General features: G+C 42.7%; 17 protein-coding genes and 2 non-coding genes across 26 annotated transcripts; 8 read left to right on the top strand and 11 right to left on the bottom strand.

The window, feature by feature from the left end:
- Nucleotides 1-45929: 45929 nt before the first annotated feature.
- On the top strand, nucleotides 45930-67325 carry nr4a3 (nuclear receptor subfamily 4, group A, member 3). Of its 3 annotated transcripts, none has more exons than XM_070911924.1 (8): nucleotides 45930-46042; nucleotides 49113-49283; nucleotides 53421-54256; nucleotides 59110-59239; nucleotides 60018-60181; nucleotides 60274-60473; nucleotides 63393-63571; nucleotides 65440-67325. In XM_070911924.1, the coding sequence occupies exons 3-8, from the start codon at nucleotides 53423-53425 to the stop codon at nucleotides 65700-65702; spliced, it is 1770 nt and encodes a 589-aa protein (XP_070768025.1). In that variant the 5' UTR covers nucleotides 45930-46042; nucleotides 49113-49283; nucleotides 53421-53422; the 3' UTR covers nucleotides 65703-67325. The 3 variants fall into 3 exon arrangements, with proteins under 3 accessions (XP_070768025.1, XP_070768024.1, XP_070768026.1); XM_070911923.1 differs by lacking the exon at nucleotides 45930-46042 and adding an exon at nucleotides 48323-48398; XM_070911925.1 differs by lacking the exon at nucleotides 45930-46042 and adding an exon at nucleotides 50185-50266 and having other exon boundaries at nucleotides 49119-49283.
- A 3317-nt stretch (nucleotides 67326-70642) lies between these two features.
- Nucleotides 70643-80786, top strand: stx17 (syntaxin 17). The gene is made up of 7 exons (XM_070912257.1): nucleotides 70643-70717; nucleotides 72087-72295; nucleotides 72396-72461; nucleotides 74490-74816; nucleotides 75834-75884; nucleotides 77740-77826; nucleotides 79784-80786. The coding sequence occupies exons 2-7, from the start codon at nucleotides 72173-72175 to the stop codon at nucleotides 80024-80026; spliced, it is 897 nt and encodes a 298-aa protein (XP_070768358.1). The 5' UTR covers nucleotides 70643-70717; nucleotides 72087-72172; the 3' UTR covers nucleotides 80027-80786.
- An 88-nt stretch (nucleotides 80787-80874) lies between these two features.
- On the bottom strand, nucleotides 80875-93227 carry erp44 (endoplasmic reticulum protein 44). The gene is made up of 11 exons (XM_070912256.1): nucleotides 93111-93227; nucleotides 89128-89200; nucleotides 88179-88218; nucleotides 87696-87811; nucleotides 86604-86788; nucleotides 86405-86520; nucleotides 86138-86312; nucleotides 85850-85961; nucleotides 85557-85698; nucleotides 83157-83259; nucleotides 80875-83057 (listed from the first exon to the last, which is right to left on the bottom strand). The coding sequence occupies exons 1-11, from the start codon at nucleotides 93168-93170 to the stop codon at nucleotides 82953-82955; spliced, it is 1227 nt and encodes a 408-aa protein (XP_070768357.1). The 5' UTR covers nucleotides 93171-93227; the 3' UTR covers nucleotides 80875-82952.
- Nucleotides 93228-94155: 928 nt separating this feature from the next.
- On the top strand, nucleotides 94156-113826 carry invs (inversin). The gene is made up of 18 exons (XM_070912240.1): nucleotides 94156-94196; nucleotides 100505-100604; nucleotides 101472-101638; nucleotides 103026-103199; nucleotides 103816-103983; nucleotides 104112-104292; nucleotides 104882-104991; nucleotides 105452-105623; nucleotides 106538-106693; nucleotides 106904-107025; nucleotides 107523-107630; nucleotides 107741-107847; nucleotides 107931-108140; nucleotides 109152-109363; nucleotides 109602-110187; nucleotides 110793-110944; nucleotides 112996-113082; nucleotides 113165-113826. Exons 1-18 carry the CDS (start codon nucleotides 94194-94196, stop codon nucleotides 113278-113280), a joined length of 2931 nt encoding a protein of 976 aa, XP_070768341.1. The 5' UTR covers nucleotides 94156-94193; the 3' UTR covers nucleotides 113281-113826.
- Nucleotides 111460-111532, bottom strand: trnat-ugu (transfer RNA threonine (anticodon UGU)). Its single transcript has one exon. It is a non-coding gene; the product is annotated as a tRNA-Thr (tRNA).
- On the bottom strand, nucleotides 112707-112779 carry trnat-ugu (transfer RNA threonine (anticodon UGU)). The gene has a single exon. It is a non-coding gene; the product is annotated as a tRNA-Thr (tRNA).
- A 98-nt stretch (nucleotides 113827-113924) lies between the features above and the next one.
- On the bottom strand, nucleotides 113925-122382 carry tex10 (testis expressed 10). Its single transcript, XM_070912302.1, has 15 exons — nucleotides 122200-122382; nucleotides 121894-122081; nucleotides 121463-121789; nucleotides 121158-121370; nucleotides 120801-121053; nucleotides 120604-120716; nucleotides 120104-120351; nucleotides 119733-119868; nucleotides 118919-119088; nucleotides 117914-118091; nucleotides 116852-117074; nucleotides 115230-115310; nucleotides 114880-115064; nucleotides 114574-114784; nucleotides 113925-114438 (listed from the first exon to the last, which is right to left on the bottom strand). Exons 1-15 carry the CDS (start codon nucleotides 122380-122382, stop codon nucleotides 114316-114318), a joined length of 2832 nt encoding a protein of 943 aa, XP_070768403.1. The 3' UTR covers nucleotides 113925-114315.
- A 999-nt stretch (nucleotides 122383-123381) lies between these two features.
- LOC139290605 (uncharacterized) lies at nucleotides 123382-128978 on the top strand. 2 transcript variants are annotated; one of them, XM_070912429.1, is made up of 12 exons: nucleotides 123382-123455; nucleotides 123731-123816; nucleotides 125172-125202; nucleotides 126270-126347; nucleotides 126443-126582; nucleotides 126680-126805; nucleotides 127261-127306; nucleotides 127398-127466; nucleotides 127564-127961; nucleotides 128069-128173; nucleotides 128375-128474; nucleotides 128662-128978. In XM_070912429.1, exons 2-12 carry the CDS (start codon nucleotides 123742-123744, stop codon nucleotides 128703-128705), a joined length of 1212 nt encoding a protein of 403 aa, XP_070768530.1. In that variant the 5' UTR covers nucleotides 123382-123455; nucleotides 123731-123741; the 3' UTR covers nucleotides 128706-128978. The 2 variants fall into 2 exon arrangements, with proteins under 2 accessions (XP_070768530.1, XP_070768531.1); XM_070912430.1 differs by having other exon boundaries at nucleotides 123435-123450.
- A 492-nt stretch (nucleotides 128979-129470) lies between these two features.
- Nucleotides 129471-131255, bottom strand: rbm12ba (RNA binding motif protein 12Ba). The gene has a single exon (XM_070911844.1). It carries the CDS (start codon nucleotides 131253-131255, stop codon nucleotides 129522-129524), a length of 1734 nt encoding a protein of 577 aa, XP_070767945.1. The 3' UTR covers nucleotides 129471-129521.
- A 2218-nt stretch (nucleotides 131256-133473) lies between these two features.
- tmem67 (transmembrane protein 67) lies at nucleotides 133474-142669 on the top strand. Its single transcript, XM_070911842.1, has 28 exons — nucleotides 133474-133678; nucleotides 135962-136050; nucleotides 136153-136243; nucleotides 136384-136483; nucleotides 136965-137028; nucleotides 137105-137176; nucleotides 137260-137322; nucleotides 137612-137766; nucleotides 137899-138007; nucleotides 138126-138212; nucleotides 138487-138552; nucleotides 138760-138913; nucleotides 138997-139117; nucleotides 139232-139337; nucleotides 139436-139492; nucleotides 139649-139747; nucleotides 139846-139944; nucleotides 140233-140319; nucleotides 140432-140531; nucleotides 140616-140755; nucleotides 140851-140991; nucleotides 141102-141182; nucleotides 141273-141389; nucleotides 141508-141624; nucleotides 141733-141840; nucleotides 142023-142125; nucleotides 142236-142378; nucleotides 142461-142669. Exons 1-28 carry the CDS (start codon nucleotides 133474-133476, stop codon nucleotides 142539-142541), a joined length of 2955 nt encoding a protein of 984 aa, XP_070767943.1. The 3' UTR covers nucleotides 142542-142669.
- Nucleotides 142670-143511: 842 nt separating this feature from the next.
- pdp1 (pyruvate dehydrogenase phosphatase catalytic subunit 1) lies at nucleotides 143512-151142 on the top strand. Its single transcript, XM_070911543.1, has 9 exons — nucleotides 143512-143600; nucleotides 145485-145749; nucleotides 145842-146009; nucleotides 146516-146727; nucleotides 147042-147123; nucleotides 147641-147735; nucleotides 147883-148051; nucleotides 148139-148357; nucleotides 149314-151142. The coding sequence occupies exons 2-9, from the start codon at nucleotides 145498-145500 to the stop codon at nucleotides 149692-149694; spliced, it is 1578 nt and encodes a 525-aa protein (XP_070767644.1). The 5' UTR covers nucleotides 143512-143600; nucleotides 145485-145497; the 3' UTR covers nucleotides 149695-151142.
- Nucleotides 151143-156406: 5264 nt separating this feature from the next.
- Nucleotides 156407-166313, bottom strand: cdh17 (cadherin 17, LI cadherin (liver-intestine)). The gene is given in 19 exon segments (XM_070912287.1): nucleotides 156407-156498; nucleotides 156649-156765; nucleotides 157313-157423; nucleotides 157521-157745; nucleotides 157848-157978; nucleotides 158696-158940; nucleotides 159508-159696; nucleotides 159780-159856; nucleotides 159955-160164; nucleotides 160668-160818; nucleotides 160908-161039; nucleotides 161158-161363; nucleotides 161963-162115; nucleotides 162507-162665; nucleotides 162909-163044; nucleotides 163162-163299; nucleotides 163976-164071; nucleotides 164486-164542; nucleotides 166254-166313. Coding segments are annotated over 19 exon segments (2685 nt in total).
- Nucleotides 166314-168417: 2104 nt separating this feature from the next.
- gem (GTP binding protein overexpressed in skeletal muscle) lies at nucleotides 168418-169861 on the bottom strand. The gene is made up of 4 exons (XM_070912460.1): nucleotides 169507-169861; nucleotides 169100-169176; nucleotides 168812-169016; nucleotides 168418-168701 (listed from the first exon to the last, which is right to left on the bottom strand). The coding sequence occupies exons 1-4, from the start codon at nucleotides 169859-169861 to the stop codon at nucleotides 168418-168420; spliced, it is 921 nt and encodes a 306-aa protein (XP_070768561.1).
- Nucleotides 169862-177539: 7678 nt separating this feature from the next.
- On the bottom strand, nucleotides 177540-189275 carry rad54b (RAD54 homolog B). Its single transcript, XM_070912063.1, has 15 exons — nucleotides 189129-189275; nucleotides 188799-188994; nucleotides 182990-183238; nucleotides 181609-181908; nucleotides 181097-181259; nucleotides 180738-180963; nucleotides 180394-180480; nucleotides 180173-180293; nucleotides 179912-180051; nucleotides 179521-179811; nucleotides 179196-179359; nucleotides 178838-179099; nucleotides 178413-178479; nucleotides 178114-178311; nucleotides 177540-178035 (listed from the first exon to the last, which is right to left on the bottom strand). The coding sequence occupies exons 1-15, from the start codon at nucleotides 189273-189275 to the stop codon at nucleotides 177815-177817; spliced, it is 2832 nt and encodes a 943-aa protein (XP_070768164.1). The 3' UTR covers nucleotides 177540-177814.
- LOC139290323 (fibrinogen silencer-binding protein) lies at nucleotides 184520-186149 on the bottom strand. Its single transcript, XM_070912064.1, has 2 exons — nucleotides 185743-186149; nucleotides 184520-185075 (listed from the first exon to the last, which is right to left on the bottom strand). Exons 1-2 carry the CDS (start codon nucleotides 186147-186149, stop codon nucleotides 184520-184522), a joined length of 963 nt encoding a protein of 320 aa, XP_070768165.1.
- Nucleotides 189276-191744: 2469 nt separating the features above from the next.
- Nucleotides 191745-194596, top strand: rnf41l (ring finger protein 41, like). The gene is made up of 5 exons (XM_070912726.1): nucleotides 191745-191950; nucleotides 192113-192252; nucleotides 193334-193496; nucleotides 193618-193738; nucleotides 194192-194596. Exons 1-5 carry the CDS (start codon nucleotides 191745-191747, stop codon nucleotides 194594-194596), a joined length of 1035 nt encoding a protein of 344 aa, XP_070768827.1.
- A 409-nt stretch (nucleotides 194597-195005) lies between these two features.
- Nucleotides 195006-210088, bottom strand: virma (vir like m6A methyltransferase associated). The gene is made up of 28 exons (XM_070911615.1): nucleotides 210019-210088; nucleotides 209415-209527; nucleotides 207814-207900; nucleotides 206696-206744; nucleotides 206448-206610; nucleotides 206180-206299; nucleotides 205063-205305; nucleotides 203803-204533; nucleotides 203270-203437; nucleotides 202985-203211; nucleotides 202361-202888; nucleotides 202118-202272; nucleotides 201926-202008; nucleotides 201153-201246; nucleotides 200203-200591; nucleotides 199944-200099; nucleotides 199618-199853; nucleotides 199276-199525; nucleotides 198970-199187; nucleotides 198712-198844; nucleotides 198297-198437; nucleotides 198054-198208; nucleotides 197761-197857; nucleotides 196950-197116; nucleotides 196509-196858; nucleotides 195690-195836; nucleotides 195500-195571; nucleotides 195006-195469 (listed from the first exon to the last, which is right to left on the bottom strand). Exons 1-28 carry the CDS (start codon nucleotides 210079-210081, stop codon nucleotides 195366-195368), a joined length of 5439 nt encoding a protein of 1812 aa, XP_070767716.1. The 5' UTR covers nucleotides 210082-210088; the 3' UTR covers nucleotides 195006-195365.
- Nucleotides 210089-210999: 911 nt separating this feature from the next.
- esrp1 (epithelial splicing regulatory protein 1) lies at nucleotides 211000-223188 on the top strand. Of its 5 annotated transcripts, none has more exons than XM_070911324.1 (16): nucleotides 211000-211332; nucleotides 211727-211885; nucleotides 212025-212141; nucleotides 212536-212647; nucleotides 213194-213337; nucleotides 213729-213783; nucleotides 213927-214037; nucleotides 214158-214290; nucleotides 214402-214444; nucleotides 214887-215206; nucleotides 216018-216242; nucleotides 216330-216582; nucleotides 218014-218197; nucleotides 219527-219668; nucleotides 220179-220268; nucleotides 221787-223188. In XM_070911324.1, the coding sequence occupies exons 1-16, from the start codon at nucleotides 211201-211203 to the stop codon at nucleotides 221895-221897; spliced, it is 2331 nt and encodes a 776-aa protein (XP_070767425.1). In that variant the 5' UTR covers nucleotides 211000-211200; the 3' UTR covers nucleotides 221898-223188. The 5 variants fall into 5 exon arrangements, with proteins under 5 accessions (XP_070767425.1, XP_070767429.1, XP_070767427.1 ...); XM_070911328.1 differs by having other exon boundaries at nucleotides 216330-216570; nucleotides 220179-220301; nucleotides 221787-221819; XM_070911326.1 differs by having other exon boundaries at nucleotides 220179-220301; nucleotides 221787-221819.
- A 2401-nt stretch (nucleotides 223189-225589) lies between these two features.
- epb41l4b (erythrocyte membrane protein band 4.1 like 4B) lies at nucleotides 225590-241119 on the bottom strand. The gene is made up of 23 exons (XM_070911591.1): nucleotides 240804-241119; nucleotides 238382-238486; nucleotides 238250-238292; nucleotides 237708-237786; nucleotides 237423-237467; nucleotides 235946-235998; nucleotides 234948-235068; nucleotides 234154-234241; nucleotides 233975-234063; nucleotides 233417-233486; nucleotides 233171-233340; nucleotides 232196-232305; nucleotides 231508-231538; nucleotides 231150-231183; nucleotides 230905-231008; nucleotides 228501-228640; nucleotides 227486-227607; nucleotides 227280-227393; nucleotides 226803-226858; nucleotides 226566-226709; nucleotides 226353-226473; nucleotides 226030-226163; nucleotides 225590-225653 (listed from the first exon to the last, which is right to left on the bottom strand). Exons 1-23 carry the CDS (start codon nucleotides 241071-241073, stop codon nucleotides 225590-225592), a joined length of 2307 nt encoding a protein of 768 aa, XP_070767692.1. The 5' UTR covers nucleotides 241074-241119.
- Nucleotides 241120-242130: the final 1011 nt, after the last annotated feature.

Here is a 242130-nt window from a genome sequence, read left to right as displayed (position 1 = left end):
GAGTGTTTCTTGCATTTTGCTGTGGGCCCTGCGTCAGATTAACACACATGGATGCAAAGAATGCTTGTGTGACGCCTATTCAAACTATACTTTCATTCATAACCCTCCCACAGCAGATGTCAGCACTTCTCTAACCTCTCACCCACTGTCTTGCTGTGACCCGGCAGCAAGCAGCCGCAGTCTTGACACACTGCCCTGACATACACTTCCTCTAGAACGGTTACATAAGCTTTTCTCTCAGCTTAAAAGATGCAAGAGAATTTGCATATTGCTTTTTACGTTCTTGGCACCTTTGCGCTGAATGAGCACATACCGTACTACACTCCTGGGATGTCTGCTCATCTCTCTCTCTCTCTATCAGCTGCCAACCTGCTGCAGGTCTGAGCAGGGAATTCCCTGTAAATCAGGATAAGTGTTTGGGGGGACTTATGTGCATTTATTCATATATATGTGTGTGTGTGTGTGTGTGTATGATATACACATGTCAAAGCCCCTGGCGATGGAGAGGATAATAACATAATGACAGGCCAACTCCTCTAGTCATAATTCTCCGGTAGCCTCAGGGTGAGGTGTGTGTTTGTGGGGGAGGACCGTGGTGGTGTGCCAGTGGAGCTTATTCTTCTATTCTTCTTCTGTTTACCTGCCGTCCCATGAACACTTTCCCTCCCTCCTTTACCTTACAGTGGTAGAAGAAGTATTCAGATCTTTTACCAAACTAAAAGTACCAGTACAGCCCTGCATTCAAAATCATACTCATATAGAGTAGAAGTAGAAGTATTATCAGCAAAATGTACTGGATGTATCAAAAGTAAAAGTCGTCTTTATGCAGAAAAATTGTCTCTGTAACTGATTTATTATCTTTTGTTACATATTGAATCATTTTACATCTTTGGGGCTCAAATGATTATTTAAATGAAACTATATGAGAAGTTTAGAGGGGAAACTTGGTGGAACTTCTGACAACTAATCAAAAATATGGCAAGGGGACCCCAAGTAGACTCTGTTTTTTTGGTGGTCAAACACCAAAAAGGCTGGGAACAACTTTAATCTTTAATAATGCATTGTATTTTATAAACTTATCATGCGTTCTTTTAAATAAAATAGCAAACTGAAAAGCAACTAGTAACTACAGCTGTCAGATAAATGTTGTTGAGTAAAAAGTACAATATCTCCCCCTGAAACGTAGAGTAGAAATATAAAGTAACATAAACTAGAAGTACTCAAGTTAAGTACAGTACTTGCAGTGAGTGTATTTAGTTACTTTCCACCACTGGTTTCTTCCTCCTCGTCTTTTCACCTCACCCGTTCTGAGCTCCTGCTTCCCCCCTGATGTTCAACAGTTGCTCGCATGAATAAATAGAAGAGAAGAAGAACAGGTAAAACAAAGCCAAAGACACAATCTGCTGGGGGAGAAAAATGCAGACTTGCAGATTTTTCTCACAGAGATTTGTCACGGTGAATGACTGATGAATGGGTACAGACAGTAAACACGTGTGTGTGTTAGCTCTGAGCATTGGACTTTAGCTGTTTCTCTATGTATTATTAAGAAGCTAAGAAATACAAGGAAACACAAGAGCATGTCCTGTTTAGCAGGGAAATCATTATTCTTTTATGAGGATGTTTCATATTGATGACTCTGTTGTGAGTCACTGATTTGTAGCCAAACAGAAATAACTTTGATTCTGCTTCATGTTTAGGGAACTTACCAATGACCTTTTGGATACTTTCATTTAAAATGTTTTCACAGTTCGTCAGATTAGACCGGATTAGTCACAGATTTACAAGGTTACACGCGAATATGCGCACATGCAAGTGTGTGTTGGTGCGTGGCTCTGAGGAGTGGCGGATCCAGGTTGCCGTTGGATGTCATGTCTAATATCGTCACATGGCCACTGGAGCTCTATTATTCATGAGATCAATGCTGAGATTCAACCAGGCCTGATACAGGAGAACCTGTCTCCCCCTGAGGCTCTTCCCCTCCGTCCCTCCATCCCTTCCTCCTCGATATTTCTCAGAAGATTATTTTCCCTTCACACTTCTCTTTTCTGCTGAGATTGAGTTGTGAGAGTTGTGAACATGAAAACTGAGAGTGTTCACCTCAAGGGATGACAGCCAGTGATAGACAGTGAGAGGGGGGAGACCGCTGTCAGACAACGACCAGGGAAGTGTGAACTTTGTGTTCCACAATTCATATCTCTTGGTTCCCTATTCCCTACACGATAAACACTCAGTAGACAACTCTATCGTGAGATTTCATTAATTAATTCATTACACCTACTCAAAGTATACAGAGTACAACCAAAAATGACCAAAAGTAAATATAGTGCAAAAAGCACATTGTAACTGGAAGTTTCTGGAATCAAAGAATATTTTATCATTAACTTGATGTACATATATAATTTCAATTGATTTCAAGGTAATTCAACATAAAGTTTGAAGTTTTAAAATGTTTTACAGTCTAAAAAGTAACAAATACCACAATAACACAGTCACACAAAATAACTGTCCAGTAAGAGTTTTGAGAAAAAAAATAGTAAAAGTCTTACTCAAATGTAAGAAAGAACAATGTTACATATTACAGTCAATCCTGATTATCCTCCAACACTCAACATGCAACAATTCCACCCACATGAAACACACAAACATGCACATTTGTATTCTTCCATGTGGAAAACATGACTGGTGTGCCGGGAGTCGGAGCGACAGGGGAGGGAGGGACTACCCATGCATGCTGCTTGATGCATCCCAGGTCCATCAAATATGCACTTTTTTTTACAGCACAACAACCAGAATCACTAAACCGCTCGCCAACAATCACCACAAACGTGAGGATCCGTGAGCTTGACCCACACTGTGTTGTTGCACACATGGGGCTGGTTATAGGCCTTTTTCACAGCAGACATTTTGACTTGTCTCAGGAGGAAAAGCACAGGTGTCACTAATAACATTCACGATGACTCTGTTCTATTCAAGTGTCCCAGTAAGCCATGACAGTGTGACAGTGAGCCAGCATGAACAATATCAGGACCCTGAAACTGAAGCAGCTAAATGGAATTCAGCCATCATTAAATGTTTTATTTATACCTTTTCCTACTGAGACATGTCAACATGTCTCTAGCATAAAAGGCCAATAAGAATGATAAAGGTGTCAGTTGTCTCACCTTAATAGTTGCAGCAAGTTAACAAGAGAGTGAGAGAGACATCAATAAAGCACAGTGTGTACATGCCAACACAGTTGAAAGATGTGGTCTAATCAGGCAGAATAAGTGGAATCACCTATGGCACATGCCCAAGCCATGTGTGCCATACATGCTTTTAGAACTGCATTCAATTCAAATTACCTAACTTTGTAATTGTTCACTATAAAATGCAAATGTTAGCATGTTAATTCAGTGTAAATACGCCTTTCATAAGATCTCTGTTCTGCCTGTGTGTCCCATCAAACATGTCAGTGTTTCATAGCAACACATAAATATTTCTAAGTCTGGTACCCATAACACCTCAACTCTTGAGAACTACAACTCAGAGGCCCTGGGAACTACAACTTCTACAGAGAGACATCAACGTGTTTGTGTATCAGCCGTCGTGGTCGTGACATCTCTGCAGGAGTACGTATGTGCTGGTCTGAGCTGCCTGTGCGTGGACGCCTGGACAGTGATGTCAGCGCACAGACAGCGGCTGTGGTCGGTGAAGTCGGGTTGAGGTTTGGGACCGTGTGGAGCTGCAGCAGCTGGAACAAACTCCCAAGGGAGAGCTGGGAAAGTGGCCACAGACCTCCCCCCAAAGGACTCGAGAGACAGGGATAGGGGACGACCCTGACTACAGCATGCTATTAGCGGATATATTGTGATGCTGTTCTCTCTTTCTGTGTGCCACATTGTCGTACGTAGTTACTGAAATCATCTTGTGTCTGTGTGACTGTGTGTGTGCGTGTGTGTGTAGCGCTGAGCACAGGAAGCAGTGGTGACACTCTCACACCGCCCACCATAGATATTACAATGGAAAGCCCAAGCTACTGAGCAACTGTGCCCCCAACACACACATGGAAAACTACCATAGAATTATCCTATGGTTATACTGGCCAGCTGGTGGGTACACTGACTAACACTGGCTCAATAAAGGCTGAGTCAGGACACATTAGTCCCTGTATGTGTGTGTATCTGTGTGTGTTTGGGGACAGTGGAGAGATGATGGCAAAGCAAAGTGGTGTACACACACTCACATGCTTCTCTCTTGACACGTGTGAGGATAAACATCGATTTCCTTGACTGACGTTAACACCCTGTTGAGTAAACACACACCTTAACTCACACCACCGCGGCCACAGACGACAGCCCCTGCGACACTCCGATGCCTGTACGCACCTCGGCTGCGTCTACAGCCGCCTGGTTAACGGCGACAGGCCCAACAAACAGCGCCAGTTCAGGGTTCAGAGCAGCCTCGCTACAGCTCTCCCACACATACGGCCGCTGAATACAACAGCACATACCTGTATTATGGTTTAACAGCCTCCGCTTGTCAACACAATTCACTGTCATGGCCCACAGGGAAAGAAACAGAGAGACACAGGTCACACAAAAAAATCTCACTCCCTCTTGTTCTGGCTCTAACACTCAAGGCCAACTCTCAAATATTTAATTAACAATAAAGAAACACCTTTTTACCCTCGCAGACCATTATTGTGCATTATATGTCCATGCAGTAGCCTATATATGGCTGCTTTACTATATACCGAAGGTCCCAGAAACTGATTCCTAAGCTGAAATAATACCACCTAGCCTCAAGTTTTCTGGGGCTAGGTAATAGTGTAGCACTCACACTAACAATGTGAGATTTTTAGTGAATGAAACCATTGCTGTAGTAAGTTACCCTCACACAACTTCAATTTAAATAAATTAAAATGTTTTAATGTCTGTGCACCTAAATGACCCTGAGGTCAAACTAAACATGTAGTTAAAGTTGTAAGAAGTGACTTTCTGTTCACTTTTAACAGTGTCTTAGTGTTGTTACAGTTCTGGTTATCTATATACTAAATCACTCTAGACAAAGAAGGGCCTTTAGGCTAAAGAAATCAATTTCATTTCATCTGCCCAGTTTATATTGGCCTTGTTTGTTCCCTCTGACAACGACACAAACACAGCAAACCCGAAAACAGAACCAGTGTGAGTTTTTGTGAGCCGCAGGCAGGGAGATTACAAAGGGCTGCATATGAAAACAGCTTATTGAGGCAAAAAAGCCATTTAAAAATGTTAAATATTCTCACATGAAGAGCACGATGGGGTTTTGTAATGGTTTGGAGGAAACTTATGTTTAGTATTTCCCCTCAGGCTGATCAAAACACTGAGCTCAGGACGTCATAATTAGACGTGAAAATATGTCTCTGGGCGCATTGTGAAGTTATTGCGTGTGATCTGAAAAATGTTGGTTTTTGGCCTCCTTTTGTGAACAAATGTGATCAAATGCGTAATTGGGTTTATTACTTAACTGTGTGAGTGTGTGTGATGTTGTGACCCTGATTACACTTAATAATACAAGCATCACCGAAATGCATTTTAAAACCAGGTGTAAACTGGGTCAGACACACAGTGAAACAGTCCAGAGGGGGCAGTCATGATACTATGAATGAATTCCTCTCCTGTATCAGGAATCTGAGAGTCAGATGTGCGTGTTTGTTTGTGTACAAGGACAAAAAAAGCAGCATATGAACGTGTATAATCCCTAACCACATTTAAAAGCCCTCCACTTATCTCGCCTGTTCTTCCTGTCATCCTGTCCTGTCTAATAGCTCAAATCATGACAGAAACAGGTTTAAGTCCCTCTTCTCTCCTTTCATGTTAAGAACAGACAGATCTGTAGGAGACGGGGAAAGAAAACACTGAAAGCACACAGTGTGGCGAGGAGGGAATGTCCTGAATGTGCGAGTGTGAAAGGGGCTGAGGGCAGCTGGAGCGCGGCGAGGGTGGGTCTGCACAGGAACATGCTAGAGGATAAGGCGTGTTCCCTTTGGCAGCGCGGCTTGGTGTAAATCCACCGGTGCCATCTGATGCCTGTGTTTGTGACGGTGCAACAGTGTGCGGCAGACGCTGAGAAAAGATCTGGCAGCTATAAATAGGCCGTGTGTTAAAGAGGCGCGTTGTAAATACAGTGCCCTGGTGTGGTGTCACTTTACACCCCCGCCCCCTCTTGGTCTCAGCCCCAGCCTCTACTGGACTCCTCTTAACAGTTTCATTATGCCAGAGTGCGTCACGAGCGCTGGAAAAAAAAGACCTGAAAACACAGGAAGAAAGAGAGGAAGAAAGAAATGAAAGACGGGGGCTGGCAGCAGTGTAGCTATGGGACAGATTACGCGTGTGTGTGTGTGTGTGTGTGTGTGTGTGTGTGTGTGTGTGTGTGTGTGTGTGTGATGTAATGTAACTGAGGCCAGGCTTCCCCGAGTCCTCTGGTGTCTGCAGGTTTGGGAAGCTTCCAGAGTACAAGACAACAGAGGAGAAGTACTGAGAGGGAGGTGATCCTCTCCTCTCCTCTTTCTCCTCTCCCTCTCATCTTCTCTCCTCCCCTCCATCTCCTTGTCTCATGGATTCTCCTCTCCTCATCCTTTCTACTCCCTCTTCACTTCTTTTCTCCTTACTTCTCTCCTCTCTTTTCTTTCCCTCCCTTCTCTTGTTTCCTCTCCTCTCCCTTTGCCTCCTCACCCCTTATTTCCTCTCCTCTCATCTCCTCGTTTCCTCTCCTCTCCTCCCATTTCCTCTCCACTTGTTTCCTCTCCTCCCCCTTGCCTCCTCATCTCTCACCTCTTCTCTTATTTCCACTCCTCTTGTTTCGTCTCCTCTCCTCTCCTCCCCCCTTGCCGCCTCTCCTCTCGTTTCCACTCATCTTCCCTTGTTTCCTCTCCTCTCCTCCTATTTCCTCTACTCTCCTCGCTTCTCTTGATCTTTTCTATTCTTTTCTCCACACACTCTCCTTTCGTCTCCTTCCTCACCTCCTCTCTCCAACCTCACATCTTCTCACCTCCCCTCTATTTTCTTTTTCTCTCCACAAACCTGTTGAGAAAGCGCTTTGCTGGGTGTGGTGAAGTCTGTGTGTAGGCAAACTCTTACCACTGTGTCGACTGTGTTTTAACACTTTGTGTGTGTGTGTGTGTGTGTGTGTGTGTGTGTGTGTGTGTGTGTGTGTGTGTGTGTGTGTGTGTGGTGGATGGGTGAATTTCTCCTATCGCATATAAAATCCTTCCTATGACATCACACAGTGACGTCCCTTGACATTAAAAACTCGGCTAAGCCAACTTTCAAGGGCACAGTGTCAAAATGTGTGTGTGTGTGTGTGTGTGTGTGTGTGTGTGTGTGTGTGTGTGTGTGTGTGTGTGTGTGTGTGTGTGTGTGTGTGGTTGTGCTCTTGCACATCTGGCAAAGATTTTCAAGAGCTTTTTCCTTTTTGTTCCTTTTCAGCTTGAACAAGCGACTTCTTTACAAGAGACAAGTCGGATACACTCTCTCACACACACACACACACTATGTGACGCAACAGCCACTGGTCATGTTCCCAAGGTCCTGTTCTCAGAGCAGTCTGACTGGAGGCCTTTGTCTGAGCTCACTTTAAAAATAAAACTGGAGCAGGGTTACCACACACACACACACACACACACACACACACACACACACACACACACACACACACACACACACACACACACACACACACACACACACACACACACACTCTTTGTGCATGAACTAAGCCTGACCTGAGGTGGAAAAGGAGCCCACTGCCAACTCATGATGCTGTTTAAGTAAAGTGTGTGTGTACCCACATACTGTATTCATGTGTGTATTATTCCACTCAGCCTCCTCCTGACAGTGTAATTATGGGCTTGTGTAACACTCATGTGTATATGAGCACACGCACACACACGTATGTGTATGTGCCTCGAACATGATCACACCACCTGTCATTTTACGGCTGTTAACAGAAACATGATCCCACACAAATAACAGGACCAAGATTAAACTCTTCACAAGTCCTCATAAGAGGAGTACTGCAGCAACATCCAGGATCAGCGTCTGCGAGGAGTTCAGGGTCAGAAATAATAAATAAATAATAAATAAAAATAAATAAATTTATAGATTTGGTTTTATAAAATGTTATGTTATTAACTTTGGGTGTTAATCAGGCAGCACTAATGATGATAAGCTGATGAAGGCCAAACAAGGCAAAACACATGTTGTCTTCCCCCTCCAGCTGTACAAAATGGTGCTAAAGAAATTATAAAATATATTCTCACCCGACTGGTATACCTTCTGGCAAAATTTCATCCAAACTATGCAAATTATCATAAAAGCACCACAAGTACTTACATTTCCATCATGGACACCCACACTGGGATTCAAACCCTTCACTGTGCCATGTTTTACCAATTGAGAAACACTCAACCCAAGATGCACTTGTTTAGCTTTGTCTACTAACCCCAAGGTCCCTTCCCTTCTCCATTAGCTTCTACTCCAAAAACACCTCGGCCACAAATGAATCACTGCCATCCTGAAGGTTTCGAGGGTGCATGTTGCCAGCAAGCGCAGATGATACCCAATGAGAGCTCTCACGGCGGATTAGCAAAGCTTTTGCCACAACAAGGCCCCAGAGTTCGCTAATAGAGGCGGCAAATGGAGAGCCAATTGGTACAATCTAAATTGAAAAAGAAATCCCCTTTAATTATCCTTTCCTTGTAACTTCATGTCTTCTTATTTCTTATTATGTTTTTCATAAAAGAAATAAAGAATAAGATGGCAAATCTGATTTAAAACAATAGTTATTGTGACTTTAAGTATTTAATTCCATTTTAAAAACATATGATCACCTAAATTGACATATTACACTCGTTTATTTATCTGTTTCTTATTTGTTTATATCCCTTTTCATTTTTATCGCTCTATTGAAGGAATAAAAATATTAAATATTAATGAATAAATTGCTTCATAAGCATTTGCAAGTCTCTCTAGCTCCTCCAGAGCCCACAGACGCATCCCTTTGACTGAAAATCATTGCCCTGGTTTCAAGTTTTGTGTGATTGTGACCCCTGACAGGTCAGCGGTCAGCCCACATCACAAGGCAAACCCTCCTCAGGACACTCAGACACTTTCCAAGGAGCCAGAGAACAGCGAGGACATTCAGGGGGGACACCTGCTGAATCAGGCGCTTCTATGCCACAGAGTGTGATGGAAGCTGATCCACTAATATCAGCCATGCGGCTATTAGTGGCATGTACAAACACACTGCCATCTATTAATACTGTAACCTGGCACACACAGGCGCTGCTCTATAAAAGCACACTCACGCGGTGGGTGTCACACATACCTGCTCTGGTTTCAGCTGCGCAAACCTTCCCGGCAACACATTATACAAGTGAGCACACTGGCCCACACATGCAGACACACACACAGACACTAGTTGGCCGTGGCTCTCAGTAGTGTCCCGTTCAGCAGACACTTGAAAGGACACCCTCGAGAGGGGTCCTTTTCACAGTAATAGTGCCCAGCAGCACTTAGCGCGGACCCGGTGGTTCACTCCCACTGTAGTGAAGGGGATGAGGGTTCTCAATTCCATGGCAGCCCACTCTTCTCTTCCCACAGAGTAGGGGAAGGAGAGTCTGTCATGGACACAGCACTCCACCGGCTGCACACTCACGCACACTCCAAAGCACTCACTCACCCGTCGTCCACTATGGAGTGCGAGATCTCAAATTTGAGTGAAAGAACAAGTGGGAATTGGCGATGAGTGTGAAATATTTCTGATTATGTTCAGATGGTTCACACTCAAAACGCTGAAACTCAGCTGCCACAACAGAATGAGCACATGAAAAAAGGCCCAGCACACACAGATACAGATGGGTGATAAATAGAAGGGAAAACCAAAATACAGTGTCTTTCGTAAGCTGTTGAACGTCCACAAACGGCCAGAACAGCTTTAGCACTCCTTGGAATAATAATTCTACTGGTCTCCACAACTCTACTGGTCTGGGTGAACAACTCTCTTCCAAAATATATATTCCCTCTTTTGGTATTTTGATGATGGTGGAGGAGAGCGCTGTCTAAGGCCGTGCTTAGACAGATAGTATGAAAAAACACAGGGGGAAGTCATAGTCGAACAGTTGAACCTGGCTCAACCTTTGCTATAATACAATATGACAAATCACTTTGTAACATGAACACCCCGTTCACAACCTCTGCTGTTTACCTTAACATTGTTAAGATGGAGGATAAAAAAAAAAAAGAGCTATAAAACCTCCTTATATTATTATAAACCACTGTACAGTGTTTTGGAAGCTGATAAGCATATGGATCTCAAACCTGCCACTCAAAATGGATCATATTTCTCTGTCACAATATCAGCCTGATTCTTGTCATTTTCCTCTCCCAGCCTGTTCCTTTACCTGCATACTAACTCTGCCTCTCCCTCCTGACCTGCAATTACCCCTGTTCACGCCATTCACCTGACTGCCCCACTCACCTGCTCATCACCTTTTCCCACTTCCTTCATTATCCCCGCAGTATACATGGCGGCCCGTTTCCACCTGTTCCCTGTCAGATCGTCTTATGTGTTCCTCACTAAGTGTTCCAGCCACTTCATCTGCCCGCCAGTTAACCGCCTGCATGATCTTCTGCCTGTACCTCGGCCTCCCGTCTGGTCAAGTTTGCCTTTCTTTTTTTGCTTGCCTTGTTTCCTGACTTTTGACTTTGAGTAAAGGTAATCTTTCATCCCTATCTACTTGTTTTTTGGGTCCAAACCTCTCACTGGTACCTGAAAACAACAGACACTCACCAACACATCCACTTGTGTTTTTTAATGCAGTGCTTTTTGGTCTGAACACTGTAACACATTAATACCGACAGGTGTTCAGTTGGGTTGAGCTCTGGTGACTGAAGGCCATACTATATGATTCACATCATTTTCATACTCATCAAACCATTCAGGGATCCCTCGTCTCCTGCATGGAGGCATCTGCATTTTTTAATGTTTCTTTACTCAGTTATCTAGTTTCTCCTTTAATTTGTTGTGAGTTTGTACATGGGCACACAAATCTAACCTACATGGTCAAAAGTATACATATTTATATAAATACATAAAGTATGAGCGGTGTTAAAGTATCACACCCCTTTTGTATGGGACTGTTTGATGTTTGTTGACCCATTGTTTGGGCTAATCCCCTTAGTTCCACTTAAGGGAAGTATTAATGCTACAGCAAACATATTTCAGACAAAAGTGTGCTTCCAACTTTGTGGCAACAGTTAGGGGAAGGCCCTTTCCTGTTTAAACATGTAAAAGCCCCTCTGCTCAAAGCCAGGTCCATAAACAAATGGTTTTCTGAGTGTGGTCCAAAACACCTTTAGGATGTCCTGTAACATCGACTGTGAAACAAGCCTTATCGATGAACAGGGCTGACTTTACAGATGCTCTTGTGGCTGAATGGGAGCAAATCCCTGCAGCCAGGTTCCAAAATGTGGTGGAAAGCCCTCCCAGAGCAGTGGAGGCTGTTATAGCAGCAAAACCATGGTTTTGAAATCACATATGGCCATGTATTGTAGCTGCCACCCCTGTCGAAGGAAAACCACTGCAGCTCCTTGTCTCTTTACCAGCAGACTGTGTGTTGTCTAAACACAGTGGAGTGCAGACCCTCACTTTACCCTCACAGTGGAAAAATTAACCGGAGAGCCTGTGGGTCTGACACAGACAGGCATGAGAGCAGCGTGAGGGTAAGAGGAGCTGTGGTGAAAGCCCACCTCTCGTGTCTACAGCACGTATTTGAGTTAAGTGAGACACAATCTTTCAACAGGTTATCGATCTTTCTCTCTCCTTCTGTCTCTCTCTGTCTCTCTCATCTCTCCTCAACATATTGTGCATATTCTGTTGCCTCTGTGGTATTCCCGCAAGTGTTTGCCAGCTCAGCATCACCGGTGGAATTCATCACTCGTGGTTCGGCATGGCCAGGATTACAGCAGCATTCCCTGCTGCTCAGTCACGACGTAAATTCAGCTCGTCCAAGTGGATATGTGGGCTTGCTGGACTGCGTGTGTGTAAGTGTGTTTCTTGGCTGAGGATCTAGACAGGATGAGCATAATACTAAGCCTTTAGGAATCAGGAAGATAGTTCCCGGGATGCCTGGAATTCCTTCCGGAAACCTTGCTGTCTGACAAAGAGGGTGAATTAGAGTCCAGCCAGTGTGTGTGTGTTTGAAACAGAGAGTGAAAGTGAGAATTACAGCAGCTATCTCCCCCTCTCTCTCTCTTCCTTTTGAGGCCAGAGCCGGCTGTATCTCCTCACGAGACTAGAATTATGGGACAGTTATTTGCAGAAGCCTATTATGGTATGAGGACACAACACATCTCACTCCCACACACCCAAACACACTCATAGACAGTTACACCATCGCAGGTGATAGGAATCAGGCTGTTCCAGTGTTATCGGACCAGAATGTGATGATGCTGTGGATTCCTCAGATACCTAAGTGGTCAGGTTTATTCCTCACTATAGACCAGTGTTGCAGACAATTGCCTAATAGCAGTCTGAAGTGCAATAAAACAAAATCTATGATTTGCCATTACACTCATGAAGTCATGCAGGGGAAAAAAAGGAACCGGCTCACAGATAAAAGGAATGCAGACGAAAAGTGATGAGGGGGACAGAGGCTGAATCTGTAAGAGTAGTGAAACACTACAAATACCTTCTTTGTCCCTGTTACCATAACATCTATTAGTTAAAAACCCATTTACAGTGTGTTGACATCAGAGACAGACAAGTGCTTACACAGGCAAGTAAGGCCTAACTACAAAACCATGCCTTGAAGGATGATTCCAGTTCATTAAAACGTCTTGTTTTCGTCTCATTTTCATAGCTGTGGTCAACGCTTCTATCAAGTATGGAAACATTTTACACCCCAAAGTAATTGCTGAGATCTGAGAGCTCAACAGTTTCACTATAGCAAAGTCAGATGATCTGACAGTTTATGAGCAAGCCAACAGCCAGATTATCTAAACCACTTTATTTGGAGGTCATATTGAAAGTGAGTGCACCCAAAATGTCAGTTGCAATCCCTTAGTGCATAGGAAAACTGTGTGTGTGCACAACTACTGTAAGTACGGTAAGTCAAAGTTGAGTCTATATACACAGCCTTTGTTTCTCTTCTGAATAAATAAGGTTCTTCTCATGTTTCTTGTCCATCTTTTGGGATGGCACCATTTTCTCAGCTCTCAGCAATTAACAAGGTTCTTCAGCAATTTAGTATCACACTTTCATAAAGTTGGAGGATTTGCAGAATGCAGACCAACAACAGGAAGTTCAAAAGTGATGCAGCAGAGGCAGAAATATCCTGACTTTTGGTCTGTAGTGTGGGTCTTGCTCTAAAAACATGTGATCCTACGCTTCCCATAATGCAGTTCTATAGTGTCTTTCATTACACCCTTCAAGGCTGGTAAACGCCCAAAACTCCATGGTGCCAGTTTGTAGCTCAGGCTAACAATGACTAGTAAACTGATATTTATGCATACGACCTGTGGAGTAACCCTTTAACTGAGTACATTCTTATTATTACTGGTAGAAGTGATGGGCAAAACAATGAAAGCTTTAATAAGCCAAAATTATCCTTTCACACGTGGTTTGGATCAGCTTTGCCACCGTTTCATCATCCGTTTATCGGTGTGTATCTGTCCTTCTGTCTATCATGAGTTGTTTGTCACAGCAGGTGAGACAATGGGTGTGGATCAGGTTCACCAGGCAGGTAGGAACTGATATTAACATGATGTCAGAAACGGCACAGAGGCACACCTTAGAGCATTTAGGAGAGAAAGAACATGACACACATATTTTACACCTCACACACACACGCACGCACGCGCACGCACGCACGCACACACGCGCACACACACGCACACACACACACACACACACACACACACACACACACACAAAGGGCTCATGGGAGATTAACCAAGATATTCTGTTGTGGGCATCCCTCTCCACTGCACACACATACATGAGGCATGAACACACACATTTAACCACATAGCTGTACGATGCCAGAGTCAGAACAAAGACATAATACATTTTTACTTCATGTTGGCAAATGAGCAGTCCATTTGTGCAATTCTGATTTCTTTTAAATCATAATATAGCACACACTCATGTTTCCCACTGCTGGAAACTTGCAGCAGAAGAGAATAGCGTCCTTGAGGTCCCGTTTTTTTCCATTTTCTCCTGCTGCTGGCTTTGTGGTGCCAACATACTCTACTATTCTACTTTAGGCTGCAAATTTCTTTTCTTTTTAATTCAGAAAAAAAACACCACCAGATCCATTTTTCACACCCAGAATGCACTGGAAAGAATCCCTCCGTCACCAGTTCCCACGACTCACCTACAGTAGCCCATGGGGGACAATAGATGCATTCAAGCATGAATGGCTGGCAGCTTACTGAAAACTTGTGAGCAGGGTGAAAGGATACTCCTAAATTGCTGTGCCATAAATTCACAGTCACATCAAGAACCTTCAAGGTCATTTCTGCCCCCGGCCCTTGTTAATGTCCGTTTCTGCATCTGACACAACGCACACACTAACACATCTGTCCAAGTGCAACCTCCAACTATCTATTGTACTGAGCAAGTTCACATTGCGCGGCTGCATCTTTCCTCTTACCATCTTCTCAAGCACAGACATCATTACTTCAGAGAATCAAAGGACTCGATGGATTCAAGTCCACAGAGAAGCAACTGCAGCGTCTAACAGCTGACTGACAGATTTTCACTGATATCGAGGTCATTTTCTGTTTCTCCCAATAAATGGGCAGTCATTTGTGATGAATGCTTTCATCTCAAAATGACCTACTGATCATCCATTGTGTATATGTGTGTGTGTGTGTGTGTGTGATATCTGTCACTTGGAGGCTCCCAGCACTATTATAACGAGCATACGGTTGGCGTCACACACAGCTCATATTAACCCGTTGGCTGTTTCTGTGTCTGCAAGATTGTGTGTTTGTATCTCTGTCTCTATCTTTGCAAATGTACACACACATTTCGATGTACTCGTGCGAGCGTCCTCATCCACAGCGAAGCGATGGCTAATGTAAGTGTTTTACTCATGTTTTAATGTCTGATTATGTGCAGTGAGTCAGGGAGAGGATGAGGCAAAGTCTTTGGCTCAAAGCTACGACATGAGTGCCGCCTCGATCTCCTCGTCTAGCCTCATCATCCATCTTTATCAAGCCCGCACCCTCCGGTCGCTGTCCTTAACTTTTGTGGTCAGTGCCCTGAGAGAAGTCAGCCATGCACCCAGAAAACTCCCACTGCCGCTCAATAAGGACTATTCATGGCTAACACTATAGGCAGTAACAGAACAGAACATTGTGCTTACACGCATTTATGCCAATGGAAGGGTGAGCCAGAGTTGAGCAAGAAACCCCAAGAAGTCCCAATCCGATTTTCAACAGAGAAATTCACGACAGAAAAAATTCACAGGGACACAATGAGATGTTTCAAGTGCAGCTTCAGTCTCAGAAGAATTTCAGTCAAACATCCCGACGATCCCACACTGCCCTCCCCGCCCGAATCCTAGAACAAGATCCATGAGTGGCTCCTGCAGATATCTAACCTGGCAAGCATATGAATGTGTGTGTGTGTGTGTGTGTGTGTGTGTGTGTGTGTGTGTGTGTGTGTGTGTGTGTGTGTGTGTTCCTCGGGCTGTCCCACAGGGGATACGTGCGTCTCGTCTGTGAGTCACAGGCAGGGTCTGTGTCTGTGTAAGAGTCCATCAGAACACATTAGCGTCAACATCCCCTAGTTCACCTCAGGCAGGCAGGCAGACACACACACACACACACACACACACACACACACACACACACACACACACACACACACACACACACACACACACACACACACACACACACACACACACACACACACACACACACACACACACACACACACACACACACACACACACACACACACACACACACACACGCACTCACTTGCATTGTACATCGTTAAACCTCCCCAGGGCTATGTGCTATCCCCCCACGTCCCCTCAAGCTGAAACCTCAGTCTCTCTCCTCCCTTCACTTTCCATGTCATACAGGCCGTCCACTCACACTGGACAACTGCTAGCATATGCCGCTCGCCTGGGAAACACAGAGAGCTGTCCGGGACTGGATGAGACACTTCATAACACTCACACATACACACATTTTTCACCACAGACATACTGCAGTATGCATAAGGCTCCAAACGGACCAAAAGAGTGCTTTAAAAAGCAGCACTGGTCGAAACTGATTTTCAGATTTTATGTCAACACACCCAAAAGCTGTTGTGTTGCCTGCTGCAAGAAGCCACCACACATCACAGTTTACAGTAAACAATGTCCCCTTGTGACAAGCCCGGCTCTGAAACTCAGTTATTGAAATTGAGGAAAAATGTAGGGAAAGCACAAATGAGTGGCTGATTATACACCAGAGTCCATCTAAGAAATTGACAAAAAGAAACAAACAATTAAACAATGAGTGTTTGTCCTGCAAATGGTATTTCTATGACCAGATTGACACAGAGGGTTTTTTTTTATTTCCACAGTTGTTTTATAATAAAAAATAAAAGACGAGTGTACCGAATAGGCAAAAACGATTTGCATATTATAGTTTGGAGTTTTTACTTACTTGCCCACCATTGAGAAAAACTTAAGAAGTACTGTTTTCCAGGAAGTGAAAATAATAAGGTTTCACATTGTATTTTGCGTGTGAATGAAACATTTGTGAAGTCGTTTTCATTTCTTTGTAAGTCCATACAATCTGACTGCTGGGGATAACAAACATAAATTTGGTTTGTAGAAGAGAGACAGCAGGCAGACAGAAACTGAGCAATGGAGACAAAGGCAGACAAGAGAGACAAAGGGAAACAGACAGAGAAACAAAAAACAGGGAAACAGACAAAAAGAGGAGAGCGTGGAGACAGAGAGGCAGACAGACAAATAGACAGAGACAGGGAAGTGTGGAAACACAGACAGACAAATAGAAACAGGGAAAGAGACAGATAGAGACAGAGAGAGGCACAGACGAGCTGACTGAGTGGACAGCAGCGCTTTACTCTCTGAGTGCTTCAGCGAGGCTCTCTGCGCTGAGAGTCATTATCGCTCTATGACACAGATGAATGGTACATTAGCATAAGAGAGGGCCTGACGTGACACATGACAGACACAACTAACTCTGTTGCTCAGTCACCTTTTTTTGCGCTTTCTTCCATCAAGTGACATCTTTTTTCCTGCCTGCAGCATGCGTTTGCCTGTTTGTCTGTTGACATGCCGTATGCATGCAAGCGGGTGACTTCAACATCCACAACACAGTTCATCACATGAAAAGAGGATAGGCCATTGTACTCGATCACCCGGCCCGAGACAGCCTTTAATATGGTACGCAGGGTGTGTGTGTGTGTGTGTGTGTGTAGAAGAGAATAAAAGAGAATATAACAGCTCTGCAGAGCCTCACTACACAGTGAGTGTTAGGTAAGAGCCTCTGTACGGACTTGTGGCCTTGTTTGGAGTGTGCCTCATTCTGGTGTGTTGTTTAATGAAGAGGCTCTTAGAAAATACACATATCCACATTCACACACACACTCACTCACTCACTACAAATGGTATCTATGGTTTTCTAGCACATGGAAAATGAGTGGATGTTTGGTGGGTGAAAGCAGCGTCCCAAGGTCTTCCATCCGTTGATTGTTCTGCATTCCTGTTAATAATTTCCAGAGTGTATATGTCTGTGACTATTCCTGGCATGTGATTAGGAGTTTTGTGAAGACAGAGCCGAATGCGTAGGGGAAAGTCTCTTACCCTGGCTAAGCTCTGGGTTTCCGGTTCACTTTCTGCAACTCTGCTGACTGTGTGGAAGTCACTTCTTGGCTTCCTCCTTGTCTTTGTTGACTCACCGGGCAGGCAGCGTGTATGTCCACAGAAATAGCAAGGGGATCCTTTGTGCGTATGAGGTGTCCTCCTGATGCGGAGGACCACTTGAGCACCTGAGAGCTGGGAAACACTGGGATTGCCCGACCTATCCATCCAGTAATAATTGGATCAGCGTGTGTCCGGGGAGGCCCAGGCCAGGCTGCTACCAACTAATGTCCTAATTGGATTAGTGAGTGTGGCTATGTGTGTGTGTGTGTGTGTGTGTGTGTGTGTGTGTGTGTGTGTGTGTGTGTGTGTGTGTGTGTGAGGGCTTCCCCAGCTTATCGTGTCCCCTGTGTGTATAGTAAAGCTGCTGAAGTAAGACGTGCGTGTGACGTCACTCTCTAAGGCAGTTGTCCGGTCGCTGTTGTGACCCGATGACTGGCTTTTTCCTGCTGCAGCGGCAACACCAAACAGGAGATTCCATCAGCAACACGAGCGTGACGTCACTGAGCAAGAAGAGGAAAGACACAGAGAGAAGACTAATTAACGTGACAGGATCCAACTGAGCAATCTATTAATGGGTTGCTAACTCTGCTGCCGTATCAAGTCCGAGTCTTGACAGATTGGGTGCCTACTGTGTGGGACAACCCCGAGAACCCCCAAAACCCTTTACAACAATTACATAAGTCAGTCAGTTCTACTGGGGATCACACAGAACAAATATACAGACTTAATGTCCCTACTTATGAACTGAATTGTATTTTCTTTGGCATCGGGGTAGATCAGAGGTAGGCACCCTTATAGTTGAGTCAGTCATCTCATCGGGGAAGATCTTGACTTGTCCTCTTGACTGTTGTAACGTCTTTCTAAAGTTTGCTAACATTAGCTAGCATTAGCCACTCTGTAGCAATAAACCCTTGAGTGTTTGTGAACTGGATACAGGCTCTAGGCCTAGACTGCTGGGGGACTTCCCATGATGCACGGAGCTTTCCTCCTCTCCCTCTCCATCTTTACACATTCATGTCCCACTAATGCATGTTACTAACTTCAAATCTTCCCCGGAGATTCTCTGTGCTTTCTCGTCTTGCAGGTTCCTGTGGATCGTGGTCCTGGTATGCCTGGCTGCTGCTGCCATGGGCCCGCTTGACTCTCATCACTATAGTTATCATTTTTTGTTGTAGTTCTGTTACTATTAAAGTTGTTATTGCTATTATTAATCATATTTCAGTTATTATTACAGCTGTAACTACTATTATCAGTCATATTTTCATTATTATTATAATTATAGTTGCTATGACTACTGCTGATGCTGCTATACATCTCTGCCTGCCTGCCTGCCTGCCTGCCTAACCCAACCGATAAAAGCAGATGACCGCCCACCTAGAGTCTGGTTCTGCTGGAGGTTTCTGCCTCTTTTTTCAAAGCAAGTTTTTCCTTGCCACTGTCGCCAAAGTGCTTGCTCATGGTGGGAACGGTTCAGTCTCTAAAGAGTATGCTCTAAACCTGCTCTATTTGTAAAGTGTCATGAGATGAGTTTTGTTGTGATTTGGCGCTATATAAATTAAACTGAATTGAACTGAATTGAATTGATTTGCTCTGGCTGTGCAACTCCAGACAAAACCTCATTATAAAGACATAAAAAAAACAAAGACTTATTTATCACTAATAGCGTGTGGTATCAGTTCTGACAATGTTCTTGGAGAGACAGCATGTTCTTCTAGTCCACAACTAAAGAATTGTAAGTTAAGCCTTCAGGTTATAGCATCTGCTAGGCCTAAAGTTATTTCTCTTGATTACTAGCTCAACACCGATGCACAAGTACATAGACCACGTGCAACCTTGACGTGCATGATGTATCGCGGTTTATGTGAAAGAGCTCTCTGTGTGTCTGTCCTTAAGTCCTCTACAATGCACGGACTCACAACAAAACAATTAAGTGGTTAACATGACAGGACTATTGTCCTTTTTTTAGTGTTACTTATGTACACAATAATGCTCTATCTCAAAAAGTACCCCTTCTGTCACCTGACCAATGCAACAAAGTTGGAATCTAGTTTGCTCCTGTGTTTGCATGTGTGGGCGAGTGAGTAGGGGCAGGGATGCTGAATGTGCCAATCCATAAGCCCCATCGACAGAAAAACTACTGTTCCTCAACCGGAAAGAGCACTGGAGGAGAAACACTCAAACTGGATGTCCTCAGAGCAGTTCAAACACACACACACAAACATACAGCAGGTAGGTAAAGATGTCAATACTGAATTTTGGCAAAAGAAACATTGGACGGTGTATTGTAGTGAGTGGGAGACTGAGCAAGAGAGCCTGTTCAAAAAAAAAAATCAGAAAACTTCACTGCAAATTGTTTTCATTATTTTGTTAGTTCATTATAAAACACAGAGACACACCTTCATAACCAACAGACAGTAATGATATCAGGTTCAGGTCAAAACATAAACAGACAATTATGAAGGATAACAGACATGTAACTGGTAGCTGAGTCTCACTACAAACATTTCGCTCAATATTGAGTGGCTGCCTGGTTGTTACTGTTCATCACAACTTGGCACTGCAGCATTTGTGTGTTTGCTAAGCAAAATATTTACATAGCTATAAGCTCAGTCAGATGGCTTTTTTAGAGTGAGAGTTTTTAGAAAAGACTTCCAGCAGGCAAGGCATGAGGTGGTCAATTCACCCAATTTACAAGACACATATTTTCTCACTTTTCTCTTGCCATGCAGATTTGCTCAGAATTTGAGGTGCCCATTCATTTGAATGAAAATTGCTCACATAAGCCAAAAACGTTTTTTCCCTTATGTGTCTCACTGCACATGCATGTTATAGTCTCTCCCGCTCTGCCCATAGACTTTACATTGGGATGACATCATGCAAACAAAAATCCATTTTCTAGGCTCTGGTTTTACATATTCACAGCCTTTGTGAATAAAATGAATTTAACTCAACATCATCAACTGAATCTATCAGTTTTATAAACGTCTCTTTTGTAATGGTGGTCTATCTTTTGGCCATTGGGGATTTTTTCATTGCAGTACCACGATTGGCCCCTGGGGCAAATTGGCAGCAAGGCTGACTGGCAGCACCGTATTCAGCTACATCCATGAGATATCCACATCTGAGATTTCTATCCTAGTACAAAGGAGGTGAAAAATTTTGCCTGTGAAGCTGAATTGAAGTTGAAAAGTGACACTAACAAAATAAACTGCAACATTTATTTTAAGAGAGTGTCCCTGTCACTCTGGATAGTCCACAGATGACACTGACAACAGTTTCCACAGGGACTGTTTTTTCAGTACAAAGAGCTTCCAAATAATTAATTCCATTCACCTCCACCACTGTATTGGGGTGGTGGCAGGAATCTCAGAGGCAGATACAGTATGCAAAAACATGGAAAGCAAAACTAAAACTATCTAAACATGCTTCATGTAATTTGTATGAACTAACCTTTTAAAATTTCATTTTACAGCACACTTAGGCCGGCAGTCTAACTATGATTTGAACATAACAATGCATTCATCTCTTCAGGACACCCACAAAAGAGTATATGTCCACAACAGAACACGTGATTAAATGAGTCAGTGTAGAGAACACTATTGAGAGCTTTATTGTGCAAGTGTGTACATGTGTGCTTGTGTGTGTGTTTGTGTTTTTAAGCACTGTATGTGGCTTGTTACCACAGATCTTCCATGGCATGCTAATGAAACATTCAGCTCTTCACCTACACCGTCCATGAAGCGACATAACACTACAGGGAATTCATACATGAGGCCGTGACTTTCCGCACATTTCATTTCATCAAAGTCACATTACAAAAGGATCAAGTGAAGGTCACCATGACCCTCTTGCCCTCTGACACAAGCTCTGTCATATTAAACCCAAACCCTACAAGCCCCACTCATTCACACATCAATCAAGCACCTCCTCCCACACAGACCACTACCACACACACCAGCACACAATTCATGTGCATCTATACAGCACATGGGTAATTAGGTACAGGACTGCACCTGTCCTCTGATATTCTCATCCAAAAATACAACCTCAGGCATGACATGTATGCATTATCCAAACCGCAGTGGATTCATGTGGAGAATGTGAGCGTAAATGCCTTCCAGCCACTGTCTATGTGTGTCAGAGCTAACATACAAGCATGTGCAATTTTTTTCAGACCTTGAGGAGATTACACAAAAACCTGTCCTGACAGCATTTACAAAACTACTTCAGTAGGCAGGTGAAGCAACCTGCTAACTAACATGCAAATCACAGGGCTGATATTTTATTATTCCAACAGTTGCATCAGGTTGACTGATAAACTAAAGCACAAAAGTGTACTTAAAACAGGAAAGCTAGGAAGTAATTTATTTAGACTGGTATGGATATGTATGTGAATGTGAATGTGAATGTGAATATGAATATGAACAAGGCTTTTTATTTTCATTTTTATGTAAAACAAATCTAGGAATTCATCTCTGTTTATTTTGGTTATAAAAATCCGTGAAAGTCAGATAAATAAAATCCATGCAAAAGTCAGATTATAAAAATACAATTTAGGGGATGAACCTCACCTGTTTGTTCAAATACTTTGGCAATCTTGGCCCAAGACAACCTTGTTTACTGTTGTGATCAGCGTCTTATTGCTGCAGGTCTAGAAAATTCGGGAACATAAAATCTGGATGAAAATCAGTTTAAACCAATCTCCATTTAAAAAGTTAAAAAAAATCCATTTAAAAAGCATAATATCAACAGTGGTCAATGCTTCTGTTCTTGTTTCATGGTTGAGTGATTTGTCATTTCGGTGAACATATCAGTTCCTTTCCATCAAGAAAGTTGCAAATGACTTGATAGCTGTGAGGCTGCTGCAGTCATACTTTGAAATATAAATTTGTTCTTTTTGGCGTGGGCTGAGTGACATCATTTGGAAAAAAAATTTAACAGTTTCTTTCTCGCTTGGAAACAGGATGTTTTTATCAATTATCTCTGAAAAGAAGCCCGCTGAGACCCCTCAACACTCTGGCCCACATGCATATACATGCACACACAAACACACACAAGTACTCCCACAAAAAACATTCTCAACTACCTCAAAGACGCACAGCCTTTGCCATTGAGAGGAGAGCCTTAGCCAATCAGAGAAAGGAGGGCGATAGAAGAGGAAGTTAGTGTGGTCACACTGTATGTGTTCATCATCAGCGCTGACAGAAATAGCTCTGTCAGAGAGTAAACAACACATCCCATTCATAAAAAAATAAAAAAAATACAGCCAGCGAACGCCTACTCCCCTACAGTGCAACGAGAGGGGAAGCAAGTGATAAAGACAGGGAGAGGAACAGACAGACAAATGCACAGAGAGACAGACAATGTACAGAGAAAGACACAAAGAGAGTCGGAAATATAGACACAGACAAAAAGAAAGCGACAAAAGAGTAGCATGAGACGTGGGGCCGCAGCGAGAGCAAGAAGCCTGATGATGACATCACATCCTCGTCACTGCTGGTTCCACTTCTTTGGTTTGGAAAACACCAGAAACCTACGTCACGTGGTGAGACACCACTTTCCAATGCTCTTTCTCAATAAGGCACACAGACAATGACACACACACACTCTCACACACACACATACATCATGTATATACATATATGTACTATCACAGATGTACATATACAGTATAGTAGCCTTATGTAACACAGGACTCTTTGCATCCATGTGTGTTCACCGGAGTCACCAGCTGTTTCCCAGCCCACACGTTGTGCCATTACACCAAACCACTTTCCATTTACACACACAATCAAACGCACACACAGCATTGGTTACCACGCAATGCCAGATAAGGAAATTGTTCAGCGTCGTTAAGTTACGTGCATCTATATGTGTGTGAGTGTGAGTGCATGCATGGTTTGTCAGAAAGAGGAAGTGATGCAAGATACAATGGAAGGTATATTCTTAGAAAAGAGCAGAAGTGTCCATCTCACTTCTCTTTCCAGGTTTAGGACATACCCAAAATAGAAACACACACACACACACACACACACACAAAGGAGAACAACCAGTGAAAGTGCACACTTCCTTGCCACAAACACCAACTCAGTCTTCCAGTGGTGCACAGTTGTGGATCTGATGCAATGTGTAGTAGTTTTAAATAAATGTGCAGACCTGCTGCCAACAAACTTCCACTCATTTCCATTCATGTGGTAGAACAACAACATACAGCCCATGTATGTAACAGGTATGAAAACACCCCCACAAGTCATATTTTAGGTCATAAGATACAGTAACTTTCTTTCACATGTACTTACACACAGACACACACCCACACACTGTTTCAAATCACCAAACCAACCAATCAGCAACTTTCTAATCCTACTTTCTGAAATCACCCACAGGACAACCCAGGTGATAATAAAGCTGTGTCATTGCAATACTGATGTCATATGACTGTCATGGCACTGAGGTGCGAGTGGGTGTTTTCACTTCCATTTACATCACATGGTAACAGGATGAAACCAGCATGCGAGACAGAGTGGGCGACGTTATCACTACCTTGATCACTGGACCACAAACCTGCTCTGTATGTGACCAAAGGATTCAGAGAGAAAGATGGGAGATTGTCTAGCTGATTCCAGTCTTACTGTTTAAACCTCACTCCCCACAGGACTGTGTGAGTATCGAGAGAGTTGGTCTCATTCTCACGCAACATGATTAGTGAAACGTAGGTGTTACTCTGTCTGTCTGTTCTGTGTTTTCATTTTTCACTGAAACTTAAAAATGTAGGCCCATTTAATGCTGATGTTAGAGGATTAAAGGACCGTACCATGTCTCAGGCCTTTATCTCACATATTCTTTATACTGTTGAATACTAATCCATTGCAAAAAATGTAACTGTTAAAGCTCTGACATACAAGATTTGACATTTGACTGCTGAAAAGTATTGTATTCATATGAAGGTTGCCATGAAATAAAAACCAGAGGAACCAAGAAACAATAGGGAAACATGGACGTCATGTAAAACAAGGTGTAACTGTGATACTGAGTTTTCTTGCATTAAAACGGTTATTGTTGGCATTTCATGTCGGAAGGTGGAGTTCCCCACAAGCATCAGCAAAAAAGGAGTTTTCCAAACAGTTGTATTTCGGAGCTGCATAACGACATGAGGATGACAAGAAAATAAAGACAACTCAGTGTTCGCTGTGATGGATCACATGTCTCAAACGTCTTTCAAGGTGATCTTCATAGCATAATGAAATGAGTGGAAACCAATGACTGCTTGAAAGGTGGGAGATCAGTACAAACACACTGCGTTAAAGGGGCACTCCATTGATTTTATATGTCAAAGGCAATTTACAAAACATGGGGAGGGCAATTCGGCCGGGGAAAGCAGTTGTGCTTCTGTGGCTGTGGGGGAGCTGAAATAGAAACTGGGGGTGTGGAGTTTGAAGCGGGCATTTAACAGGGACTGAGGGTCTAACAAAGATATGCTATAGAGTTGCAATATGCAAAGTGTAGGATCCAGTGTTTCTGGAGCTTGACCCATACAAGTACTAGGAGTAACTTGGAGTAACAGTCAGGATATCTTTGACCAATATTTGTCTCTTTCAAGTCCCCCAATTTCACGAGGGAGCAACATTAAATCACTGGAGTGCCTCTGACAGACCAAAACATTAAAAACTATACCAGCAGAGGTAAGGAGGAGACAAAACTGAAAGGTTTTCTGATGCTCTGGGTGCAGGACATCATATCATGGGAGAAAGACAGAGAGATAGAGGATGTTTTTAACGCATTTTTTCAGAAGTAACTCCAACCTTCCACCAACACATAAACACACGCACACACATACAAGGGCCAATTCCCTCGCCTCCCTGCGGTGTACCTCTGGGGGGGTTAATGGACGCACTCACTCACCCTGATACTTTCCTCAACCCTTAAGCTCATCTTCCACTGCCCCTGTCCACCCACTCCCCTCTTTTTCCCACTCCACTAGTGTTTTCCACCCCAGTGGAAACAAGGAGGGGTGGGTGGCAGGCAGGGCTGCTCACCAACATCTACAGTGTACACAGGAAAATGGGTCAGATACAGGAACGGAGGATGGGGGGGGGCTTCTATCGACCATCGAGCAGTGTATGTGCTCGGGGCAGGGTGGGTGTGTGTGTGTGTGTGTGTGTGTGTGTGTGTGTGTGTGTGTGTGTGTGTGTTTGTGTGTTTGGAGGTGACTGGGGTGAGCTGGTGGTGAGAGCCCCCAGGGTGGCATCACCTTCAGGCACATGCTGCTAGTACTTCTCTCTCAAAGACACATGTTTTGAGTCTATCATCAATTCTACCTTCTACATTCTTTTTAAATTCTGAATCACTATCTTTTCTGTTTTAGATTTATATTTTGCTAATGTCTGCATGTTAAAACAATACAGAATTGAAGACATGTGTAGATGTAGTTATACAAAACCAAAACAGTGTGAGTGATATGAACAGTTGTAGCTGTATTCATTTCTTACATCAGTCTGCGCAGGGTAAACAACACACTAATTTTATCTGATAAACAAGTAACTCTATTTTGACACTAAATCTGTCGTATACGTCGTTGTGCGTGTGGGCGTCTTTGTTGTGTGTGTGTGTGCAAGCGTGTGCATGAGCGCATGTGTGAATGGTGTTGATGCGTAGGAGACAGTTACGTGTTTTGGCTTACAACATGGCTGTCGATGGCTTGAGTTGTCATGACGATTTTTAGTAGGACTTCACCATGGTGACCATGACTGGACACACACACACACACACACACACACACACACACACACACAAAAACAAGCACAATTTTAATCCAGTGCAATGGAATATTTCTTAAATAAGTGAATGACACAAACAAGTCTGTTCTGCCTGACCCAGTTTTTTTAAAAGAAAACAGGCTTTTTGTCAAAATAGTTCCTGCTGCCACACTATCCACTACTGATCATTTTCAAACCCAGATCACTTTAGATATGAACTGGAGGTCTTAACTGGTCCCCTAGCAATAGAGACCTGACACAGAATTATTCAAAGTCCAATCCAGTTGTCCAGCTGTATTGCCATGGGTCTCAGGTCTGTATGTCAATATATCAAGTATCTGAGTGGGTCCAAATGGACTCACTATCAGTGATTATGATCACATGGTGCATCATAATTATTGCAGGAGAGAAATGTGTTTGTGTTTTTCAGGTGAGACAGAGAGTGTGAGCTGTGAACAGTTGGTGGCTGGTCAAGCTGCTGCCAGCGTTGGTGCTCCGTTTCTATGTGGGTTTGTTCCATTCAGACCATGCCTGAATTTCCTCGGGTCTCTCTTTTTTTTTTTAAATAAATGTATGTGTTCAAGTAGTTTTTCCATTGGTCCATTTTGCATCATGTTCAAAGACCTCTTCTCTGATGTACTATTAACCTGATCACAGTGCTTAAAGTGTAATTCCCATTTATTACAACTTGGGTCTCATTTTCGTAATTTTGGCCATCATTCCTTTTCGTAATAATACAATTCTCAACAAGTTGGTGATCTGGGAACATCCCTAAAAAGAAATCAGACAGGACAAGAAACACAAGCTGTCAGCCGGTCTGATTGTCTGACTGCTCCTATATTTTTGCTCCATCAGGCTTTGTTGTAGCAACGTCACCAAATCGCAGCAATTAATTTTGTGAGCACAATGTTACTGACTGATATAAATGATGGTCAACACGACAAAAATAAGACCCACATTATAAAAAAATTGACTCATCCTTAAAAACACAACCTCATAAAATACTACTGTAGGCTTAACCTTCTGTCCTGCGTCCTGATCTTTCATCTCTGAGGCTACAGAAAGCACTGGGTTAAACTTTAAAGTGCAACGTTTTCATTTTGTCACACACATGCCCATGAGTTATGGGTCACTAGTGTATCTGTAGCAGTGAAACTCGCCTCTGTGACACAAATGTAACGTTTTTTACACTGCGGTGGCGAGACAGACGTAAGTGTCCTCCTGTAGAGGTTGCAGATCAGTTGACCATTTCGACCACGACTCTCTGTGGCACAGAGAGCGACAGTGTCCCACATACACAGGACGCACTCCGACGTCAGCCAATCACACACAACAAAGCTCTGACATCATGGCTGACATGACAGCTAAGCAGGAACAGCTGTCTAGTAGTTACAGGCCACACCACAAGAGAGTGACGCAACAGTGGAAGTGTGTGTGTGTGTGTGTGAGCGTAGGAGTGTGTGTTTGTTTTTTGTGTGTTGGCGTGCTCGTGCTGTATGAACGTCTAGGTCAGCACTGCGTCTGTATGGATAGACAGCACTGGTGTGGTCAGTGTGGGAGAGATGAGTCATGAGGTCAAACTGAAGTTAAATTCCAGTGAAGGGGGAAGAAAAGGAGAGACGAGTCAGAGAAAGTGAGAGCAAAGAAATCAGAAGTCAGATAGAGTAGGGGGGAAAAAAACAGACTTGACAGACAGACAGAAGCAGTTTGTGTTCTAGTAATTTGGTAACACATCCTCAAATATTGGACTGAGTAGCCCAAAGCAAAGATCTCATGAACTGTGCAATGAGGTTAAGTGCACACAAATGGACGTGTGTTTCCATGCTTTGCTGTGCTACGTGTTCATGTTGCTTACAGATAGTCGTGTGTGAATGGTCCGCTCCGCTGGGGAAAAGAGGGAATCCTGCCCAGACATTCCATGGCACAGATTCCCAAAGAGTTTCCACTACAAGTAAGACACACACTCATACACACACATCCTGCCTCTCAGGATGAATTCCTGTCTAATGCACAATAGGAGATGGCTAATAACCTACTGGTATATTTGTGCCATGAAGAGTGGCATATAAGCACTCATTCAGGCAGGTTGTTACAGAGAGCTAGCACATATTACCACAGCCTGCACCCAGCATGCAAATCCCTCGCAGGACACAGCTCCAAACGGGGCTTCCCAGCATGCAAAGTAAGGGCAGTCCCTCCGATACAGAAGAAAAAGTTACTTCTGCACACAGAATATATGAATATATTAACACCTATGTTGTGGGTTTCAAGGTCATCATGCTTCATCAAACGAAAGACGAGAGAGAGAGAATTGAAAATAGTCTACTAAATATTTTATTTACATGTGAGTAAGGCAATGTCATATGACTTGCCACAAGACAAGCAAGTATGGTATGTAAGTAGATGACGTAAACACACTGAAAGTTAAGGAAAAATAATGAAAAATACATATATTAACTATAGGCTATTTTTCAAACAACGCTATGTACAGAAGGAAAACAGAATTTAAATAAAAAAATACAAATATGTTTTTTTGAGGTTCATAAAATTAAGATACATTAATGGGATCTTGTATTGGATTAGTTAAATGCTTATTGAGACCCTTTATAAGTAAAAAAACAAAACAAATACAGACCATCTGTTTACTCAAACAGAACAGGCTGTCTTCTACTGTACACAAACTATCCACCAAAATCAAGCTATAGCAAAAACTCAACTGCCACTTCGAATTGTATATTAACAAGTCGAACAGTCTACAGCAATGCTTTGAGCTTAATGCTCCCATCGACACGCTAACGTGCTCACAATGACAATACTAATATGTTTAACAGGTATAATGTTTACCATCTTCACCAACTTATTAAGTTAGCATGCTAAACACAAGAGAAAGCTGTCGAGAGGTGGACGGACCAATCGGCTAAAACTCAAAATAGACAGTATATAGCTACTTAACGAAGCCATTTGAACTTTGATCTGCTGGTTTTGGTTTTGGTTTGACAGCGCCATGTTGCACTGAATGCATGCAGTCACAAAACAAAAAACAAGAAACAAGACATAAGCCTGTCACACCAAGTCAAGCCCTGCTGCGACCAAGTGAAAACTGAGGAGGTCTGGTTTACATAAGATTGAAGTAAGCACAACTTTTCCCCTCTCCTTTTGCCACTCTCTTTCTGGCAGTGCAACAGTTCCCCTTCTCCATCCAACCATCAGAGCCCCCACTCCCCGATCATCCATTCATCCATCTATCCATCTATCCATCTGTCCATCCGTCCGCCTCTCCACCACTGTCCCCATTGAGCAGAGTAAGGCATTGGAGTATTTCCACAGCAGTGGCCAGGAGAGCTTCCAAAGCGTCACAGACACACACACTCACACACACTCACGTACAATCACAGTTTCAGTTCCACAAGCTTTCCAGATACACACACAGAACTTTAAAGCGCCAAGAATTATGTAAGTCCCAGGCATACCTTATATAAAGACCAGATATGTTCATGGAGGAAAGGAATATCTTGACTATGGAAAATGTATCTTTGACAGCCACATATGCCTGTACACACACACACACAAACACACACACACACACACACGCACACACACACACACACACAGACACAATGAAGGCTACTGGTCATGGTCATTGTTGAGGTAATGGCTACTGCTTACGCCACTGTGGTTACCTCATGTATTCTGTTTCTATTCCTGTCTGCTTTGAATATGATGACTCTTCGTCTCGTGTTTCCTGGGTGTGTGTGAGTGCGCGCGTGTGTGTGGTGTTCTCCCCAAAGCTCCTACCTACGTGTCCTGTCTATCCATTAATGCTGATAAGTAGCCAATTATAGCAGCTGTCTTTCAAGAGAAGATCAAAAATAACACGCACACAGTGACAGATATAGACCTCTGCTTTGCATGTTGCAGACCTTTCGGATGTTCGCTGGATGTTCATTTGAATGGGAGAGCCACTACTGATGGACGATGAGATAAAAAGGGATCTTTCTCTAATGTCTGTAAAATGGTGTGCTGCCAGGCTATTGGAAATTATTTGAATGGTAACAACCAAAAGAATAAAGTCATTACAGCATGGTGTAAAAAAAAGAGGTGTAGGTGTACTTGTGTACATATGTGTGTGTGTGTGTGTGTGTGTGTGTGTGTGTGTGTATGTGTGTGTGTGTGTGTGTGCGGATGCAGTGACACGAAGCCCAGCTCCCCCTCCCCTGCTTGGTGTGGAAAGCGAACCAGAGCAGCGCTCTGTAGCTGTGTTTCCACAGTGGAAGCCTGTTCCTGGATAGAAGCTGCAGTGGAAGTTCTCCCTCATGGAGCGAAGGAACACAAAGAGGGAAAGAGGAAAGACAGAGCAGAGGAAGGACTGAGTGGTGAGTTTAAAGAGAGGGCAAGAGTGTACCCAGAGATGGCAAGAGAGGAACCAAGAGTAAGGGACGATGAGGGTGGAACAGAGTGACAGTGGAGGCCTTGTGGAGGAGGAGGAGGACGAGGACGTGGAGGAGAAGGAGGGGGCTATTGGCATTGGCTAAGTGGGTCAGTCTGAGGTCACGACCTGCCATTGACCTGAGTCTGGTCTGGCAACTGTGAGATTTCAAGGGCAGCCTCTCTGCCTTATGCTGCCATGTTCACACAAAATACACATATAAAACACTAATTTAAAAGTACCCTGTGACGTTTTTGACCACTGGAGGCGCTGTGGAGCGATGTTTTGATAACGATGTTCCCGTTTTGTTTGCATCTTGTGCTTTACTAGCACGCGCATGAGGACGAGGCTGCCTGGATTTCCGACGACTGCAGAAGGTGATAACGCAAATGTGTAGAGCACGCAAGTCATGAAACAACTGAACTGAAAAAGGCCAATTTCAGAAAGTGACAGATGTTGTCAGATGAAGCCCCTCCAATTCTTATGCCAGAAAGATGTGGTGAGAGGGGATTTTAGACGCTGTTCTGCGATTTGAGAATGAATTAGTTTGAAGCAGGACATCTTTAGTCCGGCTTTAATATTGAAGTGCCTAGAAAGAAAGAGATGCACCAGAAAAAAGCAGGAAGGTGGAATAATACTGCAATAAAAGAATAAAAGAGAAAAAAAGGGCTGACACCCACCCCCAAAGAAAGCATGTAAATCTCTCCATAAGCTACAAGTTTAACAGTCATGAAGGCCACGCACGCACACTCTCCGGCCAATCAGAATTGTCTATTCTCTGCGGTTACGTTACAATTCAAAACAATAACTTCACTCTGTGTGCAAAAAAGATCCGTCCTTTTCTAATGACCCCCTCAGCCACTTATTGGATGAGGATTTCAAAGCAGCACAGCTGCCAAGCAGACCAAGGCTCAGATGAAGTTATTTATCTCACAAGCATACGACTTTCCAAACATTACACAACATTAGTGACCAAAGATTTAGAAAACAGAACCCTCTTTCTAACAGAGTTAGTTAGGTGAATCACATCCGGTGAGTAAGCAGATTATTCAACAGAAAGGGAGGGGAGAGTGCTGTTTCCTTCGTCCCAGTGACAGAGCTAAGGCTGCTCTGATGGTCACTCCTACTATCACCACAGGATCAATAGCACACCATCACAGATAGTTCACATAAACACATCAACGCACTGGTGACTTCCAAGGTACAGCTCACTGTAGCATCATTGTTACAATAATAGCCTTCAAAAGGACAGTTCATTTTTTGGGTAATTTGGGTACATAGAGCACAATTTCTACACCTTTAAACTTTTCTAAAGATGAACGGCTGCAATATACAAGTTACGTTTTCTCATCATGAGGAGCATTACTCCAGGTGTGAAAACAGCTGTGTAATATCTTCTGTGGCACTGAAAGAATCTCAAAAAATAACCCTAATGATGCCATCCAGTCATGGAGTTGCATTATGGGAATTGTAGGATTCTGCGTCTCTTTCGAGTTTGAACCTTCTCGAAACTAAAAGTCTGGATACTTCAGCCCCTTCAGCTTTGAGTCTTTATTCAATCAGTCTCTGGTGAGTCCCCCAACTTCATGGAAGTGAAACTGGAGTATCCCTTTGACAAAAATATGAGATTGTATCAAATGTCTAGTTCACATCTTGTTTGCATGTGCTCACAGCCATTTTTTTTTTCAAAGGATAACAGAATTAATATTATCTGTAATGGTGACAATATTTGTTCAAATATCTTAACACTTGAGAAGGGCCTTTTTCTAATTTATGAAAACAATTACTAAGAAATGTTTATGAGTCTGGTTCAAAGTATCCTGGTTGCTTGATTTCACAATATCTGTCACATTTCCAAGCAGTGGATCCTAGGATTGTTATCATGACCTATTTAGAGATCATTGCTGGCAAGTCACAGCAGATCATTATCTATGCATCGCAAGTTTGAACAGAGAAAGCAGGACCTTGGTGGTCTTGGACTTGGCAGAATCCTGACCCTCAAAAACCTCCAGTCTGCTTGGAGCTCTATTATGTGGTCATGTGACTGTGTGTGGGGGAGGACACTGGGAGCGCAAGTCTTCAAATGATTGGATTTTTTTTAAACATAATTTCACTATGTTGTCATTCCACAAGCAGGTGGGCGTTTGGATGTAGGCGTACTTACAATAAAACAGATTTTTGATTTCCAATATTCCTGAAAATGATCCATGACGCTGGAACTCCCTCTGGACATCTTGCATCAGCAGCAAATTATGTCAGCATTTTGGGCACCGCACTCCCACACAACCAGTCAGCACTTCCAGTCATGGGGAGCGGCACGCGTAAATACTTGCTTTTCAGGTATGCAGCTGGCCGAGCATCAGGAAGGTAGTCCTGATGCTCTACTCTCACCAGAGGAAATCTTTCTTATGGAAATTTCTGGGAGTGTCTCTCACTGCGCACCAAGGGCTTCTGGGAAGATCACAATGGCACCCAGGGGTGGTTTTGGTTTATTACTAGTTGGTGCCCACGCAGTAGCCATGATATGCCATGTTGCATATGTTAGATTCCCGTACCAAGGTAATTGTTGAGCACTGGGTTTCAATCGTGAGAAGGCGATGAAATTTAAATGTCAGAGCTGAGTTACAGTGAATCACAAGAGGTGAACTTTTTAAAAGAAAAGGTCAAGGCTGAGGGGAAGCCAACATAAATAACAAAATGAATCCTCTTGTGCAACGAGATCATAATAGCGAGATCAACATAGCGAGATCGTTATTCACGAACGAGAGACACTGCTGTTATCACGTCGTAGCACAGTGACTTTTAGTTTCTGCAAAACAAACAACTGAGAGCACGAAGAAGATAATGAACAAGAAAGAGAACGAGGAATAAAATACTGTTAAAGTTATAAAAGGTTTCTTGTTTGCCGTTGATGACAAGGCCGGAAGTAATGAAGACGACTGCAAGAGGTTATTCAAGGTCACTTGAACTGAACTGAACTGAACGACGTGTCTGACCTGCTACAGGTAGAGGTACGGTATACTTAATGAAGAGAGATTACATTGAAACTACAACAAGTTCATTCATATAAGAGATGTATAGATTGAATATCAGCAATTAGAAGAACAACTATGTTTTACCTTTTATTTTATTTATTCAGTATCTTTTTTTGATTTTATGTTCCCTTTTGAGCATTTCCTTTTTACTCATGTTATGTTCTTGCCTCAGTTTGTGTTCGCAATCTTTAGTCATAAAGTGAGACGAGCAAACACGCTTTTCTTCCCTTTATGACAGTTATATTTCAAGCCAGTAAAATCAACATAACTGACGCAGTTTTGGCATGTGCTTAGTTATTGATCACACATGCTTTACATCCCTCAGCCTGCCGTATATGGACAAAGAGTTGTATTTTATATTTGTACAAAACTGAAATGTTTTTATAACATATCTCATTTTTAAGCACAGCTCAACTTCCAGACCTGACTCCTTTGGTACCTACAGTGAATATTACTTTCGTGCTTTCATCTTGAAAGCTCTCAAAATGTGACCAAAATAAGAAGTGAAACTGTTTGTTTTGTTTCTAGTTTTGACTGACTGAAATATGTTTCACTTTGTCAAATGATGAAACATACTAAATAAAGTCATGTGATTGTTGTGTCACTAGAGACAGTTCTCTCTCGTAACTCCAGGCCATCCTAGACTGTGCCAATGTCCGTAACTGATTTGTCCAGTATTATGTTATCATGGAGATGTTTTCAACAATGATCATCTTGAGGACATTTTGTGGCAAATGGGGGGAATATCAATAAATGCCAACTCTTCATAAAATGATTGATTTTCTTTCTAATTTCTTCTTTTTCCGCCCACTGCAGTTTCATTTGGTAAAAATGAGGTTTCACTGGAACTTCTCTGGATTTGATCATGTGAACCAAAACAGGCAAGACAAAAATGATTTAATTTTATCACTTTGAAGTTTCTTTTAATTTGCAACACTGAAAGCTGAAAAAGAGATTCCCAAAAGCCAGTTTTGTAAGTCGACCATCCTTGAACTTTTGTAAAGGTTTATGTGTTACAACAGTGATACTACATTGAAGAATTATTTTAATCCCGGGTGTCAACAAATGATCCCACTTAATAAGTAAAAAAAAAGATAAACTTTTATATTACATGTGCATGCAAGCACCCGTGCTCAAGTACACACATGTGCGCACTCACAAACAGCCACAGGCGAAGACAAGATTAGACAAGTTCTCCTCTAAAAGCTGACATTTGCTGTTCCCTCTCTCTGAGCTAAGATGCACATACCTGAAGTTTACCGAGTATAAACTTATTATGTCTCATTAACAATAGACTCTCCACCGAGCCTTTCAAGCATTTCATTCATACAATATGAGGAAGAGAGTGAAAGGAAGTTTGGCTGGTAGTGTTCTTGGTATCTGTTAACCCTATTATTAAATAATTTCTAACATTAGAAATACAAATAAGTGATAAAACCAAATACTTGCAAAGCAAAGTCAGATTTTAGTTTTTTAATTTTAGTTCATCTGATAATAAATATGCAAACTGAAGATTTACTGTGTGGACACACCAGAAAAGATGATTTTGTTAATGTGTTACACACTTTCCCTCATGGAGGAGCCACAGCTTCATCAGTTGGCCATTGAGCAGCTAAACAGGGGGTTCAGGGACTTGCTCAAGGGCGCCTGTGTGTCAAATTAAAACTAGGGATGCTAGGGAATCTGCCAAATATTCTCTTGATTAATCATTTGGTCAATGAAACGTCCAAAAATAGTGAAAAACGCCTATCGCAACTTCCTAGAGCCCAAAGTGATCTTGTTAAATTGCTTGTTTTATTCGACCAACAGACCAAAACCCCCCAAAAATATTTCATTTATTATCATATATGATCAAAACAAGCAGCAAATCCTCATATTTGAGAAGCTTTACCAGCAAATATTTGGCATTTTCACTGTAAAATGACTGAAACGATTAATCGATTACCTAAATAGTTGCCAAATAATTTTTCGACTAAGACTAACTTAAGTACAAGCTATGTATCTAATTTGAAATAACACATTTCTGTTGTGGAATCTAATTCAATTAAATAAAATTGTTAAATGTTGGCCATTTGATGTATTGTGTATTGTACCAGAGTTAGTTTAAAGAAAACACCTTTAAAAAAAATAAAAAAAATAAATAAACTTTTTCACTAAAGACATGTTGACATGTCACAGCAGGAAAAGCACAGGTGTAAATAATAAAATGAATAATGGCTGAATTCCATTTAGCTGCTTCAGACAAACACACGATACAACATGATACACAACAGGACGTGAAATAAGCCATGTCAGCAAGAATATTATTACAAAAAAGCAGTAACTGTAGCAGCAGCAGAAGTAGTATTAAACTTTTATGCAGTATCCTTGCACTGCTATCTTTAAATTTAAGAAAGAAAATAATAGCCTGTCTCTGCCTGTGTGTGATAATATGTACTATATAACAGAGAGAGCAAATAGAAAGAGAGGGAAAGTGGTTTGGATGTCTGTGAGCAGGTAGGAGCTGAATCCACTGTCCACTACAACTTGACATGAGATCAGAAACACATCAGATACTTCAAAAAGTATCAAAAGTGTCAGCAGGGGGGAATAGCCCAAACAAGGAAACTTTCCACCTCTGCCCACGACTGTGACTCATGCAGAAATGCAACCACTTGTTTATCTGTAAGTGTGTGTGTGTGTGTGTGTGTGTGTGTGTGTGTGCTGTCTGCCTGTGCACATGCCCATGTGGTCCATGTGTGACCCAGAGTGACATTACTCTGACCCAGAGCAAAGCGTCAAACACCGAGCACATATTTAGACCCCATACGCTGAGTAAAAATCACACACACACACACACACACACACACACACACACACACACACACACACACACTCTGCTCAAGTGTTGAATATCTGAAGGGCGACGAAGACACTGACTCAGCTCCCAAAATGTCATCACTCCTTTATATAAAGTAAGCCTGAACTACAATTACAAGCTGTCAAGCAGATACCTGGGCTGAAGCTGTGGGAGTGGAATGAGCGGAGGTGAAACTAAGAAACTAATCGCGGTGTGCAGGGCATTAAGCCAGATGGCACAAGTGTCATGTCTCCCCAAAGCAAGGCCCAGATGTGAACAACGAAAAGGGCAACTGTTTCTCATAGAGCACAAAAACACACATCGCAAATACATACATACATACAATACACACTTTTGCATGCAGCCGAAATTCCCAAAGATCAAAAATAACGTTCAATGTATAACTCCAGGCCCTCACCAGCATGTTTTATATCACATTTATTTATAGACTGCATGCAAATATTTGGTCAATCCTCCATCGCTTGCTACACCAGCTCAGCGCGTGTCTTCAAGCGGACAGCTCCTGTATCTCAGTCAGAAGGAGATTCGGCTTGTTTGTTGTCTGATATCTCGAACTAAACACTCTTAGAGGGGGAATCCTGCGATGTTTCAACTCGATTGACGAAACCACATCACACATACTAATACGCAGACACACACACACACATATATTAATACATGTTCCTGTTTCTGACATCTCCTAGAAAATGGCCTTTAAACAACTGCCTACACTAAGGTGACTCATACACCCACTGTTCACATATTTCCAAACACTATCTTACAAATTACACCCACGCACACTTAAATTCACTACCGGCAGTTAAGTAGTAAACTTAATACCTGCAGTAGTGACACAATTTGTTGTTTCCAGTAACCTTACATAACAGGTGAGGGGCCAGGCTTCTGATTGGCAGGTGCACAGGTATTGACTGACAGGATTTTTTGTTTTCGGGTTGTCCGTCCGTCATATAAAATACAGTTGGTTGGACATTGAATTAGTGAAACTTTTGACTCAAAAAATCAAAGGTTTTAGCCATAATTTACGTTTATAATTTGGGCATTTCCAGATTTCACACACGTTGACTGGGACGACACAATGAGTAAACAATAACTAGCACAGACAGGCTTCCCTCCGTCTCGTCCATTCTGCCTTTCACTTCCTGCCTCAATCTGAATTTCAAGCGTCATCAGAGTCACGTGACTGCAAACAACGAATTGGAGTGCACCTAGCTAATCGTCAAAAGATGCCAGGAAAAAACAAAAGCACCACATTTTGTGTAACTATATTCTATAAGAATCTATCTTAACACAGTAATAAAGTACATGTGTACCTGTTTAGCCAACACATCCATGATAATCCTTCATTAACCAGTTCAACAATGTATATTCACTGAAATCATACATATGCATCATCAAAATGGTGATAACTTCCATTTAGCCACAAAATACACTTTATACCTTCCAAGTATTCACTACATATATTATATGAGTCTGGACAGACGTAGATGTAAACTGCAACTTGACTGGTCGGCAGAGGCATACAATAATTCTAGTTTTTAAATGTTTGCGTTCAATGTCTTCAGGCTGTCATCTGTGTCCTCCTTTTTTGCAACCCGGCAACTACTGTAAACACGAAGTTAGGTTCAGAACATGGAAACCATAAGCATCGTGGGTTTAAAGATCCCATCTGAAAAAAAGTTTGAAGGTTTTTCCCCAAAAAAGTTAAATTACCTTAAAAGTTAAATGATCTTGAAATTATATCTGCTCCTTCTCCATCATTGGCATGATGACACTTACGTTGCATATTGGACCACGACTGGCTTCCAAACTAGTTAAGATGTCACAGATGACAATTTAAAAAGCATTCTAGTGTCAAACTCTGCACATACATCATTCTGCAACATCTAAGTGAAGTAATGATAAGCAAAACACATTTGTGGAGTGGAGGGGGCCTCATGGCAAAGACCTCCTCTGTGGATCTGTTCTGTCAGTAAGACCAGGATGCTAATAAGCAACCTTTACACTTGCATTATGTGCTGTTGTTCAAGCTGTTTGTGTTTCTCTAAAGTCAACAGTGGCACATCATGAGTGCATTGTTCAGAGCCTGTTTGATCTGTGTGTCACTGACATGGCTGCAGTAGTCGTCGGTCCAAACCCCACAATGCAAATCTTACTTTTAATTACTGTCTCATTAAACGTGGAACGACATAGGTACCTATTGGGTTGAATACTGTCTGCGACTGACAATTGCTCTGCCTCAGCACATAACTGCAGCCCAGCATGAAGGGTGTAGACAAACCTGCAATACTCACAATAATTATTATAATTATCATTATAAAAGGAGTCAAGCCAGTTTCACAGATTAGCAGCTTTATATCACAAAAGCTGACAATGATAACACATCTCCAAATCCCCCTCTGACCTTAAATGTTAAATAACATGAAGATAATCTGTACGTGTGGCTAAAGACCGAACAGAGATTCCTCCTGGGGGGCGGCAATAGTCAGCCACTTAAGAAGGTATGAAGTAGCATACACACTGTCATGTGTTGATAAATAAAATAAAATAAAAAAAATATATATATATATAGTGTTCTTTTCATACAGTTCTTTAAGAAGTCTGTATAAGTGCTTCAGGAAAGATTTCTGAGCTGATGTAAAGAGAGGCACACCATATAAGGACGCTGCACTCTTTGACCTGTCACTACTTGTCAGAACAAGCCTCCATTCTTATTACCCCAGACTCTACACATGTGCACATAAGATGCTGTGGACTTGACAGCAAATGGATACATTTCTTTGTAACCCTACAAATGATCCCACTCACATGTCCTGCAACAATTGCTTGCTCAGCTATTACACTATATAATGCCCCGTCCTTCAAGAGAAATGTATGCACACATACAGGGATACATTCACATACACACGCACAAAATGAACACAGATAACAAATAAAGAAAACAAACATGGAGCTGGGTTTTACTCACACGGCCAAACACCCTCCAAAATTTACACAAAGTGGTGAATCATGCTGTCAAATTTCATTGCAGGGTAATAATAAGAGGTGATAAATCTGCCATCAAACAAGCCAGGGAAACTACAGAGCATTACGCACAAGCTACAGCGCATTACACTTCTCTTCCTCTGCTCAGACACACACAAATGTAAAAACACATCATGATAAGATCATATAATGGCCCACAATCCCAGAGTGATATACAGTACACCTCCTGTGCTGCGGTTCATAGAAACACTTCCCTACACTCCTCTCTCCTGTCTTTGAGCACTGGTGTGATAAGGCAGTGATGGGTTGTATTACTTCACTTGGGTACTCCCGGGGGGAATCCCCCTGGTGTGACTGTGTGTGTGTGTGTTGTCTGTGTGTGTGTGGGTGTGTGTGTGTGTGTCCACAGAAAGGGAAGAATGCTGCCATTGAGCACCCTGCCATTGCGCCAGCAATCCTCTCCCCCGCAGCCCCGCCCCCTCCCGTCCTCGCTTGCACTCTGACGTACAGTTGGAGCAGATTTGGTGACACGAAGATAAAAGCCTTCCTCTGTTTCTCTGCTTTCCTCTTTCTCCAGTGTCACCAGAGCGCTGAGTGCTGGTGCCTTGGCCGTAGACATAGAGAGCTCATTCAAACTGACACAATCACTTTTCACTTCTGCTGTGTGATAAGCCAGAGTTCAGAGTGTCTCGGTGCAATATGTCCACCATACAGTCAGCAGCTCCATACAGGAGGCCTCAAGATGCTACACCGCTGTATATACTACAACTGTGACAAGCACTTTTTTATACAAAGGAATAAATCTGACAACACTGACAAGCCTGCAGAGGTTTAACAGTTTAATACAGAGGCAGCAGACAACCTGTCAGTGCAATCATTTACTGCCGGATAATTAGTTTTAGACGCAGGAAGAAAAAGAAGAACAAAAATAATTGATTTGATTTGTAAAATTCAATTTGTCTGGCAGAAAACTCAAAATTCACTCACCATTCATTCAAGATATTTTTGTCTTGCCTTGTCCACTCAGAATGAACCCTGCAAGACCAACGGCAAGCAAATTTCAGAGAGAATGGGATGGGATTCACCTTGGCTTCAGCGAGTTCTCTTGTTTGTAAAAACGGCATGGTGGAAGAATAAAAGCAGCAAATTAAAAGGAATATTGCATGAATGGCAATGAGTGCAAGGACAAGTATAGAGGGTACAGAGAACAAAGCGTTTGATAAATAGATTCATAATTTTTAATTTGTGGAATGTTAATGTTAGTTAACAAAACCGCATACCCTGTTTCCTGCTCCACCTGCCTTTAACCAAACTATATGAAGAAATATGGCCTTTCTAATTCTGCTACAGTAGAACTACAGTACACGCTCTTCCAGTATCCAGTTATCTTTTACATTTCCATTATTTGTTGTTTCTTGTTTGGTAGCTGGCCGGTGATATAGCACAGGTTCCTGATGAAGCCAGGAAGTGTATGTTTAGCCACAAAACTAAAGAGCAGAGCCAACATGAAAAGAGGATCAAGGGTCAATATTTGCATACTGTCATAAAGAGGTTCAAATCAACACAGTCACCTTATGGGGAGGGGACTCACCTACCATTTGGGAACAAAAACTCTTAGATCCTACAAGGGAATGTTAGGTTTATAACTTGTTTTTTTAGTTAAAAATTAGTTTATGAAGTTAAGCATGTACTGGTAATGGTTAAAGGTTCAGGTGAGTCTCAAAGGAAATTAATGTAAATCAATGCAATGTCCTCCTTGGTGACAAAAACAAGTGCTTGTGTGTGTGCGTGTGTGAGTGAGTCACCTGACACGCGGCGCTGGTGGACGCAGTTGATTACCCACACGTCCAATTCTATTAAAAGGACACGGTCATAATCTCTAATCACTTCCATGTCTGGCGGAATAAGAGAGCAGGTTAATCTGGATTACACGTCACCATGGTGAGGTCACAGCCGAGGCAGCTGATACCCTGACCAGCCAGGAAGAAGAAGAGCGGGAGACACGGACCAGGCAAAACACAACGACAGGGGGAAGAGATGAGACAAACAATGAAGCCCGTGAGTTATAAAGACAATTATAAAAACACCTCATTTTTAAAGATAAATCATCCATTTACAAAAGCTACATGACCTAAGCATGCTCACAGATACTGACAGGGGACTCATGCTCAGGGGACAAGAACAACAAAAGCATTGACATGAATTAATACATGTTCTGATGAGAAATAATTCACATTAATGTAATTATGAAGGCCCCTTTTATCAAACAAATGATCCATTTATAGGAGTTTACCCTGCATGACCCGGACAATTCTGACAAGAGGGAGAACAGCACAGAACATGCAGAAGAACTTGTGATCAATGCCTATAGGATATGTTTTGCCCTGAGAAACAAATAAGGATGTAATTACAGCAACTTGTAATTCCTTGAACGATGTCACGATAAGATGGCACGAGAAACAGATGAGAACCACATCCAAGAGCTGAAAAGAGACATAAAGTGATGATGCCAGGACTATTCATGAAGCAATATCCACTCTGCAGTTTATGCACCTACACTGTCAGCCACTTCAGCACATCACCCCCCATCAGATGGAAGAAACAATACAAACTATGGTCCAACAAGTGTGAATTGTGCTCTAGTGAGCCCCTGGTTGTCTGAGGCTTGGTGGCATGTGATTTGCATGCCCTGCAGCTGATCCTGGCACTGTGGAACTGACTACAATGTTCTCCAGCATTAATCACCAGTCACTCTTCAAGCATGTTACAAACAAACTCGGCAAATGGCTGGAATGCTGGATGCTCTGCACATTTAAATGTGATTCAATTGGGGGAATGTGGGTTTCATTGTAGACTATGTTTTGGTGGACACACACGGGGCTTTTCTCCATATGCACACATGCATGAGCTAATGTTTTTTTGCAGGTCAGAGATGATCTGTTTCAGGGTGTAAGACAGGAGAGGATTTCCCAGGGCAGACGGGTACACACTAGCCTATCATGGGTGAGAAAAGTGTGCACTTCTACGGCTGTTTTTCGTTATGAAAATACCTTTCAGACTAAAACTTTTCGCCCTGACTGCTCCACCTTTTCTTCCAGCAGCAGCAGCAGCGGTGTAGCCTGACAACAGCGTTCTTTTCCCCCCGACCGGTCCTCTCAGCTACAAACGCCTCAAGTCTGTGCTCATCTGGTGAGGAAGAAGAAGCAGCGCTGCTGTGCGAAGCCTTCACATTCACAAACCTGTTTGTACGTGTCTGCTTGACGGACCGAAGGCTATATGTCTTCGGGTCTACGGTCTTTTCATTCCCCGGCTTTTCCAACCTTGTCCCCGGATCGAGAGAGAACCTGAGGCACCGAGATTTACTCTCGACAGCTCCTACAGTTGTTTCTCTCTGTCAGCTGACTAAAACTATCCCCTACAGAATAACAGGTTAGCACTGAGTGTGCTGATTTTGGCGCCGTGGCTCATTTCTGTGACTGTATGGCCCGGGTCGCCTTTGCCGAAAGAAAACGGGGACGCGCTTTACGGCTAAAAATACCTGTCTACGACTATATTTGGCTTGGCTGGATCACAATCACAACGCTAAAATAGTCGGGCCCGCCCCGACAATGAATGGGCTCTCTCCTATCTCACTCTACCTCCGTCGGCCAGGTGCTAAATTTAGCAGCAAGGCTTGCGTCAATCACGAGCCTCAGTGCGTCAAGGCTTCCCCCGCCCCCCGGAGATCATCATTGGTCAGAATTAGGACGTCGATTCAAATATACGCGCCACGTGATTGGCTGTTGTGAATTATTGTTCTCAGCAGCTAGGGAGGCACTTTTTTTAATTTTGAGGTTGCCGGTACGCTAAGAGGATGGCGTCGTCTCACATCCTGTGGACCGGCAAAGTATTTCCTCATTCTTGACCAAATTTATAAAATAAAGAAGATTAACCATTAAAACCAAGATTAATTTTCAAGGGAGTTGCAATACACCCCCAACTAAGTCTAATTAACTTTAGTCACGTTTCCTTTATGTTGTATTACTTTTGCTTTAGCCTAGGTTATATACAGCATTTTCTAGTATACTATTAATATGTGAAGCAAATAAAATGTTATGTTTAAATTACAAAAACACCCATTTTAACAAGTAAGTTAGTTTCATTATCAGCCTTCAAGATGAATTTTACTAATAGGATGAGATGAACCCATTTACTCCCACCAGAATTTCCCTTATGTCAGACTTTTCTTTAACTAAGTGTCAGTGTCTTGACAGAATAAGAATGGACACTGCCATTTGGTTTAGAAAGAACTGAAATAAGTTGATTTGAAAATCTAATTGGATTATTTCACCAAACAAAGGGATATTTCAAGACCTTATAATGGACTAAGTGACTTGTTAGGATAGGGATTTTAAACAACTTAAGTTAAAGAAAGGTCGTAAAAATGGCCAAAAAGAAGCAATTCAGATTCAGATTCTATTAGTCGATTTAAATTGCGGATGCTGCTCGATAGTCTGTGTCATGACAAAATAACACGACAGAGACTCATTATGGCCTTCAGGCACAGAGTCTGCATTGACCATCTTCACACACAGGCTTGTGTGTCTCAAGCAGCATGAGGCAAAGTACAGGCAACAATCTGTTCAAGACACATTGGCATAATATAGAATTAACTTTTTCAAATATTATTAACATTAGCCTAATCATTTTCCTGTTGTCACATCAGAAAACACAAACACCAGAACAAAAAATCTGCTTCTTGCTCGAGGGCACAAATATGACATTACACATAAAAAGTCCTGCATTGAAATCTTACTCAAGTAAAAATACATAAGTATCTGTAAATATTCTAGTACTAAAATGGTCCCTTTCAAAACATATTATTGATTCAGTAACATGGAAGCAGCATTTTAATGTTGTAGCTGTGGCCATTGTGGAGCTAATTCTACTAACCACTGTATACACTGTTTACACTAGTTTATTTAAAATGCATCATATTTCATAAGATATATATATGTTTTGAATGCAAAAACCTGCAAAGTAACAAAATAGCCTATATAGCTGCCTGATAAAAGTAGTGGAGTAAAACGTGCAATATTTGTCTCTCAAATGGAGTAAAGAAGAAGTATAGAGTAGCATAAAATGGAAATACTCAAAGTTACTCAAAATTGTACAATACAGTACCTGGGTAATTGTACTTAGTTACTTTTCACCACTGATATTTTTCTGATGAAGCTGATGGTGACTAATGTGATTTGGCCTGACAAGTGGAGTCTTAAATGTGTCACTGATATGTTTTTTTTAATTAGTAGTTTTTCAAGCAAATTAATATTTTCAACTTTCTAATCTTTTGAATTAACTCTCCATTATGATGATAAGAATAGAATTTAGACCAAAGAGCCTGACAAGGTGAGGGCAATCTGCCATAACCATAACCAGTGGTGCAAGCTCGCCCGCCGGATCCCCCTCGGCTTCCTCCCCTGCAACCATCAAACCAACCGCCTCTCTTTCTCGCTCTCTCTGATCCTCTCTCTCTCTCTCTCGGTCTCTGGCACTGCGCGCGGGGCTTATGTGTCTGGTACTGTACGGAGAGAGAGAGAGGGAGCTCTACTTTGAGTGACGTCACCTCTCCCATGGCGTCACATTGACGTAGCGCATACCAGCCGCTCTATGTGGAGGCAGAGCCCACATAAATGCACTATTTGACTTTCTCTCCTCAGACGGCGCACATAAACAAACCCGCGTTACAACTCCACACTTTGCAAAGCACACAGCAGCACTGACAACACTCGGCTCACGGGAACGGACGCAGACACACTCCTTATACCCGGGAGTTTTCATTTTTTTTATTTTCTTGCTTCATTTTTTTCTACTTTTGTGTACTTTAGAAAAAGTAAGAAGAAGAGAAACTTTTTTTGTCGCCGATGCATCCCGCTCTTCTGCAATATTACTAAGAGTTTGGTTTTTTTTGTTACATTTTTTTCTCTTCGTTACTTCGACTCTTGGTGATTATTCTGGATGGAAAAAGGATACTTCATGCGAGGTTATTACCACATGTAAAGACGGAACCGCTACAGCAAACCAGTAAGTAAATTGTGAATGAATGAGTCCCTGATATTCTTCCGTGTAGCGTACTCGTTAGACCGCCAGACTCATACAGAACCAAAACATATTAACACTCCGCTGTGTGTAGACCTATGTAGCATGTTTAAATTACCTAAATCCTACGTCGTGTTGGATTTAGACTCTAATATCATCAGCTGAGTCTGGTCTGTCCAACTTCGTGCGTCTAACCTGTTGATATGTCAAGCTCCAATACGCGCACAGCTGCTCATATGGTCTGTCCGTATGTGTGTGCTTGTGTGGTGTCTCCGAGAGCAAATGAAGCTGAATTAGATTTTAATTTGCGCTGGGAAGGTATCATATCCTTTCTGGTTGTCATGGAAATGAGATGCCTCTCACTCACACAATGAATAGTGGAATCAGACGCACTAATGGTCTGAGAGGAGAATAGTCTAACCTACATTCAGGCAGGAGCTGAGAGAGAGGAGAGTTAAAGCTCTTTGATTTCATGCCATGTGGGGTTTTTTTTTTTGCCTCATCATGTAGGATTTTCTGGGGATGTTGTGCTGTTAATGAGTGCTTTATAAGATTTACATGGTGTTTAAATGTGTTGGTGTGTTTATATACCATGTCACCGATAGGCAAGTCCACTAGCCTACAGTATATTGTTTGACAAATGAATCCTATGCAGCAATATGGTTCTTAACCCTGGTTTGTTTTTGAGGATTAAAGCTCCACAAAAAGGTGATAGTTGTTTTCCAAACATTCATATAGTCTGAGCTGTCGCCTGAGTGGTGGCCAATCGCAAATGTCAGCAGACTAACTGTCTACTGTCTCTGTGAGGGCATGGCCTCTCCTCCCATTGATCTCAGGAAAAACACCCTCAGCCATTCACCATAAAGCCACATCAAATTTCTGAAGCCCTCTATGAAATATTTCCTGGAGACCTCTGACGACACCACAGACGCTGTATTCTATAGTTATAAGAAACCACCGCTGCTGAGTTAAAGAAGCCCACTTCAGCAACTTGCTGATTTTACTTTTCTTTTTTTCACACACTCAGGTTTACGCACGCACGGTAGCCGCGCACGCAGGCACTTCTGACAGTCTCCCTCTCAGGGCTGATTTACAGTACTCACATATTTCTCTGGTCTCCCCTTTATGTCCTCTCTTTTCTCTGTCTCTATTTGCTGGAAGCCTCGCGCTGTCCGGGGTTATTGGTGCGAGGGGCTACCGGGGGCTACCGGCGCTCCGGGGCGCGTGCTTTGCAGCTCTTATGTCGTTCTCTTGGTTACCGGTGCGCGCAGGGCCAGAGCCCTACCGACCGGCTCGTCCTGAGAAGAAAGCTAGAGGGGACCTGTTTGCTCATTTAGAAAAAAAAACAGCCTGAATGTCTCACTTTGCAGGAAAAATATGTTTTTTTTCTTTTTTTATAAGTGAATGTGCCACTTCATTTCCACTCTTTTAACCCCCACAAAGGTGGTGACAAGAGCCCATTTACGCACAATTATGCTCTTAACTTCAAGTTTATGTAAGATTGAGGCTATTTAGCTGTGTATCAAAGAATGTCTTATTTCTGCTGCTGCTTGAACCAACTAGTTTTTGTTAAGCGTAAAGGGTTTTTTTTTCTCCACTCAAATGGCTCCACACAGAATTTAATAATGGCTTAACTGTTCCAAATCAACCCTAATTCAATAAATGCTACACAGCCTGACTTGTTTGTTTACTCTGGTTTGTCTTTTTTTTCTTTATTTCAACATGTTTGAAGGCTCTGTGAGGCATTCAATTTGTATAACAGCCATATCCTGACCAATGAGCCGTCAAAGGCGAGCATAGAGGTCCACCTCTCAGAATTGGTCTGTAAGTTCTGTAAGTGGACGAGTTGGATCTGTTGACACAAAGATAAGAGACGACAGCAGGCTGCAGGTGCCTGTAGCCCTGAGCGTATGGGGGCTGTGGCTTGTCAACACACACAGTATTGAGATGCATACCGGGAGATCGAGTGGTCTCTCGCCTTGACCGTATCCCAGAGGGTCTGTGAGTCTGACAGAGAGAGAGAGCGAGAGAGAGAGAGAGAGAGAGAGAGAGAGAGAGAGAGAGAGAGTATATAAAAGAGTGTGTGACAGAAAGGGGGCGCTCTGGGCCTTGAAATCCGGCGGCCACAGTGCGCCCTGCTGCAGTGAGAGGAGTTGGAGGCGCACGGCGCACAGGAGTCCGCTGGTTTGGTTTCAGGTCCGACTCTCCAAACATTTCTCGGTTTCTGTCTCCCTCTGGATGAACCCTGAGCGGGCGAATACGGTGGTGATCAGAGGCAAGAAAGGCGATGGCCTGGAGGCACGGGCACAGACTGCTTTTTTAAAAATTGTCACTATTGTAGGTATGTATTTGTAGAAAGTTGTGTATAGTTTTTATTCTGGGTGAAATTGTCTTTTGTTGCGCAAAAGTAAAATTGTAATAATAATGGAGCACAGCTTAGTGTTAGAATGAAACTTGTCGCCCACGTAAGTGTAAGTCTTGATATGAGCTAAAAGTCCTCAGTTGTGGTTCATAATATTCTTTGCAGCATGGATTCAGTGTCATACTCCATGCCAAAATTGGTCTATGTTTAATTTACATGCGTAAATCTTCCTCTGACTTTGTGTTCCTATGGATTTACATGGATAAATACAAGTGATTTCTACCGTCTCGTACTGATGTGCGCACAGCAGTCTGCGTGCACTTTCATCTTTCTGCTTCTTTTCATTCGATTTGCCGACTTTATCTTTCACATTAGATTGTTTCGCTAATAATTGTATGCTTTTAGTGTAAAATGAAATAGTTGCTTGTTGTCTTTAAATTGTGGCAACATTTCTCTGGGCTCAATGTTTTGGCTTGTGAGCAATGTTGCAGTCCAACCTCACCTACTATAGTTTGCTAAATGAAGTTTGGGAAGGCAGTGCTTATCAGAAAAAAAAAGATGAATGCTCCAAGTGTGATTGAGTTTGTTATATTGTGTCCTTATGATGATCGCTGAGAGGAGAGGACGGTGCCCACCTTTTTTGTTCAGCCTGCCGCCACATGACTGGCTGTAACCCAGACATCTCTCCTCCAGACATAGGTTCGGAAGAGCGCGCCCAGCCGAGCTCGGAGCCCCGGCGATCGGACACTTCCTCTGCGACGCCCGCCGTGTCCTCCCCGCTCCAGGAGCCCTGTCCCGGCCGCAGCCACGCCACCCCTCAATCCCGGACACCCAGCACCATTCAGCGCGAAGCTCTTTCACCAGGTACAGACCCGAGCCCTTCCTTTTCAATTTCATCAACTCTTTCCCTTTCTTTCTTTCTTTCTTTCTATCGTTCTTTTTTCTCTCGTTCTTTTTTCTTTCTTTCTCCACTTTATCTCTTTTCTCAGCTGATGTTTTTGTTGTAAGTGCGACTTGTTGTGCCTCAGGTCTGTTTTTGTGGTCTGAGAGGTGTTTGGTTATGCTTTATTGTAGGGGGGAAAAATGCATAACAGCCCCGAAGTGTCTATTGTCAACTTCAGGGTTAAATCAGAAGGATACTTAGATAAACGATCATTTCTTCTGTCTGCGCATATTGAAATTCAATAGCAAATCATGAAGTTTTATGAACATGCTGGTGATCTTTTCTTTGGCCGCGTGTATGTGTGTGTTTGTGTGTCGGCTGGGTGACATTTCAATCTTTAGACAGACGGGCAGAAATAAGAGACTTTTGACACCAGGCACACCTAAATCCAGGAGCTGTGGGCGAATCACAAAGCTCATAGACATCTAATGACTCAACGAGCTCTTCAAAAGCCTTTATGACTAAAACAAACCAAATTATGGCTACATTTTTTGTAGTCAGTTTGTATCAGTTATAACTTTGTATTTATTTATTATTTTAACGCTGAACCTCAAATGAATATTCAATCTCCACATAATTTAATGTCTGTCCTTAAATAAATTAAACAGATGAGAAACCCTTTAAATAATAGGCTCAAATAGATATTTAACATATATTCAGTGGTGGTGTAATTGTGGTCCATGCTTTGTGTGTGTTTGTGTTTGCATATGTATGAAAATCACTTTACTCATTGTGTGAGGCCACTGAATTCAAACAATTTACCAAAAAAAAAATCCTGTGTTTTTGTATTTATGTCTGCAACTTCATGTTTTTATTTGTTAGATCTATGGCATTCTGACAATGAACAAGCGCGCTCAGTTATTGGAACAGCTGCAGTTTGTCCAGTTGAAATGCACACCTCGAGGTTAGAGACTGTTTCCCTTCGCCTCACTATGCTGCACCACCTGTGTCTGACTCTGCTTGGGTTGTCTGTCCTCTTGCTTGTACACACACACACACACACACACACACACACACCTGCTTGCAAGTATAATAAAGGCTATCTGATGGTGGTGTTGGAGTGTAGAAGGTTTTCCTACAGATTTGCCTCAGTGACATAAAAATAAAGAAGCTCCACTGATACAATTCTATTTGTATCGGTGAGAGTGTCAGAGAGGGTGCACGAGTGTGTGTGTGTGTGTGTGTGTGTGTGTTACTGAGTGAAGGCTAGGCACACCACCAAATGTAAAGCACTGAAGAGGATGAGACGTTTGGTTTGCAGACACAAGTGCAGGTTTTACAGGTTCTCCTCAGGATGAGGGCACATGTTATTGGCAGAATGAGCGTATGCAGGTTCATGTTGACATCTTGAACATTATTAGTGATGAAAATATGTGTGTGTGTGCATACGCCTTTATGTGTGTATGAAAAAACAACTCATCAAAAGCAAATCTTTCCTCACCTGACACACACACAGTCAAACATCACAGTTCATACAGTTTGAAGTCCCTGTCGGCTGTCACGTATATTTGTTTTACAATACTTCTCTGCCTCTTTCCCCTTTTAACTTTCATCTCTTCTCATATCAACTGAAAACCTATTGTATTTAGAGATATGTGTGCAGATAGCTGCTGCTAAAGTGCTGTATATGACAGGTGCAATAAGTCTTAAACACACTCACACTAAAGCCCAACAGTGATCTGAGGCTTGACCTACTGACACAACACAGAAAGCCACAGAGTTCACCACTGTACTCTCCTCCTCTCACAGTTGAATTTCTGTTCTCGTGTCTCTCTTCTTCCTCTGATGTCTAATCAGTCTTTTAGGTATAGCCCAGAGAGGCCCCATGACACCCATAATGCTGCGTGTGTGTTTTTCCACGTGGGTTGAAGAGCTGGTCACTTGTAGAAGAAAAAAAAACTTGATGACGTCAAGCACACGTAGGCCTACTGACTCATATCCTCAATTTAAAAAAAAAAATCTTACAGCTTGATATTCCCATTGAGACCCACTGTAAGTCTGTCTGTAGCTATATGCTGTGTCTGATACACTTAATAGTGAATTTTGAGAAAATAATTTGTTCTTGAACTTCAACATTACCCAAGAAAATTGTGGTTTTAGGCTGGGATACTTTTAAAATTAATTGTAGGATTTATTATAATTTTTCCCACCAGGTCCAGTCTGAGAGGTCAGCTTTCTTATGACCTTTTGTGTCCTGGTTATAATAAATATACCTAATCAATTAAATAAATAGGATGAATAAATAAAGTTATGTAGACGAGTGTCCCTCATATTGGTTTTTTTTTTGTCTTTTACTTAATTAACACTTTGAGTCATCCTTTTGTTTTTCGAGCCCCCACAGCCAAAACGCTTGCTGCCCCTCAGGTATAATTTAATTGGAGTTAGAGCGGCTGAAATTAATGTGTCACTCTGTGTGCTTCCGCCACGAGTGACATTCATGTAGTTTATTAGGCATATGACTGCAAACTAAATGTTGCAGGCTATTTTCAAAATCTATTATTATTAGCTTATTAGTAGAAGTATAAATAGTAATATGAAAAGGGGGCTTTGTAAAGTTACAGGACTTTTGTTTTGTTAAAAAAAGGATTTGGAGCCGTTATTTCTGACCTTTTTTAAATGCAGCACAACAGGAAATAGCCTGTAATTCCCTGACCGAGCCTGAGTGAGTCCGTTTGGATGGAGGTATTTGTGAGTGCTTTAACAACAGCAGGGCCGATATGTCCCGTATTTGACTAGACAAACATGACGCGCGGGGAACGTGGGCGATTACGGCAGAGCTCGCGCATGCTGGGCGTCAATAGGAGCAGCGCTGTGTTGACAGTTCCCTGCTCGGGAGCGACGAGCAAACACCACAAAACCCTGGCTCCGCTGACACTCATGACTGATTAGCCCGCACACACCACACACCATGCACACACCCGTGCACGCTCAGGAGCACGCACGCAGACGCAGGTGGAGTGTATTACGTAAGGGGTTTGATAAGACAAGACCATATAGTCCACACGCACACAGAGGATGAGGTGGTGGCCTGCTGCTGTGACTGTGACAGAATTAAATCAAGGGGAAAATTCAAGACATACCGACTGGCGTCTGCAGCAGTTAGAGGAAATGTCTGTGTCCTTGTGTGTGAGTGTGTGTGTGTGTGTGTGTGTGTGTCTGCATTTGTCGGTGTGTGTTTATCTGGGTGTGTGCACGTGTGTGTGTGGGTTGTAGGCCTACAGCAAGCATCCAGCACCACCATGGGGTTCCATTATTATTTAATGTTATCTCATCTGCTTTGCCATCTGACTAACCAGAGTGCACCCACACACACACACACACACACACACACACACTCCTGACAGATACTTCAGCATTTCAGCATTTTAGAGTGAACTGGATCTTTGCTTTGACTGCTTTGCCTCAGTGTTGCGCACTGATGAACGACAGCTTCTCTAACTGAACTAACTGTGGGAGAATCAGCAGGGTCTGAGGTTATGTGTGTGTGTGTGTGTGTGTGTGTGTGTGTGTGTGTGTGTGTGTGCTCTAAATATTTCTACTTATTCAGTCAAGTGCAAGAAGTGTTAAAGCAGGAAATTGAGTAAATGGCAGTAAATGGAAAGATTTGTTCAAAGTTTTTAATATTCCTTGAAAGGTGCATTCAGAAAATGTTTAGAACATTGCGAAATCTCTGACACCTCAAGAGCTTAAAAACTGCCTGTTCCAATAGAGCTGTGCAGAATTTTTTAGTCATTCACTGTTTAATTGTTGACCCTGTTTAGCACTACTCTTGTGTGCATGTGCCTCCAGCAGAGTCTGCCTGCATCCTGTGGACTGGCTGTAGGGTTGTTCCTGTGTTTCTGTGGGCAATCTTCTTCTTCTTCTTCTTGAAGTCCTGCTGTTCTGTTTAAATCAGAGGAACTAATACGTCATAAAACTTTCCTCACTGGCTAATGATTGTTGCCGTACAGCTATACTCTACTAACTCCATAAAAATGCTTTGTGATAGAAATGTTTCTTCATGTGGTCTGATGTGCCACGCAGCTCTAACCTACGTGTGTGCTCTGTCTCCCTGGCAGACATGCCCTGTGTGCAGGCTCAGTACGGGCCCGCCCCCCCAGGCTCAGCCTACTCTGGCCAGTCCTTCAGTTACCAGGGCGACAGCTACAGCTCTGACCTCATGACCCCTGACTACACCAAGCTGGACCTGGGCGGTGGAGATATCTCCGCCGCCGCCACCACCTCCCTCCCCAGCTTCAATGTCTTTGTGGAGGGGAGCTACGAGCCCAAGTCCTCTTGCCTCTACCAGATGCCTCCTCACAGGCCCACCATCAAAAAGGAGGAGGAGAGCTACCCGACTGCCCCGCCACTGGAGGCCATGTCCTCCTCCACCATGTACTTTAAACAGTCTCCTCCCTCCACCCCCACCACCCCGTCCCTGCCGCCCCAGCCTGGCACCTCCTTCCTGTGGGAGGAGCACCCGCTGGTCCCTCCGTCACACCCTCACTCTCTTGGCTCCAGCATGGACACAGGCCCCCTCAAGTCGCCCCGTTTTCCACACTTCTACCAGCACTCGCCGCCCCACAGTGGCGGCAGCGTCGGCGGTTACGAGAGTTTGGGCGGAGGACTGGTTCGCACCTCCTCCTCTTCCTCCTCCTCTTCATCTTCGGTCTCCCATCATCACGGTCCACCCCTGGAGCAGCCCATGTACCAGCTGCACCGCGGGGCCGGGGGCAGCAGCCTTGCCTTCCGCTCCCTGGCTCTCGGGCCCTGTGGCCCCTTACTAGGAGACAGCCTGCCCTCACCTCCCCCGCGTGGCCCCCAAGGAGAGGGCACATGTGCAGTGTGTGGGGACAATGCAGCCTGCCAGCACTACGGCGTACGCACATGTGAGGGCTGCAAGGGCTTCTTCAAGGTAAATACCATTCAAAGCTAATAAGGTATTGTTGCACTTTCAAGCTTTCAGTTTTACTTCAAAACCATCATCAAACTTTCAAACTGCAACAATGCCTCTGTCCTTTTCTGGAGTAACTCTACTTCTACATGTTTTAAATATCAGGTGATCTCTTAGTTTCTAAAAAGACATGATCCACTTCTTCTTTACATTCCTAAAAGTCTTTTAAAGTACCCCTCCTCTTATTCCTGACTGGCCTTCAGTCCCACCACCAGACACACAACCAGATGCACACATTCACATCCATAACTGACATTCCACCTTAAAATATCGCCCACCATCTGTGAACTGGCTGCAAACTGACTGACGTATTTCATTTGAAACAATTTTATTGCATTCGCCTCGCTCCCACTCTGCCTTCTCTGCGCTCTCTAAATCGTCTTTAGAGTCATTATGAAAACACAACACACCCACAGGGGTCGTCTCTCCCGGCAACCAAGTGGGCAAGGTTTGTGTATGCATGGTCTGTGTGTGTGTGTGTGTGTGATTGCTTGTGTTACGTGAGAACACAGGATGATAAAAACACATTCTCACTTAGACAAACAGGGAAAATTGCTCTTCATGCTCGATGCTCAGCCACTCAGAAATAAAGAGTCCAGTGGAAAAGGAAATCTCCTTGAAATCAAAGTTTCCTTTCAGTGTGTTTATAGTGAATCAGTGGCCACAAAAATTGGCCACAATTCACTGACATAAATCTTGGGACGATATGAGTCAGTTTGAGATTTGGTCCATCATATGATTCAACCTAACACTTCTCAACTCGCTGTCTCACATCCCATGTTACCGCACACACGCACACAGCTCATAGCTTGACATCACCAAGAGACGGTTTTTAGTCAGACATTTTCATTTTCCTTGTGCAAGTCATAAAACACAATATAAACATAACAACAAACTTGTCTGACACGTGCACACGGTGCAATACTTCATTCAAATTATGGTAAATTCACACTCAGTGACACTGAAGTAATTTCTGTGCGCAGTTTTTGAATTACAACGTTTTCTGGCACACTTGTTAAGCATTCTATTGGTTGCATGAGACGAGAGAGCGAAATTAAGAGACAGCGAGAAGGAGGGTGCAAACACAGTGGTAATTGAATAATGCCTCTGGTAGGTGGAAATGAATTATCCTTCTTTTCAATTAGTTTCACAATTTGTTTTTATTTAGTAATTAATGAAAGCAGCGTCTGGTGGCAGCAGGCTGCAGGCTGTCTGCTTGCTGCAGCGCTCGGCAGCCACACAGCCTGTCAAACCTCAGTATGTTTCCTTTACACACACATGCAGATGCAGCCTACCATGAACACACAACATATGCACACAACCACATATTCGTACAGTAGCATGTACATATTTCTTAGTCTGCTACACGCTGAATCCAGGATGCAGCAGCAAAAACTGAAACATGCCTTTCACACACCTGCTCTTTTCCATATTCATATTATCAGGCACATTAACTCCATTATCCTGATGGTTTTATTGTCCCCTAAACATATTTTCCTGATTATATTTAATTATCCCTGAATAGTTATTACACATTAAACCATAGCAGAGGCTTGCTGTAAATTATTGTCATTTCATTAGTGCAATTTGAAGCACATTTTCACTGTGAATTAATTTTAGCTCTTAAACAAGTAGTTAATTTTTCCTGTGTTTATTGTTTTTGGCAGAATAATGTAGTCCATTCACTGGTCTTTTAAAATTAAAAATTAGATCTCATTATGCAAGAAACAAAAAATGTTTTTATGCACCCACTGTCCTGCCCAGTGAGTTACTTTAGCTGGGCTTTTTTCAGTGAAAATACACGGTCAGTTCAGTTCACTGCGCACAATTTTTTATTTTCCATTGCTTGCACAACATGCAAGTCGTAGAAAGGTTGGGAGGTGATGAAAGAAGACAAGCTGGATGGTAACATACACATAACTTTATCAGTTAAGGGGAAAAAAATGAAACACCCATACAGATACATGAACCAGGTTATAAAAGTTAAGTCAAGTTATTTCCATATAGGAAACAATAAAATCAGCTCAGCGATACCTACGCATATTTTCTTTTTACTACAAACCACCGTGCACTTTCTCTACAGACCGAGAGTGAAAGGTCTGATTGCCTCTGATTAAGAAGCAGAGGAGAGGAGGGGGATAGAGGAGACGGGGAGGAGAAGGGGGAGCAAAGTCCCTAAAGGCTTTTAATTTAAGCCAAGGCTATTAGCACATGTTACATGTCAAGAATCTGCCTCAGCATGCCTCCATCCAGCCCCCACAACACCCACAGCATGTGAGCTTCTGAAGCTGTGTGTTCATTTGTGAAGTTGCTTTTAGTGCATGTAACTCATTCCTCAATTCTGACTCTTTCAACTCTGACTCTTAACCAAACGTTTTTTCACTTGACCCTGAAATTTCAGTTTCTGATACCAAGCAAATATTAAATTAGTCATTTTTGTCCTCGTAGTGAAATTCAGCCACTAACATCGCGACACATTACCAAACAGATGAGATTAATTCAACTAAAACTTGAACACTCTCACACGCCCACTCTTACAAAAGCACTGATAGGCTGGCCTAAATAGGTAACAATGTACAGACATTGAAGGATGTACAGATTTGATAATCATATTGAGGTAATTTGAACTGTGTGTGTGTGTGTGTGTGTGTGTGTGTGTGTGTGTGCGTGTGTGTGTGTGTGTGTTCACCTGCACATAAATGTATCAGAGATTAGTTAGTTACACACTATTAGCTCTGATACGTAGTGTCTCCGCTGAGACGCCAGTCATGCTCCACGCTGCTTATTAGAAAGCAAAGTCACGAGAGCCCCAACCACACACACACACACACACACACACACACACACACAGAGAGAGAGAGAGAGAGAGAGAGAGAGAGAGAGAGAGAGAGAGAGAGAGAGAGAGCAGTGGAGAGAGACAGGAGACAGGCCAGCACCAACTCATGAGAGCTTAATTTATCAGAGCCTTAATTGATCATTTCAAACTAAGGCTTTTATTGGAACCAGCTATCTTATAAATTAGGCCCTGGGGTCACTGAGGGGAAGAACTCAAGAACACTAACCCTCAACCCACCACCAGGGTGAACTCAGCTTCACACACACCACTTTAACCCGAACCCCCAATATGCTGCAGCAAAAACACAAGCTCTTAAAAGATGAGTTTGAAGAAAAAAAGAATCGCAGTTATCCTTAAAACCCAGAAGCATCACTCCACACAAAAGGTTCACAGAACTCAAGCATGCTAATTTGATTTTGTTGTTGAACAAAAAAGAAGGACTGTGAAAATGTCTTTAAACTTTGTGTTGGCCTTCGTGCAGAGTTATAAAGGTGTAAATAAATATTCCATGTTGAGGCTGTGTGCGTCACCCTGCATCTCATGCAGCTTCGGACTCCCACTAAACGGATGCTATTTTCCCTCAACCACATTAATGACCATAACTAACTTATCCCCGCGCGCACGGGTCACTGACCATTGAAGGGATGAGAGGGAGACATTCACAGCGATCTGCGGTGCCATGGCAACGACTCTCATCCGGCGCTGGCGCCCATTACACGCCAGTTCCGTACTCGCGCCGCAGCATATGGAATAATTGGTGTGTTATTGGTCTCCCGGGGGCACGGGCATGTGTGGCGCGAGGGGTTCCTAATTGGATTTATTTGTTTTGATGTGTTTTAGAGGCGTTAAAGAAGAGGAGAAGCCGCGACACTCTCCGTGTGTTCCGTTTGTTTAATTTACAGTTTGTTCTGGTGTTGTCTTGTCTGAGTGGACTACTGGAGTCACAGCTTGACAGCGTATAAAATGTGAACACTTTGCAAATGACAGTAATTATAGTGTAATTGCAATTTTCTTTCTTTTTTTCTTTTTGCAAATGTAATTGTTTCGTTGTAACAGATTTGCACCCCAGGCAAAGGCTTGCCAAAGAGTTTAAATCCTTCTGTCAAAGACTCCTGTAAAGATTGGCAACGTGCCTCAGGGGGCCTCACTGGGTTGGTCCCACACAAGCACTGATAGTAAAGCTATGTCAGTGGTTTGTTTATATTAAGAATTATTACCTAACTGCTTAGTTTAAATAGGAGTATCCTGCATTCTCACACTGCACTATGAAGAGACTGTAGCCAGTGTCTAACTGTTAAAATACCTCTAATTCTACTCAGCGAAGTTTTCATTGAGTCATTAGAGAACTTATTCCACTTGACTTTGTCTTTATACACAACTTTATCCCGTCCCAAACGCACGGGATTGGCCCATTGGTGCGCGCGCGCACGGGAGCGGACAGGCATCCTCTACCATCTCTGTTATCGTCTTTCGTCCACGCGGGGAGCGCGGCCGGTCCCCACGTGGCCCGTTTCTGATTTCATTTTAATAAGGTCAGTAATAATCGCGCGAGCCAGCCGAGGAGAAAACAGCTCCCGCGGGGCCCATTGAGAGAGGCGCGTTGCGCGAGGCACCGGAGGTGCCACGAGCTGACCCGCGAGCATCACAAACAATCTGATCAGGCAGCTCTTGCCGCCGCTGTCCCCCTGTCTCGCGGGACCCGCCTCGGCACGCCACGCGCTCGGTCCCCATTGTCAGCTCCGGCGCTAATAAAATTGTCCCTCCTGCAGGCGAGGCTTGTTGGAAAATTAATTTTATCTAATTATACTGATGTCACCGCCGCCTTTCAGCGCGTAATTAAAATCTGACCTGCGAGCTTCTGCTTTCATTCTTTGATGGGGAAGGGAAAAAACAGAAATTGAATTAAACAAATCAAATATTAGGTTGTTGATGGTGTTTGGAGGCTGATTATCGGCATGCATGTTTCTTCTCTGTCCAGCGCACCGTGCAGAAAAACGCCAAGTATGTGTGTCTGGCCAGTAAGAACTGTCCTGTGGACAAGAGGAGACGCAACCGCTGCCAGTACTGCCGCTTTCAGAAGTGTCTGAGTGTCGGCATGGTGAAGGAAGGTAAGAGAAACAAAGTGACCACACAAACCCACTGAAATCTTTCTAAACAGGCAGCAGGCACACACACCAGGGTGGTGCAACACAAAGCAGTCCATGGTGATAAAGTTTGTCTCTGCAATCAGGGTTTAATGGACCGGTAATGACCTGGTCTGTGGTAGCATCACACACATCCATGGAGCAGTAGCTTGTTCTCTCTGGTGGAGGAAGAAAGTAGAAAATACACCCTGCCCATCAGTGCCGATCACTTTTGAAACCCCTGAATCCGGATGATTTTGAAAGCTTTGAGAGAGACATAAAAATGGTCACACTGTCCATCTCTCTGTTTGTGTCATCACGTCTGATACAGCTGACTGACTGTTGCATAGCAGAGATGTTTTGCTGATTTGTAGCGTGGCACTCTTGCTGCCCTCATTTCCCTGAGGTTTCTCACCTGTCTCACACACACACATACACACGCTCACATATAAAGGCGCGAACAAACCCACACACACTCCTCTATCCCGTTAATACATGTCTGCAGCCCATAGAACAGCTCCACTGCCATCTGCTGGCTGGTAGCGTCCTGTGTAGGGATTGTGGGAATGTTGGAGAGCTCCTGTGGGAAAAAAAAGTCTCCTTTCACTCATAATAATAATTCTACCACTAGAAAATATTGATAACAAGCCTATCAGTTAGAGAATAGAAGTTCTTTGTGCATGCTGCATAAATAATATTGTCAGATTCAACTGAACAACCTCTTCAGTATCTTGGGTGTCTACTCTCTTTCTCTGGTTCACAGTGGTACGTACTGATAGCTTGAAGGGGCGCAGAGGCCGTCTGCCTTCCAAACCAAAGAGCCCCCTGCAGACAGAAGCGTCTCCTCCTTCTCCACCCCTCAGCCTGCTCTCCGCACTGCTCAGGGCTTATTCCCACTGCACGCCCCGTGACCTCGACTACAGCCAGGTACACCCCATATTTTAATCTAGTCAGAGAAACGCATGTGTTCAGTGAGAAGTATGGTTTATTCAGCAGTCTATCTCTGTCTTTCTCCACAGTTCAGCGCTGCCGACCCTCCCTCCTCCTCCTCAGATGCCGAGCACATCCAGCTCTTCTACAGGCTGCTCACCATCTCGATGGAGACCACGCGATGCTGGGCCGACCGGCTTCCCGGGTTCTCCGAGCTTCAGCGCGACGATCAGAACCTGCTCATAGACTCTGCCTTCCTGGAGCTCTTTGTCCTGCGATTGGCTCACAGGTAAGAAAGAGGAGATGCTGTCTGTTTCACACCTGAACAAAAAAAAATGGATGAGAACTTTTAACACATTTAAACTTGTGCACAGGTCTCCGTCCACATGCACCTACGACTTTATCAGCATTTACTTCATCTGGCGTCTGACGTTGTGTTAGGAACAACAGGCAGTTCATATTCTTTACTGGTACAGTACAGTGTGTAACTGTGCTGGCAAAGCTGTGTGCTGCTGTGTTGGTGTATCTCCAGAGTAGGAGGAGAGGAGCTGAGTAATCGCCATATGAACCAAATTATGAATGGAGTCTGTAGCTATGACAGCAGCTACACCCACAGAGTTCCGCTCCGCTCGTCTGATATCTGACGCACACAGGGCTCTGTGTGTGTTCGGCGGGCTAAAACTGTGCTAACATTGTGAACTGTGAATTGACAGGATCAATTCCATCTAAAAGCAAGTCAGCTGATGAAGCTGAAAAGGGGCTGTTATGGAAGGAAATACATATTCAATTCAGCTGACTGAAATAAAAAGGGAATCGACTTCATTTACCTCGTGTCCAGTGATGTGTGTGTGTGTCTCACTCGTGGATACCTGTGGTGCCATTATGACTGCCCCTGCCCATCTTTGCCTCAGAATTGCCCTGGGTTACCGGTGTGCTCTTGTAAGGCATGTGGCTGGTTAAATTTATGGGGAGGAGGGGGGTTGGGCTACAAGCTCATCCTTTTGTCTGCGCTGTCGTCTAGGGCAGAAAACCAACACAGTCACACACACAAGCACACTTACTCACACACACACACTTACACACTCACGCACACTGATGATGTAGAATCCCAACTTTCTTTCTCCTCCCAGTGTAGGTCCAGGTGCAGGGTGGGTAGAGGATGGGTGGTGGCATCACAGTCCCAGCAGGAGGGGAATCAGGCTGGGACTCTGACTCACGCTAAACGGTCGACTCTATCAAACACACACATGCTCACACACGCTGCTCATCTTCCCATCGGCCAAACTCCCACGGCACAGAGGAAAACACACACAAACACAGCACTGTCTTACTTTGTCCGTCCTCCGTGAGAGCAAAGGATGCGGTACACACTCCCGATCCCGTTGTTGACGCAGCTCCGCATTGACCCTGTGGTGAACTCAGATGCCTTGCAGACCCCTGCGCAAGCGTATGCCTGTATGCTTGTCAGTGTGTGTGGGTGTCTGTATGTGCTCACTGCGTGTAGAGTAAATTTGCACCGCTCTTCTGGGCCGGCATTGCTGTAAGCACCCCGTTACCAAACAGTTTCTGTGGTTATTGGTTGATTACCGTGGTGACAGTGTAGTCATGGGTGAGAGGAATGTGTGGCAGACATCCAGCTGTGTGTGTGTGTGTGTGTGTGTGTGTGTGTGTGCATCTGCCCAGCTGCTTGTCTGCCTGCCTGTCTGTGTAGTTTTGCTCATGTGCTACTATCAGACATGGGTCAAATAGTATTTATTCTCTCTTATCTCTTAGTACTGTTTTTAATCTGCTCGGTGTACCAGAGGGGTATTTACTCACACAGGACAATGCAGACCTTGTCAGCTAAGACTCACAAACATTTATAGTGAATTGGCTTCCTATTTTATTGAAATCCAAAGTTTGAAACTTAATATGTAGTTTTTCAGTTTTACATGGCAAATTCCAGCCATCAGTTTGTAGTATAAGATTTAATCTATTCCACCTTGCGGCATCTATCTGTCATTTCAGCATTGTTTAGAAACACAAAGTCGTTTTTTTAGAAATTCCAAATATGAACATTATTTTATTTGAGGGAAATCTGTTCAAATATAAGCTGCCATAAAATCAATGCCATACTGGGTTTGAATTTTTCTAAATATAACTTTGTTCCCGGGGTCAAACTACTATAACCATTAACATAAAAAACTACATCAGAGTTCAAGAAAGCCACTTCCACCCTCTCCTACACCAACACCCATCCCTACTTCTTAATTAATCCCCCCCCCCCGACTCTTACTTCTCTCTCCCTTCTCTCCAGCTCATGGATGACCATTTTGGCCCTGACAGCTAGTACTGATTGTTTTTGTGTTTGTATGTTTAAAAGTGGAAAAGTATTTTTAATGTATGATTTGCAGAGCTGGTGATGTGCCAGCATCTGTTCTGCTCAGAGTGGGTGGAATCCCTCTTTTAAATTGTAGTAAGGATAATTAGACATAAATGTTTTTTCATCCTCTACTCATAACTGCTTAACCAGTGTTTGTACAGGGTGTAATTTGAGGCTTCCCCAGTTTTCCCCCTCTCTATCTTTGTTCTCCAAACACACACTTTGTGTCCTTGTCCTTCATCTTCCATCTCTCTTAGCTTCCTAAAACCCTTTGTTGTCTTCTTGAGATTTACCAACTAAAACACTTAATCAGCTCTCTGAAGAAAGCCACGCTTGTATTTTAGGCACTAAGGAGAGTCATAGCCCTCCCTCATTCCCTCTCTGCTCGATGGTAAAGGAGTGGGATGTTGCGTGTCGTGAGTAACTGATGGCTAAATACATCTGAGACGTCTTTTCATTTCCTCATTAAGGCTTTGTGTTTCCACTGCACACCACAGCCTGGGCACATTAAAGCCATAACAGTTTACCTATCTGCAAATACACACACACACATAGAGCAGCCCTCTGCCCTAACCCTTCACCCCGCCCTGCTGAAAGGAAACACAGGAATGTTTTAAAATGCTATAATTTGGAAAACACAACCTTAATCAGCTGCATGCCTGTGTTTGATGTGTGTCCCGTTTGTGTGTGAGTGTGCATACTGCCAGGTTTTCTCATTGTTTTTATTGTAATTGTTTCCTTGCCCCAGTGTCTCAAGCCATATTTTACAATAACATGAGGGAAAATGCAGCGTTTCATTGGGAGCAAGATCTAACCAGAGTCTTCATCTCCATCTCTTCATCTCAGGTCGATGCTGTCAGAGGATAAACTAATCTTCTGCAACGGCTTGGTGCTGCACAGGTTCCAGTGCCTTCGTGGGTTCGGAGAATGGCTGGACTCCATCCGGGACTTTTCCACCCACCTCCAGAGCCTAAACCTGGACGCCTCTGCCTTCGCCTGCCTGGCCGCCCTCGTACTGCTCACAGGTAAAAACACAAGCCAATAACATCAGACTTCTCAGAAAAAAAGGAGAAAATAAAATGAGAGGATACAGCATTATCAACATTAACAAATATAGCAGACTGCTTTTAAAGTCAGCTGCCCCTCTCCACTACACACAGAAAAACGGCGCCAGTCATACGACCTGCTTTTGCGTAACTATACGGATACAACCCCCCCCCACACACACACATACACACCGTCTTTCCAGCTCCTGTCCAGAGCTTTGCCAGTGGGTGATTCAATGTGACAGCGATCAGGTGGATACATCCACTAACATCACACATACGCTCAAAGACACACATGTGCATGCATGTTCTCACACATCTCTGCCTGGAACAAGAACCCGATACCCAGAAGCACCTGCTGCACCTGCCCCACACCTGGCCCTCTAATCAGCGTGCATCTGTGAAAAATGGAGGGGGAGTCGCGGCTTACTCCGCAAGCACACGCCAGAGACGCAACAGAAGAGACGAGAATTTAGTAGTCAGTAAAGTACATTAGAAATGCATTAGAAATAGTCAATTACAAATGTAGCCCAAGGTGAAAGAGGACGCCTGTGCAATTAAGTGTTCACATTTCATTTTTTTTCACGTCAGAGTCAGAAACTCTATATAAATGTGTAATGGGTGAAACACCCCTCCTCCTGCGCTCAGCTTCCTCACCTCACCCCTGCCCCCGCCACCTCCTCCTCTTCCTCCACCTTCTCTTCCTCTGTCTAAGCCCTCCAACCCCATCCTCACTCTCTGGGGGAGCACTTAACTCTGTGCCTGATCGACCAGCCCACCGTGGAGCACAGCTCTGGAATGGCGTCTGCGCTGTTCTCAGTGGCGCTCTGCCACCTCGGCAAAGCACACAGCGCACTGCCACGACAGGGCCGCCAGAGCCACCAGGCGATCGACCGCTTCAGAGTGGCCTGTGCAGAAAGGCAGCCATCGATCCCTCCCCAGGAGCCCGCGCACACAGAGAAAGAAGCGATAGGGAGAGCGGGGAGAGAGGGAAGCGAGAGTGTGTGAGAGGTCTGAAAGCCGCCATGAAAGGAGGGCTGGAGTGACTCTGCAGCAGCAAACACAGAACAAACAAAAGCATCACATAAACAAACAATAAATAAGCTTCAGATAATGGATACCTCAAAGTGAGACTGGTCTTAGTGACAGCCTCCCTGCAGCACAGACTGGCTTGTGTATGTGCCTGTATGTATGTGTGTGTGTGTGTGTGTGTGTGTGTGTGTGTGTGTGTGTGTTGGGGGGGTGGGGGGGGGGGTGCTGGACACCCTGTTCTCTGCAGAATGAGTTAGTGTCACATTAAGCCTGTTACGGGTGCCACTGGAGTTGCTATGGGCAGCAGCGTGTGTGTGTGTGTGCGTGCATGTGTCTGTGTGTTTCTAATTTCATTTGGCTGCTCACAGGCCAGAATAATCAGCTAATTGTTGAGCACTTTTGTTTCTGTCAATGTCTTAAATTGCAGGGACTATTTGTGTGCGTGCAAACGTTTTTATATATACATATATATATATATATATATATATATTGTGTGTGTGTGTGTACACAGTGTGCAGGGGGCTTATTAGGTTAGACTGTGTATTGATCTGTAGTGAGTGAGACGGGTTAAGGCCTGTTAAGAACATTAGCCATACAGGGTAATGAGGTGGAATTCAATATAAAAGAAGATGTACCTAACGCTTTTTCAGCTGAATGAGCTCTGATGTGTGTGTGTGTGTGTGTGTGTGTGTGTGTGTGTGTGTGTGTGTGTGTGTGTGTGTGTGTGTGTGAGTGTGTGTGTATTTCCGCAAACGTAATTTTTGCCGTTTAATGAATTATCCTCCTGACGCCTCTGTCTGTCTGTCTATCCACAGAGCAAGTCCCAGGCCTTAAGGACTCAAAGCGGGTTGAGGAGCTGCAGAATAAAGCGATTTGTTGTCTCAGAGACCACCTGGGTTGCGGTCCTTCTTCCTCCTCGTCCAAGGCTGCGCCCCCTCTGAATCGTATTCTGGGTTTAAGGGCAGAGCTCCGTTCCCAGAGGACCCAGGGCCTTCAGCGGATCTTCTACCTGAAGCTGGAGGACCTGGTACAGCCCCCTCCTTTGATTGACAGGTTCCTGGACACTCTGCCCTACTGATGGCCCGGGCTGACCGCGCAGAGAAAAACCCACATCACGTCCTGTTCAGGCCTTTCCCCCCACCCAGGAGCACGCACACACATCCAGAAGAGAGACTCACTCCCCTCTGACTGATGCAGAGCAGAGAGAGCCAATCAAATGCTTTTCACTCAACAGGACAACCAACTTAATGCTTTTCACCAGTATAAAAGACAATTACTCGAACTCTTTACCACTTTTTATTTGATCCTCCTGTTTTTCTCATGTGGGGGAGAATGACGAGGCTGAGATGGACGACGGAAAAATGACTTTTTACTGTCCTCTCTCCGTCTGGGTGGCAGCTCATCCAGCAAAAAGAAAGAACACCAACGTTTATGAGTACTGTTTATCTGTGTTTTGGCCGGGCTCATCCAGTCTGAGGACTTCTTTGTAGTAAAGAGGAAGGAGAGGTGTGATTGAATGTTTTCAAAGCTGAGGGTGTCCCAGTGAAACACAAGTCACTGTGTATCCTAGTTCCTCCTGCTGAGAGAAGGAAGGGGCGTTTTCATACTGAGATGTACTGAAATGTCAGAGGTTAGACAGCATAGACGCACAGAAACATCACAAAGGACACAGATATTTCATAAACACATGGAAGTAGCTGTTGAGTTGGCTCTTGATTCCAAGTGCAATTTCTTAAGTGCTATCTCACCACAAAAGGAAGAGACGGAGAAGGAATGGTTTAATTTCAAACTCTAAATTATTTTAATACAAAGGCTCGTCCTGTACTGTCAGTAGCTAAAAGAAAGAGACGGTCTCCATCTGGCTTTAGACAGCAGAGGAGATACTGGGCACTAACAATTGATGACTGAGTCACCCAGACTTGAACTTGCTGTAGTATGTTTTTTTTATTTTTTTTATTAACTCATTTTGAAATCATAGGTCGAGTAGGAGTATGGAGGAATGAACATGGACAGAAATTGGCTTTTGAAGCACTTACACCCTGAGATGGGCTAGAAGCACAGACACACACCCTACCTGCTCCCCTGGAGGACGGCAGGGGGGGATCGGGGAGAGGAGGGTGCTCGACAGATAGCTGTACGTCCAGGGGTGAAACATTCCGCAGTCATGCTCTTTTTCTATTTGTTTCTATTGTGGAGGCCGTGTGAGAGTGTGGAGGACATGGTTGCATACTGTCTTTGTGTGTACGCTTAGAGAAGCCAGGATCATATGCATGGTGTGTTATAAGCTGTCAAGAGCTGCCATAGCCTGTCAAAACAGCTCGACCTGTGTTTGTGTCTCAGACTGCGGCTCTATGGGAATCTCCCTGGGCCTCCACCACCCACTTACACACTCACGGCAGCAGTTTGAACTATGAAAAAAAGCAAATTATATAGATATAAATATAAATATATATATATATATATATATACATATATATATATACAAAACTAATATTTTGAAGTGTTTTTAGCTTTTTCAAATATTGTGGTACAAGTTGTGCATTGTTTTTTGAAGAAGAGAAACAAAAAAGAAAAAAAGTTGCTGTTTTTTTCAATGTCCCTCTTTGGTTTGAGTTTCCTGTTCGATTTTTTTTCTTTCTTTTTGGTTCACTGGATTTTCTGTTCAGCACTTTGAAATCATAAACTAGTTCTGATTATTCTGCCGGACTGCGTCCTGTGTTTTGATTTGATTGAAAATTAAATGACTCTTTCACACAAAATGCAAAAAAAAAAAGAAAAAAAAACCCAAACAAACATTGCAATGTTTCAAGACTTTTTAAAAACCAAAAAACTAATTTGAGCTGATTTGGGGGAGAATACGTGTGTGTGTGTGTGTGTGTGTGTCTGGTCAGACACAAAAGCCTCTTGACAGGTTAAAGGCCTCATCTCTCCCCCCAGGGGACCCTTGGGCTCTCACAGAGAGTAGAGGGGGATTAGAAGAGTGGGAAAGGGGGGAGAAAGAGGGAGGAGGGGAGAGCTTCATGTTAGCATGAGGTCCAGATCAGCCTCCAGCCTCGTTAAACACCATCGATCGCCACGGTGACATTTCACAGCACATGCCGTCTATACTGTCACTGCCATCACTCACTCGCCCTCCTGCGCAACAGCATGAGCACTAACACACACACACATACACACACACACACACTCTCGGACAGCCAGGTGATTGATAGTAACTGTGGTCATGAAATTGTGAAGAGCTCTATCTGTGTGTGTGTGTGTGTGTGTGTGTGCGTGTGTGTATGAGAAAGAGAGGGAAAGAAAGAAGAGCACCAGAGTAAAGTTCAGAGTGAGCATACAAGTGTGGAGTGCATCATATTGAATATGCTCCATATAAAATCTATGATGTAACACCACCCAGCACTAAATCTTCTACCCCAAGAAATTTACTTTTAACCCTTCTGATAAAAACAAAGCTTTTAGGAACCAGAAACACAATCGTTTTTTAGCAGTAAATAATAACCAGGAAGTGCACTTAAACATTGTCCATGTGTGACTGTGTGTGTTTGTGTGCTATTTGATGCTCCTGTCGGGGATTGTGGTGACTCTGTGTTTGATCTGCATTCAGGAAATCTTCACACCAGTTTTGCGTGTGTGCGTATGTGTGCAAATGAATATGTGTTAATCCTATGGCAGTGACATTTCTGAGTGACATGTAAAATAACATGACCAGGAAGCAGAGAGCTCTGCTTGAAGCTTGAAGCACACACTGAAAACTTGCACGTGCGCACACACACATGCACACAGTGAGCTGTCAGTCTCCCGGCTAATCGATCAGCGCTGACAGATAGCAGATACCCCCAGAGTTTTAATTAGAGGTCCCATTAGAACATAAACACACACACACAAATACATATGCACACACACACACACATTCAAAGCAGATATTTTTGATCTAGCTGTGAGTTCATAACTTATCCTAATCCATTCAGAAATGTAAAGTGACTCCTTTAAGACGATGATATCAAAATGTGCAGGTGTGAAGAGACCTGTAGTAGGTTGTGATCTGAACAGGCCTTTTTCACAGAAGACGTGTTGACATGTCACAGTAGGAAAAGCACAGGTGTAAATAATAAAGTTAATGATGGCTGAATTCCATTTAGCTGCTTCAGTTTCAGGGTCCTGGTGTTGTTCATGCTGTCTTGGCTTGGACACTTGAAGAGAACAGAGCCATCGTTAATGTAGTAACACCTGTGCTTCTCCTGCTATGACAAGTCAAGATGTCTGCTGTGAAATAGGCGTGCATCCACTGAGCCGTCAGGATGTGCTGATCACACCTGCTTTAAAAACAGTAAGATGCAGGGGGTAAGAAGTAAACGGAGCTCCCTGCTGGCTTCCTCTCCTGCTGACAAACTTCCTGGATTTGACTTAAACGAATGGCACCTGAGTCCTCCTGAGCCTAACACACACACATACACACACTCTTGCACAAACACAGAGGCAAACACATGAAGCCAAACATATTTGATGACTTGCTATTTAGACATTCACTGTCAGCTTTGTTCTTCCCCCTCAGTCTGCAACTCTGGGAGTCCCCTGGAAGTGGACAGACAGACGCACATACACACTCAAATACACGCACACACGCTACACAATATGTGTACAGCACCAGGGGAAATCCCCTGAAGCTGGGGACTGTGTCTTTTACTGTGGCCCCTCGCATGGAGCATCCGCTGAGGGAAGAGTGTGTGGGGGGTTGGCCTAAATGTCAAAGGTAAAAGGTGCAGAAGAAGATAAGTGGAAACATGCAATAGACCCACTCACACAGGCTGATCTCAGAGTAGAGGAGGGGGAACCCCAATTTTCTCTCTTTGTCTCTCTCCCAAACACAACACAGACAAAAATATCACACTTAATGTTTCTTTCCACAGGATTGATGCTGTTTAAACATGCAGCCAACTGTGAAAAGCTAAATGGAAAATGACAAAAAACAAAAACTTTGCTTTAACCTTATAGCTATAACCAGGTAGTTATAACTTTAAATCAGATCTGTGTTATTTAGTGATGCTGGGACTGGGGTTGTGACCTGTGGGAGATTTTTTTAATATATTAACACTGCTTGAAATGTTTACAGTGTTCACATTGTTTTGATAGTCTAGCTGTTATGAGTAATTGTGAGCATTTTGAAAAGTTTTTATCGACCCCACAGTCACTTTCTTAACTACCATTTACCTAAAACTATGACCCCATTGCAGGGCTGTGGCCAGGATTTTGGATAGTTTGTGGTGGTAAAATCCAAAGACCCCCAGTAAAACCCCACCCACCTAAGAAATGTTTGACTAGCCACTAAAAAAAAACATTAAAGTATTTAAAATAAATCTTACAAATCCCCTTTGTTTTGTTTTATTTTATTCAATCATTTAACTAAATTGTCTGTAACCTTTATCTCCCTTCAAACTGTTGTTGTCATTCTGATGGAGAACACTAAAACCCTTCTATTCAAAAATATCAATTATTCCGTTTTATATTATATTTAATGTAAAAGGAAAATAATAATATGCCTTAAAAACTGACTTGTGTAATACTGTATGTGTGCAATAGTTTAATGTAAACGTTGCATGTCATTAAGCCCCAAATTACCAAAACATACCTTAACCCATAGTATTTAGATCGAATATGTAATCGATTGGAGTAAAATTTAATTTTGATAGCTGTGGTAGCAGAAACCGGTGGCCACTAGTGTATGATGCATATGATTATTGACTCGTTATTTATCATTTTGTATGCTGCACCTTTCTGGTACAAAACAACACGATCAAATTGAATAAACACGAGAAATAAACACTGCAAGATTATTTCACTTTTCCTCAGGGACTCAATCACGGGGCACAGCGATGAGGAACACAATGTGCTGTGGGTCGCTGGTTCAGGTCGGAAACTATTCGTGGACGCACTGGGAAGATAATTGTTTACAAACAACAAAGTCTCGGAAACAAACCGAATGCGTTGACGAAAATGAGGAAATGTAGCTAATCGTTAATTTTCTCAACAGTATGGAGGCTCACAACCGTCTTCAGCGAATATAAATTACATCCTCGAATGGTATTTTCAGCGGTAAGTGTCGCCATATGTCCTTTAAGTTTCGTTTACCTGACTAATGGTCGGCATGAGTCAGTGAGTTACCTAATATCGTCGTTGAGAGTTAACTATAAAACCGGACACGAAGCTTCAGTACTTAGCTAACTGCTTATAGCATGCTAGTCCGTTCATTTAGCTACTTAACTAGCCAGCTGCTGCCAAACTGTATGTGTACAAGCATTATCAGTTTCCATTCAGCAGTGGTGGAAAGTAACAAAGTACAATTACTCGAGTACTGTACTCAAGTATAATTTCGAGGTAGTTGTACTTGTAGTGTTTCAATTTTATGCTACTTTATACTTCTACTCCACTACATATCGCAGGCCAATATTTTACTCCACTACATTCATTTACCAACATTAGTAACTAGTTACTTTGCAGATCTAGATTATTAATACAAAATATGAATCAACCAATAAATTATGATATACTATTATAACCTACCCACCAGTATATAAAGTAATTAGAATTAGTCCTATCTTTACCACTTGCAACATGAAAGTGATGTACACATTAATGCATCACTAATTATACTCCAGTAACATTAATATAATATCTATGACGTTGAAATGGGCCATTCTGCATAAAGAGTAATACTAATAGTAGTAATACTTGTGTACTTTGACTCGTAACAGAGTATTTTTCCACTCTACTATTGCTACTTCTACCTTCTTAGTACTTCTTCCATCACCGCCATTCAGGCATTAGAGGACAGTTAAGGAGATGTGATCAGTTCTCTCTTAAAACTAGGATGAAAGGAATAATAAGATGTAACATCAGGATTATCAAAACTGTTGTGTTTTTAGTTACACATTACTTGTGTACGTTACACAGTGTCTTAAACATAAAACTGTGGAGTTTACAAAAACCCTAAAATGGCTTGTCTGAAAAGCTTGGTAGATATTAGTATCAGCTTCTAATAACCATTAAAATATCCCTCTCTCACTAAACAGTAGGTGGATCACAAAACACTATTATAAACATTTACATGGTGCTGTCGTATATAGGGCTACAACAAAAGATTATTTATTATTATCATTATTGATTCATCTAACGGTTATAAAGTGTAATTGTCACAATTCCCCAGAGCCCGAGACGTATTCACATTGCTTGTTTGGTCCAACAACTAACCCTAATAGTCCAAAACCCAAAGGTACTTAATTTAAAATGATCTAACAAGGAAAAGCAGCAAGTTACTATTTTCACTAAAGGGATGGTAGTGAGAAAAAAATATTTATTAATCTTATGGAGGTGCCAATTTTAGATGTGTGGGCAGACTCTCATGTGTCACAGGCTTTATTAATTTGATGTATTTATTAAAATCATACTCTGCTGGTATTTAAAGTGTCTGTGGGGGCAGTGAGATAAAGCTGAGCAGGTGCAGTGTCGAAGTTACACAGAGGTGTTGGCTGTGGGCAGTCAGCAGGACACATGGCAGAGGAAGGCAACAAGCTGACACTGAGGCGCCTGGAGGCGCCAATCCACAAGTTCATTAAAGTGGCTCTACCCACGGACCTGGAAAGGCTGCAGAAACACCACAATAACATACTGAAGGTGACGGCTGAAATCTGGCTCGACACATGATCGGACCCTCACATCTACACTCTTACTTCCGGTCCACAGATGAATAACAGTTTTTCCTTAATTTTCGCAGTACCAGCAGAGCCAGCAATGGGACCGCCTTCATCAGGAGCATATCAATGCCAGCAGAACTGTTCAGGTATAAGATAATACGCTGTAAACTCCAAATAATTGGCCTGCCAGTAATTGATATTCTCTTGTACCTTTGTGAAACAGAAGATGTGAGTCACAATATCATGTTGTTAAGCGGTAAGCAAAATCCAGTTTCTTCATAACACTAAACTTCACATCCATAACTCTATGGCATCACAGAGGCATTTGCTATATTATTCAAGTCTGAGCCTCGCAGATATGTGAATGAGAGGATTGTTTAGATGATGATGTGACTCATTGCCTCTTGACATTCCTGAAAAGTATGACCCTGCAAATACAGAGTATATTTTCTGTCTCAAATTGTGTGGACACTTAGGAGCTCGATTTTGGAGAAACGTGTTGTTTACTGATTTGTGGTGATTACATTTTTCCAGTTTGAAAGTCAAAAGTGAAGACCAGTGGCAGTCAAATGCATGAGTGAAGGAGAGAACTGTCCACCTCTTGAACTGATGTATGACCCAAGCAACTGAGCCCTGCCACACCACAATGAGCAAAGGGAATATTGTATTGTCTGGAATGACACTCATTGGTCAACAGAAAAACGAAAAACAGCAGCTTGACAAAAACATTCTCAACACAATGTCCAACTCAGGCCTTCCTCTCTTATTGTGTATAGTTTATTTTTTCATTTTTCATCATGAGACCTAAGTATCCAATACCAGAGACCAATCTTGAGATAGATGTACCCCCATATACAATTTCTTATTATTACGTGACCAGATTTTCCTTTCTAAGGTCATGTGATAACAACTAAACCATCTCCATGACAACTGAGCCACTCCATCTGCTGAGGAAGGCAAAGAGAGGTGGTTGAAAGCAATAGAATAAATCTGTCAACTCTATTGATATTATATTCTGTTTGTGTATAAATATACAAACATATAAAATACATACAGAGACTGGATCAGTTATTTATAACTAAATTAACTCTGTATATAAATTCACTCTTAAAAATCAGGGCAAGAAAAGAGCTGTTACTAAACCTCAAATGGACCATCTCGAGTATGTGTGTGTGTGTGTATGTGTGTGTGTGTGTAAGTACTTGCGTACTTGTTCACATGGTGGGTGTGAAATGCCTCAGGGGAAGTTGTTGCCTGGAAGCCACCATGTCTCTGAAGGTGAAATAACTCCAAACAGGCACACACCTATCCTCTCACCATTACCCTGCAAACCCCAGGGACACACACAGAGTGCTTTCCCATGTCTTCATGGTGTTAATCCAGAGTAGGGGTTAGTCTACTCTGCTTCAGATGTTTGTGCATGTGTGCCTATGTTCCACAGCATAGAGAGATAGACAGATAGTAGGTGGGCTAATTTGTTTCAGTGTGTTTAGTCTGCCTGTTTATCTCCATTGCTTTTTATCCATCTGCCTTCCCAGAAAGACTGACTGCAGTCTCTCCCCCTACTTGATGATTGACATTTACTCCCACTAGCCTAGCGCATAGCTAACCCCCAAGAGAAAGGCACAGGCACAGTTAGTACCCCCACCTTAACCACAGCATTTACAGCAAACACTGAGAGACAGGGGAGCGGAGTCAATACTGTTATTATGAATATCTGCTGTTTAGTATGTGTTTGGTTGGTCCCTCTGTGCGTCTGAGCGTTATAGGGTCACGGTTAATTTGCAGGCTGACAGGTGCCTAACCTGACTTGTCTCTGTGTTAATCAGTGTGTTTTTCAGTTTTATGCACACGAGGTGTATGTATGTATGTTTATTCATGTTGTGTAATTAGCCGAATTTGTTATCGGCAGTGTGTTGACCCCCTGAGCCCGGGTCGTACTGCTGGCTGGAGGGCTGATGGCTGGGATGTAATCCTCCTGTCACCCTCAGGGCACGGTGGGATGAGGGGGGCTTGTGTTCCCCAGCCTCACATATGAACCTTATTAAGCCCACACCCCCAACGCACGCACATTTCCCATTACTAGAACAGTTTACTGGATGGATTGGATGCTGAAACCTGAAAATTTTCAGACATCTTACTGAGAAACCAGCTTCTTTTCTGTCTCCCTGCAGCAGTTGAGAGCTAACATCAGAGAGATGGAGAAGCTGTGCACTCGGGTCCGTGCAGAAGATGCTGCCTCTCTGGAAGCGCTTGTCAAACCAGTCAGGGACAGGGCGTCAGTCGCCACACGAGACTTCCTGCTTTTGCACTCTAACCCCACGCCTCAGCCTGCGCCAACACCACCACCTGCCGCTCAGCCATCCAGCTGTGTGTCCAGCAGTTGCCACGCTGATGACGATGTGGGTGAAGAGCCGGTGTCTGGCAGGCAAATTCAGCTCCACCTTCCAGAAATCCCAGCTGATCAGAGTGCAGCTGAGTCCTGGGACAACCTGGAGGAGGTATGCATGTCTGGACCCAATCATTTCCTCAATATTTTGCCTTCTTTTTGGTATGTGAGCTCAAGGTGTACAGCGTATTCTTGATATGCAGGACAAGGTTTTGTTAAAGTCAGGTCTTCCCCCTCCTGTAAAATAAGAAGAGGGCCAGAGGTCGGATTTAACTTGAACAGGTACTGCTCAAATCTTAGCTCTGGTGGTGTAGCATCATCCTCCATGTTAACACTATATTTCCCTTATTTCCCAGTATATACTTCCCTTGTCCGTATCATCATAAACAAAGGAGGTGAATGTATTATTTCAGCCCAGCACGTTGTTAAACTAGTTTCAACCATAGTAAACAACAAAACCATGCTGACTAAAAGTATCAACTCTGATATACGGCAATAATAATAATCACTTTTTTGTTTGTTTTTTGCTATCAGTAGTTGTCACAGTATAATAATAGGTGCCAATGCAATTTTTCACTTTTTGTGAAGGGTAGAAAAGAAAATCCAAAAGATAATGCATACATTGAAAGGTTATGAAAGTTATGTGCAGTGGGATTTCAGCAAAACGCCAAACAATGAGCCTTTTTCACAGCAGACATTTTGACTTGTCATAATATGAAAAGCGCAGGTGTTACTAATAACATTAACGATGGCTCTGTTCTCATCAAGTGTCCCAGTAAGCCGTGACAGTGAGCCAACATGAACAATACCAGGACCCTGAAGCAGCTGAATGGAATTCAGCCATCATTAATTTTATTATTTACACCTGTCCTTGGTCTGTAGTAAACGTTGCCATGGTAACATGTATTATTCATCGCAATTGCAAGATCATCTAATGCAATTGACCCCTCTTACCTTTTCCTACAGACACACTTATTTCGTGCTGCTCCACACAACACACATTAATATTCACTCTCATTTGTTAATGTGATAGTCAATCGCAGACACTGACAGTTTAGACGTACTGTAGCTGTAGATTTGTGTGATAAGCATCACAATGAAATAAATACTGTGTTTTTTTCTCTCTCAGGATCTGAAGGAGCTGAGCGGTTTGGTGACAGAGTTCTCTTTGCTCGTCCATGTGAGTACGAACACTCAACTCTGCTGTGTGCTTCCTGGCTGCTACATCCACATTTCAACGCTGTATGCATTTCTCTATCTACATGTGTGCACAGCTACCCCTGTGAACGAAAACAATGTGACAGAGGCGGTGCGCCTATAGTGTTTCCAGGAAGTAGTGTGTATTTGACCATGTGTGCTGGTGTTGCCTGGTAAGGCTCCTCAGAGAGGAGGTTACACAGATCTGCTGGGGGCCCCAGAGGCCCTTCACCAAGGCAAGAGAGATGGAGGAGTAGACGAGGGCGAGAGGGGGGGTTTGGGAGGGAGGACGGCGGGTTGTCCACAGGGGGAGAGGTGGGGAACAAGGGATACATCGGAGCAGGTGGAGAACAGACGGTTCAGATTATCACTCTATCCTCAGGGATGGAGAGAGAGAAGCAGGGAGGCTGGGTGAAGGAGAGATTAACAGTGAAAAAGAGAGAGAATGAAGATGTAGTTAGGATTAAAAAAAAACAGACAGAGGCATTGGGGGGGGCAGAAAGAGCATAGACATGTTGTTGTGATGTCTCGAGGGTGAAAGGCGCCGTTAGGGGAGTAATATTCCAGCGCTCAGCCACAGTGGAAATACTGAGTGAGAGTGAGTGGTTGTGTCTGTTTCTGTACATGCGTCATGTTAGTGGCTGTTCCGGTGTTTGTGTTTTGTGTATGTTTTTTCTTTGTGTGTCTTCTAGGGCCGTACAATCATAAACCTATATTGTAATTATATTATTTATTTACTTTGGAAAATGTCAGCAGGAGGAGCAAATGCCCATCACAAGTTACCAGAATCTAATGTTTTACAATAGCTGTGATTCAGTTTGATTGGAAACTTGAAAAAGGTTTAGGTTTTCAATTCATTTAATTTCATTTCATTTGCAATCACCATGACTTCAAAACAGAGGTTGTTAATAATATATAATATAAAACAATAAAGCAAAATATATTGTTTTATTTTTATTACTTCAACAGTTAGGGTTAGGGGGTTGTTCTAGATACATTTTTTGTAGATGCATAAATCAGTTAATCAAAGGACTAGCTTTCAGCTTGGTTTATACAATTGTGAACTGAATATCTGTTGGTCGAATAACACAAAACATTTGAAGACGTCACCTTGGGTGGTGGGAAATTGTAATGGGTATTTTTCACAATTTTCTGACATTTTATTGGCCAAAAGATTTATCGAGAAAATAATTAAGATTAATTGATAATGAAAATAATTATTATGTGCAGCCCTGAGTAGTGTGGCTGTAACATAATGGTCTTGGTGAAACAGTGCAGAAAGAAGTAGAAGATGTGATGTGTGATTCGGAGTGGTGAGTTGCAAAACTGCTGTCTTCAGCCAGAACAGGATTAAAATCCTTGAAGCCATCACAAAATAACAGGAAGCCTCGTATATTAGTATGTGTAAGAGAAGTTTTCAGAGAAGCGGTATTGAAGAAAGGTGAGGAAGAAGAGGAGGAGAAGAAAAGTGCTCTGGTTGTTGTTTGGTCAGTGTGTCCATCCAGCCTTCACATGGAGAGAGGCAGCTGCCAGTCTGAATATTTCATGAGATCTACACAATGCCACAGACACACACACACACACACACATACACACACCCCGTATGACCCCACCCCCAGTGAAATCTCCTTTGAATATACCTACAGCCTCCACACACACTGATACACACCCTTCCCATGTTAACGTGTGCCGTGGAGAATTTGGACAGACAAAAAAAAACAAACGTAATACACGACAGGTGGTTGCTCTGTCACACGCTTGTGTGTGTATGTAGGTGAATGTGCTTGCTTGAGTGTGTGTTAATATGTGTTTGTGTGTGTCTAACCCCTGTGCATCAGTCCCAGCAGGAGAAGATTGACAGCATAGAGGACAACGTCAACACAGCCGCTGCCAACGTGGAGGAGGGGACCAAGAGCCTGGGGAAGGTGTGTGTGTGTGTGTGTGTGTGTGTGTGTGTGTGTGTGTGTGTGTGTGTGTGTGTGTGTGTGTGTGTGTGTGTGTGTGTGTGTGTGTGTGTGTGTGTGTGTGTGTGTGTGTGTGTGTTTGGGAGATGGGGAGATCGATGGCACTTTGCCTCCCAGCCATTCCACAGCGTTTGTCCCTATTGATCCACTCGAATACGGAGGAAAGCTGCAATTAAGGAAATAGAGAGAGGAGTGGAGGGGAGGAAGAGTGATAGAGAGGTAGGATGAGAGGGGTGACAAGAGAGGGTCTAGGTGTGTGCGTGCGTGTGTGTGTAGCAGTAAGAAGAGGTTTGAATGACTGTTTAATAGTTTTTAAAGAACAGCATTGTGGCTTCTATCATCAATTCAATACACTCTTACACACTGAGTGTTACTCAGAAGGACAACTCAGTGCCCTTCACACATATTACACACTTGAAATGTTGAACTTTTTGTCTGTAATGCCCGGAATGAATCACCTGTTTTTGTCAATCACACACACACACCAGTGCGAGCAGTTTTCTACCAAGCAAAAACTTTTTCTAAGTTTACTCTCTGTAAGGAAATAAATGTTCATCTGTCAGATGAAGCTGTGTATTTTGATCTTTGTTTTGCTCACACTTTTAGGAACATAAATGAGGTGTGAAGTAATCACAGACTCTCAGAGACGGTGATGACACAGAGTTGTGATTTCTGTGTGCCGAGGAAAACCTGCCAACGCTTACACTGGACAGTAAATAACCTGACAGGAAAAACAGCATTTTCGTGGCTGTTTATACAGTCAGTTCTGTCTATTCATCTAAATTACAAAAGAAAAGCATTTTTCACACTTACTTCTAGTGGTATGTAGCCATGCAGATACTGATTTGTCCTGGTTACTGAGATTTCTGCCAGGTACAATTAAGTTTGTGGCACTCAAAGCGTTGAAAAATGACATTTAAACAATTCAACCGCAACATCCCATTCTAGAAACAGTGTTTGCATTACTCTACTTAAAATTAATGTAATTTAGTTTCACTTATTTTGATTGTGTGAGAACCATTTTCCACTCACCTCCATTGTCGGCAGGAATTTCAGACTGATATATCAAAATCGAGGCAGATAAAACCAAAACTATCTGTGTGGCTAGACACCAGTAACGGTAAGTGGGAAAATCTGTTGGTTGTTAGTTACGTTATGTGAACTTTAGTCCTAACATTTATAAAAAATAAATGCCTCAAATATTATTTTTAAACGGTTAATTTTAAATTAAATTCACCCAAATGGTGACACAAACAAAGGTTGACCTCTCTGTGGGGCTGCTGGTAGATGTAGTGGGCTGCGCATTAGACGAGGGGGTGTGGAGAGATAAAGCAGATGAGAGGGATGTCAGATGTTTTAACGTGTTTGAAAGCTTGTAATCTGTCATCAGGTCAAACAGCATTACGCACACACACACATACAATCACACAACACCCACATTTCCTCTATCCTCTACAACCTGTGCCCAGAGTCCTTTTAACTCAGCTCAGATGAAATTAAAATTCCCTCAACTGCCACAGGGGTGGAGACACACGCAATGCTAGCTTTTGAACTAGATTAATTTAATGGTGAAGTGTTAATCAAATGTGTGTCTGTGTGTGTGTGTGTGTGTGTGTCATTAATTGTCATCAGCAAAGAGCACCTTCCACTCTGATGATAACAGCCGTAATAACACACAGGCCACATCTCTCTGATTTCTCCTAAATGAAGATAATGAAAACGCTTTGATGCGGTTATGGAAGTGTTGATTTACATTTACTCATGCAGGCTTGTTTGTGTGGGTCGATGTATGATCATGAAAGGATAGACACATCCAAACTCTATCGCGGACGTGTCTTGAAGCCACAAAGTACTAATGCCTCCAAAGGTGTGTGTGGGTGTTAAATTAAACTGGAATCTCTTCTTCCCGTCTCTCTAGGCGGTGGGCTACAAGTTGGCGGTGTTGCCGGTTGCTGGGGCGCTGCTGGGCGGTGCATTAGGAGGTCCACTTGGCCTGCTGGCTGGGTTCAAAGCTGCAGGGGTGGCTGCTGCTCTGGGAGGGGGTGCCCTGGGATTCGCGGGGGGCAACCTGGTCCGAAAACACCGCAAAGCCCAAGTGGACATACAGATGAAACAGCTGACAGCACCACCAGCTGAACCAGAGTCAAGCAAGGACAAATAACCCAACTGTTCTGGTTAGTGCTCTGACCTCAGGTGCCGGCTAATCACTGAGGCTTCCCTGGGACCAATCAGAGGAACAAACTGGACCTCTGGCGGTCCTCACATTGCCTTAAAGACACTCAATATTGGACGTCGTCGTCAAGCTTTGCGGTTACCAAGTACTGTTGTAAACAGTTATGTTACAACTGCTTTACTTACTTTGATGTTCGATGTGAATGGTGTTCTGTGGGGACAATTTTACACACACAGCTGATATTTCTTCTATTCTGAACACAGCTAAGGAGTTATTTACACTGCTGCTTTTAGTGCGTGGATGTGTCAGCCTGACATCTCGTTACTAAAATAAATCTGGCAAATTAAGTCAATTTAACAGACCCAGCCATTCTGTTGAATGTCATCACTAACAAAAGCACTGTTTGTGTGTCTTTTCACCTGGGTTTTTAAGTAATATTCCTTCATGCAGAAAATAATATCCTAATGTGAACGGCTATACTACCCAGACTACAATAAGAATGATGTATGAAGAAAAATGTCCTTTGCCTAACATCACTGTGGTGTTACATTTACTCAATAATGTAAATTAAAGTGGTCCTGCTTTAATGTTTATATAAATTATACTGTATATAGATTTGTGAGAGAAAAATTGCACAAAAAGCGCCAAAGTGCCACTGTCCACATCACTTCAGAGTGGAGTGTAAGAACCTGCCATGTATTGATTACACTGCGGCTGGTTTTCTGCCAAATAAAATGTCTTTTCAACATCAACGACGTTCATTGGACAAACAGACCAGTAAATGACACCAGTAAAGTTCAGAGAGACTGACATACAACGCATCAGACAACACAATATCCTGTAAAATGGTTTTTAATTTACTTTTTCATTTTTTTACTCTTCTTCCCCTCTGAGATGACTGGTTAAGAAATGGCATCACACTCCCTCCCCCCTGTTGCTCTCCTGTATGTGGGCTGATATGTCACTATGCAGGCATCTGTTGGCTTCTATGGAAGGGCAGGACGCGCAGTACAAACTTAGCAATGGGTCCCCATACTCTTAATCTGGCTTCCGCTTTTGGATTCATTCACGCTCAGTGGATCTCAGGGATTTAGACTTGTACCAAAACCTCAAGGACATATAAAGAGACAAAACCAGTTTTAAGAGAATTTGTATAAAGTGGCAGATGTAAATTTCCACCGTTCATCACATGGGTTTTCCCCTCTTGTTTGTCAGCTTTTTAAAACACCGGGAAGGATGCAGTCTTTTCTCCCCCAGCATGATGACACATTTGACAACAGGTAACAGCAAAAACAACAGCCATTTCATAAATTCGTGATCAGGTTAAAGTACACCATTTCAAAAAAATGTTTTCCCTCTATTTGATTCCCGGGATCACAACTCAGGTTTTAATGCAAATACCGTGCCTTTAAAAAGGTATCCAGCCCGCTTTGACTTTTAATGTTTTACTGTTTTACAGTAGTGGAGGTAATCAGCATTTACGAGACTGAATGTCATGTCCTTCAACACAATCCTTAATAGAGGCACCTTTGACAACAGTTACAGCAACTACTTCAATAGGCCTGTAACAGCTTTACACATCTGAACACTAATTCTTTCACGTTTTTCAAAGAAGAACCCTTCAAGTTACATGCTCATACTTTGAGTGGATCACAATTATCAAGTCCTGACACTGACAGCCAATCCAGGACATTCACATGGTTGTTTTCAAGCCATTCCTGTGTAGATTTGGCTTTATGTTTGGGGTTGTCTTGCTGTAAAAATATACATCTATAGTTGTGTGTTTTCACCAGAAAGTCGCTGAATATTGCTGCATCAATTTAACTTTCTACCATCACAAGCCTTCCAGGGCCTGCTGCAGAGAAGCCTCCACACAGCATGATGCTGCCACCACCAGGCTTCATGATGGGGGTGAGGCGCAGTGTTAGGCTTATACTAAACACAGAATTTAGTATGATGGCCAAACGCTCATTCCCTTTTACAAAATAAATCCTAATGACAATCACTGTGATCCAGTTTTGTAAAACAGTAACACATAAAAAAGGTCCAAGGGGGCAATACTTTTTATAAGCACTATAAGAGACGTCATATTCTATAGCCATTTAGTACCAGGGAGAGAAGGGGTGCATCTCAATAGGCTTGAGTAGCTCTGTCTCTTTATCTTCTGTCTCAAGTCATGGTTTGAAATTTCGTTACCCCTACCAAGTATTTCAAAATATTTTTTTATTCCTTCAGAACTCCGAGTGTGTGGAGAAGATATGGAGATAAAGCTTCTTCAAACAGGCATATTGTGCTATACAAATTAATTAGACTAGAGTTGGTCATATTGAGATACAGCCATGAGGTCAGTGAGACTAAACAAGCGTCTCCTATCAGACAGGCTGAACTGGACTACCCACAGATAAGAACCGCACAACTGGAGTTAGGGAACTGTTTTGGGGGGTTTTTTGTCTACAAAAAGCCGGGTGATGAAAAAGAAAGGAATAAAATAAAGAAAACTCTGCATTTAATTTAGACCAACAATGAGACTCCCATGTAGCACAAACATATTTACAAGCTCCAAAAAATAAAAGCAAAAACACTTCTCTTGATGTCCTAATGCCCCTAACCCCTGCCCACACACATTTTCTTCTTTACCCCACCTTTTCCTTTTGATCCAAAATAAAAATAGTACGTGAAAGAGTTATGAAAATATAGGTTATTCCAACATGGTTGTGTCGTGGACTGCACTCCTCTCTTCACCTCGCCCTGTTCTTCCTTTCCTCCTCCTCCTCCTTCTTCCTCTTCATCTCTCTCTCTTCAGTAAGGGTGTTGGGTGTTGCTGATCTGTCCCGCTGGCCTGTCCCAACCCTAACCCCCTCCCTGACCCCGGGGCGTGGCATTGAGTCACAGGATCACTGGAAGGCCGTTGAGGTCACAGCTCGTCGCGGTCCCGTCTGAGGATGGTGTAGCGAGTCTCGCTGGGTGCCAGCTTCTGGAACGAGCTCTCTGGAGGGTTGCTGGCCGCTTCTCCTCCCGTCTCCTCCTGAGGGCAAAAGTCAGAACAGTCAAGTTTCATATGACATAGCAAAACCAACTTTTAGTGATTTCATACTGCGTGCTGATGCTGCGGTCTGACCAGTCCAGGCGTGCTGTCCGTGGGGTCAGGACCATGGTGAAACTCTCTATGTAGCTTTCCGGAGTGAAGGTCCAACACGAACTGTCTCAGCTTGCCAGGGACACTAGAAAAAACACACAGAAACACATTGGACATCATGCAAGAACATTTTTGTATTCTTAACCTAAATCTCTCTACATTTTGTCTGAGGCTTGTTCATACACGTGTTTGTACGAACAAGTCGGAATCAACCAACTCTCTTGGATGCACGTTCATGGGATTTAATCATGAGCATAATTGATCCATCAAATTGCTTTACAGGGCTACCTGTTCTGCTGCATTTGAAGGCAACACAAAAATGTTAAACGAGTAAAAAGAAACAATTCACACCGCGGAGCTTCATGTCCTGCTGTTGGAAATCAGCAGTTAAAAAAATGACAAGAGTCAGTATTAGGGGACTGTTAGAACATATAAATGATACAGCTGTCAACAACTTCATCAGAGTAGTGCTGTACTGTGACAGAAATAAGAGGGAATAAGAGGGAATGGTCTGACATGGTAAATTGACTGCATTTATATGTAGTTTTCTACCTTAGTGGACAAAGCTCTTTACAATTTAGCCTCTCATTCACCCATCCACACACACACACACACTCATACACCAATGGCTGTGGAGCTGCCATGAAAAGGCACCGGCCTGCCCGCTAAAGAGCAATTTGGACTTAAGTATCTGGACGTATTATTATTAAGTAATGGACGACCTGCTCTACCTCCTGAGCCATAGCTGCTCCGCCCCGACCTAAAGAAAGTGGTCCATAATGGGGGGAAGTCCAGGGGATGTGACAGTCAGGGAGATGGACAAGAGCATATCATACAGTAGGTGGTGTTACACTGTTAGGTGTTTTAACAGAGGACATTAAATCACTGCACAGCGACCTGCATAAAGACCTTTGGGCAGCTGAATTTCCTTTAATAACTACTTAAATGTGTAAGTCATAATGCCAAAATATGCCAATAATCTAAAAGAAAAAAACCTTCCAGTAAATTGGCAAGTCATGATGGTGATATGATGTAAACAGAATATTCATTTTGCATGAAGTTTATTTAAATAATTATTTTCATGTTAGTAGATTTCGGTGACACATTTAAAGGCGTTTTCAAGTGTTTTTCCCCTTCTGAAGAGAGGCAGACAGTTGTTACATGACTGTACGGCAGGTCTGACCCACTCATGAATTTTGTTTGTACTTAAAGAAACTAAATTCTGAGTACAAGAAAACTGGTGAATGCAACAAATTCTCTTATATCACTCATACGTGCCACTGAAGAGCCGGTCTGTTTGTGCGAGCGGCTCTTGCATGAGACCCATTAATGGTGTGCTTGACAAAGGCATTCCTACACACTAAGTTCAGCAATAAAGACAGACCTGCTTGAACTACAGAGCAGGTCACAGTTGATATGAGACAAAGCAGCTTGTGGCAGCAGCAGAGGACATTAGTCCCTGCAGACATGTCATGAAGCAGCATTAATCCATATCAACGCTGTCCTGTGAAGTCTGCTCATTAACGACAGGTCATGAGCTGTCATATCACACAGGCGGAGCTGGTCCCCAGTCACAGCTAACCCCGTGTGTCAGAGCAGCATGCAGACACACACAAACACACACACACACATATATATATATATATATATATATATATATATATATATAACATACACTGCACTAATGTAATTACAAGCTGTGTGCCACATGCAGTGGTGATGTGATGTAATTAGGTTGTAGAGGGCTGGTCAGTCCTCGGGGCTTCTGTCTATCTGATCAGACTCTGATTGGGGACTGGGGGAGGCAGAGTGGTGGTGGGTGGGGCAGAATAAATAAGATTAAATTAGATTAGACTGGATTAGTTTAGCACTTATTGCACGTGCCAAATCATGTCACATTAGCTCCGGTGTCCTGGCCCATTCATAAAGGACAGATTTTAGGAGGTGTGACATTTCTCTGGTGTTGGGTGCACAGTGGATTATGGTGTGTGTGTGTGTGTGTGTGTGTGTGTGTGTGTGTGTGTGTAATAAAATTTAATTTATTTAAGGAGATCCTGTTATGAACAATTTCAAAGCTCAAAAATGTCCAAAAGAATACAGAATATATCAGACTGATTTGATCTTTTTGCATTAAACAATTACCAGCCAATACTTTATTTCTTTTTTTCTAATGTTTAAAAGGGAGACTCACAGATGGTGGTATCGCAAAAGAAATAAAATATATTGGTATTGTTTGAAATGATCACGCAGCTAATAATTTATCAGACATTGACAAGATTGTGCATCTAATCTTCAGCACTACATAGCTACACACACATACACACAGTGCATCCTCATGCAAAACTAAATCATTTTATAGAGAAAGTGGAAGGTGGTACTTACGCAAGGTCTTTGAAGTCGGGAAAGACATACATGTGTCTGAATGAGTCTATAGCGATGACGGGACAGTCAGCAGGTGTTTTCTGGATATGGAGCAGAGGATGGCGGAACTTCTCGCAGTCCGCGTGCAGGAAGTTTATAGACCCTGGGGAGGAGACACCAATGTCATGAACACCACATCTGTACACAGTCTGAACTTAAATACACAGCCTTGACAGGTACTAAATGCCACAAACTCTCTCACACACACACACACACACCACACACACACACACACACACACACCACACACACACCTTTCTCGCTGATGAGCTGGCGAGCCACTTCATGTTGGAACTGCTCTAAGCTCTCTGCGTCTTCTTTGACATGGAACAAGATGAGGAAAGGGATTCCTTCTTCCGTCAGCTCCTGGAAAACACACATTAAGTGTCAAAGACAGATGCAGACTTTCTGTGGCTCAGCAGAATATCTATATATACATCTACATATCCAAATGTATGCATCTAATATCAGACCAAAACCAAAAAAAGAAATAGATTATCATTAAGATGACAATGCTCTATATGAAAAAGCAGGTAACAAACCTCTCCATTTTCAAAGGTGATCTCCCTGACCAGAGGCACACACTTGTCCTGGGCCCAAGCATAGGTCAGGTCGAAGTTGGTGAGTGAGCCGAGGTAGACCATGTCAGGGACGCTCTCCCCCACAGGCTTGTAGATTACGTTGTCTCCACTGAAGCGCTCGGACTCAGATACAGTGCTGTGAGAGTAAAGCAGAAGAAATTGAAGAATGACATTAAAACTAGGCCAAAAATATCAGGAAACTGATCAAAAAATTGTGTCGTGTCTCACCCAAAGGCAGCCAAGAACGTGCAGTCATCTCGAAGGATGTTGGCAACTTTTTCAAATGAGTGGTAGTTATCTGAGTCCTTGTTTTCAAAGTAACCTATGATGTTTCTCTTGCTCCTCTGTTGAATAGCAAAAGAAAGTGTTGGGAAAAGAAATGATACCATCTTATTTTAAAATGACAGCATGTGTGTTTGCCACTCACATCCACAGCATTAACCTCCTCCATTGAGTGTATCTCTTTCACGGGGTCGACCTGCTGTTGGCGGATGAAGTCAGCGATGGCTGCCACCGACCTCTGACCCCTATACTCCCTCTTCATCATCATCCCGTTGCGGAACAACTTCAATGTCGGATACTTGGTGATGCGGTACCGCTGGGCTATGTCCGCTACAAAGAGGCAGAGGAGAAGTTAAGTAAAGAAGGACAAATCAATTGATGAAGAGGAAGAAGCAGAGTAAAAACACATGGGGATGGGTGGATGAGGAGCGGAGCGGTGACAGAGACGGCAGTTAAACCTCAGTCTGAAAACACTGCCTTCAGTCAGCCCTGAGCTCTGATCTCCCACATGAAAGCCGCCCCCCCGCCAAGAGTAAATATTCTCTCTGCACACCGTGAATGAGTGTGTGTGTGCGCATGTGGCAGGTGTCAATCTCCCCGCGGGGTGTCTCTAAGCCTCCCGTCTTCACAGGAAGCAGCAGTTTTGTCATTAGTCTTCAAACAGTTTGCAGGTCATCAATAATTCTCTTTAATTTGCTTTATCTCAAAAGGCTGAGGCTGGCGGTTTATGTGTCTGTGCTTTGGTGTGCTGGGCATCCATGTGTACATATGTGCATCAAATATAGTAAGAGAGAGTGAGTGTGAGTGTGTGTGTGTGTGTGTGTGTGTGTGTGTGTGTGTCTGCCTTTTTTTGTTGCCTTTATATAGAATGAGGGTATTATAGCAGTTTAGGGCATTAGATTACCATAAACAAGAACCACCCCATACACTAATACCAATACAAATAATAATTTGGAAAACAGGCTCATCATTTAAGTAAGATATAATGTAAAAATATAAACAATTTCCATTTTAAACTTACATTAAAATTGCTAAAAAGTGTTTGTTTGTCTTTATTTCACATTTTTATGAAATACATACTTTGGCCACTGATTAAATGAATAAATGATATGGTCCTGGTACCTTGTGACGGGCATTTCTCATTATCTTTTCATACTTCAAGTTTAATGGTTAGTTGCATCTGTATGTTGTTGTTTGGTACTTTTCTTGACAATGTCAAAAGACAAGTAATACTTACAATGTTGGTCACAGTCGACGCGGGCAAACACCACCTGCTTGGTATTCGGGAACTCCTCCCTCACTATGTTAGATGCCTCCTCAAAAATTGGATGGAGCATCTGACTGAACCTGCACCTGTAAGGGGGGTAGGGGAGTGGGGTGAGGTCAAAACGATTTCCATAATTTGTAAGTAATAATTTGGACTACATTTTACAATATTTAACATGTTGTCAAATGATTTTTGCCTATAACAGATCCATCATCCATCCATTAATTAGACCAGCTGAGGAATATATGAGATATGAGATATGAGACACACTATGTAAAAAACCTTTAAAAATAAAATCAATAAAGTCTCTTCTTTGGATGACAGCAATTTAATAGTACTCATTACACCATGTGGCATTCATAGGAAACTGAATCATAAGCAAACCTCAATTTAAACATCCTTGACATAATATACAGAGGTCCAATGACTGCAGGAGAGAAACAACACACTTACCAGTCTGCGTAAAAATTCACTAATGCCACCCCAGCATTATCTGCAAGGAAACACACATGCACAAACAGGAAATAAACATAAGCCTCTTTAAATTACTAAATACACCCATACATGTATGTTTTGCTAGTAAAATTAATTAATTAGGCAAAACGATCTTAAACTTCTGTCACTGAAGGAAAATACAAAACAAGAAAGCTCTTACAGAGCACTTCAGTAACAGAAATGTATGACCAGTGACTCATAGAAATGATACCATAAACATATATCATACCACCTATTGGTGAAAAGTCAATAAATGTTTATTTGGTGAAACGGTAAGCCAAGGGTCAAGGGCTATCCAGTAGGGCAGACCTGCAAAAATGTGGCAAACAATTCTAATCCAAATACTTTAGTAACCACACCTGGTGAATATTGGACAAATGTGTGGAAGCAATGGGTGTGGCCAATATGAAGATATGTGTTGGAAGGAATCCACCTCACAGTTCAGGGGTCATTTGTAAATGTAAAAAGGCTTAACAGCTAATTGGGTAATGGGCTATGTTCTTCCTTGGCCACCAAATTTCACTGAAATCTATTAGGTGATTTTTGTGATATCCTGCTAACTAAATGGACTGAAAACATAACATCCTTGGCGGAAATGTATATATATCTCTTAAAGACAAGTGAGAAATAATAGGGGACAACGAAGATCTGAATGAGTATTAAAGGAATTAGTTTGACATTTTGGGAAATACACTTATTTGCTTTCTTGCCTAGAATTAGATGAGAAAGAAATACAAGGAATACAATAAACTGTTCCCCCTTGCTTCCAGTCTTTACACCAAGCTAAACCAATCAGCAGTTTTGATCTTCTCATGTAACTCTCAGCAAGAAGGCGAATTAGTGTACTTCCCAAAATGTCAAACTATTCCTTTAAGTCCCTTTTGAAGAGTAAAGTGCGTTGCCTTACTTAGGACGTCATCAATGTTGCCTGAGTCCAGACTGGTGATTTCTGCTTGTCCAGGAGTAGAGAGGCCCATCACCTACAGGCACATGGGGAGGAGACCGATCAGCAATTAAAACGTAAAAACACAGACAGGCTGGTTTAGACAACTATGTGGGGGAGTGGAGAGGAGATTCTACAGATAGTTGACTAAAGAGTGAATCAACAAGCCTGTTAGCATACTTCTAACCAGCAAATCTACAGACTGACTTTATATTTGTAGCTGCGCGCAATAATTATGTTTGCAATGGAGAGTGAGCAGAGCAGCAAAGACGTCCTTTAACCAGCAACTTTCTCCAACTCCTCCTGTGAGACCCCCAATGTGTCCCAGAGGAGCTGAGAGGCGTAATCTCTTCTTCCTGGGTCTGCCCCAGGCTCTTCTCACAGTCCGTTGTTCCTGGGACTGGCCTTAATATACAGTAAACAATGCCGCCTATGGCCTGTCCATTCCTGCAGGGCAATATACAAATCATGCTCTGATGATTTCCTGCATAACCCAGTATTTCCTTGTCACCTGGTTTCTTTTGTGTATGTAAATGAAAACTGGAGTTTCATATAGGCTCACATCACATGGACACGATGGCATGCGTTAAAAAATTACGGAGCCCAGGAGTGGCCAGGGAGAAAAAAAAATGCAGTTCCCACGTTTTGATTAATTTGTGCACACGAGAGACAATTTGTTCCCGTTTTGATTAGTGAAGAGCGAGGAGAAGAGGAGAAGCGACCTGCAGCAGCAGGCCGAGTAGGTGGGACTGTGACAGCCAAAGAGGTCGGTGTGTTTACCGGGGAAACTACAGCTTCCAAATAGTTGTATCAGCACCGCCGCTAGCTGTTTGTTTTACAAACGAGCTGCAAAAAAAAAACCCAAAAAACACAAGTCACAACAACAAGAATTAACGTTTACCATTATGGCTCTCAAGGAGGAGTGACCCAGAGAGGAGCAGCAGCAGGCCGAGTAGACAGACACAACCAGAGCTACACATAACAGCATCTATGCTTGACACAAACTGTTAACTCATAGTTCTTCAGAACTAAGTTTCCTATTAATCAACACTGATAAATAAGGCCGGTCTGTTGTGCTGGCTCTCTGCATATACACTTATCTCGTGCGCACAAATTAATAACAAAGTGGGAACAAATTTTATCTTGTGCCAACAAATTAATCAAAACGTGGGAACAAATTGTATTTTTTCTCTATGGCCACTCTGGGGCTCCGTAAAAAATAGCATATTAGCAAATCTTTAAACTTTTGAGTAATGGTCCCTTCATATTGACCAATTAGCGAAGGTTATATTGATAAACAAATGTGAGATATTTATGGTTATGGAGGGTTTTTAACTTTTATACATTTCTCAAAAGGTGTGATAATACATACTAATGGTGACTAATGGAGCAGCATTCATTTCTTGAGCCCACAGATCTCCAAAGGTGTCCAAACTACATCTGTCATCTTTAAATGGATCAACTGGGCTGATTATGAGCTCCATTTAGATCATTCATCTCTTCACCAAATCATAGAGTGAGCCACCCTAAGGCTTAATCTTGGCTGCATGTACTGTATTTGCATATATTCTTTCAGTCCCTCTTTACTCATGTGGCCATTTCACACAACGATACTGCACACATTTTTACAAACATCCTCCTTTAGTCAGAAATTTTCTCTGCCATCTCATCTGTTAGAGAACAAGGGCTACAACTATGGTCGGTCTAATGCTACATACCAAAGATAATGGCATTCCAAAGAAAGTCGAAGTTGCACGTTGGGCAGGGTGCTCAAGAGTTTCAGAGATCCAGTTATTCCACATAATGTAATCAAAAATTATTGAATGCATTGAGGTTTGATTTTAATCATTGCATGACCTTAAGTCCACAAAACCACCTCTATGGTAAATGTAAAAGAGCATATTACTGTTGCTCACATTATGTTAGGAAACTAAAATCTTGCAGCTATCCATTTTTCTTTCGTGTATCTTCCTCACTGGACCATTCAAAAAAGAATAAGGTTGTAATTATGACGTAGCAACTGGGGATTTCTGAAATCCATCTCTGATTGCAAAGCTGTATAGAAGAATCCTATATGAAAGAGATCAGCACAGAGGAAATTTAAGGGCTAAAATGACATTCACTGGAGGATGAAATGGGGGAAAGAACACCAATGTTGGAGAGGTGCTCACTGCCAACTGAAAACACAGAGGCAAATAAAAAAAGGCAATTGTAGCCTGAATGAACCCCTTTATTAAAAGGGCCTATTGTTAACAATGCAGACGTCACGACAGAAGAAGCCCAAAGAAGACTGCATTATCAAAACTCTTTCACTAAATTATTTTATAAAGGCTGCAAGTACAATCTCATATTTTTCTGCATCATAATAACAGCCAGTGCCCCTAATTAATGTCAGCCACTGTAGTCAACACTTCGATAACATTACAATGCTACAAAATCATGCCTCCACTATTTGTCTATCTGCTGTGATCTGTGCTGACTCAAGATCCTCTTCAAACAGGATATATGACAGTCATCCTCCTTGAGGCTATAATATCAATATGGGTTCAAAGGAATACCGCAAATTTTCAAACTGAAATAGCCAGAGCTCGCACTGCTTCATGCTTTACTGTGTAACTAAAATATGCAACTTTTTGCTCACACACAAACCAGTTTGACTGTAACTGTCCGTTCTTTAGTTTAGTGTTGCTGAAATTGAAGTTGAAATTTCCTGATATAAAATTACAACTGCCCACTATTTCTATTATTGTTTAATTTGTCAATTATTATACAGTAAAAAAGAAAGAAAAGCCCATCACAATTTCTCAGAGCCCAGGGTGACATCTTGAAATTGTTTCTTTTACAATAATCCAAAACCAAAAGATATTCAATGCACAACGATATTTGACAAAGAAAGGAAGTGAATCATCGCATTTGTTTTAGTATTTAGGCATGAAAATAACTTTTAATAATCAACTATCAAAATAGTTGCAGTTAATTTTTCTGTCGATCGACTTATCTTTTAACAGACTAATCATTTCCTTATTTCCCTTGAAAGATCAAACATCTCAACATTGACAAAAGTCAATGTTCTTTTTAACATATAGGACGACACAGCTGCAGACTGAAATTCCACAGTTGCTGTGGTTAGACCGATGAAGACACTTATCTGCACCTCGGAGAGAAGTTGTAAGTTTTCATTTCAGGCCCAAACTCTCACAACAGCAAAACTGCTGCGCTATGTCTAGTTCCGGGTTGTCAGCCAATAAGAATGAGCCACAACAGAGGAATTCACCAACCGGCGAGCATCATTCACAAGACACACAGAGATACACGAAAAGTCCAACAAAAAAATTCGTGCATCCGTACAATAACAAATATTAGGTTTGATCAAACACAGCAGACCAACCCTTTCAATAAACACAACGCTTACACTAAACGTGCTGGAAAACAGTAATAATCCCAGAGCTGTCAATATGTAGTAGCACCTAATGCTAGGTGGATGCTTCACTCCTCAACAAAGTTATAAGGAGTCCAACTTTAGCTCATTCTCTAAAATTAGGAATATTAAGTATGTTATGCGAGTAACAGATCGATTATATTAAGTGGATTATGGCTTGATATAAAGCTACAGCTAACGTTACTCAACACGTTACCGGCTAAATTGACATTGCAGCTGGATAACTTGATTAGTTATGGCAGTCGTTTGGTAAACCCCAGTCAGAAGGCCTCCTCAATGAACCTGCTAAATCAATGCACTCAAAGCAGCGAGTGAGCTGGCTCGCTAGACACCTTAGCCACTTTAAAAGCCACGTATCATGCCAGCAGAGGCTCATCGGTTAGCTAGCAGCTAACTACCCAGCCGCTGGCTAACTAACGTTACTTAACGTTAGCTAACGTTAGCTTGCTCTTGTAGCTAAGAAGCAGCTAACTGCTGCATATTCCAAGGCTGAAATACGTATGCTTACCAGCGATATAACCGTGACGAAGCGGATATCGAGAGAGGGAGATATTGCTAACAGTTTCATTGTACAGTATAGTTATTGGAGGTGGTGGTGTTGAGTCTTCCCAGTCTGTCTCGACGCCGCTCTTCTTGCTGCAGCAGGAAACCGACGGCGAACCAATCTCACGGTGACCACGGAAACGCGAGTGACACTTTCTGGTATTGGCTTTATGGGTAATGTAGTTTTTGAATTCGCTAAACGACTGACCCGGATGAAGGGGGGAAACTCTAATCATGGCGATGTATTACTTTCCAACAGTAACGGGAGTTGTAGTGTTTTGTCACCCAGACGGTGGCGATTCAACGGGACTACTTGGAAGAAAACTTTCATAAGACTTTCATCTGAGAGAAAAGGAGATCAAACGGTAAATATAACACCGACGAAGGAGGCGTGGAAAGAACACTTTGTTAAAATACAATAGCATTAACGTTATACTCAGTTTATCCACTGTCACGGATTTGTTCTCTATACTTCTTTAGGACGCTTATTGAAGTGATTTCTCCTGAACAGGGGGGAGTTGCATCATTATGGTTCACTTTTTGCAATACTCTGTTCGACCCATTTCCACCATCTAGCAGTGCGTTTTATGTTATTGGGCAAAAACATACTTTGCAGCACAAAACTTGTTGGGTTAGAAAAACTTTAGGTAATGTGATGGACTCTGCAAAATCTTTGCAAATATTTTCCCTGAATCCGCAAAATGGTGTGTTTAGCTGCTGCTTAATCAAACATAGGGTCCACAACTTAAAACAAAACACTTTAACAAAGATTGCTGCACCTCACCACATTAAATGAGAAGACTGTTTAACAAATAATACGTCACTCTGAGGCATCCTCCCCTCTGCCTGTAATCAGTGCATTAGCAGTGTAATGCTGGCACCTATTTGTGTGAACAGGTGGGCTGGTCTCAGTGTGTGAGTGATCCTCTTTCTTTGCCCCTGCAGGAGCCAGGATCAGGGCAGGTAGGGGACCTGGACGTGCATCCACACCCCACCAAGGATGCACTGAACTGAGAAACATCTGCTGAAGTGTCCCCTCAACACAGCTATGGTAAGAATCCAACACACAGAGAGCAGCTACCCAGATTTAATTTAAGTTCATAAATCCCAGAAGAGTTTTATTTTCTGTAATTATTGAGTGTATCTGTTGGTGTATCCCCTCTACTGCCGGTTTGTAATGCTCTCTCTAGAGTCAAGACCATTGAGACTATTGAGTAACAAACCTAATTGTGTGTGCTAGAACAGCCTAATTGTTAAGGAGATTAAGGTGGAATGTTGAATTGAATCCCAGCATTAATATTTTATGGGCTAAAGCTGTCCATAGGGGGTTCACAGTGTGTGAGCAACTCACAGATGGAGTCAGAGGAAGATTTCTCTCTCTCCCTGTCTGAATGTCAGTGGTGGAGAGAAAGAGGAGCAGAATGCCCTTCTTAAGTTGTTAGTGCTAGGAAATAAGTACAAAATAAATATCACAATATCAGTTCCAGTCTTGATATATATCGCTATATCTGCTGAGGTGTGAAGAATCACTTGTTGAGTTGTCTATACTGTGTTTTTGCATTATACTATGTAGTAATTCAAACTTTTCACTAGACAACAACGTCGTACATCACGTAAAAATAAAATTTAAAAAAAGCTTCCAATTATAATAATGATAGACGATGACACCGTGACCCGGCTTTGGATAAACGTAAGAAAATGGATGGATGGAGATGATGACAAATGTAAATATATCACTGAGCCCTACAGTATAGAGTTTACCACTATTTTACTTATAGTGTAAAGATCCACTTCATTACAAAAGTAAAAAGCAGCCAATTTAAAATTATAACTAAAAGTTGCAGAGTTTTATGATGGATGGGATTTATAGATGTGACCTTTCCTATGTGTCTCTAAAAGCATAACAGTCCAGACTTAAAGTTCAAACTGGTTACACGAGATAGAAACAGAGGTGATTGAACATTATTGAAGTTTCTTGAGAGGCAACACCTTTTTCCTGTGCAACGTGTAACATCAAATGAATGAAGTCCTCATATTATAGTTAATAAAAAAGAACCTGTAAAGCCCACTATCATACTAAGATATTCAGTATAAGTAAATTAGTAGATATGGGTCTAGGAGTTTTGACAATATTTTTTGTGACATATTCATGTCTGTAGTCTGATTGGGATGTGTACAATCTGTTCAGAAACCCTCTATTTTTGATCCAAAGTGAGAAGTATGTGAAGCCACAAGCTATCACAAGTTTAATCCTGATGTATAAATAAAGTTGGGCTGCAACAAATCAATATTTTTATTAATGAATAATGTAGCTTATCTATTTTTTGATCAAGTGATTGCTTAATCAAAATAATGACAGATGCCTTTTACAACTTATCAGAGCTACATGGAAGGTCTTCAAATTGACTGCATTGTCTAATAGTCAACAAGCTCAAAAGGTGTTTAATTTACAGTGATAGGAAACAAAGAAAAACAGGCTAATCTTTACATTTGAGAAGCCTAAAATGGCAAATATTGGCAATATTAAAAATGATCACATTTTTCTTTGTAGATTGACAATTTGATGCACAGCGTAATAATGTTGTCTTTCAGTGCTCCTGTCAAATAATCCGGCCTGTTGTTACATTTCACAAGAACCATGAAACTTTGACTTTGTTATCAGCTGTCTGTGTTTTGTCTTGTGCTCAGCCGCCAGGAAAATAAAGCTCTGTATGAGTAGCTATTTTGGTCCCTAACCATACATGAATATTTACATGAAAAGATGTGTCATGCAGCACACACCCATACCGCTCTCCCTGCACTCTGATTTCATCTGTCCATCCTCTCCCTATTTTATCCTCTCCTCCCTTTTCTGTTTTCTCCATCTTCTTCCATTTCCCATTGCTCCCATTGATTTTTTTGTTTGTTTTTCCAGCTGATTATGTCCCTGTACTCTGATTCGCCGGTGGGCACATTGCTCTCTGCACTTTAATTGGACATTTAATTAGATCACAGTTTTAGTCCAATTAGACTCAGAGGTGTTGGGAAAAGGATACGGAGGGGAGAAGAAGAAAAAGTCCCCAAGCTGGTCTCTGTCTCCCTCCCCCCTTCTTGTTCTCTCTCCTCCTCTTCTCACTCTTTTTCTTCATCTGTCTTTTTCCTGTCTGCCTTGCTGCCCCCCCCCCCCCCACCTCCGGAGGGTGGCTCATTAGTGATATAATGGGATGACACAAAACACGCAGCTCTCCTAACTCTCAGAGCGGCGCCACATCAGCGGTGCCTGAGCCACACACACAAGGTGACAGGGACTGTATCAGCTCACTGTTGCAGAAGTTGTGCGCTTGTTTTTCGGGGGTGTTACTCGCACTAGCCTGGGTGTTATAACTGCCTCTGATTAATCTCAAGCACCGCCTGATAGTCTGCCAGTCACAGCAGCATCGACCAGCCTACACACACACACACATCACAAACATTAACGACATGCTGGGCTGAACCCTATCGACTCAGTGGAGTGCTCCGGAATGATATCACTACACCTAATGAGACTAAGATAAGCCACATTACCAGTAGCGCTTGCTTACATGCCAGTCAAATGCAGGGCTATTCTGCACCACTTTTAGCTCCCCTGTGGTCCCACCCTCTTCTGCCTTTTGTTGTCATAGTCCTCACACACAGCTCAGACTATAAACAACACTGTGCCCCCAGTGGGCAAAAACACATGGGCCAATGTAAACACACACAAACACACACCCAGATGTATGTGCATATGCACACAGTTACGCTCAGGTGTAAATCCTTGGAGGACACAAGTCAATCTCTGTGTCTCTGGAGCAGTCGCACACACCACCTCCTACCCTCCACCCTCAGGAGAGAGATAGAGAACCAGCCTCCACTGTGTCCCCTGCTCTATACACACACACACACACACACACACACACACACGCACGCACACACACACACACACACTTAGACATGCTACACTTCATATCTGCACCAGTGATTTGCGTGTGTCCCCTCTCTATATGTCTATATACATGTGCATGTATAGATGGTGTGTGTGTGTGTGTGTGTGTGTGTGTGTGTGTGTGTGTGTGTGTGTGTGTGTGTGTGTGTGTGTGTGTGTGTGTGTGTGTGTGTGTGTGTGTGTGTGTGAACGACAGGCAGCAGGCAGGGGTGTTTTAGCCACAGGCGTCACTACCTGACCCCTGTGGCTGTGAGATTGACAGCTGTGGTCCCGCCTAATTGCATTACTCTCCCAGGTGATTGGCTCACACCCCGGGGGCTCATTTGTCAGGATGTATTGTGGTAATGATGTAAATTAGCAGATCTATGTGTCACTCAGCCTTCTGCACCCCTGCTGATTGGCCCCGCTGTGCCCCAGGGCTCAGCCCCCAGCTGAGGGAGCCCGCTCATTGGTCCTTGGGGAACCAGGAAGTCCCCCAGAAATAGGACTTTACAGATTGGGCATCCCTGTGGGCTGATATTATCCTTCCTCCCACCTCTTTACCTGTCAGTCAAAACCCAGGGACCCATCCCTGCAGCTTCTATCTCCTATCTGAGACATAGATACACACACACACACACACAGAAACATGTTGGTGGTATAGGCACCCATAATAGTCCCATGTGGGCTAAGAGCCTAAGCGCACTCTGTTAATAACTATGAATTGTGTAAAGATACACCTATATAAAAAGTGTGTGTGTGTGCGCACACTTGTCTAGAATTGAAATAAAGGCCACAGGCTCAGACTCTGTTTCCCACTGCTTACCCAGCATGCCCTAGCTATGTTCTCTATCAAAAGCAGACACCGTCACAGTGACAGACAGCTAGAGAAACATATAGACAAACACACTGCCCACAAACATGCACACACACGCACACTTTTACGCTCTGGTTTCTTTGCCTGTCTTTCTCAATAGCACCAAATTAAGTGTTAGTTACAGTACGCGTCTGGTGTGTGCGTGTGTGTGTGTGTGTATAAGGAGCCAGCTGCGTGTACGTGCGCAGCACTCCTGTAGTGTTGCTGAAAGGTTTCGTGGGTGTGTGTGCATTCTTTGTTAAACTCAATGCGGTTATATGAGGCCGAATATGAATAAAGACTAAATAATGTCAGCATCAGCATGAATCAATACTTATACAGATGCACAATCACTTGGTCTGGACCTCACCACCCTGATCAATAGTTTACTCTGAGTTATTGTCTTCATATTAACAAGTGGAGCACTCCCTGAGGAACACATATGAATGGCTAAATGAGACCACTCCAAACCTCTCTACAGGACCTGGTGTTGTTTTTACACCCTCCTTTGTTTGATTTCAGACACTGCATTGCAAAAGCCTTTTTAGCCAAATTTGGATGCACTGTAGGTGTTTCCAAAACACTCAGGCCCTCATGAAACTCTAATTGCCTGCTCTTGGCGATATGAATGTCCCTCACATAGATTCAAATATTGACTTGTGTCCCTCATGTCAGTGTTTGGCCAAATTATTTTTTTTTTTCTGTATCCAAGATTATTAATAAATCAATTCATATTTTTATTGTGGCAGCTGGGGGCTTTCATATTGATTCCAAAAATGCACAAAAAGATCAAAATAAGTCAACAAAAGTAAAGAAAAGGTTTGGAATGAGCTCTTGTCAAAGTTTAGAAGAAGGATAGTGAATATCAGATCATTTATCCCATTTAGTCGTCTTTGTCAGAATCATGACATTACTCTTTCTGAAAGTGTGGTGATGACATCTCTGTTATTTCTGCATGTGTTAGATATTAGAATTTGCAAACTGTGTGTGTGTGTGTGTGTGTGTGTGCGTGTGTGTGTGCGCGTGTGTGCGTGCATGCATGCATGCATGTGCATTACTGACTCAGTAATCACTGTAAATTAGAGATGTTTAGAGATGTTTGTGGTTGATTTTGGTAAAGCCCCTGTAAAAACCCTCTCTCACGGAAAATCACTTCCCATGACATGACACATGTGCCAAACACACACACACACACACACACACAAACACATCGACGCTCACACACACATCTTTAGGTTCCACACCTATCATCTCTACCTCCCATCCTCCTTTGCAGTAAATGTATTAACTAACCTGCATTAAGTCTCCGCCACTACCTGGCAGAGCGTGAGAAAGCAGCGAGCATGATGGGTAATTGCCATGCTGCACGCAGTGTCTACAGGAGCACTCTTTATGAGGTGACGGCGGGGAGCGAGAGGGGGGTGAGAATGAAGGATGGAGGACACCGGAGTATTCCCTCCTCCCTTCAGATCATTCAGCTTTCTTACCAAGAGTTTAAAAGTTCTTAAGACTGTGACCGAAGTGATCAGCCTATCAGTTGTATTGCATAAAACCTCTTTATATGGTGAGTTTCATAAGTACTGAATCAGATCTATTCATGTGGCTGTTAATGAAAATGTCTTGGAGAAATCTCAGGTTGTGGCATGAGTTTGTGCCTCCAGCGTTTATGTGTTTAGGGGCAATAATTGATTTCTGTGTTGTGCCCCGCAGGGCTTGTCCCACATCTCTAAACCCCCACACACACATGCACGTATGCACGCATACACACACACACACACACACACACACACACACACACAGCAAGGCATGCTGCAGTATTAATGAGACATGAATAAGACATGAACAGAGACCCCCCTCTTACACACTCACACGGGGTCTCCCCCTCCCCAGCTGCTTCCTGTCTGCAGATTACCCAGCTTTCACTGGGCTCTGGTTAAGTGGGGCCAGGAAGAGATTTAGCCCCCTCAGCAGGAGCAGACACACACACATAGACACACACACATAGAAGCGTGCATACACACACACGCACACGCACACACACACTCCCTACTGTAAGCAAACATCGGGAAGTATCTGTTTTATTGTGTCGTTGACTGCTAACGGAGCTTCAGGTGTTTGTTATCTGCCTGAAATATGATCGACGTTTAAGGATAATGATTTTATGTTTGCTCCTCTATGGCTCTGATCTATTAACTGAGGCTGCAGAAAGGCTTGAGCGTGAGATGTACATGTAAACTAAATTGTTTGGCAAAATTTAAATTATGTTGTGGATGTGACAGTTAAATAATATTTCCTTTAATTTTTTTTTGTGGGGACTGGAAGTGATTTTGAGATTCCCAGTAATCTATTTCATTAGTAGTAGCCATTTAAACATTGCCTTTTATAGCGTATAATATAGTATTATGCATGAACTACTTAAGTGTAGCTATGTCCAGTTGTGGGGTGTGCTTGAAGCTAAATAAATGGTAAGGAAACTGTCTAGACTCGGCTTAATGTCACCGTATTAAACACCTGATAAGTAAGCGAGTGAGTGTGTGTTGCTGCAGGTGGCATTGTGACCTACTATCTGCTTGTGTCGCAGGCCTCAGCGACGTCTAGCCCAGGACCTGCCTCTCTGGGCTCGCAGGTTCATGCTGCAGCTGTCAATGGAGATAGGAGCGCCCTCCTCAAACTCATTACAGGTAAGTAGCACACAAGCAATCAGCTTCTAAACATATTACAGGTTTATTCATTACATTCCTGCATCACATAGGTAGAGCATAAACACAGTGTTTTGGGGCATTTTTCCCTTTATTGGATAGTGACGGTTTTAAAATAGACAGGGAACATTGGGAGAGAGAGAAGGACATGCAACAAAGGTTCTTTGAAATTGAAACTGGGACATTGCGGTCATACCATGTGCGTCTTAGCCCCTAGGCCATCAAGACACCCCAGACACAAAGGGTTTACTTCACAGTAATCTGTTGTAATGTGTTGATTTCTATAAGGAAGGTTTCTTTGCATTTACCCCATCTGTAGGAAAGTCAGAGTGCAGAGTCAGCTGCAGCAGCTGGTTGGAGTTTTGGGAGTTTTTGCACAGAGAAACTACAGCAGAGCTGGTGCTCATCAGCATGGAAGCTGGAACCACGATCCCTCTGCTAAGACTTATGCAAAAGTGCTGACATTATCTCGACACGTTGATATTTAGTCTTGAATATACAATAGAAATGTGTGGAGAGCACTGAATAATCATTGCAAATTCTTGTACTCTTCGCATGGTCCTCCAGGTTATCAGTGTTACAGTATTTCCTTATGACTTCCAGCTGCTTATTTAGAAAAGTGGAAGTGGAACTTCTATTAAACTGCAGCAGTAAAAGACTGCGTTTTAAGTACAAGGAGTTGCCTTTTAAACAGTTTATTACATATTCCCTCACAAGCCACATAATTGTACTTTCTGTTTATACTGTATGTTGAACTGAAAATTCAACGCATATTGACCTAAATCTTCTGTATTAACACTTACCGCCTGGCTTCAACCTTCAGACTGTGCTTTGTGTGTATGTGTCTAGCAGATCCCTCGCTGCGGGACCGTGAGGACCAGTTTGGCCGGACCCCTTTGATGTACTGTGTGCTGGCTGACCGCCTGGATTGTGCAGAGATCCTGTTGAAGGCCGGAGCCTCGGTCAACAAGACCGACCACAGCCAGCGCACCGCTCTGCACCTTGCCGCTCAGAAGGTATGGACATCCACAAATACACAGATGTGTACCAGAGAACACACAAATACTGACTGTCACACATATGTGTCAGCCCTTTTTGTGTTTGGCAAAGTTAATTCACAAGAACTGATAAGTGGATGGATTTATAAAGGTGGAATGGATGTGATTTCACAGAGGTTTAATGGCAAAGAGAGAAATGTCACAGTCCATAAGCTCCAGTGGGAAGCCAGTGCCCCCTAGTGGCTGTAGTTATGGCCTTAAGGTTTGAGGGGGGGGAATATCAACTGATTTATAATCCTGCCACACAAACATTGTAGCTCTGAGTTTCACTTCCACACACTCTTTTAAATAAAGATTTTTTCTGCATGGAGAAAGTCCTGTTTCACAGTATTTTGGCCACTGAAACCTATGAAAGAAGTTTAATTCTTCTTTTCACTTAAGTCTAGACTGACAATAATAATGAGAACACCTCTAGACAGGGTGGTGTGTTCGCTCCAGAGGGATGTGGCAGGGGAACAGTGGGATGTGGTTCTAATGATATCTTTTTACCACTCAGTTATTTGTTAGTGCCTCCTTTTATGGGAGTGTACTGATACAGGATCATCATGTCACTGAAGAAAGAGGGAAGGGAATAAGTTATTGGGGTCTGTCTCATAGACGGGGAGTATGTGTGTGTGTGTGTGTGTGTGTGTGTGTGTGTGTGTGTGTGTGTGTGTGTGTGTGTGTGTGTGTGTGTGTGTGTGTGTGTGTGTGTGTGTGTGTGTTGGGGGATGCTAGTGATAGGAAGCCCTGTCTCTTTGACATCTGATCAATACATGGCTGAGACAGGGAGAGAGACCAGGGATTACCGATCTAATTGGACTGAGAATAGGGAGGACGGGAACACACACACACACACACACACACACACACACACACACACACTCACAGTCTAGATGCATGCTCACACACAAGATAGATCTGTCAGACTGTGGCTTTGTGGTCACAGGATGGCAAATATACAAACACACACTCACACATGTACACAGTCATGCCCGCGTGGACACACACACACACCACACACACTCCGGTGACAGCTGTTGCACGATACATCACCCAGAGGCCTGGTGGTAAAACGCTGAGACCAAAACTTGATGATGATGATGTGGAGGGGACGACAGGCAGAGAGCGGCTGCTCTGTCTGGCCACTGAGCCGCTGTTTACTGTTTAACAGCTCATCACTTCACAGAGAGGCAGGAGGAGCGAACGAAGATGGATGACCCGTGGATTGAACCAGACACAGCTAAAAGATTGGGGAGTCTGTGTGTGTGAGGAGAGTGTGTGTGTCATTGCTGCTGGTTCATGACCAATACTGAGGAGAGTTGGTGATTTCTGAGCAAATTTTTAGCTTACTTGTGTGTTGCAGGGGAATGTGCGTTTCCTGAAGCTGCTGCTGTCCAGGCGTGCCAACTGGCTGCAGAAAGATTTAGAGGAGATGACCCCGCTGCACCTGGCCACCCGACACCCCTCCCAAAAAGCCCTCGCCCTGCTGCTAAAACACATTGGACCTGGAGAGGTTGACACACAAGACAAGAACAAGGTACTACAGCACAGATACACACAGATAAGTTGTTGGAAGATTGTTTGTCTTCCCAACAGTCCATAGTTTGCAGTTCACAGTCAGAGCGTCTGACCAATAACCAGCAAACTGACTGACTGACTGACTGACTGACTGAAGTAGTTGGTTAGAAGCAGCAGGAATTTCAGGTCATACACATATAAACAGCGAGAGGCACACTCACACAGCAGTGAACGATTTAACAATCTGTGGCTTTGTCCTGTGTTCTGCTGATAAAACCACAAACACACAGTCTCCTCTGTCTGTTGGAGCTGATGTGTATTTGACATCAGTAGTTAGTTTTGTAATAATCCAATATGCATCATCATGTCAGATGACAGTGTTTTCAGAATAGCTCAGTAGCCGTCATGGAGGCAGTATCTGGGTTACAATCTCAGCTCACTGCTGGATCTTCAATATGAGCTTTGTGTAGCATGTTGCCCTCATATTTCCCGCCCATGTCAAAGTGGAGTAATTTTTTGAACGTAAATGAAAACCACAAACCTAATGTTACAACAGCCCCCTCTGTTTTGAACTCCATTCAACATCTTTGTCTCTTTCTTTTCATCTCTCTCCCTCTCACTTTCTCTCTGTACAGCAAACTGCTCTCCACTGGTCAGCGTTTTATAACCGACCAGAACACGTTCGCCTTCTCATCAAGCACGATTCCAACATCGGCATCCCAGACAGCGAGGGCAAGATCCCTCTTCACTGGGCAGCGCACAGTCAGGAGCCCAGCGCTACACAAACTGTCCGCTGTATACTGGTACGCACCTATGGTGTCCTTCACACACACACACACACACACGCTCTCAAGTAAATTTGTCATCATCATCCTCCATCCTCACCTGTCAGTCTGCATTTCTTTGTCTGTGTGTGTGTGTGTGTGAGAAGGAGGCAGCTCCCACTGAGTCCCTGTTGAACTGGCAAGACTATGAGGGGCGGACGCCCCTGCACTTTGCCGTTGCCGACGGTAACGAGGCAGTGGTTGAGGTGCTGACATCTTACGAGGGCTGCAATGTGACAGCTTATGATAACCTCTTCAGAACGCCGCTGCACTGGGCTGCTCTGCTCGGTGGGTGAACACACACACTGTATGTGACCTGCTGCAGCCTGAATAACAGCTACACACTGTGAATGAAGGATTTCAGGCTGTGTGGAAATTATGACCACTTTCCCCTAAAACAAAATTCCCATTAAAAAAACTTTTACACTGGTTAGCTGAATCAAAACCAAAATGGAGTTATTACCCCCCCATGATAAGATCATTTTTTATTTATTTTTAGCCAAGCTAACAGCTCTAGGTGTTTGTGTGTCTGTCGGTCAGTCCACCATGCTTCACATCAGCATGTTAGCATTATCACTGGGAGCATGTTAGCATGCTGACGTTTAGAAGTATTTAGCTTAAAGCACCACTGTGCTTTATGGTTCTTATAACCTGTTTTTATAGCACCATACAAAGACAAACACAGTGGTTAGTAATTGTGTAAATAGTGACAGATGTTTACTTGATGTGAAGTTTTTTGCTTTCCTGTTAACAGTTTTGTAAAGTAAACTGAAAAAATATAAGGTGCCTTTGTAGGACAGCATAGTTGAGCAATTGTCCCAGCTCCTCTTTATCTGACACCCTCACACCCCTCTAATGTAAACATGTTTTTTTTCAGGCCATGCCAGAATCGTCCACCTGCTGTTGGAGAGAAACACATCAGGGACTATTCCCTCAGACAGCCAAGGAGCAACACCTCTGCACTATGGTGCTCAGAGCAACAACGCTGTGAGTCATGTAAACCTGCTGAGTCAGCATCATGCACCTTTTATCCAAAATACAATATTGCTGATAATGAAAAACAGCTGTCTCATCCTGTATGTTCAGCATCCTTCTAAGAGTGTAGGCTCGCAAAGTTGTATATGCTTGATTGTTCAGTATGTGGGATCCTAAATGTATAATGATTTTAGAAATAAGGTCAAATTACAGCTTATGGAAAATTTGGAAATACTACTTTGTATACAGTTCTTTGCAGTTTGGCCTGGAGTGATTTTCTTAATAGTAATCTACGTATTGTATTTTATTGGTTTGTTGGAAGTATGGCATTGCCTAGTCAACTGGAATTACGCATATTTACTCTCTTTACAAGAACCACTATTTACAAGAATAACTCCCTTCTTGTCTTTCTGTGTGTGTGTGTGTGTGTGTGTGTGTGTGTGTGTGTGTGTGTGTGTGTGTGTGTTTGTAGGAGACAGTGGGTGTGTTTCTGTCCCATCCATCTGTGAAGGATGAACCCGATCTGGAGGGGAGGACGGCCTTCATGTGGGCCGCTGGGAAGGGCAGTGATGATGTCATCCGCACCATGCTGGCCCTCATCCCTCACATTGACATCAACATGGCTGACAAGTACGGAGGCACTGGTGAGCACCTGAGACACAAGAGGACGAACTGAGGCTCATCTAAACTGCTTTGACCCACACGTCCACTCTTCCCGCCTTTTGTTTTTCCAGGGCATGGCGACATAAGTGGTCAATGATACTGTACACAAACACAAACACACACACTTTTATCCTTGTTCTGTTTGTGTGTGGCCTGCTGCTTGTTTTAGGCTAGGGATGATGATGTCACAGGGGATTCCCCCCAAGGTGCTGTGAGGCTGAGGGAGAGAGGGAAGTGATACTGTCAGCAAAATTAGTGTGAGCCGGCTGAATAGACTCCCACCACTGCCAGCACTGTCCTCTGACACACATGACTTACTGACACGCTCGGACCCCCGGCTCTGTTTGGACGTATAATCTCCATGGCGATAGCCCCTCTGCTCAGCCAGGCGGTCATTGTTTATGCATGCATAACATGCAAGGTTGAGTCATGCTAATGAGACGGTGTGAAGGGCAGTGGAGCTGACTGGTGCCCAGATCACTTCCATGCACTTGACTCTAGTCTGTACTGTCTGGGGACTGGGGAGAGGGAGAGGAGGGGTAGCCACGAGGAGGCTTAAGTGTATTGCTCCTCATTAAATTTCTCTGTCTGTTTAACCCTCCCTTGACCAGGCTTTAGCCACAGCCCAGAGAGGAGCCACAGTCAAGGGGATGAATGAACAAAGAAGTGGCAGATCAGGGAGGAGCAGTTCTGAGGGTGTTTATTGTCCAGTCAGATTCAGGACCTTGTTTTCTTATCTCTATCTATCTATCGATCTATCTATCTATCTATCTATCTATCTATCTATCTATCTATCTGTGTGTGTGTGTGTGTGTGTGTGTGTGTGTGTGTGTGTGTGTGTGTGTGTGTGTGTGTGTGTGTGTGTGTCTCTGTGTATGTGTGGGTGTTCACACAGCACTCCATGCTGCCTCCCTGTCAGGCCATGTGAGCACAGTGAAGCTGCTGTTGGAGAGGGGGGCGATGGTCGACTCTCTGGATGTGATGAAACATGCGCCGCTGTTTCGCGCATGCGAGATGGGGCACAGAGATGTCATACTCACACTCATTAAAGGTGGGTGCAGTTGGTACATATGTGGAAGTATAACTACACACTCACACATTTTCAGCATCACTGTATTCATCTTTACCTGACTGTTCCAGAGTCATGGCTATATTGAAGTCCATGATGTAGGAAATGAAGATTATTCAAGTGTTGCACTCTATAAGTCTTTAAGTGTCTCAGTTAAATGCCTCAACTGAAATGTAAATGTAATGGATAAAGGTTCTGCACGTGTGGACCTGGTAGACGTGGATGGTCACACTGCTCTGCACTGGGCAGCACTGGGAGGGAATGCTGAGGTCTGCCAGATACTGATGGAGAATGGGATTAGTCCCAATGTACAGGTATAAATGCACATACTCAAAACATAAATAGTAAATAGGGATGTTTAATTTTCCATCTCTATGTTTCCCTGGACTGCGCAGCTCTAGCTTTCCACCACAATCCTCGTTTAGTGCACAAGAAAATCTTTAGCCAAAGCTAACATGATAATAACAGCAGTCTGTTGTAGCAAACCTGAGCGGCCATTTCAAATCAATTTAGTCCGAAATTATATGTTCTCAGCATCCATATGTTGCACTTTTCCATCTGTATACTGTTAGCTTTAGCTACACCGGGGAGGGCTTTATATCCACTAAACGAGGATTGTAGATTTGTCCCCCATTAATTGCAACAGAAATTAGATGCACAGCTGAAGCAGCATGTTCAGTATGAATAAATAAATCAAATAAGGATGAATGTGGAAATTAAATCTTCCTCTCAGGATCGACCTCATGAATCCTGAGCTACTCTTTTAATTGTTCTGCACCTGACTGTGAAATATTTGACTACTTCTGAGCAGGACCAGGCAGGACGGACTCCTCTGCAGTGTGCTGCTTATGGCGGCTACATCACCTGCATGGCTGTTCTCATGGAGAACAATGCTGATCCAAACATACAGGACAAAGAGGTAGACATCTACTCATACGTCCACGAATGCACCTACACGTTATATCTATGTTATCTGAGATTTTGGACACAACTATAGTTTGAATGGGTGCTCTTTTTATGGGTGCACAGGGGCGGACCGCTCTCCACTGGTCGTGTAACAATGGCTACCTGGACGCTGTGAAACTGCTACTGGGTTACAATGCCTTTCCTAATCACATGGAGCACACCGAGGAGAGGTGAGGACAGAGCCAGAGGAGACGGAGAAGTAGAAGTGTGGAAAAACAGATGTATGAATGACACTGGTGTTCATGTTGTGCAGGTACACCCCTCTGGACTACGCTCTGCTGGGGGGTCACAGCGAGGTGACTCAGTTCATGCTGGAGCACGGTGCTCTGTCCATCGCAGCCATCCAGGACATCGCCGCTGCCTCCATCCAGGCAGTCTACAAGGGCTACACCGTCCGCAAGGCCTTCAGGGAGAGAAAGCAGCTCCTCATGAGGCATGAGCAGCTGCGCAAGGATGCAGCCAAGTGAGAGACGAGCCCACACATATACATACTCACACAGATATACAGAGGCACACATGTACTGAAGCCTCAGTTGTTGTTTCTATTACTTCATGACGCTTATTATTTGTTGTATGTTGACTCTCATTAACATCCCTCTTTTCGTCACACAATACCTTTTAGTAGAATACATTTACATGCACCGTGTCCATCACTCACCCATTTCTGTCTTCATTATTTGTCTCTGTCTTCCTCATCTCACCCATAGAGGAACAGTCACACTCTCTCTATATCTGTCTTTCTCTCTGTCATCCCTGCACACACATACGTCTTCCCCCTGTCTCTCGCCTCTGGCTTGCACTCCTTTTGTCATTTGCTCACCAGTCTCACCTTTCTTCCGTTGTACACGATGCTTCTCAGAGGCAAATTTGTTTTAAGGGGGGCGCATTGGCTTTCTACTTTTCTTGGTGTTTCAAGCAGGCAGTTTTATTGAGATATACGTTTTTTATGAGATGTTTTTCTTTGAAAGTTCTCTATTCTACCACATCTTTCCTTCTTATCAGATTGTTTTCCTGATAGCCAAGTTGCGTTCAAATGCACAAAAAAATTGTATTGCTCCACAACTTCAAAACGTTGTGAACCCGAAAGTTGCAATTTTGTCTTTGTGAACTGGTTAATTTTCATTTGTACACTTGATGGTGAAATAGTACTAAAATATATGTAATATTAAATTACAAATATTAATCTTTGATGTGAACATAATCTGTCTATTTAAACATAATATGTTTTAACGTCTTAAAATCTAAAGGATTATGAGTGGACATAACATATAATGATGTGCATCCACCTAAATATACCTGTCAGTGTCACCATAGCACCCGCAGTCAAATCAGTTTTTAATAAACATGTCCATACATTCGAAAACAAACTCTAAACATAATTTTTTTCTTCCTGGACCTTGCCTGTTCATGTGGTGCATTTCAGACACAACTGTATGCCAGGTGATCAAATCTGACTGCTTTTCTTTGTGTTCAGGAAACGAGAGGAAGAACAGCGGAGGAGAGAAGCTGTGCAGCAAGTCTCTGTGGCCCCTGCAGAGAAATGGAGGGTCCCTCTGGTGAGAACAGAGCAGGAAAAGCTCTCCTTAGCGAACATTATAGAGGACTTATCCATGAATGACTCAGTGGTGGAAACAAAGAAATCATCCAAAGCTGAACGCACTAAGAGCAAAGAAGAGAGACATAAAGGTACAAATGTGCAGAAATTCTTAAAGTTGATGATGGAACGTTTGGATTGATGTATAGTGGGTTGACGCTTACAATATGGTGTTTAATTCATTTTTCATCACTAATTTGAGAGTGTCATACTAATTTGCATGAGGTGTGATATGGATTATATGAAATAACATTCCTACAAGTAAACACACATAATACAGAAACCTCTTTTATATCTCATGTTTTCTTTTCTATTTATTTCTCTTACCAGCCCACAAGAGCAGATCCTCCAGAAGAATTAAAACAGCTGAACCACATGAGGTTCCTGATTCTTCGAGCCGCCACTGTCATGTGACCGAGGACACTGTGCCCGGTGCTCCCCAGACCACCAGGCTGAAGGAGCTTCTCTCTCCTGCCAGCTGTAGCCAGCCACCCAGCCTCAAACCCAGACCCCCATCCATGCCCAAAGTCAGGGAACGACCTTCCTCAAACACATGCACTCCTTCCACAAGCTTCTCCGTGACGCACCAAACTGACACTATTACCAGAGAATGCATCCCTCTAAAAAAGAGAGACGCTCACATGACTGTGCAGACTGCCCCCGGCAAGACTGACGCCCACACCTCTGCACAAAAGCACAGAAACCACAAGGAGACTTCAGAAAAGGCCGCCACCAAAGACCAAACTCACACTCCCTCATTAAGAGGCAGTTCATCTTTAGACCACAAAAGCCCCTCGAGAAAGACTCAGTCTGCCACACATGCACCTATCTCGACACGCACACACAGGGAACACAGCAAAGAACAGCGAAGGACGAGGAACGAGGCTGCAAGCATCATCCAGCGAGCTTGGCGAAGGTGAGTTTACATGTGTGTGCGCTTGTGTTTGTACCTGGAGAGGTGTTCAGTAGCTGGAGCTTATCTGGCTGTGGGAGATTGGCAGAGCCATGTGGTGCCCACATGTGCCCTCCCCCACATACAGTACATGCCAACCCATTCTCATCTCTCCTGTAACTCCCCTCCCAATGTTCGGTCTGGATGCCATCAACACTTGAGCAGTGGGGGGGAGAGCGTGGGAGATGGGTGAGACAGGGAGGCAGGGGACAGACGGGCTATAATCTAGAGCTTTCATACTGGTTTAACAACAGGCTAAAAGTTCAGCCGTGCTGCTCTAATAGCTACCAGCAGCCTCTCTTTGCTTTTCTCTCCCTCTTACACACTCTGTGTTTCTCTTAGAGGCTGCCAGTCCGCCGCAGGAGGCCCTCTGTTTCCATTCAGCTTCACAATTATATTCTGTATGTGCTGCCTATTAACTGCCTTGAATAAACTCTGTTTACTTTGTTTATGCTTAGTGAGTATTAGTGTGAGGACTTGCCAGCTTTTAGACCTTTGAACGCTGTCTGAGATTGTTTTTTATTGAACAGCGCGCTCGTGTATGTGCTTGCATGGATGTGTGTCGGCAGGTTCCACACACACAGACGGAGAGAGGTAAAGGCCTGTGAAGAGGTGGACTCAAGTGATTCAAACCACACTCATGTCAGGAGGAAGATGGAAATCCGAGTGCAACCCACTAAACCATCAGCGAGTAAGACCTCAGTGCTACAAAGTATCTATGGTGAGATTATTGTTTTTTTTTGGGGGGGGGGGGGTATTAATATGTATATGACAACAACAAACCAACCCAACAATATAAACACGACGCTCGAATGTCCAGGCTCTGTTCATAACATAAAACACACTTCAAAATTACCAGGAAACCGTTTTTTAAGATGTACGACATCAAACCTGTAGGAAGATTCTTCCATTGTACTGCAGCAGAACACATCAAACTCCAAGCAAAACAGTATTCAATCTTGTGGAATACCTGTGAGTGTCTAATCGGTGATGAGTAGTTCCCTTAATACACTGGAGGTTTTTTTAAAGATATATATTTTGGCGTTTTGCCTTTTATTATATAGTGGCAGCTGAAGATGGACAGGAAAGGTAGGAGAGAGAGGGGATGACATGCAGCAAGGCGCTGCGGTGGAGACTCATGCTCCACCAGATGAGCTACCAGGGCGCCCCTGGAAGTTTTTTTTGATAATTTTGACGTTTGTTTGTGGCCACTGATGATAACAAAAAACAATATGTAGGCTCCAGTGAGGATTGAACTCACGACCCCTGGTTTACAAGACCAGTGCTCTTACCACTGAGCTATAGAGCCTTTACTTAATATGACAACATTAGATACATAAAGATACACCCAGAACAACCATGGGTGTGGACTCTGCTTAGATCAACTAGTTATAGGAGTGTCCTGAGCTTTGTTATGCGGCACCAGCTGATTGAAACTATTCACGTGACGCAACTGCAAATCTAAATGAAGATATCATCCAGACATTTTACTGTCCTTTAGGCAACTCTATGGCCAGACGAGGGCGTTGACTTGGCATACTGTATGTCAGCGATGTTCGGGAGCCTTTCGGTCTTAATTAAAGCCACCGCTCTTGAATTGCATGAAAACCCCCACATTGGAAACAGACTGAAGGAGAGGATGGAAATCAGGATGGTTGTCATGCCATTGTAGAACACGTTGTAAGTGACTAACTTTGGGAACAGGAATGCGTGTAAATGTCGGGGTGATGCTTCAATCCACATACCAGGACAGTATCAGCCCAGTTGGCTGTGTGGAACCTCCGGTAGGGTTTCGGCCCACAGACAGGCCTGACCTTCATCACACATCACCAGGTGATGATGGGACAACGGGCAGAGACCTTGCTGCACCAAAACATACAAGCACACACGTCGTCTCCAAACTCCACGCTCCAAACCCAAACCAACCTTCTCACGTGGTTTTCCCCTCCCCATTCTCACCGCACCTCCCTCTTTCTCTCCTCCTCGCTCTCTGACAGTCCTGGCACTGTGAAAAGTTCAGAGCTGTCAGGGGGAATGTCAGACGACTGCGTAGAGCAATCTACACACACACGCACGCACGCACGCACGCACGCACGCACGCACGCATAAACCCTGACATGGTGCCACACACTCGCACATTCATGAGACTCATTCTTCCACTCCTTTTTTTCTGAGAAAAAAAAAATTCAGACATTTGACACACATCTCTGGACTGGATCACACTGCTCCGTTAATCATCATAAACCATTTTTTTTAAATTGCCTGTTAATTATTTCATCTCAAATGCATGTACTGCAGGAGAATAAAATAAATGTTACGCATCAAACTCTATGCAAAACAGTCTTAAATCTGTTGCACTACCTCTTGTGGAATACCTCTGAGTGTCTAACCTGTGATAAGTAGCTCTCTTAATACACTGGAAGTTTGTTTTTTTAATGTAGGTGTTTGTTTGTGGCCACTGAGGATAAAGAAAACACATTTAAAGGCTCCAGTGAGGATTGAACTCACGACCCCTGGTTTACAAGACCAGTGCTCTAACCACTGAGCTATAGAGCCTTTGCCAAGTACAGTAACATTAGATCAGCAATATAAAGGTACACCCAAGACAACCATGGGTGTGGACCTTCACTAGATCAACCAGTTACAGGAGTGTCCTGAGCTTTGTTATGCAGCACCAGCTGATGGAAAGTGTTCACATGACGTGACTGCAAATCTAAATGAAGAGATCTAAAGATATCTAAATCAAGATATTAACATTTTACTGTCCTTTAGGTAACTCTATGGCCAGACGAGGGCGTTCACTTCGGGGCTCTCAGTCTCAGCTGCTCCTGGACATGCCTTTACGCACCCAGAGCCAGTGTAAGTACATGCACATACACAAACACGCTGTTTTGATAAAGTATAAGTCTCTAAAAGGTAATTGTATGTGGTTGTTTTACAGTGAGCGGTATAGACTGTGTGCACCTGACCGACGCTGTGAATCAGGCCAAGCAGTACTCTTACCACCTGAGACCACATAGTGCTGGACAGGGGACCAGAGGCCGAGGGAAACATTGAAGCCGCTCACACACGCACACACTTCATGTTCTTTGATGTTTTCTCAGCTGGCTGGCGGCCTCACCTCTATAGAATTACTATACATATTGTTCGCTCAATGTGCCAAGCTTTCTAAAATTAAGCCATATGACATCAGAGCCATGACCTCGCAGGGTGGGGTTAAGTCTACAGAAACGGTGTGTGTAAAAGATAACCTTTCATCCATTGTGGAAGGAACACATACACACGCCATCTCCCTCGTTCTCCATCACTCTCGCACACACACTGAGATAACCTTTCCTCCTGTTGTGGAGAATGAGGCAGTCTATCAACAGCCGGTCATACCGATAGCCCACCTGCAGACACCTGCAGACACACACACACACACACACACACACACACACACACACACACACACACACACACACACACACACACACACACACACACACACACACACACACACACACAGTTAACAGTTAGGCCTCTAAGTGCTTTTCCTCTCAAGAGAAAGATGTATTTCTTAACTATGCAGTTATTATCATTTGCACCAAAATAATCCATATTGTGTACTTTTAGATATATACCTCAATGTTTGTTGGTTTTGGTTGTTGTATTATAAAAAATAAAATAGAAAATTGACACAAAAGGCAGTACACTTGGATTTAACTTTATTTTTTTTTTTGTCTTTTTAGTTTAGATGGGTTTTTTTTTTTATCAAAAGTCACCAGGTGCCCCAGTAAGCACTGGACAACGTTGGGCAACAACAATACTCCAAAGAGGAGCAAAAGGAGGATAAACAATTACCAGGCTAGGACTGAAGCACAGAGAGAGGCAGCTTAAGAGTAAGAAAAAAACTGGAGCTCTTAAAACAAGTGTGGAGTATTCTCATTGTCGCTCATAACAGAAAAAACACTCCCCTGTATTCCTGTCTGAAAGCGTTGCTGTATGTACTCCACTGAGCTCTGTGAGTGTTTTGTTTGTAAAAGTAGCTGTAAGATGTTTGAGAGGGTGAACTGATGAACACACCAGGTGCCGGTCTGGTGGGTGCTTCGGTCAGTACATGTCTCGAAGGCCCAGGTTTCCACGGCGAGCAGAAGAGCTGTGAGCCACGGTGACACTGTAACAGTAGAGCAAGTCTGTCAACCACTGCTCCCTGGTTGCGCCCCTGGAATACCTCTGAAACACAGAGAGAGAGAGAAATCACGTAAACAGCCTCCATTAGAGGTTAATATGCTTTTATCTCTCCATCCAAAAATAGTACAAAAGCCTTAAAATCCATCCCTGTGAATTTCACGTCTGAGCTGTGTTTACCGTGAGGTGTTGTATGATCTCTTGCAGCAGAGCGGCATTGGCCAGCAGCTGGTTGTGGAGCGGTGTGTGCTGCAGCAGCATCGACAGGATCTGTCCGAGCTGCGGCAGCTCCTCCTCACTCAGATTTCCAACGCGCAACAACTGCAGAACCATTCGCAGCAGGCGAGGAACGGTGCTCAACGCTGACACACAAGCACCCCATATTGCCTCCCTGAAAATGTGACACAAAAGTGTTTTAAACCCATAATCTTCATCAGGATTTCATAACAGGAGATCAGTGAAAGGTTGCAGTGATTCAACACACACCTTTTGTGGTTGGTTTCGGCAGGTAACTCCTGCTGCAGGGTGATGAGCAGAGCCAGCAGGCTGAGGCAGCACTGAGACAAGAAGCGCAGCACAGGCTCAATGGGCAGGACGGACAGGTCCAGTAATCTGGATACAGCTCTGAGCAGCCCAGCCGCCATACTGTCGGGCACCACCTCTAACTTGGTCTGAGACACACACATAACATATACAGGATGTTTATTATTTCAAAATAAAGACAACAGCAGTAATGCATGAAGAACAGTAGTTCAAGGAATAAAATGAGCACTAAACCAACTATGATTGAGAAATCCATAACGTCATTTTCGTGCTTAATGAAAACTGTTTCCTACCAGATATTTGCAAATGCCATTTTGCATGATGTCAAAGCACTGAGACTTTGAACCCAGAGTTTCCAGACAGTGGCAGACCTCCTATGAATGAAACAGTTAAATTAACAAAAAATAATTTCATATCAAACATATGTGTTTTTTCCATATAATTCCTTCATTGACATACAGTTTACAAAAGACATGTAATTCCAATTTAATCACCAAAAAACAGCTGCTTTGTGCTTTCAGTTTGAAGATTTGAAAGGTTTTCTGGTCCAATTTTTTGTGGAAGTCTTTAAACTCTCTGCAGCAGACTATAAAGGTGGAACTACACTATGCCTGACTTTTTTGGGGCTAATAGAGCTGATTTTCTTAACAATATCTGTATCAAATAATGCACAATATATGCAAAAAACAAATAGGTTTATGTTTCTGTCACAGTTTTCATAGACTGTCATGGAGTAACCAATACATTGACCCAAATCCTGTTGTTTCTCAAATCTTCTTAAACAATGTTTTATGGCAAGAAAAACAATGTCAGGACGGTGAAATGAAAAAGCAGTAATAATATTACGGAGAGTCCCAAACAGCTTTTAACCAGCATTTATCAGACAAACCAAATTACTGCTGTAAATAAACATTAGAGCACAAGAAAGCCTACCAGCGAATTTCTATACTCCTCCGGATGAAGTGAGGCCTTCACTTCATTGTGCCTTTACCAAAGTCAAGAGTCACTAAACTGTCTCTAAATTTCATTCTTGCTGGGATGGAGACGAGAGGGGTTTCAGGCCCGGAGGAGCTGCCACCAACTTTTTAAAAGTGAAAAATAAGGCTCAGCTTTTCCTCATTAACTTCAAATCCAAATCAAATTTCTCATTAGCTTTTATCAAATTGAGGTGTGTGTGTGCGTGCTGAAGTGCGGGAGTGAGTGCGAGCCAGTATGTGTCAGAACAGTGCACCTGTTGGCATTCTCGCCGTCATTAAAAACAATCCTGTCTCATTAGTCGAACCAGAGTTGACACAGTCCGTCCCTTAATGCCGCCCGCCCCCCCCCCTTCGCCACCATGCGTCCCCTCCTTCCTCCTTCCCGCCACTTGCCCGTGATTGACTAGGACAGGGAGATGAGAGAGGCAGGATCTGAGGGCTTAATTGAGGAGCTGAATTAGTGATTATAAGCCCCCACTTGCTCACGCACTCACACACACTTGCCCCAGGGCATAGTTACGTTAACTGTAATTTCTGTGCAGAAATGTCACACTCCCATCATGCCATGGGCTCTCATTAGCATTTGTGCATATCCGCTATGCCCGATAACCACGCATCTCCAACCTGCGCAACGCGATAAAGGTTCCCCTCTCAGCCAGAGTGCCACGATAAAGCTTCCACCCTCTGAGCTCTATATGAGAGTCAGAGAGGGACCGGGGGGGACTGAAAGTCCCAACTGTGTCCAGAATATCAACACTTTTTAATTTTCAAAACAATGTCTTTTCCTCCACTTCCTTCACCTTCTGGTCTCTGTACCTTCTAGATTCATTTTCAATGTTGCGTCCATGTGCTTCTGATTAGCAGCGGCTTTGGTGAGAGTTAAAATGTGTGTGAGGTTTGGGGTAATTGTAGGAAAGACGTGTGTGTAGTGAGCGCACCTCAACAACATCCCAGTGATGTGTGAACTGCTCCAGCAGGGTGGGGTAGAGGCTGAGGGGAGAGAGGAGGGAGGGAGGCAGGGCGCTCTCGTCGCCGGCCTCCTGTAGGGAGGCAAGCTTGTCGGACGAGAAGCCAGTCAGGGTGGAGAACAGGAAGCTAATGTAGTCCACGTCCTGCAGAGCTGCTTCTTGGCTCCCAACCGACCAGCCACTCAGAGATGATCTGGAGAACATAATCAGTGAACACGTTATATAATTATTGACGCAAAAAGTGGAGTTAAACACAAAGCTGGAAAGCCACATCTTTTTCAGTATAAAATGTTTTCACAGCTTGTCACAGCTCTGACTTTGCAAATTTTACACTTTTTGGACACACCACTTACATTAATTTCCAAATACCAATTGCTTATATATTCCTTATCACATCTCTTAAAATTATTCATGATGCTGTGTTTTGTAAGAGCATAATATTGAGAATAATAGTGCACAGTTATGAAAAATTCTTCCTTGCCTTGAGGGAGGGGGGTAGATCTGTAACAGTAGGAAATGTGAGTGAATAACAAGTGTGTTTTGTGAAACCCGGGAGGCACATTCAGACAGAACTGTCTTCTCAATTCTCCATGACGACTCTGTATTCCAGCCGCCCAAAAGAGCTCTTTGTATCATACCCATTACGCACACATCCTATCCCATATGAACTCAGCACTCCCTCCGCTCAAAATTTGTATAACACTGCCCAGCTGACACAAGCAGTCAGACACACACACCATTACACAAAAAGGTAAGCTGTGGGTGTGTGACAGAATATAAAAAACAGCTTTTATTTTCATCAGTAAATTAAATATCAAATATACAGGGCATCCACATCAGCACCTGTCAACAGGCAGGTAAGAAACCAGATGAAATGTCAGGAAGTAATCTGTGAAAGTGCAATACTGCCATCTGATGGTGGCAGGCAAGAGTGCTTCGAGCGTCCAACTATTGTCTGATAAGTCTCCTTACACACACCAATAGATTGAGTTCATGTGGCCTCCACAGGTGTATGGGGGTTTTCTAGCTCACCTAAGGTGTACAATACGAATCAGAGAGGCGGCAAGGCCAGCAGAGATTCGTCCAGCAGTGCAGCAGCAGCTCAGATTGGCCAGAAGAGACTGGGACATCTTGGGTAGGAAGTAGAGCAGCTGTACCATTCGCTGCTGGGACTCTGCTGGTAGCAGTACCACAACTCCTTCCTGTGGATCTACACACACACACACACACACACACACACACACACACACACACACACACAAACTACACGTGTTATGACAAAGAGACAGCAATACACTGCACTGGGGATATAACGTGAAGCTCTATCAAGAAAATTAAAACGATACCAGGAAAACCAGACTATGTTCAGACGAGTAAAAAAGAGACAGGCAGACTTGGCCACTACAGTGAGGGCTCAGATAGTGTGTGTGTGTGCGTGATGTTCTGCCTGTCTCTGACGCACATGCTGATGTCAGAAGCCCTCAGACAAAAGGAGTCTTGTGATGGTGAATTGCTGGCTCTGCGGCAGTTTCTATCTGAACTGCCCCCCCCTCCTCTCCTGGCCCCCTGTCAGACACCAGCCTAACTATCTGACCATCCTCAGAGCAGCAGATATGGTCTTATTACTGCTTTCTGCCTCTGGTTGCAGTTCAGATTTACATAGTTGTCTGGGGTGGGAAACATGGAGTCACACCGCCTCCTGCTGTAGGGAAACTGTGGTGTAACTTGGGTCTGTGGTTCATAATTCTCTTGAGACAGAAGTAAAAGCGCGTGCTTTTACTTCTTCTCCCTTGAATAAAATGTTCCTAAATTGGAAGCTGGAACTGGGCAAGAATTGTTTTTAATAAGCCAGATAAAGAGCAAGACCACTACGACTCTATTTGGGATGAACACCCTAATCAGTGCTGCCACATAGTTGTGTTATAAATCTGATAAGCTTATCTAATATTAATAATTACATGTGATGTCACCAAAAAGATGTTTCTGTGACAATTATCTATTATCATTGTCTTTTTCTTTTTAAGTAAGTGTGGGTACCGTAGAGCCTGCAGGCGTGTGTCTGCAGACTGTTCAGCAGGTCTTTGTTTCCTCGAGAAGCAGCAGCCTGGATGGACAGGATAAGTCGTGCAGAGAGAGCAGGGTTACGATGGCCCAGCTGGGACAACTGCACAGGAAGAGATGCCAACCAACGACACAGCACCTTACTCCTTCAGAGACACAGAGGGAGAGGTAACATACAAAAGAGTTACAGTAAGGAACGATGTGTCCAGATATAAAAAAGCACAATGGAAGGTTTGGAATTGTAAGAACTTGCGTCTTAGCACAAAAAAATGTATACATTTGTTTTTGTTACATCCTTATAGGCCTAAAAAAATAAATCAGAAAGATTAGAACACTGTGCTTAAACACCTGAGTGGGATACATGTCTTTGCCCTACACTTCATTTACAAGCAATAAGAATTATTAGTTTTCAGGGAGTACACAGTCATGGATGAGTGTGAGTAAGACGTCATTTCATGTATACTGCACAACACATGATCACCATAAGCCCCTCTTGCAGTTGATTGGATGAATAAACAGTCACTGGTCTGTGCTGACAATTTTTAACTGGAAAACGCACGGCAGATGTTCTGGAAATTACACAACCCATCCAAATTAATTTCTAAAGGTGATGAATAAGGAGTGCAATTGCATAGTTATGCTTCATTTTATATCTACAACCCATAGTTTTAATAATTGCTAACAAGGTTTGAGCTTGTGAGATGTCTGGCTGTGCAAGACAGTTATGCTATTGTGCAAAGTTATTTTGCTTTCTCCTACAAGTGGGGTTTTAATTCAGATAAATCTCTACCTCGCTATGTGTGTGTGTCCTTGCTCCTGCAGGTAGAGCTTGCTGTAGAAAGACAGCAGCAGAGATCGTGTCTGTAGAGTCAGGTGCTTCTGCTTATAGTAGACATACACCGCTGCCAACAGGTCCTCTGTAACTGCTGCACAAATACAAACACACATACAGATATTAATGTTAAAATGACAAAACATTAAAAAATGTATTTTAGTTCACAAACTCATATCAGGATATAAACCCATAATCTTGTCATAAAGCACTAAAATAAACAATTTGTGGGTGTGTTCTGCAGCCCACATTACCTTATTAATTATACTGAACTCTTCTAATCTTGAAGTCACAGTTTGTGTTTTTTAAAATACACCACACATGCTTACTTTTGCTCCTCTGTGTGAGCACCATCTTCCACACAGTACCCAGCAGCATGTGGAGCTGCCTGTAGCTCAGTTTCACTCCGCTGCTCAGGGTGTCTCGGACAAACGTCCTCAGAGGTGTCAGCCAGTCTCCATCCATCTCTCGGCCGAGTCCTTGCCTCTGGCTGAGGGACACCATGACCTGACTAAGTGTGATGTTTAGGGCCAGAGGCTCCACTGTCAATCCTGGGACAGCTGCAGTCTGCTTACTCCTAAAGGAAGGGCAGTGGGATTACAGTAGTTACAGCAAGTTTAGGTCTTCAGCAGGTATGATTACAGATCCTGTATAGTTTATGCAGCAATGGAAAACATTCAAATTGTATGAAGTAAATGGTTGAATGTGCTAATATTTAAATGATGTTCTTCGCTTCTCACATGATCTGCATAACAATGTCTAACTTCACATTAATAAAAAGGGGGAAGGAAGGATGTTTGCTTGACATAACAAGACTGATATTCCTTACCTTTTGAGATCAACCTTCTTTTTATGTTTGGGTGTGTCCCGACTACCATAGGGAAAGTTCTTCATGAAGTGCTGCTTAAAATCTCCCAGGTATTCTTTATGGAACCATGCATCCTACACAAAGACAAAGTCAAATTTTAGTGAATCTTGTCTTGTACAAAAAACTACCGTGTGATACTTGTGCACTCCTCATCTCACCAGTGCAACCCGGTGCTCCTGCCGTGGGGCCAGTTTTCTCAGCAGCTGCAGAATAGACAACACCTGGAACATTACTGACATGGCATCTGGGGTGAGCAGGTGAGCGCCTTCAGTGCTGTTCCAGGCACAGTCGCTGGTGCTGGCTTCTACCCACACTTCTAGCAGAAGAGGCACCAGTGTGGCTGCAAAACTCTGAACAGAATCATTGGAGTCCAGACCCTCGCCCACTGCGGGTCCAGGGTCCACCTCCGGTCTACACAGTCAGAGAATTAAATAAAGAATATCATAAACATGAAATATTATTGTTTAAATACTATGCTATTTCTTGATGGTTACAGCAGTTTTTTGGTATTGTACCTGAGTCTAAAGGTGGACCGTGGAGCTGGTTTGGCCCCCGAATGCTCATACACCTTAACTCCGACCTTGCTGTAGGTGAGCTCTTCCCAGTTGAGATACAGAGGTGTAAGCCTGCCCTCTCCACTGGAGCTGAACTCTCCTTCAGTTGGGACAAAAATATCACTTTCCTCCACTGGTCTTTCATCAACTACTGCCTGCAGAAAGCGTCCAAGCCTGAAATACAAGTAACACAAAACAAAGTGTTAGCAGCTAGAATTATAATTTAACTAATTTCTTCAGAGTCTGCATGCACATGGCCTCCATACCTGAGGAGCACAGAGAGACGCCACTGCTGGCTCGTCACAGCCCTGCTAGGGTTGACTGACAGTGCCCAGGTCCGTCCCTTAACATCTTGGGCTTTTTTGGTTCCTCCGCTGCTTTGTCTGTGAGAGATCAACTCCAGGAAGTTAGTGAGGAGCACTGCAGGCCGCCCTGCTAGCAGAGCAGGGTAGTGCTCCAGCAACACATCAAGGACCTTCATGGCGTCCTCCTGGATGCCTGTCTCGATGTGTGTCATGGCACAAGACAGGTGGGCACTGAGGAGGGGGAAAAATGGAGCCACTCGTTCTGCAGGCACAGACTGTGCAATAAACCTGGGAGCAGCACACAAAAGACAGTTAAGCTGACGAAAGAAACAATAGCCAAGTGCTCTTTTAACTGTATTGTTGTATTTCAGCATCACTGCTGCTTCACTAACCTGAGCACCCGTGTAGCTGCCACGCGAACGTTGCCATCCTTGTCTGTGAAAACAGCTGCCACTTCAGAAAGCAGACGAGAGAGATGCTGCTCTAACAGAGAGGGATTAAGGGACAGCAACTCTCTCAAACCCAACAAGGCACTATGTTTCACATTGGCATTGTAATGGTGGAGCTGAGACAGGAGGTCCTGGTGAAGCAGGGGAAAGGGAGAGAAAGCAGACAAATTGTAGTAGTCCAAAAATGAATTTGAAGCGAAAGCATGCGGGCAAGTTTGCTGACGTGTGAAACACAGACGAAGTGCTTACATTGATACCAAGGTGCCTGTGTGTGGTGGGGCCACTTGTGTCCCTCTTCAGCTGTTCAGTTAGATGGATTCCCTTTGAGCGAAAGTTAGTGTTGGTGGCATTATCAGCTCTGGGCTTCGTCTTTCCCACCTTCAGCTTGACCTTCTGGAAGTCATCCTGTCTCTTCTTCTTCTTGGCCTTCATCTCTGCAGTCTGTACTGCTGTCTGTGTGACCATACATGCAGGTGAGACGATAGAATTGAATGAGTGCATTGATTTAAAGTCGAAACATACTGACTACTACTGGCATATGATTGGACTGGGCGGCCGAAGCATTAAAACATACATTCTGCAGCACAAACTCTTCTAACTGCTCAATGTTTGCTCCGAATATTCTCGATTAGGGAAGCATTTAAACCCTAAGAGGTGCAACAGGGGAGCTGCACTTCTATGAACGTCAGCTAAATGAAATAGCTTGTAGCTAGCTGTATCGTACACTGGTCAAGCATCATAGCATGACAGTTCTTGTTTTACTCACCACAGAAAAAAGTCTTGGCTACCACCGTCAGGGGTTTATACAGCATCAAACACTCACTCGGTGTCTAGAGATAAAGAGCAGCCTCCCTACTAACAACTGTCAATACAAATAAAAAGCAAATATTCTGTATTCAATCTCGTGTTGATGCATTGGGTCCTTTGACGCTGTGTGTACATGCTTCCTAAACCGAGAACTCGTTGGGTGTGTAGAGCACAACGGCAGCGGGGCTTATAATATAAAACCTATATGACTGGGACACCATCGAGGTTTTTTAAGATGCTCAAACAATGTTTTATGCACCCACTTGTAATTAAAATGAATGTAATACAAAAGTTGTCCCCAAGTGTTCTGGGAAATATTAACGTTTTCAATGCCTAGTTAAATTTTGCTCCAGCAATGTACTACGGTAGACCCTGGCGTACACATCGAACGCACTGCACAGGTGTCCGCACAAGTGCCTTACAAATATTAACGTATTCCTTTGTAATGTCAGACAATACTCGGTTAAATGTGACTAATTTTAACTTCTTTTTATTGTGCGAGCCTATTCTGTTTTGTTGTCAACCGCAGAAATAAAATAGCGTTAAATTTCGTATTTTTTAAACAGGCGACAGAACTGCTCCATATTCTCCCCGGAGAGGCTGTCGGCATTGTTTTTACGTCCAAGCTAACGCTAGCCCGTCCTCCTGAACTTGTGCTTGGAGGAGCTCGCTGTTTGCATTGAAATATATCGGGTAAAGTAGGTATGATTATCTTAACGTTACTGTTCAACTAGTAGAAATATCTGTGACATTTATCCTTTGGACTTTTTCACAGCTAGCGTAATATTGTCAAAAAAAGTGGGGATATATCGTAAGGTTCGCCTGGGCCTTATCTTAAACGAAACAACGCAAATATAACGAATAATGTCATAACTCAACAGAAACTAAAGAGAGCGTGTCTCTGTCTTAAAGGGGAATTACTTGCCATATAAATTAGTTTTGATAAGGTCTCCTTCTCTGCCCCACATTACAGAAATTGAGGAAATGGAAACTCAGGCGTCAGTCAACCAGCCTCCACCAAAAAATGGGCCGCAGCAGAATCAAAAGAGAAATGCGAGGGTAAGCATCACACTTCGGCTGTACATTCACATCACATTCTTCAAAATATACACTACTCAAGTCAGTATGATGCTGACCGCTCATCAAGGAAACGTGATTTCCTTTTTATATTTTGTCTTTATTAATGATGTTGTACACTGGCTGTTGAGATGCCTGATGTAGAGAGCTAGGCGGCAGCGGTCCTTGGCAGGTGGACTTGGTGCCAGCCTCTGTGCTCTCAGGCTTGGCTGTGTTTGCACTCTGGTTTATGAAGACCCCACTCAGTGGTCTGGGCCTCACATCTGCGGCCCGTTATCACTGTTGTGGTTTAAAGGAATTTCTTAGCACCAGTTTTGCAAAGTTCAGTTCGTCGGCTTCACGATGCAAACATTTCTTCAGTGTTCTGCTTAAAGTTTTCACTTCTTCTCAGATTTGACATTGAGCTTTATGTGTGTGTGACCTTGGTTCTCTGAGCCAATATCTAATGGCAGCCTACTCAGTTTTTACTTCTGAGTGCTGTCACGCTCAAAACCAAAAAACCCTAATGTCTGCAGGGTTCCTGGAGGGATTCGCTCAGAAATGTATGTTTTAAAAGCAGTTGCATTGTTACATAATTTGTAAATCAGCTGCAAAACACTGCAGTGATTACTACACACTAATGAAATTCAGTGCAAGAAATGGCACTATTCAACTTAATGAATTTTCTGTATAAGTTAATTATTTGCTCATCTGTTACAAGGCTTGAAGAAAGGGTATGTTTGGGAGCTGAACTGTTTTCTTGTTCAATGGGTGCCCTCAGCCCAAGGGGTTGCCACTCCCAGGCTATGAAATATAGCAGGAACTACCTCCATATTTGTTTACGGCTTATGATTCAAACTGTTTCATCACTCTCCACTTCTCCTGAAAAGGTGGTGAATGTTTAGTTGTTATCACATCGTTTGTCTTTGCTGTTTTCATCTGTCAAACTTAGATTCAGGGCTCCCAAACACACCACACTGGGTTTGAGGCCAAAATGCATAGTGGTAGAAGAGCAAACATTTGTTGCAGTCTCAGTTTCATTCTTCTGGGAAAATGACCGAGGTCTTGACCTTGGTGTTCTTTAATGTGGCCACTGTAGACATGTTTGCATATTGAACTTGTGTTTTAGCCTTCATTCAGTGTATCAACTCACACGATTTAGACTTCATTTATACACTTGTCTCCGTGACTGTCGCTGCTTGATGCAGGGCTCATGGAGAATGAGGAAAATAATGGCTCTGACACATATAGTGTGGCGGACATGGACGAGGAGTTCAGTCCTCTGCTAAGTGTCATCCTGTCACTAATGCCTGTATGTGTCTCTCTCCTTCATGTGGGTTTATTCCCTCCATTGACAGAGAAAGCAGCCGCAGCATTCTGCTGATATAGGTAAGTCCTTCATGTACGGTGCCACTGCCAGTGCTGAGAGTTGAAGCTTGAGATCTTGTTTTCCCTGCTTCATGGGTGGTGGCATGTTCACCACTCTTTGAGACTCACACTCTCAGAGATGGGGGCTGTTGTGGTGCCATCCATGGTTTTGGTCTTTGGAGATCAGTGTTTGCCACTGCAGAAATAATCTTGCAAAACATTTTCCAGTATTTTGCCACGTTTCCTCTTCAGAAACTCTAATTTTCAACATTTATACTGAACAATTTTAGAAATGTCAACCCATTCTCCTAAGATGTTGCTACATTGAAGACCAGCACCATAAGCTCCATCAGTCTCTAGCAACACTCTCACATGGTCTCAAAACTGCGGGACAAACAGTGATACAACCATGCATCTGCGATGGTTGCTGAGTTTTAATGCACTTTTTGTGCTGTGATGGTTTTATAAACACTTTTTTTCCTCCGTAAAATATTTTTAACACTGCTGAATGCAGTATTCATGTTTTATTCAGTTGCCTGTGCTACGCTGGCTTGAGTGATAGTGTTGTATTACAGTATTTCTTAATCCGAGTAAACCATACCTGTTTACCAGAGTATTTGATATCATGCAGGGATTTTATTGTGCGATCGCAGTTGGACTGCTTCATTAGTGCAGCACAGAAGTGATGTGGTACTTCAGTGGCTGGGCACAGTGAGAAGCAACGCATCACAGGAGCTGGTGTCCTGCAGCCCAGTTCGGCCCTAAATGGGGGTTAGCCGAGAACTGCTCCCACCCCCCCTCCAGGCTTCAACAGCACACATGGGGAGTTTGGGTTTCTAATGGTTGTTCAGTTAATATAGACATAATAAAATTCATTGGCCATCACACACTGCAGGTAGTGTAAGAACACAACACACTTTCTTAACTTCAGTGTCGTCTTTTACAATGATTATTACGATTACAGGTTTCTCCCCAAATGTATAACAAAGTGGCTCGCTGAACTAGTTTGTTGGACATGAGCCTTGTTATCAGTTTTGAACCATTTATAAAGCTTTTGCCTTGTGCTGACCACTGTTGTGTTATCCCAGTGTTCACCAAAGGAACATCTATCCAGACCATGCCCTCTCTCAGCAAACAGTTGAAGGGGGTCACAGAGTGTATCATTGGTAAGCAGAAGGGCTATTTACCTCACATACATCTACTTTACCTCCTTACCTTCCTATATTGAAATGCAAAACCAATGATCATCACGTGTCTACAGGTCTTCAGTATGTGTGGGAGTACCGCAGCCCAAGTAAATCTGTCCCACCACACTACCAGTGCAAACTCTGTGCCGTCTCCCGCCTGCAGCATGATATGCTTGCCCACGTTAAAGGCTGGAAACACAGCTTCAGATACTTGGTGAGTATTATTTGTTTCTTAGTCTGCCTCAAAGGTAATATGATTTATTTGTTTAAGTTATTTATAATATTTGTATATTTCTCTTCGTTGCCCACAGAAAAAGGTCCATCCTGGAAAGGTCACCTGTGAGGAGGAAGAGGCAATCAGAGAGCCAACTGTAAGGAAGACAATTAAAGAAGTTGCTGCTGAGGTGGAGAAGACAGAGGGGAGGGGACAACTCAAGGTGAGTGTCAGGCCCATATCACTGCAGCAATGGCACAAAACACTGTTTTTTATCCTTCTCAGTCAAAAAATGACTTGTTATATTAGCTAGATTTTCTTGCCTGTAATGATTGTCTGTGAATTTGTTGGTTGTTGGCAGTCTGTGCGTCTTATCTTAATCATCATCGAGGTAAACAGTATAACTGGACTATTTATGTTATAAAGCCACCTATCAGGAACATATAATTGTAGGTATTTTAAGTTTGCTTTGCATTGCAGCAAATATTGGGCAGGATAAAACATTTTTGAGGGGGTTTCATTTGATGCAGTGCTATAATCAGTCAGAATGTAGCCCTCCTAAAATCTTATATTTACTCCCTAAAAGTGTCCCATGTTTATATTTGGGCAGTGTGTTTAATTATTTTATACATCATGGATGTGGATTTGACATTTTTCTGGTCCTGTTGTGGCTTTTAGGTCATTCTGAAGGAGCCTTTTGAAGTACCTGCTTTCAAAGGACTCCGTAAGTTACTGCTATGAATTGGTAATAAAGAATTTCCTGTTTGTTGTTTGGTTGGTCGTGAATGTCTCTCACGTCCTTTCCTCTCTCACAGGTTCTGCTGCTCCTAAAGTTGTACCTCCACCAGCACCAGGGATGGGACTAAAGGGACCCTCCCCCTTTGGTGAGTCATTTTTATTATTGAACCGTAATATGTGTTCATGTGTGCCCTTTTTCTGTTGAGTCACTGTTTAAATGTAATGAACATGTCTCTCTCACAGGTCCCAGGTTCTCTGACCCGAGGTTTCCAGGGGAGTTTCCTCCTCAGGGTGGTCCTCATTCTGACTATCCAGTGGGAGACTATGGGGAGCCCGGCTTTGGAGGCTACTCGACCAGGCAAGATTTCCTTGACTCTGGTATGGATCGAAGACCTTTCCCAGATGGTATGGGTCATCGCCAAGCTGGAGATGGTTTTGGACTGGGTGGTGGAAGAGATAGCTATGGAAGGAGTGGACTACTGGAGGAGAACCCAGGCAGGATGTATCCTGATGAGTACCGGGGCAGCCAAATGGGGAGTAGCTTAATGGACAGACCAATGGACAAGCCACTGGAGAGGCCAGGCTTGATGGGATCAGCTCCAGAAAGTAGCAACCCTCCTAATACACTACTCACTTACCTGGTACATGTCTCATTTCTCAAAATAGTTTCCAACTTAATGAAAGTGTGATTGAATTGCTCATAATTGTATTCAAACATACACCTCAACTTCTCAAAATGCATTTTTAGGATTCTTTCCGGATAGAGAATGAGAGTGACGCACAGCTGGTGCTGAAGGTGACGCAGAAACTAACAGATGTGCTGATGGAGTACAGACTGAGGAGCGTATCGACGGTATGGAGCTTGTTTTTACTTAAAAACAATCCTGTTTTCATATCTATATAGTATCTCAGTCACTCTGAGCCTGACAGGTTAAACTATCTGCTTTTGAAGATCTGATATGAGCAAAACCAGATTTGCAAGTGTCCACATTTTTCAGCTGTTGTATTAACTCGTCTCTTCCTATATTTACTGTCTTCTCCATTTCCTCCTCAGGGTTCTAGTCTGAACAGCTTCTCAATGAGCTCCACAAGCTTCTCCTCCACACCCTCCAGATTGCCAAGCAGTAGCGACCGATACTCAAGTAGTTTCTCAGGTATGTAAACACCAGATCGCCTCTCAAGCTTTCCATTTGATGCATCCATGACTCAAACGTAGGAAGTCATGTGGTATGGTATGGTAATGGTATTTGTTGACTGGCAGACACCAAAGAAAAAAAATCCAAAAGCATCTTTCTTTGTGCTGCCTTTTTATTGTGTTTCTGGCTTGTTGTCTCTCTGCAGGTCCATCCAGGTACTCTGATGGTCCATCCAGGTATTACAAATGACCATCAGAAGATGTGACACCTCAATCTTCTCATCCCATCAATCACGACTGTCCAGGAGTTGAAAACTTCGATCTTGTGTAAATGTATATGCTTTTAGGTATAGTTTTTTTTCCGTTGCTACCTAGTAGTAGTTTTTTTAATGTTTTTGACTGTTTCACAAGATTTATAACTTGGAAAGTTTTACACAAAATGACTTGTGCATGTTTTCAGCAGCTTTTACTGATCGTAAGTGTATGACCATTCATTTCCCACGGTCCAGTTGTATTAAAAGTAATGGAGAAAACAACGTGTGTGCATGTTTTGAAACATGAAATCCATTCATTTCAAACGTGACTGCAGTTAAACGATTTTCTTAATACATAATTCAGTTCCTATGCTATGGGGGGGTGGGGGATACTCCAATAGGTTCTGAAGATAGTTAAAGATGCTTTACAAGTTTCAGTGGACGCATCAAATAACTGAAAAAAGCATGCAAAGACAATTCAATCAAATCTTCTTCCCATTAGATTTCTGCAGCATAAAAGCCTCCAGTATAAGGGGAGGTTCTCTTAGGGTTAATAAATGGACCATAAAACTGTTTAAAACATTTATTTTTAAATATATGGAGCGTTCAGAGGGAATGTGGAGAAATGCTTAACAGTGAATGAGCATTATGAAAACATTTAACAAGTAGAAAACATTCAATAAGTCAGCAGGTTGATGCAATCAAGCAGAATTACAGTTGGAAGACAAACTTGATGGGGGGGGGGGGGGGGGGGGATTAAGATCTCAGAATAAGTCTTTGTGTCTGTATTCAAGCACTAATGTTTAACTTCCTCAAATATTTCTTGCCAAGATGTCCTCCATCTGTTTCACATTTATGCTGGTGAGAAGCACTTTTGCCCCCATGAAGTCCTGACCTTGGAGCCTTTGAGCCATCGCAGCATGCTTCTGTGATTTAAACCGAACCACAGCCTCACCGATACCCTTACCATCACTGTCGTGCAGTAAGATGATGTTATCCTTCTTAAGTTTGTATTTGCGAAAAAGCATTTTTATTTGACTTTTCTGTACATCTGCGTGAATGTTTCGGACAAACAGGCATGTGTGAGCTGCTGGGTCCGGGTTCATGCTTGATGCTCCTGGTGTCTCAACTGGATTGGACTTCCTCTTTCGATTTGGTTTCTTCTTTGTGTCCGTCTTCAGGCCATGCTTAAAGCTCCTGGGGTGGGTTTTGGCCATCATGTCCCTCATCCTCTCCTTGGTGATTGACGACACTTCAATGGCATGAGAGCCCACATGGCAGCCAGTGAGATTCATTGCATAGTCATAATCCTCAGTGCAGTTAAAAAAAAGAAAAGCTGTGTCTGTTCTGTTGCCTTCCTTGTCAAGCAAATGTAGAACGCTTTCATGTTGAATATTTGGACATCCAAACAATTCTTTTATTTCAGTCTTGGTCATCTTTTTGGGTAGATTACTGACCATGACAATGGACTCCATGGTTGTTGAGTCACTATCAGGTCTTGGCTTTTTTGGTGATTTAAAATGCAACCGTTTAACAGGTCGCCTCTTAACCCACAGAGCAGAGGTGGATTTTTGTTTATGGCTGGCAGTTTCCCTTAGGGGGCTTTGCTTGGGTTTCACTCTCTCCCCATCATCCAAAGCATTTTCACATTCTTGCAGTGCACTGGTCCACATCTTCTCCGTTGCTCCACGTACCTCCACACAGATGGGGCCCAGTGACTTTTGGTTGAAGAGAAGGGCATCACATGCATCCTGCATGCTTGCAAACTTCACAAGGCAACCATGGTTAAGTCCCAACTTGATGTTCACTATGGCCTCCTGTACTTTCAACCCTCTGAAAAAATGGCAGATGACCTCTTTTGTGGCTGTGGCTGGCAGTCCAAAGAGCCTGACATACCCTGGCCTTGAGTTCAGAGTTGGCTCTGGCAGCCTCAACTCATCAGACACAACTGTACTGTCAGTCTTTGGAAAATCAACTCTTGACACCGATTCATTGTTTTCTCCTTGATGGGATGACTTGAGACCATGAAGGACAGTACAAACCCCAAGAAGAAAGGCAGTATTGGAGTCAAGTGATTGTGCATTTGAAAGTTGTAGATTTGAAATATCAGGATAAAGAGGCTTTGGCAGATTTGCAGTCCTGGGATCAAGTGGCCATGCAGCAGTAGGTGGTAGATTTGCAGTATTGGGTGTATGAGGCCTCGCATTCAGAGGTAACAGACTTGCATCTTGAGAAGGCCTAGGTCTCTTGACAGTAAGCGGCACGGGGGGAGGTTTCTTTCTCTTTAACAATGACTTTAATTTCTCCTCCAGCTCGTCCATGCTGCTTATGTGTAGAGTCACCTTAGACCCTTTGAGGACTTTTCCAGTGAGCCGCATGGCAAGCTGAGCATCTCTCTCAGTGGTGAAAGCAATAAAAGCCTCTCTGAGACTTCCTCCCACTATGTACACTCCACCATCAGGTATGTGAAGGCATTCAAAGAATGTCCGTATATCTTCAGTACCTGCCTTCACATCAAGGCCTTGCAATCGCAGGATTATGGTCATTTTTCATGCCAGGCCAGGTGGTGTCTGAAAGTAAGACAAGAATGGTGAAAAGAATGGAAAAAATGCAACAACTAGAGTTGTAGGCAGAGGTACTACCACATGATATTCAGCCAGGGAAAACACGTGCGTCATACATGAGCACTGAAAGGAAAATGTGGGAAAAGTTTTCTGTCTCCATGAAACTCGCACAAATACTCACCACGTGTGGGTACAACACTTAATTGTTACCAGGTGAGTTTTGTTAGTGTTGTCGTTGCTGTTGTCCTATTTTAAGTTCACCGTGATTACTTGCTTAAAAATGTGGCGTCCACCCCCTGCCTCCCCACTCGGCTCCAGATTGCGCGTTTCCCCCCCCCCCTTTGCGTCCATTGGCCCGAAATGTGTTTAAGGTGCATTACCGCCACCTACTGGACTGGAGTGCGGGTTACAGTCAGGGCAAAACATCTCTACAGTAACTCCGGTTGGATTTTCTGGCTGAAATACAAGTTACACAGAATTTAATGTCGATCTCTGCAGTAATCAGCACTGCATTATTAACCAACACACGACGACCAAGGGTTTCTCTCTGTTGGGTCTCTTTAAATAATATTAAAAAGAGTCTGGTCTTGACCTGCTCTATACGTAAAGTGCCCTGGGATAACGTCTTTTATGATTTGGCGATATATAAATAAAATTGAATCATAGCCACCAATACAAGCGTGGGCTGTGATCGTAACGTAGCCCTCTCTGTCTGTCTGTCTGTCTGTCTGTATGTATGTCTGTCTGTCTGTTTATGTTTCGCAATATATATTTTTGTGTTGACACTGCACTGTCTAAACAAGGCAAAGAGGTAGAACCTTTATTTTGAAGAGTACGGCGCAAATATAATTGACGGTGCACAGTAGCCAATCAGAAGCAAGGGAGCGTTGAAGGCCCACCCACCAATGAAAACGGAACATTGAGTGGTAAATTAGTTTTGTCAGTAAGAACAGAGAACAAGAAATCGAGCTGACTTTGTGTTTTTTTGTTTTTTTGTCCAAAATTGAAAAAATTAAAAAACGACCTGTTTCTGGTTTCTGTCTGTGTCAAATGCATCGAAAAACAAACGGTTAAAACGTACCTTGGTCTTTATAATAAATTCAAAACTTCAATAATTTCCCTCGGGATAAATAAAATTCCATCTTATCTTATCTAAATGTTTACATTTTAAAATCGTTCTTACTTGATCTCATTACTGATGTGGTTCTCTGTCTCGATGAGTATGCAAACATATTACCGTACTTTGTCACAAGGAAGTGAACACAGCTGCAAGGCTGTCGCTTACGTTTCCTGCTAAAAGCCCCCATGACTCACCCATTCTGTGGAAAATTACTGAAGAATCTTAAGATAAGTAAAAGTAAAAAAAGCTGCTGTTTTATCCCAAATCTTTCATCAGTCAACCCAGAGATGTTCTTCTTCGAATGAGGCTATTTACTAACCGCAACAAAGATTATATATTATATTTCACTAAGATGATCTGAAATGTTTTGTCATTGTGATTATACTTTTGCAGCCTTTGCCTTAGCTTTTAAATTAAAATGGATACATTTTATCAAACACTATATACTGTGTCTCTTCCTTCTAAAATGTCTTGCTTGTAGTCTACAGAACTGCTAACTACTTCCTGTTTTAATAATTTGTGATAAATTGGGATATGGTGTGCTCTAATTAGACTGGTGATGCTTTAGGTGGAATGCTATCTAATGCTGTTGTTAGGTTACTGTATATCTATATGAATGAGTTCCTGGTGTCCTCCTCTATCCAAGTTTTGATAGACTGTGTCCTAATTCAGAGGTACTAAGTCAGAATTACGAGTATGTGTCTTGAAAAGGTCTTCCAGTTTAAAACACATACAGTACAGTAGAACCAGCCTTTTAAACGAAATATGAGGCATCTGCTACAGAAGACTAATTACAGTGCTTTATCACCAGGCCTTTTCTAATTACTGTTAATAAATTATTAACTATTAAATATAAAGTTACAAAAATCTATAAACTCATATTTTAAATTTTTTTTTTATCTTGATGTTTTATTTATTTGGAAATCTATTTTTTACATTATTAAAATATAATATATATTATATTAAAATTGGCTGACATTTAACCAGCAAAACTTTTTGCGACGCAAACATACATTTAGTCTCAACGTCATCACGCAGGATGAATAGGATTGTGGGTAAAAAGGAAGACCGTTGTTTACCATGGCGACGGGGACGCTACCGTTTGCTGTTAACAGATACAAAGTGCCTTTAACGTTGTTTCTTTTAATATTCGCAGACGTAATTAAATGCCAGCAGTTTATCATCTCATTTAAGGCTCCTACAAACTGTAGTGTGGAAGAATTTTTCGATATCTCTAGTCTCTCGTGTGTGAGGTGCGGTCCAAATCAGCGACGCAGCACAACAGGTCAGTTACCATCAACACGACATCACAGCAGCTGATTTACTGACGCTACTCTGACAACAAAGGTGTCATTAGTCTTATTGTAAAACAAATTAACTTAAACTGTGAGGTGGTCAGCCACGCACGACGCAAAGGAACTACGAAGAGCTGGGTAACAGTTAGCTAACAAATTAGCAAATGGCTAAGACACGCACAGAATCAGTTCTGTGGTGGATTTTCCCCTTCGTCTTCTCTGCGGCTGGTCAATGCAGAATAAAAGTACTATTTTAAAATATTAATAAATTGAGTGAAGTACCACTACCCTCACTACGAGTGACTGGAAACAGCAGAGCACAGATTCAGACAGAGACTAAGCGTAAATTCAGTTCACGCAGGTTTATTTGCACCAATGCAGAGTACAAGCAAACCGTGTTGTCTCGAACCAACAAACAAAGAAGAGGTGCAAGGTTTTATCCCTGAGTTTGGCTGTTGGCAGTCACGTCTCGTCTCGTCCCATTGGCTTATTGATAACACAGAACCAGCTTTCCCACCGTCTCATACTATACAACTGTCCTTGGAGGAATATTTTTAATCTTCCACATAGTTCGTTATTCCCCCTGAATTTGCCAGGTCATGGTGACCGCCAACGTGAATACTATCATCCCTCGAGATTAGGCTCGAGTCACTCCCTGCCCATGGGAACAATGGTGTCTGACCAGCACATGTGCACCTGCTAAAGCCTCCCACCCAGATCTCAGGCTAGTCACTTAGTTTCAGTAATTAGATGGATAGCAGGTGAGACAGTGTCATGTTATGCTTACTATATCGTGAAATACCGGGTGAGTTCACACAGTTACAGCCCCATGAGGATAACAAATTTTTTCAGCCAAAATAGACTTCAAGGTTCTTCTTCCCTGACCCATCCTTTCCTTGACCTTGAAGCTGGACTACACTTAGCCATACTGCCTGCCAATTGATTTCCTTGCTCAGGCGACCACACCCTGTTGTATTGTTTCCCCATGCAGTTGGACTGTGTGTGTGCAGCAACTGGTTACAAGGAGTATACGCAGAGTACAAACTGAGTTTAAGCTGGGAGAATATACTTGTGCTTTAACTAATTAAACCATAAAACTGCAAAATCATAAGCTTAAGTAAAGTAAAGTCTATGAAGTCTATGAAATGTCAGAAAATAGTGAAAATTGCCCCTCACAGTTTTTTCAAAGCGATATCATTAAAAAAGATATTCAGTTTCACGTAAGCCAAAGAAAATCAGCAAATTCTCATATTTGCATATTTGCCCTAAATGTATCCTCACTGCCTCTGACAACACAGCTTGGTGTTCTTGCTGGAATAAACATACAAGTATACTAATACTGCAAAAGGAATGCTGCTTTGAAAGTAATGAACAGGTGATTATAGCGGTTATCTATGCACTCTAGTTCTTTAAATGCGGAACACTTAATTACTGAGTTTGCTAGAGCTATGACTAAGCATTTAAAAAATGTAAAATACTGTGAAGGAAATGTTTTCCACCCAAAACACCTTCAAACCAATTTTCAAGCGCAGATTGTTACCCTCAAACCCTGTAAAATTCTTGAAATGTCCCAGGAGGAGTTAAGCTAGAAATCAGTTCAAAGGCAGGGAAAAGCAAAGTCGGATCATATAAAAGCATGTAGCAGACACAGAAGTTGGTACCTGCATGTAAGAACATGTAATAGTTTCTTTTTTAACTAATGATTATTGCTTATTTGGTAAATGAAACTCCATGTTTCTAAGCTAGAGATGTGTTACATCTCTCGCATACTGTTTTCATTTATCAAACAACAAATAATAAGTAATTACTTATCAGAGAGTAAAATGTACAGTATAACTTAGATAAAGTATTAGCTTTAGAGAGAGCATGAAAGATTTTCTGACCTGCTCAAACAAACTAACCTGCAAGGGTGAAATCAAATTCAGATCAGAATCAGAGACCAGCCCAGTGTCTGTCACTTTTACTTCTCCTTCACGTGTGTCTGGAGTCAAAGTACAATTTATGCATCTCTATAAACAGCTGGTTGTCAATGCAAATATATTAGATTTGAGAAAAGGGAAGTTGAGCAGTAAAAAGTTTTACACTACTCTTACAGTGTTCACATCCAGTATATCCATATCCAGCACACAGAGCATGCACCAACCCGTATGTGTTCTGTCTTACTCTTGGTGCTGCAGTTGAGATTTGTTAATTAACTAATATCTCAGAATTCAACACTGTACAACATCCTCTGTTCCCACTAACTTTGCACTGATTTCTGTCTTCTTTTGCAGGTCTGAGCTGCATTTGCAAAACTGGCTACCAAACTCTCACCACCGATAAGGCGGCCATTACTTGTCAGCAATGTCCCATTGAAAAGCCTGTATGTGTAATTTATACTGCAGATAATGCATCTCACACTCTCCACAAAATTTCTAATACCATTTATAAAAATGCTTTCATGACAAGTTGTCTTTCCTTACAGGCGGTAACTAAAAGTGGGTTTGGGTGTATTCGCTGTCCGGGCAGTCTCAGCGATGAGGGGAAGTGCCAGTGCCCAGCAGGCAATGTCCTGGGTGAGTGACCAATGACAGGACTCATTTATGAACTGCAAGAATGCATTTAACAAACAGTCTTTAATGTTGAATGTGCTTGCTGCAAATTTAATTTGATGATTGTACTTTATGTATAAATGGTTGTGGGCTGTTTTTTCCAGTGGAGAGAGATGTCAATGGAAACCTTCTGGATGAGGCCAGATGTGAAACGTGTAATGGAAACGCCCCTGCTTTGTCCGTACCAAACAGCAGTGGAGACAGGTACTTAGCAATACCATACAGCCGTACCTTTTAGAAATGTTCATTGGCCAGAAATGTTCAATCTAATCTTGAACAGTAAATTGACACAGTGGCACTGTTCCAACTATCTAACTGGAATATCAACATTTCACACTCACAATATAAAATATGATTGTCAGGAAAAGCTAAAAAGCAAATACAGACAGTGCTGTTCTGTGAAATGTGTTACCTTTTACATTAAAGACTGCCTTATGGTTGTTCTACCTCTCATATCCTCTCATATCTACTCTCGTATCTTCCCCGTCTTCATCCCTCTGTGCATCTCGTAAGCACTAGCCCATGACCTTCATCATTTAGTTCTGACAAATGGCTCATACCTGCTTACTCTTTCTTAGCACCATTGGTTGTAGTGCTGTCAGAGTATGAGGAAAGGGTGACTTGATTCCAGGTTTTCTTTGTATAGTATGTAAGGGATGGAACAGTCTCCAAAATTGTCTTTCAGGTGTGAGAGATGTCAGGCCTCCTTCATTAACACCTCCTGTGTGTGTAACCCTCCTAATGTCCTGGTGAGTTGACACACCATTCAGTAACAGACTTACAGAATACATGTATCATCAACGGTTGGTATGTGATTTTTTTCAGGCAGGAGGATTATGTTTCCCTCCAGGCAGCCTCTCCACCAATGTGAATCCTAGTGTCAACTATGCTCAGTTGGTGAGTCTCCTCCTCTCTCACTAATTGTATTTATTTTGATAGATGCGAATTCATTTTTGTTGTCTGTTTTGTTCCCCTTGCAGAAGTTCAGTGTCCAGTCTGCCTGGTTCGTCAAAAACCTATACTCCTCATCAGCCGCCTGCCTTGTAATTGGAATTTTCTTTATCTAACAACATAGGTAGCTAGCTGTATCATAGAGATTCAATATAGCCAACTTTTAATTGATGCCAAAAGGCATCTAATAAATATGCATATGCAATGTAAGTATGCAAAAAGTATTGTCTTCTTGTTGAAACAGCTCTTAAAACATATGCAATGTGCTGCTCAGTGAGATTGTAGCTCATAGTGACACCATAGTGTTATGAGGAGGTGATTTTTCTTAAACATTGTGTGTGTGTTTTAACTGCTATGCATAAACAAGTTGTGTGGTTACAGGTCTTCTCCAACCTGACGGCGTGCCAGGCTCTCGGGAACATGTGTGTGATGAACATGCACTCCTTCAGTGGCGTGTCCACTGATGCCTGTGGACTCTTCAACACCATCTTCAGATCTAGGGCTGCTTTGAGCTCAACTCAAGACATTTCCTACTGGTAATCAACACCATCATGGTCATATATGTTATTATGTTGTGCTATCTTAGCAGATTACATACATCCTTGCATATACTGTAATTTAGTTTCACCCAGAGTGGACAGTAAGCACTTTGGTCACTCTGTCTCCAGGAGAGTTAATCTGCCTTGGCTTTACTATGGAGACGAACCAGGACTGGCCAGTCGAGTGCTTCAGACCGATCCTGTTCCCGTTGGGTTCAGTTTCAGAGGAAGATACAAGGTGATAAACATGAATCATCTTCCAGTTAACACAATGAAAAATATCAAAGAAAGAATAGAACTATATTGAGCAAGAAACCTGAAATGGCACCAAAAATGTTCTTCTGTTTATGTGACAGAACACTGACATTAAGCTGCTTGCTGCAGTCTATAATATCAGAGGAGAGTTCCTAAGATGGGAACAAGTAGGAGGAGGTAATCTCCAGGTAAGATGTCAAATGACTGATGATAAAATTGGATATTTAGTCTGAATACACAAAAGAATTGTAACTTATTATAAAATGTATATAGAGCTGGTTGGTGGTAGGGCCAAATCCCAAGCATTGTTACCCACCACTCTTTTGCATGTTAACAACACAAATGTATCAGTTGTTACAATTGATTAAATTAAGCAATTTTTCATGTTAATGACTCCAGGAAAAACATATAGGAACCTGGTAAATACTTTGCATAACGTCTCTTCTTCTCTTCCTCTCTTAGCTTTGTCCAGAAACAACCACCAAACAGGCAGCAGCCTTCAGCTTTGGAACCGCTTACCAACAAAGTGTGAGGGTTTCTTCTTTCATTCAACTCAGACTGTGCACAAACTTTCTTGCAATACCCAGTTGTATTATAAGCTGTGTGTGTGTGTGTGTGTGTGTGTGTGTGTGTGTGTGTGTGTGTGTGTGTGTGTGTGTGTGTGTGTGTGTGTGTGTGTGTGTGTGTGTGTGTGTGTGTGTGTGCGCGCGTGTGCGCATGTGTGTGTGTGTGTAGTGTGATCTTTCAGTCAAAGAGCTGTTGGATACCCATCCCGAGCCGTTGTTCTATGATGTATATATGGATCTTGGTGGAGGAGAGAACAGAAAACTTCTCCCCCTGCCTACACTAGTCTATAACCAGCAATACAATGGACGGTTCATCAACCAAGGTGGAATTTTATTTTTTAGAGTGTGTGTTTGTGTGTCTGTGTGTGTGTGTGCATTGCTTTAATATATATTAGTCTTTGTACAGAGAGCATGAAGAACTGGTACTTGTCTCGACGAATGTTTCTTGTCGACACGCTGAGTGGAAGAGAGAAGAGCATGAGCTCCCTGCCTAAAGTCATCCGTGTTGCCAGCAGTGTCAAAATAAGGTGAGTTCCCAATGTGCACACCACCATCATATAAAAAAAAAGAAAGTGAAAGCTTCCTCTAGTAACTGCTCTGTGAAGTGGTGATGTCTTTGATCAATCGTGTGTGTTTGGTAGGTTCCAGCTGGTTCCACGAACCCAGGAGGGACAGGTATTTCCCCCTCTAATGACTGTGACCTACAGAGACGTTCCCGTCACGGATATCAATACCCAAACTGTGTCTGTGAGTAGGGCAAACATACACAGACACACATATGTTTGTCTTTCTGTAGTTGTGTAATTTATCTGGCTTATGTGTTGCACTCGTTTATCTGTTTCTAGACAACGTTCGCTATGGAGTATGAGATGGATCAGAATGAGGCTCGCGTAAAAACAGATGTGAGTAGAAGCATGAATGAAACGTTTATTGTTAAGTGATCTAATATGACAGAAACAGAGATATTCCTGTGTATGGCTGATACTTTTCAGTGTTTATGTCACAGCACACAGTGCTTTAGTGTCACCTGTCGTTTCTGATTTTTTTTGTGTGCGCAGACGGCTCTCGGTGTGATGGGTGGTGTGGCCGTGCTCTACTCTCTTCTGAAGACAGTCAGCTGGAAGAGGAGGATCGCCTCTCCACTCATTGATGTGGAGGTACCGCGTCTTTAACATGTCATTATTTATGCCAATTCAATCCATATGTTGGTGTAAAGCTTGGAAGTAACGTTGGTCTCTCCCTCCTTCTGCCTCAGACTATGCTGAAGTTTTTGTTGTTTTATGCCGGAGATCTGGCCAATGTTTTCTTCGCTGTCACTGTGGGAACTGGACTTTACTGGCTCATCTTTTACAAGGTTTGTCTAATTCCTTGGGGACCTGTTTTCATACTTGATTGGTCTTTAACGTTCTCCTTTGTGTAGCTTTTTCCTTTGAGCCCCTTTTTTACTTTAACTTTATTTCTTTTCCAAACACAAAGTGTTTCTTTTGTTTTGCATTTGCACTTTAAACATTTCTTTCCTTCTCTGCACTCTTTAGACGTTAAAGGCAAGTCTTTACTTTCTTACTTTCTTCTTAATGCATAGATTTAGGTGTGATTATTATTGGCTGCTTTCTGGGATTCATTTGTGTATGTGTGTGTTCAGGCCCAACAGTTTGTGTCAGTGCTGTTACCACTTCCTGCTCAGGAGGAGCAGTTTGTGACGTACATCAGTTGTGCTTTCGCTCTCAAGGTTAGACACCTACTGAACACATGTAAAAATGAGCAGTATTGTTTTTGAAAGCTAGATGGTGTGCTCCTTTCAGGAGTTTTGAAAGGTTATTGTTTTGTGTTTTTGTGTCCAGGCTGTGCAGTTTCTCCACAAGCTGATGCTTCAGGTGTCAGTTGATGTTTTCTTTATTGACTGGGAGAGGCCACGAAGCAAAGCTAGCAGGACTGTGCACGGTATAAACATATGTACTCTGAGCTTATATTAAGAAGTAATTATCCAGCTGCTTTATTTCATTCATACATTTGCTGCTGTTTCAGCTACTGGCGAGCTGAAACGTGACCCCTCTCCAGTCAGCATCTGGAGGACCTACTTTGTGGCCAATGAATGGAACGAGATCCAGACTATCCGCAAGATCAGCCCAACTTTTCAGATCATGGCTGTGCTCTTCTTTCTTGAAGTACATCTTACACCAACACATAGGCTGTGTTCTTTTTTGCAGCTTTTGCTCTGTCCCTTTTCCTCATTGTTGACATGTCACCATGTATTGTTCAGGTGCTGGGTTTCTCTAACCTGGCCCTGAGGGACCCCTGGCCAACATTAGAGCGCTCCTCACAGGCGTACACCCCTTCATACAGCCTGATGCTGCGCTACGGTCTGGCAGCCACACTGTGGCTCTGCATTGGACTTCTTCAGGTGAAACTGCCACCATTCACTCTTTTCTCTTCATTCCGTCACTTCCCTTTAAACTCTCTGCTCTTGAGTGTGGGGAGCTCCTTTTAAAAGATAATCATTTGTCCCTACAGGTGATTTTCTTCACTGTGTTTCATGAGCACTTTGTGGAGGACAAAATCCGTCAGTTTGTAGATCTCTGCTCCATCAGTAATGTAAGTAGCGATGTGTATGTTATATTTTAAACAATTTAAAACAATGTTTAATGTGTTACATAAGGGTATGTTGTCCGTGTTTCTATATAGATTTCTGTGCTGCTGTTATCTCATCGTTGTTTTGGCTACTACATCCACGGGCGTTCAGTACATGGGCATGCAGATACAAACATGGAGGAAATGAACAACAATCTGAAGAGAGAAGGTGTATGTACACCGACAGACTACATGTTGTGTTAGTAGTTGTAGCATATTTATGACATTATTGATTTCACATTAAATCCATCGTCTTTCTTTCTTCCTCGCTGTCTTTTACTGTCTCAAGGAGTCCCTGTGTGGTCAGAGAGGTCTACTTCCCAACACAGAGGTTCAGACCTTTCAGGTGTCTCTTACCAACCGTCTGCGGTCGCAGTATGACAGGATACGGGAGCCGCTCAGCAGGGTGTGTGCTTTCTCCGTAGTGTTTGTAATTGATAAAACTATAAATCATTAAACAAAAAGAAAAATGAATTTCTATTTTCAATTGAAATGCTTGTCTCCTTTACTGCAGAGGAGCGGGCCGTCACGGCTGATGGACGCATGCTTGGCTAACCAGTTTGAACAGAACACCAGAGCCTACCACACCATGAACCACTTCCTGGGATCCATTATAGACCATGTTAGTGCAAATGCACATGAATGAACTCACACAAGCACACTGAACCCAGCAGAGTTCTATGTGACCTGATTGTATATCCATTTATCTGTTTTAATGTAAAGTATATGAGTTGTTTTCCTTGACCTGAAATATTTTGTATAGACTAGCTTCTTCTGTCTCTCATGTTGCATTATTCACCTCAGGCCCACCCCGACATGGACTACATAGTGAAGGACAAGCTGATGTTTGAGAGGGTCATAGGGATGGAGTTCCTTGAACCCAGTGAAAAAAGCATCTTTTACAATGGTAATGACCTCTTGGCCCAGACAGGCTGTACGTTTCTGTTTGTATATACATGTATGTGTGTATATATGTGTGTGTGTGTATATAATGTCTGTTTGCATTTCTCACTGCAGATGAGGCCCACTCCTTCAGCGATGTGCTGTTCTATGGAAATGAGGCCACACTGCTGATCTTTGACACTTTGTTCTTCTGTGTCGTCGACCTTGGGTCTCAGAGCTTTGTGCTTGCAGCCGTGCTTACATACGTACAGCAAATGGTCAGTATGTGATGTGTATACAGTATGTTGCCTTCACCGTGCTAAAAAGGACAAGTATTGAAAACCATCTCATTCATTACAGATATTTCGCTTGATCCGTAACACCCTCGGAAGGAAGAACCTTGTCAACAAGACCCTGGTGGATGAGAGATTTCTGATATGAAATTCCCTGCAAAGTAATTGTTGTAATTCAGTGTTGTTTAGTGGCATTTCTCTTAAAGATGTTTACAGTTTACAGCTTGTACAGCTCTTTTTTGTACTTTTCTTAACATATACAGTATTTTTACTGCTGCTTCATGATGTAAATATCATAATTTTTGTAAAGATTTTGATGTTTTTGATTAAAATGTTTTGATATGAAGACAGCCATGTTTTGGAGTCATTTTAATAAAACACAGTTGAGTCGAGTCACCTTGAAACAGAAAGAAAGGGTTTGACTTTTCAGTGGGAACATACTAAGGAGGCCGGCATCTCTCTGTTTTTACATCTAAAAAGCACCAAAATGTTAAAACCACTTGTCTTCATAGCTATTTGTTTCTGCAAAAATGTAAACCTTAATGTATATAGTTTATAGAAATATTTAGTATTCCTATGTGTGGTTTGTTTGCACAGCTGAGTCATTATTTAGGAATGTCTCTTGTGCCTTGAGGCTTTTGTGTCTGTTCAGATTTCAGCACGGTGCTCCTAAAAAAGCAGATATTTTCTTTGTGACTGATTACAATTTTCAGCTGTTTTCAAAGCCTTCCTGCCCTTTAATGGTAAATAATGGGACCAAAGAAATGATATATAAAAATGTGGATAAGATATTAATAAGAATAGATGAGATGCCTTTCAGTGTTGCAGATTGCAGAAAGAGTTTTCACAGTATTATTGTCACATTAACATTAAATGTTCCTCTGGACCTCTATCTCTTCAAATATCTGCTTGTGGGATACTAAAAGCCCAACTCTGATTTCAAAAGGTCTTTTTCGTGTGTGTGTGTGTGTGTGTGTGTGTGTGTGTGTGTGTGTGTGTGTGTGTGTGGTGGTGGTGGTGGTGGTGGTGGTGGTGGTGGTGGTGGGGGGGGGGGGGGGGGGGGGGGGGTTGACATGACGCCATAGCGGCTGTCAGAGCTCAGCCAATCAGCGTTCACTCTGCGGTGCGGCGCTGCAGAATGATACAGACCAGAGGGGTCGGCGTTCAGCTATGAACTTCAATAACTTCTCCACATCCGTCGATTAGGGTGAGTCTGAATTTTGCTCTGTGTTCACACACTTCGACTGTTAAGTCAAGAGGGCTTTCAGGCTTTCTGGTGGCCACATGTCTCATGTGAACAGACATTTTTCAGTTTGATAGTTGGTGGGTGTAACCCAGACACCGCTAGCTAACTTACCATTAGCATGAAGTTGACTGCTCTGCCTGTTTGACTGACGCACGTCATATGCATCGGAGAGATAACGTTAACTTTATCTGTTATTGTCATATCGCCATTAGGTAACGTCAGCCATACTCAGCTCTGAGACTGATGGTCTGTGTTTCACGTCCTGCTCACTGCTCTGAGGTTAGCTTACGGTTTTGTAGACTTGCTTTGCTGCTAACTAGGTGAGGCTAGTGATGTCAACAAACATGGCATCTTTCTTGCAGAGCTCAGAGCTGGGACAGAGAGTCACTCTGTGTTCTGTCTGACTCATACACAGTTCGAGTTTGGGAGGATTTTTTTGGCCGCCCAGTTTATTACAACACATCGGGGTCAGCCAGTCATCACCTGTGCTGCTCCATCTTTCTCCAGCACCAGACCGACTACAAGGGGGCTGCAGATATACTTAAATTATGCAATGAGGACAGATTATATGGAGGGACGCAGTCAGGATCCAGTTCAGTAGGTCATGACCAGACAGAACATTTCTCAAGATCTAAATGTCAGGGCTGAGATTCTTGCCAAAGCTATTTTTGGCAGAGCGTGCAGCCTAGCTTAACCTGTCGTTGGAGAAGAGAGTAGAGTTGCAACTCAAGCCAGAGACCACAGTAAAGCTACATGCTTTACTGGTGCTATCCCCCAGTTTCTGTCCTGAAACTTCAATATCCCTATGCGAGGCATGTCAACATTTACAGTAATATCTCCTGGGTTTGAGATTCTGGCACTTAATGCACAAGGATGTTTGTACAGGGTGTGCATGCAAAGAGCAATAGCTGAACCAGAGGAATATATTTCAGTTTCCTTTTACAAATACACTCAGTTGCCAGTTCATTAGATACACCTATTAAACGTTATGATCATTTTGGAGGAAGTATTTTATGGTGCTGTTGAACTATATTGCATTATACTGAGAGGTGTTTAGCCTACCCTCATTGGTATGACTGGGATGGACAAAATAATAGAAACACCTGTCAGTATAATGCAATACAATTCAACAGCACCACAATGATGATAAAGTTGATTAACACCTCTCTAAAACTATTTCAACAAAAACTGAACAAATGAATAACTTTCATGAGGGGAGGATGATATTTATTTCTAAGTTGTACCATGGATCTTTTTTGCCCCATATCAACTGTATTTCACTACATGGGAATGACATTATGTCTAATGTTAGGCTCATGAAATATGGGGTGAGAAATGGGATGGAAGTTTGCAGAAGTTTAAGTTTCTGCAGAGTTCTCCAGTACAACGAGCAGTTAATCAACAACCTGTTTCAGCCATTAATCTGAATGAAATTGAATTGCTCACGGGCAAAATATGTGAAGGGCAAATTATTTGACAATAAATGAATATTCAAATCTTATGCTTTAATGTCAAAATTACTGGCCAGTGTGGTGGGTTTGTGTTATTTACATGTAGACACCAAATCCTTTCCTGCATTTGTTGTTTTGGAGGGACTAATTTAAGGCCCTGCTACTGCCAGCCTGTCCCAACCTCTAAACCTCCTCACATAATCTCTTCCTGTATTCACATTGTTTGCTTAATGGTTGTATAGAGAGAACACTCTGTTCTCTGTAGATGAATGCGTCTTGTTAAAAGAACATCCAGCTGTTGCTCTCTGACTGCTGTGCCTCTGAGCTGTGTATGTATACCTCTTTAGTGGGTTTGAATACATCAGTGTTATGCTGTTTGTGTGTGTACCTGCAGTGCACCTTCAGCCATGCCTGTGACTTCTCAGCTGCTCAGGGGTTTGCCCCGCACCAAGGTTTTGGCATCCAGTCTGTTACCATGCCAACAACACCAGTCCCAATTAGGACCCATCACTTACCGACCCGCCTCAAGACGACCCTCTCATATGTGGCAGAGCTCCCAGCGCTCACGAAGTTACCAGACAACCTCAGTGCTCCGCAGCTACATCCTCTCTCCCCCGCAGGTCAACTCTATTCTGAAAGCCAACGAGTACAGCTTCAAGGTGTGTGGGGTGATTCACGTGTACAGAGAACACTTGCCGCCATCTCTACATTTCAGTTTTCATCTTAACATCCTTATATGTTGTGGTTCTAGGTGCCGGAGTTTGATGGGAAGAATGTGTCATCAGTGATGGGTTTTGAGAGTAATCAGCTGCCAGCCAACGCTCCTATAGAAGACCGTCGAAGTGCAGCCACATGCCTGCAGACACGAGGAATGCTGCTGGGTGTGTTTGACGGCCATGCTGGCTGTGCCTGTGCACAGGTAAAGTTGACTCTGCTATCATATGCTACTTGTCTTGATAATGTTGTGTTAAGTTTAGAGGATCCATTCCTTGTTTGAAATTGTTTAAAGCATTACTAAAAATTCATAATAGTATCACATCCACTCTCTACATACATGGAAGCAGGTTCTTTCAAATTAACTAATTGACAGAGAAATTTCTTTCATTGTCAAGTGATTGTTTTGTTGAAATATTTGGTTAAATATGAGACATGAAGTTTGTAAACATAACAAACTGGCTGGTGGGAGGAACAGATATATTTACTACTTACACACAAGTTTCTACTATTTGGTTAGATTAACAAATGTACAGAATGAACAACAAAACCAATAGGCTAGGAAGGGATGTAGCTGTGATATATATGCAAAATAAACAAAACAATTTATATTCAGATGTACAGTAAGAATGAATGCAGCTATAACTATGTGAGCCATGTGAGTAATGTTTAACTATGATTTAAGTTTCCAACCCTTCTCCTCTCTGCCAGGCGCTGAGCGAGAGGTTGTTTTACTACATAGCAGTGTCTCTGCTGCCCCACGACACACTGTGCGAGCTTGAGGCAGCGGTGGAGGCCGGCAGGCCCCTCAGTCCCATCCTGCAGTGGCACAAACACCCCAACGACTACTTCAGCAGGGAGGCTCAGACTCTCTACTTCAACAGCCTCCGAACCTACTGGCAGGAGTTAATCGATCTCACCAGGTGAGGACCAGATAACACAGCAGAGGATACACCAAAATATGTGTACTGGGTACTTGTGGCTTTTTACCTGTAAACCATTAACAATTCTGTATAATCCCATTTCAAAAGGATATAAAGTGCTGCCCAGTTTCTTGGCTTTTCAAACTGGACTTCCTGGTTTCTCATTTTATCTTCATCTGTACCTTGTAGCAACACACCCACACCAACACTGGTCCATCTGTTGTTTTGCCAATAGTGCTGTTGTTGGTCTCTGCTCTCGGCTTCTGGCTTCCTCTCTGTCTGCTTCACGCATATCGCTCTGTCTCTGTTTTCAGCCCAGGCGAAGTTCCAGACACCCGCGAGGCGTTGCTGAACGCCTTCAAGAGGCTGGACAGTGACATTTCCCTGGAGGCTCAGGTGGGAACTGTCTGCTGTCTTAATGTGAAACAGGCCTGCTGGTTCTTCTAAAAGCGTTTTGTGTTAATGAGGAACTCGGATGTTCTCCCTACGTCCGAGTTTCTCTTTAAATTTGCTGACTGAATCCCGTAAACAGACCTTTTTACATCAGTCCATGTTTGCAGATTTGGGAGTTCATTCTGGGTTTTACTCAGCAAATGTTCATAGTGAAAGGACTTCTGTGGATGAGTCCCATCAAACTGAACTCCCAAGTTATCGATATTCAAGTCTTGATCCAGACTTGAATATATATCGATAATATTGTCATTAAATTTGTCTGAGTGCAGGACTTGAGTGCTGTTTCACACTTTAGGATACATATTAAATATCAGCTTTGCCTCATGGCAGCAGTGCAATAAGCGTCCAAATTTAAAATTTTATGGATTAAAGAGGAGCTCAGGTGTCGTTGCCTCTCCATGTAATTTAAACCGTGTGCCATATCCTGTCTGGAGGCTCACAGCGTTATTTTGCAATGCAGGTCGGAGACCCAAATGCTTTCCTGCACTACTGGGTCTTGAGGGTGGCCTTTTCTGGAGCAACGGCCTGTGTGGCTCACATCGATGGATCAGACCTGTATGGAGAATAAACACATGCACACACACATTCCTGTCAATCTATCAAAGTGTTACATAACTGGATCTTTAAGATTCAAGATAAGACTCTCATTTGAACCAGATGGATATTTCTCAGCCTCGCTTCTTGTCCTCTCTGTTCCTAAAGGTTTATAGCCAATGCAGGAGATGCTCGGGCAGTGTTGGGGGTGCAGGAGGAGGATGGTTCATTCAGTGCTCACACACTCTCTAATGACCACAGCGCCCAGAATGAGGATGAGATGGCTCGGATACGGGCTGAACACCCTCCCTCAGAGAGGAAGACGGTTATACGACAGGTACTCCACCGTCTGATTGGCTTATTGTGGTTGCTGTTACAGCATTTATGTTTTAAAAAATGCCCTTTCTGTCGTCTTGTTTATCAGGACCGGTTGCTTGGCCTCCTCATGCCATTCCGTGCATTTGGGGATGTGAAGTTCAAGTGGAGTATTGAACTGCAGAAGCGTGTGTTGGAGTCTGGACCTGATCAGCTCCATGAAAACGAGCAAACCAAGTTTATCCCTCCGAACTACCACACACCCCCCTACCTGACCGCTGAGCCTGAGATCACCTACCACAAACTGCGGCCACAGGATCGCTTCCTGGTGAGAGAAGCCTCTTCAGTTTCCTCACCAGTTTCAGCATTTACAAATCCTCTCCGTGTTTGTTTCCAAAATACAAAGGAGATTTCTAGTCTGATAATCAGACCGAATTACCATTTAGTTTCAACGTTTTTCACAAATTTCAAGTATATACTGTATTAAAAGTGATGATTTCTGTAAGTCAGCTTTGGACAACCTGTACAGCTGCATAGATCTCATTCAAGTTTGTCGCCATGTTTCCGTCACTTATTTTTCATGGATGTAGCTAGCTAGCTACGTAGGAAGATGACATCCCCATTCTTAATCCCGCTTGTAAAGCTCTCAGTGACGACTATTTTCCCAAGCGTTATAAACAGCGGTCAGAGGGTACAACACCAGAGCTGTTTGACTCACTGAATTAATTGAGATGCGGGTGGCAATTTAGAGGTCTGGACACAGGCTAGGAGATTTCTGCCCTCTACAAAATGCTAGAATGACAGTAAGACACGTTATGGATCTGTCTTCTCACTCTTTGGGAAATGTGCACTTCATGCTGGTTTTTGTATCATTATGCTCATCAAAGATGGTGTCCTTTGGCACCCTTTTGGATCTTTTTGGTATTAAAAGATAACTACTGGTCCATGTCTTCTTAAAAAACAGAGCAGTCTTTCTTTACAGAAGCTTCTAGGCTCATGATTGCTCGTTGTATGACTTACTTTTTGATTTCTCTGGTGTGACATGAGAACTCTAATATCTTTGACCTTTGCAGACAACGGTTGTGTTTGTGAAGAAATAATTTGTTTTTCATAATCTCCAGTGTCAGAATTTCCCAAATTGGTTATGAAGTGTTTTGTAATGAACCTCATTTACTGATCTCACTCTTGGCACGACAACTTCACTGAGTATGTGAGTAATTTAGCTCATCTGGTGTAACAATCATGTGTTTTCTGATTCCATCCCTCCTCTGTCTGTCCCTGCAGGTGATTGGCTCTGACGGCCTCTGGGAGACACTCCACAGACAGGAAGTGGTTCGTATTGTGGGAGAGTATTTAACGGGGGTGCACCAGCGTCAGCCCCTCAAAGTTGGAGGCTACAGGGTCACCCTGGGACAGATGCAGGGGCTCCTAGAAGAAAGAAAGGCTCGCGTGTCTTCAGCCTTCGAGGATCAGAACTCGGCGACCCACCTGATGCGCCACGCGGTGGGAAACAACGAGTTCGGCACGGTTGACCACGAGAGGCTGTCGAAAATGCTGTCGCTGCCTGAGGAGCTGGCTCGCATGTACCGCGATGACATCACCATAATCATCTCTCAGTTCAACCCTCATGTGATTGGAGCACAGAGACAGGAGGGGCAGTCCTGAGCTGTACAAAAGCCATTAACTGAGGAGTACACACACACACAAAGTTGTGTAACTGAGTACTGTTGATCTACATGTAAGCACACTCTGTGGACAAACAGGCCATATTAGGAAAATATCTGTCCAGCAGTCAGAATGAATTGTTTTAACTCTATTTATGTAAAGAATTTGTATGTTTGTATGCAGTGCGAGAGAAGATCCGGTTCCTGATGAAGTGAAAAGATCTCCGTTACAAACTGGATTGTAGTCTCTTATATAACATGTTATATATGCTGCCAATATCCTCTGTCAGCCGCTTCAAATACGCTTCTCTGCGTGGCTGATGAGACGCTGTTACAAACTGACTTTTCTGCCAAAAGATTCAACCTCCTCGTCCGCTGAAAGACTCAGCGGGGTTGAGAAGATAGAAACTCCAAAGAGGGTGAAGGTCGGGACTTTACAAGTAAAGAGGTCTTTGTTGATGCAGCACTGACTCGACCTGCTTTTCTAACATACGCACTCTGTTGTTGTCTGGTTGTGTTATTTGCATCCCAGGCTTTTGCACCTGTGAGGCTGATGTTACGACAGAGGACTGTTGCATCGGTTCATTTTTACTACTTGTGTAGGTCATTGTATGAGTTATTCTTAGTACTGTCCAAACATACACACATTGTTTTACACTGCAGTCTGTGAGTATTTGGATGATGATGTTTACTCCAGCACAGTGGATTTCAAGTAAAACAGTGACAGCATCTGATGTGGATGTAAATTCACTTGAACCTCATTAGTGGTTCCCATCCTGTGTGAGTTTTCTAATACTGGATACTTTCACCTTCAGGCCTCTAAAATCCCTCAAATGAAACAATTTGAATGATCAAATAGATTTTTCTTCATTTTAAAGCCGAAAGGGTTGGGAGCCACTGAGCTAGTGATTGTTTTCATTTCAAATCTAATATGCTGGAGCACAAATATTTACAGACTGCACAGTCTAACAAGTCATTAACTCTTGGAAGTCTTGTACTGCGCATCACTACAGGTAGACTGATATGCACCTGGCTTTTTCTGTGACACTATCACTTTATTATTGTGGAACTTCTTCCCTGGAAGAAGTAATAATGTCTGTTGTGACATCTGGTTACAGCTGGAGTAAAATTAATGTTTGTAGTTTGGTTTTTTTCCGAGCTGTGTGAGGTTAAAAGGGACGAGTGTTCAAAGCCTTATGTTATATTGTTTTTTCTGACAGGTCATTCGCAGTGTGGGTAAGCAGACCACTGTCCTGACACTCTCCAGTTAAACAAGTTCAAGTGTATTTAAGCCCAAATGAACGAGCAGAATGTAAATTTGAAAGCAGCTGTTTGAATATTAAAGATTATTTATTCAGCTTTCGCAGTATGTTACAGTCTTCATCTACAGTTGTATAAATTGTAACTTATGTGGTTTAAGTTTTGTATATGGAATGGTTTAATAAAACACTGAATACACACCACTTGTATTTTTCTTGAGTATTATCCTACCTTATACATCCACTCCTTTCACTCTATACTCCACAGCTTTAATTAATATTAGATTTTACATAGAAAACGAAATGTTTTAGAATATGATGCATTGTGCAAGACTAAACTACCAAACAGTATATAAAATTTGAGCTTAAACAATTAGTTGGTAAGTCAATTCTTAAAAATTAGTGACTGTTTTTATAACTGCTTAATCAAAGTAATTTTTCATACAAAAATGCCCAACAATTCGTGGTTTCAGCTTCTCAAATGTGAGAATTTGCTGCTTTTTATTGTCTTAAATTACAGTAAATGGAATGATGTTTGGCTCTGGGAAAATGCGATTGACATTTCTCAATAGTATCTGACATTTATGGTCTATAAAATATGTCTATTCTCTACATAGTTAAATTGTTTGCTCACCTGTAGACACATTTTATATTTTTCTGTGTTCGGCTGACTAGAAGTGTATCGCTTGAACAATGTCTGCATTTTCCTACAGTTAAGACCAAGTTACAAAATATTTTCCAAGTACTTTCCAAGTAATTTACAGTTACATATCAATTCCTTTCCAGGAAATCATAGGAAACTGAGTGACCCAAAAAGTGTTATAGTTGTCACCCATATGTTTGTATTTACAGTACAGTCTATCACTAAAAGAAAATATATATACAAAGATGCAGAGGGAAGTTTGAGCAATACATTTTATTATTTAAGGTGATTAAAGGCAAAACAATGAAGAATTGTGTGCATTTGTTGTTACAACAGCTTCAGCTACATTACTACTGTAACTATTACTTGTAGTGTGTCACAGACAAGACAACAGTTTAATGTGATGTAATGTAGATGTAACAGTACGTCAGCATTTAATGCAACAATTTCATACAAGACACTTATACAACACACAAGACTATTTGAGTTTTAACATAACTTTATTTTCTTACCAAATTAAGGTTCATCTTGTGTCTCACCAAGGTTTCACAAACTAGAACAGAATGAAGTCACAATTAGGCAAAGGCAACAGAAAGCTATATTCTTCAGTTTAGAAAAAAAGGGTTCATTTAATTGAACTGATTCGGTTGTTTTTTGCAGGAAAGAAATGAGATAAACAGAACAATTTGAATCAATGAATATATTCACCGTTCCTAAATTCAGAGCTGGCTGTTTTGAAGTGGCAAATCTCAATCATTTACATAAATGAAGCAGTATTATGTGGAAATCAGTGAAATCAGTAATGTATGTGTGAGCATGGATGAGTGAAGAAACTAACAAAGCCAAACAAACAAACAAACAAAGGGGACCATGTAGGACCCAAGAGAAAAGACCAAAACCAACAATGCATTAGTCTGTCTCGCAGTTATTTGAAGTTATTTTCATGTTAACCGCCACTAGATGATGCTGCGGTACCAGACAGGCCGAAGTGTCTAATAAACTATGACACATACAAGAACTGAAAATATGCTGTCATCAACTGGACATTTTGTGTAATGGCTGAATTACAACAAAATATAATAGAATAAATAATAGAACAAAATATAACTGAATACACCTATAAATAATATTGCTAGTTAAATAATTAAAATGACCAAGTATATGACTAAAATATTAAGTCAAATACTATTCCTTTGACCTCCAATCAGTTGGTAGACAAGCAAAACCCAGTGTTTTTTCCCTTTTAGCCTAATCTCATTGATATAAATGGAGTGGACAAAATAATAGGAACACCTGTCAGTGTAACACAATACAGTTCAACAGAAATGTAGTTTTCAAAATGACCATACAGTTGATCTTGGTCTTATACTTAATAATAATACATTGTTTTGTCTATTTACTTAATGATGGCTATAATTTCAAAAACATCTACTGAGAATTTAAATTGTCTGGTTTTCCAACAAGCCATAACTTCTTTTGCACAATATCTTCGCCACTAATTTTGAAAACATCAAGTACTTATAGGCGTCAACAACAAAAGTTCAAACTGTTACGGTAACTTGTTTTTGTTTTTTAAAAACATTGCAAACCTGTTTTAAAAGAGCATAAATTAAACAGCAAACTGATGCATTCTGCCGGAGATAATGACAATTTTTCTATTCGACTATGATCAAAAATATCCTCACGTGGTTCCAGATAATAACACTTTGCGTGATTAAGCCCTGAATATTGCAGTCTTTAAATAGTATTGTGGGGGAGAAATCTGACAAAGAGGTTTGGGTCATCAAACCCTGATGTAAGATTGTTAATATCTTGCCCTAATACTATTTATTATAAACCTACACATTTCCTAGGGGGACATTTAAGTCTGAATGAAGTACTTTTTCTATTCTTTTGTAATAAAGGGGACTATTGGTAATTGTTTTTACTTCAGTTACCCTGTCACAAAGAGTCACAGAGAGAAGATGCTGGCATCTCTTTTTGATCGTCATCACATTGACAAACTGTAAGCAGCCAGAACCACTCATGTATTTGGTTTATAGGTGACATTCAGTCAGTTTACTGGAAATAAACTTCTCTGCGTAACATTTTGGCCAGTTACATGACTCATTTCCACTGCAGCACGGATGTCTTTCCAGGACTAGTTCATAAAAGCAGACTGAGTGACATCTGCTCATGGAATTTATTTACACGCTTGTACTTCTCCGTGGGATTAAGATGCAGGATGTGTAATAAAACTCATCCCACATAAACAATATTACAACAGAGGAGAACTCGACACCTAATTTAGTTAAAGTTATCCACCACTAAGGGCAGTCACAACTTGTCAGGCCTCTAATATTTAGAGAATACTTTGATGCATTTGTGTTTATCCCCACAGACTCAGATAACTCATTTAAAAAGTGACACAAGCAGAGTAGATCATTTCAGTCCTCGGCTGACAAAATTATAACTTTTATAAGTACAAGCACAGAAACTGTGTGTGAATTCTCTTTCACTGAACTTCAGTTTTGATCTCTGCCTGCAATGTTGAGCAAATACCTGAGGAATATCTAACATAAAGATTTAAATGTAAAATGGATGATTTTTTTAATACACCGGTCAAAGATTTTCAAATATTGTAATAAAAAAACAATAATAGATTAATGAAATTTGGAAAACTGACATTTTTAGGTAATAAGGCAGTTTAAGTAAGTTTAATTTATTTTTCTTTCTTGCTCTCCAGGTGTTTACTTGTTGCATCACTGTTGATTGTAATGGGACTTAGTGTTTCCTTCTATAAATATATAGATGTTATGATATTTTCACACTCATACGTCCACAGCATATTTATGTGTGCGTCATGTGCTTTGTATGTACTATATACATCATACTAACGTATCTAAACCAGATGTTTAGTTCTTGTGGCTACTGTGTTTTGTTTGTGTTATTGGCGCAGTCTTTGTATGTTGAAAAGCAAACTAAAAATACTGTTCAATTTATTGCAATCAACAGGCTAACCAACCCCTGACTCTGATTTTGGGAAGCATATATATTGTGTATAATAAATCTTGGTTTTCTGAGACCTTTTTTACTTTCAAATCAACAATTGTTGAAGGTGATGGTGAAACGTCAACATATTCTCTTAGTATTCCTATATTAGGATAAAAGGGTTCTCCAGCACAGTTTACAGGAACAAAACACTTCAGACAAAAACAATCGTGTGTGTGTGTGTGTGTGTGTGTGTGTGTGTGTTTGTGTGTGTGTTTGTGTATGTGTGGTGATGGTGAGGTTTGATGTCCAGAGGTGGTGGGGTCATCCATCACACAGTTTACTCTTGCTGTTTTTCCTCCACCTCTTCTCTTCTGTCCCTCAACCTTTCAACTTCTCCCACCAGCTCCACAGGACTCTCTGCGTGTGTGTCTGTGTGTGTGTGTGTGTGTGTGTGTGTGTGTGTGTGTGTGTGTGTGTGTGTGTGCGCGTGTGTTGTTGTGGAAAGTGTTGCCTGGATACAGGCGAGCAGAAAGTGCAGACATAAACACTGGAGAGGCTCCATGTTGAGTTTGTCGTTATGAGGCTGTCCACTCCTCTGCCTCTGACACTGCTCTCTTTTTTTGGAGGCTGCAACATGCCGCTCGATGACTAATCTCAAACACACACACACACACACACACACACAGAGTTACTCACAAACGTGGCACATGGAAGGATGCATGGTCGTGGCAAAACATGTGTCACCCACATTCAACTGTGTGTTTTTCTGTGAGTTCGCGGCCTCTTTGTGCTGCATAAAAGCCCACAATCATGCCATCCTCCTTTCATCACCGCTAACAATCTGAGGCCCGTCTCCCACTGTCTAAGAGATGACTCAGAGCATCACTGCAGCAGCACCGTGGCCTCGGCAGACCAGCAGGAAGGGAGTACTGACTGTAAGCGCAGAGTAAATATTATTCAGAAATCTGAAGAAAGAGAGAGCGAAGTTGCGTGTATCGAGCTGAGGTGTGGTCGGATGCTCGCGTCTCATGTCACCGATCACCTGCAGCACCACGCGTCTGCCCTGACATGCACACGCACCCACACAGACAGACACACACACACAATGATGATGTGAAAGCCAAACTAGTTCCCAGTTTCTTTGTTTATTGGGAAACAGAGCAGGTATTGCTCGTTAAAAACACAGTAATTATTGTTCATTACACAGACAGCACTGTAGCTGCAGTGACATTTTGGGTTTAAGATGTTTCTTAACATTAAATATATTTTCCAGCTGTCGCGCAACATTCATTCAAGCAGAAGAGAATAAGAAAACAAGCTCTCTGCCAAAAAAAACCAAACACGAATTGAATTATGTGAGGTGATGAAGCTGCTAATGAAACAACATGAGTCTGGAAGTGAAATTTAAATAAATTACGTTAACAAGCTTTATAAATGCATGATTAGCATGGGGCCACCTGACAGTTTAATTAAGTATGCACTGCACTTATTAATCAAGCTCAACTCTCCCTTGTATATAAAATAAAATAAGCTTAAGTAAATGTGTGAGTGTGTGTGTGTGTGTGTGTGTGTGTGTGTGTGTATACATCCACCTTTGTGAGAATTAATTCATCTTTTAGACCTTTCATTGTTTATTTGACGAGGAAAATGCTCTTTGATCAACATAAAAAAAAGACAGTAAATGACCCAGAGTTAGTCTAGAAGGCTAATTTCCATCTGTTGTCCCTGAGCAGAAGTTAAAAAAGGAACCATCAAAATAACTTGGTTTGAGGGTTCAGGTTGAAGCGATAAGGAATGCATTATGTCAGTACAAATATGTGTTTGTGTGTGTGTAGTCTCTACATCATGGCGTTCCTCTCTTCCTCTTCCGTCTGGGCTTTCTTCTTGCCCCCTTTCTTTATGCGTTTGATCACTATGATGAAGACAATAACTGCAAGAAGGAAAAATCAGAGCAGGGAACAAAATGGAGTCAGCACCACCAACACAAAGCCAGACTGTGCAGAATATAATGGATACTGCTTCATGTGTGAGTTGGTTCTACCAGATGACAGACTTTTCGTATGAGGTTTGTCAGACTTACCACAGAATCCCAGAGTGCCGGCCAGGATCCCGATGGTGGTTCCCAGTCCATAAGTGAAGCCACGTTCATCTGGTGCAATGTAGCAGTAGCCCAGCTCTGTGCAGTTACATACTCTCACTGGTACAGAGGGTAGAGAGCAACACACATGTGCATTAAACTTTTATCAGAGACATAATGAGCAGTAAAGTGTCATTGTTTGACTTTAAAGGATGACGCTGAGGTTCCATGAAAAAAACACAAACCAACAATGTGTTAGTCCATCGTCAATCACCAATCTCTTATCTCAGGCCTTGATATTCTGTGTAACCTGTGTTTTCTGTCAAATTGTGTATACTTTTTATTAAGTATCCAAAAATTGGTTTCTCTTTCTTATATATGAAGAAAGCTTGGGCACGGTAGTTTTTAGCAAACCTTACTCAAACAGGAGTAAATTGTACATTTGTTGGGGACTATTTTCAGTGGCGGATTAACACACATTTTGTGCTCTTGTGAGTATTTACAGCAGCAAGCAGCAAATTAAGGAACATGTCAACCCATTGTAACTCTCTGATGTCTCTCTGTTTTTAATGTTTTTTGGACAGTAATGGAAGTCTATGGGACAGAGGGATATGTTTTATCAGGCTTTGGCTACACACACAACACTTAATCTAAAGACTGAACTCACCCTCAAACGGCTGTGTGACTCCCATGCCTGCATTGTCTTTAATGTTAATGGGGAGTATGAAGGTTTTATCTTCAGTAGTTTTTTTCCTCAGGGTCAGTTTAGCTGTTGTACCTGCATGACATACAAAAGGAAACAAGAAGGATGTAATGATGTGACTCTACAACTTAGTTTCACAGCATCACGTCAGTAGTACAGTATGTTAGCGTACCGTCAATGTTGAGCAGCTCCCAGTTGGGAGATTTCTTGCCGTTACCCAAGGTGAAGGTGAAGGGCTGGGAGAAGGGGGCGCTGTCTCCATCTTTGGCCTTGATGATGACGGGTTCGGGCTTCTTCACACAGATGAAGGCCTGGGTCTCTATGAGTTTGGGGACATTGTCGTTCACATCCAGCAGCCTCACAGACACGACACGCTCGGAAGACTTTTCCGGGTTCTCTTAAGAGGGAAATCAGAGGGCATTTCATTTAAAAACGGTGTGGCCTTTATTACAACTGATCAACAACACAAACAAACTGTGACATGAGTCCATTATCTCACCCTTCTCAAATACAGTGACGGTGACTTTGAAAGTATCCATGGTTTCTCTGTCCAGATTGTCTTTGGTCTTGATCTGTCCTGTGGCAGCATCGATCTCCAGCCAGCCCTGAGTGTCACCGTCCAACTTAAAACTGCACAACACACAACAGAAATCACACACAAAGACACACACAGCGAGCAGATATTAGAAATCATCCATGACGCACCAGGCACTGAACTGGGGCCCAGGGGAAATAAAGGTAGTGAGAACAAATGAATAGTCTGTTTCGGGTACACGTGATAGTCTAACAGATGAAACCTCAAGCTAGCAGCCAGTAGGAAGCATTAGCGTTAAAAACGAAGCCAAAGCTGATCTAGTGGAAAAATTCCTAACCCATGAAAGCTGTGTGTGTGTGTGTGTGTGTGTGTGTGTGTGTGTGTGTGTGTGTGTGTGTGTGTGTGTGTGTGTGTGAGAGTGTTTGTGTTCAGGCTACTATCGTACAGCACATCGTGTTAGAGTCCAGCTCATAAACTGCAGAGGAACATGGACACAGCATCAGTGTTGTCTCCCTCGGGTTTCTAAGAGGATGTTTTGAAGTCTGTATTTGGGTTTACAGCTCGCAGCCATTTTGGTAGTTACTGCACCAAAACTAAAAAAAATGTTTTTTAACAAAGAGAGGGGTGGGTGTAACCATGGCTAAATGTAACAGACTGAGTCTCCTATCAGTCATTTAAACACACTCCCAAGCATACCTCTATTTAGGGCTTATAACCTTTTTAATGAAGAATATATTTTAAATTGCCTCCATTAGATCAAGTCAAATCCAAAGTACAGCTATTGTATTTTAAGCAGTTCTGTGTGAGTTTACCCGATCTCTTTGCCCTCTGGGTCCTTTGCCTCCACAGTGAGCAGCACTGATCCCTTGGTGGTGTTTTCAGGCACAGTCACGTCCAGGATGTCCATACTGAACTCGGGAGCCTCGTCTACGTCAGTGACAGACACAGAGACGAAGGCTGTGGATCCGCTGCCGTACTCCAGACCTTTCATCAGCGGCTCTGGGTTTCGAGCATCAATCCGGAGCTTGTGGGTGGGAGAGGACTCAAAGTCCAGAGGCTGTTAGGAGACAAGCACGCGGGTTAGAAAAAGCAGGATTCTGTCACATATCTTGGAGCTACATGTTGCCAGGAAATACTGCTTATCCAAGACATTGTACATTTAAAGTCACGACAGGCAGCAATTCCCACATAATTACTGGATATTACCTGGGCTGAAGATTTTCATAAAGACATATATGAAATAATAAATGTTTGATTTCTAATGTTTGTGTGACTATTTTGATAATCAGTTGTTTAAAACATTTATCAAGCAAAAATTGCCAAACATAAAATGTGAGGATTTGCAGCTTATCTCTGTTTTATATCTTCATAAATTTAACATCTTTGGGTTTTGGACTGTTGGTCGGACAAAACAAGACTTTTTAAAGATGACATTTGGGAAATTGTGAAGTGAAATGTTCACTATTTTCTGACATTTTATAGACTAAACCATACATCAAAAATCAACAAAATAATAAATGACAAAAATAATCATTAGTTGCAACTCTATACAAGAGTATATCACAAAAATACTATAATAATTGGGAACTTTATCTGCGTGTGTGGTAGAATGGAGATACTGTACCTTAACTATGACCAGATGGCCGACACCTTTGCCGTCAGTTTCCACAGCAAAAACGTCATCGTCGTTGCCAGCAGAGATGTGGAACTCAATAAGAGAGCTGCCGCTGTCTGGGTCATCAGCGTCTGTTGCTCTGACTGTCAGCACTGTTTGACCCACAGGAGTGTCCTCTGCTAGAGTGTGACTGCCGTACTGCACACAGACACATACAGAAACATGCAGACAATCGGCCAAAAAAGCATGAGAAATAAGAGACAGGTGGCTCACATACTTACATCATTCTTCTCAAACAGAGGCATCTCATTGTTGACGTCAATGACCTTGATGATGACCTTACATTCGGTGCTGAAATCTGTGAGACAAAAGTACTTGGAGTGACTGACTTACTTATATTTACAGGTGTGTTACATCGTACAGTGTGTGTGTTACATCGTACAGTGTGTGTGTTACCTGGGTCGTTGACTCTGACATTGAGGTTGTACATCTGCTGGTCTTTCCGCCGCAGCGAGCGCAAAGCCTGAATTCTTCCAGAAGAAGCATCAATAGAGAAGGCGCTGGGAGTGGTGGATGGATTCTGGGACACGATGGTGTAAGTCAGCTGAGCGTTCAGTGTCCCCTCTTCATCGATGTCATGGGCCAACAGCTCTCCAATCAGGCTGCCTGGAACCACAAGAACCAGAACTTAAGAACAAAAGCTATTCATCAAATTTCTTAAAATTTAGAAATGTCCTTGACCTCTGATTCCGCAAGTATGCACATTTTGAGATGCGTTCCAGAGAGATTGTGCAAAATATCAATAATATAGAGAGAGAAAGATATTTTTGGCCTATTTGGACTTGAACATTTGATCGGATGATATACTGCTTTTTTTTCATCAGGGCTGTAAACAACACAAATAAAGCTGGTATTGATTCTGTTCATTGCCTGCCATTGACAATGTGGCACTAAATTCTCTGCATTGTATAATTTCTCTGGCGTATAACAGCAGCAGAATTTCTTTGCTTCTGAGATTGAGTTTGCTTTTTGATTAAATTTCAGCCAATTTCCTATTATTTAATCCCAAATTATACATTATAAATGTATGAGTGTGTCAAATGTTTATTGCTACTGAAGATATTACATATTTGAATGGGTTATGTCATAATCACACACACACATCTTACCAACAGGCTCATCCTCCTGCACCTCAAATACACTCTCCTCATTTTCACACACTGGTGCGTTGTCATTCACATCCTCCACCAAGACTTGAATCTCCATGGGTGGATCCACCTCTTTGTCACTGTTATCCAAGGCCCTCACCACCAGGATGTACTGAAACACAACCAACACAAGTTCAAGTATAATCCCAGGAAGTAAATTGTTATTTCTACATGAGATGTACTGAGCAAAGTGTCCTGTACCATGTCCTTGTCTTCTCTGTCCAACTCCTCTGTCAGATGTATTTCTCCATCTTCTGTGATCTTGAAGGGAAATTTCAACTCTCGCTCTTTCTGCATTACCGTGTAGATGGCGTCAGGCTCATTAGACTCGACCTGGATCGGAAAAGGGAGAAAGGAGGACAGAGTGGGACGGTCGGTTGTGAGTGTTGGTACTTTAATGTGTCTGCGTTTGTGACATTTGTGCAGAGTTGGCATGTGCATCCCACCACACCTTTGCGATGACCAGAGGGTAAGTTCCCTTTAAGTGCTCTTGAAGAGTTATCGGTCCAGGGTTGACCCACAGGTTTTGCTGCACAACAATGTGCACTCTGGCGTTTCCACTCAGCGCGGTCTCTGACGCTCCTCCCAGGTCCTGCACACGCACAGTCAGGGTGTAGTCTGGGTCCTCCAGGGGGTCCACATTCCTCCTCCTCATTTCTGACACCACAGAGGAAGACAAAGGTTGCAATTAGAGCCATTGTAGAAAAAGTTTCAGTAGATCTGTAATTGCGGAAAACTGAGTCACATGGACACAATCTTAGAAATCAGCGATGGCCTAACAACTCTCCCCGGATGAACTCATCATCTCAACACCCAATAAATCACATATCCAGCACTGAACGCTGAAAGTCGTTACAGTTTGAGTTTATCTAATGTCAGAATAAACAGACGTATGTGTATGCAGGGCATACAAGGCTAAGACAACTCCCACTCTTGGATCCATTATCCAACAGGTTTGAAATCCTCTTCAACCAATTATTCAATGACAACTGTACTGTAACTATTCTATATATGGCTACATATGTTTGCCTAATGTCTTTGGCAATTTTGACTGATGAAAACACAGGATTGTTGAAACACTGGCCTATTTGTACAATTAAAGGCTGCAAAGCAATCACTGTGCTCCAGTCCCTTTTCCCTGAGAAAATATCCACATTTGTGAAGATGGAATTAGTGAATGTTTGCTTAACTTTGACTAATTTATCAATAGACAACTAGAGACTGCAGCTCTATGCTCAACACATCTGTATACAAACCTGCTCTCTCCACGCAGGTGAAGAAGGGATTTTCTTCATAGGGGACCTGCTGCACTGAACAGTAACTGTTAAACTTTGTCTTCAGAGCATCAATGCTCTGATCTTCTCCTCTGCCATACTTTATGCCTTCTCTGGCCTTGAGCGCCCGTTCCCCTGTTAAAGAACACACATACATCAATTATTGTTCAGAATGATTCCACACATTACAAACATATCTTTCATATAGATCGGTGGAAAAGAATCTCTGGTATCATAGCAGCTGATCTCACACTTTCTCTTGCAGATGTAAACAAGTATCTTCAAACACATTCACATGCTCACACACACTCAAAGTAATCTGTGATCAACGTCACGCGACACATTTAGGCAATCTGCTTCCAATCAGCGTTAATCTTGAGTACACAAGATGAACTGTGTAATCTGGATTTACAGTGGCACTATACGGACAGATTACAGGCAGAGATGGACAGATTACAGACTTTCCCACGGACAGTGCACCTAGTTCTGCGCACCAGTGGCTGTTCAGTCATTTGTGTGTCATTACCGTCTTCTGTGGTGGAGATCACTCCAGTGTTAGGGTCAATCTGGAACAGGAGGATGTTGTTTTTGTTGGGGATCTGGCTGACCAGGCTGTAGCTCAGACGAGCGTTGGGAGTCTGTGGGTCGTCCTGATCCAGTGCAAACACGCGCGTAAATGGGACACCTGGAACAACAGACAAAACTAATGTTACAGTCTTACCACAGGGAGATGTTTGCCCGAGTATTTCAGAACAGAGTCATAACATATAGAAATACTGCTTAACCCATATGCATGCCAAGAATCCAAGAACCACAATGGAGCTTTTAGATGCTTTAGCCTCTGAACTACACATTGGTTGTACTTTATTTTACAGCCAAAAACACTTATTTTATGCATTAGGAGTCTTTCCTCTTATAACACACACACCTGCTGGATTGTTTTCTCGAACTAAAGCTGTGTAGTCACTCTGGTTGAAGTACGGAGCATTGTTGTTGACGTCCAACACATTGATGGTCACATAAACTGGACCATCCACAACTTCATCATCTGCCAACGCCTCCACCTGGATGTAGTCACACACGCAAACACAAACACAAGTATATATAAATACATTTAATGCTACTACAATGCACAAGAATAATGTTCTGTGTGTTTATAAGAAGAGAGAGGACCATGTTACCATGATCATGTAATGGTCCTCTCGAGACCAGTCCAGAGACTTCTCCAGGAACAGCCACCCGTCCTTTGAAATCTGAATGTCTTCCTTACCTTCTCCACTCAGCCTGAAATTATTAACACCTGGACGGGTCACCTGAAACTATGGAGTGAGAGATGGGCAGGAGAACAGAAAAATAATTCATGATAATTAATAGACTTGATCTCAGACAACAGCCAAACTACACAGTTGCATTATTTATTTCATCTCTAATGTTCTGTACATGATGGTGAGTTTTAGCAAGATGTCCTTGCCTGGCACGCAGTGGTGGAGGAAGTATTGAAAACCTTTACTGAAGTGAAAGTAGCAACACAACAATGTTGAAATACTTCATTACAAGTAAAAGTCCTGCATTTAAACTCCTACTTAAGTAAAACTACGGAAATATCATCAGCAACATATCAAAAATAAAAAGTACTCCTTCTGCAAAAAACAACCCCTGTGACCGATATATTATCATATTTTAAATTATCAGATGATTAATATTAATTTTACTGTTGTGGGAGACAATTAAAATGTAAGCATGTGAGAAGTTTAGACCCTTTGGTGGAACTTCTAACATCTGAAACCTGTGACGAGAGCCTCAAGTAAAGCTTTTTTTAAGGGTATCATGTTTAAAGTAACTAGTAACTACAGCTGTCAGATTAATGTGGTGGAGTAAAAAGTATAAAGTAGCATAAAGGGAAATAAGTACAAGTACCTCAAAATTGTACTTAAGTACAGTACTTGAGTAAACGTATTTAGTTACTTTCCGTCACAGCTGGCATGTGTGTCATACCTGATACATGGGATATGGCACTGGTGTCCCCTCTGGCACATTCAGCTCCGTGTTCTCAAACGGGCCCTTCTTCTCCTCCAGATCCTTCCCAGCAGCCTATCAGAGCACAGACACAGAGGTCAAAGGTCATTGAATACAGTACTGGCTGAGGTAAAATTAAACCTGCATTTGCCCTTTTTGCTTTAACTCTGTACTGTAGCTGAACATAGTCTGGCATTGAGGGCAGGTTTTTACAGCCCAGTTATTTATTGAACCAAAATGACAGGACAAGTGGGGGGATTCGTATTTCCCACTGCAGAACAGGAGAGCGAAGTCTACAGACAAAGGACCCACGATCAGCTTAGTAACACTTTACACTTTCTTTGGTTGTTTTAAATAAGTTACCAAAGGTTTTTTTTGCACACATTTTTTAACCTTGCACACATTGTTTGTACAGGATGCCTCAAATGCCATAAAGAAGTCCTATGAATATGTATTGAAGGGCAGCAGTTGGCAGTGTTATGTACTCACAATGCTGAACAGGAGTGGGAGCAACAACAGATGCACCATGGGTGTCATGATCACAGTCTGGGAAGGAAGAGGAAGAGGAGGAGTAGGAGATAAGGGGGATAGGAGTGAAGTGGTGAGGGAGAAAGCAGTAGATTGAGGAGGCAGAGAGGTGAGGAGAATTTAAATTACACATTTTTACAAATATAAATATTCACCATGCTCTGCTGTTAAGTCCACATCTCATGCTTGTAGAAATAATGAAGAGTGATGTGGATAATTGTTACCGAGTCCATCTAGAAACAATTAAACCCAGTGTGCCTCGGTATGTCACTTTCTCGACTCAGCACAATGAGTTATTGATTCATAAAGACAACAGCCTCGCAGAGAAAATCCCTCGTCTGTCCTTGAGTCTCCACACATGTACATGCTATCTCTCTCTGCTTCATACTTTGAGCTGAATGGGAACTTAAAGCTCTTATATGTGCGGCTCCACCTACACAACCAGTGTGAACCACCCACCTCAGCGTGCAGGAGAAACTGAAACTCGGAGCTCACATGCAATGCCAGACTTGGGTGATTTATTTTTTTCAAGCCACCTTTTCGCAGTGGGTGTCAATATGACGCAGGTACCATGAGGTCAAAGTGTGTAACCTCAGTGACTTTACAGTTGTCGAGAATAACATCACAGCCATAACAGTGTGTGATTCAGGAAACTGGTGTTTTTTTGTGTTTAAAACAAATGATAACTGACACATTTACTGTCTCTCTGACATCCAAAAATGAATGGAAGATTTACTGATCAGCACTTTGACGCTCGCTACTCTGCAACAGTATCTTCAGTGTGTCTCATAAATTACACACTCAGATGATAGGAGAATATACATACAGTATTGTTTGATTTAACATTACTATGACACTGCTTTGGATAACGACAGAAAAAATATGATATGTGATAAGATTCATTAATGTCAAACACGATTAATGTAACAGGAATATATCAGGAATTCACTGATAAATGTGGTGAAGTGTGAGATTTCTGGACTTGTGAAGTGCAGGCCAGACAGAAGTCAGCAGAAAAGTGAAGGTGACATTGAGTCGTGGCGAATGACCTTTTTGTAGCACAGCACACATCTAATGTCACCGCCCTGTTACACTCCCCATTAACAGAACACACATTTTACTTTAAAACTGAATTTGTTGTCTACCAGTTATTAGTACTTCTGTCTCCATGTGGAGCACTACCTCTGCTGACTGGCATAGTTTAACTAACAAACCATGGTATTACCAATTTACAGACAAAACAGACCACTTCGGACTGACTTCCAGTGAGGAAAATATCTCATAAACTGAATTGTTTACTGTACTTACTCAAATAAAGGATTGAAAGTGGCACAGCTGTGTGACACAATGATTTTGGGTGTTGCAGGCCCTCTTTTTGCACAATAACTGGATGACCTTTGTCGGCCTAAATTTCAGCTGCTATGATACCAAATCTAATGTCCCATACAGTTAATATACCTCTAATGCCAGGCACTGGCAGCAACCCAGGAAGCCCCGAAGAAGGAAAGGTTGGTTGTCAGATATGCCGACACCTGACACTAAGGCCCAGCCAAAGTCAAATCAAGATCACAGCATTTCTGCAACAAACTGAGAGCATCCCGACACATCAGACACAGCCTGGGAAAACCAACAGTAGCAGTCCAGTTTGTGTCCTGTAACACAATCTAAAAATCTACTCCAAATACTCAACATTTCCAAAATTTGGCGACAGGAGCGTGAAGAGCCTTACCTTGCTGGAGAGATCGAGCGAGTCACTCCTCAGACTTCAGAGTGATCTGAGCAGCCCCATCCCCTTCTGGTCAAACGTTAACCAAAGTGTTAACCAGCTATGTTTTATTGGATCTAATGATTGTCTAATCAGCCTGCCCTCATGTCGAGCTGGCCAATGGGGAAGCAGCTGACGAGAGAGAAGGAGACAGGAAGAACAGAACAATGATACGTACAGTACAGTAAAAGACAAATCCATTATCGCCTAATATTAGTCACTGGTTTTACGTGAATCCTTGAACACTTATAGTTTGAGTCCTGTTAGTGGGTTACAGTCGCAAAAAAAACTGTTGGAGGAATCTCACAACATTAGTCAAGATTTGTGCTTTTTCGACTGCATGTGTGTGAATTGTGAACAAAAAGAGACAAATGAAGACAAAAAGTGTTTAATAATAGGGGAAATTTCTCTAGAAAACTGCTATTCAGCGTTTAAGTTTCTAATTTCCCGAGAAATTAGAGAGAGAGACAGAGACTTTGACCTCTGCACCTCTGCTCTGTTTCCTGTCAGATTTTCCATAGTGCCTGATAAGGAGCTGTGTGTAGACAAAAGACCTAAGAGATTACATTGACAATCCATTGCATCATATGGGGGTCATCTGGGTTTTTTCAGCAGGTCAAGGCACATATGATGAAAATGTTAAGCAGCAGGTTTGATATCATACATTAATGTAACAAAAATGCTTAAAGGTGACATAAAGAGAGGATGTCAGCCTATGTTTTGTCATCGAGTGTTATCCAACCTCACATATAGCGGGGATTATCTTCCATACATCCTGATGATAGCACACGCTACCATCCTGGGCTGACAGCAGTGAGCTTTACAAGCTCGGAAACAAGGCAGAGATTTGCGTGAATCTGCAACTGTAAGAAAAAAACGGGCTGTGAGTGAGTCACTGTTTCACAGCACTGCTATTTAACCAGAACCTGTGACTGCAGTGAAGTCATTAATTCAGATGGAAGTGACTCCATTATGTAAAAGCATGTATGTATCTGCCTTGATCCTGTGTGCAAGCAGCCTGATAGATATTCTGGCCAACATGCACTAACACCATCTGCCTGACGCTCCCTGGACCGAACATACAAAACACACACACACACACACACCCACTTCCTGGGCTCCTCTGAATGTTACCTTGGCAACAGATTTTCCTGCATTTTACCGCTTTTCTGACAAAACTGAGCTTGGGATCAGAGCATGCGGCGTCTGAGCATGATGTTTGGTGTCACACTGTGACCCAAATCTCTGATCAGTCCCTGAGCAGTCAAATCACTGTACTCAATCAGCTGTCACACACACACACACAGGACTTATTCTGTTTCTGAAAGTTCAGCTTTAATGTCACCACCTGACTCATCTTTTATCAGCTCAGTTGTTAAAGCCGGTTTGTGTGAGTGTGTCTCTTTTGTGACAAAGCTGAGTCACCCATGGTAACATCTCATTAGTGAGGTTGAGATGACAGACAAAAGGGACAGTTTTTTTTTTTTAATCCAAATTGGATGATGTCACTTTATTTCAATAAGCAACACTGAAACTACATACAAGTAACAAAATACAGTACATTATCAATCTGGCATTAATTTACAGTAAGTGCAAAATACAACACATTATAAATAAACTCCTTAAAGAACTTAATCGTCAATAGCTTACAACTGGTAATCGTAGCACTTAGGGGTCGACAGACGACACATTAGGCAGGGATGAGAGCGAAAGGACGACGAAAGAGAGAAGGACATAAAAGGCTAATATTAATGTCTTTGTTCAAAACACAGACATGAACAAACATCACATCCTTCTGTCAGTTTCCATCAGTTGAGCTCTACCCTCCATCATTTTAGCCACATAGACATAAAGAGTCTTTCACTTCATCTGCTGAATGTCCAGTCCATTTCACAGGCTGACAAACTGAGCTCAGTCATGGTCTCATGGCAGTGCAGAAACACCTCTCATGTACACCAAGGTGGATGTGAACACACTGAGGGCTGGGTTTGAACCGTCCAACATTTAGCCCTATAGATTCAGGCTTCCCTCCAGCCTGTGTCCACATATTTTGTTCTCCAGGCTGTAACTTGTTCACCTGCTCAAAGGTTTAGTGTAGAGTTTTAATAAACAAGTGTCTGTCGGGCTCCTACAGCACAGAGAGATCATGGCAGGACTTGGATTTTAGCCAGAATGCCACACTGGGATTGTTCTTAGCCACCACCTTGTCGAGGAAGCGTTTGGCCTTCATAGGAAGGCTCTCTCGGCGTGTGTTACAGCTTTTGTGCCTGCGGCGCTTGTTGGCTTCCTTGGAGTCTCGGCGCAGACGCAGCTGTCGCACTATGCCACGAAAAGCCTCCCAGACGTTGTGCTGCATGGCGGCTGAGGTTTCGATAAACTTGCAGTCAAACACAGCAGCACAGGCACGGCCATCTGAAACAGAAAGTCAAACATCAATTACCTACATATATGAGAAAATGAGAAAAACCTCACAGTAAACAGTGTTCATCACACACAAAGAGACAGGGATTGTGTCTCCTCACCACTGACTGACACCTCTCTGCGTCGCACCAGGTCACATTTGTTCCCCACCAGGATGATTGGTGTGTGCTGGGCAGGACGGAAGCGGCGCAGAGTTATCCGGAGCTCCGAGGCTCGCAGGAACGAGGCCCGGTCAGTTACAGAGTACAGCAACAGGTAGGCATCACCTGTCTGCATGTAGCACTCCTGAGCCCATTCACCGTCAGTCTGCAAAGACAAACACACACATTTAGATACAGGATTTACAGACAGTGTGCGCTGGCATACAGGCGGACCTGAAGGCATCTCACCTCTGCATCCCATGTGTCAAGCAGAGTTATAGCCGCAGGCTCTCCATCCACTTCAATTGTCTTTTCACACACTTCATCTGAAATTATAAGAAACACAAGAAAAACTTATGTTGACAGCAATGTATTGGACATAATTATGCTATCAAAATAAGTACAGTACTATGATATTATTATAGGAATTTAACAAGTGTATGGCGCTCAATACTGAGATTATAGAGACCTTTAGATTTTATGGCTTTTTATTTTAAATATCTAATATTGTCTTTTATTATGATAATATGCTAGGTTTTTTTTATTTATCTATAGGGATTTGGTTTGTTTCCATCTAAAATGTATTATACAATAAGACACATCTGTCAATAATAACAGTATAATAAGTTTCAGTATCGTTATCATCTTGTTCTCACCTCCACACAGCTCGCAGTCATCACTGTCCATGCTGTCAGCTGCTCCGGCGAAGATGCTGGCGAAGGCTGTCTTGCCGACCCCGCTGGCCCCTAACAGCACCACCCGGTACGGGCTCCCGGGTTCCGCTGGCTCCCCGGCGGAGTCGGAGGAGATGAACGAGTCTGCGGACGACCAGCTCCCGCGGCTCCCGTCCGACTCCCCGGCGGAGCTGGTGCAGGATTTGGAGCGGGAGATGCAGGCGGGGACCCGGGCCAGGAAGCTGTCCGGGAGCAGGTGACTGCCGGGGTCGCAGATGCTCCACCGGTGGAACTCGGTCTGCAGGCGGAGGCTGTGCCGGCGCACACTGGAAAGCATGGTGCCGGCGACACAATTAGGATGAACTGGATTTACCGATTAAAACGTTTTTCAAGGTGGTGTTTTAACCTCTATTCTCACGGGGAAAACACCCGAGAAAAGAGTCGATTTCTTCAGCTAAACATCAAAAAGGTGCCGAGAGGAGAGTGAAGTAAGTATAAGTGAGTGCTTGAAGCAAAAGATGAAACTCAGAGTTCAGATGCAAAGATCCCGCATTAAAGACTAAGTTTAATTCAGGCATTGCAGAAACATTTGGTTGGTAAATCCCGGAGCGACGTTTACAGCTGGTGACTTCTTGGTGTGTCTGCTGCCGTCTGTCTCAGTAATCTCCAGCTGAGTGTGTCTCTAATGCTCGGATGGGGTTTCCCTGCGGTTTATATAAAAAGGAGGAGGGAGGAGGGGGGGTCACACAAGTGGAGCATGAGTGTTTACTGTGATATGGGGGGTATTTACTATTTTGACTCACTGCTCGGATTGTGTTTACACCAAAAGGCTACTGAATTGTGCAACAGGGATATAGAACTTTAACTAAAAAAAAGCCTCTTTACAGTATATACACGGTCTTCCACTTAGAAATGAAAAAATTGACTTCATAAAAAGTTGGAAGTTGACTGGTGCAGCACCAACCAGGTCTGAAAAGTGCAAAAAGAAGTTAGATTGCATAGAAAGAGAAGTTTATGGTCTCAATCGCTAGTTTCAAGTCTTCTTCAATACAGCATGATGTTCATTTTTAAATGATGGTCCCGTTTAGAGTAAAATAGACGATAAAGCAGGGTATGCTTTAGGACGGGGTTACCTTGCGATTGACAAGTCGTTACCATGGTGACCTGTCAATCCGGATAGCAGCATTCGGTTTCTGGTAAGTATAAACTAGCACAGCATAGCCAGGTGCAGTCAGGTTGCCAGTATAAGGAGGCCTGCATTGCATCTTCGGGTTTTCAGATCCTCTGGTCCACCCTCTCGTCCAAATATGGTCACTTCTGGCTCCAAAAAAACAAGATGGCGACGGCCAGAATGCCAAAACCCCAGGCTTCAAAACAGCAGTCCACAAACCGACGGGTGACAATGTCCACTTCTTTTATACAGTCTATGGTCTGGTATGACCAGTTTGTTGGCTAATGTTAGCTTTATATGCAAACTTAAGCAAACAAATTGCTGTTTAACTGACATAACTAAGTCAGTTTGCTCACTTTATTACTCTTCTCGCTTGTGCGGCCCTTACAATAACTTAGCAATTTAGCTAAATGCTAAAAAGTAGTTTAGCTAACTGTCATTTAGCTGCAGCGGCTGCTGTTCAGCGAGTTAGCCTCGCTTGAAGTACAATAAAGAGGTACTCACATTACCTAACATATACTTAAAATAAGTTTCATACAAAACCCTCAAATATTCTGATGTACAGATTATTTTTACTTTGATTACTTTGTCACAAAAATTTGGAAAAGATGGCAAGATGGACTACTTAATTAGATTTTATGTTGATTAATCCATTAAAACATAATTATATCCATTAAAGTATATATTTTATCAGCAATTTTGGACTCTGTATGCACTGCATTCTGGATGTGGTTTATATTAATTTGTGGTGCTTTGTAAGCTCATTCAGGCCAGGCCTAGCAGTGATAGTTGGTCTGAGAGAACGTCCTTGAGAAAAACATTCAGGTAAAAAGAGCGAGAAAGAAATACAGAGAGACTGAGAGAGATAAAGAGCAGGGTCCTTGACATCATGTATCTGCTGTTCTCTGGCCTGAAAAGGCAGCTTTAAGTCTGTGGGAAAAAACATCTAGACATCTGTTCTGTACAGGTTGTCTTGTAAAACTACTCTATTCTCAATTTTTTTTTCTGTCTAACATATTAACAGCTCGTGTTACACACTGTGACAGTGTTTTCTGGACTCAACATCTGTGTCGCAATGTTCAGCAACAAATTGAAAAACTTGTTTTGCTATCGGCATTGTTCTTTCCACCTACATTTCTGACAGTCAGCTGTATGCAACATGAGGTTGTCAAGAGAAATTCTGAAAGTCTCTAAAACAAATCACTAAAGAAGATCAGTTTGGTGGATACACAGATAAAGAGCCATTACAAAACCTAATCACAAAATTAGTCCTGGGATGCACTGAACGTCACAGGCTCCAGAGATGGTGTTTAAAAGGTTTTTGAGGTGGAATTTCCATTTAATCTTTCAAGCTGGAGCTGCAACAATAAGTTGATTAATTGATAAGTCAAACCACTGAAAAACAACATTTTTTCATTTAAGTCAATCTTTCAAGTCATTTTTCAAACCAAACATTCCATCTTACAGCTTAATTGTAAAGATTTGCTGCTTTTCTTTGTCTAATATGTATAATATAATAATATCTAATAAATATATATATTGTATCATATAAACAGAATATATTTAGGTTTGGTCAAACTAACAAGCAATTTGATGCTATCACCTTGGGCTTTGTGCATGTTTCACTATTTTCTGACATTTTAAAGACCAAACGATTAATTGATAAAATAACCTGCAGTTTAATTGATAATAGTCTTTAGTTGTAGCCCAATTTCAATGTGAATACATCTACTCTGCAATAGAGGCCAAATTAGAGGCTGATTTAGTTTGTATATGAATTATTCAATAATTTATGTCTCTTAAGAATTCAATTTAATTATGTTGGCAGATTTCTGTGCAGGTGCCAACAAGAATAACTGATCCAAACCTCTGCTGCTGCCCGTCCAACCTGACAGATGATTAACAGACATGCTAGATTACAACTTGGGCCAATAAAGAAAGCATGAATTATTCACAAATCCTATTTCCTCCTTTCTTGAACACTAGGTTGGCAAACAGCTGCTAAAGACCACATATTAAGAAACAGTATTTGGTAGATTATTTGAATTCACAAAACTGGATTAATAATTTTCATTGACGATTTCCAGGAGCATCTCCAAGATAAAAAGGCAGACATGTTCTTGTCTCACTGGCACTAAAATGAATGAAGGAGTGTCAGACAGACGTTGTCAGGGCTCCAAGGTGAAAGATACAAGGTGTGGCCTCAAAACGGATAGAGTTTTATATCAATTGAATAAACAAACCCTGGCACATTCATAGCAGATTTATTAGCTGTACTTCTGTGACTGTTGGGAGTGAAAACAATGATATCTAACATGCCTGGCATCTGCGTTATCTGTTGTGTCTTTTCAGTGAAGGAGACATTGCTTCTTATCAGAAGTTGCTGAATAAAAGCTTTGGGAATAAGCTTAGGTTGTAGGAGATCTACTGCTGGCAGCACCAGCATGTTGTTAATGGGTTGGAAACCACTAGTTGGTATTTTGTGAATGATCTTACAACGTACACAAATGTCCAGAGAGACCCTGAATCACATCACACACTCCCTCAACTTGTACACATCAGATATTCATTTGCCAAAGCACTTTGTTTGCGTTCGTGTGTGTGTGTGTGTGTGTGTGTGTGTGTGTGTGAGAAAGAGGGAGAGTTATTACAGTGATTGTGGGATTATGCTGCTTTTTCGGCTGTTGTTTTTCCAGGCCTTCTGTATTGGGCTGTGGCCTCATCCGCGGGACCTGCTGCTGTGTATTACTGCTCTGATCTGATCTTCCTGATAGATGATTGGGCGACATTAAATCCTTGTTAAGTGCTGGAGCGGGACCAGAGTCAGGAGGAGGGGATGGATGAAGGGGAGAGTTGTGCTCAGGCTTGCTGCAGATTGGCGGGGTCATGGTGATGGCTATAGATGTAAACTGAGTGTGAAGTGACCTCTTTCTTTCTCTTTCTTTCACTGAATGTCGAACATACTCTGTCTCATACAGTTAGTCAGACAGTTGTGATATGGACAGAATAGCCTACATACAAGAGAAACAAACATTACCGTCATAAAGACCACAAAATCAATAGGCACACTGTTTTTGTTTTTCTGAACACTCATTAAAAAAATGTATTTTCTAAAAAGATGAACATAAAACCTGCAGCAGCTCTGATCGTATCTTTGCTGAACTGAATCTGATTCTACCATCTCTTCTGCTATTTGGTTGCGGCAACTTCAAAGAATTCAAAGGTTTACAACATAACAATCAAACCAAATTACTGCCAACTCTGAAGTCGCCCGGGACAGCAAATCTTTGATATTAGTCGAGGGATGAGAATTTAGTCAATACACTGCACTCAAAGTCCAACTATACAGGACACAGTCCATCCAACAGTTGAAATGTCCTTAAGATGCACCAAACTGCAAGATGCAGTCTCTTAAAATCATGAGCAGCCAGTAGTGAGTTTGGGTTTGAGGGGAATTTTCTGACAGATGACCAGTGAAGGCTGTTGTAGCTTGAGAAGGAAGCAGAAGATCTTTATGTTTTCGACCTCAATGTTTTGGCTGCAGTGACCTAGTTTCAGATTACTGTCACTTCTTTTGGTTCAGATGTGAGCCAAGGAGGTAATTACACTATCAACACCTTGATGGTCAATTTTAACAGCACAACCGTAAAGACCACTGCAGCACATGGTCAAGGAGGACAAATCCAAGTCTACATATTCTGTGGATACATAGACACAATACAACCTACATGACTCCTGGCTTTAAGGTAGTGCAGAAAGTTCTGTGGGCATTTGTGCTTTAGTCGCATTTAATTTGTGTTTTCTTTATGTGGATCTAAATGTGTCTGCTAGTTGTATACTTGACAATGTTTATTTACTTTATTCAGCATTATTCTGGAGTTGCTGCACATTTCGGACAATTGATTGCGCTTATTGATGACCGACTTATCAACTGCTGATGGGTGCAATGATGCAACATTCACCAAAATACCAACACCTAGCCTTACACTGCCTCAACTGTGTTAATCTCTCATCTCTTTGCAGCACAGCCCTCCTCCTACCTCTATCTACCTTTGTCATTATCGATTGCGACATTCTGTCATGATTGTTTCTCGAATAATTCATTAATCATTTGATCTATAAAACAGAAAAAAGAGCAACAACAGTATAAAACCCAAAGATATTCAGTTTACGATTATGTGCAAAAAGAACAAAAAACAGCATGAGTATTAAGTAGTGAGATAAAGAGAAATAAATTGAAGGGAGAACAATCTTAATGGTGTGTGGTCTTTATCCACACAAAGAGGTAGCATTATAATATGGGCCTCTGCTTATTTTGGATTAGAATTTATTACTTGATCAGATTTTAAAACAAAATGGAGGACTTTAAAGTATATTGGTCAAAATGTTCTAGCTTCTATGCCCTCTATCTCTAAACCTTTAAAACATCTATAAAGAGAAAAGAACATGAATAACTGAGAGAGGGAATCAGAATATCATATATATATATATATATATATATATATATATATATATACTGAAGGGAGAAAAGTCCAGCAAACTGAGCCTGAACATGCATTTCAAAAGGAGAGTAAGCTGTTTGGATGTTGACATGGAAACCATTGTGCTGCTGAGGATATGTGAACTCTTTGTCCATAATAAAAGGCTATATTAGTCTGCTGAAACTCAAGTGTATCCAGTCTAGTGCCATCAACCTTGCAGACTACATCTTGAAGCCCTGAAGTGCAGACACAGGTCTGCTCAAGGCCTCTGAAGCACAGATCTACTGCCAGTTCTGATGCACATGTATCTTAATATCTCCTCTATGTGCAGCTCAAACATCAATGATTCTGGGACTGATGATGAATGAAATATGAGAAATGTGACCTCAGTTAGGGTTAATACCAGAGGCTTGGCCATCCAGCCTCCACAGTACATTCAGATTTCCACAGAGGTCCTGGGATCACAGGGAATAAACTTCCAATCTATGATTCAGTCTCTCCATCAAAGCAGCTGTATCTCTTTCCCCGCCTCCAGCGGTGGAAAGTCATTCATTCAATCCATACGCCAGGTCTCTGAGCTGTTGGGCTTAAAAAGAGGGATTGGCATTGCAGCCAGTAAGAGCTTTACACAGACAGACAGACAAAATCCACCCCACCAGCACATGGCCTCCGAGCCTGTTAGAGAAGAGATTCGGATCAATGTCCCGCTTGGACGAGTGACACTCGTCTGACACGTGTCCAATACCAGAACCAAAGTGCTGCGACACAACATGTGATTGCTCTGAAAAAATAAACAGTATCTTACACTGCCAAAGCCAGGCCGATGCAGCAGCTGTAAGTTGCTTTGGTGACAGTTGCTTGGGTGACAGTTGCTATGCCACCGCTGGTTTCTGTCTGAGGCTCAAACAAGTCAGTTTCCTTGTCTTGACTTGTGGATTTTGTTATGTGGTAAAGATACAGTTAATTTTCAGCCATGTTAGGGACATTCATGTTGAAAATGTTTAATTTGTCCAATACTTTGATTTATGACTAAACACTCCCATCAGCCTCAGCTGTACTTTGCGTTTAGTGCTAATTAGCAAACGTTTGCTAACTAAGATGGTGAGCATGGTAAACATGTTAAACATTATACTGCTAAACATCAGCATGTTATCATTATCATTGTGAGCAGTACAGCTGAAATGCCCATTAGCCAATAGACAAAAATTAATCAGCAACTATTTTGATAAACCATTAATTATTCAAGTCAAATGTGAATATTTTCTGGTTTTCTTCATGGTTTATGATAGTAAACTGAATATATTTGGGGACTGCTGGTAAAGACATTTTTAAGATGTCCTCTTTGGCTTTCACTATTAGCTGACATTATAAACCAAACAATGAATTGAGAAAATAATTTGTAGATTAATCAAGAACAAAAATAATACTTCCCAAACTGATGAGCATCTAGAGGGCCTACATTGTATTCCACAGAGACCCCTCAGACTATAAATATATGTAATATTCAAGTTCCATATGAGGCTGAAGACTTTTTTGCCGTAGGACTGAAACTAACAGCTTAAGTTCACACCGTGGCCCCAGAGAAACAACAGGTGTCTGCATAATCGCCACGCTGCCTCCAACAAGCCCCACACACGCTGATGGGCCACAGAGCAACAATTGTCATATGTATAAAAGGGAAAGCTTAACATCCCAGAGACCCATTTATTATACAACAAAGTTATTTAACAATCACGCAGAGGGGTACTCATCCAATAAATAATAATTACCCTGTTTATGCAAAGACACATTGTATTGGCACCGAGCACAAATCGTGTGTGAATTCAGGGCGCGCACACGGAACGACATAACTCCCACGCAGCAGCTTTGTGTTGAAGAGCATGAACAGACCAGTGTTATCCAAAATAACAGACTGAACAGATCACAGTATGGCCCACATCAAAAAATCACTAAACAATAATGTATAAGGTCACTACATCAGATATATAAATGTGACATTATAGCACCAAAATTCAGGCTTAAGATTTACCTTTATTCAGCTCTGGATGGCATACTCACTGCACAGACTGCCATGAACTAAATAATTTTGTATGGATGGTTGTATACACATTCTCTCTATACCTACCCAGGCTGTGTCACCTAAACATGTCCCAGAACAACATAAATCCTCTAATTGACACAGTAAATATTGCTCTAGATGGACACGTACGTACAGTATGTGGATATAAAACATACCTGGCACACAAACACTTCCAGTCTGCTACATTCGTACATGCATCTCACATGCTACGCTTCCCTTAGAATGAATTCTTCAGTCAATAACAAATGTTCAACTCCTTAAAAACTTGTTTATTAAGCACAGTCCTTTTGAATTTCATTTATTTAATGAAGTTTTACGGTAAACATCTTTGAATAAATAAAGAAAATATTCAAGACGAGACACAGAATCTCACAAACAATGTCACTTGAAACTGTTGGAAACTGTATTGCTGTTGTTAGCAGCAACTGTTGATTGTTAAGTCATATGTTGTAGCCAGGCTACAGACAAAGTCCAGAGAGGCTGAAGACAAACATGTAGAAGAAATATATGTGTGTGTGAGTCATCTATATCTAGAGTGTAATCTAGTGTGTGTTTGTTTTACTGAGCTGTGTGAGAGATGGTGGTCTGGAAGGCGAAGGTGATGTGGTTTCGTGCGTGATCGAGGTAGGGGTCTGAGAAGGTGTGTGTGTCACCAGAGAAATGTCTCCACTGCATCAGCTCGGACATGCTGAGATGCTTCTGCGCCGCTCCCCCGCGCTCACCCTGACGACCGAGCTGGCATGGCCTACCAGAGACCTGCTCCTCTTCCTCTAAGACAACTGAGAATGAAGAAAAAAGTGAGTTAAAGAGCCTCAGAGAAGTCAAACACTGGTGTCTGTGTGTGGGGCGTCACTTACTCTGGACTGAACCGTCCATGCTGCAGCTGCAGTTCAACAGGTCGTGTGTCAGAGAGGGCGTGTCCGTCAGGCTGAAAAGATCTCGCAGTTCACTGGTGCTGAAGCTGGTGTGCTCTGCCCCTTTGCCCAGGTCAACCACCGTCCCAGAGAGCCCCTGTTTGGACACCTGCCTCTGGAATATACGTTCCTCAATAGTGCCTGCGAGGGAGTAAAACACCGGCAGACATAAAACTTCCCATCAGTCTGATTCATGGTATGTTGAACATTCAGGCTCATTGTGTGTGTTTGTTTATTCTGACCTGCAGTAAGGAGACGATAGATGTGCACAGTCTTCTTCTGTCCATCTCTCCACACTCGAGCCATGGCCTAGACAGGTAAAGAAGTTAAAGACACACATGCATACAGCACCACCTGGTGGACGTATATGAGTGTGACACAGTCTGATACAGTGCTTTCACACCTGTAGTCCGCTTCATTTGGTCCAGAGGAAGGACAAAAAAAAGACGATCCATAGATTTTTAATTATGGCGCGGTTCATGTTCACACTGACTTTTTATATACAAATCATGAGCTGAAAGCATGAAGTCACATGGACTGACCTATACAGATCACTTCCTTAACAGTTCACATCTAGCAGATGATTTAATAGTAGTTTAGCTTAGGCAGTTAAATCAAACAAGACAGTGTTACAGATTTCTTACTTGTCTGTGAGTGTGTGTCTTACCTGAATGTCATTGGCAGGGTTCCAGTCAATATCATACAGCACCAGGTGGGAAGCACCCACCAGATTAAGCCCCACCCCACCTGCTTTGGAGCTCAGCAGAAACAGGAAGTTCTGAGAGTAGGGACTGTTAAAACTGTCAACCAGCCGTTGTCTCTGGTTAGTGGGGGTCCGTCCGTCAAGTCGGCAGAAGGTGTAGCCCATGTGTGTGCACAAGTCCTGGAGCAAGTCAAGTGTCTTAGTATAGTTGGACACTACAACCACCCTGCAGGAGCACACATACTTTGTCAGAATATATGGACAAAAATACAAACACCTGAGACACACACACACACACACACACACACACACACACACACACCTGTCTGAAGGGCTGAGTTGTCTGATGGCGGTCAGCAGGTTCGACAGAACCAGGAGTTTTCCAGAGTCAGCAGTGTTGAATCCACCTGAAGAGTAGGATTCTGGGAAGAGCTCCACCAGGCCCTCGTATAAAGATGTCTCCACTGAACCACGGTCTGTTCTTTCCTATAAAACATAACACAGTACTCACAGCTAAATCTCCAAACACTAACATATAATACTGACTGACTACTGAGTTCAATAAAAAACAACAACATAAGGCTAAGAGACGACTGCCTTAGAAAGATGCAGGTTTTACTTCCCTACCGACTAATAGAGAACTTAACCTTGACAGTGGAGTGGAGCAGACCAGGGTGGTTACAGAGCTTCTTCAGGGCAGTGATGCAGGCCAGGTGTGTGTGAGTTTGCGTGGAGCCTTGAAGGCAGGCTCTGAAGACTCGATGGCAGAGGAGGTGCTTGTACAGCTCTCGCTGCAGAGGGGACGGGTCGCAGAACAACGTCCAGTCGAGACGAGGAGGCAGATAGCGGTTGATGATCTCCTGCGTCCGTCTGAGGATGAACATGCCAGTCAGGCGAGAGAGCTCCGCTGCTCGCTCTTCTCCCAAAGCTCTCTCCTCCTGTTGGCAGAGGCAGGTAGCTTTAATGAGATAAAGTTGTTGATATGTGTCAAGTGACTACATAGAAATGAGGAAACAAGGGGGACAGAGGTAGTGTTACCTCTGTGCAGGAAGGCTGTCTGGAGCGTAGAATGGGCTCCTCATACACTTTCCTATATGCAGTGGACGACCCGAGAATCCCTGGGTTAACAAACTCTATGATAGCATAGAACTCCTGCAGGTCATTCTGTACTGGGGTGCCTTCAAAACACAAAGACAATTTATTATAAAACCTTTACAAGAAGGTGTCAGAGACTCCTTAAAGATTCCCCGTCTCTTTCTGTTAGGAGTATCTCTGTATTTCAGCTGTGAAGGTGTGCACCTGTTAGTATGACCCTGCGGTTACAGCTCAGGCTGCTGAGGGCTGAGGACGTTTTGATGCTGCTGTTCTTTAATCTGTGGCCCTCGTCACAAATCACAAGACCAAACTCCACTTTTTGGACCTGAAAAAACAAAGAAAATAATACTAAAACTAAACAAAAAGATGATATAAGCAGATTTATTTACATGCACAGTTGACAGCGAGACCCAAGGTGAACGTACCTGCTCCAGGCAGCGCAGCAGCATTTCATAGCTGATCACAAGAACGCTGTGCAGGGGGGATAACACAAACTGCTCTATCCTGTGGTCCTATACATATGTCAACAAAGAATGTATATTAATGACTTAATACATGCTAGATTATGGTAATGAAGTAGTGAATTAGACCAGGAAAAGTCATAAATCAGTGTGGAATAAGATATAAATCAAAGGAGGAATGCGACAAAAGCACAGAGGGTCAAAACAGAAAACAGCAACAAGCAGGTTTAAAATAATGTTTTCAAAAGAGTTTAATTTAACATAAAGATAAGGAGCTATCTTAAGAGTATTTCCCCTTCTCCCCTCACCTGATCCACAGTGAAAACGCTGATCCTCTCACGGCCCAGCCACTTGTTAAACTCTGCACCCCAGTTCTGCACGAGGCTGCCTGGGGTGACCACAAGGACACGCTTAGCGACTGGTTTCCCACCGTACGCTCCTTGTTTAAGCAGCGTCCAGGACAGCGCCACGCTCTGGAGGGTCTTCCCCAGACCCATCTCGTCAGCCAGGATAGCCCCATAGCGGCCCACAGCTCTGAAGCACACACAATAAAACACATCCATTAGGAAGCGAATAAGGGCTGTGATTACTTTTCATTCCGTTAGGCTAATATAGATTTTTTTTAAACAGCATTTGACAAGATGTGTTACAAGAACAGCTCCATTACCTCATGCCCATGACACACTCATAGAGAAAGAGCAGGCCGTCCCTCTGGTGGGGTCGCAGGTGAGTGGTCAGGTACGGGTCAACAACAACGTCAACCACAGGAAGCCCCGACTTGTTATTAGACCACTGGTGGTTCGGAGAGGGACGAGGCATCACCAGTGCACCTGCAAGAGATCCAGAGTCCCTGAGTATGCATATACACAATGTTTGTATATGAAGAAATGTGAAAAGTCAAGTCATTGTAACAAACCACAAGATGTCATAAAAATGTCCAAAATAAAAATTAGGACACATTTTGAGTAAGCATTAGTGTTATTTTTCATCAGAGGAAATTGTCTATCAAATTCTAGGAACAAACAAAGAAAAAAAAAAGATATATTTCATTAATTGCAGACTTTTTAGAAAAAGTCTTTACACAACAAATTATACAAAGAATATTTCAGAACACAAGCAAAGCTATTGATGAGAATTACCTCATTCCAATAAATGAAGTTCCTGATTTAATCTGAATACCTGTAGCCAGTGGGTCATGCCGCGGTCTGCAGGTTTGTTCCTCCTCTGGTTTGGATCCTGGATGATCTGCTCTCCCCAACATTGTTGGGGGGCAGAAAGGCTTGGACCCCAAGCGACGAGAGGGAGGCGGAGCTGACTTTGCGTGTGGCCCCTCTTTCTCTACTTGGACCTCTTGGAAACAACGTCCCCTGGCGAAGTCCTCAGCAGAAATTACCCCCATCACCTCCACCTCCTTCCCTCCAATCATCAGAGTCTCTCCCTCAGACAGGGAAGCCAGCACAGACACCTTGTAGCCACTTCCTACACACACACACACACACACACACACACACACACACACACACACACACACACACACACACACACACACACACACACACACACACACACACACACACACACACACACAGAACTCATGACCGTGTATATTGGGAGAAATTATCTAATATTGACAAACTATTTTAAATGTTTTCCCTATGCTACAGACAGTTTCTGCTCATAGTTTTGATTTTTACAAACCGCAACTTTACTGTTTTGGTTCACTCTCACCTCTCTCGTAAGAGTCATTTTCGGCCGCAGCAGGCAGTTATTTTCAGGGGGAAAAAAACAACAACTCTAAAATCCACTGTACACTACCTGCCCAGCACCAAACAGCAGACATACAAAGTTAGCATCTAGCTAGTGAACATGGTGTAATAATCAGCAGCTAAAGAGTAAGATATCTCCTTCAGGTGTGTAAATATTGGATTTACATTCGTCTACATTCGATTTACAATGCTACTTGTCTGCTCGATGACTTTAAACATGTTCACTATATTTACTTAAAAGGTTATAATATGTCAATGTTGTGTTCACAGCTTGTTTCTGCTGCCCCCGGTGGCCAAAAGAATCAGTTGACAAATGTTAAAAATTGAATTACCAAATTTAAATGAATGAACCCATTACCACTTTATGAATAATGTAACACATTAAATACAATCAGTTCCTCAAGTACAAACAATTTGCTCCATCAGTCACTTTTAAAGGTTAAGCTTAAAGAACAACTTGACTCCAGCTGACACATGGATGTTTGTATTGTTCGCATTTCTGTCCTTGCTGCAGGGGTAAACAAGTGTACTCAAGGTGTAGTAACTACACCCACACATCACTGTTGGGTGTGGTTACACGTGCAACAGAGCTCACTTCAGATAAGAGGAGGCACAGTCTTGATACTTTGATACTTGATGTTTCCTACCGGAAGCCTTGGTATTAAATTACAAGTTACTTGTTAAAGCTTTGCCGTCACATGCAATATGGGCTGCAGTCACACTGCTCCTTCACCCACAAGATGAAAACATGACAATAAGTAAAAAACTAAATGGAACTTTTGTCTCCGTCTCACCCTTGGCAATGTCCTTGCCCTCCATATCTTTGAGTGTGGCTGTGCGTCCTCTTGTAATCAGGACTGCATCGCCCTCCCAGCGCTTGTGTTTCTTCTTACTGGCCTTGCACCACATCACGCTGAGGTAACGCACTCCATCCTGACTGCAGCCAGAGTCTGAGCCTACAGCTCCAGAAACACAGGCTGACCCCACTGTAGGCTTAGGGGTTTGAGAAGACCCAGGACTCAACTGAGGGTAACCGTTAACTCCTATAACACAAAGACATAAAACACAGTGAAAAACTAAGAGACATCTTAGACAACAACTCACCAGCAGAGGTCCCTGTTGCACCAAGTCTACACAACATACTAGACCTTCTTACCAAGGATGACAGTCCCCCTCCTCATACATTCATGTCTTTGTCACCATGTGTTCCTTTGCTTTTAATGTCGGTAACAATGATAAAGACATGTAAATATAGACAACCTAATTAAGAAAAAAATGTCTTCCTCAGAGAGGCTGAAATTATGAGAGCGGTGTCTGTTCAACATGCAACAAACACAAAACCAGTAGAACATTCACCCTTTTTAATAGAAATAAGTGAACATGTGGACAACACTCGTATACCAACATTACTATACAATCAATGTTGTAGTCACATACATTAAATAACAATAACATCACAAAACCAATTCCACATCTCCCTTCTTTTGATCACTTAACTGGCCATTAATTCAGCAACCAGAGAGGACTTCTGTCCTGAACATGTTTATCTCACTTCTGTGTGAATTCAGGAACTCACAGAACAGGATTTGTCATCATTAGCATCATGTGTTAAGGCCTTCGACAGTTAGACATTTCTCAGTTCCTTAAAAAAAAAGTGTAACTTTGTTGGTTTGGAGTGCTTCTTTTTCATTTCTGACCTACAGGATTTTGGAAAAGTCCCCCTAATGTGGTTATGTAAAAGTGCTAAAAGGAAATGCCTCTTTAGTTTATCACATCTGATTTTTACAGATGTCAGATCAAGTGGAAATTTTCTTTATTGTATATCATCAGAGTAAATGCTGCTACCATAATTTTTCTAACAATCCTGGATAATAAAGATCATTAACAAGATGCTAGAATTCTGAATATTTGTGGCAGATCTTCGCAGGAAAAGCACCATCATGGCACACGTCATACATTACTACTTCCCTTCCAAAACCTGGATTTCACATTTATTTTACCTATTTTGGCCTCACAGTGTTTGTGATGTGAGCATTTACAAGTTTTGTTGACGTTTTAGTCAATAAGTGAGAGAATGAAGACAGATTTTTAACACTGACAAGCATAAACACAGACTGATGGCAACACAAGTCAGCCTTATCCCACAATATGCAAACAGGCTTTCAGTGTCTGTACGAGGCACTATGTTTCCAAAAGAAATTCAAGTTCTGAAAGAGCTCTCAAACATGAAACAGATAGGTGCGATTGCTCCTCAGCTTTTTCTCCACACTCCTCAGAGCCTCTCCCTTTCTAACGCTGGCCACAGATGTGCGTGTTCATGCTTGTTATAGAGGAATTGGCAGTCCGTGTCTCAGTCGAGCAGCTCTTAGTTTCTCCACTTTGATCTTGGCTTTCAGAAGTTCCTCCTCCAGGTCCTGTTTCCTCTTTAGCCCCTCCCTCTTTTCCTCCAGGTACATGGCAACCTTCCTGTGATTGGCCAACACCAACTCGTGCTCCTCTTTGGCCAGTTGCAGAGGGCGAAACCTGTCGGGCTCGTGGTGAGGGTAGATGTCGTTGGGGTAGAGGTCATGCCGTAAGGGCAGCGGCGAGGTGGAGAGGGGGATGTTAACGGAGGAAGGGGTGGGAGACAGGGACGCTTCGTAATCGTGGACGCTGCCCAAGTCCTGCTCCCCCTCTTGCTCCTGGCCTCCGTCCAACCCTGGCCCAGTGTGTGATGAGAGGATGGGGAGGTCTGGCGGTGGTTTAACATCCTCTTCAGGGTCCAGCTGGACCACCTCATGAGGGATACTTGGGACAGCTGCTGAGTAATCCTGGAGTCCAGCCAGAGAAGAGCTGCTGCCAGGATGCTCAATGGGAGAGTTGTGCTTGCTGTATATTAATCTAAAAATGGAATGAGGGATAGAAATAAGTGAGACTAGAGTGCTTACACAGCATTTATTGAGTGTCTACATCTTGTTTCTGTGAGGTGTGTGACGTTGTTGGTGATAATGCACACTAAATAAATCAATCAAAGGATCAGTTGACTAACAAGAGTAGATGAGGGGAAATTAAGTGATTCACTGAAGTAAAAATAACAAACATATGGTGATTATAGCCTCACAGATAAATACTTTTATCTTTACTTAAATTTTGTTGCTGCTCATCACAGTGAGTAAGCAAGGTCTAATTTATAATCAGTACTTGTCTTAATTTTTTTTCCACCTGAAACTACATTAACACATGAATCAATATAAAAACAAGAGTTGAGTATTTTCTGTGTTAATGCACGTGACCAAAAGAACAAACTATTAACGAGCTGCCAGTAAATAGTGGCAGGACATACTGTATTTTGCTGCTGAGCCTGGCGATGTACAGAGTGTGTGTAATCTGATTGGGCTTTGGAGCTGTGAGTTCAGCCCCTCCCTTCCCTCCTCCTCTACCAGTTGAATCAGTATCATGACTACATACTGCTTTGGAGCTCGCTAAACTCTCACCTGACTGTTGTGTGATCCCATCAGGTCTGTGTTAAAGTATGTGTCTGTGCTCGTAGGTGCATGTCACACTGTACCTGCGCAGTGCCTGGTCCTTTTCGTGGATGGGCACATGGTGAAACAGGTGAGGGATCATCTCCATAATTCTCCTGGTTGGCTCGGAGATGCTCGCTCTGTACTCTGGCTGGGCGTGTCTCCGCTGCATCACTTCCTGCTTGGCCGACTCCTTCAGCCTCTTGTAGAGGGTCCTGAGGCCCTGAGCGGTGCGGTGGGGTCTGTCCCCTCCCAAGGCGTTGTACTGCTCAGCCACAGTGTCCCAGCACTTGTTCTTGTCCACGATGACCGCATGCTTGTTGGTGTGCTCCTCCAGAATGCGGATGTGAGGACGCACCAGCTTCAACAGGTCCAGCTTCTCAGAGAGGGTGAAGTTGGAGGAGCGAGCTTTACCCACCATACTGGACAGAAACACGGAGCTGGACGCCATCTTATAGCATAGCGGGCTCACACAGACCAAGTCAGGCCTGTGGCTGTCACCCTCCAGTAACCACACTGGGTACTGTGGCTCCTCACTCTTCCCACCTGTCTTTTTTTTTTGTCCCTGCTGCTGGCTTCTCTAGGTCCACGGTGATAAAGCTAACACTGGTCTAACTCCCATACATTTCTCATTTTCCTTCTCTTCTTCTTCTCTAAATCAAACATAAGCTATGTCTAACATGTGCATGGCTTCACTACTCCTTGGTTCCCTCTCAGCTATGTTGCACAACAAAAACAGGCTGTGCTGCACACAATAAGAATCAGGCTTAACTAGGCCAGCCTCGTTTAGGCCCCCGCCTACCGCGGAGGGCTTTGGATGAATTCCTCCCAGCTTAGGCTGACGTAGCTAAGCCGCTTAAGCCCAGCCCGACCTACTTACAGCTCGGTCTCTCTAAACCCCAAACCAAGCACAGCACCGAGCACAGCCACACTGCCTCTGTATTATAAACACAAGGATGGCAGCAGAGGCTCTGTGCAACGCACAAACGGAGGAAACAGTCTTAAAACAGTGTATTACAGGTTATTAGGGGTCAAGGGTCTATTTTCCAAAAGTGAGTGACGCTTTGAAATAGCGCTGGCTTAACTAACTGAGTGGGGGAGGGGTTTGAGAGCGCGCTGCTGCGCATGCCCGCAGAGGCACAGCGTTTATGTCCATTTTATGCCATCTGCGGTGACTGCATAAAAGAAATCTCAACTCTACATCAGCAATACTGATTCATGTGATTAAAGCACGTGTTCGGGTCGCGCGTGGAAACGGTGCCGAGGCAGAGGGTGTGTGAGCCGCGTGTTTTCAGGGTGGAAAGCAGAGGCACTAGTTGCTCTTGCATGAGGAGGCAGCGGTGGCTCACTGATCCCGAGCACAGTCCTAATCTGCCCGGCGCTGCCGCTGCACTACCCCGCTAATTTGCATAATGCTGGACCTGCTGTCACTCAGCCTCAACCCGCCTGGTTTAACATCCATCTCCAGTGTGTGTGTGTGTGTGTGTTATTATTAGCCACAGATAGGCAGTCGGGCACTGCTGAATGAGGGAGCGATGTCACTCCTCTTCACTCTTGGCAGCCTCACATGGTTGATTATGTCGAAACTGGTAAAAAACGAAATAAGGGACATTTAACTGGAGCACACTCTTCCTGAATTACTTGCACGTCGGTTCTTAATTATCCAGTGAAAGCAACATCGACCTTGTGTTGTAGTGACGGTGAAGGTTTAATAATGAATCTCGGTGTGTGTGAGAATAAAAATAACACGTGGAGGGAACCCGGCAGCGGTTTTGTGTTTAAGCTGGCAGGGGTTGTGTTAAATTAAAGCAGACTACCTCCTGCCTCTAAAAAAAAAAGGCAACTGAATCAACAACCGTGCGTTATCTCTTGACTGAGAAAAAAAGATTTAGCAGCCGAAGATTATACCAGTGCAGGGAGGAAATCAATCCGTCTAATTGGTAATCAATTGTATGTGGTGGCATCTGAACAGGAGGCAGGGAGAGGATTCAGCGACACATTTTCATATTTTTTCCTAGATAATTTGATGTTATTGTCCATCAGTCAATTTAGTGATTCTAATGTCAGCTAATGCATATAGAATATTTGTGATGGTAATTCTCTGAATAAGCTGTTTCTCAACATGGAGCGCAGTGATTTACACGTTTCCAGCCTGTTTACTGTGTTTACTTTTTGTACAGGAGATGGTATGATATAATGCATGTAATAGTGAGGTAGTTACTACAAGGTGCATTGAAGTATTTAACTGTGCTGGGGTTCTGATCCAATATGGATATCATTTTTTAAGTTATAGTTTTAGTAAGTTAAGGTAAAAAAGAAAATAGGTAATAAAACATGTATACATAAATAGAAATATATGTAAATATAATGTATAAATCAATTGAGAAACATTACTGGCTGAATTATCTAAATGTATTTGGAAATGGTCCTGATCTTGGTTGTTCTAATTAAGCACCTGTAGCAGCAAACATACTGTTTATTCTTCTTACAATTGATGCCTGCACTGTCTTTTTAACATACAGGCTTAATTGGTTGATGTACCAGCCCACCAGCGTTTAATTATCTTGCCAGTTAATATTTTCTTGAATACAAAAGTTAACGTCCTGGACACTTGAACACTCAGCAGTCATCATGGTCATCAAAAGGACAGTTCATGACAGAGAATTTACAAGCTATTATTATTCTGAGGAGTTAGAGAACTAAAAAAACTTAATGATAATTACATCATCAACACACTGAGATCTGTCAGACCCTTTTCCATCATTGCTCTTTCCAGCTTCTGGATGACTTTTTGAGTATCAATATAGTATCAGTGTGCGCTATAAATATGCATTCCCCACACAGTACTTCATACTACCCTACTGCATATTAAAATAGCAGCATTATGATAGCAGGTGATGGACATTCTGGCACATATGACTGTGATTAAGTAATTATCAAGTCATTTTCCTGAAAACGTCTTTGACTTTGGCTAAATAAAACTGTTTAATAAAATATTTGTTGTATTCAGCACCTATCCCAATGAGGTTTTGTGATGTGCACAATCTGCACATGACTATTCTTGCCTGTACTGTCCCAGCCACAAATCTTTGTGTCTTACCTTCTGGTCTGTTGTCTTCTGTGAACTCTTCCGAGCCAGCGTTAGGATGCCCCATCTCAGCTTCATTTTCCTTACTTTCTGTTGCACCGAGAACACGAGCCAAAGCCTTTGACCAGGCTGGAGCAGGCTGGGAAGCTTTGGGCGGGACTTCATACTCTGTTTTATTCTGAGCTGGTGCTGTTAGACTTCTCTGGACCTGCAGGATGAGAAGAGGGTGAGAATTTATAATCTGAGGAAGTTTGAAACATCGCTGCATGATGAACGATGATGATGGGAATCAAAAGAACACTTAGGGATCACACTGTAGGTAAAATGCTGTGAATAATGTACCTTTTCCAGTGCATTGCCCAAACCAAGTTTAGGGGCAAGGGGCTTGGATTCAGCCACGGGACATGAAGTAGATGCTCCAGGAGGCATAAAACGAGGCTTTTTCACTGCATTACCCAAGAGCTGGCTGGGAGCTCCTGAGCGCCGCATTCTACTACTGACAACCCACAATAATATATCTCCTAAAGACAGAAAGCATTAACATTAACACAATAAATAATACTGGCAACGAATTAGGCACTACTCAGTATTTTATCATGTCCATTAACTCAGTGGCCCAGAAACACCCAAAGATCTTTCAAAGCTCTGACAAAATGATAAGAAGATTATTCTTTCCAGAATCTACATTCAGTAATTAATCAGTACAGTGAGCGAATGTGTAAGGGAGACTGCTGGGTTTCACTCTTTGTTGTTCATCCCATCTCACTCAATTTCTTCTTTAGTAGTTCAGTGTTGGTGCCCAGAAAGATGGTTTAGTTACCACCACCACTACTACTACTGTTGTATACATTTAGACCTGCTTAGACACAAGAGAAAAAAAACCATATAATACTTAGAATTAGTGTGTGGTATTATTTCATCTCATTTTATTCAGCTTTGATACACAATTAATCACTTTAAAAACTTATCAGACACACATACCAAACATTGTTTTAGTAACGTTAGCATCTTCACACATACAACTCTATTTCCCCCTATTTTGTGTCACTGTTATTTTGTGCCATTGTCCCAGTCTTCTCCTATATCGATCCTGTGGACAATCATCTAATCGAGTGCTTTGTACCCTTTTCAACATATCTGAAAGCCTTTGACCAGCCACACCTGGTTAACTAGACGTGATCAACACACCAAACTCTAGCTGCATCAACTTCACCAGCGGCAGGTTAGCAAGCTAGCTGACTCGCTAAACAGTCGCTAACGCTGCTGACCCGGTTTAAACTCGGCGGTAATGTCATGTTAGATGTGACACAACGTGTTATACGTACCCACACGAACTACAAGTTGGATGAAAACTGTCACTCAATAAAGAAAAATTGTCTTGTTTTATGTTTTCTTCCCTACGACTCTCGATTCTGTTCTGTTTCTCCCGCTGTATGGTTTGAAGAACGTGATTGGTTGAGCCCCGGTAGTGGGCGTGACCAGGACGAAGGGGGTGCGTTTGGTTTCTAACGTCACACAAATTTACTAGTTACGTCCCTCTTGAACTTCCGCAACCCATCACTCCCTGAGTTCTAAATCGAGCTCACCTTCCCAGGGTGACCCTATCTCACCCATTTAATAACATCAGAAGAAGAAGAAAATCTATAGAACATGAATTGTCATTTGTTTATTTAATGTTTATGTTATTTACCGATACTTTTATTGATATTTATACTTTGATATGCTATACTACAGTATATTTTGTCTTGTTTCCATAACTTGCCTTGACATTACTATACATTTATTTAAGTCATACCAATTGATTTGGAAAGTAAGTACATCAAGTACTCAAGTACTGCACAATTATGAGATACTTGTACTTCATCTGAGTATTAGAATGTATGCATACTTTAATTTCAGAGGGAAATATTGTACAGTTTCTCCATTACATTTATTTAAAGACTTTAAAGAGTAGAATTTTAAAAACCTACAATGAGCATATAAAATGATCAGTAGTCTATGAAATAGTTTACATTAGCTACACTAAAACTTGCAACAACATTGAAATGTAGCCTCCATGTTAATGTATCAGTAAATATAAACCAATAACATAATATTTAATGATATAACACTGGCAGGAGCCATTCCGATACATAATGTGTACTTGATACACAAAGTACATTTTGCTGAAAAGTCTCACATTCTTGTACTTTGACTCATTTCTATTGGTATTGCTCTTTTTTAGTAAGTAAAGGACCTTAATACTTCTTTCACCACTGAGTCTAACGGAAAATAAAAGAATATAAAGGGACTGGGATGAGTCCTGAGATGAGGGTTTGGTTTGCTCTTTGATTTCTGTGGTCTGTGTCATCTGATGTCATGCAGCCTGTAATCCAATCAGAGAAGGAGAGAGTGTAATCCATGTTAATCCCACATCCAGAGAGAGAGAGAGAAACGTAGGATCGCGTGGGTCATTAAGAGAGACAGAAACAGTTGAAGGACAGCAGTAATCTCTGAACCCAGCTTTATTGGTAAAGCAGTGAGGAAAACACACTACAGCAGAATTTGTCTGTTTGTGAGTGTGAGTGTCTCTTCTCCTGTAATTCTGTCTGTCTCTCTGATCTGATCTCGTCTGACAGCTGCCTACCTGTGTCCTGACCCTCGTTGTCAGGGATACCTCTCCATGGAGACGCACTCCCAAAGGTAGGGGAGGGCTTTAAGGGAAAGGAGACCCTCACCTTGATGGAGCAACAAGTCAAGAGAGAGAGAATGAAGAAGGAAAGACCATAGTAGCAGAGAGATAAGGTCACCTGTTGGGGAACAAGAGGAGTGGAAATCAACAGAGAGAAGGAGGAAGGAAGAGCTGGATGAAGTAAAAGCAAATTTGTAAGGTAGGAATATTATTGTCAGAGTTAATAATCAACAAAATAAGAAACAATCGGCAAGACTGGACAAGAGATTATGTCCAACTTTTGCAGGATGGGCTATGATCTGGAGAGATTTGTGGGATATGTGAATGAGGGTCTTCTGTGCTGTGTGTGTCGAGACGTGTTGGAGCGCCCCCTCCAGGCGCCCTGTGAACATGCCTACTGCAGCGCCTGCATCAGCAGCTGGCTGGTCCATCACCACTCCTGTCCTGAGGACAGACTGCCACTGGATGTGGGCAGCCTCAAACCACTGTTCAGGTCTGTCTACATCCCTGCATATTTGTTTTATTATCTCTTCATTGTAATACTTCATTCTTTAGTTTCACACTTTCTTTCTGATATTCAGTGGGGTCACACATGTATACTGCTCTCCGTGCTCACCCTTATTTCTCTAATACTTATTTTTGTCTTGGATGACAGGTACATGCGTAACGACCTGACCCGTCTGCAGATACGTTGTGTGAATGCAGGGCAGGGCTGTGAGGTGGTCTGCTGCCTGGAGAGCCTGCACACACATGAGGATGAGTGCGAGTTTGCCTTCATATCCTGCTCTAACACAGGTATGAAACCTCGCACTGACCACTCATCTAATGTGTCATTTGTTATGATGAGTTTATCTGTGGTGTTTGTGGCTGCTAAATGGTTATCCATGTGGATGTGTGAGATATAAAGGTAATGTGACACCTGTGTGTACGTGTGGGAGCAGCAGGTGGCTCTTTTGTTGTCATGGCTACCCCCCAAACGAATGCACCTATGGGACTTGTCCAGTGCTCCCACAGAACTAACACAAGGTGCATTCAGGGTCAACTTTCCATCACTCTTTAATGAGTGTAAAGTGTGTATGTGTATACGAGCATGTGCTCACAATGTGACTGTGACCTGTTGTTGGCAGGTGGAGAGTACATATGTTACCGTTGTGGTAGGTACAATTATACAGTGTGTGCATGCAGCATGGCTTTTTTTGCAGTGTTTACTAGTACTACAGGCACTAACAGCAACATATAGTTTTACACAAAATTCAACCTGATATGTCTGTTACTGTCTGTTACTGTCTGTTACTGTCTATGACTGCTGTGACCTGTGAGAACTTATGTTTTGTCAGAAATGAGGCATAAAGTGCAGCGGGGAGTATAAAAGCTGGCGTGGTCTACATGTTCAAGGGTGGAAAACAATCACAAGTATTCTCTTCATACCACAGTTGAATACTGTTTTTACCTCTATTGTTTCGAGCACATTGTAAAATTATTAACTCTACCTTCTTGAGGATTTCGCCATGAAATAGTTACAGAAAAGCCAACCTTTATGTTGTGACAAAGTCAATGAACCTTTTAACCTTGTAAGGTAATCTGAGACAGCTTTCTTATAAAGACACAGTGGTAACCACTTTTAAAAGCACCACTGACATGGAGGATTGGTTGTTTGGGTGTCCTCATATTGAATGTGTGACAATATTTAACCAATCTTTGAGATGTGTGATTGTTTCCACTCCTGTGTACTGTGGCTTGTAATTATCGTTTATTTAAAGCTGCATCTGCAAACCAAATGTCCTTCTATAAAATGTTTTGGAAGACTGTCTACCTGGTATAAACGTTTACATATGAACTGAGTATATGATTGGCCTATCCATCTCTGTCCTCTCAGGTTGTCCTGTGCAGGTAGAGAGGCGGGGTTTGGAGGCTCACTTGTCCGAATGTAACTTTCGCAGCAGGGAGTGTCCCAACGGCTGCGGCCATACGCTTCTCTCCATTGACCAATCACAGCATAACTGTGTTGCAGAGCTGCGCACCGAGGTGGAGATGCTCAGGTATGTACAGTGTATGTGTGTGGTTATGAAATATCTTCACTCTCTCCTAATCCTGAACACAGCTACTGTTTGTATTTGTTTTTTTAGATAATACTTTTGTCTCATTGAATATTCACGGCAGGGCAGAGATGCTGTGCAAGGTGGAGGAGGTGAGACGAGAGATGGAGTCTCGGTTGGACTCTCAAAGGAGACACATGGTGCAGAAAGAATCGCAGCTGAAGAACGAGGTGGAGGAGCTCAAGGTGACCTGTCAATCCTTCTCATGTATCTAACTCCTCAGTTTTCAAGGTAACAACAACAGGGCTGAAGTGAAGATTTGAAGTCCTGGCACATTACTCGTGTCCCCATTTAGTTAGAGCTTTAACGCTACATTTACAAAACTACACAACATCTCAGAGAGATATGTGCTTTCTCTCTTCACTCCATCTAATGGCAAGCTACTGCATGATCTTCATCAGCCAATTTCATGGAAATGTTGATGTTCTTATTTCACTTTTCTTCTGAGCACTCTCATCCACGTTGGTTTAAAAGTTGAGAATCAATATAAAAATAATATTATTATATTTAATAAATCGTTTTTTTTCACTTTTTCTAAAGTGGATCTGCTACTTTTAGGAGCTAAATGCTTCATCCACCACTGTTAAGTCTATGTTTTGAACCATGTTGATGGATGTTCAGCAATCTTGCGTCCTCAGGGTCAGTTGTCCCGTGTGATGTGCGACATGCGAGCCCTGTTGGGAGCAGAGCGTCTGAGAAGACAGGAGCTGGCGGAAGCAGAGCTGGAGAAGAGGGAACTGTTGGAGCTTCTCAGAGACCTGCAGCCAACCAGGAGTCAGCATCCTGCCGAACAGACAGCCAGAGACCAGCATCAGGGAGACCAGCCGACACCTAGATGGGAACTACACACCGAGACGACAAGACACCAGCAGAGGGAGGCATCTTTGCATGCTTCCAGTCTATCGCTGCATTCAGCTCAGGCCATAAATATGTCAGGTCCACCTCCATCACCTCAGCTGGGAGAGGGGACGCGCAAGGGTGGTACCAGGAGCCTGACGCTAGACTGTATCAAGAGGAAGAGCCGGGAGGTGACGGTCATCTGAGCAGACTGGACTGGTGGAGATTAGCCAAAACCAAAATCTTTCTTTTTTAAATATTTGGCAGACAGTTTCCAATAAGAGTTTAGTAATCAAAAGGTTTTGGCACGATGAGTTTGTGTAGAGTGTAAATTAATGATTGAAAGAGAAAACAAATAGTCTTCTGTGGAATGAATTATGTTGTGTTTGAAAGAAAACAAACAAAAGTGATCTTTTGACTGTAGGCTTGTATGAAAGTGAACATTCGTTCTTTCTGTAGACTCACCCCCGATCATTTCTGCAAACAGATCACTGTGTGATGTCTCTTGGATTTTGTGTCCATCACGTTTCAAATAAAAACAGTTCATTTTGTTCTCAGGACCAAATTATTCCTATTCCTGCAATAGTCTTCATCAAGACTACAGGACTCATGTATCATTAATAATATTATCTTTGACATGGGAATGGTTACCTGGTCGTCCTGGTGTTGCAGTTGGCAAAGGCATGTACTACACAAGAGTTGTGATATTTTGGGTTTAGCTTGTGTTGTACAACATGCACCTCTCTGGCTCAGAAATACACCCTTTGTCACCATTTTCACTCCTGTGTCAGCTCGGTTACTACGACCTTTATTCTCCAAATACAACTCAAGATAACAAAACATAAAACATCAACACACAGTCTGTACGTCATTGTGACAACATCATCCCACCACGTTTCCGTGGAGACAGTATATGTAATATCCTGATTGGTCCATATGTTGCCATGAAAGGCTTCAGTCATTGCCCAGGTGAGTTTACCTGGTGAAGGAGCGAACATGTCTGCCCCTCCCACCTCCGCTCCCTCCCCCACCACTAAACTTGCTCCCCTGAGATCCTCTCCCTCCACCTCCCCCACCGCCTCCTCCAGCACTGCCACCGCCTCCTCCACCACTGAGCCATGACAGTCCGGCGCCTCCTCTGCCCCGCGGAGCTCGATCCCGTGGAGCCAGCCGATATGCACCTGGCAAATAGAGATGGAGGGAGAAGAAGACAAAAGCACAGCATGTGTTAAGTTCAGTGTTTAGAAATTCATAGCGCAAAATCAAAGCAAAAAGTGTGTGAGGGTGTACACTTCATACTTGCTGGGGGTTGTCGGGAGGGCAGCGGTCCACGTGTGAAGTTGCTCTGGCCTCCGCGGGGTTCACTGTAGGTTCCTCTGTGGGTGACAGCGGGAACTTGGCCACTCCATGAAGAACCACGGCCTCCTTCTCTGCGAGTGTAGTTACCTAGAGAACCAAAAAGAGAGGATTTATCTCCCTCTACTGGCCAACAAGTGGTTCTGACCTGCAGCATGCACAAACTCCTACTATATTATATTACTTTACTGTAGAGTAAAGTAATAGTTTGGCAGAAAAAGAACCTTAATGCAAGATCCACTAACTAGCTTTCCATTAGCTCAGGTGTCATAACATGACCTCAGTATGGAACTTTGGTCACATGATAACAGGTGGTACAATGTGACGACAACTAAGCAAACTCCATCTGCTGATTAAGACCATGAGATTGAGTTAAAAGCTCTGGAAAAAGCTAGTAAGGGGACCATGAGTTAATATTTTTATCTTAAACTACTGCTTCCACAATCTTTAATGCTTAGATATATAAATAGTATAAATTATACACTATGTGCTAATCTTTATGGTGTATTATTTTGGCAATTATTATAAAACCAGTGAATCGTAACATTTAGTTATAAGACAATATGCATGCTCCAGTAGACATCGGTCAACACAACACCAGAACAGCCATGATTTCTTTTTAAAAAGCTGGTCAAGGGAACCAGTTATCGTATTCGCCAACAAAACAGGGATGATCTGAGCAATTATTGTGAACACTCTAATCAAGTGAACACAAGAAATGTTTTATTTTCAATATGATCGTGTGCGTCTGTGTGTACGTACCAGACAGCAGTACACCTTTAGGTTGTGGTGGAGTGAAAAAGCGAGTCTGGCTGTGGAAGGTGCCTCTGCCTCTGTTGCCAGTGAACAGTCCTCTGGTGGGGGGTTTGGGGGAGCTCTTGGGGGGCCGTTTAGGGGGCAAAAGTCCAAGAGGAGTCGCAATGTCTTTAAACTCTGCCGCCACAAAGTCATCCACGTGCATACTGGGAGGCCGGGAGGTGTTCTGTTTGCGCTGGCGGAAGATATCATGTGGTCGGCAGAGATTTTGTCCAAACCCTCCTCGACCTCCACGTCCGCGAGGAGCAGCCATGATGTGGGCTCTCTTAGCAGGCTCAATGTAGTCTGACTTACCGCTGCAGAGACAAGCACGAGATGACAAGTCAGTCAGTTGATTAAAACAAGACTCAAGATGTTCGTTCTCTGCAAAGAAAACATGCAACCAACCTTGATGTAATAAACGTCTCGTGCTTGTGTTTGCCCAGTCGGAAGCCTTTCGTAGCCTTTGTGTGACCGGGAGAGGACGGCTCAGACAGGAAGGAGCGCTCCAGCTCTGCCTTCAGGTCCAGTTCTGGGCAGCACTCCTGAGCCAGACCCACCAGATCCACCTTCGCCTGCCACACAGACAAAGTGGTAAGTCATAGACCCACATACAGACATAGGGCAAGTTTACATGATTATGTGTAATTAGGTTTAATAATTCGTTTCCACAATTTGTGGGTGAGTAATTAATACATACTGAATTGTTTATTGCATTTCAAAAAACATTTAAAGTCCCACGCGATTCATAAAGCTGTCATTACACAAGTACACAGCAGTGAGCAGCGATGTTGGGAGAGAAAGACATAAACTTTACATAAACAATCTGGAGAAATGAAGCCATAACCGCAGTTAAAACTACTACTACTACTACTACTACGTTAGAGGAATCTAGGGAGTCTGGTCATGTCTGAACATGAAAATGAAAGTTTTAATTCATAGTCAATCAGCGTCTAACATTTGGACATGCCTCTGGTTTAAACCAGCTTTTCACACACAGACAAGTGCAGACTATGTTGTTTGCCTTAGGGTTGTACTGTAGTAATGTAATAATATATGCATTAGTCATTATTTTTTATTTGAATTTTGTAAGATTTACAGTAGTAGAACAGTGTAACATTCTAGCTGCTGGTATTTTGACCAAATACTGCAGTGAAGAGAAAATAAGATAATTTGGCAAAACAAATCTGGATTATAATTTGTACACATACACACTTACCATATCAAGGTCTGTTTCAATGTCATCAGTTTGGAATGGAGAGAACCACAGAGTCTTCAGCTGCTCGTCCAGAGCTTCAGACAGAATGAACACCGTCCTACAGACAACAATGAACAGAGGTATGATTTACTTATTATTGCATCCAGGGTTTCCTCTCATTTTCCACAAACGTGCTGCATGAGGCCCATTTTAGTGTATCATCTGCAATAGCCTGTTTGTGATTGATGACTGAATGAAGACAATATTGAGAGAAAAACAATTGTGCAGATCAAACGATGTACATCACTTTGTACCTGTGATTAAACTGGGCTGCGAGCGCCTCGGGTGCAGGCAGAGTGGGCTCAGTGTCAGCTGCAGGAGGTGTGTCTGTGGCCGTCTCCAGCGTCTGCCTCAGAACAATCACATTCTCCAACATCGTCTCCAGTGAATCATCTTCCTTACAGAGTTTCTACAGATAAACACATAGACTTAGTTAAAAGCCAAGGCAGCATCAACCCTCACTTCGCAAAAGCTATACACGTGGGCATAATTTGTACCGTAATCTGTTTCTCTAAAGTTGGGAGCGGATGGGACTCCGATTCTTCCCATTGCAGCAGAGTTTTCATCTCAGAGGCTGACAGCAACCGCGGAGGGGTGAAAGCAGACTCCTCACCGGACCCCTGGCCCTCGTCAACACACTAGATTAGAACAGACAGATCCAACAATAAAATTCAGCTATCACAAACTGTAGGCAACTCTGCGACAGATGCAATACATTAGTAATTTAGATACGCCTCCCACGTGCTTAGGAATTTATACTTAAAGCACATCTTATGATTACTATAAGCGGTTCCCAACAAACATTTTACAAATAATCATTTCTACAGTTACTTTGACAGCATGTTCACTCTTGGTACACATGGTAATTACTTCCATGTGAAACATGAACCAGCCATAAAACCAGATACTGACCATTGTTTCTGTGTTGACGATCTGTCTGAGGAAGTCGAGCAGAGCTGACAGTAGATCTGCTGAGTCCTTATTGAAGGCAAACACCAACCTCTTCAACAGCGAGCACAGATCTGCACCACGTTTCTTAAGACCACTGAGATAAAGATAAAGTGCAATCAAAGTCTTGTTTAACTAAGAAAAGGACACTATGCCTGGTAGACAGAAGAGATTGTAAAGGGAGACAGTGGTAACGTCAAGAAACAAGAAGAGAGCGTTTACACTTTGAGGTGGTAGAGTCCATAGTCGTGCTCTGTGAGGAATGTCAATGTCCTGATACAGGTGAGGAGGAGTGGGACACTGCTGTCTGAATTCCCCAAAACCTCCAACAAGGCATTGCACACCGATGACATCATCTCTCGCCCCGGAAGTGCATTGGCCAACTGCTCAGCCTCTGACACACAGTTTTCTCCAGGTGCAGAGACCACCAGAGAAATGTCCTGGTGAAGACGGAGATTCATATTTTTTAGGCTTTTTCCTATCTCGTTTACATATGTTGTTTGCCTTTATGTGCACTATACTGCTTACCTGGTCACACAGTGACTGTAATATTGTCCCCACTAGTTCACTGCATTGCTGCTGCTGTAAGGAGTGGTCGGTTGGAGGAACCAACAGAGACTGCAGCAAGGGGAACAGATCGGCCAGTTGTTCATCTCCAGACACAGATCCGGACAGCAGGTGCAGTGCTGCGCTCTTACAAGCTTTCTGTGACACCAGAGCATCCTTCAAAGAAAGCAGACGCAGGACCTGGCCCCAGCACACACCTTTCCCCTCCGGCCTGCAGTTAGCACATTGCACACAGTTCAAATACAATTCACAGCATAAACACAAACAATTGAGTGTGTGTGTGTGTGTTTTTTTTTCACTCACGGCTGCAGCTCCTCCAGCAGCAGCTCCAGCAGGGTCTTCATGACGAGCGTTGCAGTGGGTGAAGACAGGTCTGCCAGCTGAACACACATTCTCCTCAGCATGGCCAGGAGAGGAGGGCAGCTGGTGGCACACACACACCTCAACGCCTCGGAAAACACTTTCCACTGCACCCGTATGTGCATGCTCCACAGCTTCCTTGTGTTTAAGGCTACAGCCACATCTTGGACTGATATCACCTACGGAGCCAAAGGTCTATTAATATTAGTGTGGGCGCCAAGATAAGACTCATCAGAAGGTGAAAGGAAGTACAGGATAGAGTGAGTTACCTGAGTGCTCTGCATTGGCAGCGGAAGAGGCAGGAGCTCAGAGAGCAGTGTTAAACCAGAGAACAGACCTTCAGGAGCTTTCAGCAGTGAGCCCAAAACCTCCTTTAGCATCAGAGACCACGTGTTACTGGCCAGAGTCTCTTCTGTATGAGTAACCTGCACCAAACACACACATATGGACTCAGAATAATGACTACTAATGACACTTTTTGCACAATATTTCTTGGCTAAACAAACATGGCCACGCTCATTCACACACCTTTTCATTAACACCCTGCGTGAAGGTGAGCAGAACATCGACGATTAGCGCCTGCACCCTGGTCTCCTCCCCGTCTAGACGTCCAGATGCAGGAATGGAGCACACTATCATGTGCAGCGTCACCAACACACTGGCCACACGAGTGTCCCTGAATTGGAAAGCCCCTCCGCGTAGCAGCTCCATCAACATGGTGCGCAGCAACCGCAGTGTGCTGATGCATATACTGAGGATCATGCAGCGCTGCGGTGTGGGGCCCATGTGTCCATGCACACGCCATGGCTGCAGTAACACGCTGCATAGCTTCTGTAGGACACGCACGCACGTATCCAGGCCCTCGCCGGAGAACAGCTGGACCCCCGCGAGACTCCACTTAAGATCTCTCTGCTGACCTGTAGAAAGGAGGAAGACATTGTGACAAATGTGACAGCTGTCTCCTCTGTAATGGTTGCAATCAACATTAATGAACACAGGACCCAGTTTTATAGCTGCTTAAAAGGACCCTGTGGAGTTTCTGACCACTAGTACCGCTATAGAGCAGTGTTTTGTGGGTCCGTGTTTGGTTGGGCTCAAGGATGCACATGTGCGCACACGTTCCTGCAAATGGTCTCACACTATTCAACTGATCTACAGGTGGCAGTAATGTGCCAAGAAACGCAGTAACGAGCCATCAAAGGCAGGGAAGAAGAAAACTGAAAGCTAGTAAACATGGATTAAACAATGCAGGATTTAAAATATAAAATAAAAATCTGCTTTTCAAATGTTTTATGGTTAACATTAACAGGCTTGTTAGACCTCAAGGATACATGCAATGCGCTTCGGTGAGTAACACTAAATGTAAACAGTTTACAGGAAAACTCCACAGGAAACCTTTAATATTGAAAAAATCTAAACAAAACCCTTCAAATAAATAAAAAAGCATTTAGTTTTGTTGTCATGTTTTGTGTCTTTACCCTCTACAGCAGGTGGGGGGCAGGCAATGTGATAAAGGACCCGGAGAGCAGTGACCAGTCCAGTTCCCTCAGCAGTCAACACGTTTTCCACATTCTGAAGTCAAGAGAAAACAAACGTTTAAAATGACATATAGCACTCTTATTTGCATATAGCCTTGACTCAAATATGCTACAGAACAGGTTTACGTTTGAGCAGTTCAGACTTGTCAGCGAAGCTCTCCTTTACAGGGAGATATACTATATATCTGGTGACTCTAGGGTACAAAATTAGATGAAATCATATAGTTAAGCATGTGACTTAAAGAAGTACTTCTTTGGTAACAGCTTTGTGGTTTATAAAGTTTGAATTCTTATGTAGGTTGCAAAACTATGAGACACCTTCTTAGTTGGTTATATGTGGTGACAACATTGTACTGTTTTCCTCTGATAATAACAATGAATAAGCTCTATAAACTTGATTAAATAAAAAAATATTACACTGTACTCTGTGAGGCCAGTCCCTGTGGCTGAGGGTAGGATAAGAGACATTGACTCCATCACTGAAAGAGTTGATGAACTCCCTGAATTAAATATCATAGACAAATCATTGGCAGCCACCCAAACACTGCCAACTGAAGAGATTTATCCCTCAGTGAAGTAACAGGACTCAGGAATAATTAGGACTGTCTGCAGGTGATATAGGAAAGATGAAAGCTCACACAATTACTGAGAATGAAAATGTAGTGAAATGTTACTTTATTCAGCAATATGTATATTGCGTTAGATAGCTGTACCTGTTTGATGTAGTCTATGAGGATGGGAATGCTGCCAATCTCAAAGCGAAGTTTTTCCAGAGGCTCCAGCCATTTGCTAAGCTCTGAAGCGCAAAGGAAGACCAAAACATTAATAATCCAAAAACACAAACACTCGTACCAAAAATGGTCAAATATGGCAAGACACTTCCCTGTAACATTGGTAATATTTACCCTGTAACTTGGCATTGGTGTCATCAGCCTTGGCTATGGCAAGTAGTGGGGCAGCATATTGTTCCATCATCCGCAATTCATTAGAGGTCTGCACTACCAGTAACACCAGCATACAGGCATAGTTATATGTCACTGCTTTGCGAGCTTTGGCCTCACTACAAGAAAAGAAGACAAAAAAGTGAAAACATACTCAGAAATCACAGCACAGGTGCTTGAAATAAAACACAAAGAAGACAGCTGTACCCCTGTCCGTCCTTGCTGTGGTGCTGGAGCAGGGTGACCAGACAGGACAGGTTGTTGTCCAGGCTGAAAACATGGGCCACGGCACTGCGACCAGTCTGTGTGAACGTCATCAGGTAAAGGGCATGGAGCATGCCCAGAACCTCTGCGTTGTCACCTTCCTCCAGCCCAGCTCCTCCGTCTCCTCCTGTGGCCACGTGGCTCATGAGCTCCGACACACCCTGCAGAGCATGCAGCGCTTGCATTAGCCACACGCCGAAGCCCTCTTCGCCGAACCCTGGCCCTGAGAGAGCTCCCTCGCCCCCTGTAAAGGTGGTGTCCTCCACCTCAGCTTCTGCCATCGACGCCAGGAGGCGAAGCAGCAGGTTGGAGGGAGTGGGCTGGGCGATAAGGAAGAGCAGACCTGACTGGGTGAGCGACAGGAAGCGCAGGAGGTCTCTAACGGCTTGGGTGACACCTAGGTGGCCAGCTGCTGCAGCTGCCGACATCACCACCGCCGTGCTCTCCAGGAAACGGCACGCATGCATATATCTGAGAAAGAAGAAAGTGCATCACAACTACATTCAACTTCATAACAGAGCTTCTGCACTGTGTGAGGTTTGAGGTCATGTGTGTTTGAATGCGTACCTATACAGTGTTGGGTATGGATCGTCCCTCTCCTGTGGTCCTGTTATTCTTGCAGTAGTGGGGAAGGCTTTCCCTGGTGGCTGCACCATGCAGTTAGGGGCTGTCTCTAGCAGGTGATGTAACTCTTCCAAAACCCCCGCCAGCCTATCAAGCTCTGCCTCGGTCACAGGGGAGGAGCTTAGCGATGGTTCCTCCTCCATGGGGCTCTCAGCATCCTCCATCTCCTCCTGAGAACAATAGTCAGTCATGATTATCATGAAAAATATAGTCCTTGAAGTTAGTAACATATGCATGTGTTTGAGCGTGTGTGTTTACCTGCTGTGGTTCACTCCATGCTGCTGCTGCACGCTGCAGGTCGACCAGTACCTCATACATGTGGCTTTTCTGTAAAATGGCGTTGCCGGCTGTTATGACCCTCACTGTTTCTTCACGCAGGAACAGCTGGACTAAACGCTATAAAAGGACACACAGCTTAGTGTCAGACATTAATGAGGCAAAAAGTCATATTGTTCAACTAGTCAGTGTTTTCTGTAAATGTGAAGGGTGGGCGGTGAGTCCCGAGTCTGTGAGACGGATTAGCTTCGGGATCAATAACACGATTGGTTCAATATGTGTATGCTGTAAGGAGGACGGCTCTCATTTGGATCATAACAAATGGTAGGCTGGGTCCCATTTGTCATTATATTTTTCTGTTTGAGCAAACAAAGAATTTTCATTGTGTTCTTATTCTTTAGTTCTGGGGAGAGTTTGCAATCTGGGATCAAATCTGTATATATCGAAAAAGTGTTGAAGAAGTTTATACAGTTTGTAGTGCTAACCTGATAGCCACTCTTCTCTGACTCTCCTGCATGTAGGAAAGCCTCCACGCCAGCAGGAGCACTGGTCAGAGCACCCAAAGCTCTCAGGATACTCAGCTTCAGTGTGGAGGAGACGTGGTCCGCATGGAGCAACTCCAGCAGCACACCCAGGGCCCCTTCACGCAGCAGCGCTGTGAGGCCCTGTGGGCACTCTGCCAGGCATGACGCTAGTTTGGCACCAGCTTTCAATTGTCTGAGGTTAAGAGCAATGGGTTGTGTGAGAGCAATCTCCATACTCAGAGCTTGGAGTGCCCATTGGGCTAAAACTCCAACAGGGACCTCCATCTCTCCTTCTCCTTGTTTAATTGAATAAGCCAACCCTTTGGCCAGTAGTCCTGGTGCCTCTTCCACAGCAGTGACCCAGCGGGCATCTCTGTCATCTCCAATACTAGCTAGTAGCTCGTTCAGCTGGGCAACAGCCTCAGTCTCCTCTCCACCTGCTGGTCCTTCTGTTCCACCAGGGTCCCTGGGTTCCTCCACACTGGCCTTCTCAAACTGGGTATCAAAGCGGGTCTTGTATGGAGGGGTGAAGTAGAGCAGGGGTCTGAGTTCTCGCTCATACGGGTCATATTGGACAGGTGGGACAGATGCCAGGTCCTCAGGAGTGTACTCCATGTCAAAGGTGGGCAACTTGAAGCTACCATTATCCAGATCATCCTCATCGCTGGAAATCTGCTCATAGCCATCATCACCTGAAAGGGTAGGAGAGACGAAGGAGAGGAGATATTTGACAAAAATTAATCTATTGTGAACAAGATTCTTCAGAACATTTATAAAATATGTGTAAAAATGAGGAGGCCAGCGACTACTATATATTCCCTTGCTCATTCATAAACACGTACACAGACAAACCTGCTCACACGTGGCAGCATCACTCCAAACATGCAGGGTTAGTTTGACATGCAGGATGTGACTACAGCACAAGCATCAGCCATAGCTGTGAGGATGTGTGAGGTAGACCTCCACATGGCAGTTTATGAACGTTGATCATAAGCCTTCAGAGTAGCCCGGAGTGGGCTAGCTGAGAGTTTGGAGCATCCAGCGATTGTAGATGGAGCCAGCATGCCAGAGCACACACTCTCTCGGTCACTCAGTCCCAAATGGACCCTGCTCCTGTGGCCCCCCTGGGAAGTCTGAGGAGTTTGCAGTACCAAGGGGTTCAGGGCCGGGCATCCATTTGGGATTGTAGACTATCCTACTCTCACAAAATAACTCCCCTACCTTCCTCCATTTCCTCTTCCTCGTCCTCACCCTCATCTTCCTCATCTTCTTCCTCCTCCTCTTCCAGAGCGCTCCCCTCTGTCCGTGCATCTTCTTCCTCCTCCTGCTCCTCCTCTTCCTCATCACCTTCCTCCTCTTGTTCAGCGTCTGAGTACGTTTCATCAGCAGGCAGCGATCTCTCTGGTGACACGGCCTCCAGGTAGTCGTCTCGCCCCTCGCATGGCTCGTTTTTGACCACGCCCACTGCACATGTCACAACAGAGACCGGAAGGCACACAGTTCAGCCAACATAGGGCACACATAAACATGCAAACTATATATTTATCTAAAAATGTGGACACCTACATATGCAAAACAGCTTTAGGATCATACAGGTGTTTTTGCATGTTTTAGCCTGTTTATAACACAATGCTTGAACACCAAACATTGTCCAAAGCATAACACTTTTCCTAAATATTTTCTCCCACCTGGCAGGCAGCCACAGTTTTTTTTCTTAATTTCAGTACATTGTGATAATCAGCATGTAGAGACTCGCTTAGGATATGCAACCCATCATAGTGAACACTGTGTGCCCTTTACATGTACCAGAACACCTTGGCAAATTTTTCATATACACTTCCAACTATATTAACATGCAGCAATAAGGTAACTGAGAAAAAATAGTGCAACAGTATGCTTTTATATTATCACTGTGATGGATACTGAAATGAACTGAAAGTGAGCAACTTTTTAATTTGGAAACATTTAAGACATTTAGGAAACAAACTCTCTGTTATAAACTCTCATCAACTGTAAACAACAGTGTAAAGTACACAAACTAAACAAAGCTTAAAATGGAGTCGGCAGCCTGCAGTGACTGAATGAACGTAACTGATGGTAAAAACACTGAATTTAATAGTGACACCGACAAATAAACTGCAGGGTAACTAATGTGGGATTTTCTCAAAATATAACTTTTAATTTTGATTAAGGAGAACAACTGATGCAACACGTAATTATGAGAAGTATCACCCAGGCAGACACTTAAACTACACAGACATCTTTGTCATTGTTGATAAATCAGAATCTAACAGTGCCGATATAATGTGAAAGCACACAACACATTTTCGGCTCTGACCTGTCACTTGGACCTGCTCTTCATCATCATCATCCGGGGGTGGAGGCCCAGGTGGAGTACGAGGCCCTCTGGGTGCTGGTCTGGGTGGGCTGCCATTGTACTGGTCATCTTTTTCCCACTCTAAAAAATACAAACAGTACAATAGATTGACGATATAACAAGCAAATCAGGGAAGATAAGAGATAACCATTGTTCATTGGATGTTTCAGTTTCAGGAGGTTGGTGTGAAGGTGAGAGCGTTGGTTAGTTTCAGCTTAATGATGCCCACCTTGTTTAACAATCCTCTTGGGCCCGCTTGGCTGCTGAGGCGGTGGGGGTGGAGGAGGAGGGGGTGAGCCTTGGTCATGTCCATGTGAGCGCTCTGCTGTCCCATACACTGCTACAGTCAGACTGGTGTACCAGCCCCGCAGCACCAGGCCGTCTGTGTTCACCTGCACGCACAAACTCATTTAGTCATTCACAAACCAACAGAAAAAAACCCAAAACAAAACATCTTGCTTGAGGAACAACATTTACCTTTCCACTGGGTCTGAACACGATGGACTTGTTCTCATCATATTCCAGACTAAAGGCAGAAAGCAAGACAGGGCAAATTAAAACATCAGTACGAGTACACCAAGGCTGAAATATTCTTGAACTTGTGTATGTTTGTTTATCATTGCATCTGTATATCACTCCTAGAGATTTTATTTTTAGAAAATAGTTTAGCAGCAATCTGTTAAGTCCTAGATAAACCTCTCTCCAACCAGCACAATATTGCTCTGTAATATCATCACGGACTGAACTGGCCACAACCCATTGACATATGACATATACAAGTAGACCCAAGCATAGTTTTAAGGGGTCATGAATCAGAAAGGTTGGGAGCCACTGGTCTTAATCAAACAACATGTAACTGTGATATATTGGGTTCCAATATGGCCAAGAATCTTTGCATCATGCCATACAACAAACCCATACTGTCAAGATTTCACAAAACGGCAAAATGCCATGAAAAACTCATCTTGTAAAAAATCCTGATTATTCCCTCAGCTGACAAAATGGATTCTTGACAGCCATTTGTCTAAAAACATTTAAATCACATTTGTTTTTGACATTTGGTAGATATCTTAATAGTAAGCAGACAGGTTTAAAAAAAAAAGTCGACTCCTAACTTTCCCGGCAGAGATAATAACTCGGGTGTGTCGTATTTACAGTTTTTAACAACTCTTACACAATGCACACTTCTAAACACAAGGTTACGCTCTGGTGCCACTCTGCACACCTCTGTTATTATGAGGCTAGAATAAAAATGCTTGACGCAAACATTCCATTATTCATCTATTTCACTAGGACCTATTTCACTTACAGCTACTGTGTGGGTGGGGTTGAGTTTCTGGAGAGACCAGTTAGCCAGAATAGAAACAAAGAGTCCTGAATATGGGTGGGTGCACACACACACACACACACACACACACACCTCTCTGGTCTCTGAGAACAGGGCTCAGATGCTACCGTGACTGGTTCTACAGGTGAGACAGAAATCTGCATCTTAAGCACTTTTGAGATTTGACCAGGAAAGACTGAGATGGAGGAGAGGTTTGGAGGAATACAGAAACGAAACAAGAAAGGGGGAGAGTGAAAATCTTTCAGACCTGCCCAGTCTGTGGAACGTGGGGTTGTTGGGTTTGGTGACATTATTGAAAAACAGCTCCAACTGGAAGGCATGAGGAGACGTCTCCCTGGAAACACAGAAACACACACACACACACACACACACGGTAATGAGACAGTTAATCTACAATATATGTACAATCTATTGCAAGTCATTACAACAGTTCTGCCATAATTTCCACCTTTACAAAGTCTGTAATATTAAGTTTTTAGTGACATTGTTGGACATGTGTAAATTCAATTATATGTTTATTACTGAGGTCATGGTTACAGGTGGTGTTCTACTGGACTAAATTATACTAAGAGGTGTTGCTAATTTTTTGTCCTTCACATTTGCATACATAAGGGGGACAGAATATTAAAAACACCTCTGAATATAATGCAATCCAGTACAACAACACCATCCGTGCTAAAACAAATAATTTCATTAACATCATGACAGTGTCAACAAAAAACTGAACATTATAGGCATCATAAAAACATAGGCAGAAAAGTTGTGCCGTGGTAGATATTACTTAAACACATCTGGTTGTATTAGGCTATTGTATGCAAAGTGGAAAATTAGATTTTTATGTGATTTTTGCGTCAATGTGATGAAAAACTTTGATTTGTCAGGTATTTAATTTGCTGAATTAGCCAAAACAGATATTATCCATGATCAGTTTCTCAGCAGATTTTCCAGAAAACGTACTGTATGACAATATCAGTGCTGCAATACAAAATTACAAATATCCTCATAGAGGATATTATCCAAATTTCCCACTTCTACACAACATAGAGGCCTGATCTTCTCAGGTTTGTGCATTCTTGAGCACTGAGCCCATTCAGTCAGTTAAATTACATCAGACATTACCCAACAGCCTCAAGAGCCTCACAACAATTGAGCTCAGGTGTCAAACTGCTTTCTTACAGGCTCAAACATACATCTCAGGTATCTGTAGCAAACAAACCCAGAGGCGACATATCATTAGCAATGAGATTAAGGATTTCCAGCAACTAGGGATGCACAAATCCAACTTTTCTCTCCCAATACAAATCCTGGACTCTGGGTATCTGCCAACGACTGATCCAATGCCAGGGCTCTCTTTTCCCCAGATTTAAAATCTGTATACCATACATGCTTGCCATGGATGAATGAATGTAACCGTTTGTGGAAACACTGAATTTTATAATAAAGAATTTATTTACTGTGAATCCATCAGGTTATGATCAATACCCAATCTGCTTGATTTGGTCACACTGATACTGATCCAGGGTATTGATGCATCCCTTCCTGCAACTACACTGAGTTGCCAGTTTAGGCCTTGACACACCTAATATTTAGCATACCTTCATTAATATAAATGGGATGGACAAATTATTAGAAATACCTCTATGCATGACTTGATATAATTCAATGGCACCAAAAAAAATAAAGTTGAACTAAAGTTGAATATATCTAAATCAGTTTCAACAATATATAACCTTCATGAAGGTAGGTTCAGTGCAAAGTTTCTTTAATAGACTGCATTAGCCTTATCTAGGTGGACTTAATAACCTGTCAACTAACTGCATGTCACTGAGTGTTTGCAAGTGCTCTTACCCAAAAGCTCTGTTGTCAGGTACGTTGCTGTGCGCTTTGATCCCTGGGGGAATGACCCGCACCTCTGTGATTAGCACCCCGCAAGGAAACCGCACCACATCCACGTTGGTTAACTGAAGTGCATTGAATATCATAATTAATATAAACATTTAGATAATACAGTATCTTAACTAACCACACAAACCACAAGTAATACTACAGACCGGAACAGCCGTTTTTGCTGCCCGCTCTGAGGTAAACATGGCCAGGTTGAGACTTTAAAGTTAGCATTAGCCGCGTGGCTAACTAGCAAACAAACAAGGCAAGGATGCAAAAGGAAACAGCGGTGTGGCGTTATATGATCATGTAAATAAAATCACTTTAGCTGGTATATTTGGTACAATTAGGTGTTCAATTGTGCAAGCGTGTGGTGCAATAAAAGCTGTGAATTGCAACGTTATCACAACAACCACGATACAACTGCTACTGTTAGCCTAGTTGACACCGTTAGCTTGGAAGTTGTTCATCGTTCTCCAAAACTTCTGAATATAACCGATGTAAATATTGAATGCAGGCAGCACTGATGTAAATATACAAGAGGGTGGTCGGGCGTCAGAAACATTACCTCGGCACTCTGATGCTTAAACGTATCTAGAAAAAGAAGCTCCGTTGAAGTGTCCCCCGCCATCGCTTTCTTGCTGTCCGTCGGGCCAGGGGTAAACTTCCGGGACGGAGAACACATCCGGAGCATGGTCATCTACGGCGCGAGCGCTCTGACACAAACAGACAAACAAATGTACATAAGAAAAATATTCACATATTTATAATATTCTATGGAGAAAATAAAAGATATATAAATATATTGTGCATTACAATAACTTGTTAATGTTTCTCAATCAAACGAGGTTGAAAGGACAGTTTATCATTTCTGTTGGGACTATTGATACAGTAAGTCTGTGGTGTAAAATTGTAATAATTTCTTTTTTTCTTTGAGCTTATCAGTGCATCATTTTAAGGTATATTTAATTGTTCAATTAATGATAGCTTCATAAAGGTTCATAAGTTTCATGTTTTTGCGTGGGTTTCATGGTCTTGCCGTGATTTCTTTGTATTTCAGGACAAAATACAAATTTGTTGTATTATTGTTGGTTGTAATTTGTCTTCAATATACTTAATATATATATATATATTTTAATATGCAAAATATGTATTATTTATCTAAATTCCTAAAAAATATTAAACATAAAATGGGCACGTTTCTGTAAAAGACAAGTAAATCATAGCAGCCAAATTATTTAGTTATTATGGAGCCCATGGGTAAACTTTTTGACATTTTGAGCACTAATTATTTAAGTTAGCTGACAGGTAACCATTTTACTTTTGATACTTGCCGGCCCCGTAAATTCTTATACAAATAAATAATTACTTTAGTAAAATATGTGAAAATGATTATGCATAGTACAAATATTTCTGCCCTCCATGGTCTGCCACGTCCTAATCTGTAAACCACCTGAAGGAGGGAGGGGGCAGGTAGAGAGTCACGTGGTCACACAGGTAGAGGCACTACAAAAACGGGGAACGTTCAGCCATTACTCCGCGATGGTGACTGCGCGAGGTTTCACGTAAAATTCACACGCGACGAAACTTGGATTTACGGAGCTCACCTTTGCGCTCAGGTGTCAAAGTAAAGGTGTTTATACCTCTCGGCTCCAGCGCGTGTCTCATTTCTGGCGTATCCTCAGTTACTGTCCTTTACTTTTGTGCAGTATTAGATTAGTTTCTTTTTTGAGGCTGTGTTTGTGTTCAGATGACGGCGCAGGTAGACTACCTGGTGGTGGTTTTCACCGCCACATCTGGCGCGAGCGGAGAGCTGCTGGGATCTGACGAGAAGGAGCTTGTGCAGTTGGCTTGGCAGCTGGTGGATGTACAGAACAAAAAGGTAAAAAAACAAGCACTATATTACTTATTACAGCTAATCGTTGTTATTCTAAAGCAGGAAATGAAGTTGTAAATAAAGGAGTGTGCAGGTAAACTGAATCCAGTCGGGACTTAAACACAAACGACAGACAATTAATTCTTATTAGAATGGTCAGTCAGGTGAGTCTTCTCTATCCATATGTGTTATAAAAACATCTATAAGTTGAGTATGGGCTCTGAAGTTACTCAGTAGAATGGGAAGACACAATATTGTAAGATATTTAAACAGTTAACATACATGTAATAAAGGTCTATATTGCAACCATTTAACGCTGTTGTATCAGCATTCAGCCTGTGAGTTTCTATATAGGCTTCTGTTTCAGGCCTGACGTGTTTTTTCTTCTTCTCTGAACCAGTTGGGCAAGGTGAATGAGCTCCTCATTAAGCCTGACCTCTCAGACTTGACAGAGGAAATAGAGGAGGAGGATGTGGTGGAGGAGAAGGTGGAGCAGGAGAGTGGATCCAGAGCAGATTGTGTCTCCACAGCCACAAGTCTTGAGACAGCGTTAAACCTGGTAATAACCTCTCTGAAGTCACTAGAAATCAGCATTTTAACCTTTTATTACACGATTTGTGCTGCTGGTGGAGATGCTTGAGGCTAGATTATGAGTAGTTTTTATTTATTTTCTAAGTGTTTGACGCCTGTCTTTGCAGTTTCATCTACAACTGACAAACGAGGTGAACAGCGCGGGCGCAGGCACGTCGGTGTGTTTGTGTACAGACGGGCAGCTCCACATCCGTCAAGTGATTCACCCCGAGGCCGCCAGCAAGGTGAGCGAGCTGGTCGGGCGAGCGCCTTGCAGCCAGGGCGGATGTTCACTCAGTTGCTGCAGGAACCTTCAAGCACTCACACAGTCACAAAGGGATGCGTTGTGTCAGCACTGTGCTCTTGCTTGTATTTAATGTTACGTTGAAAGTTGATCTACAGCCGAGAGCCACTCATGCAAACCTGTCCAATGACACACGCCCATGCACATACCGTACTTGTGCACATAAAACACCACCACACAATGAAGCGGATGAAATTCTCCCACATGTCTTAAAAGTGTTACACAGAGGCTACTCTGCTACTGGCTTGAGCAAACAGCTATATGATGGCAATAAAATGGCAGCTGTTGATGGGCCACATGTTCATATCCTTTCTTTTAATTTCCTTCCTCTCCAGAACATCCTGGTCCCAGACTGTTTCTACTCTTTCTTTGACCTTCGGAAAGAGTTCAAGAAGCACTTCCCCACGTCCGACCTCAAGGCTTTGAATGCGCACATCATGGCAGAGTGTATCCTTTAATGTGTCACCTGTTTACGTTTGGTGTGCCAGTGAATGGCTGTGAAATAACACTGTTATATGTAATGCATTTAATGTTTAACTCGTGGTGTTTTGGACAGTTTTTGGTCATTTATCTGTATGTTTTGCTTGATCCCATGAGCACAAATCTACATATTAGAAGTTTATAAGCCACGGGGTGTTGGCTGCAGGACTAGAGGTTTTGAAATGCAAATAGGGAAACAATGGCAGCACCTAACTAAGCGCTCAGTGAACGAGTGTGTGTTTAGTCAACAGGGCAAACCCCACACACCCACTAGAACAGGAAAACTAACGTGTGTGTGTGTGTGTGTCTTGCCTTGCTTGCTTGCTTGCTGTATTTTTGTTTTTTGTTGCTTTTTTTACTTAATCTTTTTTTCCATTTTCTCTCTCTCATTTTGATTTTACACCTGTCAAACACCCACACATACATGTATAACGACACCTTTTTTCTCTCACCGAACTGTTAGAATGTTTTTGGCTGTTCCTTGTTTGCTTTCCTTGACGGCCTCCTCCTCAGCTCTTAGTATAGCTGCTGATGTGCCCACCATGTGGGATCCCTCAGCCACACTGGACCTGTCGGCCATAATGCCTGCAGAAGTAGCAGTACAGCAGGTCCAGATTATGGCCAGCATTGCCCTTGCCCTGCTTTCTGAGCCATATTGTGAGTACTAGATATGCTACTTCAAGAAAATGCAAATTATTTGATGTTTCCAGCCTCTCCAATGTGAGGACTGTATTTGTCTTATATGATAGTAAACAGAATATTTTTGGATTATGGACTATTGGTAGGACAAAACAAGACATTTGAAAATGTCTCTTTAATCTCTTGGAAATTGTGAAAGGCCTTTTTCACTATTTTCTGACATATTATGGACCAAACAATCAGTCAATTGAAATAATAATAATAAATATTTGGCAGATTCAACTACAATGAAAATAATTGTTAGCTGCCATTAACCATTATCACATTGATTACAAAGTACCATCATTTATTTCATTTATATGGCCTAATTATCCACTTTATTTCTCTCTTTATTGCTTTCCCATCACAGGCCACACGTTTTCGAACCCGGAGAGAGTTAGTGAGAAGTTTGAGACTGGCACTTGGTGAGTAAAGTTTGCTTAAGATAAATATTCTTTTTGTTCTCTGCCTCTGAAATCAACTCAGAGTCCACTCCTGCTGTCTGTGTGTGTGTGTGTGTGTGTGTGTGTGTGTGTGTGTGTGTGTGTGTGTGTGTGTGTGTGTGTAGCAGTAAGATGGAGAAAGTGTGTGATAACACAGTGATCAGAGCCAGAGGGTTGCCATGGCAGTCCTCTGACCAGGACATCGCTCGGTTCTTCAGAGGACTCAACATTGCTAAGTATGTTGAAGCTATATTCACAGCACTCTAATTTATTTTGTATCACTTTTCAGTCATTCAACATCATATATGATGAAACCTGCTGCTGACATAAGGTTTACATGTTGTGTTGTTGTGTAGAGGAGGGGCGGCATTGTGTCTGAATGCTCAGGGGAGGAGGAATGGAGAAGCTCTTGTTCGTTTCATCAGTGAAGAACACAGAGACCTGGCGCTGCAGAGACACAAACACCATATGGGCAACAGATACATAGAGGTATTTAAACTAATACTAATATGTGAATCAGACGCACTGCCTAGACTTAATCGAAGTTGCAGCTACACCTGTAGTGACAATAATCTCTGTCTTGTCTCCTTCGAATGGCAGGTTTACAAAGCAACAGGAGAGGACTTCCTGAAGATAGCAGGAGGTGAGAAGATAAAAACATACTATTATTTTACTTTACAAGCAGCAACCTGGGCATTTAGTAAAATTAGGTTTGGTGTTTTGTACAGAATATAGTTTGAATGGAGAAGACCAAATTAAGTCCTGAAGCTCTCCTGTGGTTCTGGTTTGAGGGTGAATTTTCTTTTATGAGAATCAACCCACAACATGAATGGAAATCTGGTGCCACAACCAAATGCCTGTTTGTATTAATGTTTTCTCTAACATTAATTTTTAGGATCTGAAAATTATCCAACAGCCATAAGATGCCATTTAATGTTATTAAAAACAGAATGAGAGGGGCAAAAAAACACCATGGAAAGCACTCCAAACTCACACAGTGCTGCTCCAGGAAGAAATCTACTGCGATAATTTCTGTTGATTTACTTGTGGTTTAGTAGGTGTGTCTGTGTTCGTGTGTGTGCCAGGTACCTCCAACGAGGTAGCGATATTCCTGTCCCGTGAGGACCAGATCATAGTGAGGATGCGAGGTCTTCCTTTCACCGCCACACACGAGCAGGTGCTCGCCTTCTTCTCCCCGGGGGAGGGTCTTAAAGAGACGTGTCCTGTCAGCGGAGGGAAGGATGGCATCCTATTTGTTCGCTATCCAGATGGGCGTCCCACTGGTGATGCCTTTGTTTTATTTGCCTGTGAGGAACACGCCCAGTGTGCTCTGAGGAAACACAAGGAAATCCTGGGGAGAAGATATATTGAGCTGTTCAAAAGTACAGCAGCAGAGGTCCAACAGGTACGTCAAGGTGTCCTCCTGGATGTGGGTGTGCTTTTTCTGTAGTGTGTACTTGTGCAAAGAGGATATATGTGTCCTTTCATTTTGGATTAAGGTTTGTTTTTTCTGTGTCTTGTTATCTCCTTCTGTTTTTTGAGGCCAAAAGAGGGGTTTTAGGAATCATATGTTTGTGTGTGCACACAGCAGAGTGTGACAAGGTGCGGGTGTGTTTCTTTTGTCCTCAGTAAGTTGTAGGAATTATTGGGCTTATGGGTGGGGACCTGCATAGCAAGATGAATTGTGTGTGTGTGCGTTTCCCTTAAGTATGTAGGTACACACAAATACTCTGTGACAGATTAGTAGTCTCTCTTTCTCTTTTGTTGGTCTCCCCCAGTCTTTCTCCGTCTCTTGTGAGATGAACACATGTGGACTAATTTTCTTATCTTCGCGGACTGATAAGCTTAAAGCCCACATACATATCTATGCAGAGGCCTTTCCTAATGCTTTTATGTATGACAGAGGAGTTTTATTGGTCCAGAAATGCAAACAAGCCAGCTTCGGCCTGACATTGCAACACACATTTACACACACACACAGCGTGGTCTTTGTTGTACACAAGATGTCAGCTAGAAGTCAACCTATACTGTATATGTCTCACTTTTTTTATTTTTTTATTTTAACTGTTATAAGTATGTATATGATGTATTTTTTTCCCCTGAAAATTATCTGAAAAGGGGAGAAAGGCCTCCCTAAACTAGACTCAGTTTAAATCAGTTCTGCCTGCTTGACTGTCTTTGCTGCAGGCAGAGTTTGTAATGTGTGTGTGTTTTAGGTGTTGAACCGTTACTCATCGGCCCCTCTGATCTCTGTGGCCCCTGCACCCTTGGTGTCAATGCTGCCCGCAGTGTCTCTCCTGCCCCCCCCTGGTGGTATGAGGGACTGCCTTAGACTGAGGGGGCTGCCATACACAGCGAGCATAGAGGACATCCTCACCTTCCTTGGCGAGTTTACACACGATATCAGACCGCATGGTGTGCACATGGTCCTGAACCAGCAGGTACTTGCAATAACCGCTCTGACACACCCATGGACTCACATGCTTTCACCACACTGCAGAGTAATTTCTGACTGTCTCTGTTTCCAGGGTCGTCCATCAGGCGACTGCTTCATCCAGATGACCTCAGCAGAGCGGGCACTTCAGGCCTCACAGCGGCTCCACAAGCACGTGATGTCCAGCCAGCGCGGGGCCAACAGCCGCTACGTGGAGGTGTTTCCCTGCAGCGCGGAGGAGATGGGCCTGGTGTTGATGGGAGGCTCGCTCTCACACACACATACACACACACACAACCGGAGCAGGAGTGGGACAGGGCTCAGCCCGCCGCCATGTAAGTCCAGACGTAAGTGCTGCTGGGAGCTGGGGGTGCTTCGGGACTGCAGGGTAGGTGGGCTCCTGCCGTGGGGGCAGGGTTGCTGGGTTTTCTCCAATCTAGTACTGTGAGAGGTAGGGGACATCTGGTCTAAGCAGGAGGATTCAAGCCTGTGTGAGACTGTGTGTTGACCTGTGTGTGTGTGTGGTAGCTCTTTGTAATTTAGTGTGATTAAATTACCCATCTGCATGCCCTGAGAAACCTCACGTGTTAACTGTTTATTCTACCTTTTCACACAGTCTGATTGTAGTTCATCTTCTTCAGCGGCATGTTTGTTGTTCATTCTTAATTTTACTCCCTTACCACTGCTTGAGTAATTCATAAGGATCTGAAAGGGTTGGAAAAGTGTAAGCAAGACAGCTAGCCTATAATATGGCAAAATGGCTTACAACTCTCCGGTCTTGTCAGATTGGTAGTGGTGGTTGTGGGATTTAGCCTCAATAGACTGGCGCATCTCAGATGTGTGCGTCTCCTGTGCTTGTCCAATCAGTGGAGCTGTGGGAAAGGTGGGCAGAGCTGAATGCTGGTGCGTAGAAATGTGCTTTGTTCTCCGTGTCTGTAGTCCTTCACCATAAATGGTGCACTCCTAGTTTTCAAAAAGAGGCTAAATGAATTAAAAAGTGGTCTAATGTCGACAAATTGTTTGAGATGAAGTGCAGATGTTCACATGAGAAGCATACAGCACAGGGAGTCATAGTAGTAGTGAGGTCATGTTAAAACAAAATTACATTTTTATGCTTCTTGGGGAAAAATACATGTTGGATACATACTGAGTCAGTAGCCAGAAACATGGCATAGACAATATATGTAAGTTGGGTCTTACCTCATATTTTGTTTTTCTGCAGAATATATCCACAAACACTTCTGGGATCCTAACAATGTCTCTGTGCTCTGAGAGAAAGCTTGCTCTCATTTTGCAAATATTGTGTTTATATAGAGGGCTCAATGCATCTATCAATTAGACTTTAGATTGCTTGTGGGAAAGCAGAACTACAGTGAATGCTACCAAGACAAATTGCAAACTATGTTGATTCGCTCAACCTCTAAGTCAATCAAAAGCTGGTTACCTGTTTGGAAGTTAGCCAACAAGTGGACTACACAGATGGTGACATATCAAAGTCACTAATAATGTAAAGGATGACAGGGTTCATACCTGAAAATTGCTCACGTGGTGAGCCACAGTCCAGTGCAACGTGCCCTGCAGATTTTACTCTTTAACACGTACATAGTGTACATGTGTCAGGTGCTGAGTAATGGTGGTCATTGTTTGCACGTTTGCATGAGCGCCTCTCTCAAAAACAAACAATGGCCAGACTTCACCATCATGACTCTAGTTCTATTTCTGTTAGTGTTTGTCTGCTTTTAAGTATTTTGTCTCTCCCTCTGTTCTCTCCTCTCCAGGTTTATCTCCACCATCCTACTCCTTCACCCCTGCTCCACCTGTCCTGCCCACAGAGGCTGCTGCTGCTGCCCTCTACCCTCCCATGGGTCAGGTGCTGCTGACCCCACGCCACCTGCCACCAGGACATGCCTACTACCCTGCTTCAGCTCAGCTATACATGAACTACGCAGCCTACTACCCAAGGTAAACAGTGATGCTTACAGATGACACGTCAATACAGCCCTTCATGTTACTTATCTCATTACTCCGTCTAGAAGTGTTATTTCTATGTACAATTACAGTTCTCTCAGTAATTTTCAATCTCCTCCTCTTCAACCAGTCTTCAGATTATTGGTGATAGGGTTTGGCAATAATTCAATATTATTGTTTATTCTCTTTCCACATAATTATATCATGGCAAAAAGTGGTTAATACGCTTCAAACACGAATGAATGAATGATAAGTTAAATTTGAGCAAGATCTGTCACAGCACGGGATCTAAAACGCTTCAGAATGTACATGTTTTGGAAATTACAGGATTTGGTTCAAGCAAAACACCCAAAAACTTTACTCAATTAGAAGAATATCATATATCTTCATATTCTTACTTTGAAATATATATATATATATATTCAGCACTGTACTGTCAGTACAGTAATGAGATATCATGATCTCTGTTGTTTAACCCCTATAAAAGTGTCACACAAAACTGTCAAATCAGGTGTGTTTTTAAATTTGCTGTACATGGTAATCACACTTTCCCACATGAAATAAAACACTGCAGAACTATTACAAATAGATTCAAGAGTTACCTGACTTCCTTGCCCTGAATTGAGCCTGTCAGGCAGTGTTTACTTGCGGGCTGTGTGCTGCTGAGTAAGCGAATAAGAAACTAAACCGGTATTGTTTACATGTTTGATTTTCTGAGCCTTCTGTTTGCTTAGGTATTATTATGGTTTGACAAGTGCGCTAAATCATTTCAAGATAATCTTTACATTCACTGGAACCAATTACATGTTATGTATACTGGTGAAGCCTTTGGAAAGTCACAGTTTTACTGTGAAATAACACAAAGACAAAAACTTCTCAGCTATGTATTTGGGTTGCAATGATTACAAAAATACTTTTGTATAGTGTTTCTTTTTTATTTTATCTGGTACATCTCTGTTAGCATTGCAGATTTTATTGTTTGCGTACCCACCCAAAATAGACTCTTGTTCAGAGTGGAAAAAGAGGAACATCTCGTCTTTGGTTAAAATGCGTCTTGCCAAGGAGAAAAGCCAGGACAAGGGTAGTTAATAACTGAACACTGTGGTATCAGAGAACTCGGTAAACATCAGTGACCTCTGCTTCTCCCCGGTCAGCCCTCTGTCATTGAGAAAACATTTATAGGCGACGCCCAAAGTTATTCCCAGTCTTGTGATTCATATGTGTTTTGTTTGCGCAGAAACATGCAGCTTTCAAGTCATTTAGTTTGTCTTTTATAGATATTTTCATGATAACAGTCCGCCTGTCTCTCTTTTCTTTCTCCAGTCCACCTGGCTCTCCTACCACTGTAGGTTTCTTCCCCTCCCCCTCCTCCCTGTCCTCCCCAGGGGGGTTGGTGCGTATGCCAGGTCTAACCTACAACAGCAACGGAGTCAAAGACCTCATTAATGCAGTGCAGGGGTACCAGGTAAGAGACAGTTCTCTACAAATGAACCATATATGCTTAATGGGTGATTATTAATACAGTTTCTATACATGTAAATCATCTGTGCCTCCAGAGTTCACATACTTCTCTGTAGGATCCAAGTGTTGTATTCAAATCTCCTCCTGTTGTGGGTGTGTAGTGTCAGGCATCCACTGTGTTTGCCCGGAGGCTATCAAACTAGTTTATCCTGTCTACTCTCCCTGTTCTGTCACACATGCACTGCTGCTTGCTTAGACTTGAATTGGAGGAACTCAAGTCTTATTTAAACTTGGAAGAGAGTGAAGAATCCCAGAGATATGATGAATTAGACTTTATACTAAATTAAGAGACAAACTTGGACTGAGAATGTACATTTTTTTCCCCATGAACAAACTCCTCTTTCACCACCATGCTGGAGTTCACAGGTCCATGTGGCCTTTAGGTTAGTGTCTGTGGTTGCTTGTGTCTCAGCCCCCTTGTCTCTATCATCCCTCCCCCTTCCTCACACAACAGTATGCCCCAGAGGATGCTCTCATGCACGCCCATGGGCCTGTGCACGCTCACGACCCAGCCAGGACATTGCTTACACAGCCCAAAGAATGGGTGTGTATTTAAGGTGTCTGAGGCAGGTGGCAGGTAAGGATTGGCTCAGTGAGGGGGATTTGTAGTTGTAGTTGTGGCTGGGGTCTCACGACAGCGACATTTCCTTGACAGGGAATTTTCCACTAACCACACCCAGAAGCAACAATGGACACATTTTTGATTGGGTTGAGTGGTTAGAGGAAATTTCTTGGACTTTGGTCAATCCTTGGGTTTTGTGTTGAATCGTTTTGATGGGGTGCTGTTTTCTGACTGACTCTAGGACACTTTTACGGCAGTGTGCTTTATCTACTACTGGCTACTACATTTCTGTCCTCAAGAAGTTATTTATGGGCTACAGCGATAGCCAAGAGGGCTAATTGACCGTTTGCTGAACCCCGCTTCCGGACAGCGATTGTCCAATCATAGCTTAGTAACCGTAACTAGGCTCAGCAGACCTGTCAAGCTTTGGATTTGTCCATATGGCAAAATGTTGTGAATGGGTCTCAAATAAGAGAAGTACACAGTATCTCATGAGTCTGGATGGTTGTGTCTTTTTTATCACCTTTCTAAAAACATAAAACACAACAGTAAAAGTGTAAAGGATGGATTAAACACTGTGTTTATCTGCTCTAACATGAGCTGGAATTGTTAGCATGTCCGGCGAACTAGCTTACTACCCTCAGAAGTAACCCAACGTTACTTACAAAAGGGCTTGTTGTTAGCTAACTAACTGTATTATAATGTTGGGGGAACAGGTTGTGTTAGAAAACTAAAATATCTGTTCAGAACTGGAACATTCACTGCGTTTATTCTCTGTTAACTCTCTGTTTATTCCTAATCCTCAAATCCCTTTCTCTTGTTTTCAATCAACTCACTGATTATCAGTTTTAGCATTAGCTTACGCTAGCTAGCTACAGCTGATAAAATCTGCTAGCGTCAGTTCTCTGTTCAGCCGACAAAATCAAAGGTTGTCAGCTAGAAATGAGAAGCCTGCTTTTACTTCTGTGTGAAGTCGAAGACAATCAGAATCAGCTTTATTGGCCGGTTTTAAGTTGCTCCCAATGTTCTTACACACAGAACAATTTACAGGAAAATAGAAATAGACATACAGCTAAAAACAAGGACAACAAAGCTGAACAAAGACAGGTACAAATAATAAACTTTGAACTATGACAATAGTATGTTGATCACAGTTGGAGCTCTTCTACAGTTTGAATCGGCATGAGCTATATTAAAATAACTATATTAAAATATGCCACAGTTATTGTAAATTGTATCATGTGCCAAAAAAGGAAAGCTTGACAGGCGTAGCAACAGTAACTAAGGGGGTGGGGCTTAGCAAATGGTCAATTGGTGGCGTAGTAGTGTAATAATAGATTGGTAATTACAGGTATAGCCTTCAGCTGGTTGAGAAGGTGATGGGTAACATCTGGTGCTGGTGTGAGGGCTCTGTGTTTTGACGCTTTTACACCAGGGATAATACTCTTATGTCTCTCTTCCCTTTCCTTACCCCAAACACTCCCTCCTCTCCCCCTCCAGAGTCCCGCAGAGTCCGTTTCTCTCCTGAGCAGCAGTCTGATTGGTCAGTCCAGCGGAGGTGATGCTTCTCTCATGTCCCTCCCCGCTCTCATGGGCAGTACCTGGACCTGACCCTGCTGTAGGGTCACACATATACAAAGGTCATGTGACAGTTTGGTACATGTCAAAGACTTGTAATGTATTGTTAGGTTTTTAAAAATAGTCTTTTAGATGTGTTATTTATATCTTTAAGAACAGAAATTAATGTATTTTATACCAAAATCATTGTGGCCTTAGCCAAAAATAGCAGTTTTGTCTTATATTGCACAATGTGTATTTTAAAAGCTTTATAGAGATTTTTTTTTTACATGTTATGATATTATAATCACTATGATATATTTGCTAGCCAAACTAGAGAAGAATGACCTAGTAGCAAGTGAGCTAAATCTTTTCCTTAAGCTTCTCTGTGAAGAATGAAAGTGTGTGTGTTTTAGTGTGAAAGAGATGAAAATGAGTATTATGCATGGCTGTGTTGATGCGTCTCCATACTTAATCTGTTTATGCAATACATTTTATGTGTTTATATACATTTGATACAGTACACAGTGATTGTATTGGAAGCTTTAGTGCATGAAGAAGTTAGTAGTAAAACTTTAAGATGTTTACATAATGCCAAATATCAATGCACTGCTAATCAGTAAGACTACTAATGAATATAATAGCAGTATCTTTGAATTATAACATATATGTTACACTGTGAGCTTGTCAAATAGTCTGATCCTTGCATCAGGCTTCACTTACAAAAATGTGGCATCTCACACTCATTAGCCCCCTCCTTTCCTCCTTTATGCACCCAGTATGGGTCTGTTTCAATGTTGTGTCATGCCAATGTTGTCTTGCCTTTTGCTTTGGACTCACATCTGGACAGAGGACAGTCCCAGTCCTCTGTAACTTAACCACAGGATGGCATTCTTCAAGAGGACTCATGTCACAAGCTCTCAGCTTACTGAGTGAATCTCAGGAGCCAGAGGTGGTTTTTGACATAATTTCTGACATGTTTTACTCAGATCAGACAAAGATTTATCAGTCCATCACATTTTCCTTGTCTTCTCTCCACAATCTACGCTGATGACGGGAATTCAATGGAGCAAACCGGTCTCCCTGCAGAAATCCCTTCGCCATTTCTCTTTTTAACTAAATAACTCAGAGAGTAGATGAAAAGTTGAGAAGGGAAGGAAATGAAGGACACCTCTGACATGTATCTTGTGAATGTAATTGCCATTTGAGCCCTGCAAAGTTGCTATTCGGGCTCCATTTTGCTGTACACGTGTCCTACAGCAGGACGTCCTGCTGTGGTAATGCTGAAAAAAACAATAAAAGTAACATGTGAAGTCTGCCGGCCTTCAGCTGTTTGGTTTCACTATTTGCCGGCTTAGTGTTTCACTTCATTTTGTACTTATTTTGCTTTTCTAGGGTGTGTGAAGTGCAGGGGCCCGAACACACAGGTGGAGTTGTCTGATGACAGAATGTAGCTGGAGGCAAAACTGTGGGAACTCCCTCACACTATCCTCAGTGGTTACCTCTGCGTTTCCCACATACACACACATGCTATGGCAAAGAAACTATTGTCACTCCGACACACTAAACACATTATCTGAGAGGATGGCCCTTTTTTTTTTTTTAACAGGTTGGAAAAGTGAAGAATAGAGAGTGCAGGAAAGGGGAGGCGAGAAAGACGGCACACAAAACCCTGTCAGACCCCCTCAGGGCAGATTTGGCATTGTGTAATACAATCTTGTGCACCCCACCCAACTTGATCCCTTTTAAACACACTCACAAAAAAAACACCGTCCAAACCGGCATAGCAACACCATTAGTATCTATGCAACAAACTTTTTTTTTTATCTCTGTAAAGAGCATGCCAACGGTCTCCTTCACTTTATTCTGCATAATAACAGTAGTTAAATATATCATTTATAATATAAGTACAACCTAACCTGTTGTACTAATGGGTCATCTGAAGCAGACACATATCTGCAGCATTTTCCCCCATTAACATATTCTGTTAATAAATATTAATAAGATAATAAATATTCACTGTTAATAAATGTTTGTTTAGTAGCTTTTGGTTTAAAGCAGCTCAAGATGCACCATTTGTTATGTTAACCGTAATTATGGTAATTGCTAATTCCACTCTTAATGTGCAATTAGGGCTATGTTAGAAATATTGTTCCATTAACATTTTAAGCTTGAAATCAGGGTTGAGTTGAAAACTTAGGGTGGAGGATGTTGCAGTTTTTTTTTAAGTCAAGGGGAGAGTCCAAAGCAAATACAGTTGTAAGTAAACAAGCATAAGGTTCCTCCCTCCAAATAATTTCCATACAGTCTCTTATTATGTATAAACATTTAAAGCAGGATGTGATGGGTTATGATTTGAAAGTCTTGGTTATTGGCTCGTCCACATAATTATCTATCATCTATCAAGGTCCAGCACATTCCTCAACTCATACCAGAGCCTCTCTGCTGCACCTTGCCTTGAAGATGAATTATCTAACGCTAAAGTGGTTCACCGAAGGATAGAACAGAGGTGCAATTACAGGCTGACTCACTGTACTGCACCTGATAGGTGTGTAGAGGCAGATAAATCAGTAATATTCTTTATAACAACATTCCCTCTCAGGGTGGGTGAGGCCTACATACACACAGGCACGCAGGGTGAGGCTCATCCACATTCCCATGTTGGCGCAGAGACCAAAGATGCTGCTACAGAGTTGTAAAACTGATGACCTTTATTAACAACACAATCAACACATACAGTACAGCAGCAGATCGTACGCTGCCTCAGATGTGGTTGTGACGAGAAACCAGAGCTGAAATAAAGTTGTTGAGCAACAGGGTTATGCTTAAACTATAGCTAATTTCCAAGAACATGACTTCTGAGGTCAGTTTTGCATTTGACCTGTGATGAAAACTCAAACTGCATGTAAAAAAATAGCTGAGTGATCCGTGATCTATTCCTCGCGGATCAATGTGTTCAGCTGCCACAGGAGCTGTGTCTGCAGATTTGTCTCCTTCTAGTGGGTCAATTGAGACTGCAACTGCACAGTCTCGCAGTAAAATCCAGACTCATCACTTGCTACAGTCAGGATTCACTTTCATTGCACTCTGTTCAGGAAGTTTCTTAAATCTCAATTTCTGCAATTGTTTTGGTGTGTTAAAATGGATGTCTGACATTATATAAATACAATAAGGATGTAAGCATTTACAATGCCTGCTGTATTATCAGCATATTATTTACAATGTCTATTTACATTTTGAACAAACTGACTTGAAAGTGAATTGACTTTCACGTCAGCTTCTGACTTCTGTGTTTTTTAAAGTGTAGAAATCAATGCTTCAACAGTCGCCGTCTGAAACACGGTTTAGGACACAGTGTTGATGAAATCACATAAAACTTGAACATAACCCCAAAACAAATCAGATAAATATTTCACCATGTAACATATTTATCATGCAGGCAGCACCAGTCACGTCTGTAGCTTGTGTGAGTCAGTTAGCCAGTGACTCCATTTTGTTGTGTCTCACTTCTAGTGTTTCCAGTTTCAGTTTGATGAATATAAAGAATCGTACTTCTAAAATAATAATTAAGCAAATATAACAATTGCCTTAATGCAAATATATATTTATAACTGCTGAATGTATTATGAGAATATACAAATGTTGATTGCATTCAACAACTTTGAGTCTTCTCTTTCCGCTTTCCTCACTTAATGCAAGGTCTGCTGCGCCTGGCGATGATGTCACAGGGGTCAAGGGTCAAGGTCTCAGAGCTCCGTCATCAGGAGGGCTCTTAGTATCTTCTCTCTGTCCAACCTCATTTCCTCTCCTCTACAAACACGGAAAGATACAAACCTCATGTCACAAGAAGTTTAAAGATATAATCGGTTATTTTTTAAAAATGCCAATTTGCGTGTTCCAGCTTCTCAGATGTGAAGATTTCATGCTTTGTCTTTGTCATACATGACAATAAACTGAATATCTTAAGGTTTTGGACTGTTGGTCAGACAAAAGCAGCAGAATAATTGATAATGAAATAAAGTGTTAGTTGCAACCCTAGTCATATGGTATGCACCTTAACCACTAGGCCATGAGGATGTCCTCAAAATGCTTTCTTCTATTTTTTCAAATAGTTTGTGAGATCAGCGGAGGAAGGTTTGAGCAGATATAAATGTGCCCCAGAGAACATGCAGAATTGAGGTGTTACCTGTCGTTATGGGCAGCAAGGTAAGGGACCAGGTGAGGAACGGAGCTACGGTAGTAAGAAGGGGAGGGAAGGGGTGAAGGCGAAGGAGAGGGACAGCATGAACTACCCAGCTCCAGTGCTGGCATATTATCCACCTGGAATACACATCAATGTATACACACACACACACACACACACACACACACACATCCCTCTGTTTACTCACAAGTAACACTGAGAGGCTGAATTATTCCCACATAAGTGAGAGTGTTGAGCATTAAACAAACATGCATTCTTAATGGCTTTTGTAGGTGTGTGTGTGCATGTGTGAGAGTGTGTGTTACCTGTGGATATATGGACGGCTGTATTTGTTTGTCCAATGAGCTGGAGGATCCTGACATTCCTGTACTCTGGGAGGAGATGGCTGCAAGTGCTTCTGGGAGATTATCTTCATCTTCATGGTTACTGACGAGCAATGAATTGAGAGAGATTGAATGATTTACATGACCGGCAGATTGTTCAGTACTCAACAGTAATCAAAGGTGACGTGTACTCACAAGCTGAACTGTCTGACTAGACGTTTCCTGCGGGTGGTGCTTGTGTTGGCTTTGGAGTCTGGCGTCGGGTTGCGGTCTTGCCGATGTGGCGTCTTGTCCGCAGTCAGACTGGATGCTGTCGAGTCTTGGGACGAGCTCTGATACCTGAAGACCGGAGTCATCACATGGAGAGTTAGTGTTAAATACAGATGTGCAGAAACATGTGTAAGCATGTGAAGGTAGGATGAGGGCACTGGCCTGTCATTAAGGGCCTTGTTTGAGTTCTTCTCTCTAGGCGTTGTTGGAGCTTCCTTCTTCATCATGGAGATCATGGAGGAGAAGAGGGTACTACTGTTAGTAACACTGTACAGCAGCAAGTACATTTACAGTAAGTACTGTACTTATTCAAGGTACTAGTACTTTAGTATTTCCATTTTATGCAACTTTATTCTTGTACTCCACCACATCTCAGAGTCAAATATTGTACTTTTTACTCTACGCTACATTTGTCTGAGAGCTGACTGTAGATACTTTTACAAACATATGATGATCTTATAGAATATGATGCATTGCTGTAGATTAAACTACCCAACAGTATATAAAGTAGTTAAAATCAACACAACCATAAACATCTACAACAGTAAAATGCAACATAAAGGATCTGAATACTTCTTCTACCACTGCTGTACAGTACACTTCTTAGAGGGTTAGGTGGAAGTGAACTCTGATACTCACCCTGAAAGCCGCCTCCATCTGGGCCTTGAGGATGTTACACTTAAGGTGGTCAGGCAGCATCGCTGGGGAGGCGGGAGGGTGCAGAGACTTTTCAGACAGCTGCTTCTCCTCTCCCTGGCAGGGGGACAGAGAGGAAGGTAAAGAAACTTGGGCGAGATGTTATTGTAAGCAGAACGGGACGACAGCATGGGGGGGGGGGGTCTGACCTTGTTGTCCATGTTGACGTGCAGCGAGGGCCAGGGGGGAGAATCACCGTCTGACTCCAGAGCTTTGAGCAGAGCCTGAGAGATGTCCAGCTCATCTGCTGGGCAGGGAGGAGCTCGACGCTCTAATACACACAAAGGTTAACAAGAAACGCATTATAGGTTATCATTTATTTTAAAATATACAGGCTATTTTATGGACACCTTTGGTTCATTAGTGTGAATGGACTCACTGGGTTATTTAGGGAATAGCTGGGGTGGGTTTGATGTGGGAGGGATGGCAAAGTTAGTATCTAAATGGTTTATTGTATTAATGTGTTACATTAATGATTAACATTCACAGTGGAACATTTTCATAGACATTGTGTACATCAATAGAACAAAAGTGAGGTGAATGACATTACGTTTGTGGGGCTCAAAACGTCAAATAAAATAACTTTTTCAAAAATGTAACAGCAACTAACGGCAACAAAACATTTAATCATGTTAATCTCCACAGCATTTATGTTGAAACAGTGAATATTTCAAAATATGTTGTGCACGTGTGGCCAGATACCACTTGGGTTAAAGGATAGTTTCACAAGTTTTTAAGTGTGTCTTAAAACAATAGTCAGGTTTCCCGTTCTTACTGTGCTGTCAATGAAGCTAATTTGAAGCTTCAGTTATAGAGTTATACAAATCAAGTGGGTATCTTCCAAAGTTGCTTTTTAGTACTAACATTGCCAAGGGATCGCTTACTGGCCAGTATGAACAGGAGGAATGATTACAGCAAGCAAAGCCTTTTTCAGTGTTTATCTGGGCACCTGACTGTTGACTTGAAACATTGTGAATGTATCCTTTAAGTGCGAAAGTATGATTTGTGTGTGATTTGGATGAGCTGACCCTTAAACAAAACACAGTATGTCGACCAACAAACAGTGATGAACATGAAAAGAGCATCAGTGTGCAGTCTAGACATATCACAGACCTGCAGACAGACGCTGTTTGGATAGCTCCTCCTCAGGATGAGAGTACTCACTGTTCTTGGTGTGTGTGTGGCAGAGCGTCTCCTGGCTGTGTGTGTGGCGACGGTGATGGTGGTGGATCTTGCCAGAATACGAAGTCTCATTCTCTTCTATGCTGAACTGATGGTCTGACGCAGGACCACTCAGAGGGAAACTGAAGACGACACATGCAATCAAAACAAATTCCCCTAACAATTTAAACCATTTAAACTTCATCCTTGATGTTTCTTAACACTGTAATATTTCATATAAATCATTATTATCTAACTTCCAATCATTATAACTTTATGACATCCCATTATAGATGTGAAAAAAGAAAGTATATGACTGTAACAATGAAGGACAGATCTTTGCAAATGTTTGCAATTATAAACATTTTGTTTATTTGATGGCAACATCCCTAAAAGGCATCATATGATTCAAGTAAATGTTACAGAGTAAAAGGCATCACACTATAACACAACAGCAAAACATTGGCCACATTTTCTGTAAACAGTTGGTTGATTTAAGCAAATCCCTAACCTGCTATAACAATGTGAAGTTTATAAAAAAAATTCACTTTAAAAGCACAACACCACATATGCAGGATTCTAGCTCATGCTTCTATTTCACACTGAACTATATACAATACATTTAAAAGCAGTTTAATCCCTAAACCAGCATTCGGCATGTGCTTAACTCGACCCCTTCCACCCGTTGAGAATTGCCTCATAACTTTATCTCACTCAAATTAAAGTGATCTGGATAAATTAGCTGTCATAAGATTTCTAAGGCATGAAGATGAATTTAATCTTCAAGGCAGATTTGAGTAGTAAACATATTGAGGCATAAAAACACCAACCACGTCGCATGAAAATGTCCAAGCAAACCAAGGCACAAAGCAATTAAACCAGGTCCTATCTTTATTTTACTTGTGTTCTAGTGGCAATTTTTGGTCTATAACAGGGGTTCTCAAAGTCTGACACTGTATATATGAAAGGATAGAGGAGAGAGTCTGTGTTTGAGGAACATGTTGATGAGACATTCTGAGCCTTAGGAATGTAAAAACAAATATATATATACTGATAGTGCAACACGAAAAAAAGGAATAATCTAATCATGCTCTAACCGAACAGTTCCCATAATTTGCTTTGTACCATGGAGTCAGTGAGTTTGCTGTGGGATACAACCTGAGCCCCACTTTTGTCCAATATTTGTTTACATTTTGGCAAAGTGGCACCATTAAAAGTATGCCAAATTAGCTGTTAGCAGTTCTTGTTTGCAGTGTATCCATGGATGTACACACAGCTATCAGTGGATTACTTTGATACTGAAGAAAACTTAAAAATGTGCTGATTCCTAGGCAAGTTCTGGAGTTATAAGGAGAATATGTTTTTTCCATAACTTGTAAGCAGATTTATGGGCATGTATTTGCATCATCAGAAATCACCAGAAAGTGTAAGTCACTGAATCTAAAGATGCATGTATCACATCTGTGTGTTCAGATGTGACTGAGTTATGACCCAGAGAAGGAGCGCCATTTTTGGTGCAAATTGTAGCAATCGCAGTGCTGAGGGTTTTAAAGTACCTTAATTGCCTCCATCAACTGGGTGCCACTGCTGTCACTGTTGACCGTGTTGATAAGAGAGCCAAATCACTGGGCCAAACTATAATAACTAACTTACTGTTGTTCTCAGAACACAAGTACACACCTGTCCCTTTCACCTCACACAATATCTACCTCATGTCTCTCCCTCTGCAGCCCCCCTTCAACTCTCCCGAGCCCCCCTGGGGAGGCACGCCTCACAGTTTGAAAACCTGTGACCTATATGATAAGGTGCATTGTCCTTTTTGGGATATTTCATCAAGGTGCACACTGACACACATGAGGGGATGTGACAAATGGATGATGACAGAGGTGATGAGGAGTGCATCAGCAGAGCTTCTCTCTTTAGGACACCAGTCTGTGTAAGTCTTAAGTGTTAAGAGTCTGGGTTTGAAAGGGCTTCCCAGATCAAACAGAGGTCAAAGTGCAGTCATGACTTTATCCCTGTAAACCACACTGATGGATCCTGGGAAGGTGCCGCTGGTTCGCTCGGGGACGGGAGGATGACTGGACACGGGACTCGCAGGCTCGACAGAAGGCCTGAACATGACAGGGAGATGGAGGATCACACACACACACACACACACACACACACACACACACGAGCATGGGTGTAGACGAGACACACAGGCAGACAAACACAGACATATGAGGTTTATGAGTGACATGAAGTGTGGTGAAAAACAGATAATGTGGAGGACCGAACACAGAGCGTCAGATGAGTGACTTTGTCTAAAAATAGAAACTTGCCCTCCTGACTCGCATCACCACCCTGACGCAATTTAATCTCTAAAACCTGCGTCTTCTGCGTCCTCTGCGGTCAGTCGTCTTACCTGTGTGACGGTGTGTGTCCAGACGGCTGCAGGTAAACTGGGGGTGTGAGAGCGGGGTGGGGCGGATGCCACGGCTCGTGACCAATGGGAATGTTGTGCTGGTACTGGAGGGGAGAAGAGGAGACGGATTGAAGAGACGCCGAAATTAAATGTTGTCACGAGGGCGAAGCCAGATCAGTGGCTGCTGCGTGTGTGTGTGTGTGTGTGTGTGTGTGTGAGAAAGTGGGCTATCTGAGGTCACTCACTGGATGTAGGCTGGGATCAGGGCTGGCATGAGAGCTGGAAAAGAATGACAATAATCACTGATAACAGATTTTAAAAAACTGAAAACATGAATTTATTTATGTGTATGTGTGAGTGTTTTGAACAAGCAAAAACATCCTCAAAAGGTGTGAAAAAACCTACAAAGTGACCATTTTACTAAGTTTCTTTTACAAAGGGCTATTTTAGTGTTCAGATTATCCAGGCCGTTATGTGGATTAAGGTCAAGGTTAGAGGATAAGGAATGACTGTAATAAATGGAATGTCCTCACAAGTATAGTAATATGACTGTGCAAGCGTGTATTATGTATATTTGCAGGTGTTTTTGTATGTCTGTTTTACCTGATATGTGGCTTGGCTGGGGAAATGGCAGCTGACAGAGAGTGACACGAGATGAGAAAAGCAGAGGAGAAGAAAACAGGTTTGTTTTTCACTTTATCTTCATTTATCTGTACATTTTCAAACGATTCATCTAGTGTAAGTCTCTTTTTCAGTCCAGACTCTTGCGTACATGTTACTATTCTGATGCTCAACTGTCACCAACACTTGAATCATTCATTCATTAATTTTTGTATTGCAGGGCTGACTGAGAAACCATCCAATAAATAAAAGGGGTCCTGAAGTAAACACAGTTTGCAGTCTGTCCTTGATCATTCATGTATAATAGATTATGGTGAGACGGAGGCTTGTGCGCCTGTCAAGCTACTGTAGCTCACAGACGTTGGGAAGTACGGAGGAGTGAAGAGTACTGCAGGTGCTTTTTGACAAAGTAGAAAGGTGTTACAACCTGGCTTAGGTACCTGGAGCACTGTTGAATTACTATTTAATTCTGGGCTGACAATTTTACAGGCTGCAGCTTTTCCTTTTCTCTTCAAAAAACAATATGGTCAACATTTATTCCGTATAGCAGATTACGTTTTCTAAAATACAATGAATCAAAACAGTATGTGACCTTCATGGCAACACGTGCAGGCTAAGAATAAACAGGTGCTGTTAGTCATCAACGTTTGAGTGTGCTGATAAGACTCACCTTTGCCCAGTGACTGCGTGCGGGAGGGGTATCTCTTGCTCGGCCTTCTCTCGAATGTGCTGGCTCTCCTCAGTCGGCCTCCATGAGTGGCCTGATACTCCGTCTTACCACTGAGAGGCAGACACATAGAAGAAGGTGAGAGGTATAAAAGTTATTACTGTATGGCGACCACGCTGCAGTATGACTTCAGTCATGGGGTTTGAAACAAAAAAAAAACATGTTTAGAAGTCACTGCCGGATAATTAGAAAATTTAGTCAGTTGTTATTGTGCCACTATCAGGAAAACCGCTCCTAGAATTTAGTTTAATAGGCATCATTTGTTTGTGCAGTTTCATTGGAGAACACAAGTAAAGAATAGAAAATGTATAAAACAAAAAAGTAGTATATAAAAACAGTCATTTATCACAAAACCAGGATTGGAGTAATTAATCTGAAGGAATTCACACAAGTTTTTCATATATTTCTATTTAATTGTCAGCATACTCAATTGCTCATTCATTTCTATTATGAAATTACTCTTTAATTCAAACATTGGCTAACAACAAAAAGTTCCACATAAGTGACACTGGTGTGTTTATTATTCTGGTCTCCCACCACATGTAACTGGAGTTTTTCGTCTGCTGACTGTGAAACAGGCTTCTGCTTTGTTCAGCTGCTCCAACAAGTGACAGGAAGTGCCCTTCAAGTGTGATAATTTGCTTTGACCATCTCTGATAATAGTCAGAAGAAAACAAACAATATGAAGGGGATATATCTCAGTCGCCATAGGAACAGATCCATGTAACCATAGATACTCTGTAACCATAGATACAAAGGCTCTGTTTTATGTGACATACTATTCCCCATATGCTGGTATCAGTGCTGGCCACAACCGCCTGAGTGAGCCAACTTGTATAGTCCTTCTTCAGTCGATAACACACTTTACAGAATACGAAGAGCGATACAAGAGTACAAGAGATGTGAGTCTGTCTCTACCTGAATCTGAAGCGGGACCCGAGTCGCGTGAAGTCGCTGCGGCTGGCCTTGCCTGTGGTCGGTTGACGTAGCCGGAAGAAGGCGTGGCTCTCCACAGCACACTTCCACAGGTGTTTGCAGCTCTTGGCACTGGCCAGCTGGAACACAAACGTATGCTCCTGCTCCCGACCCTGCACGGTCAGAGAACAAACACTGTTAGCCACCTTGTGTGCTTGGGGGGGACGTGTTTTGTGACGGGTTACAAACCTGATCATCGTCCTCCACCACGGCCAACGTGAGGCGACTCTTTTTGAAGTCCAGCCGAGTGATTTTGGGCCTAAAGAACACACAGACACACAAATGGACAACAGCTCTACATTAGTACCTCAGGTTTTGGTGTTGTTTAAGGAGGTAGTGTGTAGTGCTCTGTAGGAGCAGATAGTGTTATTTGTTTGTCTGCCTCCTTATGTGTAAAGAGTCCTTGGGTCTCCTGAAAGGTGCTATAAACACACATAAAAAAGTCTGCAGATTTAGACTATGTTGCTGTGCAGACTAACAGATAAATATTGAGCCTATTAATCTAATAATTTATTACTGCTGTTTAGTCAGAAGCCAGAGAGCATGTTGCGTTACTAACCAAACATATTTTCAAATGTTTTAAATAAGTTTATTGCTCATGTCTCTTGTTGAATGTGATGTGTTTGAAACATAATGCAAGATGTTTTTATGACAGATTTTGTGGCACCCTTCTGCCCGTCCTTAAATCACCCCCAGGTCACCCCACTTTAAGAGCCCCTGGATTAGAGATGCGTTCGATGTACTTACCAAAAGAAGAGGCCAATTTTGTTGGAGCCTTCAAATACTAAGATGCCAGTTGGAGTGAGACCTAGTGCATATTCTCCTCCATCTCTGCCCTGAAGACACAACACACACACACACACCCTTAGTTCTCAAACACACCTGTAACGTAGTGACACTTATGATAATAAAACACACTCACACACCTTGACAAAGTGCATATCTACTCCGTAAAGTTCCAGCCACTTGCATTTGTTGAGAAAAGAAATCTCAGCTTGAGACGGGCTCTTTCCCCTGTGGATTTAAAATGAGACACCATGTTGAGTTTTCACAACAAAAATATCACTGTCTCCGTCACCTTCTGACACAAGATAACTATCAATAACAACACACCATGACCTCTGCTGGTAATTGGTGTTAGCTCTAAGGGAAATACTCTAAGAGTAACCTTCTGGTTGTATCTCTGCCTCAGACGTGGTGTTGTGTGTAAGAATGACTGTGAACTCGGCATGGGTTCGTCCTTGTGTGGCTCAGTCGCTTCGGTGAAGCGCAGCATATGTGTATGTAATCTAATCCGAGATGGGAGCAATCAGACCACGGCTGGGTTAAATACTGCTCGGAATCAATCAGGACCCTCCAGGGATTAATCCCTTAATCCTTCATACAGGCAAGTGAGAGCAGGGCCGGGGCGGAGGAGGAGAAAAAGGAGGGAGAGTGAAATTTAGACGCCCTGCTCGGTGGAAACACTAGCGCTGAAAGGCAGCAGCAGAATGACTTCCTCTCCTGCTCACTGCTCTGCTTTTTGCCCCAGTTGTTTCATCCAATGGGGAGATAAACCTGCTCAGGTCAAATTGCCGGCCACTGGACACCCTCCAATAAGTTGACATTCCTGTGTAAGTATTGTGGCAACTAGTGCAGATGCATGTGTGGAAATGTTTATGTGGTTGACAAAGTCCCTTTTTCTGCAGCTTTAAATGTTTAAGGCAAAGTCTGAACGCACCTGAGCTCCAACCACCTGCCGAAGATGTCTGCCTCCATGGCCTCGCTCTGTTTGGGACTGAAACGAAACTCAGACACCAGCACAGGGGAGTGCTCCAAGGGGTCGCAGTCTCCCAGCTCACCTGGATATGGAGCAAGTCATTTAGAAATACAGATGCAGGAGAGCAGCAGGTGGAGAAGCTGTGAACATGACTCAAATGTGTATCTGCAGTCCAGGTCTTTAAAGTGAAACTATATCATTTTTAAAATATGAAATAATACACTCCTCTTACAAACAAAAAGAAAAGTAAAGGCAATAAGTGATACAACTGCTTAATCCAACACACTCAGGGGTTTTTCTTTACAGCTTTACTTGATCTGGTATGACCTGGAGCTTATGGAGGATAATGTTAGCAAACTATAGCTATTAGAGATCTTGCTGTGTACCTGACATTACTGAGCCAATTTGACAGTATGACTCCTCCCTACTTGTGTTACTGTTACACTATGCTATACCATTTACCATTATCCCATGATTGTCACTTGTGGCCACAGTGGTCACTGTTCAGATAAAGTTACATAGTCTCTCTTTAAAGCGGCAAATTCCTGCATTTTTGCTCACACTTCAAAACGCTTAAAAGCAGTAGTTAGTTTTTACTTGTTGGTGTATTTAAAGAAGCTTTGACATTTGAGATTTGGAGTCAGGCTGCATAAAATGATTGCTTTTCTCTAATCATGCATGTTTCTCTAATCATGCACGTCACACCCCACGGAGAAAGAGTAACCACAGCTGCTTTACCACCCAATGATAAATTAGACAATAAATAAATAAACAAATATTTGCTTTAAAATCTGCAAGTTGATTTTCACATCACAGTGAGATGAATGGAGATTAATGGCTATAATAAGGTTACAATATGCTTTTGGAAAACAATAATGTGAATGATATATGATTAGAAAACTCTCTTACTAAATCTCTACATATACATGAACATAAGTGAGTATGTGAAGTCTACTTACTTTGTAAACAATATGCCGCCAGCTCTACTGAGACATCATACGGACATTTCAATCTGACCAGAGAAAAAGAGACACTGGGGATGAGCTGTTTTTAGTGTGAGTGCATCAAACCACTGTCCTAGCCATGGTGTGTTCATGTTATCATGTGTCGGAAAGACATTAAAGTGTCTGAATGCCCTACACTCTGTGTGTGTGTGTGTGTGTGTGTGTGTGTGTCAAGGAGGAGAGGAGCAACCCTTTTCCAAAAATAAGCAACCCTCTGCCGTTCCTGATCTTGAGCTTCATAATAGAGCTGGACTCTGGGGATCCGTGGCCCAGATAGAGCCAAGAGGAGGGAGAGGGGTAACACGCCGTCTGAGTGTGTGTTTATGCACGCAGGTTTGTGTTTGTGCGTAAGAAGCAGGCTCCGCTGTACACACGTCCCCCCCAAACTCGAGTGTAGGTCACCTGTGTGTACGCGGCCACAGGTGAGTCTTTATATCAGGTTTCACACTACTTGTGAGATCCAGAAGTGTTCGCAGATGACGAGAAGCTACCTGAGGACTTGTTTTATACTCAGAGGGAGAGAAATGTATTTTAAGGTTTATGTTTTCTTCTGTTCCAGTTAAGTTGAGGTCAGATTTAAGCATGTAGATTCAAGGTTATGGTCTCTGAATGAATTTATCTCAATCCTTTAACTGTCTTTAGCACCTACAAACTATATAATTTATTAGCAAAATCAACAGTTAACTCTGCAAAAAGTAGTTAATCCCCTTTCTCACATCCATCCATCCTCAAGGTCTAATAAATCTTCTTTCTTTTGAGTTTTTATATTTGTACAAGCCTTCAGCTTCCCACCTCTCTTGCATAGTTTATTTTTTTATGTATATGTACTGTGTATATGATTGCAAGTGTAGGTGGGTTTGTGTATACAGTATCTATGTAAATGCCTCTCTGAATATATTTAGTATTTTTAAAGGAATAGCTTTGGGAAATACGCTTATTTGTTGTGATGACTTTGATGAGAAGATTAATGCCTGGAAACAGGGTTAACAGCTAGCCTGGCTCTGTCCAGCACCTCTAAAGCTAGTTAATTAACACATTTTATCTCGTTTATTTAATCTGTACAGAAAGAGAGGCATAAAAATGGCATGATTCAGGTGTACAAGGTATCATGTACCGGACTATTTCTTGGCCAGGGGCATTGACTTCCTGGAGTCTAGTCGTCACCTTGTGGTTGCCATGCAACTGCTGGTGGCTGTGTCCCCCTGTTTCCAGACCTTAAGACACGCTAAGCTAACCGTCTGCTGCCAGTAGCGTCACATTTATTGCATCGACATTAGTTTGGTATTTCCCAAAATGTCAAACTATTCCTTTAAATGTGCAAAGAATATATAACATAAACTGCATGTAATATGTAATATATAAGATGGTGGTATATGTGTTTATGTATACAATTTTTATATTTGTGTGCATTAACAGCGACACATGAACTCACTTGCCAGACAGAATATCTTGTCGAAGCTGCAACACAAACAGATATCTGTAGGTGTAAAAAAAACAAAAAACAACAGAGAGTGAGAGGCTCACACTGAACCAGACCATAAATCAATCGATGTATCACAGGCTTTTCCTCATCTCTGACACATCATTTGTTTTAACAAGTCTCTGTCCGTTTGGCCTTGATTTGAATCTGCCCACAGCAGCAAAGTAATTAGCCCCACGTCCCCTTTGGACCTCCACACTGGGCTCCTGAGAAAACTGTGTGCGTTTGAGTTTTTACCTTGTAAATTCCTCGTGCAGGTTATTTGGCTCCGAAGAGTAAAACTTCACTCTGAAGAACAGTCTGTATGGAGGCCCGTCTAAAAGAGAGACGACAAAGTGTAAAAAATGTATGATTTATTTGATCCATGTTATCTCATCATCACTGTCAGCCAGGCCATGAATCTTCATTCACCCACATTCCTTTGTCATTTCTATTTCGTTTCCTGTTTTACGTCAACATCGATCAGACTTTCTTTTAGGCTCCTGAACTACAACTCGATGAAGAAAGGACCCAGCAGACAAGTACAACAACATCAGCCCCCCCCCCCCCCCCCCCCGGCTTCCCGTACCACTCATCCCCCAGTTACAAGCTGGAGAGCAAACAAGGGTACGGCTCATAATGCACATGCTAATCACCATGTCAACATTGGATAATGCGCCACCTGCTCCCCACTTACCTGCTTCCACATGCACATACAGTACACTGCACATTTTCCTGCACACACACGCACACACCACAACAGGAGTAGGCCTAATTAGAACAATTAGAGCTGAACTTACCTCGGATTTGTTTCTTTATAAGCTTTGACATATCCAGCCAGTGCTAAAAGAGAGACAAGAAAAAGAAGAGTGAGTCATATCAGCTTGTGGTCCACTGTGATAGAAGTTAAGAGCTTGTTGCTTGTCACTCACTGAGACTTGTTCTGTGTCCATGTACTGCAGTCCAAAGTAGTCTGTCTCAACCAGATCTATGTGATACATGATCTGGTCAAAAAGGTCCTGGCCTTTGGACTTACTCTATAACAAAGAAGAAGAAGAACAACAGGTAAAATATTTCCCACTGAGCTTACTGTGTTGGTTTTTTTTTATCTCTTCGTCTCCTGACCGTCTCCGGATAAACTGAGTCTTAAAACTGAGTTTCACCTTCAGGTGGCTGACGGATTTCCCGCTAATTTAGGCATGAAAGCGAATTAGAAACAAACCGGCTTTCCATAACAGGAGCAAAATGACTTAAAGTGCATGTGAAAGAGGTTGTTTGTGTGTGTGTGTATGTGTGTGTGCATCTGGGTCAAAATGAGAGGGACAAGCCCCTGAGGGAAAGACACTTATTCCTTTGTCAATAACACACACTCACGACTGAGAACACTATTGCACTTAAGAACTAGAACTACTGTAGCAACACTTTGTCCTAAACTTCATCTGAACAGCGGCCTCATCGCCCCGTATGAAAAACCTAACCCCAGTCTGACCCATATAACACACAGTGGGTGTGTGGAAAGATGACAGCCTTGTACTTTGGATCCTGATAACCAGTCTAAACTTCCTGGTGAGTGTATGAATGTGTGAGGAAATCAGTGGTATTAAGGGATTGGGGACAGAGAAAATAAATAAATAAATCACCAGAACGCTCTTTGCTCATTCTGCAGCATGTAGTTTAGAGAGGTTGATTGAAATCACAGCCTCTCTCACACGCTGACACACACTGAAGTGAATATTTGACTGTTCCTGTTTTACCTGGTGTTTTGGCTGCACTCAGTCTGAAGTGACAGACAAATAAGCTTTAATAGGCGAGTTTCAGCTCTGTTCAGTGCACCTGTCATGACCAAACTTGTTCCAACACACCTGTGACAAAGCCTGACAAGCCCTGTGTCATTCAGCTGTTGAAACTGTAATATCTCGGCAGAAGCTGTGGCTTTGTGTTATTGCCGTGATCTCCCAACAGGACAAGAGAAACACTCCCTACCCCGATAACCCGCTATATACCGGACGAGCGTTGAAGAGGTGACGCATGCACGCAACAGCTTCTGTGACACACGCAACCTTCAAAATGAAAACATCTTGCGAGAAGCCACTTACGCACGAATGCCCACACACTCGCTCATCAACCCACCTACCCCTCACACACTCGTAGCCCTCGTCTGTGACACACAGTCCCCACAGTGGTAAATCAGATCAGGGAGTCGGGGAATAGAGGAGGACAGAGGGAGATGGATGGAGGAAAATAGAGGACGGAGGAGGAGGAGGAGGCAGAGTGTGAAAGAGTAAGATGACGAGCAAGGGAGCGGGCCACAGAGGGAGTGTAAAAGAAGATTATAGAGGGAAGGTGGCACAGGGAGGGGGAGTCTTGGGGGGGGGGCGGAGATTGCTTGAGGAAGATCAGAAACAGGCAAATAGACTAAGGAAGAGGGAGAGAGAGAAGAAGAAGAAGGTGAAGGGAGCAAACAGGAGGGGGCAGCTTCAGGTCTATCTCGGTTCGATTTCCCTGCAGTCAGAATGGAGAAGTAATGTGATGAATTGGCAGATCATAACACCATCTGGAGCTACACCTCTCACTGTACACACACACTGATACTATATAGGCCACTATGATACTACAGGATGGGAAACTTTGCTGGAGGGTAACTTATCTGTGCCGAACTTCAAACAGACACATTTCAAACACATATCGTTGTCGATTTTAACTTGGGATGCAACTACTGTGTCTCAGACGAAAAGACGACGCCTTTAAGTTGCTTACTTTGTTTGGCCATCAGTCCAAAAGCCAAAAGTATTCAATTTACACGGCGATAAGTAGCAGATCCTGACACCTGAGAAGCAGGAAGCTGCATTTTTGCTTGAACAGTTAATAAATAAAGTTGCTGTTGATTCATTTTTCTGTCAATCCACTGATCATTGACTTGACTAAGCTAATTGAGTCTTAAGTTGAAATGTATGTCTGGTAGATGAATGGGCAAACACAATGCAGCAATGGGACATATTCTCTTCTCTTCTAGCGTTGTGCTCAACTATGATAAACTTAAGTTGGCATTACTCAGATCATCCTGAGTTGCGGTTTCTCCTTCTATTTTGAATTTAAAAAGTTGATAGTAAATTGACAACAACCCATACTGCAGGATAAACAACTTATAGCAAATTACATTTCAGTAACCCTGTGTCTCACTTTTGCAGGCGACCACCAGGAACCCCTACAAGGTCCCCACGTGGCCCCCGGGCCGCACTTTGACACACACTGACCTAGGCTACCACCTAGTCCTGCGCCTTGTACTCTGTTTACACTCTCTGCCGGCCAGTGTAAACAGCTGCCAGCACACCGGACAGGCTTCAGCGCACTCACAGGCAAATCCACATTGACATCCGAGCCGTCCAGCAGCAGGACGCGGCAGGTGATGGTGGTCCGCGCCGTCCCGGCCGCCGGGATGTGAACCGACGCTCCCCCGGTGACCACGGCGGGCGCGTGCACGACCTGCTGCTGATGGGCCAGGAGCAGGGGGTTCCCGGTCACCCCTGCTTCTCCTCCCCCTTTCCCGTCCCGTTCGTCCCGCTCTCTCGTCTGGAGGCGGCTCCGGGTACGGCGGCTGAACGTCCGGCGCAGAAAGCCCATCATCTTCCTGATCCACAAGGCGAGGAGGTCCGTGCTGCGCCCGCGAACACTGTTCCACACAACAGTCGGTGCAGCCGGGGTCCTGCTTGTGCTGCTGCCGCCGTCTCCTCCTCCTCGTCCTCCCCGGGGCGAGGAGTCACTTACCAGGCACGGAGGAGACTTCAGAGCTGCCGATCAGTCCAGCAGCGGGGGACTCCAGCCGCATACTAATGAAACTAACACCGATGGACCACCGAGGCGCCAACCAGTTGATTTCCAATCATTCGGCCCGGTGCGAACGACAGGACTCCCTCACGGAAATACAAGCAGCCCTCCTCCTCCCCCTGTCCTGTCCTCTCCCGTGCACCTGCCTCCTGCTTCGCTCGCTGTTGCGCACCGACTCTAAAATCCCGGAGAAATCCCGTCCGACGCTCCGCAGTGGGAGCCCCTGAGTCACACGGGGCCGAGGAGGGAGGAGGAAAGTCTTGTCACCTCTGGACCGGACCGGACCCCGGTGCTTGTTGTCGTCTTATTCCCACCGGCGAACCGAAACTAGTCTACCTCACAGGTAAAAGTCAACCAACGAAACTGGACAAACAGTGCGATCTGCGCCTGCGTAAAAACACAGCGCAGAACAAACTTCTGTTCCTCCCGACTGGCCGACCCACCAGCGCCTGTGAACCAGCGCCACCTGTCTGCCACGGGCCCGCCCCGCGAGGGAGTAGCTCCCAGCAGATCATTAGTGGTTCCCAAGGTGGGGTCCAAGGTGCCCCAAGGGTCGTTAAAGGGTTTCCAGGAGGTCCAAGGCACAATGATGAGGATTCATGTCACTCAGTTTGTCAGGACTTTAGAAATACTGAGATCATGAGTTCAAGCCCCCCCAAAACACTTGCATGACAATTTTTACAATTATTTGGATCTTTAACAAATATTCATTTTGTTCATGAAGATCTAAAATCCCTCTCCACACTGCCAGGAATACAATTCTGGCAACAACAAAAAAAAGAATATTTTTATTTATTATGTTGGGTTAAAAAAATTCAGTTCAATTTTATTGCATCTACAAATATTGGAATCAGCC

Source organism: Enoplosus armatus, chromosome 9 (genome assembly GCF_043641665.1).
Source record: "Enoplosus armatus isolate fEnoArm2 chromosome 9, fEnoArm2.hap1, whole genome shotgun sequence".
Classification (NCBI taxonomy): Eukaryota; Metazoa; Chordata; class Actinopteri; order Centrarchiformes; family Enoplosidae; genus Enoplosus; species Enoplosus armatus.
The sequence above is the reverse complement of the archived record's forward strand: the minus strand, read 5'-3'. Positions and strand labels throughout refer to the sequence as shown.

Excerpts from the sequence above, each read along its gene's own strand:
- rbm12ba (XM_070911844.1), bottom strand. The coding sequence starts at position 131,255 with ATGACCATAATCCTGCGATTGCAAGGCCTTGATGTGAAGGCAGGTACT.
- stx17 (XM_070912257.1), top strand. The coding sequence starts at position 72,173 with ATGGCAGAGGAAGGCAACAAGCTGACACTGAGGCGCCTGGAGGCGCCA. Across the intron at positions 72,296-72,395 it reads ACCACAATAACATACTGAAG|TACCAGCAGAGCCAGCAATG; the intron begins GTGACGGCTGAA and ends TAATTTTCGCAG. Across the intron at positions 74,817-75,833 it reads CCTGGGACAACCTGGAGGAG|GATCTGAAGGAGCTGAGCGG; the intron begins GTATGCATGTCT and ends TTTCTCTCTCAG.
- epb41l4b (XM_070911591.1), bottom strand. The coding sequence starts at position 241,073 with ATGATGGGCTTTCTGCGCCGGACGTTCAGCCGCCGTACCCGGAGCCGC. Across the intron at positions 231,539-232,195 it reads CACGCAGTCACTGGGCAAAG|CTGCCATTTCCCCAGCCAAG; the intron begins GTGAGTCTTATC and ends ACTCTCTGTCAG. Across the intron at positions 226,164-226,352 it reads AGCCGTCCATATATCCACAG|GTGGATAATATGCCAGCACT; the intron begins GTAACACACACT and ends TGTGTATTCCAG.
- LOC139290323 (XM_070912064.1), bottom strand. The coding sequence starts at position 186,149 with ATGGCGTCCAGCTCCGTGTTTCTGTCCAGTATGGTGGGTAAAGCTCGC. Across the intron at positions 185,076-185,742 it reads AAGGACCAGGCACTGCGCAG|ATTAATATACAGCAAGCACA; the intron begins GTACAGTGTGAC and ends TTCCATTTTTAG.
- invs (XM_070912240.1), top strand. Across the intron at positions 103,984-104,111 it reads AAACTGTCCGCTGTATACTG|GAGGCAGCTCCCACTGAGTC; the intron begins GTACGCACCTAT and ends GTGTGTGAGAAG. Across the intron at positions 107,631-107,740 it reads CAAACATACAGGACAAAGAG|GGGCGGACCGCTCTCCACTG; the intron begins GTAGACATCTAC and ends ATGGGTGCACAG.
- gem (XM_070912460.1), bottom strand. The coding sequence starts at position 169,861 with ATGCTTTCCAGTGTGCGCCGGCACAGCCTCCGCCTGCAGACCGAGTTC. Across the intron at positions 169,177-169,506 it reads TGACTGCGAGCTGTGTGGAG|ATGAAGTGTGTGAAAAGACA; the intron begins GTGAGAACAAGA and ends TTATAATTTCAG. Across the intron at positions 168,702-168,811 it reads CAGAGAGGTGTCAGTCAGTG|ATGGCCGTGCCTGTGCTGCT; the intron begins GTGAGGAGACAC and ends TTTCTGTTTCAG.
- nr4a3 (XM_070911925.1), top strand. The coding sequence starts at position 50,203 with ATGAACAAGCGCGCTCAGTTATTGGAACAGCTGCAGTTTGTCCAGTTG. Across the intron at positions 59,240-60,017 it reads TGTCGGCATGGTGAAGGAAG|TGGTACGTACTGATAGCTTG; the intron begins GTAAGAGAAACA and ends TCTGGTTCACAG. Across the intron at positions 63,572-65,439 it reads CGCCCTCGTACTGCTCACAG|AGCAAGTCCCAGGCCTTAAG; the intron begins GTAAAAACACAA and ends GTCTATCCACAG.
- tmem67 (XM_070911842.1), top strand. The coding sequence starts at position 133,474 with ATGGCGACGGGGACGCTACCGTTTGCTGTTAACAGATACAAAGTGCCT. Across the intron at positions 136,484-136,964 it reads CCAAACAGCAGTGGAGACAG|GTGTGAGAGATGTCAGGCCT; the intron begins GTACTTAGCAAT and ends ATTGTCTTTCAG. Across the intron at positions 139,945-140,232 it reads ACTGGCTCATCTTTTACAAG|GCCCAACAGTTTGTGTCAGT; the intron begins GTTTGTCTAATT and ends GTGTGTGTTCAG.
- pdp1 (XM_070911543.1), top strand. The coding sequence starts at position 145,498 with ATGCCTGTGACTTCTCAGCTGCTCAGGGGTTTGCCCCGCACCAAGGTT. Across the intron at positions 146,010-146,515 it reads CTGGCTGTGCCTGTGCACAG|GCGCTGAGCGAGAGGTTGTT; the intron begins GTAAAGTTGACT and ends CCTCTCTGCCAG. Across the intron at positions 148,358-149,313 it reads GGCCACAGGATCGCTTCCTG|GTGATTGGCTCTGACGGCCT; the intron begins GTGAGAGAAGCC and ends CTGTCCCTGCAG.
- erp44 (XM_070912256.1), bottom strand. The coding sequence starts at position 93,170 with ATGAAACTGTTAGCAATATCTCCCTCTCTCGATATCCGCTTCGTCACG. Across the intron at positions 88,219-89,127 it reads CAACATTGATGACGTCCTAA|ATAATGCTGGGGTGGCATTA; the intron begins GTAAGGCAACGC and ends GTTTCCTTGCAG. Across the intron at positions 86,789-87,695 it reads CGTCGACTGTGACCAACATT|CGGACATAGCCCAGCGGTAC; the intron begins GTAAGTATTACT and ends GCCTCTTTGTAG.
- rad54b (XM_070912063.1), bottom strand. The coding sequence starts at position 189,275 with ATGCGGCGCTCAGGAGCTCCCAGCCAGCTCTTGGGTAATGCAGTGAAA. Across the intron at positions 181,909-182,989 it reads GGGCAAGGACATTGCCAAGG|GAAGTGGCTACAAGGTGTCT; the intron begins GTGAGACGGAGA and ends GTGTGTGTGTAG. Across the intron at positions 180,964-181,096 it reads GAGTGTGTCATGGGCATGAG|AGCTGTGGGCCGCTATGGGG; the intron begins GTAATGGAGCTG and ends TGTGTGCTTCAG.
- LOC139290605 (XM_070912429.1), top strand. The coding sequence starts at position 123,742 with ATGGAAACTCAGGCGTCAGTCAACCAGCCTCCACCAAAAAATGGGCCG. Across the intron at positions 125,203-126,269 it reads GCAGCATTCTGCTGATATAG|TGTTCACCAAAGGAACATCT; the intron begins GTAAGTCCTTCA and ends GTGTTATCCCAG. Across the intron at positions 126,583-126,679 it reads AACACAGCTTCAGATACTTG|AAAAAGGTCCATCCTGGAAA; the intron begins GTGAGTATTATT and ends CGTTGCCCACAG.
- rnf41l (XM_070912726.1), top strand. The coding sequence starts at position 191,745 with ATGGGCTATGATCTGGAGAGATTTGTGGGATATGTGAATGAGGGTCTT. Across the intron at positions 191,951-192,112 it reads AGCCTCAAACCACTGTTCAG|GTACATGCGTAACGACCTGA; the intron begins GTCTGTCTACAT and ends CTTGGATGACAG. Across the intron at positions 193,739-194,191 it reads ACGAGGTGGAGGAGCTCAAG|GGTCAGTTGTCCCGTGTGAT; the intron begins GTGACCTGTCAA and ends TTGCGTCCTCAG.
- tex10 (XM_070912302.1), bottom strand. The coding sequence starts at position 122,382 with ATGAAGGCCAAGAAGAAGAAGAGACAGGATGACTTCCAGAAGGTCAAG. Across the intron at positions 118,092-118,918 it reads ACACGCCTGCAGGCTCTACG|ATCCACAGGAAGGAGTTGTG; the intron begins GTACCCACACTT and ends GTGTGTGTGTAG. Across the intron at positions 114,439-114,573 it reads AGATCATACAACACCTCACG|AGGTATTCCAGGGGCGCAAC; the intron begins GTAAACACAGCT and ends TCTGTGTTTCAG.
- esrp1 (XM_070911324.1), top strand. The coding sequence starts at position 211,201 with ATGACGGCGCAGGTAGACTACCTGGTGGTGGTTTTCACCGCCACATCT. Across the intron at positions 211,333-211,726 it reads TGGATGTACAGAACAAAAAG|TTGGGCAAGGTGAATGAGCT; the intron begins GTAAAAAAACAA and ends TCTCTGAACCAG. Across the intron at positions 216,583-218,013 it reads GCCGCCATGTAAGTCCAGAC|GTTTATCTCCACCATCCTAC; the intron begins GTAAGTGCTGCT and ends TCTCCTCTCCAG.
- virma (XM_070911615.1), bottom strand. The coding sequence starts at position 210,081 with ATGGCGGGGGACACTTCAACGGAGCTTCTTTTTCTAGATACGTTTAAG. Across the intron at positions 202,889-202,984 it reads CCATACCCAACACTGTATAG|ATATATGCATGCGTGCCGTT; the intron begins GTACGCATTCAA and ends CTTCTTTCTCAG. Across the intron at positions 202,009-202,117 it reads CACCAATGCCAAGTTACAGG|AGCTTAGCAAATGGCTGGAG; the intron begins GTAAATATTACC and ends TTTGCGCTTCAG.